Source organism: Strongylocentrotus purpuratus, unplaced genomic scaffold, assembly GCF_000002235.5.
Source record: "Strongylocentrotus purpuratus isolate Spur 01 unplaced genomic scaffold, Spur_5.0 spur5_scaffold_13, whole genome shotgun sequence".
Lineage (NCBI taxonomy): Eukaryota > Metazoa > Echinodermata > Echinoidea > Camarodonta > Strongylocentrotidae > Strongylocentrotus > Strongylocentrotus purpuratus.
In genome coordinates, this window is record NW_022145598.1 from 27,244,567 (window position 1) to 27,532,924 (window position 288,358).

At 38.0% G+C, this 288,358-nt stretch overlaps 7 protein-coding genes, 2 long non-coding RNA genes and 1 other non-coding gene across 20 annotated transcripts; 3 read left to right on the forward strand and 7 right to left on the reverse strand.

Annotated features, from left to right (window-relative positions):
- The first annotated feature begins 51,349 nt into the window (after nt 1-51,349).
- LOC100891087 (hormonally up-regulated neu tumor-associated kinase) lies at nt 51,350-113,648 on the forward strand. 4 transcript variants are annotated; one of them, XM_030983268.1, is made up of 11 exons: nt 51,350-51,524; nt 73,057-73,185; nt 75,351-75,517; nt 100,625-100,683; nt 101,239-101,368; nt 101,980-102,122; nt 103,091-103,245; nt 103,772-104,033; nt 105,713-105,782; nt 106,156-106,252; nt 106,555-106,802. In XM_030983268.1, exons 2-11 carry the CDS (start codon nt 73,135-73,137, stop codon nt 106,684-106,686), a joined length of 1,266 nt encoding a protein of 421 aa, XP_030839128.1. In that variant the 5' UTR covers nt 51,350-51,524; nt 73,057-73,134; the 3' UTR covers nt 106,687-106,802. The 4 variants fall into 4 exon arrangements, 3 of the variants coding, with proteins under 3 accessions (XP_030839128.1, XP_030839127.1, XP_030839126.1); XM_030983267.1 differs by lacking the exon at nt 51,350-51,524 and adding an exon at nt 65,489-65,637; XM_030983266.1 differs by lacking the exons at nt 51,350-51,524; nt 73,057-73,185; nt 75,351-75,517; ... (3 more) ...; nt 103,091-103,245; nt 103,772-104,033 and adding exons at nt 108,946-109,157; nt 109,806-109,936; nt 110,740-110,893; nt 112,271-112,530; nt 112,948-113,648 and having other exon boundaries at nt 105,765-105,782; nt 106,555-107,791.
- A 4,159-nt stretch (nt 113,649-117,807) lies between these two features.
- LOC115923077 lies at nt 117,808-121,849 on the reverse strand. The gene is made up of 2 exons (XR_004063764.1): nt 121,286-121,849; nt 117,808-117,851 (listed from the first exon to the last, which is right to left on the reverse strand). It is a non-coding gene; the product is annotated as an uncharacterized LOC115923077 (long non-coding RNA).
- A 6,995-nt stretch (nt 121,850-128,844) lies between these two features.
- Nucleotides 128,845-134,069, reverse strand: LOC115923078. Of its 2 annotated transcripts, XM_030983271.1 has the most exons (5): nt 133,925-134,068; nt 132,700-132,842; nt 132,369-132,437; nt 131,652-131,747; nt 128,845-130,950 (listed from the first exon to the last, which is right to left on the reverse strand). In XM_030983271.1, exons 3-5 carry the CDS (start codon nt 132,425-132,427, stop codon nt 130,686-130,688), a joined length of 420 nt encoding a protein of 139 aa, XP_030839131.1. In that variant the 5' UTR covers nt 132,428-132,437; nt 132,700-132,842; nt 133,925-134,068; the 3' UTR covers nt 128,845-130,685. The 2 variants fall into 2 exon arrangements, with proteins under 2 accessions (XP_030839131.1, XP_030839132.1); XM_030983272.1 differs by lacking the exon at nt 132,700-132,842 and having other exon boundaries at nt 133,925-134,069.
- Nucleotides 134,070-135,750: 1,681 nt separating this feature from the next.
- LOC580684 (small GTP-binding protein) lies at nt 135,751-150,487 on the reverse strand. 2 transcript variants are annotated; one of them, XM_030983270.1, is made up of 6 exons: nt 150,328-150,487; nt 147,083-147,332; nt 143,517-143,716; nt 142,596-142,688; nt 139,907-140,017; nt 135,751-139,052 (listed from the first exon to the last, which is right to left on the reverse strand). In XM_030983270.1, exons 2-6 carry the CDS (start codon nt 147,231-147,233, stop codon nt 138,954-138,956), a joined length of 654 nt encoding a protein of 217 aa, XP_030839130.1. In that variant the 5' UTR covers nt 147,234-147,332; nt 150,328-150,487; the 3' UTR covers nt 135,751-138,953. The 2 variants fall into 2 exon arrangements, with proteins under 2 accessions (XP_030839130.1, XP_030839129.1); XM_030983269.1 differs by having other exon boundaries at nt 135,751-139,055.
- Nucleotides 150,488-158,972: 8,485 nt separating this feature from the next.
- On the forward strand, nt 158,973-161,739 carry LOC115923079. Of its 2 annotated transcripts, XR_004063766.1 has the most exons (3): nt 158,973-159,338; nt 161,062-161,323; nt 161,650-161,739. It is a non-coding gene; the product is annotated as an uncharacterized LOC115923079 (long non-coding RNA). The 2 variants fall into 2 exon arrangements; XR_004063765.1 differs by lacking the exon at nt 158,973-159,338 and having other exon boundaries at nt 160,868-161,323.
- A 3,308-nt stretch (nt 161,740-165,047) lies between these two features.
- Nucleotides 165,048-182,039, reverse strand: LOC753691 (ras-related protein Rab-8B). 2 transcript variants are annotated; one of them, XM_030983274.1, is made up of 6 exons: nt 181,840-182,039; nt 174,868-176,122; nt 172,568-172,773; nt 168,010-168,099; nt 166,950-167,054; nt 165,048-166,260 (listed from the first exon to the last, which is right to left on the reverse strand). In XM_030983274.1, the coding sequence occupies exons 2-6, from the start codon at nt 174,992-174,994 to the stop codon at nt 166,174-166,176; spliced, it is 615 nt and encodes a 204-aa protein (XP_030839134.1). In that variant the 5' UTR covers nt 174,995-176,122; nt 181,840-182,039; the 3' UTR covers nt 165,048-166,173. The 2 variants fall into 2 exon arrangements, with proteins under 2 accessions (XP_030839134.1, XP_030839135.1); XM_030983275.1 differs by lacking the exon at nt 181,840-182,039 and adding an exon at nt 176,402-176,532.
- TRNAR-UCU lies at nt 170,256-170,329 on the reverse strand. Its single transcript has one exon. It is a non-coding gene; the product is annotated as a tRNA-Arg (tRNA).
- A 5,446-nt stretch (nt 182,040-187,485) lies between the features above and the next one.
- On the reverse strand, nt 187,486-221,170 carry LOC373419 (rab10 GTPase homolog SUrab10). 4 transcript variants are annotated; one of them, XM_783840.5, is made up of 6 exons: nt 211,135-211,337; nt 204,976-205,430; nt 201,502-201,701; nt 199,951-200,040; nt 193,362-193,463; nt 187,486-191,702 (listed from the first exon to the last, which is right to left on the reverse strand). In XM_783840.5, exons 2-6 carry the CDS (start codon nt 205,169-205,171, stop codon nt 191,616-191,618), a joined length of 675 nt encoding a protein of 224 aa, XP_788933.2. In that variant the 5' UTR covers nt 205,172-205,430; nt 211,135-211,337; the 3' UTR covers nt 187,486-191,615. The 4 variants fall into 4 exon arrangements, with proteins under 4 accessions (XP_788933.2, XP_003725089.1, XP_030839136.1 ...); XM_030983276.1 differs by having other exon boundaries at nt 191,507-191,702; nt 204,976-205,631; XM_003725041.3 differs by lacking the exons at nt 204,976-205,430; nt 211,135-211,337 and adding an exon at nt 220,951-221,170 and having other exon boundaries at nt 191,452-191,702.
- A 2,852-nt stretch (nt 221,171-224,022) lies between these two features.
- LOC586898 (N-acetyltransferase ESCO2) lies at nt 224,023-239,480 on the forward strand. Its single transcript, XM_030983278.1, has 11 exons — nt 224,023-224,364; nt 226,117-226,284; nt 226,756-227,569; nt 228,178-228,656; nt 229,853-230,034; nt 230,739-230,929; nt 231,502-231,633; nt 232,791-232,961; nt 234,714-234,779; nt 236,195-236,361; nt 237,121-239,480. Exons 2-11 carry the CDS (start codon nt 226,145-226,147, stop codon nt 237,248-237,250), a joined length of 2,472 nt encoding a protein of 823 aa, XP_030839138.1. The 5' UTR covers nt 224,023-224,364; nt 226,117-226,144; the 3' UTR covers nt 237,251-239,480.
- Nucleotides 239,481-247,838: 8,358 nt separating this feature from the next.
- LOC105439866 (adenosine receptor A2a-like) lies at nt 247,839-248,798 on the reverse strand. The gene has a single exon (XM_011669387.2). It carries the CDS (start codon nt 248,796-248,798, stop codon nt 247,839-247,841), a length of 960 nt encoding a protein of 319 aa, XP_011667689.1.
- Nucleotides 248,799-288,358: the final 39,560 nt, after the last annotated feature.

Here is a 288,358-nt window from a genome sequence, read left to right on the forward strand (position 1 = left end):
TATCGCAGGCGGAAACATTGATTCCTATTTATGAATCGCACACAAACACTCTTCCATTATAACATATCAAAGCCATTTATCATCTTCAATAAGTATTCTCTTTCATGTATAATCCAAAATCCCAAATAATTATAGTGGTCTTTTCGTGTGCTATATCCGTGACGGCTAGATGCTTTGGTCTCACGCGCTTGAATTATTTTTCCATTCCTACTTAAAATTGCTCAAGAAATGTTTACAATTCGGTGTTTTAGAGAAAGAGATTCATCATCATTTGTAAAGTGGACGTCGGAATGGACATTCCTTTCGGAAATGGGACGTCACAATTTTCGCAGCCTCTAAAGAAGAGTTTCTTGTGCTATAGCTGACTCCAAAATTAAACTAAATCGGCTGAAATAGAGCCTAGGAATACTGTGTGTCACGGCCAGCAACCCATAGAACAAATGAACTTTGAGGAAACAACTCATTTTCAAAATGGCCTCTGGGGGTTTGACAAAACTTTTACCAAATGCAAAGTTCGAGGGCTTACGGAGCGGAACCTTTCGTATTGAAGTTATTTTAAGGCTCATTTAAACGCAGGGTCAAAGTTGATTTTTGGATGTAAAGACTCCTTGATCCGCTCTTTAAATGCAGGTGAATTGTAATTGGTCGGAAATTAATGATATAGCTTTTCTGACACATCCGTTTAGGTGATTACAAATACATCAGCTCTCCGGTTAGGGTTACATGAAGTGCATTTCTTTTATTCTCGAGCACAGCTTGGGTCGGGAAGGTTTCGCAATTTCTCGTTCTCGTAAACAGTATTTAAATAGGATTAAATCAGATTGATTATGTTGGAGGTTTAGGCAGTGTGCAATGCCTGGATCGAAATGAAAATATTGTGTATATCAAACATTCACGATTCCATGCTATTCCATGATAATTATTCAAAATTATGTTTTGGAGCCCTCAGAAAATATCAGAATACCGGAACGAGTATGTGTATCATTTAATGCTCTTCCTCTCCTCTCCTCCTCTTTTCCTCCTTCTCATCCATCTCGTCCCGATGTTCGTTTTCCTTCATTTATTATTTCTCTATTCCATGCCTGTTGACTATCATACTACCTGTAGCCATGTCCTCATGTTGTAACCATTATGTTATGAACACGCGATGACGTTATAATATCACCACATTTAATAATTGCTTCCCCCTTCCCCTGTAGTTTTCCAATACATTATCATCATAACAAGTGATATATTATTATGTCTCGTTTACCACATTAATGATAAGCATCTAGTCTTGCATCGCTCTATAATAGTACAAAAAAGAACCCCCCCCCCCCTCCGCCCTCCCATATCGTTTAAAACACAATACAAACCTCTACCCCTGTTAGTAAATCTAAAAGAAAATAATACTAAACTATTTCCACAATTAAGGGTCATAATATACCTTTTCAATTTCCCAGTTCACTGACAGGTGAAAATATCAAACTTTCCAAGGTAAAAATGAAAAACTAGAAGGACAAGAGAGCAATGAAATAATAACCGGTTTTGTGCCTTGATATCCGTTCATCTCATACTGGCGATTATGTGGTTTTTATGAATCATTAAGTAAATCTCGTCTCTCTTTCATCCCGCCTTTTCAATAACTCCACAGAAAAAAAAAAGTATGACAGCATACAAACAAGTCACGTTATTTATAGCTGGTTGAAATATTGCTTCCAGCACCAAAGACCGTTTATAATAGTACACAGAATAATTATTGTCAAACAGCCTTGCAGTTGCACGGTGCGAATTGGTATTATATTCAACTTTTGTATGACGAAAGTGAAAGAAATAAACTTTGTTCATGTTTATTGAGTAATTTTAATTGGGACAGAAGGTTAACGGGACTGAAAATTATCATGAATACCACACTCCATTGAGGAAGAAGATTACAATCTTCTCAATATTTTGAAACATAAATGATATGGAACTTGGTATTGATTTGTAAATCCATCGAAATTCCCTCTCTTTAATCGAATGTCAGAATCTTGAATATGTCAAATTAGAAGTTATGAATTGTACAGACAGGTAGGGGGCTCTTAGAAATAAGACAAAACACATTTAATGTGGTGTTTGCATGGTGATTATGGTGAGGAATAACGCAATCAAAACGCTATTAAGTGAATTAATTGAATTGCAAGCAACTAACTGCTTTCATTATGCTCTCCCATTGAGAGTATGGTGAGAAAGGGCGCAGTTAAATCACTATTTAGTGAATTAAATAAATGGCAAGCAATAAAATGTAGACTTGACATGCACATAATGTGATTCGTAAATTGATCATTCTGAGAGGACGCGTTGACTGTTTTGAGAAAAAAACAATTGGGAAATAAAAAATGAGTTTGATTGTGTATTATGTTGATTGAATAAAAGTAAACAATTTCACACGAAGCCCTGCACTTTTAATAGGATTGATTAAGAATACTTTAGTGAAATCAATAACCGGTAGACACAGCACCCGTTAATTACAAGATTGAACCTCTTACAGGGTTAACCAAAACATTTTGAGGTGCGATGTTACACCCCTTTCGTCCAGCGTGCGTATCACTTTTGAGGTTCAGGGTGATGGCAGGCATATTTTACTATTGTACCAATTTGAGTCTGTTACTTCTTAGTATTTGAGCAATTGTTTTCTTGTACCCTACGAAAGCACGTGCAATATCAACCAAAAAAATAGAAATAAATAAGGTAGGTGACTGTGTGTATACTCGTACCAGTGGCACAACATGAAGAGAGTTTACTGCCTCTCCCCGTATGCTATGCCGCTACTGTGACGTCGTAATTACATCATTATGTTCGCTTATTACCAGAATACAGATATGATTCTGATTAATTAACACATTATTCCTCATTACGCCTATTTTTTTCCTGTGCTTCTAAAACAGCGGACCACCGATAACTAAGCTGGTAACACGTCGTGCACTAGTCATGACATTTATGTCAGTTATTCACAATGTCAGTGACAATATCAAACTGTCTTCACTTTTCTTGCAGAAATTAAGTGACAACTCATACCATGTCTATATAACAACATAATATATAGCACGTATGCAAATTGCACAACACGTGTTTGTACCTGCTCCATTAGATAGTCGATTAACTATTAACCCCGAAAAAGATACAGACTATTGTCTGTGAAACCACTTTGCAGTATCTCCATTCAAAATAATTGGAGTGGAACGTTTTTATAGACTCTTTACGGTTGACTCATAAGCTCAAAATGGTCACACGGATTTGATAACATGGGACTGGGTAAAATAATTTTGTAAGGCAAAGGGGAATGTGTACACAAATGCATTTCACCCTTCTCATATTTACAGACTAAAGGGAAATAGTTTACTTAAAACTGTTAAACATATTTTCTGATGACTAAGATATACGTTTTCATTCAAATTACGTTTCACATACAACTGCGGTTCATCTATTTGTACAGGTTTTTATTGTCAGTTTAGATACACTGTTCATTTGCTCAAAGCTTTGTATACAATTGAATTTACGCACGAAAACTTTTCAAGTCAATAATCTAATTCTTTAGCCATTGAATCGAATAAGTTTCATGTACTTAAAAAGGTAAGATAAATAAGATTCAAAAGAGCAAGTGACTCACTAGTTCAATATAGAAAGACATTGCATTCCGTATACCGAAAGAAATTAAATTCAGAACTAAAACCTGAACCCTTTTCATTGGCACACTCAATTCTTTGACACTTACTAGCCTTGGTCTAAGATTGCATAACTTGGATAATGGGGCGAGTTTATTTCAAAAAATAGATAGTAGTTATTGCTCTCATGAATTACAGATCGGAAGGGGTGTACATGATACCCCCCCCCCCCCTCCTCCCATTGCTGTCCGAATCCCGATTCAAATAGGGTCTCGGTGCACGAGGAGCTTTCACCCCCACCCTACTCCTCTTTTCTATCCGGACACAAACAATTTTAAAATCCTGAAAGGCACCAAGTATTATCTGGGACACCCAAACATCAAATAAACTTCTTAATGAAGTGTGCTCTCCTTCATTTTGCAATCATCTTGTAAGAACTGGAACATTATAGGTATAGGGTATATCAAATTTAGGAAAGTTTAATATTACGTCATATTGTCGTGGATACGAAGGGTAGGTGCCCCTCCCCCTCCCACCACCATCGTCACCACCAAGTGGTGTTTCATACAATCATGCAGTAGTTCAGAACATTAACTGAACATGCATCCCCCATGTCTAGACCTATCATAGTAAACCATGCATGCTGACTAATCATTTTGGAAGGAGCTTGAGCGGATAATTCAAGCAAAAGGTAAGAGGTTGGTGACTGGATGTTTGTTAAAGTAGAATGGAATTACCCTCTTTTACCTATTCTTCTTTTCATAGAGCCGAAGAATAAGCAGTTTTCATGCCACATAACTCCCAATAACTCCCCAATCTGTTCTCTTCCAAATTCCAAAGTCGCTGCCTTTTCTTCCCAAAGCGTACTGACCCCTGCCCGACGTCCTGGGGCCAAAAGGCGTCTCGTTCATCATCTTTATTCTATTCACACAAAATATCGTTAATAATTCGCTCTTTTCATCGGGTAATTAGCGAGTGAGCTCTTTGTAGAATCACACCCATTCAGCGGAGTTAAACGAACCCTTTTGGATTAATTCTAAGGCATTTTCCAAGGGCTTCTTTATGACTATCCCCTCCTAAGTATAACAACCCAAACGATTATTTCCCCAACTTTATTTTTCTTCAACAAAAGTTATAAAGGCAGGTTGATTTGCAGGTCAAATATGACACCAGGTAAATTGTTATTGTACGAAACAAACTTGTATAGAGTTTCTAATGATATTCGAGTTTTGATTGTACTTTTTTTTCTCCGAGAGGCAGGTCTTGTTTGGGTTCGGGGTTGTATAGGGCATTGAGATTGGTCCTTAATTTGGAGCGGATTAAAAGAGGTTTGTCAGTTTGACATTGTGTAACCCCTGCAATTTGTGTCGGGAAATAATTAGGAATGTTTGAAAATTGGTAAAAAAAACTGAAAGAAAGAAAGGGAGAGGGAGAGAGGGAAAGAGAGAGAGAGAGAGAGAGAGAGAGAGAGAGTTCACAGAGAGTTTAGTTTGCGAATCTTTAGATATTTCCATAGTTCTCACAATTTATTATCATTGGAAAGTCTTCTTTAATCAGCTCGTCTGATTTTATCAAAAAGTGTTGAGATCATAATCAAGCTACTGTAATTTTGAAGATAAGAAATATACTTATTTTCTTGAAATTGAAGGTATGGGAAAATTGATTTCTGCTTAAGAGCAACCCTTCCCTCTATTTGAGGGTTTTGTTATCCAATACCTCACAATGCATAATCATTTTTATCAATTGAGTAACCTTTCTCGATTTCTTTTTTATATAACTTTCTTTCGGATTCACTGATAGAAAAGTAGATTTGCAACTCTTTTCATATTTCTTATATTAACTAAATGATAAGTTTTTTTCTCAGGAAATTATTACCAAAAGTGTTAACACTTTTTTTCGTAATAAAATTGCGTGACCAGTGCTCAACTTTGTAACATTCAGGAAATGGTCATTTATCATTTTGGGAGGAATAATTTTACTTCAGTTTATTTTTTCCCTTTTGTAAAAAAGTATTTTTTTGAGGCCTTCATCGAGTTGAACAGGAAGTTATGTGTCCTCTCCCGTTGATCACTTTCCTATGTTTACCTCGGGGTCACGGTAGGGGTCAAATCTTCACCCCTAATCGTGAGCTCCCAAACTTACAAGCTAAGTTCATACGGGATCTTCATGGTTTAAATCTCGCCGTTCTAAACATCCATCCACTAAAATTGATGAGGGTGCACACAGGACCGAGGAAAACCCAGTACGTTTCAAACTACAAGCTGGACAAGCAGTTATTTGAACTACAAGCTTTAAACCTCGAAGTTATGTTTGCGTTCGAGTGAGAACCCTAGCGACTTGTGTAATTATCGCGCTATCCATAACATCGCTCGTGGTTCAAAACTTCGATTAAACTAATAGTTTCATATAAACCAAGAGTGCGTCCACATAATCGATAACTACAAGATAACCTCGAAGTTTAAAACCACGAACCTACATTTTAAGTTTACGGTCTGCCGTGTGAACGCAACCACAGGTAAAGGAATGTCGCCAAATTAGGTCACAAAGCTCGTTTTGAGGGGTAAGAAGGAAAAAATCGACCCGAGCATACAAGCAGAGGGGGCTATTCTACTCCGGGCGCTTGGATAACCCCAGTTTCACCCGGTCGTTGATAATTTAACCACAATTAATTCATAATATTGGCCAATAGAATGAAAACAAAATGATATTTAAGATGTGTTGCGACTTTCTATGGGCCAGGGGTCAGATATATTATTCTAAAAAGGATAAATGTCGTGTTTGCACCAGATAAATCTCCTCTACTTGGGCGCTCCTGAATCGGTATAAACTGATCCGAAATTGCTTTAATTTTAAGTCCCTAAGATAGGACTTACAAAATCTTAGTCCTCAAATAGTGTTTACCTTCTCATTTTTTCTCCAAATTGATCAAACATCGCCAAGACAACCGAACCAAAATTATCAACAAAACTAAGAGTTAATCATGCAAACAGTTTTTTTCTGTGATTTGTGGACGAATTAGCATAATCTGAAGTAGCATAATCTGAAATAGTGTATGATTCTTGTGACGAAACAAACATGGCATATATATCTCACAAAAAGACGAATAAAAAAGACGTTGCGTCATTAAAAACACTCGCAAGGTTTGATTAGCGCAGGTCATAACGCAATTGAAATGACGCATTGTCTGCAACAGGTCTATACAAGGGCGTCGTGTTATTTAATACAGAGGTATGAGTTCTTGTTATCATTATTTTCTCTTAAAACTTGTTCTGTCTCTCAGATTCTTGTTCAATGTAAAACCCAAATTATACAGCTTTTATGAAAAATAACAGCAAATTCTCTCTTGGCAGTTTTAATTTTCAGTATCTTTCATGCCTGTCATGGCAACGTGGATTGACATGCGGTTTTGTTCTTTGACGTCAGAAGTTATTTTTCTCCGATAAAATTAACAAAACAGTGACATAAATCATTGACAAGGGATTTCATTTACAACTCCCATTGTAACAACACCGACCACATAGACGAACGCGAAAAATGCTAATCCCACTTTTTTGGGGGTATTGTACCACACATCGAGTCTCACCGCATTTTTTGTTACCCTTTCCCCAATCCTTACCCACCTCTCAAAACTGTCTGCCTTTCCCATTTCTTGTAATATTTGAAGGGGAAGTCTACCTTGATATTAAAGATGAAATTGAGTTCTGGTCATGCGATTGCATTGTGAAAGAAACGTATTGGAATCGATCAGAAAAGGTTGATCATCTAGCATTTAAGAATTTGTGTGTATTGCAAGGTTCTGGCATCATCAAAATGATAAGAAATTTGCGTGGTTACTGGCATACCAGGTTGTTATCTCATCAAATCAGCTCTTAATTAAAGTAAGAAAAAGGGGACCATAGGGGATCAAGGGGTACCACTTAGGCACTGTTGGCTGTATAGAGGGCGCAAATAGCTACAAGTAGTGCAGTCCCGCTTTAAAGGCGAATAATCACGGTGACATTTTCAGGCGCCCGGCCGTGACTTCTATTTCTCTTTCCTTCTTACATTCAACTTCAAGGAGCAAGGAATAAGACTTTTCCTGGGCTCAGCTCATGGTCTAATCAATTATGATTGATTAGCACCACTGGATGGTATTAAGTCTGGATTTATTTCGAGACACCGGCTCGGTTATCCCTTGACTCCGGGGTTTCCTCTCCTGGTAAAGATGTCTGCTAGATTACGTCATGTTCTTCGGATCGAGTTTTAAATATTTAATCCCCTTTAGATTTGTTAATCCATACTGATTGGTCTCCATAGCGTAGTCTCCGCTGACTTGTCATCGAGGTTTCTTTTGGGGGAAATAGATGCTTCGTTTTTACCGTCATTATCCTCGTCTACATCATTGTCATCATCGTCATCAATTTCATTTTCATCCTCGTCGCCGTCGTCGGCATCGGTGATGTCAGGGCATTGCCTGTAACTTATTATATTTGTATTGATCATGTTGAACATGATCAAACACTTACTCCTTATTATTGTCAAGTATATAGGGTAATGTCTAGGTTTGCGATTGGCATGATTGGTTATTACGCTAGGTTTATGGTTAGGGTTAGCTGGTTAAGATAGTTAGGTATGGTTAGGGTAAGCTTGTTAAAATAGTTAGGTTTACAGTAAGGGTTAGCTGGTTGAGATAGTTAGGTAGGGTTAGCTGGTTAAATAGTTAGGTATTGTGTTGGATTCAGGAGTAGATATAAAGTTACCAGCTAGCGCAGCTAAGAAGATGTTTAATACATGGATAAACTTTTAACTCAATTATTAATTCGCTGTCAATCAGTGGACCATATTTCTTTCCATTGGTTTAAAAACTGCTTAATTTGATCGAACCCTATATAGACCACCTGATATTCTACATAGTGATTTCTGTTTGTTGTTATTCAATTGCTAAACTCCCTTGCCTATAAGACGCTATGGAGCCAAATATATTTAAAAGCAGTAACCTGGAAGCTAAGACTAGGCCTACATCAAGTGTGAATTATGATGGTTGTAATTTCGATATCACACCCGGCACACTCTCGTATACACCTGTTATGAATCTGGGTGGCAATGATTTGAAAATAGGAATGAACCCGCGAACGAGGACAAGATTAGCCCAAGATTCAGACGTTTCGGATTATTTATTTTATCTCCTTTTCTCCTATGAAAATTATACTTTTTGAGTATTTTCAAATTAAGGACTCTACATTTAAAGATAATTAAGCGCAAGTCCTCATTCTCCTAGCTACTTAGGTGGTGAATCATTTGAGCTTCGTTTAGTAATTTGTTACCAAAATTTTCACCCAAATTCAAGCTATGAAATGCAACGTTTCGAAGTTAGAATATTCGGGAGAATTAACTTTTCGCCACCTTGCTACACATTTTAAATCTAAAAACTTGTTACGTTGAGGGTAACAGTAGAATATATAGAAATGCAGTCAAAATATTCAAACTCATAGCGAGAACGTGATAAGATTGGAAAGGTAGATGATATTTCAGAATATATGAATATGAATTAAATATCAATATAGAATTGAAAGACCTTCGTATTTTGGCATTTGGTTTATGTAACATGACTATGCTGTGGTAGTCTAGAAGTCAAGAATATGTGCCTTCATTACCCCCCCCTCCCTTTCTCTAAAAGGATTTTCGCTCCCCCCCCCCCCCCTCTACTTCCATGTTCGTGTTTACAAACTTTGCTGGAATGTTTGCAATATTCAATATTTGTTTATGTCAACAAAAAGGCCCATCAATTACATTCATTATTATGCTACCCCTTCTGGTGTAGAGGAAGTGGATCAGCGTTGCAAATAATGTCATTTGGGGAACACAATAAAATGGATCCGGAAATAGAGAGATAAACAATAATAAAACGTAATATCTTGACATTTCACATATGAATTAAATATCAATATAGAATTTAAAGACCTTCGTATTTGGTCATCTGGTATATGTAACATGACTATTCTGTGGTGGTCAATAATATATGGCTACATTTAACATCCTCCCCCCCCCCCCCTGTTTAGCGTATCCTTTCAAAATAAGAGGAGGAGTATTACATCTTATTATTTAGTTGTGAATAGTTTGTATGCACTTGTTGAGGTTTCTTTAGTTAAAACAAAGAGATGAAGAAAAAGGGGGATGAATGAATGGAATGAGGGATGAGAAAGAAAGAGAGTGAGAGAGAGAGAGAGAGAGAGAGAGAGAGAGAGGGATATGCAAAGAGGGAACAGCGAATGAGTGAGGAGGGTCTAAGATTGATGCTTTCCCCCCTCGCGCCCCCCCCCCCCAACAAAAAAAAGGGGGGGGGGGGAGGTAGAAAGGGTCGTGTTTGAAGAAAGTACATTAACATTTCTTCGACGTTATTTAAGGTGTTTATGGTGTTTATAAATGGAACATAGCAAATAAGAGAACTGCGCGACTCAATATATCACACTATCCTAATTGACTGCGTACGTAATACACATTCATCAGCATACCATCATTCTCCTACATGAAAAAGAATGAAAGGAAGTAAAAGCATTTATTAACAAAAACAAGTTTATTTTTGGAGAGAATGGTATGTGAATTTTAACGGTCTCTTTTAAACACTAAGTAAAGACGTCATTTGAAAAACCTGTTCCCACAGTCGCTAATCCTACGACCATGCTTGTGTTGACACAGTGTCATGACTGTAGTTATAAATCGGAATCATGTCCGTCATGCCCGCTGTACATAATGCGTCAATTTTCCTGACGCAGTACTGCGTTAGTTACTATTTCGGTCTTTGACGCTCCGTGCAGAAGATACATCTGACAAGAATCATTGCAAAATGTACAGTGTAAACAATGCTTTTTGATATTGACGCATGGGCTAATTTCCTCAATAGGCTCGATCAGCGCAGACAATGACGCAATTGAATGAAGCCTCAGGTGCAATGGACAATTCATTATATTACGTAATACAAACTATGTAACCTGATTTAGCGAGAACCTGTATAGAAAGACCACCTCTCTATAAAGAACGCATTTTGTTGTTGTTGAATGTTTCAAATGATTGTTCGTGTTTCCACATTTTAACTTGTATTAAAATGAACCTTAACATAAACACCGCCTGTCTATAAAGACTGATTTTGTTGTCTCCCTTTCAAGAAGCGTTCCATTCATACAGGTTTCAACGTAGTTGTGCCGTTTACACCAATGACCGTGTTCCCAAATAACTTTGAAATAAAGAATCAATGTGAACGGTCTTTTCGAACTCCGATACAGGTGTGTTAAACCGCAGAAGGAATTTCTAATCTGTTTTCATTCAATTTATTTTGTTTTATGCTCTTCACAAATCCTACCTGTGTTTGCTACCTTTTTCAAAATAAACCCATCACCAATGACGTGCGGTCGTGTGTTTTTCTGGTCAAATTAATGATCCACATCGTCAACCAAATGGTAGATATTTTAATGGCGGGCTTTAATTCTTGATTGAGCAGAGTTGTTCATCTTTAAAGGGATCCGGTAACTTTGTCTCAGATTCTGAAACAAAATTCTGGATTTAGCTCATGCTGCAATGATAATTATAAACCTTTGGGTCAGTGAGGAAGCCTATGACTTTTACAAGCCCATTGCCTGTCTGATTATCAAGATATTTATGATTGAAATTACAAATTTTGAAAACATAACACTACAGTCTATTGGGAAAAAAGAGTATGGTAAAACCGGTCACTCACGGATTTTTACTTTTTTGAGGCACTTCTTGTTCATTTTGAAGCGCAATTTTGTTAGGGCTTCAATATTACACCATATCACAGACACTGATAACACGTAGGGCCGTGTATATCAGATTTAACATTGTTAAACGATCCCTTTAAACATCATTTTAACAGCAGTACCTCCATTTCCGAACAAACAGATTAATTGGGCAATGATTAATACCCATGTTACGGGTATCCGTCTTGTTTAATCAATTACTATTTACAATCAGCGGTGATCAGTGTCATATTGTATTTATGCCAGTAATGAAGAGCTAACTTTATAATGGTTAAAGATTGAGCTTAATGATTCCATGCGTATAGAATTAAGAGGAGAAATAAATTACTTACTGAGTAGGTAACCACAAAATAATATTAGTTGGATAGGACAAAAATAACATTTAAACATTGGTGAGCATTCGGTTACAGAAATAGAAGTACATTGTAGATACCAGCATTTTGTAAAGTAATTTCAATCAGACTTGTTTTTGAAGAAAGAAAAAAATGGTGTACAAAGTCGATAAGGTTTGATGATGTTTAAATGAAATCAGTGCTTGTGTATTGTCATATCATCGACATGCGGGTACATTGATTTTCAGTTAGAGAGAGAGTTAGAGAGAGGGAGAGAGTATGTGATAGCAAGAAAGAATGGGAGACAGAGATATTGAGTGAAAGAGAAAGAGAGAAAGAAAGGGACAGAGAGACAGAGAGAGAAAGGAGGAGAGAGAGAAAGAGAAAGAGAAATAAAGAAAGCAAAAGAGAGAGAGAGAGAGAGAGACAGAGACAGAGACAGAGACAGAGGGGAAGAGATGGAAAGACATAGGAGAGAATGAATTGTATACACAGATATACATCATGCATACATTATTAGACAGGCAGACGGACAGACAGACAGCATGGACAGACAGACGCTACAGACGGCCAGACAGTCTACAGGGATGGGTGTAGTATTAATGGTGTTTGTGTATACATGTAGATGGGCACGGATAAAAACTTTTATATTTCTATACAAACTTTTAAACTTTTAAAGCTCTTCAAAAACTTTCATGACCTGATGACTTTATGTGTGCCTTCACTATAAAACAAGCTGGTTAAAATCTATGACATGGTAAATATCACTCAATACTGGGTTAAAGTTGATGTATGTTTATTTGGTAAACTATTTACCCACGTAAGTATAGAGTGTACAGAGTATCACCTGTCTCTAATCTCTCGCTTGACTAACTTCTACACCTTGGAATTAAGTGACATGTCTTGAGGTCGGTGAGTCACGTAACGTTTACTTTACCTACAGCACAGACGGTTATTTAACTGGGATTTTTGACCCCTTTTCGAGTGTTTTCTTTTCAGATGAAATCAAAAGGAGCAGTTTGCGACAATAAATAGAACTAGCAGGACCCGTGGAAAATCCACGGGATTCTAGGGGAGGGGGCCAAATAAATAGATAGATAGAGGCCTATGTGCTATCCAACAAAAAAATTTAGATTATCTTTATATAGAGAATTTTTATAATATATGCTGTTTGACCATGAATGGCGCATCGTAAAACAAACTATGTCAGATAGGATATCGATAATTACTATTTATTTGCATTATTATTGTTGTGATTTCAATGTATTTTCATAAAAAGACTACATATGCAGAGGCTTGTACTATGATTATGTTGGCATTGTTCACAAAATGTGTATAATTATTTTCAAAGTAAAGATTTTACGCGAAAAATTGGACGGTTTGTGCACTAATTGACTCGACTGCGTGTGGGACTGTGAGCGTAGAATCCAGTGAAAGATTTTTTTTCGGGGACTCGATCTATATCAAATTTTGGGAAAATTTTCGGGGGTTACTTTTTTTTATCTTTCGGGGGCTCATTTTTATTGGGCTAATTTTTCATTAATTCATTTAAAGATGCAGTTTGTTTAGTTTAGTAGCGTAGTGTTACGTAAAAAATGCGTACTTTCTGCGTCAAGTTTCTACGCCGAAAGTACGCGAATTTTTTAAACATATTAAATGTGTTTGCGTCCATCTTGCGTACTTTTTTGCGTCCCTCAGGATGTAGTAACGTAGGCCAGCGTACTCTCAGCTCAGCGTAGTTGGTACGCAACTCTACTATGGACCCCACGCCAATTAGTGATCGACCTGCCAGTGTCACAAATAAGGCATTACAAATATGCTCATCTGACCGTAATTAAATGCCTAAAACCCCTGAGCTTTCGGGGGTTCAGCCCTTTGTACCCGTGGACACCACGCCTGCACTCAAATCGCTTTGAGTTACCTGACCCCCCCCCCCCCCCCATATTTTTAAAATTGATTTGATGCAAGAACTGTATCATACTAAAAGTATTATCATGTTTTTAAACGACCATGACGACCGTCTGATTTTCTTGTGAAAACTTTACTTTGAAAAATGATTATCGAAATTCAGTATACAACTATACATGGCTAGAATAATCACAATCCAAGCCCAGGTTTCATACATCTATTCACGAAACTATAATGAAATCGGGGCAATAATAGCAATTTCAATGTGTTGTTTAGACTCTCCTCACACCACGGATAGACCTGGCTACTCCGGTCACCGCTACTCCACGCTCACACACTCAGCTCCGACAGCACCCCGACAGCAGCGCTCAGCTGCCGTGGCAATACACTGTGGACTCAAGGCAGTTTGCAACTGAACTGTCACGTGAAGGCGTATACTATCACAGATCTATTTGCGCTATTCTTGTTGTGATTTCGATGTAGTTTTCATGAAAAGACCAATAAAACAGAAGCTTGGACTATGATTATGTTGGCATAGATCACAGAATTTGTATAATTATTTTCAGAGTAAAGATTTTACGTGAAAATAGGTCCATGGTTTGCGCCAGTTGTCGCAATCGCCTCGACTCGAATCGACTGTGGTGTGTGCATATGTGTGACCTGAGAGCGTGTAATACACGTACACTGTGGGCGCCTGGCCTACAAAGCATATCCTATAAAAAGACGCATAACACGGGTAAGCTCAACCCGTCGAGCGTACATATTGGCTACATCCCATCACCCGGGTGAGTCGTCTGTTGATGTGTATTTCTCTTACATGCTACAAAGCAAATCCTATAGCAAGAGGCCTTACTCGGGATATGCCGCAGCCTTTACAATGAGACTTGCTACACCCGTTGACGCGAGTGGATTCTCGTCCATCGTGTGTCTCTTCGTCTCTCTTTGATAATTAGACAGAGGGCGGGTGCACGCCTTGGCGACTCGCTCTCGCGGGTTCGTCGCCTCCTCGCAATCCGCGACGCCCGCCGTGCTCTCGTCCGCCCGTCCTCCCCGGCCGCCCCGAAACCGCGTTTAACGGCATGGACGTCGATCGCGGGGTCGACGTGGCACGCGGGTTACGGGAGACAGGCCTCGTGGAATTGTGCCACCGTTCCCGCGCCACGGCGGAGGCGAGCGGGGTCGGGGAAAGGCGTTTTTGAGGAACCGTTTTGCCCCGTGTTGGACCCCCCGCGGCGATTTTGCGTATTAATAATATAGACTAGCAGGACCCGTGGAAAATCCACGGGATTCTAGGAGGGGAGGGGGGAGGGGGGGGGGGGGGTAAATAGAAAGAGGCCTATGAGGTTATGTGCAATCAAAAATAATATGTGATTATTTTTATATAGGGTATAGACGATTTTTATAATATACCCTGTTTGACCATGAATGGCGACCGTAATACCCGTTTGAAAGCATTGATTTGATGCAAGAACTGTGTATCACTGAGTAAAGTATTCTATAGTATTCTAGTATTCTAGTATTCAGCTAATGAGCTAGGTTATGTTTTTAAACGACCCGGGACCGTCTGATTTTCTTGTGAAAACTTTACTTTGACAATTGATTATCGACATTCAGCATACAACTATACATGGCCAGAATAATCACAATCTAAGCTCAGGTTTCATACCTCTATAATCACGAAACTATATTGAAATCAGGGCAATAAGAGCAATTTCAAAGTGTTATCGAATGTCGAGTCTACTCTATGTAGCCCAGCTCAGCTCACACACAGTCACAGTTCCGACAGTGCACGGCAGCAGTGCATGTGGCGCAATGCGCTGTCCATGTGTGGACTCGAGCCTCAAGGCAGCCAGCTTGCAACTGAACTGTAAGTTACGATGGATTCCTTGTGAAAACTTTACTTTGAAGAATGATTATCAAAATTCAGTAAACATGGACGGGATAATCACAAAGTTAGCCCTGCTTTCATACCTCTAATTCACGTTAACTATATACAAATCACAAATCACGGCAATCATAGAATGAAAGTCGCAAACCGACTGTGCGTGTGACATGAGCGTAAAATCATCGCATACACGTACAGGCGTAGGCCGTCTGGCGTACAAAGCATACCCTATAGCAAGATCCATAACACGGGTAAGCCCAGCCCGTCAGAGGGTAGATTTACTACATCTCATCAACCGGGTGAGTCATCGGTTAATGTGTATTTCTCTGACACGCTACAAAGCATATCCTATAGTAAGAGGTCTAACTCGGGCTACGCCCCACCGTTTTACGATGAGATTTGCTACACCCGTTGATGCGAGTGGATTCTCGTCTATTATGTGTCTCTTCGTCTCTCTTTGATAATTAGACAAAGGGCGGGAGCACGCCTTGTCAACTCGCTGTCGCGGGTTCGTCACCTCCTTACAATCCACGACGCCCGCCGTGCTTTCGTCCGCCCGTCCTCCCCGAAACCCCGAAACCGCGTTTAACGGCATTGACGTCGATCGCGGGGTCGAGGTGGCACGCGGGTTACGGGAGACAGGCCTCGTGGAATTGTGCCACCGTTCCCGCGCCACGGTGGAGGCGAGCGGGGTCGGGGAAAGACGTTTTTGAGGAACCGTTTTGCCCCGTTTTAGACCCCCCGCGGCGATTTTGCGTATTAATAATATAGATGTAGTGTCGACAGGTAACCGGCTATAGCTAGGTAGGATAATAAACCAGTGAGTCACTAGATAGTCCGAAGGATAGACGGTGGAATTAGAAGTGAATACATTTAAGAGGAGGGGAAAGAGTTTGTGTATGAAAGGATACCCGAGACAGTAAACAGACGGGAATTAACAATGAAACGTCAAGAAATAAGTGTTTTCATTTCAGCCAAAATAAATAGGAATGGTTTCGGACAAATAAATAGAACAAATAATTGACCGGTAACTAGATCTAGTTAGGATAATAAACGGATGAGACATGATATAAGGGTAAATGGAGGTATTAGTGAGATTCGAAGAAATCATTTATGTGTAAGAAGGGTTACCGAAGACAGAAAAAAAATAATAATAATAAAACACCTTTTAGAAAAAGAGCAAATAGGCATTACTTAGGTTTAACCTTTGCCTGTCTGTAAGTCTGCATGTAATTGGGTTTTATAACGTTTATCAGACGTGTATCATTCAAATTTCAGTACTTAGGCCTACGTCTGGGACGGACATTTGACATAATACCATTCGAGATACCTGACTCAGTTTCGAACCGTGATCCTTCAGACTTAGTTTGCAGGCGGAGAGGCAGAGAGGTGACCGTACCGCTAGACCAACTCATCTCCATCCACTTTTTTTTGCAACCCTATCTGTCTGTCTTTCTTGCCTGTTTGTCAATATGTCTTCTTTAGTTTCTTTGTAGGTTTAGGGTTAGGGTAACTATAGAGTTTTAATTTGGGTGAGGGATACGTGTGGTGATTGGTCCAGGGTTAACTTTTGGAATTCAGTTTCTAACAAATTTTCAGCGGAAGAATAATGAGCCATGGAATCTTAGAAAGGCCAAAACCTTTAAACTGAAGGAAAGGTGATAATATATATATATATTTTTTTATCTGATAATAGGTCTAATTAATTGTTTTGCCATCATCATTATTATGTTTGCTCTATTGCATTTAATTATAAGCAATTTTTAAAACAGGAGAATATATGAAGCCTTAAACCTGTCGATGTTGGCAGTATTGCACTTAAAAATACTGCCATAGCAAAATAGACATACCAAAACTTCTCCAATAACGGTTAAAGGATAGAGTCCAATGACCTAGAAAAAACCTCAAAGGAGCTTAATTATTTACTGCCCGGTTATAGCGATGAGTAATACCAAGATTACGCGTCTAATCTCTTCCTCAAAACTTGTAAAGGAAAGAAGAAGAATAAAAATCTCTTAACTCAGGTGCTTTTGAAAGGTTTGAGGTAGTCTTTCTATTTGATGCGAAAACAATCGTGTAAACAAGCATCTAAACATGACATCTATTAAATTCGGTTATATCCTGCTTAACGGGACTTAATCCTAAGCCGGGTTTAATCAGTGGGGTTGGAAGTTTTTGGAGTGTTACGAGATTCCTAATTATTTTCCTCTTCTGTCCATTATTTATCTTTCATTTTTATCTTTCGCCTTTTCGTTTGTTATCCTTTGATTTTTTTTCTTTTTCTTAATTCTAATTTAGTTCCTATCATTGTTCTATTTTTTTCTTCTTCGTCGTCGTCTTTTTTTTCTTTTTCTTTCTTCATCTTCTTCTTCTTCTTCTTCTTCTTCTTCTTCTTCTTTTTCTTCTTCTTCTTCTTCTTCTTCTTCTTCTTCTTCTTCTTCTTCTTCTTCTTCTTCTTCTTCTCTGCTTTTAGCTACTTATTTTTTTGTGGTTTAGTGGATACGTTGTCGGACTGTGGATTAAATGATTTGCAGTTCGAGTCCCATTTGCAAACAAAAATCTAGACAATTTTCTTTAAAAGTGGAACGATTTTTGAATTATTTTTTTCCTTCTCACTTTTTTTTAATTTTTTTTTTAGGTCCAATGATTTTTATTTCTCCTTTTGCAATGTGGGGGTCGGTTTATCAGGGAACGATGTCAAGAGTCAGCACACCTTTTCCCGTCATTCAAACACTCGTTTCGATTTACTCAAGATATCACCGGGTTTTGGAACAAAATAAACCTCTGTTTGTTCTGTTTAGTTTCGTGCTTAAAATTATCAGAGTGAGTTGCGCCACACTGACTCTGTCTGTTTACATGGTTGGTTTACGTATTGTGTGCAGTCTTTGGCCTGACATTTGGCATGCTCCCAGACAGTGGCGTAGCCAGTGATGGGCCATTGAAGGAAGGGGGGGGGGCTTGTGTTATAGGGGCGGCACTGGTGATTGAATTGTGAAGAACTTGGCTGTTGGGAGGGTGAGGGTGTGAAGGGGGTGAAAACATCTTTTTAATTGTGTCTCGCCCCTTCCCCTTCGTTCTATCTTTTTCCATCTTTTTTGCTATCTGATAGGGGCATGTTACCCCCTTACCTACATGTACGCCACTGCTCTGAAACAGAGAGAAAGGTAAAAAAATGAGAGAGAAAGATGGCGAAGGGGAGACGAAGCAGGGGAGAAAGAGAGGGGTGGACATAACAAATAATGGAGATGATAGGAAAATTATGCTAAAGAGGAGAAGAGTGAAAGAAACACAAGGAGAAATGAATGAAGATGGAATGAATGAAGAAAGAGGAAAACGAGATAAAGAATAAGAAAGGAACGAAAGTCTGAAAATAAATTTCTAGGGTGTACATGTATATTGAATCCCAACGCTATGTCCCCACATCGGATTCCAAGTTATTTATGTTGAATGTTATGAAATATTATCACTTATTCATGATTATCACGTCTATACCTATGTTTTCTTTTAAATAGCTGTGCATTCCTTACGAATTGGTAAATTGCACGTGACCCTAAATATTCCGACCATCCCCCTATTTTGACAGCTCTCTACGTGTCAGAGGAGACGTCTGAACCATGTAACATGGGATGGGCCACCATGTGTACGGGTCAAAGGTGAAGCATTAGCCGGAAGGAAGAGACATGATAGTCGACAGATAAAGATGTCGTTTTATTGACTGACAGATAATAGCTAAAGTAAGATTGACAGTTTTTTGTTCATCGAGATTAAGCTAATCTGTTCGAAAAACGTTCAAAAGTTCACAAAAACATTTTGAAGTTACTAAGGTATGCTAATGACCACTGGATGGTTGTAACAAACGTGGACAAGAGTCGTGAACTTTAATTGATTGGCATACAATTTGACCAACCGTAAGTGTTTTGAGCTACCAGGTGAGCGTCGAGTAAAGTACGCTGTTTAACAAACCCAAATTGTCACTCTTGCATTCAAATTCAAATTGTGTGAGGAATTATATTGTTTAAGGGTTTGTTTGTTTGTTTGTTTGTTTTGTTTGTTTTGTTTTGTTTCCAAGAGACTTTGGATGAACCGCGAGATGTTTTTGTTTTTTTAATAGCAGAGATTAATTATAACGGTCTTGACAAAAATCCGAATATACCTCTTGAATGCAAATATATCAGCTGTATAAAGTTTGAATAAAGTTTTGGGTACGTTTGTTAGTTTGTTTGCTTGTTTATTTGTTTTGATGGTTGTTTTCTTATTTTTCTCCTGTTCTGTCATTGTTAATAAGTATTGGTTATACCACCATGAAGCTCTATGGCTGAACATACATGTATGGTTCAATTCTTACTCTACTTTACGATTTCAATGTGTTTCTAAGCTGGTTACTGGTATTTGGTATAAATGACTTGTTTGCCAAATGAAATGCTATTTCCAACTGTCATCCGAAAATTACCGATTACAGACAAATGAACAAAAATATTCAGGAAAGGAGAAAAAAAAATGCAACAGACGATGTAGAATAATCTCTTCAGGCAGCAGTGCGAATCGATTTTTTTTTGGCGGCAAACTAATCTGGATTTGACGGATGCTAGAGGCTTTAGGGTCTGTGTGATATTGTTTGTTGGAATTTAACATGCTAAATACTTGTTTACATCGTCTAGTTATAATGTACTGGTCAAAGCTTGTTGAGCATACGACTATTGTTAATATTTGTAAGGTTTCTACACCTTAAAAGCTTATGATGTTGGATTGTGTGGGGGGCGTTGGGGGCGCAGTTATGGGCTTGTTTACTTTGCGGTTTATTAATTAAACCATATATATATATATATATATATATATTAAAGATTGTTGTTTTTCATGAAATTTGTTGTGGTGTTTAAAGTTTTACTTTATTTTTAGTACGTAATTCGATGGGAGAGAAAATGACAGTCAAACAGAGAGAGAGAGAGAGAGAGAGAGAGAGAGAGGGTGAGAAAGAGAGAGAGAGAGAGAGAGATATATATACAGAAAGACAGACAGGCAGACAGAGTGACATACAAACACATCAAAAAGAGACAAAAATGCATGGGACGAAGAGCATACATCGCAAAAAACTACCTAAAAATGCCTCGAAAAAGCACAATCATATAAAGTTTTGTTTATCTAAACCACTAAGTTCATAAAATGTATGTATTGGTGTTATTGGTCCATACTCATAGGCTCCTTATGGTTATGCTGACAGAAACATATCAAAATATATTCCAAATCATTTTCGATAAATCTAAACCAAATGTAAAGGAATAATTATGTTCACAAAGCAATTAGACCTATAGAACTACTTTGTAGTATGCGGGTACAGTATGTGTGGACCAATGCGGCAATGGTGAGTTCTGTGATTTCGATCTTTTATATGCCAAATTTTATGATGATGTATGAATTGGCCTACCAAACTCTTTGAAGATTTAACAGTGACGCGATAAATTCTAAGCTTGTTAAAAAGCTTGAGCATGTTTGTTTCCCATTGAAAGTCTCATTATAACGGTTGGGGATTATATCGACAGGCGGATTTAGCGGTTTTACTAATCCTAAAACGGATCATCAAATCGATTGATCCAGATTAAAGTAGATAGAGCTTATCCCCTCTTAAATCTTGTTTGTTTGCCAACTTGGGCAACATGTGGGTCTTTCCCAGGTCAAAACTTTCTACCACCGGTACGGCTATTCATATGCCCCCTCCTTCCTATTCACCCCTCCCATTATCCCCAAACTGTATCCATCTGACCCTACACCCCTTCTCTCTACCCCTCCCTCTTTCTCTCTCATTTTTCTCTCTTTCTCTCCCCTCTCTTTCTCTCTTTCTCTCCCCTCTCTTTCTCTCTTTCTCTCCCTCTCTCTTTCTCTCTTTCTCTCTTTAACTCTCTCTGCCTCTCTGCCTCTCGGTCTCTCTTTCTCTTTTTCTCTCTCTCTCTCTCTTTCTCTCTCTGTCTCTCTTTCTCTCACCTCTTCCTCTCTTTCTCCCCCCCCCCCCTCTCTCTCTCTACACTCGTATTCTTCTCCAGTCCATTCTCATTCGATTCGAAAGTTTGATGTCCCGGTTCCACAGCTTTCCAACAACAATGTCAAAAACCCTCCAGGTTTTTGTTTTTATGAGTACATTTGAACTTTACAAGTTTATCAAATCATTCGCATGTGCCTTGTCGATGTAGAACCAATAATATTACCACCACAAAAATGTGCGACCACCCTCTTCGCATATTAAGTTTTATCTTACCAAAACATGCTCCGAATTGTCGAGCAGCCGTAACTTGAAACAAAACAGAATCGGGTGAAAGATTATTTTCCTTTTACGAGGCTTTACGAATAGAGGTCATGTGCGACTGTGAGGTTCATTTTCACCTCTACATCGCACTAGTGTCAGGGAGCAAATTGTTTTCATACTATTTTGCTAAAATCAAATGTTTTCCCCCATTTTTATCTCAGCACACAACTCCTCCAGTGAAAACATTCGAGAGAGAAAAAAAAATAATATTCCAAATAATTAGTTCGATCAGAAAAAAGGATAACAAAAAGAAAAAGAAGAAAAAAACTCAGAGTGATCGGGCCTCTCGTCACCCCCACCCCCCCCCCCCCAGTGCCCCGCTTCACATAGGCCTAGTTAAACGGATTTACAGCTTTTGATATCCAGTTTTAATCTGCATGGTTCGTGTGAAAAATCATTTTGGGGTTTTACCAGAACATTATGAGTACATGATTTCCTTTTTTTTTTTCTTCAAGCTGTTGCAAATAAACATTCGATGGGGATCTCAAATAGTGCTTAACATCCCTGAATCACTTGCGACAAAGCTCTTGTCCTAGATAGGATATCTTGGTCTAGCTTGTTTCTGGAATTGGGCCTTCAATTTTCCGTCCCTTTATAAGAAAATGAAAGAATATTTGTGAAATATTAACGCTCTTTTATGAAAATCTTTAAATCCCCCGTGTCGCGGTTGCGTGCGTTGGAAACATTTTTCAAGGAGCCTAGCCTAGTAACCAGGCAAAGAGAATTTTCAGGAACTCCCTTTCAAAATATATGAAACTGAGTGTGAAATATATATACATACTGTATTTTAACCTATATAGTATGAGCATAGACCATGGTACTGTGAGGGCATACGATCTTCTAGGTTTAGTCCATCTACTCCAGACCTTGCCGAATCTTTTTCATTGAAATGGCTAAATTCATTTTGACTGGAAGCCAGGCTATAATAATTCATCTGGGAACCAAATGTACGACCTTCCAGGTCTCAAATTGCCTGCCAAGAAAGCAAGTGCCCTCAATAAGAGCTCTTCAGGCAAAGCCCGGAAAATATAAATGATTCTTCTTTAACAAATTTATATTTATAACCAGAGGTCTATATGCAGGTATTTCTAACTTTTAGAAACGCTCACTGAAAACAACGATGTCTTTTAGAAAGTGCGTAGATTACTAGCAATGTCTTAAAATGTTGTAATTTTTGTTTAAAACCTCACCATAACGAAATGAACAAAATGATATTTAATATCATAATATATATGAAAACAAAGAGGTTTAAACCAGAAATGGAAACCAGAAAAAAATCCATACATGTACTTAAGTTCTGACTGACATGACGTCATCATCTATAAAATGATCCATTGTCAAACATTTACAGTTTCTCCAAAGCTCAAAGAGAATGAACAAGATGAGATAACCAAGTTGGCCTATACATTTTGCTTTATAGGTTTAAATTGGGGAAATTTGCCTTCATATAATGCAATAAAAAGTAACCATACTTGTTTTATGAAGAATAATCACACGAGCAAAATTCACAATTTTTCTTCCACCAAGAAGCTCTTTAGATCAATTCATTTCAATTTGAAAAGGTCAGTGCGATTGTTTGTTGTGATTTTGACCTATAAATCTGGTATTTATTCCAACAGCATGTTAAGGTCAAGACAGCAATTTGCGATCTTTTTTCCTTCAATTCTTTTTTTTATATATAATTTTGTTTTTACTTGTTTGTCCTTTTTATACATGGTGATATTTGTAGGACTGCAACGCAAGTCAGCAAAACGATAAATACTAGGTGCCTGGATAACGGCGCTAAACTGCGCCACATGATTTGAAATTTTAACAAATTTTCCACAAATTTTCGCTAATAAATGAGACAGCATGTTGGGTCAGAGTGTCAGAAATGTAGACCTTCTGTACTTTTATTTTGAACAAATTACCATTCCTTTCTCTCCGTAGGTAATTTTAAAAGCTATATTCATCCATTAAAACTAATCTGAAGGGATCTCGGAGAGACGCAGCACGTTTTCAAAGTTGGGCAATTTTGCTAATTGTCGGACCAGCATGAGGGGTCAAAGTAGCAAAATTATCATTTTCGAAAAGGTGAAAGAAAACTTGAATTCCCTTTGAAGTTGAAATACTCTAACGAAGGGCACTTGAACATGGGTGTTATTGGTGCAAGGACCTGCTGTAAGGGCCACCAAAGAAACAAGTTGATCCAAATTGGACATATTTTGCTCAATTTTGGACATGCTGCGTTCGTCGAGTGTTTATTTCAAGGAAGATATGGTATTTTGTCGCCCACATAGCACCTTGTTTTGGGTGAAGGTATGTGAACGAGAGTGGTGGAATGTTTATTCCTTGAGAGGGAGAGAGAGGAAGAGAAAGAGAGAGAGAGAGGAGGAGTGAGAGAGAGAGAGACAGAGAGAGAGAGAGGGAGAGAGAGAGAGAGAGAGAGAGAGAGAGAGAGAGATATTCAAGATCTTTTACATTATCGACATTTCTATGAGAGGCACCGAAAAGGGGGAAGAAAGTTCGTATCATTCGCGGATTCAAGGGGCCTACGCTAGAGGGCACGTGCCCCCCCCCCAAACTGGCATAAATTTAATTGGAATATACATCAAACAAAAAGAAAATGTGCCACATATTATTGTGCCGACGGAAGCAAGTTCAGACCCCAAATGCACCTGAAATTTAGTGATAAACTTGTTTGGGGGTCAATATTTACCTGACTTGTATCCCCCCCCCCCCCCCATTGGCCAGAGAATTCTGTATCTACCCTAATATTTTCCAATAGTTACGGATAGACAGCAATATATCTTGAAAGTTGACCATACCTCTGAACACCGTCTGTTTCACTTTAAATGAGAAGTGAGATAATACATTTATTCAAAAATCGTTTTAGAGGGTCAAATTTCGCCACGGCTACTGACTTCTATTGCCCGAACATCAGCTTACTAATTTTTACATTTGCGAGCGGCGAAAACGAGTGGGCAAAATGTTGACACTTTCTATCTGATTCTATATAGCAAAATTGTAATAAAACTACACAAACTGACTTTCACAAACTACAAATGGATCATCTCGCTGCACGACTATTCAGTGGTTGTCCAAAATTATAATTTTCACCGGGGTGGGGGCTGAAGCCTTTGCAGCCCCCACCTTGGCCTCCTACGCCTACGCCTACGCCTGGAAGATGTCACACTTTGGACAATCTGGAGTGAGGTAAAGGAGAAGAACAGAGCATGAAAAAACAATCAAAATAGAACTGAAAGCAAAAGTGATCCATCCAATTCAAGTCACCTCGAAAAAAGAGAAGCTTTTCTGACCATAAATGGTCTCCGTTGAGTGTGGACGATGAAATAGCCTTCAATCTGTAAAGCATGAGTTAAAGGTACTATGTCCCATTTGCAGGCCCAAAAACTGAAAAAGTTAAATTCCAACTGCATTTGAAAGATAATACTAATTTAGAACTTCCCTAAAAAAGGTGGGGCTTGAAAATATCTTCAAGTGGGAAAATAACGACTATTAGTTGTCAAATCGACTTTAGGGCTATAGAGCCCAAAAGTAATAGTCTTGATTTTCAGACCATTGAACCGAATGGTCATACGTTTTATGCTGCGCAAAGATTCAATCAGTTCAAATTTGGCCATCACAAGAAGTAGGTTATTGATGTAGACAAATGCTCATGTACCCTTTATATCTCATTTTATGTATGTTATTACCAAAGAAGAAACAAAAGCCAGTCAGTCACTCATTAGTGTCTGACAGTGAAGTCTAGCAAGTAAATGGGTTTCCTTGCATAATTTGAATATTAGGACACTGCTAACATTTAAATTTCACAGATAGGACATTCATGACATATTCATAATTCCTTCAAAGTTCTACAGAATTTGAGGTTGGCTGCAAAAGGGACATAGTACCTTTAAAGAGGAGACTTGAAGATGAAAGTAAATTTTGTTTGCTCTCTCATTCTACATGATTACATGTACAGTATGCCAGTTTGGAAGAAAGGCATACTAAAAATCTCCACTGAAAAACACTGCTCTTTAAATGCAATTAATTTCAAAATATGAAAAGAAATGACCATATGAATGTGTAGTCCCAAATACCCATTTTAATGTGCAGTGCATATCCCCTTCATCGAGACTGATTCAATTGCTTATGAATTTGATGATTCGGAAACCTCACAGTACATACTTATGCTTATGGATACATAATCAACATAGGCCTATCCCAATTGGCTTCCAGACAGTTTCTCTCTCAATCTTATTCTTAGTGTTTTTTTTACAGGGCAAATTGGTGAGGAGCTCGCACGATACGTCACAGTGTTGCCAATTTGTGTTTCACTGATGACAACTTTAAAAATGTCTAACTTTCTTATTTTCAATCGGTTTTGGCACAAACTTTCACTGATCTGTTACTCCCATTTGTCAGCTTCTATGAAAACCTACTTAATATCAGGGATTTTCCCTTTAACGCATGCACGAAGGGAGAAAATATGGTGGAATACATGCACGCTTGATGTAAGAGTGTCTCGATGGTGTCCTCTTACAGAGTATGACGGTCATGACAGGAGACAAAATTGGAACCAGGCCGTTCAGTTCAACCTTCTTAAATTTTATAATTTCACTTTTGTTTTCCATATTTCTAGAAGTATCTTCATTTTTGTATTATGTCACTTTTTATTCTAGTAGAGATATTAGATAATCTCAATGCATATTTTTTACCATTGTGAGGCTTACATTACTATGTGTATATAAGTGAAAGTGAGATGGGGAATTGACAAATAAAGATATCGAATTAGATTGTCCAAGTCCATGGTGATATACCACATGTCCTCAAAATTAATGAATAAGGTTAGGGTTATGATTATTATAAACCCACTGCCCTTATCTTTAATTTGTTATATAATAACACTGTCGGGAAATAGCCCCCATTTCGACAAGGGGGAAATCGGGGCATGTTAAATATGACAAAATATTGGTATATCGGTTTCACTGATAGCCCCATAAACCCTGTAAGCACTATTCAGCTGTCAGGTAACCGGCCCCCTCACACTGATCAGATAGTGGTAAGGTAATGAGGGCGAGGTCAGGCCAAGTTTGCGGTCAACGGCTGGAACACAACATTAAGATAGTCTTGGTAACCAAACTCCTTGGGGTCGTATACGTTGTGGAATCCCCAATCAGGGACCTGGCGTCGCCGTAATAGTAATAACCCCATCCCCCTTAAAAATATGATGTTTGTAAAAATGTGAATTTTCAAAGCCTTGCCGGCAAATCTGAACATCTGAGGAACATTTTTATCACTATTTTTGACCTGTTGGACAATTTTCGTCTTACTTGTCGACTACCCCCCTTCTTTAATTCGATTGGCGATGCGCCCGGATGGTGCGTGGTGGTGGTAGTTGCTGTGCTGGTAATGGTGTTTTTAATGGTGGTGCCGGTGGTGGTGGTAGTGGTAGTAATGGTGGTATGTGTGGTACGTTGTGATGGTGGTAGTCAGGGTATATAGTGACGGTGCTAGTAATAGTAACACATTGTTGGTGGTTAGTGCTAGTTAGATGCATGAAACTGGTTATCATAGTCGGTGGTAGCGGTGGTGGTGGTGGTAATGTGACAGTGCTTGTTATAGTTGTGGTGCATGTTGATAGGAAAATTGGTGGTGAGATGGCGTTGATGGCGCAAGTGTTCGCCATAGTACTGGTTGCAGAAGCTCTTGTGATGATGTCAGCAATGATAGTGGGTGGGGTATTTGTATATTTGTAGAGGTGATAGTAGTCGTGTTGCTATGACGATGATGGTAGTGATGTTGGTAATCCATTTCCATTCTACGATTCTATTCCTGGCGATGGCTCAGTGGTACAGCAGTGGCATCGTGACCGGAAGGTCCTGGGTTCGAAACCAGGTCGATGAGCTAGTGCCTTTGGAAGGCATGAATCCTCATTACCAAGTCCCTCGGAGAACATTTAAGGCCGTCGGCCCCCTGGTTGCACACTTACAAGCATAAAAATGCTTTCTTCGCTGTCAGGTAAAACAAGAAATAACACAAACAAACTATAGATTGTGGAAGCAAACCACACACAGTCTAATTACTCAGTAGCTCTTCGGTACACCACCGAGAAAACCAGGGTAGCATCAAATTCCCATTAAAAAAGCCCAGATTGTCTAAATATTTCGTTCCCAGGCTAATATACCACCTCTCTTTATCCTAACATTTCGGTAGCAATTCCATCTAATAGGCAAATTATTGGGTCATTTTAGATCATATTCCGAACATCAAGCAAATTTCTTGAAAATCCATAATTTTTACTCTCAGGTAGCGCATTTTTCAAATCTTGAAACACCGATTATTGAATTACACTACCTGACAGTGATAACTCAACACCCTATGGCGAATATTCTGTAGTTGGACTCTCAAATGCATGGTGTGTTGCGTGGTTTAGAAAACAGCCAGAACTAATTCATGTCATTACCGCCCCACAACACACGGTGCCAATGCTTGGTAAATTACAAACAGTATGCTATGGTAATTAATGGGTCAAACCTTCTATTTTCACCCCAGCGGGAGTTACAAAAACATACCGTTTTGAACCATAGTAAGTGAAAACAGAAAAAAAAGTTGAGCAATTCTGTTATCAATTTCCAGGAGCAACCTACGTTGGTATCTCATCAGGTTCTCTGTGAGATCCTAAATGGATAACTTTGCATCATGCTGATCAGTTTTATGTTCTCCTTTAGCATAAGAGTTTATCTAAAAGTTCAGAAATATCTGTTAAAGTTGTATTAGATTTAGAATTTCTAAAGTTAAGATTTTTATTTTACGAATTATGTCAACACTCTTGTCATTGTTTCGTACACTTTCCATATTGTTTCACGCAGAGGTAAAGATTATTTTGCGATAAACATGGTACAAACATGACGGGACCTTCAGTTCGTAGAAATATTAAAAAACGATCGGTTACGAGGTTATCCGAGTAGAGCTATTAGATTACTTGAAATAAGCGTAGAGAGGAAAACTCTGTTGTCTGATAGTGTGATGAAGATGATATGGTGGCCCTGAAGGGACATCGCGAATAGACTAAATCGTGAAAAATATGCGATAAAATTCACGATATCGTCAATTTTATCGCATATTTTTCACGAAGAAATTCACGAAATTGACGATATCGTGAACTTTATCGTGAACTTTTCACGATGAAATTGACGATATCGTGAATTTTATCGTGAAAAGTTCACGATATAAAGTTCACGATATCGTCAATTTTATCGTGTACTCTATCGTGTACTCTATCGTGTACTCTCCTGACGGGCGCTTCGTAAACAAAACCAGCCCTAGCTGGGGGAGACAGAGAGAAGGAAAAAAGGGAAAGGGAAAGAGAAGATAAAAGGAAAGAAAGAATAATAAGAAGAAAAGAGGGAAACGGGGGGGGGGGACGAAGGGCTCTTGCCTCCTCCTCACTCCCCCCCCCCCCACCCGCCAAAAAATAAATAAGGAGAGAGAGAAGGGAAAGGGAAAGGGAAAGAAAATATAAAAGGAAAGAAAGAAGAGGAAGAAGGAAAGAGGGAAACGGGGGAAGGGCGAAAGGCTCTTACCCCCCCCCCCCGCCAAAAAAATAAATAAGAGAGAGAGAGAGAGAGAAGGGAAAGGGAAAGAAAGAAGAGGAATAAGAGGGAAACAGGGGAAGGGCGAAGGGCTCTTGCCTCCTCCCCCCCCCCTACCAAAAATAAATAAGAGAGAGAAGGGAAAGGGAAAGAAAATATAAAAGGAAAGAAAGAAGAGGAATAAGAAGGAAAGAGGGAAACGGGGGAAGGGCGAAGGGCTCTTGCCTCCTCCCTCCCCACCCCCCGCCAAAAAAATAAATAAGAGATAGAGAGAGAAGGGAAAGGGAAAGGGAAAGAGAAGATAAAAGGAAAGAAAGAAGAGGAAGAAGAAGAAGAAAAGAGGGAAACGGGGGCGAAGGGCTCTTGCATCCCCCGCCCCAAAAAATAAATAAGAGAGAGAGAGAGAGAGAGAAGGGAAAGGGAAAGAGAATAAAAAAGGAAAGGAAGAAGAATAAGAAAAAAAGAGGGGCTCTTGCCTCCTCCCCCCCCCCTCCCGCGCCAACAAATAAATAGGAGAGAGAGAGAGAGAGATAGAGAGAAGGGAAAGGGAAAGGGAAAGAAAATATAAAAGGAAAGAAAGAAGAAGAAGACGGAAAGAGGGAAACGGGGGAAGGGCGAAAGGCTCTTACCTCCCCCTCCCCCTCCCGCCATAAAGGGAAAGAGAAGGGAGAGGGAAAGAAAATATAAAAGGAAAGAAAGAAGAGGAAAAAGAATAAGAAAAGAGGGAAACAGGGGCGAAGGGCTCTTGCCTCCTTTCTTTTCTTTCTTTTCCTTTCTTTCCTATTCTCCCTTTTTTTCTTCGTTTTTCTCTTTCTTTCTTCTCTTTCCCTTTCCTTCTCTCTCTCTCTTATTTATTTTTTGGCGAGGGCGGGGGGACGAGGCAAAAGCCCTTTGCCCCCGTTTCCCTCTTTTCTTCTTCTTCCTCTTCTTTCTTTCCTTTTATCTTCTCTTTCCCTTTCCCTTTCCCTTCTCTCTCTCTCTCTGATTTATTTTTTGGCGGGGGGGGGGAGGGGGGGCAAGAGTCCTTCGCCCTTCCCCCGTTTTCCTCTTTTCTTCTTCTTCCTCTTCTTTCTTTCCTTTTATCTTCTCTTTCCCTTTCCCTTTCCCTTCTCTCTCTCTCTCTGATTTATTTTTTGGCGGGGAGGGGGGGGGGGAGTGAGGAGGAGGCAAGAGCCCTTCGCCCCCCCCCCGTTTCCCTCTTTTCTTCTTATTATTCTTTCTTTCCTTTTATCTTCTCTTTCCCTTTCCCTTTTTTCCTTCTTTCTGTCTCCCCCAGCTAGGGCTGGTTTTGTTTACGAAGCGCCCGTCAGGAGAGTACACGATAGAGTACACGATAGAGTACACGATAAAATTGACGATATCGTGAACTTTATATCGTGAACTTTTCACGATAAAATTCACGATATCGTCAATTTCATCGTGAAAAGTTCACGATAAAGTTCACGAAATCGTCAATTTCGTGAATTTCTTCGTGAAAAATATGCGATAAAATTGACGATATCGTGAATTTTATCGCATATTTTTCACGATTTAGTCTATTCGCGATGTCCCTTCAGGGCCACCATAAGATGAAGATAAAGATGATAAAAGTGAAATTGAAACCAGAATTACCAAGGATGACATATGTGAAGATAGTGGTGATGGTGGTGATGGTGACTGGTGATGGCGGTGGTGGTGGTAGCGGTGATGATGGTGGTGGTGGTGATGGTGATCATGATCATGGTAATGATGATGATGATGATGATAATATTGATAATGATGATGATGATAAAGATGATAATAATGAGGATATTGATGATATTCTTGATGATGATGATGATAATGATGATGATGATGATGATGATAATGGTGGTGGTCGTGGTGGTGTTATTGGTGGTGATGGTGGTTATGATGGTAATGGATGTGGTGATAATGATGATAATGAAGATGATATTAAGGTTGTGTGACGACGATACCCCTCTATATTTCTCTCCTTCATCATGGTTATGAGTAATATTGCATTTTGGATTTGTGTATTAAATTATCATGGTTTTAGCCTTATTAACACATACTTTGCAATACATATATCCAACATTTTAGAATTATATTACAACCATTTTAAGAACACACGATTACATGATGCCAAACTCATGACCTTGGTCTAAATATTTTGCAAACAGGATTACTTGATTTCTTTTCCCTTCCAACCTCTGTTTTCAAATGAATCAGTTTCATGTAAACAACATTTGTCGGTGTTTCGTGTAATCATAATCCTGGTATGAAACTTGACTTTGAATATCAACCGTCTCGAATTATCGTCAGCTGACAATGATTTTCACTGTTTGACATAACTAACTTATCAACTTCCAGCATTTCTTCCACAAAATACCGGCATTCCGATACTCTCAATTCAACCTTCCTCCCATAGTTCGGGGGGTAAATCAAATTTGCGATAAGTCGAGACAGGGTTGTATTTTTATAGCCTGTTTGTACTTTTTTCTCTTTTCTTTCATTTTCGAAAAGAGACAAGATCTCCAATTTCGCCATTCCATCTCTTGATGTAATTAGAGCTCTAGTGGTTGGCCCGGGGTGCGCGAAGTCGCGTGCAATGCCCAAATATGGTCGTGAGAGGTACGCGTTTGGCCTCGCGAGCGGAATGGATGGGGGGCGAGATGGGTACGATCGGGAGGAGGTTCATGCCAAATTTGGAGTACCGAAATTCGGGGGTCAGGTGTTGGGGTCAGAGGTCGTAGGGATCAGCCAAGATAATGTACAAATCAGTGGCACCCGAGGCATGTCGAGTGGATTTAAGGAGAAATTTTTAAAGCTGCTTACTGGATCAGGAGCCCGATGTAGTGGTATGTTCGAATTTAAGAGGGGTAGTGGGGGATGAAGATGCTTCAGGAATTTAGGTCAAATCGGTATTGCTTTTCGTGGCATAAGATGGGTATTTATCTCTGCCTGAAACGTTTTATTTTCCTTGAAGAAATATGTTAAAGATATTTGTACAAACAAGAACAACCTTGTCAACGATGATTAATTGAATTGTTTTATGGTGATGAGTGAACGCAATCATAGTTGTGTAAAACGAGCATGCGACTCATATTGCACACATGATGTAATTTCATGTCAGTTTTTTGTGAAGTTCATCAACAGTCCTCGTTAAAAAACACAATGAAAATATCCTCAAAGTTTAATTATTTTCTTCCATATTGCACTTGTTGTGTAACTGAATAATATTTAGGTCTGTCAATTTCTTAGAATGTTTCAGGCTGAGTTTTATTTGCATAAACATGTAATGAATGGAATGAATCGGAGGTTCGTCTACATGTATTAATTTCAGGTTCAATTTAGTCACTTTGTCACTCAGTTAGTAATATGACAGGGATAACCAGTTGAGGAAGGACAAAGATTTGCATAGCATCGGGAAGGACCTAAATCTGTCGGCCGTCTGGTTGCTAATACTTACAGTACAAGCATTTATGCTTTCTTAGTAATCGGTAAAATAACCATTATCACATAGTACTTTCATTAAAAATATCAGGACTAGTTGCATCTTCCAAGGCTCATAAAAATGAAAATTATCTCTACTGTTTTGATTACTTTCTGTGCTGGTATCTCTTTGGTTTGGCTAAAAATGAATAATGACATTTCGATGGGTTCTGGAGATGAACAGCTGATCGTCAAAAGAAAAAGGTTACGAACCACCAAAGCAAGAATGTAGCTTTAAGATGGACCAATTTGATCAGGGCACGCGCCAGGATCGGGATCACACGAACACTACTCCGACCACACCCCTTTCTATAGCTATTCTACCTGATTTAGACCCCTTTCAGCTCCACATGGTGTTTTCGGTGTCTTATAAATGTCTGAATTCACGTAATTAAAAGGAATTTTGTGATTAAGAAGTACCAGGATTTATAAGTTTTGTTGGTAGTGCTCTTTTTTTCTTCTTTCTTCCCCGTTTATCTTTGGAGTATCATGGCAGTTTTTACCCATGCCTTATAAAGCCAATCGAAAGTTTGGATTTTACGTGTCAGTAACGTGAACATTGAGAGTGAACGCTTCGTGCCAGTCATTTTTTATAGTTTTTTTTAGGTATAATGTTATTCCGATTGCGGTTAGTTTCACAAAAACAGAAACGTAAATCATCAGAAAAAACGCATTTGATTTAACTGTTTATCGAATTATATGTTCCCCTGTTTAGTTTTCAGATGAGGTTTATTGTTTATTTTGAAACCTACATCTCATGCTTTTTCAACTGGCAATAGACATGTTTGCTGTTATCACTGCCATCAACTATGTTTATTGAATATATCATCACTACCATCATCATCATCTCCACCACCATCATCATTACAATCATCCTCATCCTCATCACCACCACCACCATGATCATTATTATCATCATCGTCGTTGTTGTTGTTGTCGTCACTTAATACAGGTAGTCATCATCAAATTAGATATAAGTTGCTGAATTTGTTTAACATTATCATCAACTTCTTCTTCATCACCACCAACATCATCTTCAACACCACCACCACCCAAACATCATCACCATGGTCGTTGTCGTCATCAACATCATCATCATCGTCGCCACTACCATGCTCAATGAACTTATTGGATACAAGTTGAAACGCAGGCGTCATCAGAAAAGTAGATCCAGGTAGAACGATCCTGTTGAGCGTCTTATCTCTAACAGAGTCTGCATTTTAGACTAGCGCACACATGTCACTACCGAGAACTGTCCAATAACGATTTACGATCCGAAATTCCGACAAACGAATAAAAGTTTATGTTGTTTATGCTTCTTACTACATTACCCACGTGGTGATAAAGATATACCGCATTTTCTCTCTCGAAAATAACAAAAAGTCGAAAGCTTATCTGGTTTAAAGCCCACATCTTTAATTGCCTGTTTTCGCAGAGCATTCGAAAGTTGAAAGATCGGGGGTAAGAATTTTTAGAGATGAGACGGACTCACTTTCTTCCGGGTTCATTTTATTCGGTCTCTACATTTACATGTATACCCCCACATATATGCTTATCAGTTAAACAATACACAGCAACAATGTCACTCCAAAATTCAGTCTTGCTAGCCAAGAGCTTTCGGTTTTATTTGCATTGCTGATGTTTCAAAATAATTGGCGAGACAATTTGCATAATGATAGTGATTCAATCTCAAATGTAGGCCTGTTGCTCGAAATGAGAACCACAGATTGTGAACATGATGTCATTTTGAGGACACTTCAGAATTATCTTATGCCCTGATCAATCTCAAACCTCTGCATCAGAAATTAAAGTTGCCAGCTTCCTGACATATCCTTGATTGTTACCCTGGCCATAACATGCATCTCAGCGCTCAATGTATCGCAGCCATTTTAATCTGGAGTAGATTAAATTTTCAGCATTAGAAAAACTCGAAATTATATTTCACGTCTGCCCAGACGCAGAAAATAGAATATTTCCTGGTATCACGAATGCTTCGGACCAAATTCATTGCTATGAAAAGGGCTTTTCAAACTTTTGCAGAATAGGGAGCGGGGTGTGGGGATTAATTGGAGAACGTTGATGTAGGATATATTGTTGATCGAGTAATTCAACGGTGACGAATATTTCCTGAACACTAGTGAAAATATGACTGCAGGTAGCGGACATGGCGGGGCGGTGGAGGGCGATTTATCTGGGAGAATGGAACAAGCGAGATAAAGGTTAGGGTGGGGTTTTTTGGTGGTCGAGTGGTGGAACTGTGGTTAGCTCGAATATTTCCTCCTTACATCCGTGAAAAACCTGATTCAAATATTAAACGCTTTAAATTTAAGGGGAGGGGGAGGGGCAGTGAAGAGAATTTTTTCTGGGAGGATGGAACAAGCAGGGAGATGTCAGGAACAAGCAAGATAGAGGTTATGATAAGGTGGGTTGTTTTGGTGGTCGAGTGATGGAACTATGGTCAGCATGAATAATAATAATAATAATAATAATAATAATAATAACGGGTTCTTGTACAGCGCTCATGTCAGTATTTCCTCGTTACATCCGTGCAAACCTGATTCAATGCAAATGAACGCTCCAAAGTTTAAGAGGTGGGGTGGGGGCAGTGGAGAGGAATTTATCTCGGAAATGGAACAAGCGAGATGCAGGTTATGATAAGGTTGGTTGTTTTGGTGGTCGAGTGATGGAACGGAGTCATAAGGAACGAAGATGACATGTGCTCCTGTGTTTGCTTGGATAAGGACAGAGGAATGCATCACAAGTGGGTGATAAGAAATGGATTGAGGAAAGATGTGTCGGGTGAAGGAGGGGCGGGGGTGTTGCCAAGGGAGGTAGTGAAGGAAGGCAGGCATGAAGAATTGTTGGGTATAAATTATGAACCTTATATATTCATGTGTTATTAAATGTGCGCATGAGCAGAAGGAGGAAGCGAAGGGGACAGTGATTTCTTTTTAGACACCACCACCAGAGTCACAGGTATTTTATTATTTGTTTTGTTTACATTTTGTTGCTGCCTTTCGTGTGTTGTGAAGTGCAGGAGGAGGGTTGATTTAGATAATATCTTGTTTGACAGGCAGTTCAATTCTTGTTAGCGCTTCTCATGAATGAAGGGGGGGGGGGTGTCTTGTCATGATTCTTCTTCCGTAATCTGGCTCCCCTTCATCTGCTCATGTCATATCCAGGGTATTTGCCCCTTACGTTACGGCTAACATAAATTATTTTAATTAGAGTATCTAATGTAGACATTAACCAAATGTAACATTATTCTCATGCTGAAATAAAATGTATATTGGTAATATATTATTAAATGAATGAAGGGATGAATGAATATAAAGTTGGTAGCCTTTAAAACCATAGCAGCGATCAGAATAAATCATCAGGAAAATGTCAATGTTCATAAATTATTATGTTCTTAATTCCTTGATATCTGGTAAATCTACCTTGAATTTTGCCCATTCATTTGGTCTGCTTTGAAATTATTATAGGCTCCTGAAAAAATAAAAGAATTGGACTATTGATGTGATTTCCTTTATGCTGCATGATGTCGTTTCTACAAAGCGATTGTTGTGTAAAGTCTGAAAGACAGAAAACAAAGATAATTCTTATTTGCACAACATGTTAACTGCCATTGTATAAACCTCATCAATTCCATCTATTTCCGAGCTCATATTTCACTTTCGATTCTTGGTATCAGTGTCATTTAGATGATGGGATGGTCTAGACATCATGACGCATGCGCAGACGGAGAAATGTGCCGCTCACTTGCCCCATGAAGTGAAACAAGAAGTCCGTCAAACTTTTCAAATGTTTTGCTTTTAAATATTATTTTTGTAATTGCATAATTTGATGATGAATCTTGAATCAAAAAAGGATTTCATAAAAACGATGATCCTGGTTTGAAAGATAAATTTCACCCTACCCCCCCCCCCACCCCTTACGTCTTCGTCAGAAGCATGGGGGGGGGGGTCGTCTTGGACCACGTTGGATCATTAGATTCCCATTATTTCTATCGGTCTTGCTATTTATACATTTAACAATTATATGAATGAGGTTGGAATGGAGGCTAGCTCTCCTGACGCTCAGCACGTGCCACAAGAATGAGCGACATGTCCTTCGATGAGAGTCTCTGGGAGAGAGAGAGGAAATTAAATTAACATAATTGCTGCTCTTCAGAGGAGATAAAAACTCCAAGGAATCTTGTCCGTCTGTCTGTCTGTCTGTCTAGTATAGGGAGGAGTCACGTGATCAAGACGTTTGTTATGATGGGCAGCTGTGTCGAAATGACAGCGAAACCCCGAGCTGCATGTCCCTGATTTAATAGGTCATATTATTTTCTTTCTTAAAGTTAATCACTAGCACTGCGATCATCAGGCAATTTTGTTTGTATTGAATCGTTTTATATTCCATGCTAAAGTACCCTCCTTGATTTGGCATATAATGAGGCTTTTGCTCCATTTTGGGCATCATAAACCAAAATCTCATTAATAGCCCCCTCCTATCCCCCCCCCCCCCGTAATTGCCTCCCTCTCTCTCTCTCTCTCTCTCTGCTTACTTCCCCCTCTCTCTCCCTATCTGCTGATGTCCCCCCTCTCTATATTCACCTCTTTTCTCTTCAACTATTTTGTTCTAAAAAACATCGGACATCTTCCCCCTTTTTCTCTATCCTCCTCCTCCTCCTCCTCCTCCTCCTGCTTCCCTTCCTCCATCTACCTCATCTCCTCTTCCTCACTTTCGATGTCATTCTCTTCCTCTTCGCTCTGTTATCAGGATGAACCCTCTTTCACTTAATACCATTCCAAAGAATTAAAATTCACCCCCCCCCCCCTCCTCCCTGCGATCATGGATGATCCCTACAAATCTGGCATTTCATCATCACTCATAGAACCCATAAGTTTTCCATTACCAGCCGGATATCTTATATCCGACGGGCCCGAATCAATTTCTCAATCAGTCAATCACTGTTAGATCATGTCACAGCGGCGCTGTCAACTTGACATCCCTCCCTGACCCCATCAACCTCGTCTGACCTCTGACCTGGTAAATGCGCGCGCAGGGAGCGAGTCACATGACACGGACGCTGCTACCGCTGGAGTTGAGGTCTCACTTTCGATATCGAAAAAAATGACTAACCAGTTGAAGACAAGAGACCCATTTATGAATAATATTTTGTTGTATGCACATGTAGCTTGTGACGATAAAAATCAGTTTCCTTTTTGCAAAGAAATTTTAATTTGATTTCGGAAGTATTCACGAGCAGGCTCCTATAGTTTGTATTAACCACGATGGACTGTTTATTAACGATACTTGCATCGCACGGAATGTATGTAGTCGTTGAATAAACAAATGGACCGTATTCCTGCCCCTCCCCCCCCCCCCCCGACGATTTTGAAATGACCACAATTCATTTAGGCATCGGACATCTCATATTTGGGTAGTGAGCCATGTGTGTTCATGTATTTTAGATCTGGTCCAAAATGATAACAAAATCAAATTCTCACACTGATATGATGTCAAGATTTTGACTATCTCGCTTCGCTCGCTCGCAATCCCGAATCTGGAATGTTTATATTCGGGCAAACGACAACGCCTTTTCCATTTTCTTCTGATTACGAATGGCATCGGAGTTTAATGCCTTTCCATAGGATGTTAAAAACGTGACTACAACTCGAACAATGGAACATGATTTCAATAACTGGTAATTTATCCACTAGACTACCGCTGTACCTTTCAAGATATTAGTGACAATTTTCCATCATTTTGGCAGGCGAAAGGGACAAATAGGCATTATATAGGGGAATAATCATCTCACATGCCAGTATAAACGATACAAAATCATAGAAGTGATGCTATACTCTAAACTATGCTAGAGACAAGGAGATCCGATTGCGGGGGGGGGGGGGGGGGGGGCAGGGGAAGGTTGCCTCAAATGCCCAAATTAATTTTTGAAATAAGTGTGTCCTATGAAGCGTATTAACCCTTCCCATCCTGAATGACAATGGATCGATGCACTTTCTAAAGATATTCAATTCATTTCGTTCGTTAAATACCTGATGAGCCTACTTACTTTTTTTTTCTTTGCTTCTCAAATAATTTTGGACTGCAATAGATGCAGGATCCGCCAATGCATGGGACCAGTTACTCTATAGTCCTACTGCTATGCATATTGTGGACAACATTACAGTTACAGGAAGAGAGAGAGAGAGAGAGAGAGAGAGAGAGAGAGAGAGAGAGAGAGAATCAAATTTATGTTTAGAAGCCAGACGAGAGAGGTAAATGTTTACCTTTGCATAATGATTGACCTGATAATAAGGTCACATGCAGCTCCCACAACTAGTCTGCATGAACAGACTATAATTTGTCGCTTTAAAAAAAAACCTTGAAGCCTTGCGTCTAGCCTAACTCCATCAGTCTCTGACTGTGTCGGGAGCAGCTATAGTATAAGGCCTATGAGTGTAGTATACCATACACTCTCCATATAGTCTTACTGATCAGACACTATATGACGTACGACTGACAAGGGTTTGTGTCTTCAGACTATCTCCACAGCCATCTCATCGTAGACGGTGTAGTAGGGTAGTCTCGGACTTCATACTAATCTATAACGCCCAATCCTCGCGCATTTTCATACAAAACCAATCTCCCTTATTTTCCTGCCATTGAAATAGATATTTACAACTAGATTAAAGAAATATACTATCCGCGAATACAACAATGCTTTTTATTAAACACATGGAAATGTTGAAAACTCGTTTAGTCTGGTTTTAAGACTTCTATTTAGGCTGCATCCCCGTCAATGGAGCTCTTTATGCGCATGCGTAATACTAATACTACAACTCTGATGATCATTCTCGTATTTGTTATAGGTGATCATGGATTTGTTTTCTTCAAATATACACATACATGTATATGTTCTTTTTGCTTCTTTGTTCCGCTTTTATTTTAGAGGGGGCTAACACAAGACTATAGTAGAAAAGTATGATAATATATTAAACAATGAAAATAAGTATTACACTGAAATAGCTCATGTTGTGAATTATCAACAAGCCTTTAACTGGAAAGCAATAAAATAAAAACATAGATGGAGAAACATGAATACCTCAAATTTGAAAATGAATTACCATTTCATAACGCAGTTCATTATTTTTGTATTAAAATGTTTCATAAATGATGATACCAATATATTCCAAGAAGGAATTCTTTACAGGTACGTTGCTCTTTTTTCACTCATTCATTTTTGGGGTGGAAATCAGTTTTGATTTTGACAAACCGAAATGGAGCTCTAATATTCCATACATTAAACCTCGATGGTTTACAATAAACATACTTAGCACATCTAGATATACTAGTGATATTCGCCCATGTTAAACCTATAGCCTATCTATTTTCATCATGCTAACTAACAATGTTTTTAAATCAATATCGCTATTTTCATATTGGCAGTGAAGTTGTCCTGATTCATTGATATTTTAAATCTGAAAATATACTGTTTTCCGAAACAAGCCAATTTTTTTTCGCATATAATTTTGCATTCATATAAAAAGTACTGTACTTGCATATATGTTCTTATCGTGCTTTTTGTAATTGATTGAAATTCTTATAAATTATTCCTTTTCAGTTAATTCCAAACCTAAATACAAATGAAATATTTCCATATTTCAGTCCCCCTCAATCTTAACGTTACACCGCTATACAAGGAAGCAGTATATTGCTAAGATTCATTTGCATATTGTGCATAATAATTGTCCTCCTAGAACAAAGAGGTCACGTGATTAATATTAATAATAAAAATACAAGCTGGGTGGATGCATGTATAAACCGAATTATGTGCATTTGTGTGTGTATGGAAACCCTTGCCCCTTGCCCAACATGCATGAGAAATACATGTGTATGTCCGCGATGTGAATGCATCGTACGCCGTACACAACTGGGGTATTAGATTTTTACATGCTTTGTTCTCCCCCTTCATATATACGTGCGTTAGTGTATCGGTATGCGGGGACTACCCCGACGCACCTCCTGTAGAAAACGCTAACATACTGCAGAGGAGAACTCTTCTAAATTTGTAAAAACTTGCCAATTTTGGTCTACAAATGGTGGTTTTTATTTGCCAGCTGAAGATTTTATAAAGGTCTTCCTTCGCCTTCTGCTTTCATAAACTTTTAAAGAGCTCAGCTATGGCTAATTTTTACGATTGTTTCTTCGAGGGTCTGCACGCGCCGCGTTACTTGGAACAAAGGATTTTCCCTTCACCCGAGATCGACTTTTCAAAGGCGCAAAATGTCTTCCCTCCCGAAAAATCAAATTTTCTCCCGAAATTCGGCTGAAAATTCAGGATTTCTCAAACAGATGATCTTCAGTGACACCCCAGCTACCTGCTCACCAAAAATGGATTTATATTTGGAATTATTTTTCTCGGAATCAACCGAAGAAGAAGGAGAGGATGGCCTTGCTAAGAACAAAGGAATGGCGATCTTAAGAGAGGTAAGAAACTTGCATTGACATTCCGATACATTATAATGCACTGTATTATTAATGCACGGTAACCACTCCCTATTTTGTGAATCACGAACGTCTTGAAATGCGCTAAAATTATAATTTTTACACAAAATTGAAGTCTTGTAAACGATAACTTCGAGATGCTGCATCATAACTTGATACAATCTAGATGATCTTCAAACGATTGGACAATTAATGCACTCATTTTAAGGAAGGTTAAGGAAAATGCGAAATAAAAAAAATATCTTGTGTATTTTGATATATTTGTATTTGACTAAGAGAAAGGCTGGTTGATACAGATAATTTTGATATCTTGTACCAGCAAAATGAAACAATAAGATTGAATAAAACGTATTAACCATGGATTAGATATCTTGTAATTTTAATGGATTATATTTGGATACAAATTAAGCGCCTTTTCTCCCTCATAATGATGTTTATTTGGGTACTATGGTATTTTACTATTTCTTGTCATTACGTGATGTGAAATTGAGCAATATACCTGGAATTCTTTAAAATAATAATTATCTACTACTAAAAGAAATTCTGTTGAGAGTATTAGGGGATTCTTAATTTTGTTTAGATGTGTATTATATACGGATATAATCTTGGATTTTTTTATGAAACATACCCGCTTGTCATTACAACTTTTTGAAAGAAATAAACATGAATCAGTTAACCTTATTGATATGTGAGATTACTTGTACATGTATGATACTCCTATCGAAATGTATTTAATTAATGATATCTTTTACATATATTTCCATCATCGAGAACAAATAATGCATTTGTAATGTTCACTATTTATGCAATAACCCCCTCGATTGGTATAATTATACACACAAATCGTAGATAGAATCAAAAATAACAGTGGTTAAAGCGATTATGAATATCGTGCATTGTCTAAAAGAATGACATGTAGTTATATTTTTCTCGAGTAAATCTCAAATTATAAACAAATAAGAGTTTATATTTTAAAGATTAACGTGAAAAGGCATCTCAAGAATTGCAGAAATATAAAATCGTGTACTTCAGTTGCGGGGATTAAAAGAAAAATGCGTTTTTAAATTAAAAAAGAATGTAATTTAGTTTTGAAGATGAAGAATTTAATTTCACAAGACATGAAGTCGTTCACAAATTATTTATTATTTTCAAGAAAGAATGAGCCAAAGAACAGGAAAAGAAAAACAGATGTGCATTTATAGTTACATATATTGGTATAATATTTATCAAAGTTTTGGTATCAATCTGATGAATAAACTGCTTTAATGTCTAGCTTCAACGCCTTCCAGTTTGAATAGACAAAACAAACAATGACAGGATCTGTCACCTTTTCACAGTAATTTCTTTTTAAAATTGTTATCTACACTTGTGCCAAGAAATTTCCATTATTGGAAATTTTTCAGTTCGCTCTCCCGTTATACTGTTCAATCACACTTTAATTAGCATGGCAAAGCAAATATGATTTATAATGTTGCTGACGACGATTATTTGATATTAAAATAAACAGCAAGTCTAAGAAAAATACTTGTTAATTCCGATCTTGGTTTTATCAATCACCATTCTATGAGCAGGATGAGGAAAATACGAATATTGCTTTTAAAATTCATACTTCATATTTGATATTTATTTTAAAACATGATTCAACATGATATCTGTATGTACGTGTACCAAACAGATTGAGAATAATAAATATTATCATAATGATGAATTCATTTTATAATCTACATGCTATCCATTCATGGTACTGATCGATGATTATTATGCTCCGGCGTGACCTGATTTCATAATATCGTGAGAATTGTATATTTTGAGCTGTCTAAATCTCAGAATTATGATAAATCGGAAATTACACGGACAATTAACTATTCCTGCACAATATTTACTTTTGTCACGTTAATAAGAAGAAAAGCAATGAAGACTGATTTTCCAATCGAAAGGGACCGTTTGGGAATGATTAGAATAAAGTCGATTTGAGCATTTATATGGCATTAGACCCTGGATATGTTACGTAATAATCGGCTTCTAGTCTTCTCATCTCATGTAATGAATTGAAATTCATGGCTAGTTGTGGTCTCTTCTTTAAATGAAATGTAAAATGCATTTATACAACTCTTTCAAATGCATGTAAACTATTCATGAAAATAACTGTTAAAGGTAGATAATTAACAAATATGTGTCATATTCGACCTGAAAATATACATGTTTACATGTGTCGATAGGTCAGTCCACATAATTCATATTCCTGCCTCATTCCAATTAGAAATCACGAGTGAATTTATACATGATTAATAAATCAGAATGACACATTGGAATAATCAGTTTATTTTTAGAATATAATTAGATTAAAAAGCAATTATTTTTCCTGCATCATAGCGGCAAGTGGTTATCACAAGGATATCATAAAATGAGAATGACAAAGTTTAAAGAAGAAAAAAAGGAATAGCAGAAAGCAATGTAAAGAAAGAAAAAAAGACTGAGCAACATGATAAAAATTACTTTAAAAAAAGAAGAAGCTATCTTGCCATAGTTTTCCGGGAATTAGTATTAGTGCGAATAAGATTGAGCTGCTAGTGTCCTATACATGTACACATTTTCAAGCAAATTTAATGTGTGTATATAGCAAGAAATATGGGTCGACAGTACGACATGGAATTTTTGTTGTTTTTTAACCTACTTGTTTTTTAACCTACTCATATTAAAAATTGTGACATTTTCACAGTTGATTATTCATATAGAAAATGTAAACAGTTTATCTGCAACTCGAAATCAAATTCTCTATCGAAAGCTGGAGTTTGTACTGCAGACATCTGGCGCATAGTTTCGTGTAAATTAGAGTCCATTTCTGACTGGAATCTCATTTAATGACCATTAATGATGGGTGGTGTTAATTTGATGTTTTTAGTGTATGAATTTTTAAAAGTTGTCTTTCGTACCAAAAATCATCAAAATATTGTGAATGGACTTGAGAAAAGTAATTGTTGTATTTCACTCACTCTTAGCATACAGTGGTCTATTAAAGGAAGAATTTATCTTATTCATGATGAATTAATATTGAAGAGATTTGTTTTTGCAAATTATTGGAGAAGAGAGAATTGAATTGAATTGAATTGATATCTTTATTTATACACGGTTTAAAAAGCCCGAACAGTTACAAGACTGATTTCCATTGGGGCCGTGTGAAACAATGGAAATAAATACATCAAATAAACGTAAAAATGACAATGGGACATCAAATGACATATTTAAAACAAACAAGAAATAACAGGATCAAGATAGATATTTTTAAAAATAGAAAGAGAGAATTGAAGAAAGAGCTCGGAGAGAGAGGAGGGATAGACGAGGAGAGCGGAGAGAGGGGAGAGGGTAGGAGAGAGTTGATGGGGAGGGGGTAGATGGAGAGAGGAGGGAGATGGGGAGAGAGAGATATGGAGAGTGGGAAGGGGAGTGTTGTGTAGATAGATAGAGAGAAAGGGAGATAATGTGGAGGAGGGGGGGGGGGGACTGAGCGAGATAAAATGATAGAAGTGAAAGACAGATTTATGACCATCAAGCAATGCAAATGGAATCATGATTGCTGAGGGGGAATAATAATGAGAAATGCACCCATGACGCATCTAGACGGTAATAATTATATAATAAATACAAAACAAAGATAACTAGCTGACCAGACAAGCAAACGTGCAATAATAAATACTCAAGCCCGAAGAGACCACGTGTATCGTCTGTAGCGTCCCAATTTACCATGGCAACAGACAATAACATTGACCTTTAAGATAGTCCATTGACCGCACGGTTTCCATTTATAGCTCCGTGTTTTGATGAGTAGTTGTCATTCAAGGTGTCAGAGGTGTGCAAATTTCTTTCCAACGTTTTGTATGAAAGTACATTAAATCAAACTGTCAAAGTTTTCATGAAGAAGACATCTTTTGGGCTGATGTATTTTTTTTTTAATTAAGTCAAAATTTGGTTATGTTATGTTAAAAAGTGTCATACTTTGATTCGACAATAACTCAAAAAAATTATAACACATGTCAAGTTTGCACGTTGTAAAATCTAGGGATGTCAATCTTATTTGGATAAAGTGTTTTACTACTTCTTCCATATTATTTTTATTGTAATACTCTGAATTTCTAATTAGACTTTCATTTCTCTCTAAAAAAAAAAGGTTGTAAAATCTGTATTTATCAATAATAAATTATTAACGGAATGGAGTGCAAAGTACACACATGATGGTATGCATGGTTGAATCCAAGGACCCAAATAATTAGTATGAAAAGTGCTTTGAACATGCAGCAAATATAATAATTTGCATATTGAGCAAATAATAATTATCATCATTACTGGCTGTTTACCGTTGTTAATTGTTACGTAATAAAGGGTTCAGTTGTTTATAGTAATTGGGGCAATGACGTATGAACCAAGTATGCTATGTACATGTACGTATATTTGGCTTGGTAGTAAATTCTGCAGCGTGTGCATGCAGAGTATAAATGTACTTATCATGTACATTGGTATATATGTAATGATAATTTATTACTTAGCATAATTTAGCTAGGGCTTTGATTTGCTCTGTTTATTCACAAACTACAGGCTTTCAATCCAAATAAGTCATGTCTTTGTATGAAATAGATTCAATGATATTTTAGCTTGTATCTGCACTATTTAGTGTCCAACAGGATTTCCATGATAATTGTCTGAGACATGCATGTTCACCTTATCTATATTTGCATGAGATTTGAATCCTTAAAACGAGTTAAAGATATAAAGAGGCCCACGCGCCGGATAACTTATCTTTCTCTTTCTGTTGATCGTCCTAATGTTATCTCTCTTTTTATGTAAAAGAAGATAGTAGGATTTTGATTTGCCCCGATATTTCTCTTATCAGTTTTGTTTTTCAGTTCCACCATATTTCTGGTTAATATCCCCTGTCTCTGTGTTTGTGTACAGGTATGTCCCATTTCTTGTCCGTTTTTCTGTGTGTCTGCATGTCTGACTGTCTGTCTCTGTTCCTTATCTCTCCCATGTAGACCTTTTTTGCCAGTCTTTTTTTATAATCAGTTATCAGATAATATAGGTATGAAGGCGCAAGATCAAATTTGAGTAAGGGCTTTTTCCTATCAGTAGCCGTTGTTGATATTGACATTAAGTCGGATGTTTATCAGAATGAGTAAACAAGTCAGGCATGAAGGGTGCTTTTAATGAACCCTACCTAATTTAAGTAAATCAATCATTTTGTTCAGTCAGTGCGATTATAAAAATGATTGATTTTTTATTAATTTATCATCTTGATGCAAATCAATTTTCCTATTTGTATGTCACTTTGCCTTCTCCCCACCCCTCATACTATTTTCTCCTTCCTTTAAAAACAATTATCAGTACAACATTTTACAAGTTCTTATATCATCAAATCTTTCTATGGCAATTCCATGCAATGGTAATCATCAAGTACGAATGATATAAATACATTTTTTTTCTTCTCATTTCTCTATGTCATTCATTCTAATTTTATTCCTCTGCGCCTCAGAATAGTTACTACATGGCGCATAACAAATGCTGTATTATTATTATTACATTTAAGTGACCGTGAAATACGGTTTGGGATAAACTGCATTCAACTTAATATTATTAAGTAAATATTAATAAGATTGTTTTTATTATTGTTCACTTGGTTGAAATAGACAATTTATAGGTATACAGGTACCTCTTGGATAATCATGTTTTGTGCATTGTCGTTGTATACAGTGTAATGGAAAAGAAAGTATGTAACACAATTCTAAAGAGAATAATAAGGATACATTTTCAGGCTGCCAAGATGTAAACAACTCTGTCGTATGTAATAGTTGATAACAGCTACGCCTACATACAGCATGCCCATACTGTATGGCCTGTGTTTTCTAATGATGATACTAATTACGGCAGTAATAAAGTAGCTTCTGCCTTATCTGCCTAACTGTTTGACGGGTTTGTCCCCGGTCACAGCGGCCCTAAATATAAGGACAGATCCCTTATCTCCCAGCGTTATTTCGAGAATTTCCAGGTTTAACCAATCCGGCCTTGAAAGTTAAACTGGGAACGAGCAGGATATGATTTACTCGATATCATACAGCTAGACGGAATATTTATATTTTAGTGAGACTGTTGAGAGTGAAACCTTGACAAAGTTCCAATATAGTGAACATGTCGCCACAGCCATGCGCGGACGGAATAATTATAGCCGCGTCATCCAACCCGCAAGTGATGTTTGTAAAGTAGCAGTGTTACGCAATGATCACGGCGTTGCCAACTTCATTGCTAAATTTAGCTTTGGATCACGTCAAAGGCTAAGAGCACTCATTTTGGCTGAAAACATACATACCGCACACACCCCATTGGCGTCATAACGTTTGGAATAGAGATGCTAGACCAAATTTGCCGATAAGCTGCCAAAACATTTTCCAACAAGCGACCAAGAAAGTCTTCAACTTGTCGACAAATTTGCCGACAATTACAACACGTGCTTGTAGGGAAGAAGGAATGTTTAGGTTTGGATTGCGTCCAATGCTAAAAACGCTTATTCTTAAAATAAATCACATATACTGAACATAGTGCATGGCGTCATAACGTCATGCACCAATTTAACACGATCGCAAAGACTTTCGAAAAAAAATCAACCTTAGGTCTTGTCCAACACCAACTTAAATGAGTGAATATTGTCATTACGTATTAACAATCCGAACGTGATATCAGGGGCCCGTTTCACAAAGCCCTTTTTTCAATGACAAATGACAAAAATCAGTCATTTGTCACTGATGCCAAGCTTAGTGAAATGGGGCACTAATCTACATAGGGATAAGCAATAGGGTATGGACATTATCCTTGAGTTGATTTCTGGAAAGCCTTGGCGATCTGGGCATTGCTTAAAACAATCTTAAAACCAATCTTGAGCTCTTGTATGGGCATCGTATGTCGAGAGAACAAGACTATATAATCCATTATGGATAGTTTATCCTGCAGCAGATTGAACCAGTAAAATAAAAATAACCTCCCCAAAACGTGCTGGCAATCATCTTCATTAAACACCACAACTCTCATAAATTATGACCTGTGCTAAGCACATGGTGTCGGGCCTACTTACCTTGATTTCCTTATCTTCCTATGCTCATTACTCAGCCTCTATATATACTTTGTCTACCAAAATCGTTTGGCACACGTCATTTATTTGTAATCTTGAACATTCAGTGTAAGTTTTGTTGGATTCTGCGAGAACTTATTTTCTATCATTATCAGAACTCAAGCTTATCTCTAACATCGAACCAGTATATATAGTCTTCATAATTTCAAATTTACAGACAAATGCATTTGTGGAGAGGAGAAAGCATATCTCTATTTCATAAGGAAGAAAAAACACAGCTTTGTTTCTCCTTCTTAATTTTGAGTGCAACAAAATTCACAAGGATTCCCAAGCAATGTTCTTAAATGTATAACAGCTGGAGATCATGTCATATTTATCACGCTTATAAACTGAACTTGTTGACCTGAATATGCACTTTGCAATTAATCGCCACTCTATTCCTGATATTAATGTGGGCTTGGGGCCAAGTGTATTGCTAGTACAAGGGCGTCAGGCGTACAAGTTCTTTTTTCCTACTTTTCCGTCAATGCCGTTATATTTTCATAATTATTGATACATTAAATTATCATCATTTCTGGCATGTAAATTTCCTATATCCTTTAACATATCAGAAATCCTTTGAAATGCTGGATTGATAACAAAATATTGAGCATGTAGACAAAAAGTAGAGAGGAGAAGTATGGAACAGGAGGAGAAGAAAATGAGATGTCGAGACTAGAAAAAAATGATGAACCAGGAAAAATGTAATTTAAACGAGTCATATACTTGTTATATGAAACGGGGAACTTTTGTTCCGCAAACAACGCTAGACCCAACCTATACCATAAACTATCAACCTAACCTAAAATAAAATCGCAACCACAACTCTAACCATTATCATAATCTTTGACGAAATATAGTTCAGTGCAAATGAAGAATCACCATGTTGAAACGAAAACCCGTTTCCCCCCAAATGCCCCAACAACTTTAGGAAAAAAAAAAAAGGATTTCGGCTTGATCCCTCCCATATTAAACAGTCACCCTATAATGATTGAGCTATATCTCAGAAACTTCCTCTTTTTGAGCTTAGTCAGTGGGTGGGGATAATCTTCGTGGTTTCTCCACATAATTGAGTGATAATCAACGGAAACTATTACCCGCGAACACATCATAATGGGATAGTCAACGAGCTGCCAGTCGATATCAAAGGGCGTGCCTGTGATTGGTCTGTTCTCACGGTCACGTGGTCTCTATGCTTAATCGCGGCGGCGACACTACCTTGGCACAGAATGGGTGAAATGGTCAACGTGGCCACACCCTTTTGAACATAATTGAGTGTGTTTAATGGAAGCACCCGCTAATGAGTGAATATATCGAAATTAACCATTCGGAGGGCCAGAAGGATATTAATTCATAGCATTTTACATTATGTTTTACTTGTTACATGTATTTTACATATATTTAACGCCTTTCTGGCTCGCAGATGAAGATAATTATGCACAACTACTGTACTTCGTAGGTTCACAGGGTTAACAAGTCTATTGTATCGATGGATTGCAATAGATAAACGTTTCGAATGAAAGATAAATCAATCATTGATTGCCAATAAATCATTTCTGCCATTGAAAAGTAATGTGTATAAATCTGCCTAGCCACAGAAACTACATATATTACTGTATGCCACGGGAATGCATTTTAGATAATAAAAAAGAGTGTTAAAAATGTATTTTTATAATTCCTTTAGTGAATATTTATATAATTCAAAGTGTGTTTAAGTCCACCCCACCGTCTCCTTTGCTGAAGTAATTTTATAAAATTCAAAAATGCAGTATTTTCACCAAAAAATCGACTTTCCAAATTTGTTTTATTATGTATTTATGATTTTTGTTCATTTTTGTTTTAATTGATTTTTGTTTGGGTTCTTTTATCGTCATGTTTCTCATATTATCCTGTATAACAGCATAATATTGCTTTTCGAAAACATAACGCAATCCATATTCTACTGGCAGTTTAATCCCTTTACTTTGAATCGCCAAGTTCACAAGATTTGTATGCATGCCTTGTTTTTGGATAGAGTCCAAAACAGAAATAAAACCCTTTCAACGTTCAAGGCTTTATTTTTTATTATGGATTTACACGACTAGTCTTGCTCCTATAGAATATGTATTATGTTAATTATTAATATTACTTGCTAAACGTATCTGTGTCAATGTCATGCATGTTTTACACATGCGCTGCTAAGTTGTTTCGCAGGTAAAAGTGAAATAAAAGATGAAAGATGAAATGAAAATGTCGTACCGTATACATTTACGAATTTGCCCCACTGAATCATATTGACTAACACTGCCATGAATATGAGTGACCCGACCCCATAATCGTCATGGTTATGTGTATTTATGATTGGCGCCTGTGTCGGATGCATGGAGCCATGAAAAAAATGAGGTAACAGATGATAGCGAGAAGATAACAATCAGAGTTATTTAAATTAATTGTTTTGTTTTTCTTTGTTATTTATTGACATGTATTTATGTGCTGTTTTTGTTTGCTATTTTCTTTGTAAATAATCCCTGGACTATTATTTTGAATATGCTAAATCATTCTTGTATGATTCTATCATGCACGGCCAAATATGAAAGAACGGTCCTCGGCTTGAGGAAGTTAATAAATGAATAGATAAATAAATAATATCACAAATAAATATAAACCTAATAATAATACATATGACTTGCAGTGTTTCTTCAGACAGATAAAGTTCCTCACGTACATTACACCCCACCCTCTCCGAGAATTCGAGCCCCCTCTATTTCAATGTCTGGATACGCCCCTTTCACCATACCCCATCTATACTACTCCACACCCCCCCCCCCATCTACCAGACATCATCAAAGTGTCACCCCTCATCTCATTCTTGACTTTTGAATTTGATATTTCAGGTGTTCACCCGTTTCATAACCAATCATCTTGGCTCGTGTCGTCTGCTGCAGAGATTTGGCGGGAGAGCTAGAACAGGGATCATGACAATCAGGCCGGTTCGTGACCAGCTCGACGCGATGTCGTCCGTGAAGAAAGCAGACGACACGTACTATATTGGCGGTAAGAGGAGAATTTCCATAAATTTGTTTTCAAGAATTTTATGAAGAAAAGCCACCCACAAACTATGAGATGTCAAGAACCTTAGTGTTGTAGCCTCTGATTTAGGCGTTATGATGTTATATGAGCGCTCAAGTCGCAAAAGTACCACTACCATTACCCATTGCTTACGATGCGTCATATAGTTTGCGTTATTCCCTACGCTAAGCATGCTAAATTCAAACCTATGAAGTCAGTGGATGCATGGGCCAAATAGTTCAACACAATGTTTTATCTTTTCGCCTCATATCGCCCACTTTTAAAGCTTAGTTTGTTGAGGCCGATTTTTTTTTTGTAGTGCAGTATTCTGAAGCGGAATTTGTTTCAAAACACGGTCATGTTTCATACCTATGGTGGCAATTGAACAACCGTACACCTCGTTACCATGGCGACGATCGTATGTCATCAATAAATGTGCCAACTTCTGAACGTCTGTTTATTGATCAGACATGCTTTCGAGTTCAGGGGCACTTCGTTTTTATATTCTATATCAATAAGTTTTTAGCTCTTTAAATCTGGGATCGAAACGGAGAATTCTTCAAAGTACGTTCGACTGAAAGCGCGTTTCACACGAGGCGTCATCTGCCTGACGTAACACTGCGTCAGCAATTGGCGCAGTCGTTGACGCACCATGTATGTGTAGTATCGTACACAAAGTGAATGCAAACTTACAATCATATTCAAACGATGCGTTGAATAACCGATGCAGTGCCTCATTGCCACTCTGTTTACTGGATTGATTGACGCATGTACTGACGCAATATAAATCATGTGCAACGGACATCAAATGTTGACTATTGACGAGACATTTTTTCAGTTCAGTGACATTCAGCTTTCGATACGCGTATGTATATGACTCACAAGTTACATTTCTGTAAACCTAATTGCAACAAACACTATAACAAGGACACCAATGAATAGAATTATTAAGTTGCAGACGTCTCTTCTATAAATGTAGTAATTGGAAAACGATACAAATTGTCAGTATAATGCAAGGTCCCTGTGATTTGTGTACATGAAAAACGTTGTATATATAAAACCTTGCCTCAGACCATGCTCAGACCATGTTTAGACTGCTGATGAAAAGAAGTAAGTGAGGGGAAATGTCGTATTCAGGTCTGCTAATCATAAAAGGGTCAGATCAGATTTGCCTCAAATTAATCTTTTGATGTGGCTAATAATGTCTAATTCCTTGGGAGACGTCACGGAGTCGAGTGCTATAAAGAGAACATTCACTTTAGACGAGTGCTTGAAATACCCCGCGGTCATCCAGTGGCAAAATCTGTACTCCTGTTAAAGGGAAAGTCGAACCTGCTATTAAGGTGGTGGAATTAATAGAAGCAGAAAAGGAGAGTTTTTAGAAATTTCCGAATAAAAATAAGAGAGTTATGAATTTTTAAACTTGCGATCAATCAAACGCAAGTTGGCAACTCTGCGAAGTATCTTGCCAGGTTCCCTCTCATTTGCTCTGTACTAAAAAAGAAAATCTTGAGGGAAAATTTAAAAACATTCTTATTTGCTTAAACTGTCATTGACCTGTTCCTCTCATTTTTTCTGTTTCAATTAAAACCAACTTAATACCAGGGTGGACTTCAACTTTAAAGTAGGTTGTGTAATTATTTTGCCAACCATGGAAATAGAAAAAAATGATGTGAAATAAATCCTATAAATCCTCATTAGTTTACTGCGTTGTACTGTGTGTAACAGTTTTTTCTCGAGTGGCAATGGCTCCGAAATCTCTGACTTTTTTTAAAGCACTTAAAACCCTGCTCATAATTATTGATGCTATTATTGTTATTATTTTCCTGCATGTATGTAGGCCTACTTATATTGCTTATATTTTGGTAATAAAAGGGAAAAATTGAAGAAGGAAAAAGGGAAACATTTGAGCAGCGAGGTATATTTACAAGTTATTACATTATATTACAAGTTACAAGTTATATTTTTACCCAGGGGTGTATCAAATACGTGGCTTACCCGTTTTGGTCTGGGAAAACATGCCCTCTGTATGCCCACCCCCACCTTCCTCTCAATCTGGCATTGGTAATCAGAAAGTATATCCAATGATAAGGATAATAAATCCTTATTTTAATGAGATATTGTTATTTCAAAAATTCAAATCTGAATGTTATCGTAAGGGTTAAGGGTAGATTTGATCATTTTAAGAACACAAATTGACATTCGCATATCATTTTTGAAATCATTGCTGTTGCCTTTAAATATGAGTGTCAACAATTCACCCATAATTACATTACATTTCTTTGCTATTTATGTTGTGGTATTTGAAGGGTTTATGACTTGACCCGATTCCAGACTGCAAATATATTTGGCACACCTCACATTTGAAAGGCGACAGTATTTGATTTCAAACTTCAGCTGAGATGTTTATCGGGTATTTCGTCAACCCGCACGCCTTTTGACATTTTGAAGTGGATCCGTTTAGAACAAGAATTGTGTCACCTTCTTTCAAGACGTTCCATGAACAATAAAGGAATATCGAGCGCCTTTTCCGAGTTTTATTTGGAAGCGGCCAGAGACGTGTGCAAATCTTTGAACAAATTCCGTGGTAATTATTGCCAGAAAGGGATGGCAACCTTCTAATTATTGTGGTTTTATTCATCAATTGGGGTCAACTATCATCGTCAATTTGGGTGAAATTGTTATGAGCCATTTACAAGGCTACACATCCGAAAAATTCAGGTCAGGTTGTAGGCAAATACACAGAGCCTGACCCCCAGTCCCACATGTATACAAATAGTGTTGGGATTGGCACGACCAGGATTACCCATTGAATGTTTGATTTGGCGCGAAGGCAGATACACAGAAAATGGATTGTTGTCGTCTGCGAGTGTTGACCTGGGTCCCGGATTGAACTCGATAAAAAAAAAATGGCAGTGTAGTTAAATCCAAGTTCGGGGGTTTTATAGGTCATTGAATGCAATTTTACATCGGGGTCATTTCCAGTAAATATATACACTTGGGATTAGAGTATGATGTTGGAAAAATAAGTGACAAAATGTATGACAAGTTATCAGTGCGTTGTTGTTGTAGGGGAAATTGAATGGCGTCGGATTTGTGCCAGACAATACGCCGACAAGTTTTCTTTCGGAAAATGAAAATGTTTGTTATTCTGATAAATAAAGATAATGCTGTTGTTGGTAGTGGTGGTGATGGTAATGGTGGTTGTGGTGTGTATGATATTGGTGACGATGATGATGATGATTGATGAGGAGGAGGAGGAGGAGGAGGAGGAGGAGGAGGAGGAGGAGGAGGAGGAGGAGGAAGAGGAGGAGGAGGAGGAGGAGGAGGAGGAAGAGGAGGAGGAGGGGAGGAGGAGGAGGAGGAGGGGAGGAGGAGGAGGAAGAGGAGGAGGAGGAGGGGGAGGGGGAGGAGGGGAGGAGGAGGAGGAGGAGGAGGAGGAGGAGGAGGAGGAGGAGGAGGAGGAAGAGGAGGAGGATGTTAATAATTATGATGACAATAGTGATGATGACTGTAATGATAATGTTCGAATCCAATCCGGGTACTCTGGGCGCCATTATCTAGTTGCGTAATCACCATGGTTAAGGTGTTCAACAACCGAATTATCATAAACTGAATAATTTACGCATTCATAGCACGTTTCCTGATCGTTACTGAGATGTCTGGAGCAAACTAGCTATGAAGGACATGGCTTAGATCGCCATTTTAAGATGACACCCATAGTGATTGAATATGAGACATGCAACTCTGCTTACCCTTGAAGTAAATAATTGCCATGGATCAACATAATCCGGTCATAACAATAAATGGTCCTTAAACCACAATGCAGTACATATTGAACTCGACCTTCTTCCTGCTGGTTTAGTCCTCCAGTCTTCAACATTGAACTCCGTATACCCTCGGTCCACCCTTGGTCCAACCTTGGTCTAACTGAAATAAATAACTGCCATGATCCAAGACATAATTTGGTCATAAATAATATGCCCTGGCAACAATTGCTCTGCGGTCATGACAGGAGACACGATGGCTCAGTGGTAGGGCAGTGGTCTCGTACCCGGGAGGTCCCAGGTTCGAAAGCAAGTCGATGCGCTCATGCCTTTTGATTTTAAAAGGCATTAATCCTCACTGTCAAGTCCCTTGGAGAGGTTTTAAAGGCCGTCAGTCCCCTAGTTGCTTACTAACAAGCATATTCATGCTATTGTAGCAGTCGGGTAAAGTAATCATCAATAATTAGAGATCTCTTATGGCATGGCTCTGCTTCAACCCTATACCAAATGAACAACCCTGGGGAGAGGTGAAATCTAATTTGTGAGCGTTTTCATTCTTATTATGCAATGTGGAAGAATATCAGAGAATTTGTCAAAATATAATTTTGTTTATTTTAATCAAAGAGGTAAAATTAAAAAGGGCAAATGAAGGTTGGGGAGGGGGGGGGGTCATGAAAGTCAATTAGCTTGTTTGGAATGATTTCCTTTCCTTTAAGTGAACTGGCACTTTGGACAACCTTCTACCCAAAATAACATACCAGTTCGAGTGAAGGAGGATACCGATATGGCGACAGTCGTTGCCAAGTTCAAGCATTCTATTTTAAGCACCCTGATGGCTATCCCTAGAGAGAACCCGGATGGAGCAGAATGACAACAATCCCATCTTCCCCGGCTCAAGGCGCTATAAATCACGTGACCCTGACAATGGCTAATACTCTTGACCATCCATTTGGCATCGGTCACTCAGTGGCCCTGAATATTGCCATGATAACTTGTCCAAGAGATGAAAGATGGGATGGAATCGAGGCGTCAGGCTTCTGCCCTCGACTGGACTTCGTGTAAAAGGGTTTTCATTACAAAAACACAAACAGTCAGTTCAAGTGCAATTTCCTAAGGCAGATTCAACCTGATTTTAAAATCAAACGAGTAAAAACGCACACAATTTATTGATATTTTCACTCTCTGTACAATAATTTTGTTTGAAATCTAAATAAACACTATTAACAAATTGTTAATTGTTGAAACTTTGTTTTTCCGGATGTTTTGTATTTAGTTTGGAATTATAAATACACCTTTATAGTCCTGGTATAGCCCGAAATACAATAGAGGAAAGGAAAGATAGAGAGAGAGAGAGGGGGTGTGGCGAGAGGGGTACAGAAATACGGGACAGGTACGTAGAGGGGAGGGAGAGATTGAGGGAGAAAAGGAGAGAGAGAGAGAGAGAGAGAGAGAGAGAAAGAGAGAGAGAGAGAGGGAGAGAGAGAGAGAGAGAGAGGGGGGGGGGGGGGAGGAGAGAAAAAGAAAGAGATAGATATAAAGGAGGTAGGGTGTGTGGAAGTGAGAAAGAAGAAGAAAAGGAGAGGGAGGGAGAGAGCGGAGAGAGGGGTGAAGAAGAGAGGGGAGATAAAAAGGGACATATTATGGAAGAGAGAGAGAGAGAGAGAGAGAGAGAGAGAGAGAGAGAGAGAGAGAGAGAGAGAGAGAGAGAGAGAGAGAGAGAGAGAGAGAGGGTGGATTTATGTGAGGATAAGGGTGATCTATCTTCTTTCCGTATCAGTGTGTGGTACTGGTAGTATATCATTGAAACTGATCTATACGTAAATAAAGTTTCATCTAGATTATCTTGGAGATTGATGTTATATCTCCTAGCTTTTAGCATGATTAACATCTCCCTAGCTCATCCAGGAGGGGTATGTCTCTCCCCCCCCCCCCCCGGCAAAACCCAATCTGGTTTATGCAGGGACAGTCACAAATGAAAACAATATGAAAACAAAAATGTTTTCATGTTCAAAATACATTTTAGATGTAGAAGCATCTGGGTAGGTGACGAAATAAATTCTGTCCCTTCAAACGAATCTTTTGATTAAATAATGAGAAAAGAAAATGGGATAATGAGAGAGGGAGAGGGCGTATTAGAGGGGGTCGGGGCATACATAGATAAATACGGAGAAAGTTAGATTATTTTAAGATATGTCATTTGAAGGAAGGAAGGAATGAAGGAGGGAAGGAACGAAGGTGAAGATAAGAGCAGACAGACTGAGAAGCAGAGAAAAGAAAGGATGATAGACGAGAAATAGAAAAGGGTAGAAAGGTGGAGAGGGGGTTGGTGAGCGACAGAGAGAGAGAAACAGAGAGAGAGAGAAAGAGAGAGAGAGAGAGAGAGAGAGAGAGAGAGAGAGAAAAGCTGAAAGAGGAATCCTAAGATGGAGGAAGTAGGTTGGATCATTTTTGATGTAGGATTACTGCATCTCCTGATGGACGAGTGTAGGGATGTAAACACTCTCATTCAGATGTCAACAAATGAATGAATAGAAACAGGGTCACGTCATAGTCTACTCGCACAGACCTTATATTATGAGAAAGACGTTTGTACGACACATGTTTCCGCGATTGCTCCGTGCCCTATCCAACAAAACTTTCACTGAATGTTCAAAATTAAAAATAAATGACACGTGCCAAGCAGTATTGGTAGAAAATGTATAGGCTGAGCGAGAGAGCTTCCGATTTCTATTTAACTATTGAACTTGTTCAGCATGTTTTACCATTTACATCACGTAGAGATTACTTTTTAATTTTAGAATAACAAAGATTGCTCTCCTCTGGGACGAGATGATAACTTGAGATGAAGGGGAGGGGGGACTGTGCGAGGATGAGCGAGAGAGGTGACAAGTATGAGCATGCAGGAGCAGCGGTGGTCATAAAGAAAGACTAATTAGGAGGAGGAGGAGGAGGAGGAGGAGAAAAATTAACGGAAGGATGGAGAAGAAAAATGAGGGATGAAAAGGGTTTAAATGGGAAATTATAAAGGTAGAGGAGCTTGATAAGGATTCTAAAAATTGAGAAAATTAGAGTGTAGAAAAGCAGGAGGAGAGATGAGGTATCACCGGGAGATAGCATGCTGAAGACAATTATAGGAGGAGGAAGAGGAATACAATTCTTACACCAACAATAATAGGCCTTTGGGTTAAAATCATAATTATCATCAAAAGACTCCTAATTAAAGACTACACAATATTCAGAGCATATCCAATGACCCCAGGATGACCCTAAACTTGAGGCTAGCGGTCAAGGAGTTGGACGGAATGTGGGTCAAGACGATTAGTTCGCCTAGACAACAGTAGGGGGCGGCATTGCTAATTAGCAGACGACATCGCATAATAACGATCATTTTAGAAATCCTGGATTGAAATTGATTTTAATTGGCTGGTTATTTTGATGAAACAAGGTTGATTTTAATTCATTCCTTTTGCGAATCAAGACTGATATTAATCAAATTATGATGATTAAATATAATGATGTTTTTTTTTTTGTCTTTCTCCTTTCTTTCTCCTTTTAATTTCTTTCTTTGCTTCTTTTCCCACTGCATCGTCAATTCCCTGTATCAATTGCATTAATACGTCACAGTTTTGAAAGTGGCTTACTTGTTGTCCTTGGATAGGAATGTTCTTTGTAAATGCTTTAAATATTGAATAAAGGTACAGTCTGTGATATCATAACGCACCTGCCCTTCTTAAGTCGATGACTTGGATAGGAAAACAAAAAGTATGTACATTTGGAGATTTTCGATAATTTCTGAAGATGTTCTAATAAAATGGTAAAATTAATTCCTATGATTTGTTCTCCCTTTTCAAGAGAAATAACACGACCAAGTATAGATGGAAAGCCCCCCCCCCCCTCTAACACCCTCCCCCCAATTAGTTTTATTCTAGAACTGCTTCTCGACTATATAGGTATAAATCCAGTTGATTGTGAAAAGATATTTACTTACAATCGATGTGCTTTTCATTCATAGTATAAACGCTCCACTTTGCTTTTGAAAAGGACTTATATTGAATACTGCAGGTCACAGCATTGAATACCATATCAAATATTGACACTGTCTCGTTCACCAAAAACTTTATATAAACACTATTCGTAACACACTTCCGTTTTTCATACTCACCGAAGAGCTTTAAAGAGAGATTGAATTCTAGCAAAAATTGGAAAATACCTTGTGAGCTTTCTCATTTCTTATGTAAAAGAAGCAACGTCGCATCAAAAAGGATTGCCCTACATATACCCTTTTATTCCATGAAATATGCTGAAGAGTTTACCAAACTTCATGCAACGTACATGTATGTTATGAGTCCCATTTACACGTACCCATCTTTGCACACGACATTTAGCAATATTTTCTTTTTGTTTATTTCTCACAGTATACCCCCAAACAAGCCTTTCCCAATTTCTTCCAGTAGGTTTCATATTGTAATCGCACTACCGGTAATCACCTTTATCTTTAAGTGACGATCCTTTTAAGGTTTCTTATATTTATACTTACAAAATAGTGTAGACTGACCGACGAGTGACCATTGACCATGGACTAGAGAGGGGTCAGTATGGGTCGGGAAAGTAGGGGTCAAATATGATCAGTCCAGTAGTTATTGACCATGGCTATCCACTCGTTTTTATTATAGGTAAAGAAATTGTGTTCTCATTTCAATTTATTAACATCTTAAAAAGCTAGTAGTTGCGGTTGCTTTTCAAAAAGGTTTGGGAATGTTGCCGGTGTATTACCTTGACCGCGGCATATGGGTCATTATGTTTTATCGGCCAATACTATTAAATTAATTCATATTGTTGTCTTCCCTCTTCTCTCCCTCCCATTCCCGTTTCTATATCTCTTTCTCTCCCTCCCTCTCTATTTCTCCCTTCCCCCCTCTCTCTCTCTCTCTCTCTCTCTCTCTCTCTCTCCCTCTCTCTCCTTCTCCTCTCCTCTTCCTCCTCCTCCTCCTCCTCCTCCTCCTCCTCCCCTATGTACCCGATCTTTCTCGCTCTCTCCTTCTTTCTCTCCTTCCCCCCTCTCTCTTTCTCATTCACCAACTAGACCAGTATATTCATGATCTTATTCAGGCTCATCCACATTTTCTCTAATATATTTCTTCTTTCCTTTTTAAAGTGATATGTATTAATCTTATAGATCCAGACATTTTCTTTCCATTATTCTATTTTCCCTTACATGTACCTATTTCACTTTCCCAACAAAATAATATCGTGATTTTCTTTCCTGTAGTGCATCTAACCAATCTCCTGCATAAACAAAATATCCTATAAAACCAACTTTTATGATGAAGATACCACATAATCATGGAAAAAACAAATCAGAATTAAAATGAATTGTATCTTTCTTCTTACCTCATTTATCGTGATATATTTCGTAATGTGATCAAATAGAACAGTCAACACTAACTCCAACAAATCAACCGTATCATTACTTCCACTTCAAAATTCTTTAGTTCAATCTACGTCATGTTCATCTTAATTTACAATAATTTCTATGATTGTATCAGTTTAATACTATCATTTTGATTATATGGAGCGTTTAATTTGATTTCTATAATTCCAAAACCAACTCAAACTTTATCCCCGGACATCTTGTCAGAGTTATCAGAGCTTGACAAATACGGAACGCAATTTATACCCGTTTAACCAAACAATTACGATTTATTTTTCAAAACTCATTTATATGTTTTCGTCTGTAGAAGGTGTCAACACATTTCACGGGTCGGTTGCATCGTTTACTTCAGCTTTTCGCGACGAAAATAACTTCATTATTAATACTCGATGAATTTATTAACACAGATACCGAACGCTGATTAATTTACAGGCTCGTTTTCTTGCTAATAACGGTACGGTCATCAGCGCTGTGATGAAAAGAAAATAATAGCACCTCACCACATAATTTGGGTGTATTTTTCAAAGATAGCGAACACCTTTCGCGGTGTTTACGCCAAAAGGTTTCGATAACGAGGGGTATTTGATCAGGAGGAGCGGCAGAGGTCGGACAGGGGTAAATAAAGTGGCGGGGGTTGGTTCTTTTCTTTTTATGTGGTTCTCTTCATCTTTTTTTTGATCAGGAATTCTTCTTCTTTTGACAAGATATATTGGTAGAGGGAGAATACCTTGTTTCATCTTTGCTAATCTCCCGTTACATGTATGGTCCTGCGTGATAAACGCTCAAACCGCAGATGTTCCATCGCACACGGCGAAGTAAACAATAATTGAGGGCTTGTGATTGTACATGTATTTCCAAACTGAAATATTGTTCATGAATCAAAGAAATTGTGAACAATTGGAGATGTTTTTCAGAGATAATCAAATTTCATATTCGTGATAGTTGGATAATAACAACACAAGCGTTGAAAAGGACATTCTAAAAGACGGATTATTCAAAGAAAGTAAAACGAACACCTGGTTCAGTTATTTAGCCGTCCCTACATGGGATTCAAAAGAAAATTTAAAGCAAAATTTCATTCTTCGTGATATTATATGCAATACGTTTGCAAGATTTTAGGAGGATGTAAATAACTTTCAACTATAATGAAGAAGTCAAATTTGATTAACCACCCAGATATTTTGATTTTTGTTTTTGCTCATAATTTAGTAACGGTAATATACAGGGTATACGTATCAATTATAGTACAATCTAGATAATCATTATTGTGTTTTTAATACTAGTTGAACATCTACAATTATTCATTTCTCTGCAGATTTGTTTTTTCTTTCATTAACAATTTGCTGTTTCACCCGTTTAAAGCCATTTTGATGAGTAAAATTACAGAATGATTGGGCTATTCTTGTCCGACCCATCATGAAGGGATTAATATTATCATGCCCGCCCTTCTTCTCCGACTTTGTTCATCTAACAATTTGTCACCCCTTCATAAATTATTTTGAAGTGATTTCGGCGTGACATTCGAACATATTGCGGCAAGGCTCTCCTCCGTCTAACATCACAATCTGACAAATAAGGATGTATACGAACAATCGACAAGAAGAAATTGACCGCATATTTTGAATCATGCCATGTGTTGAAATGGGAATTGTACAGGTCAAGGGTCAAGTAGATTTCAATTTGTTTTCAGCCTCTATAAGGTCAAGTTAGAGCCGTGACGTGGGTCCAGTATCCCATTCGGTTGTAGTCTGCTTACAGTCACACACACAATTTAATTTTGGAGGTTAAATATGTCTTGTCGTTTTGATAAATTGATACACATTCACTTCAGTACATGACACACAGACAAATGTATTTGAAGGTTCTAGGACACCTACCCCCTAGGACAACTATAGGGCAACCACCCTCTAGGACGACTACCCCCTAGGACAACTACGTCCGGACAACTACCCCCAGACAACTACCCCCCTCGGACAACTACCCCTATAGGACAACTACTTCCGGACAATTGCCCCCAGACAACTAACCCCCAGACAACTACCCCCTACGACAACCATCTTCTAGGACAACTGCCCCCGGACAACTATCCTATGAGGTAGTTGTCTGGGGGGAGGTATTTGTCCGGGGGGGGGGTAATTGTCCTAGGGGTTAGATGTCCTAGAGGATGGTCATCCTAGGTGTGGTTATATGGGGTGGATGTCCAGGGGTTAGGTGTCCGGATGCGGTATTTGAACCATAAAACAGCGGCTTACAGTACTAAAAGTGACGATTTCGTCGTTTCTAATATTCCAGTCTGTTCCCCAGACTACGACTTCACTGGGGGTAATCTGGAGCCGTCAAAACTCATTCAGAAATGCAGTAATATTACTCTGACAGGAATGTTGGCATAATTGAAACATTTTATTCAATTTTCATCCATGATTTTCCCAGAAGACTGAAAAAAATATGCTCGTAAATGCGACGGGAGAAAAATGATATGATTTCGGTTTCGTAAATTTAAGTGAATTATACCCTGAATATGGCTGCCTTCTAAAATTACAAAGAGACTTGACACCAATAAATAAATGAAATTGAGTCAACCAGTGACGAATTCGACTTGGCAAGGATGTAACTCATGCCTCATATATTATGTCGGTAATCAAATAAACTGATTTTACACATATCATTGTTACAATGATGGGCTGCTTTATAATTATGAGGGAATTGAGTGTATTCAGATGAACGTTTACAATAAATAATAGCGAAAGAGAGGATCTAGGGTTATCCGAACGAGAGGATCGAAATGTTTGAAAATCTTGCAGAAAGAGATATATGTTCTGTTTGGACATTTTAGGTAACATTCTCTATTTCTCACGTTGCATGAATGGATAAATGGTTATGCGTTCGTGCATACAAGAATGCAGAAACATGACACAAAATGCACAAACCCTAATCTTTGAAGCCTCCTCACGTAACTTAATAAGTAACTTACAATCACCTTTCACCCGTACTTATTCAATCAACCAAACCAATTTATTTGCGAATTTGTCGATCACACAAATGTGGTTCATTCACAAGAAAATGTTATCGTTGTTTACCATCGTGATCAAGATAAAAGACACTTTTATGACCGTTGCTTGATGAATGTACGAGCCATTATTCCTCGTTAAAAGCCGAGCATTTAATCTTGGCCCTCTGTTTGCTGTTTTTCTTAAGATAAAAGCCACTTTTAATTACTTTAAACTTCAATTAAGTGAGATTGGCGACAGAAACTGTCTATAACGGCAGCTTGACAGTTTGACGGGTCGAGATAAGATAGAATTGATTCGATTTTGGTAAAGTGGAGACCATTAACTTTCATTCCATCTTGGAATGACAATATGTTTGTAAGCAAAACGTGATTGCATCAACTCTTACAACGTCAAGTATTGATTAGAGTTAACCGTAATAGGTAATCATTAACTGGTCTATTCTTTCTTTGATTGACATGGTATATCGCGAAGATCTTTTGAGATAAGTTGTGGAAAATCTAAAATTGATTTATAAGATCCATGAGATTTCATACATTAGCAACTAAACCTTTTTCTATAATTATTATAATTCGTATTTGGATTCGATTGACTCTTTCTCCTTTCATGGGTTGTCCTCTCGTTTATTCCCTTTCTCATTATATTGGGCAAAGTTTAATGAAATGAAATTATCAAATCGATAAGATGACGTTTCGATGTTCTAAATCGAGGGAAATTAGACATGCGGTAGACTGCCTCTTTACCTCATTCCCTTTTTGTTGTCTAAAAACGAAATAAAGGTAAGACAATTAAATCGGGGGCAGTAATGATGAAATTGCAACATGAAAAAAAGAAGAAAAAGTCGTGAGAGAGAGAGAGGGGGAGAAGAGAGAGAGAGAGAGAGAGAGAGAGAGAGAGAAAGAGAGATGGGGAGAGAGAGAGGGAGAGAGAGAGAAAAAAAATGAAAGTGTGAGAGAGAGAGAGAGAGAGAGAGAGAGAGAGATAGAGAGATAAAAGGGAGGAGATACAGATAAACTAGGAGCTCGAGGATCGGAGATCAAGAGTGGGAGCTGTAGAGGGAGAAGAATCCCCATGGGATTGGGATCGATGGGCTTGGATTATGAATGGGAGGGCTAGCGTAGAGACTGAGGTGCGCACAAAAGGCTACACGCGCTGAGGCTGATTACGTAAGCAATTGCGTTATGGTGCCAAGCGCGTCATAAATACTGCGCGTTGTTAATTACCATACGCGCTCATTTTCAAATGCTTGGTAGGATATGAATGTGTTTTTGACGTAAAAATCTAAAAAGGGGGAAGATCCGAAATACAACTCACTTCCGCATCCTGGCTTGTGCCAGGGGCGTCATTACGGACTGCAATCAACGGATTCATTCGGCGAGGATTTGAATTGCTCCCCCCCCCCCCGTTACCCCTCCTAATCTCCACCCAAAACGGATAGTGCTTTTTAAAGCCCCTGTTTGTCCCAGAAAGCAGTGATTGGGATTACGCGTGACTGACGAAGACGAAGGATTTCATTCTCTTTCTTCCTATTCACATCTGCAAAGTGAGGAATTCTACAAGTGCACGAAGAATATAAAAAGCTTTAACGCAAACAGAAGCGGATGTAAAGAAGCAGAAAAGGACCCACTTAAAACCAACACCCGTCCGTCGTTACATCGCTTGGCTACACGTAACAAAACTGTAACGAACACTGCCCATAGACCTGAAAACAATTTCGTGATGTTTTCGTGATTTTCAACGAGATCGATTTAGGGGACGACCAGGGATTCGAGGAGGTGATCAAAATGTCACGACTACGGAGCGTAGGTCGCTACTCGGTGGAAGACCAAACGATTGGGAAGGGTAACTTCGCCGTGGTCGAGCTAGCAACGCACACAGTCACCAAAACAAAGGTTGGTGGTCAAATCAAAACCTCAAAATGAGTCATTATCGGGCAATTAGCGGCGGGGGAATGCGACTGTTATACCCCTATCTTGTCATTATCGAAAACCAAGAGATTTTATGATGGGGTTTGCAAATATTATTCTATGTATTCTCCATGTCAGCTTTTTTCAAAGCATGCCAAGAAATCCTAGTTGTTATGGTTGTTGGGTGGGTTTGGGGGGGGGGGGGGGGGGGTCAAAAAATAACCCGCCGAGTTTGCCGTTGGGAAAAAATAAACTCTGATATGGAGGGGGGTGTCCAGAAACTTAACCAAAGTAAAGCCGACTATTTTACCTTGGATTTTATGAAAAGTATGCAACAATCAACATTTAAAACCATGAGTTATTTTGTTTATGATATTGTCAACATATCTTCTGAATGACTCTTGGAATAATACTAGATGCAATCTTGTTTAAATTAGTGTGTGAATTAGCTGTCTGGATACACAACCTGTCCGGACAGATACCATAAATATCTGCCATTATTTTGATAATTACTCTGGAAGTTCATAAAATCACGCAGACCTGTTCGAATTAGTGTATAAATTGCCGGTTTCTCGGGCTAATAAACCTGAATTGAATTGATTTGATTTGATTTGAAATCCTTCCCCTCAAACTCGTCCAAAATGTTAAATGGCCCAATTACATTTGAAGTCCATAAAAGTTCTTTTTTGTGTACATTGTGCTATTAACAATAATTAACTTTAATTTAACGGGAGGGATAATCGGAGGAGTTAGAACAATTTTAGGGCAACGAAACAATTAATTTAAGAAATCGGCTAGAGAGAGAATTATCTCCATAAAGTAGTTGCATTTATGATGTGTGTTGAGGGATAATCCCTTCAAATGAGAAAGAATTCTTATGAAAGAGTCTCATTAAAAGAAATATCAACATCTCGCAGAAGATACGCAGGTTAATGACACATCACGGTTTTCTTATTTTTAGATCGACAAGCAAAAGACTCGTCAATTATTAAATTGTCCAGCATAACATTTAACTAGCTATTAACGGACATCACGAAACACGTGTACATACAAGACTTATCTAATCGCGTTTTATTGCCACTTATTTATCTCTTCAATGGTATTTGAGTAGTGATTCATCTTCATGCGCTATAAATGTAGGAGCAAGTCACTCCACGGTCGAAGAGACTCTTGAAGTAGCGAAAGATATATATATTTTTTCTCCAATATTTGGTCATCCAACGATTGCTCCTGCGACATTTTTTTCCGGCTTTGATTCGCCAACGATGATAGTAGATTAGGGATAGGTTTGCGATGAAGCTTAAGATCAGGTTCATGGTTAGGGTTGTGAGAATAGGATTAAGGGTAGAAGTTACAGATTTGATTGGCACTAATTTACTGAAACAAAATTGTTGACAAATTACAATTGTCGTCGGACAGCGTTGGTTCGCACTATTTTGGTCATGTTGTGTAATAATTATGAAATGTACAACAGCGCAAAAGATATCAATGTAGAGAATATTTTTCCCACCATATCCAGCGCTCCAGATGATCTTTAAAATTGATATTAAATGTTGTGCTTTGATCGATTATTTATTTTAACCACTTGCCGTGATACTTGTTTGTTTATTATTATTAATTCTAGCTCGCAGGCTGTAAACATTCATGGTTGAACATTTCGTTTTATGAGTGTTTATTTTACTCCTTGCCGATTGTTCTACAAAAATTATATTGAACTCGTAATTTTGTTTGCTTGAAGACGAAAATATGTTGCTGGTATTAGAGCCACTGTACTATGTAGCGTGTAGGTTTTTTGAAAGTACTATGCGGGTATAATCTGTAACGAGGAAAGCAATCAGGTATTCTCAGGGAGTAATATCACTTTGCAATGAAATTGTGTTGATCAACGTTGAAGCAACAAATTATCAATACACTTGTCCAATACAACAACTGCCACAACCTCCAGCATTGTCACCATCGTCATCACCATTACCACAACCATCACCTCCACCACCACCACCACCAGAAACAACAACAACAACAACAATCATCATTTCCGCCAAAACCATCTTGACCACCATCATCACTGCCATCACCACCACCTACAACATCATCAACATCACCACCATCACTAACAATAACATCAATACTACCACCACCAACATTATTATCACTATCACCAACAACAATAATATCAACATCGACACCAATATTACCCACACCATCATCACCCTCCATCTACATGTACATCATCATCACCATAACTACAACGCCGCCGCCTTTGAATGTATTTAAGAGTTACATGTTGCTAGTTATATAAATGTTGTGAACCATCACCATCATCATCATCAGCAGCAGCATCATCATTATCGTTATCACCATCACCATCACCTCCTCAAACACCACCATCACTATCATGGTACCACCACCCTCACCATCACCATAAAAGCTTCCAAAAAACGATATGCACATGTACATACAGATGTCATTTTATCCTCTATAAAACGTTTAAAATGTGTTTTAGATATAAATGAACAAAAATGAGGTCATTGGAGGAGTTTCTGGATTCCCGATTTGTAAACTTTTATCCATGTTTGGTAAACGTTGAATTCTGTCCTTGCGCTCTTCCTCTTGGAATGTGCACAATTTAATAACCAGTCTGACATAGGGTCAACAAACCGATTTTTTTTTCCAGTCTATTTTCTTTACGTTCACTTTCACTACTCACTCTCTCTCTCTCTCTCTCTCCCTCCAAGATATCTTTTTCTTTTCTTCTCATCTCACTTCATCTGTTCATTTTCCACCGCTCATGTAGACCCTTCTCTCTAACTGTCTTTCTCTCTCGCTCTCTCGCTCTCTCTCTCTCCCTCTTTATCTATCTCCCTCCAGGATATCTTCTTTCTTTCTCCCCTCTCTTTATCTGTTAGCATTTGCCACCCCTCCTCACCTGTACACTCTTCTTTCTTACTCTCTTTCTATTAACCTCCCTTCCTCTCTTCCCCTCTCTCTCTCTCTCTCTCTCTCTCTCTCTCTCTCTCCCTCCCCCTCTCTCTCTCTCTCTCTCTTTCTCTCTCTCTCTCTCTCTCTCTCTCTCTCTCTCTCTCTCTCTCTCTCTCTCTCTCTCTCAGGATTTCTCGAGTTAGTGCAATGAATTGTGGCTTTCACGAACAAAATCCTTGTACGTGTATAATAGGCGCTAGGCCCGATGAACTGAAAACATTATCTCTCACTGTCTCGTATCTGGGCGCTTGATGGGGTACATCTCAAAATAAGTACGGCGATTTAAACATTATTAAATTATATTTGACCCACTTCATAAGGCGTGTACGGAGTAGACATTTGCCTGTAATGTAGTACATTCCTTTTGCCGTAATTCAATTTCTTTATATTTATCAAGGAAAAACAGAACCGAGTTTAACCGTAAATACTATTTATTATCTACTGTACATTGTAGGTCCATTGATTTTTTTTAATTAGTGTATTTAAAATCTTACAACTGATTCTAATTGATAAATGTTAGATTCATTGATGAATATTTTTGTGAATTGTTTGAATGATTAGTAATTATCATTGATGATTGTTTGCTTTGGCTTTGAGTGGTTGATCGAGGGATTGATTGAGTATTTGTATTTGCGTGGTTTCTTACTTTATTTTTTAATAGACTGTTTGATTGATTGATTGATTGATTGATTCTTCATGATAGCGCGCTCTCTTGATTTATGCATTACTGCTGATCAGCTATTAGTATTAAAACTAATGATATTGGACACAGATTACATCGTCTTCAGAATCTCTGTAACAAACACACCTCACGACTTGACTCTATTTTAATGAACCTATTCCGCATATAATGCAAATATCGTGCATTTTTTGAATGGTGAGAAAGTTTCGACCGACAACGAGTGAAAGTGAAATAGTGCTTGAAGGCAGAAGCAGCTCGAGTGGATCATTTCCATCCACCGAATCCTCCCTCCTCAGCTTTCAAATGATAATGTATTATTGTCCCTTTTCCTTCCTCCTAATAATCCTTCCATAGTACATACCAATAATGATGTATGGATATCGGGAATCGAGAGTTGATGGATAAACACCGGTTGGAAGTGTGTAGAGTGTTTGGATAATGAATATTTTTTGTCCTCATTTTCCGGCTTGTAGAATCGATTGGAGTTGTTTGAGGTGATAGTAATAGGTAATGCACAGTATAAGATTTCTTTATCTACACTATCAAGTTTAATTGGTGTAGTTTTCAAAGGACATTATTGTAGTACAATTGAGTGAGTGGTTCATTGTGTCTTTTAGTGTGTTTTTGATGGGGGGGGGGGGGATGACGGCCCTCTCCTTAATAAAGCACTCCAACTTATATTTTTTTCATTGTTATAGCTAACAACATCATTCCCCAAAATACCGTAATCACGATGATTACAGATAATGTTGTTGGAATACTCGGTGATAACATTTTGTTTTGTTGTCATGGTAATGTTTGAAATGTTTTTTTTAATCAATTTGTTAATAATCTGAAGATGTTCTGAAGTGGGATGAAAGAAATTTCGTGGAGTTAAAGCGAGATGGAGAGATAGAGGGGGAAGGGGAGAGACAGACCGACAGAGGGAAAGAGAGAGAGAGAGAGAGAGAGAGAAAGGGAGAGAGAGAGAGAGAGAGAGAGGGAGAGAGAGAGATAGAGAGAGAGAGAAAGGGGTCAGAAGAGGGGGAAGGAAGATAGGGGATGAGAGAAAGAAAGAAATTGGCGATTTTAAAGAGAGAACAAATGATAATAGATGTTCTGAAGTGGGATGAAAGAAATTTCGTGGAGTTAAAGCGAGATGGAGAAAGAGAGAGAGAGAGGGGAAGGGGAGAGACAGACAGACAGAGGGAAAGAGAGAGAGAGAAAGAGAAAGAGAGGGGAGAGACAGAGAGGGAGAGAGTGGGAGAAGAGAGAAATTGACAGAAAGAAGTTTTGAGTGATTGAGCGATTTTCGTGACACAGATTCAGATGGGGGGGGGGGGGGGGGGTCTGGTAGTAAGGTGACCTTGAAAGGGCTAGATGTGTGCCTGTCTCGATTGGTCCATGCCCAAATAAGGGCATGGAGTGTGCCAGTCGGGGGTAGTTCGATGGGTACTATGCGGGCCAACCTTGGGGTGCAGAATCCAGAAGTTCTGGCATAACATCACCCCCTAAATCATAGGCTGAACATTGCATGTACAGGAGAATGTGTGTGTAAACTATCATAACACAGGCTAAACGTTTTGCTCAAAACAAGTTATGTAATATATATTAGACTCATATTTCTATAGCCTGTTCTAATTTCTTTTTAATCTGAAACTATAAAAAATAATCGTATCAACATGGCTTCACCTTCCGTGTAGTATGATGCCATGATGGGACTTTCTCGTTACAATGTAATTAAAATGTTATATGCACAGAGACTAAATTATTGGAAGATACATGTATTTATATCCAGCAATGTTTCATGTACTTTGATGAGTATTTACAAAATATAATTATGACGGCGTCGAAATTCAGTGCGATTATATTCAGTGAACGAAGATAATTTATGAGTATTTTTTTTAATGTGCAAACGGGCTAAATGATGGGCTTAACTGCAAGAACTATTGCTCTGGAATATTGCTTGAAAGGATATCATTCGATAGTTTTGCTTCAAAGTTCAGACATGTGTTTCTATTCATTACCAAGCATCTGAACTTATGATGATAATTGGTCCATCGCAACGTTCGTTACGTGAACGTCAATCATCTCTCTCCAATTTCCACCAGACGAATTTCATCCTGCCTGGCTTGGACCGCTATGCCTACCGAAAGAGGCCAGCAAGAATGTCCACACTCGTAAATTAAATCTAACCGTTTCGGATGTCGGAGGCATTGGTAAAATAAACGATCGGGTTGATGATGTTTCAAAAAGATTTAGCAGCGACACCCAGCTGGTAGAATACCCATAGGGGCGCATATTAAGCACCCCCCCCCCCCCTCCCCTTCACCCGATGCTCCTTCCAAGCAAGACGTGCCCCTCTCATGATAGAATAAGTGCCCCTCCAGAGGTTAAAATTGCCCCCTCATTAACAAAAATATAACAGTGAACCATCAGGTAAGTGTATGGGAATCCGATTGTGACGGTATATATGGTAATATTTACAACCTTGTATCCGAACCCCTCATAATAGATTACTATCCAATGAATGAAATATGGTCTTTGAAATAATAATTAATGAATTGATGATGACCTGAACAAAAATATTTTTTAGTAATTGACTTATTTCGTGATCTCCAGAGCTTCGATATCTATTTGAAGTCAAAGTTAATTTTTTTCAATGTTATGTAATGGTATCAATAATCCCCTTTTTACGCGGATTTCACTGGTAGGGCCAAATGTGTTTATGAACATGAGAGTACTCTTTTCCACTGAGTTGATATTCAAGATGTTATTTAATGCCGTCCCTTTAATGAAAGTTTATTCGAGGGGAACTTGAATTAAAGATGATTTATGGGAAAGCTTCTCAATCCCTCGACACCTTCTTCCGTCTTGGGATGGGCTATAGATGTCCATATCGGAGAGCTAAGCTAAGACATCAAAATTGGTGACATGTCTCTGCAACATACTCCCTAATAAAACACATCCTCGACTGAATGCTCGAGATAATTACATCCCCAACATAGAAAGAGGCGAGGGGGTAGAGGCTGAAGCGGCCCCATCCCCCCCCCCCCCCCTCCCGAGCTGTTTTAAATGTCCAGCCTTGACTCAAAAATGTGTTGGTGTACATGTATTATATAGGACTTTGTTTCAGTAATCGGACATCCATACCGATTGTAATCATGTGATAATTTGTTTTCAAATTTTCATGGAAATATGGCATGAAAATGGTGCTAGAAAAATAGCAAAGCTAGTCAACGCATATTTATTTTCCCGTTATTTCATTGAATTAAAAACTAATACTGGATTCATTCTTTTCATAAAATGGGGACCCTATATATGTAGTTGCTCAATTGACATTTTGATCTGGACTTGATTCCGTCAATAATAATAGGGTTAGGGTTTTAGGGTTGCCATTATTTCTACGGTTATAATACGATTGGGGTTATAGAAGAGTGTAGTCTTGGGTCCAGGGATGAAGTTACATCAGGGAGGTGACACTCCAGGGGCCCGTTTCACAAAGCCTTTTTTCAATGACAAATGACAAAAATCTGTGAAAAATCCGCTGATAATCAATCAAAAGCAAGGATTTCAGTAGCTTATAACAAAAACTGTCAATTTTGAACCCCCCCCCCCCCCCCCCCCCTGGTTCCATGTGCATCCAGATAGTGCAGACAACTGACGGGAGCAGGTGTCGTGGAACATTCTCCTATTTTTATCAATTTCATCTTAATTTGTCTATCATTTTGTCTTAAAATCTGTTCACGCATATTTTGTTTCAGGTTGCTCTGAAGGTGATCGAGAAACGTAAGATCACCAAACCCTACGTGAAGAAAAACCTGACACGAGAGGCGAGAATTATGTCACAGCTCCGACATCCAAACATCGTACGACTTTATGAAACTATCACTGTAAGTATATTAATGTACTAGTAGATTTGCCCATGTCCCTTTTGCTCATGTACTGGAGTTAAGTCCTTTTAGTTTTAGATCATCAAACCTTTAGGTGAAGACGAACTCGACGAGAGAAGGAGGAATCGTGTCACAACTCAGACACCCAAATATCATACGTCTTTATGAAACTATAGCGGTAAATGTTACTAGCAGACCTTCGTGTGACCCCTTTAGTTCGTGCACTGGACTTACGTCCTTTTAGATCAGCAAACCATTCGTAAAGATGAACCTGGCCTGGTCTCTCTCTCTCTCTCTCTCTCTCTCCCTCATTCACCACTCTGTCTCTGTCTGTCTCTGTCTCTCTCTCCTCCATCCCTCTCTATGCTCCCCTCTCTCTCTCTCTCTCTTTCCGTCTCTCCCTCTCCATCCAGGGTAGGTACTGCAACATAATGAACAAATCTGCCCCGCCCACCTTTATCATTAAACCACTTATCTTACCATCCATTCATATCAAAGCAAATATCAAACAATGAAAACAATCAATATCATAAAAACCTCTTCTACAAATTGGTTGAATTATTGTCGTGTCATTGTTTCCAAATAGTTCGAAACACGAAACTAATACCTTACTTTTAATAATTGTTTTGGCAAAATTCCCAAAGTACTCAGAATTTATCATAATCGCGAAAGGGCAAATATAATCAGAATGTTGGATCGTTTTTGTTTCTATTGCTCTTTGGTATTTCCTGGTTCCATTGCTATGATTACGAAAGTATTTAAAGTGAAGATTTGGGTTCTAGTAAAGAAGGCAATTAATTTTGTGAGTTTTCACATTGTATCTATTTCTCTTTGAAAGAATATCAAAGTGCAAAAAGGCAGGGCTAACTCCGCAATTGCAGTGCTAACGGGACTCGTCTTACGAAGAGCTAATATTAATCGCAACTATGTAGGCTACATAAGAGATAAAGGCCTGCAGACTGCGATTGATTGGAAGACTTGCGATTGATCCAAATAAATCGCAACTCTTTAAAAGACGGAGCCCAGATCTCATTTTTATCTTTAAACATGTTTCAAACAACAATATTGAGGAAACGATCCCTTTTATTAGAAAGATGTTGCGATAAGAAAGGCCGAAAGTAATACTTAATCGACAAGATCGAATTTAGTACAAAGCACCAGTGAAAGTAAATATAATTCAGTAAGATTTTTGATTAAAAAAAAAAAAAATTGGTTGACGAGTATTTAATGTCACCGATACCTCCAAACATGAATCAAAATGATTAATTGCAAAGTGAAGCACGGTGCCTTTTTTTACGGAGCGGAAAAAACAAGGGAAGTGCAATTCTCGTAACTATCATTAAACTCAATTGGCCTAACAACTTTCGGTAATGAAAGTCTAGCATTCACCCGTTTTGCCCTATAGATACTAATATTTGAGATACAAAAGATTCCAGAGGGTATACTAGTGTATAATACCTCGTACATGATATCAGTTGTTGTTGGTTTTTCAGGAAGAGGGAAGTTAAACCCCTGGGTATATTCATATTTTTATTGAGATGTTACAATAAATGAACAAAACATATACATTCTTCACACCAAATCCCTTTTGATATGCGATATAATTTATAATACATGCACAACGTGTCTCATTCATCCAATGAGCTTTTTACCGTGAGGAGCGAGGACATGCTAACAACTTTACCAAAGTCATGAAATTTCTATAAAGGGACCTCACTTTTGGACCTGTTTCGAAATCCTGTTTATCCTCCTGAGATACAAAATAATAATGATAATAAACCGGAAATAATGAGAAAATTTAAAATTGTTAAAATGTAGAAATGAGAGTGGCGTCATCAGTGATGCGCTATGGACGAATATTTAGCGAGAAAACAAATTCGTATATAGAGGGCCAATTTTTTGTGGATTCCTGCGAATAGTTTATAGAATAAAATTCAATGGATAGATAAGCTAAAGTACAAAATCTTTCTTGTGTATTGGCCCTTTTCGATTGCGGGGATACACTTGTTTTTCCTCTCCTTTTATTCTATGCTTTTTCTTTCTTGTAGGTATAGCCAAGAAGTCTTGGTATAGTCATTTTTAGAATAAAAACAAATTTCCTAAATCAATTTATTTCATTTAATTTATGTCTATCATATTTTTGCTTTTCTTTTGTTTTAATTTAGTCGCCTCAACTCTACTGCCTCATCATGGAGTACGTACCTGGCCGTGACCTTTTGACTCTTGTGCGGGGTCAGAAGGGAGGTCGATTGAAGGAGGGCGTGGCCAGGAGGTTCGTTCGTCAGCTGGTCTCCGCACTACATCATATGCACGAACACGGGATCGTCCACAGGTGAGAAAGTATGACATTGTGGTCGAGTGGTTTGTGGCTCTTGGTTTAGCATTGTTTGGAGGGATAGAGGTTCAGATGGCATTGGATAGACACATCTTCGCCTCCTAGCGCGTGTGTGTGCATTTGGCTTGTCTGATGTCTGCCTGATGTAGCAGCAACGTGGGTCAAGATATCAGATCACCGAATTTCAAATGGACATGGAGGAGAATACTGACATTTTTACAAAGAAACGTTTGTTTGATAAAAACTTACTGTCAGATTTTCTACTCTACATTTACACAACGTTTTTTTATTTTTACAATGAATTAAACGTACGTAGCGGGTCTACACGCACTTTATTTATATCAACGTTGGGGCTGGAATTCGCCTTGTTTTCTACCTTTTTCTAAAATCTAAAACTGCCTTATAATATAAAATCGAACCATATGCTATGCTCTGAGGCATTGGTCACTTTGTGAACCCAACAAAATTCCCCTTTTATTTCAATCCTATTCGATCAGAAATTTCACCTGAAATAGAAAGATATATCAAAATGAAATCGCCAGAGATACATTTCAAAAGAACAATCCCTCAAAATGACGTAAGCAAGACTCAAAGGAAGATGATCAATTTTCTCGAACTCCAAAGGGCATTTGAAGGACATTGCTCGGGTATTAAACCATCTTCTTCGTTCCCGCCATGAAGGCAAGCATGGTGTCTGAGGTGACCGGTCAGTATGGGATGAATCTCTCTCTCTCTCTCTCTCTCTCTCTCTCTCTCTATCTATCTCTCTCTCTCTCCCTCTCTATCTCTCTCTCTCTCTCCCTCTCTCTTCCTCTCTCTCTCCCTTTCTCTCCCTTTCTCTCTTTCTCTCTCTCTCTCTTATGCACACACACAAACACACACATATATACATACTCCCTCTCTTTCCCTCTCTCTTCCCCTATCCGTATCTTCTCTTCTCTCCCTCAAGCCAAGGTTCCCTCACTCTATATATCTACCCTTCCTCCTCCCTGTCTCTATCTCTCTCTTTCTCTCTCTCTCTCTCTCCCTCTCTTCTTCTTCTTTATCTTTTCTTCTCTCCTCTCCTTCTCCCTTTCTCTTTCCCTCCCGCTAGCTAATCTGGAATACTCTTTTTTCTTTCTGTCCATGTTTTTCTCCGTGACCGTCTCAATTTTTATCTCTTGCTCTCAATTTATTCCTCACCTCCGTTTCAGTTATATTCATCTCAATATCTTATCTTGTGCTTTCCATTTTCTTCCTCCTTCTATATTTCTCTCTTTCAACATCCCCATCTCTCTTGTACTTTCCAGTGGTCACTTTCTCCCGTATAAACCAATATAAATCCAATAGCGGCATCCTACAACGTAATATATTGGCTCAAAGGAAGAGACAGACCGATACATCTTCATAAAGGGGTTATTTTGCTCTTAGAAATCTTCTTCTGCTTGTTCTGCAGGCTTCCGATGGACTCAACACCAAATTGAACAAATTCTCAGATTGTATTGTCGAATCTAAAGGAAATATTGGGTACTTCGCAGAAGTGATACCAAGCAGACATCTTATATTGAAATGGTTATATAGGATGGATGGGATTGAAAACGAAGGCATCGAGCGTGTGTAGGGTGTGAACCGGAATTGAGAAAAAAAAGGAGCTTGAATAAGAGACGAGAAGAAGGAGGGGGTAGACGATTACAGAAACAGGGGGAGTTAGATAGATAGATATATACATTGTATCCCCCCCCCCCTCTCTCTCTCTCTCTCTCTCTCTCTCTCTCTCTATCCCTCACTCTCTCTCTCTCTCTCTCTCTCTCTCTCTCTATCTACCTCTTCTCTCTCTTTTTTTGTTGTTGTTTGTTTGTTTGTTTCTTTTTCTTTCTCTCTCTCTCTCTCTCTCTCTCTCTCTCTCTCTCTCATAACATCCAGCATTTGTAGTAGGCGGGGTCAATGATATATTATAAGGTCGCATTCCGTTCTCGCTGCTGTGAAAACTTTCGGGGAACACGTCGCTTCGATCTTGAGGCGAAATCATTTCTCAGAAAATCATCCTCTGCAAAATAATGATAACCCTGCTTCGGCTGAATCAAAATAGTGCTTATAATAACCAAGGAATATTTTGTCCCTTTTATCTGGAGGCAATGTTTCTGTTGTGTGATAATATCTGCCTCTACCACCCAACGTCTATGTCAGTATTGATCAGCAGTGTGAGGAAAGATTTTTTTTACCAGAAACATAAACTTTCTATACGCTCTTGGAAAATATTATGAAGGCTGAGTCTCCATCGACATCCGATAGTGTGTACTTTGACACAAATCAATTCAATCATATTGGCCTTATTGAGAGCAGTAGGTCCATGTTTGGAGTATGTAAAAGAACATACTAATACAAAATCATAATTCGTTCTTCAAATGTACTGTCATGCTGATCTTACCGTCGTTTGTTTAGTTTCATTACATGTTTAAAAGAGATCAACTCTATTTACTTGAAAGCAGATTGTAGATGCATTACCATTGTTGATTTGTCATCCCCAACACGACCAATATATATTTTGATTTCATCCATTCATTCATATGCCTCTTTCTGTACGATGCACATATAATCAAATCATTGAAATGGAATAGGCCTATGTAGGATATAATACACGCATTGGGCTACGTAGTTGAAGTAAATTTTTACTTGGTTTTACTTCTAGGCTCTAACAAGCTTGAGGGAAGGGGCATGTTATTTCGAAATCAAAGCTCCTCAACAAGGCGCCCTCTATAGGTGCTGTTATACAATAACCCCACCATCATAAACCACAGAAAGTAATTCTGTGGCTACTTACAACTTGCTAGCCCATCGATAAAATGACTAACTACAATGACTAAATAAATCTGTCAGTTACATTTGATTGACACCTGTCAATCACAGTCACCTCTCCCTATGCTGTCGTCACCACCCTTCCCTAAACGGTTGGAAACATCTTATCGCCATGGTAATGGGATGGCGATGATTTTAATACGATCAAGACAGTACAACCACCAAGATGATGACGTCACTAGTTCAATACAATTAGGTTTTTGGATTTATTTTTTGACCTTTATTTGTCATGCAGAGAGCAAAATAAGGGATTAACAAAGTGTAATTCATGTTTCTTATCATATCATGATGATGACACTTTTGAATGCACCTAACCTAGAGGGGGCGTAGTGGCACGGTAGTAGATCAGTTGTTTCGTATCGTTTGTAAGGTAAACATGTGTTTGACCCCGTATTGTACAGATGACATTAAGAGCTAACATGTCTCGTGTCGATATTGATGATTAGTATTGCACTGGATTTGAATCAGGCGATTCGCCATCTTGGTCATGTACAAAAGTTATCAACGAATGAAATTTTGATGATGATGATGATGATGATGATGATGATGATGGTGATGATGATGGTGATGATGATGTTTACCATGATCACATTGCCTGTGTGACAACAGATTCGTCCGGCGTATTTGGTACATTGTCCTGACGAAATTACTGGATCTGCCGTTTACCAATCTTCTTCCTAACCTCATGTACTGCTGCGTTGTATTGTATTATGTTCGCTGAATACCAATTTATGTTTCTTTTGTGTGGGGGAAAGTATGTCTTTTTGCAAGCTCCCTGATTACCTCTTTAAAAATGAAAAGGAAACGTTTTGTTGAATAAGGGTTATCGACATTGATGACGACGATTGCGTATCTACTCCGCCGAGTCATCGACTACCGGTATTTTTTAAGACAACAAGGAAAGTGGGAGCACCGACCGTCGATTTTTCGACATCCACAAAACTCATCGTTGATGGTGTATATTTGATTTCATTTATCACACCTATGCCAGCCAGCCAGCCAATTCTCTTTCGACAACAATGATTGCTTTTCGTCTTGAAAATGTGACCGAATCGAAGAAAGGGGTTGGGTAAATACTAAGGAGGTACTGGCCACATAGCTCTTTGAGAATAATAATTTCAATGCCTTTCAGTAGAAATGACCTACGACGCAACCACGAAGGATACCAATTTAGAATTCCATTCTTGTCTTACGCCTCTCTTTCATCATCATGTCATTTCAGAAGCTTAGTGGTCAGTAACCTTCATTCCAGCGGTGACCAACGCGGACACAAGACCCTTCTATTTCCATCATCAGTTTGGTTGCCATAGAAACGGTCGTCTGCTCCTTAGTTTCGGTTACCCTCGGATTTTGCTCACGTGACCAATACTGCGATGAAAATAATTACATTTTCCGGGTTATGAATAGAAACTCTAGGAAACTGGTTATGTTTTCCAGATAAATATTACATGTTTTGCTAAACCGATCTTGGTAGTTATATAACTTACTTACTTACTTGGAGCTCCCTGTTAATGGCCCGGTCCCACTGGCCGATGGACACAAAACGTATGCATAAAGGACACAGCGGACAAGCAAAATTTCGCGGGTGGCTCCATCCGTTTTCATCCGCTCCAGAAATGGACAAAATTTCCAAAAATTTGCGAAAACAGAACGGAAAATAACGGACGTGGGTAGTATGTAGCGGGGATGTTAAACGGATGTTCATCGGAAGCCTATCGGATGAAAGCGGATGTAAGTGGATGACAGCTTTCAATACTTTACATACGAGATGCATACGCTTACATCCTTTCTATTTCCGTGCTACTAACGATGTATAGACGTTCCATGTACCTTATCTTTCCTCCCTCTTTCCATTTTCAGCTGCAGCGGATGTGAGTTGCGAGGATGCCCAGAGGATGCAGAGAGGATACAGCGGACGTTTAACGGATGATAACGGACATAGAACGTTTGTTGCTCGTATTTGTCGCGGATTTACATCGTACACGGTGGAAGTTCATCCGTTCTAAAAGTTTTGTGCAGCTCAAAACTTTTTGCGCGGATGAAATCACAGTGGACGGATGCTCGATGGATAGAGCGTATGAAACACGTATGCAATGAGTACACAACGGATGCATAGCGTTTTCCACCGGTTTTCCAACGGATGGCAAGATTTTTTTACGTTTTACATCCTCTTTGCATCCGTAAGTGCAGTGGGACCGGGCCTTAATGATCATGCCTCCTTGCTTTTACATGCATCTTGCTATTCATAGGACAAATCAAAGAAACATGACGATGTATGGCTATACAAAAAGAGTAATGATGTATGGCCACACAAGTCATGGTCTCAAAATGTTCACCACATCCACTATTGTCGTTCGATCATTATGTGTGGTCCCCAATCTGAAGAAACGCCACATAAACCACAAGTCACAACTGCACACAAATACAACAGTCAGTCTATCAAGAGACCTATGGTTTTGTTATTTTCTTTTATTCACGTTGGTTTACCATCTATTTCCTTCATCGCTTCATCTTATCACCAAATGACAGATTAGAAAGGTGTTTTGATTTCTCATAAAATGTCATAGCCCATTCGTGTTAAAGGTACTATGTCCCATTTGCAGGCCCCAAAAATGAAAAAGTTAAATTCCAACTGCATTTGAAAGATAATACTAATTTAGAACTTCCCTAAAAAAGGTGGGGCTTGAAAATGTCTTCAAGTGGGAAAATAACGACTATTAGTTGTCAAATCGACTTAAGGGCTATAGAGCCCAAAAGTAATAGTCTTGATTTTCAGACAATTGTACTGAATGTTCATACGTTTTATGCTGCGCAAAGATTCAATCAGTTTAATCTTGGCTATCACAAGAAGTGGGTTATTGATGTAGACAAATGCTCATGTACCCTTTACAACTCTTTTCATGTATGTTATTACCAAAGAAGAAAAAAAGCCAGTCAGTCACTCAATAGTGTCTGACAGTGAAGTCTAGCAAGTAAACAGGTTTCCTTGCATAATTTGAATATGAGAACACTGCTAACGTTTAAATTTCACAGATAGGACATACATGACATATTCATAATTTCTGCAAAATTCTACAGCATTTGAGGTTGGCTGCAAAAGGGACATAGTACCTTTAATGCAACAACAAAAATGCCCATGTTTATTTTCTTACCGAATACAATATGTATTAACACCATTGGACAAGCGTCGTCATTGTACTGCACATGATACCGGTGTTTTACTGAAGCGTGCGTAGAATGCTATATGATTTTATCCGACATAATCCATAGATTGTAAAAAAAAAATAATTTAATTTTAGAGGACGAGGGGATGGTGGAAAATGTTCAGGTTTCGACACCGGCTGCCTAATTTGAGTAGGCCTATTGTGCGAAATTATTTTTCTTCCCCGAAAACCTCCGTCTTCTTCCCTCTGAACCTGTGAGTAATGTCTCTCCGCCCCTTTCCTTCTGCTTTAATTTTGCTCATTTTCACACTTTGATTATAGTGTGCTTGTTTTTTTATCTTTATCTATTGATGACTTGAACGCTTTTTTCATTTTGATAGATTTATCCATGCTCGAGTATCAACTATATTTGCCATTTCTGTCTATTTTCAAACCCATCCACTTCATGTCTCTCTCTCTCTCTCTCTCTCGTTTTTTTTCTCTCTCTCTCTCTCTCTCTCTCTTCTATCTCTCTTCCCACCTCTCACGCCATCACTTCCTCTCTTTGGCATCCATTAATTCCACTGATATTTCTCTGTTATGACGAATGTTCAGACACACGGACGCTGCAATTCTCTATTATAGCCCGAGGAAGACGGGCCATCGCGCGCCAAAGACACCGTAACCAAAAAACTATCCTCGCGGTAAAAATCTCGTCTGCATTTGGTTTTGAATTTCATCCCCCGCATGCTTCATTTACCTTCCAAAAGTAAATTGGTAAAAGAGTCTCAGAGACACAATATCGAGCAAATAAAGACAATCGCTGCATATATTTTCAGTGATAGATGCGAGCCCTTTCCCAGTGTGTCATTATCGCCCGAAATACGAGTCACCGCGGCACTGACATCGGAATGCTTTTTTCAACGCAGCCTCCTGATTTTGCAGTGCCGCAGTTGGGTCGGCAAGTTCAACATCGGCGAACGCGTGAATAGGCGATATAATGGATAATGTGCTACATGATTACCTCCCTCCCTGGGGCACGAACCATGAACTAATCAATAACGCGAGTTTGCTCTGGCGCGAGAAATCACAGCTCCATCGCCGAATACTGAGCGATAACTTCAGTTTAGGTTATACGGGTTAATGAGATGCGAAGGAGTCGTGAAGTTGGACGCCAATTTCGGGTTGTGGCGGCGACGGGATTGAAGACCGATGATACTTGAGGTGATTTTTTCGTTGATGACCAGTTGGATAGCTAGACATCTCGACTTCAACTTACTCGGCCCTTAAAACTTTCTCCCGTCATGGATATACGAGTATTTCATATAGTCATAACTGTTTTCAGGGGGTTGTTGGTTCGTTTTGGAGATTTTTTTAAAAATCCCGTATTTCTTCAGAAATGTTACAACTAGTCCCCTTTTTCAAAAAAGTGAGTTATATTCTGTAAAAATGTGAAAATGTGATTTTGTAATTTAATCTTATTTAAGGAATTACTTTTTTTAAATTTCCATCACGGCCGAATCAATAGGTGGCATGTGCCTCCACCCCCCCCCCCCCCCTCCTGCTTACAGGCGCCCCGAGACAGATTCGGATATAGATGAATAAATGTAGGTGTAGACGAATTTAGGTCTTACAGGTTTTTTTTTATTGTATCTACGATTGGGGGGGCAGATATAGATTCGGTTTTATAGAATGGGAAGATATGACAAGCTGAAGGTAAAAGTAGCAAATTAGAAGAACTTAAAAGGGAGAAAGAGATGACAAACATGAGAAAAAGGTCCTGAAAAACATAGTGAAGACGAGTAACAAATATTTAAATATTTGCCACCTTAAAATTGATTATAGGCAAGTGTTTGATACGACACGCTCTCGCTCAACCGTCTCTGAAATACAAACCACAATTTGCAGAACATCTGAGGAATCAAGCGCTAACTAAAGAATGACATCCCATCAAATGAGATTACCCTGCGACGGACGGACAGACAGACAGACAGACAGACGGTATGTCTGACGACCTAGCGATCCCCGGGTGTCGCTAGCCCGCCTGGCTGACTCGTACGTGGTACTAAATATTAGCAAAACGATTCCTCCAAGTTGTAAAGTGATTCCATTGATAAAAGCAAAGATGAGTCACCCTGTATCGCGCCTGTGACAGATTTTGGCGCGAAAGCGTTGAATACTAATTTCACCGCTACGAGGTGGTGTACGGGCGATGTCGTCTGCTCGGTGCTCGCCGCAACGCAAACTGATACCTTTGCTGTGATTCGAATTATTGATCAATCGCCTGTATGAAGTGCGAAACTTTGAAGAGTATAATATCGAATTTTATCGGCGACGCGAGATCGATTAGGTAGAATTTCGTTGACGGTGAAAGAATAAATGCAAACAAAAAAAGGTTATTAAGATGTAGTATTACGTATTCAGAGCAAGCAAATGCTGTCACTGTCTTGATATTGGAACATTCATCTCAATATCTATAGTGTTTTCATCTGATTTGGAATAAGGTTCGCTTCAAATTGAACGCCGACCAGAGCTCGGGCGCCAAAAAGATTTCGAGAATTAAAAGACTTTCCTTTTATTTCATGCTGCAAAAGACACTCCACATCTATCAATGCAATCCTTGTAATCCCTTCTATACTGTTTGCCTTTTGATCTTTATAAAGGGAGGCGAGAAAAAGATAAAGAAAGAGAGAAAAAAGGGGAAATACATCGTAGCTGGAAGAGTTTTATAACCTTTCATTTTTACAAAAACTCACGGTTCAAAGCACCTTCTCCTGTATCGGAATGTCACGAAAATATCTGAATAAAATAAAGTTTTATGGGTGTCATTACGGAGCGCAAGTGATTGGAAAAACATGTAGCGCGAGAATTCACAACTTAGTCTAGCATTTCAGACAAAAATCCTAAACTTTCCAGACTTGAACGATCATCCCATCGACTTAATTCCCAAATATGATATCTAAAATAAAATATGATTATATCCGGAAGGTACCAAAATAGGTGCATGTGCTTTGACCTTTTTTCATAACTTTTAGGATAGATTTTAGGGGATTAATAGACTTTTGAAATACAGACTGTATTATCATCCCCTGGGATGCGACTCGCGTGGCAGGCTCAGTCGGTGGTATTATGAGGGGGCAACATGGCGATATATACACCTGCTGGTGTTATGTGATATTGCGGTATAGCAGAAAAATGTGTCTCCTATAAATTATTTGACATGAGGAACGAAGAAATCAACAATACAGTCTATATTTTGTTCGACGTTTTGGAAAGCCATGTGCATTCTCATGACTATTTAGTGTCATTTATTTGCAGACACGTGCAAAATGCCAAAATTTTCATAATTTTATTAAAGATTTCTTATGCAAACTTTCCATTAATAACAATGATAATTCGATCTATTTTCAATCTAGAATTCTATGCTAATGTCTTACCCTGTACATAGCTATGAATGTTCCGTGGGAAAAAAAACAAATTAAGACGATTCTTTCCCTGTAAGGCTCGAAGTGCAGTGACGCAGAGCCTAGTCCCAAGTGTTATTTTATTTCAATAGTCAGAACATAGATGCCACACATTAAGTTGCTGCTAGGTCTGACACACCTCAGATTTTTTTTGGAAAGTTGCGAATAGATGCGTTTCCTCGCATGATATGATATATGAATACATCAGGAAATAGAGACTGCAAAGAGATGCTGTTGCCTGAGATGGGACACTTGTTTCCCATAAAGTCCACGATTTCGCTCGACATTCGGCATAACAGTCGCGTGCCGAGGTTAAAGGTCAAATTAGATCTTTTCGTTTTCAAGCCATCCCATTACTTTGCTAGCGTGAGGCAAGATGATTCGTGATTTTTATCTTAAATCATGCAAAATAAGCATTTTGGATAGAAAGTGAAAATACTGGGGAAAATACCGAAATCTAGACAAACTTTTGCATCGTCACAAAAAACTCGAGATTTCGAGTGGTATTTCCTTGTTGTGATTCTGGGAAAGTCGTGACTAGAATTTTTTAATTGATAACCAAAATTTAGGAGGCACACGCGACTGCTTTCAGAGTAGTTTTAGGTGTCAAAACCTTACCTTATCGGTTTTCACTTTCAGTGTAAAAAGTACATTGTGTCACGCTAGATATTTCGAAGGTTTGTACAACCATGGTGGTGAGACAAAACCTTCATACTAAGTTACTTTTATTGTAAAGTTTAAAAGATTTGAATAAAATCAGTGAAAATTTGAACAAAATCGGACAAGGAATAAGAAAGTTAGAGCATTTTGAAATGACTAGTAACTAGAGGGCGGTATTCAATTTGATGACATCATCTGTGAACAACTCTCCATGCCTTTTGTACATAAAATTTCACAATTTTTTTGTTTCCTTCGTATTTATTTGTGTTCTTGATCCGACTTCATAACATGTGAAGTAGAATATCATTTTGCATTCTATATCTTGCTTTCAGGGGAGTACATTATCTCAATCACAAGAAAGAAAGAAAAACATGAAATTTGATGTACAAAAGGCATGGAGAGTTGTCCACAGATGATGTCATCAAATTGAATACCGCCCTCTAGTGACTAGTTATTTCAAAACGCTCTTACTTCCTTATTCCTTGCCCGATTTTGTTCAAATTTTCACTGATATTTTTCAAATATCTTAAACTTTACAATAAAAGTAACTTAGTATGAAGGTTTTGGTTTCCTTTAACAATGTCCCTAGTAAAACCGAACAGAACCATTTCCTATACATCATCACGTTCCTTCATAAGCGAAAGGTTTGCCTATACAACATGTAAAATGCGAAGATGGGTGTGCCTAAAATATAGAGGAGTGGGGGTGGGGGGGGGGGGGGGTACTCTTTTACAGCAGTCACATTAAGAATCACTTCGTTTGGAAGCGAATCCATGTCAGATAATCATGAAATTAATAGGCCATTTTTGTAATGTAACCAAATTGTGCATATGCCTATGTGAAGCACCTGTGTACGAATTATTTCATTCACCTGTTACGAATAAACCTATCTCAATAGTCTGAATTCATATTGCACACATTAGTTGTTGCTAGGTAAGGCAAACATTACGGCTTGTGCTACCTAATAACACGTGGTATATGCAATTCGCATTCTGACTATTAAAATACATGAACAACTATTCATTACAGGTGAATGAAATAATTCGTATCCATGCACTTACATGTGCATGTAATTATATGTTTGGTTTCTACATTACGAAAATGGTCTACTTACCTCCTTCTCTCCCATTATCTAGAACGACCCATCACACCCCTCCCCCACCCCTCTCTCTCTCTCTCTCTCTCTTTCTATCTCTCTTAAGGGATCAATCTTGTGAAGTATGATATTTCCATTATCGAGGTAGCCCACCCCCCCCCCTCATATAACATTATCCATGTTGCACATAGATAAAGAATATACTAATGCCAGGGTTCACGGGTATATCCCTTCCATCAAACCCACTTCCTTGTCAACGACCTCTACAGGTATTGACCTTTAACCCTCAACTAAACTAGCCTCGTTCGCGACCACGAATAATCCCAATTGATGAAAGAGGTAACCGCTGCCATAAATACATGTAATTGTACTTCACTTTTCATCCCAATACAGTTATCATTTTGTATCGGGTGTAATTCAATGATAACACCTGTTTCTATATGACGTTGTTCACGTATGTATTTACAAGACTCTGGTATTAATAGAAATTATCGTGACCTCTAGGGTCAGGTTGAGGTCACGGATGTCGCCGCAGACGATTACCGGTGACACGGAAATGACGTCAATAACGACGTCGTTTCCTGCCCGCACGACTGGGGGACCAAGCTGCGAATGCGAGATAACATCGCTCGTACAACATCCGGGGTACGGGGATCAAGTTTTTACCTTTACAAATTTGGTGAAAGTTGCGGATCTATATTTAGAGTTCCTGTTTGTGATTTGAATCCGGGGTTATTTTTATATTTTGACCACAATAGGAACTTCCTTGCCCGTACACGATCGGAATAAACAAACTTGTTTTTATTGTTGACCACAACCAGTGAAAGGTGCGTGATGATATGAAAGAAATAATATAAACAAGATGTAGGGAGTTTGATATAATTTTGTTACAGCAAGACAATACATCGAATTTTGTTCTTCTGGAAAATAAGAACGAAATGAAGTCTACTTTGTGATTTTGTATTTTATTTCGTACAACCTCATGACACTATTTTCACAATAAAATGTTCAAGCTTGTAGCTCACTCGTATTATTCGCTCACAACATTTAGACATTCGAGCAAGAAACGTCACCCCAACCTTAAGTTATGCCCCCCCCCCCAACTCCTGACATAACATTTACAATTTTATTCGATACAATAGGCCTAATAACAATAATGATTCTTATTGTTATTAAGATACATTCGTAATGTCTATTTGATCTTCATCTGCAAATATGTTTCATTGGAATGTATTAAAATGATCTGCCTAGTACATGTAAGGGAATTAAAGTGTTTTCTACCAAATGTATTTATTCATATTCACAGTTTGACAATAGAAACTTGGATCTCCCCCCCCCCCCCCCCCCCCCCACCCCCGCCAACAAAAAGAACTCAAGCGAAGTTGTTGGTAAATTCTATTATTCCACTTCCTGTCGTTCGTTGAACTTGATTTAACCCCCTTCAAAATCAAACCAAGACCAAATATTCTCGTGATGGACGGTTTTTTAAGAAAAGAAAAGAGAATATTCCCCTAATTTTATGACTCAAAACTTGTCCAACCTTGGAGCTTTACAGAGCTGGGATCACTCCCCTCCGGCTAAGCAATTCACCCCCAAAACGATAGAACGCTATACAAAAATATGATAAAAATATTATTGATTCGGCACGCGCCATTGTTAGATGCACCCAACCTTACATCTTCATATTGTTAATAACTGAGCCTTCTTTCAATTATATTACAAATATGGGGATTTGGCGTGCAAATAAAATGTAATTATTTCCGAAGTATGACAGCGTTGGGACATGATTGATGCTTGGAAATAGACAGCCGTAAATATGCGGTCAGATAAAAGTGCATGCCCCCAAAACTGTAAATGGTATACAAATTTGGTGGAGATTCTATATTCTTCGATCTATGAATGCATAATGATGTACACGTTGCTTCTTTTCGTCTTGGAGGGGAGATTTGCGGTTGTCAAAAATATCAACAACCCCAAAATCTGAGACACCGTTTGAACTGTTTTGTGTTATTAAATGATGAAGACTGATCTGATTAAAGGAGCAGGATTTATGTTTTGCACTTAATTTCATACAAGTCAATCGTGTATTAGTCTCAGATCACATATTAAAGCATTGTAAATAATTGTTATACATGTATTACTTCATTGATTCCTTTTGTAAAATATGTAATGGAACACTCACATAGAATTTCTTGAATGATACAATGGAAATATAATAATAATTTTGTTTATGCAAGGAAGCCTCATCAGCTTCAACACTTTTTTTGCTTAAGCAAGTTAAAAGCCCTGCAATTATTTTTACCCTAGCGATCGCATCCTCATTTACCCCCTTGGTAGAGAGTGGCAAATGCGTCTAATGTCTTGCGTAAGGGCGTTAGTGCCTGACCAAGATTCGATCCCCAACCCTTAGGTTGAGAGTGCATGGACCACTATACCACGACACCTCCAAAATATCTATGCTCTATCAAGTCAACTTCTATTTTTCTCTACTACATGGATAGTCGTGGTTTGATTAGTTAGCTTTAAGTGATTGAACTATTTCATTCCCCAATGACCTTGGTCCCAATAATATATTTTAATGTGTTTCCATATCTGTCGCCCCATAAATAAGCATATTTAGGTCTCTCTTTTAGTACATCTTTTAATCATACCTTCTGCCCCGCAGCCTGTGATGGCATGCATTAATGTTGCGGTCGGTCTTAACACTACATCGTTCTCGCACTATTGTAGTCCAACCTATTTAAGTTGATGAAAGGTGTATTTGTGCCTGGCCCGCTAAGAGGCCTTGAACTTCGCTTGACATTAGTCCAGAGAATGCCCACCTTCCATGCTTGTTATTTGTAGCGTATTTAATTTCTGGATATGGTTTCCTCGAAGAGAGTCAACCCCCAATTTTGGTTGGAGTTGAATGAAAGGATGGGGGCCAACGCGTGCGAAGTTCCACCGCCAGAGGGGCACGCGCTTACCCCTATTGTACCTGTGGTAGACTCCTTAAACTATTTCTGCTTTATTAACTTTAATGTGACTATCCACTTGCAATGTCGTGAAAAGGAGCTTTGTCGTTGAAGGAGGGGTGAGTTGTTGTTGTTGTTTTGTTTTGGAGAGGAGGGGTGAGATGGTTTTGACCTCTGGACCTGATTTGAACCTTTTTGATCGAGTTAGTCGAAAAAGTTTTAATCCTTCTTGCACCTGCCGAAGTCCTTTGCAAAGCTTAGGGTTCGATAACATTAGGGCAGAATCTATGATAGGTCACACCAAGTTCAGATCCAACACCCCTCTCATCTCCTCCCCCTCCCCCCCCCCCCCCCCCTCTCTCTCTCTCTCCAGCAATTCCTTGAATTGGCCAGAAGGAGGAGCAAACAATTTTGAACAAAGCTCAAGAAAAACCATTCACATTATGATGATTGTAAATCATATTCAATGCAAATATTAGGTCAAACTTTGCCTCTTTTTTCCCCTATCATTGCTCTGATCAAGATATTATGCAATGAAATTGTGAAATGTTATATGAAAAGAACCTGATCTCGAATTCCGATGCATGACGGTACGTAAGGAGAAGTATTCATTTCCATCATTATCTACACGATTCAAGTGGTTATACTCCAAATGTTACCCAACAGGACCTCCGTAGGAGGGTGGGCGTGGCATTCCATAAGTGGGCGTGGCACCTCTATAAGTACCTCAGCACGCGCGCTCCATTCTTATGGACTCTCGGTTCGACTCTTTCTTTACATCGTCTCGTACTATTTTTTTTTTTTTTTAAATCTCTGTGAGGGGTAACATACCAATAGACTGACTGGAATGTTTCAAAACTTATTACTGTCGGTGAGCCGGTTATATTGTTTGGGAAAAAATGTGTCATTCGCTCGTCTTTTTAATTTATTTTTTTGTGAGTAACCACATTTTCTTTCAGAGCATAGGACTTGAATGAGGTGGATATAAATTTAACCTTTTCAACTCGCGCCGCTTGTAGAGCATCATGAATATTCATTGGCACACGACCGTGCGCGCGCGAGCCGATTGCAAAATATCTCGTACATTGATCCGTTTTTCCAGAGGGGGTGAGATCGAAACCCATACTCACTCTAGAGTTCAGGTCAGTCTTCTAAGCTCCATGTCCACGGTTGACCCTCAGGTAACCTAAAAAATGGCCCAATTTCACTCGATTGCATTATCCTTTTTGTGGGAGCATAGAAGAAAACTGCCAAGTGCACGTTCGTGATCTCCATGACCAGAATAAATTAACAATTTTATAGGCGTCTGTATTATATTTATTCTTCGCGTAAGTTGAAGTCGTCATTGTATCCTCTATGTGTATTGGACTTGGTTATAAATCAAACTATTTTGTTTCCTGTTGTGAAAAAAAAGAAGTCTTGCACTAAACAATAAATTGGCTCGTTTTGTTTAGCAGCAATTTCAACAAAAAACATCCTAAAATAAATACATAAATAACACTTGCAGATCTAGGCCTCCAATAAAAGAAAATGTTTTTTTCGGGGCATCTGTAGCCAGAAGAGGTTGACAAAATATTCTTTTACTTCGGGGATCCAATTCTGTTTCAAATATTCGAGCACCCGAGAAATGTCCCTGATTCGTAAGTGGATTTCTTCTGCAACAAGTGGAATCGAAGAACACCTCAATGAGTAGTGTTCAAGCAAAGCTAGGCTAGCTAAGTAGTACTCCGCCTGCTCCCAAATTCTAATTCTATTATTTTGTTAAAACATCTTTCCGTTTTGAAGTTCCTTTTTCGGCCACTGGATGTTCATAGGTAGTGCCTTCCAGAGGCGAATCCAGGAAATTGTTGCTGGGGAGGGGGGGGGGGGGGGGGGGGGGGGGGGGGGGGGGGGTCAGACAAATCTCAGACGAGCACAAACACATATCATAATTAAGGGAAAAAAGAAACAACAACTATAGAAAAAAATACAATATTACAATATTGCTGCTGAGGGCACGAATATGGGAAACCCCTCTCTTTCTCCCTCTCTGACCCTCTCTCCCTTTCTCTCTCCACCTTCAATATCCACTGTCTGCACGTTATGTTTTTATCGACAAAAGCTACCCCCCCCCCCTCTCTCTCTCTCTCTCTTTCTGTCTGGCTCTTTCTCTTTCTCTCTCTCTCTCTCTCTCTCTCTCCCTCACCCTCACCCTCTAATATCCTCAACTGTCTGCACATTTTGTCTTTTATCGACAAAAATACGGATATATATATTTTTTTTTTGCTCGCCTGAAGAGCTCCTAAATGGTAACTCCATGGTGCTTGCAACTCTTCTTGCATTTTGGCGCCGAAATCCAAACGCCTGGATGCCGCTTGTTGACCCCGTCTGGAGTGAGAGAGAGGGAATCCATCGCGCTTAGCGAGCTTGGGAGGCTGGGAGGAGACCTGTGGATGATGTGCGCTGATATGATGATGGTTGGCGAGGTTTCGTAAAGCATCTTATCCAAATCATGTCAAGATGATTAGAGATAAGTCTACATTTTGGAAGGATGGCCAGCATAGTTTTTTAAAGGTAATGGAACAAGGGTTTTGTTACACAGCCCCCCCCCCTCTTACCCACCTCGTCCTCCATCTTCTAAAGAAGCGTCTTTCAAGCTCTAGATAATGTGAGCTTGGTGTAATTTCTCTTAACTCTTTCTTGTTTATATATCTCTCTCTCTCTATCTCTATCTCCCTCTCTCTCTCTCTCTCTCTTAGTCTCTTTCTATTTCTCTCTATCTCCAATCCCCTGTCCAAACCTCTCTTTCCACCTCCTTCCCAGGCTCCAGCCCCACTCCTTCCTCCCTCCACACACGTCCACACTTTCCTTTCCCTCCGAGGGAAGGGAAGGTGTGGACGTATGTGGAGGCTTCATCCCTCTTCTCTAATACCTATACACCGGAAATATTATTCAAGTAGATTATTGACATCTATTTAATTTTGTTAAATATCTAATGAATATTTTTTACAATGTTTACCAATTTTAAGAGCTAAAAAACGATGCCCGTTGCCCCCCTCCCCCTCTCAATTTTCCCTTCATATGCATCTCCCCGTTCCTTATGATGTTTAATCTGACCATGGACCTACATTGATTTAATTCAGAAAGAAGAGAAAAAGAGAAAGAAGAAAATAAGCAAGAGAGGGAGAAAAGAAATTTGAAAAGGGGGAGGGCTACGAGTGTAAAATACGACTCCCTTGTAAGGTGTTACCAGGAAGTGTAAAAATGAAAAATTATCGAGTCGTTAAACCCAAAATCCCATACTTTGAGTGTGTCCCATGGTCACTTTCTTGGCCCTAAATCACAGCTGGACTTGGTGACCTCACCGAGGTCAACACATACTCTAAGGTGTCTTCGAAGTGACAAATGTAAGTAGAAACCTTAGGCTGACACCAAACAGTGTCTAAACAAGTGTTTCTCCAATCAAAGACGATATGGTGCAAATCCTTTGATCTTATATCTTTCAATGTCTAATTGCACGCATTTGCTGGACAATGGTCACTTGTGGCTTGTGGCGTTTGGTAAATTCATTGGTCACTTTATTGTGGAGAGACAGAGTATGGTCTGGTGGTCACTGGTCAACAAGGTGGATGGGGTTTTATTTGTCGAGAAGAAATCGACGGGATATAATAGTCCCCATTCCACCTGTTTCTCCAAATATAATGGACCAATTTATAAGAATAACGTCTGGTGCAGTTACGTGAATAAAGGGAGAAATATAGCGATGGAAATAAAGAGAGGAACAATTCCACAAGATACTTTAACAGATACATGTACATATAGCATACGTTGAACTTGTTTCAATGTCATTTTAATATCTTTATACACGTATCTTAGCTGCTTCTGATGATTTGCCGACCGATTTCTTTTTTGTTTCAGATCAGTATGCATCCTTTGGATTTGCTTCTTTTTCTTTTTTTCTTTTTTTACCATTGCGGGTTTTTGATATTCACAATTTAGCACCTAGCTTAACTTTACTGTTATATACATTTTTTTTTAAAGATAACGAAGAGGCTACAGACCAATGCAACGTATGCAATCAACAGATTGCCTTTTTATGCCGCGCACTCTAAAAACGACAGATAGGCGGTAATTATTACTGAACTCAACCTTGAGACAAAATATCAATCTATTAACATCATTATTTTGACACAATAACTGGTAGGTGAAAATTGCATATTTTTGCCTGCATCTGTCTCTGTAAAGACACCTTTAAAGCCCCACTGTCCTACTTGTAGCTACTTGCTCCCTCTATACAGAAAACTTCCCCAATCGGTGCCTGTTGGTCCCCCATGATCCTCTTTTTCTTATGTTAGTTGAGAGCTGAGTTAATGAGATAGCCACCTGTCAGTGACCTCGCTGTGTGGTCTAATCCCTTCTGACTCAGTAGTGTTGACGGTCTTTAATTATGATGTTACAAGTGTAGTGGAGGAGACAGTCGTCTCTTATAATTCATGACAATTTTGTGCGTTTTTACATCTTGCGGACGGCGCCATAGTAAAGCGATGTTCTGAACACGACTCTCTTTTAATTCGCCGATGTAATTACAGTTTAACACTAAAGGTGTGATAGGCGAAAGAAAAAAGAAACAACGCGAAAGAGCCTGACTTCAAATCGACTGCATAATTTATCATTATTCAGACTGGGTGGCTTCAGTGTTATGCATTCATATTTGATAAATAGACTATCCTACTACTTGCTCATTAACGAAGTAGACAAATATATTAGTAATTATTTCAAAAAGTTGAGTATGCCTGCATTATCACCTGAAATGTTATTACGTCAAAGCAGGGAGTTGGGATTGGAACTCCCTGGTGAAAGGGAACATAAGTATAAACAAGGATACCGTAATGTTATCATTAATGTTATAGGTATGTGTGTATATATGGAACTTGTATGGATGTGTGTGAGGGTGCGTGTGTATGTTTTACTCTTCGAATAATGGATTTTAATCTTAAAGTTATCCATTTCAAATGTCATAAATGATTTTACAGGAAATATATGAATATTTTGTGGAAGTGCAAAATAAGAGAGACCTCAGAAAGTTAACCCGAGTTTCTACACCTATCCATCATTATAAAACCTATATTTGAGTGGAAGTATAGAGGTGAATTTTCACCTTGTTGCCATGGTGTTAAGGTCATAGGTTATCTCGATCTCTTTGCTATTCAGGCCTGAGGGCTCTAATGGTTATCCTATAAGGGCATCGTGCTGTGTAACTTACCTCCCCCAAGAGAAATACACAATTTCCATGAAACCAGCCGTGGCAAGGTGAAAGAACTCACCCATATTTTTTGTCCCATTTTTTTTCCTTCCACCTCTTCCTTTTTTCAAAGTATAGGAAGAGGGCGCTGGACTAGTATTTTAAACGGTTTCAGCAAAGTATGATGTTGATGTGTTTTTATTCTGTTGTCATCAACGCGAGTACGCAAATATTATTTGCCTCCAGATAGGAACCAGAGCATTTTAGGTAACATCTGATGGACTTGGAAATTGAGTGTCAATGTGCGACCTATAGGGCATTGGCCCGAACATATACCTAAATAGTTAGTATAATACCATTGCTCTGGGCCTGTTATAGCATAACAATATAACAACAACAAAGTATATTATGGTGCTGGTAGTGGTGATAAAGATGACGAGGAGGAGGCAGAGGAGGAGGGAGTGGTGGATGGGAAGAAGGAGAGAAGAATGGGGAAGAGGAGGAAGAGGAGGAAGGGGACATGAGAGAAGGAGAGGGAAGAGTGATGAATGAGGAAGAGGAAAAGGGGATGAGGAGGAGCAGAAGGATAAGAAGGAGTTGATGAGGAGGGGAGATGAGGAGGGGGATAAGGAGGGGAGCAGGAATCAAACCTCGGTGGAAGAAGACGAGGAGGAGGGGGAGTTGATGAGAAGGGGAAGATGAGGAAGGGAGAAGAAAAGGAAAGTAAAGACTGCGCATATCGAAATGAATATAGTACATGTATGATACTACATGTACATGTATATTAATGATGGTGATGCTATCACCAAACTCCGAGCATTGATTCGTATCTTCATGATCATCCACAACCAATACATGTGATCTTGATCGTGGTGGACAGTTCCACCGATAACGAACTGCAAGTGATTGAGACGAGTACCCAAACCAAATTGGTTTAGATCTTAGCCATGTTAATTGTCTCCAAATGCAACATTTGGTTTTCATTACATGGATACCTGGCATCGTGTGAATCAGTTTAAATTGGATTAATTCTTTTCAATTCTGAGCTCGTGAAGGGCAATGGTCACCTCCAATCGGTCCGTAGAGCCACTGCGTCTTTTATTAGATTAATTAGCGTCTCTTCTTATTAGCTATATGTCCTGACACACATTTGCCTGTCTTAAAATCTGTAGAATACCTTCCGGGGAAATGCACTGTTAATGTATTAATTGGAATGTTGGACTTGCTTCAATTATTTTGATGTTGATCTAGATTAATCAACTGTGAATACACATTTACCAAAATTTCCGGGTCGGAGACACTATTCATGGCCGAAGCATTCGATTCGATTTGAAATGCATGACCTATACTCTTCATTTGAAATCCATAATATTTCATGTACATTAGATGTAGAATCCAACTACGCGTATGGTTATCATCTAAACTACTAGGATTACTTTGTTGATGGGGTTAAGGTGATTTTCTACCCCCGACCGTCTCGGGTCGTGATCGGGGCAGGGGTTGGTAGAGTGCAGAGTGCAGTGACACCATGAACCAGATTTAATCAAGAAAAATATATCGACACCTATCCTGCCTATTTTGCTGCTAATTATATTCAACATATTTAGCTTCGTCTAAAATACGTCACATTGATCCTTGAAATTTGAGTTTCACCAATTTACTGGTACTGAATTTCATTTTAATCTGCCGCAGACATTCTATTATTATTATGATTATTGCAGTTTTATGAGATGATGTTTTTCATTTTTCCTGTCATTTTACTATTTGTCTAGCATTTTGTCGACTTATCACTGATTATATTTTTTCTTAATGATATCCACGTCCCCTTCAATGACCCCTACCCCTCCCCTCCCTCCCACTCAGTCTGTCTGTTTGTCTATCTGTCTGTCTCTCTCTCTCTCTCTCTCTCTGTTACTTGTCTCTTTTATGTATTTGTATACATGTAGGTAAATATATTTGTAGAGATGGAGGAAGATACAATTTTTGTCATAACAAGCAATTAAACAATTATGAGTATTCCAACATATTTCATTCGTTTTCTTGGCTAGTATTCACAATCGATTTCTGAATAAACAGTTTAAATTACTGTCTTTTTAATTCTCTTTATTATGAAGCATGACAACTTTTCTTCTATTCTAAAGAGGGAGACCGCCATCCCCACCCCCATTCTCTATATCTTATGATATTACTGGTTATCTAGTTGTCCCAACATACCAATGTCTGGTTGCGTCTGGTTCGATAATACATGTATAGCGAGAATTGAGGGCAGTCTATTGGACACACACGGGAATACAATCATGTAGGTGTCACCAACATGATCGTAATGTGTTTGACCGAGATGACATCTTGTCAATGTGACTTTGCTTCGTTCAGGACAAGTATGAAAGCTTGAAGCAGGCACAAGCCTTCTTAGAAGCATTAAACTGACTCTGGGGAGGGGGAGGGGGCTCACGACTTGGGCCCCACAAATATGCTAGTACCAGGCTGGGCTTTGAACTTGAAACCCCTGAACCGAGAGTCAACTTAATGAACCATTATACCACGACACCTCCGCTCACTAAATGTCCTTGCATACGTATAGCACATGTGCTCATCAAACTGATAAAACCGTTATTTTTCGTCTGATATCTTTCAGACGAGAATTTTGGTATTTTGCTTGTCGGTTATATTACAAAAAAAAGGTTTAAAAAAAGATTGATGAAGAGTTTTGACAGCGGGTTGATGGAGATGAGGAAAACGTGCCACGTCCTTACATACCTTTAGCGTTACCAGATATCAACTAAAGGTGACGAGAACATTTCAAGTCCTGACCTACAAAATATCGGATCAAACCCGAAACTGAGAGATCGGCATTCCTCCCGAATCTAGTATGGCAGCTCCGAGACCTCCCTGGGAAGGGTTTCCATGGTAACTGGAATAATTCGTGCCTGCGTGCTGCGGCGCCTCGTCATATTTTTGGAAGAGTTGGGTGAAATATTAATATTACCGGGATGAACTATTGACCGATCGTTCGTTCACTTACACATTGATCGCCATGTTCGAGGCTGGCATGTAAGGGAGACATGTTGGGGACTTTCTCCTGTATATTGTCATGTCCGTACCCACGAGGAATGTTGTTTGAGCGGAATTCGGGGGCGTCGACACATCAATAATTGTTGTCGACAAATCCGTAAATTTGAGGACTTGTTTGTCTCAATTATAACCCTTGTCAACATTTAGAATCTGCGGATCGTCCGTTCTATATTGTTTACTTGTATTGTCCTTGTTTGCCCAAAAATATATAATGTCCGTGGGCCATTGGCTGTTCAATGTTTTACACCTTCCCACAAGAGCGTTTGAGTTAGAGCAGGGGTCGAGTGCGATGAAACATTGCCAATCATTAAGCAGATTTATAGCAAAATAGACAAATGAACAAGAAATTTACAAGGGGTATGAATAACTAGTTGTTAATTGTAGATTTAAAGGCCTTCTTGCGGACAGGTAGCTGACAGTATTATCTAAACTTCTACCTTTATTTCGACTTATTTCACCATGTCTTCCACCACCGACCCACACCCACCCACCCACCCATCCATCCCTTTGGGCCTTTATTTATCCCGGGAGACATGGGTATTTTGACAGCTCGGGTTTGTGTCGCTGGGACGTCTCCCCCACTTGAACCCTCTCTGTTCGCGCTTGAACTCTTGACACACGCCCTCTGGGTGCGATGCGGGGGAAGGCATGGTGGTATTTTCTCAGTTTTTGGTGCAGTTGGGACGCTTTGCTGTCTGTTTTTTTTGTTTTTTTTTACCAATCTTCCAAGTTCCCTGTTGCATTATTCGTGGTTTTTTTGTTTACGCGTGATGAAATTCATTTTAAATGAAAGGAAACGAAATACTCATATTCATTTTAACTCATCTATTATTCATTCATTGATCAAGAAATATTTTTTTAGAAAATATACAATCGAAAGACGTTTTGACCTTGATCAACAAGAAATCTTCTCTTCTATTGATAATATAATGCTCAGAATGTCTTTCGATAAGTATCGAAGCTATTCCGTAAAAACCAATCATTAATAAATTACTAAGACTTTGTGCTTTATTTTGCTGCCATTTAACCCGCCCCTTCACCCTCACCCCTCCCCCCTGATCTCCCGCCCTTCCTCATTACCCTATAATAGTACAGCACGTCTCACACTCTCCACTTTATTCTTGATAAACAAGATCTATTTATTTTTAATGTTTCTAAGAGTGATAACGTCAAACACATAGACAAACTCTACAGACAAACAAAACTTTATTGACAGTGTTTGTAGTTGTGAATAATACCTGTGAGTCAGTGTCGAAAAATTCATCAAACTTATTCATCGTTCAACTGCGAGCAAGCTCGAGAATACCTGCCGAAGACGTCATAATTGTCAAACATGTCAATGATGACGCTTCACCACCCCTTAGGCAATCCATGTTACTACATCCACACAACCCCTGATGAGCATAAACAAAATCACAGAACATCAAAACCAAAAGATTATTTCTTTTCTTTCAAAGTTTTCTCACGCTTCTGGGTGGAGTACGCAACTTAAACCAACACGTCTTTTTTTCTTCATCAGATTATTTTTCATGACGACTACCATGACAGAAATAAAATATAGAGTGATAGACCAACTGCAGTAAAGTTGGTCTATCGAGCACTTGGAATGTCGTGAATATACACTGTATATAATGTATTTATTATAATTTTATTTTTTTAATCATTTTTTTTAATTGTCAGCTGGCCAGAGAAATCAGGGTATCTACAAATGGAGGACATTTCTAAAATTGGTAGAGAGAGATAGAAAATAAAGTGAGTAAGACAAAAGAGAAGAATGTGAAAATATGTATTTAAAAAAAAAGGTTATATTACAAGAGAGGAGGTGGAGAAAAGGTACAGACGAGCAGGGAGAGAAAGACAGAGAGAGAGAGAGAGAGAGAGAGAGAGAGATAGACAGAGAGAGGGAAAGAGGGGAGAGAGAGAGAGAGAGCGAGAGAGCAAAGTATACCTTATAACACAAAATGAAGAAGCAATGACATAATGAGATGTCAATTGGCAACCCTATATTAACGATATTTTGTGTGCGACGTGAATTACCTCCACGGTGTACTTCTTATGCAAACGTCTATATTATTTCTCAGGAAAAGAGAGGTGTTATTATAATACTAATTTCTACAAATATGTTATGCCCTGCGATCACAACCAAACTAATATCATAGCCCACGGTCTATCAACAGGCAGGTAGGCGGGTGACTTTGTTGAGCTTACACTTAGAAACAAGATATTCGTGTAAATTATGAACAATAACAATTCTCACAAACTATTCATTCATTTCTCCTCCTTTGGCGTCCGTTCATATATATCTCTCCTAGATTTGTGTATTTTTCCAAATCTCATATTTATTTGAAATTTACAATTCTGGAATTTAAACATATTATAACATTAAGAAAATTATATAATTACCGACACTGATTTATTTCACTTAATTGTATTTTTAAAAGATTGATGTATAGGTATTACCATGATCATGAAGGATACAAATATGTAACACAATATTCAAAACCATGTCGAGCTGTATACTGTACGTATTCTTGTGTTTTTATATTAGGTATATTTTGTGCTGAATAGCTATATTTAAACATTGTCTGTGATGATGACTAATTAGGTGTCTGAATAAAAAATAACAAATATGATCTTTCTTCTTTTTATTTTCCTTCAGAGATCTGAAGATGGAGAACATCATGATGGACAAACAAAGGGAAAATGTGAAAATCATAGGTGAGATTATGATCTACAGTTTGGTTTCCTGAAATCTCATTTCTTTGCAGATTGGCTCATACTTGTGAATACGCAAACTGGGATATCGTAATATTCGAGATTTGTTTTGGAATAAATAATGATCAGTAATGCCGTCTTTCTTTGAATCCAAGACAGCGAGAAGAAGTTTTCTTTAACCCCCCCCCCCCCCTATATGATGAATCTTCCAAAGGAATTCACAAAAAAACATAATTATCATAATAACGTGTTTGTTTGATTTCTTGCATTCGATATTTGATGGTTTAATGGTTTGTTTTACCTGACTGCTGAGAAAGCATGTGTATATTTGTCAGGAGACCGACAGCTGTGAGTCCTCGCTGAGGGACTTGGTAATGACGATTAATGCCTTACCAAAGGGCACTAGCGCATCGACTTGGCTTCGAGACCATTGCTCTACCACTGAGCCATCTCGTGTTAACAGTTTAGCCAATATCTCTCGTTTAGAAACCTATCTCTCTCTCTCTCTCTCCCTCTCTGATGTGCATACTGTCAAAAATTATGTCGCTTTTCGTTTAGATTTTGGTCTGAGTAACCAATGTGGACCTGAAGAGCTCTTCAAGACCCACTGCGGATCGCCCGAGTACGCGGCCCCTGAGCTCTATGTGGCCGGTCGAGATTATGGACCTGAGGTCGATATATGGAGTTTGTAAGTAACTTCTTTTTTTAATGAAGGAATATCGTTGATAACATTCACTCCAAATGTCGTGCACAATTTCGAGGGTTGATGGTTGATTATTTGTTTTACCTGACTGCTAAGAAAGCATGTATGTGCTTGTATTTAAGCAACCAGGAGACCGACGGCTTTCAATCATATCTGAGGGACTTGGTAATAAGGATTAATGCATTACCAAAGAACATGAGCGCATTGATTTGACTTCGAGGCCAGGACCTCGCGGTTACGAGACCACTGCTCTACCACTGAGCCATCGTACATCCTTTACAATAGTAAAATATAAATGGGCGTATAAGGCAAGGGGCTTTGGCTGCAGCCAAATATTTATTACTTCATCATCTTATGAAGATAATCCCCCCAAAATGTAGTGGCGGTTTTTTATGTTCGTTATAGTTGCCCCTCATCAACGGTACCGAAAGAAACCAGACGAATTGAATTTAGGGCTGCATAAATAGATGCTGTAACACGGCGACTAAAATAAAAAATAAAAAAAATCATCACAAACCATCGATATATTCAGAATTCTCCTCATTTGAATGATGATATGTGACATTTTTTGTGTCTCTTGTATCTTTACATTTCAGAGGTGTGATTATGTTTGCCATGGTAACGGGCAAGCTCCCCTTCACCACGCCCCATTCTGAGAACAGACGGCAGCACCTTCTTCTTCAGATCAAGAAAGGGTTGAAAGGAGTCCATGATAAAGAGATGGCCCATCTAACTGATGGTAAGTAAGTCAGAATGAATGAATGAGGGAATGAAGGAAGGAATAACATAATTAATTGATTTATAACCTTTTCTGAAACAACCTATAAAACATAATCACAACAAAAGTACAGGGAAACGGGAGATCATGATATGGCCGAAATGGCTAATTAAAATGTGGTTCCCGAGAGTTAAACTTTTGATTTCAACAACAAAAAAATCTTCAAATTTCCAAATAATTCAGTTCAGTTACAGGCTTCGTTAAAGGTAATACAAAGTTTTGGTAAATTTGAAAATTAGGTGGATAGTGAATATTTACAATTTTGATATATTTGGATGCCCCTGTGGATGTATTATAAGCACTAAAAATATTAGCCCCTAAAACACTTCTGTTTTCGAGAAAAATTGAATATACAAATTTACCGGTGCTCCCGGTAAATTTAGATAAATTTCAAATGACGCCTATATGGCCGTACAATGGTAACTGCGACCATTTTAATCTCAGAATATGTAATTGTGATATATAATTTCCAAACGGGAATAGGTAATAGGTCGATTTTAGTCATTAAACATTGTTTCGTAGCTAAATTAATATCTTGACCTTGAGAGGGAGCTATACGACATAAAGAGTTTATTATTTATAATTTCATAACTTTAGACTCGATTTCAACCGCGACAACGATCAATGAATACTGTAGGAACGCATATGCTTCCAATATGTTAATTTAATCTAAATTCATGACCTCATACCAAAACTTTGTAATACCTTTAACGGTGTGACTCGACTTAACTTTTCTGACGTCATTGTTCATAGACATTCGGAAGGTTGTAGCGCCTTCGTCTTTGTCGAAAGAATATTTGAAGATTAACCCGTAATGCCCTACTCTGTTTTTAGGGCCCCTGTCATGTGGTCATTGTTTGAAAATGTGCTCTTTTTGTTAGACGTATCAAGTTTTCCGTTCTCTTTTTTTTTTACATGTACAACCCCAGACTGCAAAGACATGTTACACGGATGCATCGAACCTACACCTGAGGATAGACTGCCACTATTAGATATCGAGCGTCATGCCTGGATCACGTGTGAGGGCCAGGAACCGTTCTGTCCGTTCCAGACCCCGCCTCAGGACCTGGACCTTAGAGCAGAGGTAGGAACAAAGATGTAACTTCATGCCTTCCCGCGCACGAGCTTGCGGGCCCAGCTTCGTCTGGACGATTGGTGTCTCTAGCTGAAATATGTAGCGAAAACGTTGACACACTAGTGAAGTATTAATTTGTCACTAAGGTATCAACCATATGAATAAACCTCACTGCCAGATTATTAGGTGAACCTGTGGCAGTTAACCAATTTTTCAAAATTATCAGGAGCCGCACCCCTCCCCCTCCCAAACCAAGCCCCCCCCCCCCCCAAACCCGCCCCGAACGCCTGTCTGACTGCAGTTTTTATGAACTATGGGAGACCTGACGTTAGCCCCGGGCCGATTTAGGCAAATTTATGTCAGGGATGGCGTTGTGATTGGGTTTTAATTTAGGTTTCGAGTTATGGTTATGTGTTTTGTCCAGAGGCTAAGTGAGGAGTATATGCAGTGGAACAAAGAACCTAAGTATGACTACGATTTTAGTCTAACCTTTCTACACAAAACTTAAAATTAATATTTTGCTATTCCTGGATAGGTTATAGAGGATATGGCTTTACGCCTCAAGGTCAAACCGGATAAGATCCAGGACGTCGTCCTCGAGAACAAGCTCGACGACGTCAGCGCTATCTTCAACATCCTCATGGAGGAGCGCTTGATCAAGCGAGGCGTGTGGACCGGCGAACACACCAGACCCCCGACACCCCAAACGCCAACGCCGGCGGACAGCGCCCGGTCGAGAACGGGTTCACGAGCGGGAAGTCGATCCTCCAGTGCTAGGCCTGGTAGCGCTTACGCAGGTAATGAGAGATGAATAGTTTCTGAAATGTTTGCTAGTTCAGTCAGTCCGTCATTGTAATCTTTTCATTCTATCTATGTACTACCACCAAATTTGCCACCACCGTCGCTACTATTACCTTCAAAGTCATCTTCGTCACCCCTACTATTACCTCCAAAGTCATCTTCGTCATCCCTACTATCACCTCCAAAGTCATCTTCGTTAACCCTACTATTACCTCCAAAGTCATCTTTGTCACCCCTACTATTACCTCCAAAGTCATCTTCGTCACCCCTACTATCACCTCCAAAGTCATCTTCGTCATCCCTACTATTACCTCCAAAGTCATCTTCGTCACCCCTACTATCACCTCCAAAGTCATCTTCGTCACCCCTACTATTACCTCCAAAGTCATCTTCGTCATCCCTACTATTACCTCCAAAGTCATCTTCGTCACCCCTACTATCACCTCCAAAGTCATCTTCGTCATCCCTACTATTACCTCCAAAGTCATCTTCGTCATCCCTACTATCACCTCCAAAGTCATCTTCGTCATCCCTACTATTACCTCCAAAGTCATCTTCGTCACCCCTACTATTACCTCCAAAGTCATCTTCGTTAACCCTACTATTACCTCCAAAGTCATCTTTGTCACCCCTACTATTACCTCCAAAGTCATCTTCGTCACCCCTACTATCACCTCCAAAGTCATCTTCGTCATCCCTACTATTACCTCCAAAGTCATCTTCGTCATCCCTACTATTACCTCCAAAGTCATCTTTGTCACCCTTACTTTTAACTCCAAAGTCATCTTCGTCACCCCTAGTATCACCTCCAAAGTCATCTTCGTCACCCCTACTATTACCTCCAAAGTCATCTCTGTCACCCCTACTATTACCTCCACAGTCATCTTCGTCACCCCTACTATTACCTCCAAAGTCATCTTCGTCACCCCTACTATATATTACCTCCAAAGTCATCTTCGTCACCCCTACTATTACCTCCAAAGTTATCTTCGTCACCCCTACTATTACCTCCAAAGTCATCTTCGTCACCCCTACTATATATTACCTCCAAAGTCATCTTCGTCACCCCTACTATTACCTCCAAAGTCATTTTCGTCACCCCCACCATCACCTCCAGCGTCTTCTTCGTCACTACCATTGTTACCTCCAGAATCATTTTAGTCACCCAACTAGTACCTCTAAATTGATTTTCGTCACCTCCGTATATTTTTTCGCCCCCACTATTAGCTCTAAAGTCATCTTCGCCGTTTGTCATAGTACCTCCAAAGTCTCCAACGTCACTATCATTATTTCCTCCAAAGTCATTTTCGTCACCCTTATTATTAATCCCAATGTTATTTTCGTCACCCCACTTCTACTTCCAAAGTCATTATGATATCACCCATACATTGTAAGGCAGGTATAATCTCCCAATTAGAGTATCCATATCTATATATCATTTCACAAAAATTGGCATCAGTGACAAATTACAGTTTTTGTCACAAGCTAATTAAATCCTTGCTTCTGATTGGTTATCAGCAGATCTGTCACTGATTTTTGTCATTTTTCATTGAAAAAAAGGCTTTATGAAACGGGTCCCCGAAATACAATTTTGGGGCATAACTTCATCTTCGATTAAAAATGTGTTTTATAATCCTACCTCTTTATGTTCTTCCTGTATTTTCTGTCCATATAGATTCATCGGACGGCGTCCGTACACCCACAGTTGTCACCATGGTGCAACCGAGCATGAAGTCTCCCGATAGGTATGTCCAAAAATATAGTTAATCTAGGAATCAACTGAAATCAACAAAATATCCGATTTGGCCTTTTCTCAACTTTATAAGTAGTTTCGATAAGAAGGAGACACTTCTCAGTGTCTGGTTTTTCCGATCTAATGGTAAAGACCTTCTTGCATGTGGGTTGTATTTGGGTCGTGTAACGTGCGACCGTATCTTACAATTTCAATGAGCGATGCCGGGTTCTTTTCAGACGAATATTGTGCAAAATTATGAAGTTCATACTAGGATTTTTGTTGATGTCAGAAACCCACTTTTATGATTTTCTCATGTATTGCGGATATTGAAGTAAAATTTCCCTTGAAAGTCTTGATCTTATTCTTATTCATTATATCTTTAGGAAAAACAAGAAGATAATCGACTTTGAACTGGACGTTGTCGAAGAGGAGCAGACTTCTTGGGCACAAAGAACTGGCCTACCACCGCCATGTGCAAAGGTAAGGAATCATGTTTTTTGTCGGGGGGGGGGGGGGGGTGGGGTGCTTTCTTTTTTCAGTATATTGTTCCAGGTCGATAAATGAGACAGTTTGTTTTTAATGTTTGTTTCCTTTATCTACTTCAATCTAATTTTTCTTTATTCACCCACAGATTTCAACGTTCTGTTTTCATTATTTTTCTTCGATTTTTCTTTACAGAAGCGCTCTTCAATTTGTAATGTAAAATCGCATACATGGTTACATTACGTGACATTTGTGTAATTGTCTAATCAAATGTGTTTTGTGTCTGTTTATTCAAACAGAAAAGTCGTCCACTGGGGAACGCAACGACGGCAAACCGTGTCAAGGCCCAGACGTCCTACCGTATGAGCACCCCGGGAACAGGCCTGTCGACACCCACCAAGAATACGTTTACGCGCACGCAGACCTTCTAGACGCATCAACCGACCATATCCTTGTACCCGTCCCTTCCTTCGAGAGCCTGCCGACAAGCAATGCGGACTTGGATGACAGCAAGTCACCCAGTGTACCTTGGGCAAATTTACATTCAAAAGGCCGTGTGAGAAGTGGGCCCAAACCACGCGGTGGGTGTATGAAGCAGAAAACGTTTAAACCGATTACCAACGTGCGCGTATCGTTCTGTGGATCGACGCTGGAGAAAAATAACGGCTTGCAGAAAGAGCAAAAACGCGCGCTGAAAGAGAAGCAAATTCCCTGCACAGACGACGGGACTAATGACAGAGCACAGGACGTGAACGTTGGGGACATGTCTAAGAATTTTTCGGGGAAACATCACAATTACCATGGATACCACTTGGTGGGGACACCGATAACTACCGAGGGTGCGGCTTCGAAGACAGTCGATTGCGTGAAAACAGCCGAGTCGGGTAAAGACAAGATGAAGGAGGTTCGACTTTGTGTGGCGCACCGGGAGTTCTTACAAGACGGTCAAAGGTCGTCGGGTGGGCGACCTGCGGCTACGCCGTACAGCACACCGAGAACACGTGACACTGATAACGAACTCGTACTTACCACCAAACTATATCCACCTACCCTGGAGTCCGATGAACACACAACTCAAAGTGATGACGCGTCTACCCCGATGCCATCGAAGGCCATCGCAGGAAGATTTAATTCGACCTCCAAGAAAAAGAAAAAGGAGCCGTGTAGAGTATATTCTGCGAGCACCACTTCATCCATCACCGTCCCTTCTCCACGCTCGCTTCTCCACCCGTCCATCGCATCCATACATTGCAAGAAAGAAAATACCCCCATCGTGAGTAATTTTGCGATCTTGCGATGCTCTGACAACAAAGGGGGTACCTTCGCGAAACTACTAAAGAATGGTGTCCCGGTAAAGAGAAATGGCCAGAATAAAAAGAAAGGAGAAAAGGAAAGGAAAAATGCGGTCTGCAAGTCACCGGAGTCACCGGTTTGTAGAAGGACTACGGTTGAGCTGACCGATCGTGAAGTCAGAGGACAGAAGTTTAAAATGTACGACGAGATGCCGCAGAGGGCGCTCCAAAAACGACCCATCAGGCAAGTTACTAGGAGAGAACAATCTTATAATTACATCAAGATTATATTTATACCGACTCGCGTTTGTCTTTTAGTGAGCAGTCTTTTCTTTCACTCATTTTTATCAGCATATCAGTTTATTTATAGAATGAAAATGACGCGTGCGAATACAATACTAGATTTGGACTTGCCGTTGGAGTGCCGTTGGACACAAGCAGAACCTAAAGGCCCGGTCCCACTGCACTTACGGATGCAAAGAGGATGTAAAACGTAAAAAAAAATCTTGCAGTCCGTTGGAAAACGCTATGCATCCGTTGTGTACTCATTGCACACGTGTTTCATACGCTCTATCCATCGAGCATCCGTCCACTGTGATTTCATCCGCGCAAAAAGTTTTGAACTGCACAAAACTTTTAGAACGGATGAACTTCCGCCGTGTACGATGTAAATCCGCGACAAATACGAGCAACAAACGTTCTATTGTCCGTTATCGTCCATTGAACATCCGCTGTGTCCTCTCTGCATCCTCTGGGCATCCTCGCAACTCACATCCGCTGCAGCTGAAAACGGAAAGAGGGAGGAAAGATAAGGTACATGGAACGTCTATACATCGTTAGTAGCACGGAAATAGAAAGGATGTAAGCGTATGCATCTCGTATATAAAGTATTCAAATCTGTCATCCACTTCCATCCGCTTTCATCCGCTAGGCTTCCGATGAACATCCGTTTAACATCCCCGCTACATACTACCCACGTCCGTTATTTTCCGTTCTGTTTTCGCAAATTTTTGCAAATTTTGTCCATTTCTGGAGCGGATGAAAACGGATGGAGCCACACCCGAAATTTTGCTCGTCCGCTGTGTCCGTTATGCATACGTTTTGTGTCCATCGGCCAGTGGGACCGGGCCATTAAGGGGAATTCCACCCTAATATTCAGTTGGTTTAAATAAAACCAGAAAATGAGGGGTAGAATATTGAAAGTGTGTACAAAAACCGATTCAAAATAGAAGAGTTAAGAAGTTTTCATCAGTAAAACACACTGTGACGTATCATGTCTAATTTTCCTGATTAACCTTAAAGTCTTTGGTACAACTAAACGGTACCTCTAAATACCCCCCCCCCCCCCCATCATGCCCAAATATTTTACCGTTTTTCCATTTCTTTTTGTTCTTGCAGACGATCTCCTGAGCATTCTTCCCGACAAAGTGCCAATATTCAAAACCGAGGTTACCGTTCAGCTCGGGTTAACGCGCCCAACTTCCAAGCAGACGACGCACCGTCGAAATTCATCCAGAAATTTGGCGCCAACCGATTGTCGCAAAACAACAAGGACGGTCATCAGCATTGTCGGATGCCGACCTATGGTTATGCCAAAAACAACTTCTTAGGTAATTATATAATTTAGTTTTTCCTCTCTTTTGTCATGTTTTATATTAGACAAATAATTTCATTAACATGGTCAACTTTTTGTTCTCACTTCATCATCTATTTATGCACGGTGTTCATTGTGATTGACGTTTCATTTTGTCTTGTCTACTTGCCATACATGTACATTCTACTCAACATGTACTCATCTATATCTGTTTAAAAAAAATGTATCTATAGTGACTCCTGGAATTATGCAATTCTGTCTGTTTATCCGTTTTAATGTTTTAAAAGATGGCCCTCTCTCTATTTCACTTTCTAATTTTCATTTCTATTATTTTCACAATATATTTCAGTTTAAAAAAAATAGCTATCTCTCTCTCTTTCACATTCTGATCCTTATAGCTTCTCTCTCTCTATAGTATCTTTCAGTACATACCCTAAAAATCTCATCTCTCCCTTCTATATCCCTCTCTCTCTCCCCTTCCCCCTCTTTCTCTCTCTCTCTCTCTCTCTCTCTCTCATGTACACTCTTTACCATTATTCATGTGTGCACATCTCATCAACCACTTCCCCTTTCCATTTCACTCCTCCTCGCCATCCTCTCTATCACATCCATCCGCATGCCCCCCCCCCCTCTCTCTCTCTCTCTCTCTCTCTATCAATATCAGGCCACCCTCCCAGCCATAGCCGCATCCAATCTGCTGATACCGCCTCAAGAAAAACAAGCCCTCTACGACGGGTCGTTGATATCTCAGAACAGGCCATGAACAGTCTGGTGAATGAAGCCATTCGAGAGAAGGTATTGCAATACTGAAGATTGGAGAGTTTTACAAAACGTTCTTCAGCGAAGATCGCTCTATACGATCATTATCCTACACTAACCCTAACTTCAAGTCTGTACAAAACACTTTATCTAATCTGTAACCTATTCTTCCAGCCTTATACCCCAAATAAGCAAAATAATGTCGGATCACCTTCTGAAGGCCTCGATTTATTTTCTAGACTAAGAGCGTGGAAGGGCAAATGCAAATTGTAATATACATTCTCTGGTCACAGCCGATCCTCAGCTGTCAGTTCCTTATAGAAGGCGAAATTCGAACTTCAAGTTGATGGGGAAAAATCCCAGATCAAATGTCGCTGAAGAAAATGTGGTATTACTCAACTACGAAATACATTACCTCGTGAATATTTGGGCTACGTTTATTAAAAGAACTTGAATTTTCTGTGCTGATAATTAAGCTTTAAACACTTTCTTTTTTCGAGAAATCTAGTCAGGGGCAGTTTCGATACGCTATTGTATGTTCTATAGAAATCATGATAGATAAGCTCGACATGAAGATTCTTATTATTAACCTCACACGTTTTTGTTTTACATCTCCAATATTGTCTCCCCATCTTTCCCTCCGTTTCTCTTTCACATATAATCTATCCAAATATTTATCTCTCCCTCACTTACCCACCCACCCCCTCCCTCTCTCTCTTTCTCTCTTTATATCTCACTGTTTTCTTTCACACTTAATCTTTCAAAATATGTCCATCTTCCTCCCACCCCCCCCCCCCCTCTCTCTCTCTCTCTCTCTCTCACCATCTTCCTTCAAATAGAAGACCAACCAGCACGTTTCCGGTGGGGACATCGTGAAATCTCTTCAGCGTCATTTCAGCGATCTGCGCAAATCACAGAAGCGGTCTCCGGGCTATGAGATGTACACGCGGTTCATCCCTGTCCAAACAAGTGAAAAAACCGGCAATGAAATAGGTAAATTACATCTTTTAATTCACTTTTAAATCCTTTTCAGCTATCCAACTGGTTCTATAAATTCTAAAGATGATGTTGCGTCGGTCCCAAAACAAATTAATCAAATCCGATTGATTTATAGTAAAATAGACAGACAGACAGATTAAGAGATTGGATGACTGATTGATTGGACGAGATTGATTTACAGCTATAAAATCTCAATAACAGACAATACGCACTGCTACTTCTGCTATAGCAAGCTTTAAAGCCTATCTGCACGTGTTTGGCCAGGAGGGATTAGACCTCCCTGCGTGGTCACTGGCAGGTTGTTTTCTCACCAACTCAGCTCTCAATTAACGTAAGCAAAAGGGGACCATGGGGATCAACGGTACCGCTTTGTATTGTTGGCTATATAGAGGGCGCAAGTAGCTACAAGTAGTGCAGTCCTGCTTAAAACTTTGTAATTTACGTCTTAAATCTTGATAGTGTATGGGAAATCTGATGCAGGTCAGGCTGATGACGTGTCGTGGTCTGGTGAATCACTATGGATCACATAGTTCGCGGTTCGAGCCTCGCTGCGGCACTACCGTCCTTTGGCAGATCATTTATCTACATTTGCCACTCTCCAACCTGGGCCCTGTTGCATAAAACTTACCATTGATGGTAACTTTGCCATCAATGGCAACTACCATGGTAACAGGGCTCAACAGCCAATCAAAATCAAGGTTTCCATGGTAGTTACCAATGATGGCAAAGTTACCATCAATGGTAAGTTTTGTGCAACGGGGCCCTGGTGTAATAGTACCTGGGGGTGTTTCATAAAGCTGTTCGTAAAGTTACGCATGACTTTACGAACGACTTGTATATGAAAAGCCGAATGGGATGCTCATTGATTATTGATTATTATTTATTAAGTTGAACTGTGCAGATGTAGATTAACTTTCTTATTATAACAACCATTTCTAATGCAAATAGTATTATTTGACATAATCTAATTGAGGTTATTGGAAATATCAGAAAAAACTTTGGGCATCCTATCTGTCACTTCATATACAATTGGTTCGTAAAGTCATGCTTAACTTTACGAACTCTTTATGAAACACCCCCCCCCCCCCGGTATGATTTATTTTGCCCTTGTATGCTTTTAGCGCCTTAGGGCAGCTGTGCTACAGCCATGATAATAATAGTACTTTGAAGTTGCCTTGAGCATACCGTGGGATGAATATGTGCGCAATATAATTAATGTAGCTATTAATATTGTAAGATCCTTTCATCGACGTCTTTAACTACAAAGTATCACCAGGTATCTCTCTCTCCCTTTCTCTCTCTCTCTCTCTCTCTCTCTCTCCCTCCCTTCCTCTCCTTCTCCTTCTCCCTCTTTCCTCCATCGCTATCCAGGTATGCTCCGACCCAGTAGCAGCCCCGTTCCCCGGCTGAACGTGCCCAAGGAGCCCGTCTTCAACATTAAGGAGACGCTACCAGTACCACCCCATCCATACCTGACCCCTCCTCCACCCTCCTCCGCATCGGCTCCCCCTCCCGTCGACAAGGCAGAGTCTCCTCGAGGAGCTGGAAGGGCGGTCATGGCAACGGGTATCACGAAGCGGAACGCAGTGAGCGCTACGGATGCGAGCGGTGCAACACTTGGACAAGTTGAGGTAGGTTATGCCCTGGACAATATTTGGTGATTCATCCCCTCTAGCCAGCAATATAAAAAATATACAAGAGTCACATCGTGTGCATAGCTGAAATAGTATGGTCATCTATATGTTCCTCGCAAAAGCTATGTCAACCAATATGTTAAAAATTGGCAAAGAATCTTACAGAACCTTCATCTATAGGACGGTGTACTTTACCGTAAGGACCTCACGTTGTAAGACGGTAGAGTATTGTCATTCTGTTGTCGCATTTTGATATTGCAAAGAGCAGACTGTACTTAGATTTGGAGATAGAAGTCTAATCTTTGAAACAGAAATCAGGTTGAAGTCAGATGTAAAACAATGTAATCACCAATGCTCGCATGTAATTGAATGATACTAAACTATATTTCTTCTGTTTCAATTCTTCTTTGACAGGAATGGGACGCCACTTATCGGCTGGAGAGAAAAGTCAGCGCTACTGTGAAGGGAGCCGCCTACGTTCGGAACATGAGAAACGATCAGCGAACGCGAGCATGGGTTGCGGATTTGGCATCCGACTTTGCTCCCAATAATGTCTCAGAACAATGAAAATGATTTAAGCTAACTCTAAAAACGTACGATATATCAGTGGCTTCCTCGAGGCTGGCTGGTAAATGCCATTGTTAACCGTTGCTCTAACCATGGCATAATTATGTGAACGAGCCTTTATTAGAAGTTTGGATGACTGCATGGTCTCTTTTTGTTTTTGCTGAAATACGTACACTGTAGGTGGATCTTGGGGAAGATAACAAATAAAAATGTGACCGAAAACAGTCTTCCTATGGCGAAGGAGATATGGGAAACAAGAGGTATACACGGGCTGGTAGAAATGATGTAAACAAGGTTATTTTGAAGTCCGTTTCAGCCGATTAGGAAATGATTCCATGGTTTCATACTTCTTTACTTTAAAAAACACAGCAGCATGACTGAAAAAACTACTTATTCGTGGTATGATAAGAGGTCATGACGGAAAAACAAGATGTTTTGCATCCTGCTTTGTCTTGTTGCCTCTTCTTGAACATCCTTGGAAATTTTGAAAGAAGAAGAATACAAGCCAAGTGTTTTTAGACCTATTTCTTGCTCAATCAACATGTTTTTATTTTTCCAGTTAGTGGTAGAGGCGACCATTTATGTATGCGTGTACGTGAAAATGTCATGGTCATCGTATTAGCATCTTTCCAATGTTAACTTCGTGCACTCAGTATGTTTCTATTCAGGGAAAGGGCTGACTTATTTATGATCATGCAGAAACAATTCTTGGTATTTTGAAGATTGAATCAAACGAACGACACAAACATAAAAGTCAATTGAAATACAGTAATTGAGAATCAAATATTGATCATGTTTTATATGTCGTAAACAGAACTATATATATTTATATCTATCTAATATCAAATATCACTGAAATACACAATATTTTATTTGTAAGTGTCTTGTTATCGTAAAAGTATGAAACAGAAATGAGAAAATTACAAAAATAAATGTGGATAAAAACAGACAATACACAATTTTGTTGGTGTTTCATTTGTACGACTACTATAGTGAGAGATGCAAAATGTAACGTAAGATATCAACTACAGAAAAGTACAAAAGAAAACCAAATTATAAAAAATAAAAAAAAGTTTCACATAAATCATTATTCAAGACAATGATTTTTTCTAAATCAGGTTTGCTCAAAACTGAACAAAATTGATATATCCTGGATTCCAAAACTTAAAAAAAAAAGTATTTGATTAAATAACAATACCTTCAGGCTTCAAAGGCGAAACCTTATAAAAGCTGACCAAATTACTAAAGCTCGAAGGAAAGAAATCTGCCATTGAAAGTTTAAAAGGACATGTTCAATTTACAATGAGTTAATCACAAAATAAGCAGATTTATAAATCCTGGCTGCGTCGATATGAATAGCTATACATCACTTTTATCCAACTACGGTAAGAAATTCCGTGGTTTAATAGTTTGTTTTTTTAAAAGAAGAAAAAATAACGTGAATTTATTAATATGACCAGAAAGGCCTCCGTTAATGTCAATGATTTTAGCACCAATGTGCTTAATAGTCAAAAAATCATTTTATAGTACAACGATAAAAATACGAGATTTCTATTTGATAAAACTTCGCTAGATTTGTCATAAGTTATAGGCATCATGATAGTTGTGTCTCTGATGACTAATGACATAATGAACATGAATGACAACAAACAATGAATGCCCGATTATGTTAGAAGAATACATTTTTGGAGGAAAGAGATTCTTAAAGCCTATCTGCACTAGTTTAGCCAAGAGGGATTAGACCTCCCTGCGTGGTCCCTGACAGGTGGTTATCTCATCAAATCAGCTCTCAATAAACATAAGAAGAGGGGGTCATGGGGTCCAACAGGTACCGCTTAGGCCTTGTTTGCTATATAGAGGGCGCAAGTAATGCAGTCCCGCTTTATTTTAAAGCAAAGGCAAAGAGACAGGATTTTCTGTTGTATCGGGCAACAACTATTGACAAGTATAAGAACGAGACCTTGAATGATCATCAATATTCAGTTTACGGTTATTTACTTTTGACTATGTCAGAAAGTGATAGTAATACACAACATAATTAAAAAATAGAGCAACACTCCAACATCACGTAGGGACGAAAACGCTAAAAAGAAATTACTTTTAAACGAACCTATCAATATTGTGTTATTTTCTTTCTTATCTCATGCCCGTCAACCAAGTTTCATGTTATCTTCACACTTTTTATTTCATTGTACAAGCATGAAAACGAGAATGAGCAAATTATTAAATATAATCGAGGATAATGATCTAATTCAAATACATTAAAGTCATCAATATACATGATATTATTACAGAAATGGCAAGAATTTTACGACCTTTAAATAGATTGACAAAATAATGATCTTTGCAGTGTCCATAAGTTTCCAGGGCCCCGTCTTACAAAGAGTTATGATTTATCCAAATCAATCGCAAGTCCTCCAATCAATCGCAAGTTTGCAGTCTCCTATCGCTTATGTATATACACTGTTGGTCATAATGGTGGAATAATTATTTTTACCCCAGTTTAGGGAAGGATTTTAAAAAATTATTTATTTCTAATAGATCTAGATAATGGCATACATTATCAGATTTTATTGAATATTAATTTGCGAGTGTTTGTTTTGCGTGACTGCTAAATCATATGTGTGCTACTATGCTAATCAGCTAGGGAACCTACGTCCTTAAATCATAATTGACAGTAATGAGGATTAATGCCTCACAAAAGGGCACTAATATAGCTGATCGACACGATTTTTATCCTGGGGCCCCACAGTAACGAGGCCATTGGTTAGCCCCTGAATCATGACTGTACGCAGTGTTTGCTAGGGTACGCGGCCCCTTCCACAAATCCCCCAAAACGAAGAAAATGCAATAAATTGTCAAAAATTCATTGCATTTCCCCCCGGCCCCCAACAGGAAAAATTCCTTTGTGTGGCCATGCCTTGAACCATAATGCATGGCCCTACAGAGGATTTTTTCCTGTTGGGGGCCGGGGGAAAATGCAATGAATTTTTGACAATTTATTGCATTTTCTTCGTTTTGGGGGATTTGTGGAAGGGGCCGCGTACCCTAGCAAACACTACGTACAGTCATGATTCAGGGGCTAACCAATGGCCTCGTTACTGTGAGGCCCCAGGATAAAAATCGTGTCGATCAGCTATATATTAGTGCCCTTTTGTGAGGCATTAATCCTCATTACTGTCAATTATGACTTAAGGACGTAGGTTCCTTAGCTGATTTGCATAGTAGCACACATATGATTAAGCAGTCACGCAAAACAAACACTTGCAAATTAATTTTCAATAAAATCTGAGAATGTATGCCATTATCTAGATCTATTAGAAATAAATATTTTTTTTAAATCCTTCCCTAAACTGGGGTAAAAATAATTATTCCACCATTATGACCAACAGTGTAGTTGCGATTGATATCAACTCTTTGTAAGACGGGGCCCAGAAGTCGATCAACAGTCGTGGGGATGAAATCCTCCCTATACCATGTTTATAGATGGTCAGAATGAACATGTGTTGCTCCGCGACCAATCCATGGCCCACTACTTTTACTTCACGATGGCTCCATTCCTTGCTTGAACACAGTGGCATAGAAACGTGCACGGGGGCACAGGGGCGCATCCCCAATCGAACAACAGAAAGTGGAGGAAAACGGCAAAGAAAAAACATCACTGACTTGACCAACGCTATGCCAAATAGCTGGAAATGCCACTAATCTATAATAATTTGTTGTACTTTTTCAGACAAATTGTCTACCACGATAATGTTCATGATGTTAGGCTTCACTTTCACCTCTTTTCTTGAACTGTCTCTTTTCTCTTAATCCCCATTTCACATCCATTGTTTTTGTGAAGCTTTGCAGGATTGATTTAAAATGACTTCATTTCGGCTTCCACCAATCCTTCTTGTTCCTCGCCTCGTCGTTCCGAAAATTGTGCGAATAATTGCCGAGAAATTTTCCATTCCTGCCGAGCCGGGTCGTCGGAAGGCCATCAACCTCGCTTAGCTTCACGCTTCCGAACGACTTCGACGATGGATTGGATGACGGAGTCGATGACGACGTCTTTGTCTCGGTTCCGGCGACCGGGAACCTAGGTTTAAACGATGATGTGGATATACCGAGATCGTCATCACTGAGGATTGTGGTCTTTGCTTTCTGCGTCTGGAGTTTGTCGCCGTTTGCCGTAACTTTGGTGTCGCCTGCGTCGTTATTTTTGCCGCCAGTGAATTTGAACCTTCGAGGGGCTTGGTTGGTGGCGCGTCGTTCACCCGTTTCAAGATCGAAAGTCGGGCAAAACCTCTGAGAATCCATGATTGATACGTAAAGAAGTTACAAGGACCCTTTGAGAAAAAGGCACCTACGAAATACCTTGATGATGTTCTCCTGGTCTGCCTTATGGCAACACTTGCATAATAAGCGCATGCGTTCTTCGGAGTTGTAAAACGTCGTCTCGAAACCCACTGGCGCTCTTCCAACAATGTTATCCTTCTGCAAGGCTCATCGATGTGACTGTCCTTTTGATGTCAGCTCGCGATCTACATGTCTGAATCAGTAAAACATCACAGAGATTTATATGTCCTTCTCTGGATCAACGCAACGGTGAAAAGTAATGACAGTCTTTTTCAAAGACGGTTTCTACTGTCAATCATGTACTTGCTTTCATCGCTTTTTAGATCAACTAAAAGTTGTCACAATGGACAAACAACGATTTTTGAAGAAAAAGTATCCCATTGATGAATCGAGACGAGCTCCGAGAAGACCTATAAGAAAGGAGGCAAATAACAAAAAATATAAATGTTTCTATTTTTGAAAATGTTGTTTTGATGACGTATGATATGAAGCCACCATGTGAAGTTCTCAAGAGGCATTTGAATAGGAAAAACAACTCAAATTCGTAAACACATATAGAACTGATATCCCGTCATATCACAGACACATTGTATTGTTTAAATATATATTTTTTGATTATATGTAATTAAAACGTGCCTTTTCAATTCTTATGTGAATAAGAATAGCCGAAAACTTTTCTCAAACATAACTAAACTTGCCGATACGAAGGAACCGCCTTTGAATGTTTGTAAAAGTATGTCCCCATATTGGGGACATTCTTTTACAAACATTTTACAAACATTCAAATCATCATCATCAAGAATCTTAAAATGATTCATTTCGGACAACGACAAAAATCCAAATTCTTTCAATTATACGTTTAGACAGAATTTCCACCCAACGCTATAGAAATCTTCAGGCGGCAGACACTTGACATTAACTTGTCCATGCGGCCATGAAGACTGAAATAGTTACTTGCGAATCAAAAAATGAAGCCACTTTCACGAATACTTAAATGCGGCTTCAAAAACCTAAAAAGTGTGCTCGTGGCAGTAGTTTGTGGTTTCGGCGTCATTTTTTGTGTGGCTAAAAGCTAAAAGCAGAATATTTAATCACTTTAGTTTTGATCACGGTTGTATGCAGTATGAATGAAGCAAATTTGTGTTTACTTCCTCGGCATTATACCTCTTTCACGATTAACATCATTTGTTTAATCAAAAGATCGAATCATCTACATGAATGTGAAGTATTATATCTGATATATATTATGGCCATTTGATGTGATTGTACTAATTTAGATAATCAAAATCCTTGACTTTACTATCTGTATTCCTTTGTTACAATAAATCAATAAATACGTTTCTGTAGTCATGCAAAGCGCAAAAAAGACAAAAAAATATTATGCGTTATAAAAGCGCAGTTTATGATTACAATTTTCATTCGCATTTACTATTATGACGTATGTTGAGTGTCAGGAAGGTGTTAACCCATTCTATAACACAGTCCTTTCTGGTTGCCAATAGACAATAGAGGCGCCGCGGTGGGAGAGCTACATGTACTACGGAGGGGGAGTGGAGGCTTGGGCATTTTGTTTGCCTATATACCCAAACTCCAGCATAGCCGCAGGCTACAGACAACCAACGCTTGCCGAAGGGGGAAAACAGATCTACACAAAAGCTCAAATACCCTCAATCATACACAGCTAACAAGGCAATGCCCACTGCTATCGATCGCTAAACCCTGACGTTCTTTCATCCCATTGTTTTCTATTGTCACGATCAAAATGGTCGATATTTTCAATTTCGATCGCAAGGTTGAAGGGGGCGATAAATCGTTTTCCATTTTAACTAGTTTTTATACTCCCATAGCTGGTAGGCGTAGACGGGGAAAAAAAGTTGCATAAGCTCAGAAAACATGATTATCTGTTTAATTAGATCACTGTTAATAGCTTTGCAAACTATGAAACCCAGGGGCAGATTCAGAATAGTAATTGGGGTGCTATGGGGGGGGGGGGGGGTAGGGTGTATTATGGGCCTTGGATGACTTGCATTCATTTTCAACGTGTGCCTCGAGAAGTTGTTTCTGCGTCTTCTTCTTCTTTCTTTCTTTTATGGGGGATATGGGCAGGCTTGAGCCCCCCTATTATACAACAACTAGAATCGCCACTTGTGCCCAGGCGCGGATCTACGGGGGGGGGGGGGGTTTAGGGGGTTCAAACCCCCCCCCCCCCTTGGGCGGCCCAAAAAAAAAGGAAAAAAAAAGAAAAAAAGAAAGAAAGAAAAAAAAAGAAAGAAAAAAGAACGCACGCTGGAGAGAAACCCTTTCAAGTGCAAATATTGTGAGAAGATATTCAACTCATCTGGTAACTTAACCAAACACATGATAAAAAGGCTGGATATAACTGTGTATTAAGCTGTTACTTGATTTAAAAAGACGTTATCATGCACTGCTTTTTATGGTCTCCATTGTGTTAATAGATGCCAGGAAAACATCACTTACGGGGTTCAAATAAACACCCCCAAAAAAATCGGCTCGCCGCTACGCGGCTCGTGGACGATGCTCTGCATCGTCATTATTTTGGTCAAACCCCCCCTTAGCAAAAAGCTAGATCCGCCCCTGTGTGCCACCTTGTCTAAGCATGCTTATATATATGTTTACACATTTGAACTGATTTGATAATTCAATACCAATATTCATGTCACACACATACCACGCATATTAGGATAATACATAATACATTATAATTGGACATGGACATGGTTCGGTCAAATGAACGCACAATATCATGATGCTAATTGCAGTTGGATTTATCTTTATACGGGTGATGGAAATCATTTACAGGAATGAAGATGGACGATTAGTTCATCCATATGTAATAAACAAACAGGAAATGAAATATTTTAATGAAGACACAGGGCAACTTCGTTTTCTAAATTACAAGCATGGCTTATTTATCTTACTACTATGACTTTGTGGGGTTTCACGCGGAAACGGTTTCTTTTCACGTATCACGAGAAAAGCAGGTGAAAGCATAATAAGAAAATTAATAAAGCTATAGGCTTTACAGGTCAAGTAGAATTGATTCAAATCTCATTCCGCCATTTCAATGTTCAATGTCATTAATTACTTCTATAAATAAAAATGTTAGTGGGTAAATTTCAAAACAAATTCGGCCTTATAGAGGTTTGTAGTCCTATACAGAGGTACAGAATTAGAGAGGGAGATTACTCGAGACATGGTTATTGGCAGGAGCTTCAGAGACTAGAGGGTGAGCAGTGATTATGAACAAGGGAGAAAGAACTATCACAAAGATTATGAAATTAAAAGTAGGAAGAATACATAATGACGACGATAATAACATGAACTATGAAGAGGAGGAGGAGGAGGGGAGGAAAATGGAGATGGTGATGATGAGGAGGAGGAGGAGGAGGAAAGAAGATTGGTGATGATATTTACAGGGGTGATTATGATGAGGAGGATGACAGTGGTGATTTTGATGATGATGATGATGATACTGATGATGTTTGTGATAATAAATGATGTTGGTGATAATGATGATGATCATGATTATCATGATAATGTTGTTGGATAAGATGATGTAAATAGATTTAAAAAAATAGAAATTAGTTAGCCATTGCATAAAGCTCTATCACTATCAAGTATTGATGGAACAGGCACGTGATATACAAGTCATGTTAAATGTGCAGTTACATTATTAAAGGCTAGAACAAAACATAAAAACGACTCTTTATATACTTCTATGATAATTACAATGTAAAACGCTAAGAAATAGTTTAGAGTACTATACAAATGTAATGAAATATAATAGAATCGTCACAAAACAAAAATAAGCACGATTACATACCTTCAGAACGACGTAATCAAAATATTGTCACCCAAAACCTCTCGATATCATCAGCGTTGTATAATCATGTCATGGCAGGGGAAAATAAGCAGACTTCATCCATCGCATTGAAGTGATTCACTAAGCCGTCATGACATGACATGTGAAATTCAGGAATGGTTCATTGACACTTGTCGAATAGTCAATCTTGTGATGTGATCCATGATTAGTTATTCAGTCAAGATATATCTCTGGTAAAAGTATAAAAATGAAGACGAACATGCGCACTTCAATCGCAACTGCGAGTAGCGTTTCTTTCTCTTCAAAGAAAGGGGAAAATACTAGATGTGTTTTCGCCGAGATGAGGAGCCATCCATTTCAAAGCGGGGGTGTATTCCCGTAAATTGAAATGATGGGAAACTATAAATTTGCTTGCCTGAAGATACTGGTTTAGACCACCTCTCTCTAAAAGAAAAAGAAAGAAATTTTCATTTGAAAGAGCGTGCGACAGTTGGAGGACTATAATCATAATGTGCACACAAGTTTAGAAGAAGTGCATCGAATTTTGATTTGATATACGCTCTATTTAATTATTAGTTGCTTATTGAGCATGAAAGATGCTTCTACTCATAGTTTACTGCCAACCACCCCTTTATTTACTGACTTAGGTGCATATAGGACGGGGTGTCCCATTGCTCCCCTACGAGAAATCATGCTCCACCCCACACAAATATATACATTTTACAAGAGAATATGTAAAGTTCAAAAATACTAATAAAATCACCCCCCCCCCCCCCATAAGTAAAATGGACTGATCATTGTTCTCCAACACACGGTGAAGAGAAAAAGGATGTTCGATAATCGATTTTTGTCGCAGAAGGTCTAGTGCTCGCTAAAACATACTTGATATACTTTTCTCATGAACTCGAGTTATTATCAGTTCTTTGCTCTTTGGAATGGATTTCAATAATCCCTAATAAGCTTTCAAGAGCTATAGATAGCTGAAGGGTGGATATATAAGAGTCAATGCGATGTTGATGAGAGTCTAATTAATGAGAGTCTATAAAAAGATTCGCCTATGAAACGTTTTCCGGTGCTCACGTTCTTATTTCATAAAACTTTAGCACGTGAATATTCTCAACACATCTACTTAGCAGACCATATTTTATTTTATTCACATGGCATATGACTATATTGGTTACTGATATTACAATATTATTATAGGTGAACTGTGGTGGAACAGTGAAAGGTCTCGACTCTCGTAGGATTCTAGGTTCGATTCACGCTCGGTGCTATATTTGACGTGGTGTTTGACCTACATTACTCTGTCCCTGTGGGTGTGTCCCTCATCTCTCTCTCTCTCTCTCTCTCTCTCTCTCTCTCCCTCCCTCCCTCTCTCGCTGTCTCTCTATTTCTCTCTCATCCCCTCTCTCTCTTAGAACTGGTTTAAAATCTTGATTTCTAGAATAACTAAATAAATGACAAAAACATGTATGAATGTTGGCATGAAAAATCACGATTATAGGGCCAATAAGGATTTATAGGTACACGCCAATAATAAGTAACACTTTGCTCATTTCAATTCATTTTTAACATGATTTTTATTTGGTAAAAAGCAGAGATATCTACAACCAGCACATTGATAAAATATCAAAGATATAAAAATGAACAAAGTTTTTTAAAAAGATATTTAGAATGAGTAATAATCTTATTATTTAAACCTACATTTGCATCATTGATATTTCGGAAGAAGATTATTGCATGTGTATAAGTAAAGATTCTTGAATTATTAATTACGTTGTTAATTATACCGGTTTTAGAAATATTTCACCTTCTGTAACTATATAAAGAAAACTGCACAATAATGTTTGTGTCATTGCCTACATTCTTAGAGAATTACCAAGTCTGGGTTTCAAACGAAAGTGTTCAATCATTATAGTAGGCTATACAAAGAATGAAGGGTTACATTATTATAACATGGAAGGCAATGCATGGGCTTGCCTCTGTGAACATTTCAGACAAGATGACTCCCTATAAGGCCTATTAAAACAAAGATGTTGTATTGCCCTTTAGGTGCCTAAACATGGGTGGTTCGGTCGGAAATCTTTATAAAAAAAAATTGCCTTCTTTTTTAATCCGTCTTTGGGTTGATTTTCTCAGTTTTGAATATTTTTATATCTAAAAAACGGTAACAAAAAGAAGAAAAAAAGAAGAAAAAACAAATAAAAAAAAACTTTTTTAAAAAGCCGACCGCAGATTTAATTTTTTGGGGGTCGGTCGCAATACAACATCTTTTTTTAATGCCTAATCCTTGAGCAAATGTGTGATCTGCAGCCCTGCAGATCTGTTTGAGAGTCCTCGCCACGTTCTCTGCTTGGCGATACAGGCACGGCGGAGCACCCCAATTTGCATATCATTAGCGGCCCGTTCTATTTGAATAACCAACGGACATCTGCGTGAATCCGAACATGTGTGTGCTAGAATGTCAAATCTTAAAATTCGCGTTGCGCCTTTATTACTGCCAATATCGCTATGAAACTTTCCATACTAACTAAAATTATTATGAATTTGATGTCATTGAAATAAATACGAAATTCCATGGAATAAAACTCGAGATATTAATGTGTTTTGAGCTTCGCCCCTCGAAAAACACGACGTCTACTTTTTAAGTTTGTGACCCTATCAAGCAATGCACGAAGAAGAGACTTGGTATGAATATTCATTAGGGTTGAATCCATACATGGGCGAAATTTTCGCTTCTCCGCTGTATTTTTTTTGGTTATAACGTTCTTTTTCATGGGGCTTCATTTTTAAAAGTTGTAGTCAGCGAACTCATTGAACATGACGTCAGCGATCTCAGCGATGTACTGCGCATGCGTCTTAGGCCCGGTGCAGGCCAGATCGAAACAGCTGAGCCATTAGCGTGCACGTGTGCAGTCGGCTGGCAAGACATGTATAGCCAACGCACACGCGAGGTTCAGACATGACACACATTTGAATGTATGGGACTGGTCAAACAATTTTGCGACAACGAAGGATTATTTTTGTTCGATGAGATTCGGACATTGGGGTATGTTTTTCTCTGTTGCGACCCTATCAAGCAACTATGAAAAGAGATATTTCACAAGGATTGAGATTATTAAATTTTCTTTCTGTTCATACGAGGCAATTCTTTCTCGCTCTAAAAGAAATGGTGAATTTTACGGTGATTTTGTATCTCATTTTTTTCGTTTTTGTTCGTCAAAACTATCCCTTAAATTTCACATTTTCTGTGCATCAATAACTCTTTTTATACACATGAGTGTCTTGCAAATTTATTCAATACTCGATTTTGTAGCTTTGATTGGTGATATTCATCACATTAATGAAGAATTTGTCTTCGAAATTTGTGTACTTTTTTTCGCATCGATCGGTACACAATTGTTGATTTTATGCAAATGATGTTTACTGGACGGGAGTCGATCGCACGGTAATTGGGGTGCTCCACTGTGCCTGGATAGATCATGTACTGCTTATGCACCCAGGTTGTGGAACAGTCTTCCTCAGTACCTTCGCGCTTCTGACCGGCTAAACCCACTTTCAAAACCCAGCTAAAGGTATAACCTATTCCACATTGCATCCACATCCACAAGACATAACCCCAGTCTTTCCCAGATGAATCTTGGACGGCATATTCAGTAGTTTTTCAGTCTCAGCGGCGCTTTCGATTAGGCAACGAGATATCGGAGCTATACAAGTTCCCGGATGAGATTGGGTTAGATAAGGTAGAGAGGTGGGAGTTCTGGTAAAGGATACTGATCTATTAGACGTCAGTGAACGATACACAGTACAGGCTAAATTTTGGACGTGGAACCTCTCTAAAAAGATAAGTATTAGTGAAGTGTTTGTTCATTGTCTTGCAAAGTTCAATTATCTAACTTGGACTTCGAATGGAAGTAGGTCTAACGCGACATCTAAATTGCACGTACAACATAAATCAAAGGCGATCAATGCAAAACTATGATTAAGGTCCTCGAATTTCCCAAGTCCCAGACAAGCTCGATCGAAGCTATCAAATTTCAAATCTGCCGAGACAAACTAAAGAAAAAAACATAGACAAAACAAAACAAGCAAACAAGCAAGCAAACAAATAAAGAGTTGCCAAGGATTCAACTTTTCCTAAAAGTAGTGAGCATTGCTTTTTGTTTTGTATGTCTTTCTGCCTGAATATCAGGAGCTTTAACACACTTTGGTTCTGCTCATTTTTTTCTTTAAAAAAATAAAATGTTTTTCTACTAAAAACTGTCAAGACCTCATTTAGCCAATTTGAAAAGTAGGCCATGGTGTGACGATTTCGTTTGATTAACAGTAGGTTGTATATTACACAGGATATACCGAGTGTGAAATGCACCTAAAAAGGGGGCATGAAATTCCCAACACGTGAGTTACAGGATGAAATCTACAAGAAATCAACGATATAGTTTCCTTTTGGTAAAATATCTCCTCAATAAGCATTATCAATCGAATATCATCGTGATGTCACAATGAAGAAACGCCTTTGCTATTTTTGTTACACTGAACCGAAGAAACGACAGCTCCAAATGTCATCTTATTCATTTTAAACATTTTACTTGATTTTCTAGATGTGAATACATATTAAAGGAATAGTTGAGTGTTGGTCAATACTCACATTAGCGAACGAAACTATGATCTAAACATAAAAAACATACAATAAATGTCTAAGAATGCATCATTGAAGATATAAATCCGAAATATTACATTAGAGTGAATTTATATGCAAAAAACCTGTTCGACTGCAAATGATTTTATTTATCAAAAATTTTACTTTCGAGGCGTGTTCAGTGTAATTGTATGGCGCCACCTCTCGGTCAAGCGGCAGCACACCGTGAATTTTCGCCAAGACGACGATCGGATATGGGCGTGCAAGTAATATCCGAACCATGTCTATAGCGCGCTGACTGATTTATATTGTACACATTATGGTATGCGAGGCCTGCACATAATTGCATGGTCTGTGGTACTGGTAGCGCTATTGTTTTTGAGCGCGATATGCGAATACTGTATGTGTATGTAGTGCGAGTACGCTCGACCTAGTAGTAGTGTATGTGTATGTATTGTACGTCGTATGACCCAGTTGATTACTTCTACAGTGTAAAGAAAGTGGCTTACTCTATCTATCAACCAATATGTGAGACAACGCAAGGGCAATTTTGTATTTCGTTTGTAGGAACAAAGCTGTGGAATGATCTCCCAGATGAAATTAGATTAAAAACATCGAGGTTATCTGTCCACCTACCTTCTATGTAAATGACGTGGGCCTTCGTTTTTCCTTTTATATTACTTGTCTTCCTTTTATAATATGTGAAGAGTTTCATTCCAAAAGGAGCCAAATCCACTTTGGGTACTTCTGAGTAAATTGCCTTTTTTATTTCTCCACTTTCCCTTTAGCCATGTATACCTTCATGTTGTTATATATGTTAAAGGTGTCACCCTGCATGGACCTGATTATCTGCCAATAATGATAAGAAAAAATCTTCCCTTCGGCTTTTCTGATGTTTACTAAATTTTTTTATTTTTTATTTTCGTGGATTTAGCTCCTTTTGGAATGAAACATGTTATTGTACCTAAAAAATAAAAAATAAATCATATTTTCTCAATAAAGTCACTGAAGTTTTATTCAAATTTAGCAGCAAACCTTTCCTTTTAAATAATAATAGTGAAATCACACATAAATATAACCTTTCGAAAAGAAAGTAAACAACATTATTACAGTTTCATTCCAAAAGGAGCTAAATCCATTCAATTCCAAAAGAAGCTAAATCCATGTTTCATTCAAAAAGGAATTACTAAATCCACATTTTTTTTTGGCACATATCGCACGACAACCAAATGCCCTAAGATGTTGATACCCACTTTGATAGAAAAATAAGGTTTTACAAAATGGAAAAATACTAGAAGAGAAAAGGTAAGAAAGAGTAAAGACGGATTGAGGACGGTAAACCCCAAACAAGAGACTCAAAAGATCTACCCCAGAATCCTCTCACCGGCACCAGAGTTGCCTAGGCCAATGATGGCCGAGAAGATTGCGCAATGTACCGCGCCGGTCTGGCAGGAAGGTGCCAATTGCGGTGAGGGGTTTTCATGGACCAGTAGATCTGAGATTATATTATCCAAAAAAAAGAGATGAATATGAATTGACAAATAGTACCAAAAATAGAAGAAAAAAAAGAAATAAAGTGAAAGGCGTAAATATTCTAAAAAAGAATGAAACGCAGATAATACCAAACAACAACAACAACACGAAATCTAAAAATTTGATAGAAATCAGAAATAACTGGTGGATTTTTTGTCTTATCATATGTTATAGGTCCAGAGCGACACCTTTAACATATATAACAACATGAAGGTACATGGCTAAAGGGAAAGTGGAGAAATAAAAAGAAATAAATTAAAAAATATATTAAAAATTGTTGTATCAGTATACTATAATGAATAACAGTAGTGAATTAATTTAACATCTTACTTGATTCATACTTGTCCATAATGCAGTGTTTTTCAGTATTCTTATTTTGGTACTGCATGCAATTGTAAAGTTTAAAAAAAAAAGTGATTGTAACTTCTTGTAAATAAGTTGTGTTCTACAGTGCCTGTGTATTGCATGACCTACGTCAGTACGTGATAACTTGTAAATGTGTAAAGACATAAGATTTTAATATAATTATAGTAATGCTAAAATGAAGATACATAACATATTTTTATGGTGTACATTGAAAGCTTTATTCGGCCATAACTAACAGTTAAATTTACACAACATTATTGAGATGAATACAAATTATAATTGCTGTACTGAAGGCAATATTTAAACGTGATGTTGATTTCAACCATTGCATACAAACAGATCATGTGTATTAAAAAAGGCACATTTTTATTTAGCATCTATCGCTATGACAACTTTAACCGTCGTCATTAAGAAGGAGCAATATACTTTATTTGTATACCACCATGTCTTGTTACTTATTAGTTACTGCTTATTTATATACATCTTATCTTGTGTCTTTCATAAAAACTTGACATACTCTATAGGCAATGTGTAGATAAGTTTTCCAAAGAAAAGTATCTATAACAGTAATGTTTCTACGCGCTTGACAAATATACTATTACCCCGGTCATTTGATTCAGTGCTTGCCCGCACACAATGTTTTGACTAGTACGTGATCATACAAATTTTGCCGAGAAACTGCCTACTAATTGATATATTTGGTAAATTATTATATCTATTTGGACTTGATAGATATAACGCATGTGTCGCGCACTTGTGCGTAGTCCCATATACATCTTTCTGTGTACAGTGCTTGTAACTTGACCAAGACTGGGCCAATTTTTTTATCATTTCGATGATTCTAGAACCTTGCAGTACACACCAAGACTTATATGCTAGATGATCAACCTTTTCTGATCGATTCCACAACAATCCTTTCACAATGCAGTCGCATGACCATAACTGGTTTTATCTTTTAAGTTTCACATCTTACTTTATATATAAATGCTTTAAAAATTGTCTGAGTGATTCTTTTCCTTAATGTGTACGAGTATACATGTATACATACTCCATATCGATCTCAAATCCTGAATCATATCAGTTTCAGCACAAAATTAAGTATAGTTAGGTACATATATGTCTTTCATCTTCCCTAATGCTCGACTATGAATATCACCTCAAGTGATTAACATCCAACATAAGGTTTTTCAAAAAAATAGCACAGACATTTCAAAACTGGTCATGTCCTATACGCACACAAAAGACAATTCTGCGTTGTGTGTACTGAGTTTCATATGAATCGATCAAACTACTTCCAATAGTTTGCTCACATACTTATTTTACACACTGCACATGCATTGAGTTTTATACTGTTATTATAATGCCTCATCAAAGATACCAAAACTATAAAATTGCTAAAACTTGGAAAGAATATGCTCCACAAGATTATTAAAACAAAATTGTATTCTTTGTGCAAAGCTTGGTTACCATGGAGGTACCTTAACAGACAGACACAACAAATGTGTCTTGCACACCCTCGGGTCAATCGGTATACCAAGTTTTATTACAATTTGCAAAAAAATTGGAAAAAATTTGACCCAGTTTTTTACAATAGACCAACAGAAAGACTCGCCTGCCCAACTGTATCCTTATTCCTTTATACACCCTTTCAAACTACAAAGTAGTTACAGGCAGCATATCTCTTGATGGTATAACCTTGAACCGCAATACTTTGGCGTTGAGCTGATTCACGTTCATTGATTCAAATGATGCATGAAACCAACTGTTTTGCTGTCTTGTGATCATTTCTCTTTTTCGCTTGCATTATTTTAGTCACATTGATTGCATTAAACAAAAAATGAAGACTATTTACAATAAGATATTCTACAAATCTTTCTTCTGTCCATGTTGATTTTCAACAGGTTCCGAAGTATAGTCTTTTTCATGATCGACTGTCACCTCAGTTACATGCACAGTCACTAAAACCAAACACATTGTTGACTCATGGTTTGACCTCTTGGCTGTAAATTTTATAATTACTACCGTAACTTCTTCAAGGAATATAGGTTGCCAAATAGATACAAATTGAAATATCCACCATTTCCACATGAGCAAGCACTGATTTTATCACAAATTATGAATTGTATAAATCACATAGAGCTTTTATACACTGATGTCACAATTTGTCTTTTATATTCCTACATTTCTTCCATTTGTAAACTTGCCAACCTCTTATTGTAATACAATATACAAGTGCCAAGCATGGTGGCTAATCTAGCAACAATAACAATTTATTTCTGGTACATGTATATCATGCGTTATGTGATTTTTTTTCTCCAGATAACCACATCCCCATGATCCCCAGGGACACTCTAGTATCAAGTTTGGTGGTATTTTGTCAAAGGGTCTCTGACATATCAAGAATACATGCTCGTAATGCTAAGCCATGCAATCTTTCACCTCCGGACCACAAAATCATTAGCAACCAAATGAGTCCAAAATGTTAAGTTCCAACCAATCCTCAAGATAGCCTAAAAACATGCCACATGGACAAATTAAATCGAGGCGATTAAGAGTCTTGCATGCAATCATGCAACAATGAACCTCATTTGACCTTTGACCTACTTATGTGACCTTCAACTCCAGAATATCATGGAGGCCACTAAAGGGCATCTACCAATCAAGTATGGTTACAAACAGATGCAGGGTTGGAAAGTTAGCAACCCTAATTGATTTTTGCAGGTAAGATTTCACATTAGACTTCATTCAAATTTGTGTACAGTCACGGAGGATGGACGGAAGGACGCCATTTGGATCCCTTAGTCTCTGCTCGAAAAAAAGCAGTTCTCAAGTCAGACAATCCCAAATGTTCACTACAGAGGATTACATGGATTTCTCTAATCGGCCTAGTCTCCTGGCTAGGATCACATCAACTTGTGGTGGAGGAAATGGTGTAAGCCGGGGCCTTGTGTGTCTAGGGTCATCAGGGAGCAGAACAGCCTTCGAGAACAGTGGTCCTTGGTCCTGTTCTCTGCGTTCCAGTATCGCACCGATGAGTCCTTGTACATACATGTAGGGGTAGGTCTTGGGGACCTTCTCCTTCCGGGCCACGTAGTTGTTGGCACGCTTTGACCATACTGCAACATATCTGTATCATAAAATAAAAGAACATGCAAAATGTAACAAGTTGCATTATATGCACACTCATTCTTGTCAATTGGAAATGATTCATATCTCTTAAAGATAAACTTGAGTTCTGGTAAAAAAAGAAAATGAATTCTCACAGAATCTAACGAAACTTACACTGAATGTTCAAGATTACAAATAAATGTCATGTGCCAAACAATTTTGGAAGAAAATGTATACTGGCTGAGTAATGAGCATAGAAAGATAAGGAAATCAGGGTAGTACTAGCCCCGACAGGCCGACACCATGTGTGTTGTCCCATATACATCTTTCTGTGTAAGTGATTGTTACTTTACCAAAACTCTGCCAAATTTATGATGATTTTGATGACTCCAGAACCTTGCATTACACACCAAGTATATTATTACACTGAATCCAAGTCCGCATTTAGGGTCCAAAATCAGCAGCATGATTGACAGACCATCAGCTTACAGTCCGTCATCTACATAATTTAGATGTGCGTCGTGTACAGGGACAACTTCTTTAGATGACGTCATATTTTGGCGATTTAACTACACAGGGAAAACAAAAAATCATGTTTGTTTTTTTTACTCCACCCACTTTGGATTGCCTTGTCCATCTAAAAAAAAATGTACAAATAAAAATAGGAAAAACAAGAAAGAAAAGAAAACCTTTTTTTCTTTCTTTCTAATTTCCACTCACTTTGTATTGCCTTGTTCATCAATCTGGTCGGGCCTGTCCTTGTGTGCCATGTAGTCGATGACCGCAAGCAAATTCCTTGCCCGGTTTGCTGGGTAGCTGGATGGATAAGACAAACAATTGGTATTACCACTACCATGATGAATGAATAGTAAATGCTTTAGACAAATCTCAGACTCATTGGCCCGTAGTCACAAAGGAGGTTTGTAGGAGGTTTGTACAAACCATGGTTTGACGATGGTTTACATCTATGGAATGCTGCTCGCATACCGTAAATTGTAAATTAACATTGTTAACAAGTATGGAGTTTACATTCCTTCTCCATCAGTTTACAAATGGCATTCCATAGATGTAAACCTTGGCCAAACCATGGTTTGTACAAACCTCCTTTGTGAATACGAGCCATTCACTTCAGTTCTGGATTTGTGTTGTAAATTATTGACTCTTAATTAAAGGTAGTTACATTTCCCTGCTACAACCACTCCAACTTGACTTAACATCAGGTACCGACACAAGTACGATACAAAGTCTGCTGTTTCAAGACTCTGCATGCATCCAAAAGTGATTTCAGCATTTATATAGATGTCATTCATAATTTCTCATTAACTTTGCTATTTGCTTCAAAATATGATATTGTAACTGTAACCGTACTGTAATGATATGTTTCAACTTTTCCACAATCTTACTTCAAACATACAAAATGATACTAAAAATACTTACTCAAAGGAATACCGCTTGGAAGCATACATCAGTATATGGTTGTGGAAACACTCGAGCATGCTGGTGTGCCTAAGGAATTATGAAAACAAAATAAAAACTGATATAAATGATAGGGCATTTCATTATTTTCATACCACAAAATCAATATTGAAAATCCCATGTCATACACATGAGCAAATAAGATGCATTATCTTGACCTGCTGATATGTCCCAATTTTATAGGTCATAACCGAAAAAGAGCTCAATCTTGCAAACATGTACGTAATGAACGCATTCTCATTACATTCCTCTCAATTTACAGAGCCTTTCGTACATGTATACAGAATCCTACCTGAAGCGAGCAAATCAGCAGAGTAGGCCAAGTTCTCCATGAATTTGCGGTCAAAGGTGACTTGTACTATTCACCTGCTAATTCCCCTACTGCTGCTTGGAATTTCTTCGCTGGGGATGGATTGTGTTGTCTGTTCTTCATATCTGTAAAAAGTGAAGAAACGAAAGTCATTCACAAAGTAAAAAACATTCAGATTTTAAATCACCAAAAGAAATTATTTTGAAGATGGCATTCTCTAATAATTATCACAGCTAGCCAGATTTAGAATTTGCATGACTAATAACTGATGCATTGGTTCTCTGTCATGTATGTGAAGTTGAGACACTCTTTGGTAGAGATAAATATAGATGAGACAGTCACATCTCAAGCAAGCTATAGTATAACCTTGTCGACTTTTAAAAAGAGCAGGATGTTTACCCGGTTGACTAGCCCTGCACGTCATCATTACAAAGAAAACTGCAGTTGTAACGAGGGACATTAAAGGTAGGGTCTATTACAAAGTTTTGGGAAATTTTGAAAATTGGGTGGATAGTGATTCTTTACAATTTTGATATATTTGGATGCCCCTGTGGAAGTATTATAAGCACTAGAAAATTTAGCTCCTAAAACACTTCTGCTTTCGAAAAAATTGAATATAAAAATTTACCGGTGCTCCCGGTAAATTTTGATAAATTTAAAATAGCGCCTACGGTCGTACAACGGTAGCTGCTACCATAAAAATCCCGGAATATGTAGTTGTGATATATAATTTCAAAAAGGTAATAGCCAATCGGTCAATTGTAGCTTGTTGTATAGCTGAATTAATATATTGACCTTGAGAGAGAGTTATAGTATACCCCATAAAGAGATTATTATTTACAATTTCATCACTTTAGACTCGATTGCAACGCGACAACGTTCACTGAATATGGTAGGATCGCATATGCTTCCAATATTTTCATTTGAACCAAATTCATCCGGAGGTCTAGTGGAGCCAGACGTAGTCTCAGTGGAACAACCGACGATATAGAGACTGAAGCTTTCGGTCTACTGTAGACCTAGGCTAGCTAGACTATCAATATCATATGATTCATGAAATCTGAATTAAAAATCCAAGGCAAGAGATAACAAAACGTAATTTCTTAAATTTGCCGATTCCATGCATCTAGGGTCTAGTCTCTAGACTAGATCAAATTAAAACGGTAGGCCTACCCAATGCAGTGGGGCGTATATCATTTCAACTTACCTCTCAGTGAGCTGGCATGTCTATTGCATCCTCTAGACTCGGCAACGAGAAGGCCGCCTGCAGCTCGCGAAGTTTCTCCGCCGTACCCTGGCCTTGTTCACAGCCACTCCCGCGCCTCCTCTGGGCCGGATGCGAATTTTTTTTCCGTACTCGAGAGAGCAAAAATCCCATGTGCGCATGCGCGTGGACTTATGATTTCTCTGCTACTTCCCATACGAAATGTATGTATTCGCATGTACTGTGCACGATTCGCGTTCTACGAGTAAACGATGGCATAGACTAGTAGTCTTCAAACACAGACTCTGATTTGCCAGTTTGACAAATCAATATGCGTATGTGTCGCGATGTGCTTATTCAAGTCTGTGTAGTTGTATGATTCAGACCCAGTAGTGCATATGGAAATACATTGCAACTTGTATAGAATGGTATAGTAGTCTGCAAGCACAGACGCTAATCTGACAGTTTGACAACATACTAGTAGTGTGCTGAGAAGTACTTTATTCAAGTCGCCAACTTGTATAGAATGGTATAGTAGTCTGCAAGCACAGACGCTAATCTGACAGTTTGACAACATACTAGTAGTGTGCTGAGAAGTACTTTATTCAAGTCTGCGTAGATGTATGATTCAGACCCTACTGGGGCGTGCGTTAGAAATGCATCTCAATGTGTAGAGTGTAGTATAGTAGTCTGCAAGGACATAATAATATATTGTGTATTGATGAGTAGTGATTTTATGCAAGTTTGTGTAGTTTAATGATTCCAGACCCCATGGTAGGCCTATGTATTGTGCCACTGCTCTCTCACACTCTTTCTCTCTCTCTCTCTCTCTCTCTCCATATCTCTCTCTCTTTCTCTCTCTCTCTCTCTCTCTCTAGCCCTCCCTCCAGTATGCTCGCACTCTCTGTATTACTTTTATTTATAATCATGGTCTGCTGAGAGCCAGAAGGATGTTAACTCTTAACACAACGAATGCCCTTCTGGCTCTGAACAAACCCACACACCATGAGGTCATTTATTGGCCTTCTCCGATTAGCGTCTGTGCTTGCAGACTACTATACCATGCTATTCAATTTGGGATGCATTTCTGTAAGCACTAAAATGTCTGAATCATACAACTACTCAGACTTGAATACTAGTACTATTGCTACGCACGATATATGCGTAATTGTTTTGTCAAACTGGCAAATCAGAGTCTGTGTTTGAAGACTACTATGCCATCGTTTACTCGTAGAACGCGAATCGTGCACAGTACATGCGAATACATGTACATTTCGTATGGGAAGTAGCAGAGAAATCACAAGTCCACGCGCATGCGCACATGGGGTATTTGCCCTCTCGAGTACGGAAAAAAAATTCGCGGGCCGGATGGTCGAGCTGCCATTGCTTGTTTCTTTCCTTCCTCTTACCGTCTTACTTAGTCTTATTCCGATTTAGCGTAGCCTTAGCCTTGTCCTTATGCTTAGCACTAGCTGAGTCCGAGCCCGAGTCCGAGTCGGCCATCGTCCGTGACCTCGAGCTCCTTTTCCAATCTCGATCTCGTTATCGTATTTCAATCAAAGCTTGTCTGTAGCTAGCTGTCTAGCGTTCGATCGGCGCCGGTGATAATCTGATATGAGCTGTGTGTGTTACTTTACGTGAAAGCAGCGTATTGGAATTGATCAGCTGTACTGTATTACTAGCGCGCGGTCGGATACCCGCCTGCTAGCTACCTGTAGTACTGTACGTACCAACGAACTCAAACACTCGTTGTAAATACGCTGGTTGTTAAATGACATAGAGGGAGCTAAACACGTAAATTCAAAAAATAAACCGTCGAAAGTCAAAAGTGATGTCCGGACGTCAAACACTTTTATATAATGTTTTGAAAGCAAATTGCACAACAATTAGAGCATTTGATTTGGAATTATTATCATCTCCCATGTTTTTTTCGATGATCTTTCATATGGTACTGAAATAAACCAAATTTGTTTTGGAGGGGCACTTTGGAAATTACCAATACTCAACTATACCTTTAATGAGGTGAGATCTGAAACAAAACAACATAATTTAATTCAAATAGTAGTTTTGCAGCATGAAAATTCCATTGTGGTGCATATAATGCCGATACTATGAAATATAAAAATATCAATATTGCATAAACGTGAAAAAATGAGATCCTTAACCGAATTATCAACACTTACAGAAGTCCATATTTTCGCACAATACATTCGCCTCGTTCTTTAGAATATTTATTAAACGTATAAATTGATATTGACAAATACATTGTATCGTTTTTGTCATTTTTGTCATAAAAAGGTGATTTTTACTTTCAATTTCAAAACTGTATTACAACAACCCAGTCATGAGACATCATTTCATTAAACCGCTTCCATTGGAAACTCATTACATGCCGGCAATTGTCTAAATCAAATTTGTTATATTTTCAAAGAACTCCCACTCAATACGACCCGGTCTTCGCTCAACAATAGACAGCTCTCTTCTTCACACGCCCGGAAGATCCGGACGGGACAACATCCACACTAGACCCATTTAAGAAGCACTTGTAGACGTATAACTATTAGTGAAGTGTTTGTTCATTGTCTTGCAAAGTTGAATTATCCAACCTGGACTTCGAATGGAAGTAGGTTCATAGCGATATCTTAATTACACGTACAACATAAACCAAAGGCGATCAATGCAAAACTATGTAAAGCATTGTGAAACCAATTTTTGCGTGAGAGTAAATTAATTAACAGGAAGTGTTCCAACCACCATTATGTGTATCATATGAAGATTAATATTGTACCGCTTCCATGGGCGGGGATTTTCCCGTTCGTTTCAAATAATTATTAATCACGATACAGAATATTAATTGATAACTGATTGCATGATGGAAAAGGTCTAGAGTTCATCATTGTAAAATTATGAACATAAATTCGTTGTATGTCATATTAAATGACTTATAAAAAGACTTATATATTATACCATGCATAGCAAGCCAAGCAAGTGAGTTAAGATATCTATTAGCGAATGAAGTTCAGTCCCCCCAAAAAATATTAGAGCAGTCAGTCAGAAATATATCATAGTATGTTAACCGTAAATACTGTTTTAAGTCCACCACTAATTACATTTATGAATATAGATTGAACAATCTAACAAGTTTCGAGTTATCCAACTTGCATATACATATATATTTCATTTGGCTTGCATATTCTTTTTTTTAAAATATACAATCCACTTCTTACTATACTAGTACTTCATGACTGAGCCAAGAGGCACAGGGGACATCCCCCTCCTCCGTCCAACCAAAATCCGTGACTATAAGAAATGTTAGTGACCTGCCACCCCCCCCCCCCCCCCCCCCCCCATCCCCCAGCTCAGTCAAATAGTCATGGGGCCGCCACTGATATCGGCTGCAAAGAAAATGCCGTTCACCCCTATTTTAACTCTATTTGTATTTCTTTCTTACAACCAGAATTTGAGGTTGGATTTCAAATACAAATACAAACAGATAGATAACAATCTAGAAATAATGCATACAAAGTGAAAGAAACTGTAGAGTCTGATTCATAAATATATCAATGATTATATTCCACATACTAAGAATCTTGCTATACGATTGGTCAAAAGTAAATCACGTGATGAAAGATAGTTCGCCCATCATTGATGGGAGAAGAAAAGTTTGTTGCACTGTGTAGATAGTAGTACTATCTACACAGTGCAACGCACTTTCACTGAAGATAGAAGTACTATCTACACAGTGCAACACACTTTAATTCTATACTTTGCGTATTGCACATTTATCTAACATCAAAATTAATTAGGATGGGTATGTCTATATTTAATGATAGTGTCATGTTAACGGAAACTTGCATCTAGATGTTTACTTTTAAAGATTATTACTGATTTTTAAGGTGAATACAATCTGCTGTCGTTTCATAAGAATGAGAAAAAACTTTCACAAAGACTTTTAAAAAAATCAGGCAATGGAAAAGACAATTTCAATGGCCTTGTCCATCACCTTGTGGAATGTGTGAACATTACCATAACATTACCATGACATTACCATGACATTACCATGATATTACCATGACATTACCATGACATTACCATGACATTACATAATCCAAGCATTTCACGAGTACAAGCTCGCATGAGTTTATATTTTCGAAAGTCTTAACATTCGTGATGAACTCGGTCTGAATGCACGCATATACATCCCATAAAATATGAGAGACTAAAGATATTGTATATCCATATAATAGTTGATGTTAAAAACAAAACTATTCCTCCGCATTATTGCAACGATGAAACATGAAGAAATGGAAGAAACCAAAAAGAAGAAAGAGCCAGTGAAAAATATGTCACTACATACATGTCTATACTTCATTGAACAATTCGACTCGACTCCCAAAAGAGATGTAGAATTTACTGCAACGTGACTTTTTTATACAAAACTGTAACAACGGGGATACCATTTCGTCTTTAATCAAAGTTGTTTATCTCTTTATTCCAATTGTTTTTATTCTCTAGGCGCTTTCTTCACAGTACATTATTTTGTGTTTTTTGGTTCTCTCTCTTCTCCTCTCTTTCTTCAGTTGTCAAAAATTGACGCATGCGCACCATGATCTCCTGTGACAATAATAATTATCCCACTCGACGATTCATATAGTTTGGAAATAATCGGCGACACTCGGGCAAGCTTCATGATGTTTCGTCCCGATGTCGAAGGTCCAACGTCATGGCATTCTATGCAAGTTCTACTTACTATCTATTCTTTCGAATAAGATAATATTCTGCAGCTTGTCCACTCTCGTACTAAATGTCGAAGTTGAACTTGAATAACTCAATATTCGGTACAAGCCATGCATAATACATGAATAATTTGTCATAATGACAATAATGCTGGCATCGGTAAAGTCAAAGTGTTTCCAGTTTGACGTTTGATCACGTGGCCTATGTACATTCTCATCATGACTGTAATGCAAATGCTGATAATGTTGCATTTAAATAGTTTCCACTGTGACGTTTGATCATGTGGTCTAAGACGTCAGCATGGACAGGAAGATTTCGCTTTTATCTTAGGCGTAAGTCCTTTTGTGAGTGGTGCGTCCGTTGATTTTTGCTCCCCAATGCCATTTGATGTCTGCTGCTGGAGATTTGTAAAAGAATAGGAGGAAAATATTTAAAAGATGGCCATAGCACACGATCTCGACAGCCACCGAGACTGTCAATGTCGGTCTCGCGGAGTTCCGAAAGATTATCTGACAGCTCACGAGACCGACATTGTTGACCTGGTAATTCATATATATAGTTATATAAACACACAAATTGTTAAGTGTTAAAGATAAAGGTGAGTTCTGGTAATGCGATTGCATTGTGAAGGAAAAGGTGTGGAATGGATCAGAAACAGTTGATCATGTACATGTAGCATGTAAGTATTTGTGTGCACTGCAAGGTTCTGGAGTCATCAAAATCATAATAAATTTGACCGAGTCTTGGTAAAGTAACAAACACTGCACACAGAAAGCTATATATGGGACAACACAAATGGTGTCGGGGGCTAGTACTACTTTGATTTCCTTGTCTTTCTATGCTTATTACTCAGCCAGTATACATTTTCTTCCAAAATTGTTTGGCACATGTCATTTATTTGTAATCTTGAACATTCAGTGTAAATTTCGTTTGATTCTGTGAGATCAATTTTCTTTTTTAACCAGAACTGGAGTTTATCTTTAAGATACTGTACCTTAAAGGTATGCCATTTTCTGATCCATATTATTCATTCGAGATATTTGTTAAACATACATTTATTATTGTTATTATTGTTATATTACTGTCTTTGAACGCTTGGATAATAAAACCCCAACCTCAACCTCCGAAAAGTGTTCTCATTATTCTGCTTCTCTGTACTTTTTCATTTTCAGTGTTTAAAAAGATAGCATTTCCTCTCCCCCTGTCAGGCAAAACTTCTGGATCCGCTGATGAGAAAGCAATACTCACTTTATTCTCTTTTTCAAGGAGTAACTTTGCCAAATGTTCGAATGCTTCTGCTACGTTCTGGTTCGTCACGGCACTCGTTTCAAAGTACTTCAATCCATGTTCTTTGGCAAACTGAAGAAGAAAAAACAACGATTTAATAGCTTTTAACTTTTCATTCCACTTTTGAAAAGAGCTATAGAATTTCCTGTTAAAAAAAGATTATTATGAACTAAAGAAAAAACCTTGGCCAGGCAATCTTTTATTCTCTGATGAATCACGCGCATGAAATCTCGCCACATTTTCGTTTTTTTTTTTTTCTTTTAGAGCGAACTTTCTTTTAATAATTCGCTCCACAGAACTCAACAGCGAGGTCAGGTGTAAATACCTCATCATGAACAGATCTTTTGTTCAATGATTTATCTTTTCTCCGCCCTAGTTAGCTCGATCTTTAGGGGTGGAAATGTCATAATAATTTTTCGTGTTCCTTTCTTTTATTCTGTCCTTTAAAAAAATGCCTGTTTCATAATCGCGATATAATTCCTGGTCTCTCTTGTAAAAGCTTATTTTCTTTTCATTGCTTTTTTTATCCTTCTTCTCCCTGTATAGTCAAACCTTCGATATATCCATAAAATCTACTTTACTTTACCGTTCGCTTTTTAAAAGAACGATCATAATTTGCTGTTGAAGATTAAGAATCAAAACATGATTGATATGTTTTTGTATTTCCCATGGTGAGAAAAGGGTTCGTTATTCTGAAAATGGACAAAGGGTTCGTGAAATCTTTAAAAAGTAACGTTTCTTTTCTAATCGCTTTTTCAAAACGGATAACTGTCCCGTTTGTCTTGTACAAAAGTATCACTACTTTCTGTTTTTCTCCCAAGTGCGGGTCCTCTAAACAAAAAACACCGTCCCGACTCCCGAGTCATAAATATTTGAACAAAATAAATTAAAATCATTAGGTGTCTTGAAACAATTGGGAAAGTTGTCCGCCACTACATCACAAAGACATTACAGATAGTGATTGCAACTTTAAAAAAAAAACACTTCTTTAATTCTTGTCCGATTTCTTTCAAACTTTCACCAGAATGCTTCTCTGATTGTCATGCATGCTTTCTTTTAGAGTAGTCTTCTATCAAGATTGGATTTCCCTTTAATATCCTCGACGATTTAATGTCCTACTTAATAACAACATAAACTACACACGATGAACTTTAGTGTATATCTAGGTTATAATTACTGGATTTGGGCAAAGGTACGGCTGCAAAGTGGAAATTGAGTGTCATCAGTCATGATCTTTACCCAAGATCAAGTCATAAATGAATTCAAAAGTTCTTTATCAACACCACATATAGTCGATAATATTGGGAACATTCTCAAACATATCATATAGCGACAAAATGAAGAAAAAAAACACCTCTTACTAACCCGATTGCATGTACATGTAAAGTAACATTTGGCCATAAGGAACTCAAATGTTTTCTTGTTCCATCGTCATGTGCTAATGACGTTTACACACTTTTAGGCCATCCGCTTTTCAAGAATCTGTTATCATTATGATGATTATGAGAGCCTTAAAGCCCTTCTTAAACTAATGTTGGGAGCTCCAATAATAATGTTAAATAAATGTGGACCAAACACATTTGTTTAGTGATGCCATGGTTTGGGAGATAATCATTCATAGTAATTAATTCCTTTGTTTCTCATTCATTTAATCAGAGTAAAAGCGAAAATAGTTATCACGTCTTTTTGATGATTCTGTAACGCGTATGCGTATTGAGGAAGGTTGATACTGAATTACCTGAAGAAACATATCACTCAAAACAAACAAAAAGAACGAGGTCATTGGTTTAAGAAATGATTATGCGATCGCAAGACAACGCCGATTCTAAGAATTTCTTTATCATTTATTTTCATGAAGGTCGAATAAATACTCGATTAATCGAGGACTATCCAATTCAACGGGAAATACTCCGGGACATACTCCACTTAGCATTCCTTCTTTCTGTGATCCAAAGGTCTTTCTAAAATAAATCGGTTTATCAGAATAAAAGGGGAAATAATAGTTACATGTACGTCTTTTGATGATTCTGTACCGCTCATGCGTATTGAGCAACAATCGGTACTGAATTCCCTAAAGTACCAAGCGGTGATGTCACTAATGTTGCACTGGAGAATTTTCTTTGGGTTTTAAAACGGGACAAGATTTGGAACTATGAACGATTCTCATTTCGCAACCCTTTTTTCTAAGAACTGTTATGGTGGTGGTGGTGGTGGTGGTGGTGGTGGTGGTGGTTATTTTACCTGACTGCTAAGAAAGCATAGATGCTTGTAAGTAAGCAACCAGAAGGCCGACGGCTTTAGGTCCTCTCCGAGGGACCTGGTAGTGAGGATTAATGCCTTACCAAAGGTTATTATAGCGCATCGTCTTGGTTTCGAACCCGGGTCACCGGAATACGAGACCACTGCTCTACCGACTAAGCTATCGCGGATGATTTAAAGGGAGCCTTTACTACTTCGGCTAGAAGGGATTAGACCACACATCGAGCCAGCGATGTCACTTTGACAGGTGGCTATGTCATTAACTCAGCTCTCATTTAACATAAGAAAAAGAGGATCATGGGGGACCAACAGGCACCGATTGGGGAAGTTTTCTATATAGAGGGAGCAAGTAGCTACAAGTAGGACAGTGTGCCTTTAAATTCTGACCTACCTCTTCTCCTGCCTGTTGGCTGATGACTCGTTCATCTTCATCAGCATCACTCTTGTTCCCGATCAAAACCATCTTTACACCCTCGGGAGCATACTAGATTATGGCATAAAAAGAAAAGGAAACACATTAATATTTGGAAATTAGTTCTACATTTGGAGCGTTTTAAGAAAGCTTTAAAACTTGCACAACATAAATACAAGAATATGTGAAAATGTCTAAATAAGAAAAATTAAGGCAATGTGTCATCAATATTTGGTTACGTGTTTGCTTAAATATGAAGTTGAGTTCTGGTAATGCGATTGCATTGTGAAAGAAAAGGTGTGGAATGATCAGAAAAAGTTGATCATGTAGCATGTAAGTATTGGTGTGAACTGCAAGGTTTTGGAGTCATCAAAATCATAATAAATTTGGCCTATTCTTGGTAAAGTAACAAGCAATGTCCACAGAAAGATGTATATGGGACTACACTTGGTGTCGGGCCCCGACTTACCTTGATTTCCTTATCTTTTTTTGCTCATTACTCAGCCAGTATACACTTTCTAGCAAAATTGTTTGGCAAATGACATTTATTTGTAATCTTGAACATTCAGTGTAAGTTTCGTTTGATTCTGTGAGAATTCATTTTCTTCATTTTTACCAGAACTCAAGTTTATCTTTAAATAAAATAATGTTTTATTTTCAATTGCAATTTTAGCATTTTCTCAATTTCAATCATTCCGCCAAGAGATTAAACATTCGTGTATGTTCTAAGGAACATTACCAGAAAATTTGTGCACCTTCTATCAAATTCGTTATCAGACGTAGCCTACATCATGCGCATAAAAACATGTGGATCTCTTGGATATCTTTTGAAATCAGTCAAATTCACCAGACCTTTACTACATTATGTAATATCAGAAAAGAAATGGCAATCTATCGTACCATACTGACGTCACCCAGCCAATCAGTGAGCGTCGTGAACGAGTCTTCGGCTGTGACGTCATATACAATCACGATGCCCGCTGCACCGCGGTAGTAGGCTTGCGTCATGGAGCGAAACCTTTCCTGGCCCGATGTGTCCCAGAGTTGGAGCCGAATCTCGTCTGTATCCACGATCAGGGTCCGGATCTTGAAATCGAGGCCTAAACAAAAGAAGAAAAAAAGAAAATAAGATCGCTAAGACATTTTAAAAATCAACTTGAGGAAATCGATCGGTTTACTAACAAATTAAAATTTCATACACACTTCTTTAAGGTTTCCCCGAGACTAACCTGACATAGCAACACGAAATATATGTAGACTGAATTCCGAGTAGTGCAGTTCATTCGTCAATAAAAGGTTGATGAAATAACTCGTCACCAGGCTCCCAGTAAAGAAACATCCATACATTTGAATATGTTAGTATAAACCGGTCTATTTTCCATGAAAAGGTTTAGAGTGTCTGCTAGAGTTTGTTTCCACTCTCTTAAGCGCATTGAAATGTATTATGTAATGGTGTTGTGGCATTAATACTCCACTCAGGTGAGGTAAATCGTACCCGGTAGGAAAAAATTATTTGAATGCTTGAGCACCTTGCCATGGTAGCTCGGCTAAAGCCGGGGTATATATTGCAGGGTCCTCAGGGAGAACAGGATGTATACTGATGAGGCTACCCTGGGTAAACAAGACAATATGACTATTAATGCCCTATAGAAATATAGTTTGTATCTTATTGTTATAACTTACACTAGTTTTCGTAAACCCTTAACAGACCTTCACATTACGTTACACTACATGCGCTTCCTAATATCCCGGCCCCCCCCACTCAGGTTTCAAAATGACCGCATGCGTGTTGCCAAAATGTCCTTTTCGTAACAAAAGAAAAAGGTCGAGCCGTATTGACTTTACACACCGGACTTTTGCTGAAAAGGGGGGGGGGGGGGGGGTGCGGAAAAAGGCTCGTATACAAAAGAAAAAGGTCGAGCCGTATTGACTTTACACACCGGACTTTTGCTGAAAAGGGGGGGGTCGGTTGGAACACGCATATGCGTACCCTAAATAACACTGAGTGGGGGGGGGGGGGGGGGGGCGGGCCTAATATATAGTAAGCACGATCCATTATGACATCACATACAAGCCCTCGATTCGTTATCTCTTTTTTGTTTTATCTCTTAGTTTATGACAACGATGTTGGTGTATGGTGGTCAATTCGTAAACATGAAGGTGTGTGATCTCTCGATCGCATTCTCGTATTTACACGGTCTCTGACGTAACACCATGCGTCATTCATATTGGTGTATCCAGTACAATGTTTGCTTGTTCTCTTTTAACCTTTCATACACCCCGTCTTATAAACAGTTGCGATTAAACACAACCTATTTGCGATTTATATCAATGCTTAAAGGTTGATGATATTAACTTCTTCCAAATTGCCATATTTATGTTCCGTTTTAATATCAAATTATTACCTACATGTACGTCATTATCTTCAATGTTCCAACATTATAACATGTTTCATTCGTATTCAACAAGGCAGTCATTGAATTTACATGTGGTCAATCCTCACACTACATTAGCCCAGAAATCAATCAGACCAAGAAGTTACCAGCAACTCGTCCAGATGTATGGAATTCTTTACCTAATGATATTCGAAATATAAAATCAACAAACTCCTTTAAAAGAGTACTCAAATGTATTATCATTTCACAGATATAAGATATTAATTATATTATAATCCATATATCAGTTCTGATTAAATCTAACACAATTTTGGCTTACTAGGCTTATTTCGTTAAAACGAAATCCTTTTTTTCTTTCTTTTTTTAACCTTGTAAATAGTGTAAATAATTCACTACAAAACTTTAGGAATTTTATTTGTTATATATTATATATTTGAAAGGTGTTGTAACGATTCAAGCTCTATTTGCTTATGTTTCATCACCTTTGTGTGTTCATTTTCAATCTGTATATTAGCTGCAACTTGTCTTTGAAAAAACAATGTTATATTCTTTTTCACGTGAAGTTAATTCAAATGGATTGTAAAATTGAAAATGATTTGTTATATCATATAAAGTTTTCATGTGATGTTAACTTCAGTGAATTGTGAAATTGTGAACATGCATGCATGCATAAATAAATAAATAAATAAACTATGTGCATAGTCATAACAGAAAGAGGACTGCAAACTTGCGATTGGTTAGAGGATTCATATTAATCGCAATTGCAATCGATTCGGATTAATCGCAACTGCCAAATCTGTATAAGACGGCGACCTGAATAGATCCCGGCCTCCCCACTCCGAGAACGGACGGACCCCATGCGTGTTACCAAAATGTCCTTTTCGTAACAAAAGAAAAAGGTCGACCCGTATTGACTTTACACACCGGACTTTTGCTGAAAGGGGGGGGGGGGGGTCGCTTGGAACACGCATATGCGTAGTTGCGTACCCTAAATAACACTGAGAGGGGGGGGGGGCGGGGGGGGGGGGGCGGGGAATAGATACGAGAGGGATGACCATGGTCAACATGGTGAAGAGTTGAAGGTCAATATGTTTCAATCTTGTTAATTGATCAATATTGGTATTGGCACAGGATAGGAACAGCAATCAATTAAAGCTCGTCGACTAACGATAAGTTGTGACAAACTGACCCTTGTGGTGGTCAAAAGTGACCGAGCAAGATTTGAGGGTCGCTTAAAAAGACTTCTTTCCAGCAGAATAAATCTCAGTATATATTTGAATTTCGTAACATGATCGAATAGAGAGAGGAAATATTTATTTTCTATATCCTTATTTTTGACCCGCAAGACTAAATTACATCATTATTCAGCCACCTATATGTACAAGTATCGGACCATATTCACCCGAAAATGTACATGTACTAACCAGCAAGAGAGGGAAAATCTTTCGAAAGATCCTCAGATCTCAACATGATTCCAAATGTATAAATAGTTGCCAGATTTTCGAATTTATATACCGAATGAGATTCCACAAAATGCTCAACAAATAAACAATAAAAGGATAATCTGCTAATTATGTAGTTTGCCGTTAAACCTCCAATACCCCAGGGGCCCAGCCCAACCCACAATCTAGCGATGTGTCTGAACACAGAATATCATTATTGTACCCATCGTTTAAATCTTGCATTTGCGTAGCTCCGAAATGCAAGTGCCCCTCCCCCCCCCCCCACAACGAATGGCAGGGGGGGGGGGCAATACAATGAAGGGGGAGGTGGAAGTAGACAAGAAGTGCAATTGTTAAAATATTACCCCCCCCCCCGCCCCTCGAGATGGATTTGTTAATTTGCATTTCATTTATGGAATAAGATCATCGTCCAACCACCCCCCCCCCCCCCACACCTACCAGGAAACAAGTGGCCCTCAATGACTCGACCAAACACACACCACTGATGGGAGGAATAACAAATACCATATCCGATCACAAACCCCCACCCCCTCCCCCACTCTTAATTTCGACGTCCTCTATCATGGAACATTCCTTATTTTTTACTCACTCAGTGTTGAAATCTTACCTAGGGTAGCTTTGCTGTTCAGGGGGAACTCCCCCTCCACGTATCTCCTCAGCAGACACGTCTTGCCCACCCCACTTCCGCCGATGAGGAGAATCTTGTATGAAGAGCCCGAGATCTCTCTCTCGATGGGCGCCCTTTCACTCGATCCCATGATGCAACGCGGCTTTCAAAATGGCGGCCTGCTCAAAGTTCAGAGAAGAAACATAGGCCTACGATACCGCAAAGTATCCTTGAGTTCAAGTTTCGGTTCCTGTATGCAAGAGAATGAGATCTTATTGATTCAAGTTGCTTCAAATTTCATCAAGAAACTATAGATTATAGTTTCGCACTGTCCGTCCCTGGATCCGCATAATATAACATAAAATGTTAATTATAATAAAGTATTATGATCAACAAATATGCGAGACTCGCATACCGTAAAGAGTACACAACTTTAAACATGAAAAACATGAAAGCTCTTTGCTTCTATATCGCCATCACAAAAGGACGACTTTTGGACTCGTCACTTCCGCTTTCTTTACATGGTCATAGGCAATTAACTTGATAAAGCGCCATACGTACTAGGCTGAAGCAATATTATGCGAAACTAAAATCATAAGTATGTCCAAGAAGCGACATTTTTAAACCTAACCTAGCCAATCCGGCACTGCATATTAATAGTTTGGACTTCCGCTTGAGAACTTTTTACAAGGTTAGAGGCAATTTTCTTGATAAAGTGCCATAAAAACCACGTACTAGGCTGAAGCAATATTAGGCGAAACTAAAATCATAAGTACCTTTGTCCAGGGATCTTCTTCTTCTTCGTTTAGTATTATAATGGCATTAGTCAAATTTGACTATTGTTGCCAATTTCATTACATGTCTTGGTAAAAAAAAAAATTAAAAATCTAATCTCATGTTGTTGTGTTTTGGCTTATTGGCGATTAGTCAGTAATTTGACTATTGTCGCCATGCTGTTCTATATGGTGTCCTTGAAACTTTTTTTTTACTACAGCTAGAGCTTAGGTGGATTTTTATTTAGGAATTAGTCGGGGATGTCCGACTCACTTTATTTTCTATTTGAAGAATTAAGTTCCGTTATAGCACAATCATGCACGTAGTTATTTGCTAATATTATTGATAAGTCATACTATGGGGTCCTTCAAATCTTTGACCAATGCACATGTAATACTGGCTTACTTTCTTATGTTTGTCTCCCGAGACAAATGAACATGAAAGGACGTTTGCTTGGCTGGGACTGCGCCCCTACTCAACCACGCACCCCTTCACCCCTCCCGTTAACAAAAATACAATAATGAAATTGTGACGTCATGGTAGTAAGTCAATATTAGCATATGGATGTTTCTCAAACTGGGGTAGTATTTAACTATCTGCACTTTTCATGACAAATGACAATGACCTCAAATAGCCTACGAATTTTTTTATGACCGTGAATTAGATTTGTAAAGTTGTATGGTTTCCCTTTCTCAAAAACCATTTACCGTACACGTACGATCATGGCCATATGCATTGAAGGCAAGCGAAAATAAAATATGATAGCATGCTGAGTTTGGATGGACGGTAGTAATAAAGTAACCAATGGGTTGCATCGGTGAATTTTCATTAGGGGCCACATGTCTTCTTTTGTAATGATAAAAGGGGGAAGGCAGACATGTAAAAACAATATATTTGCGGAGATACAATGTACATGTATATTTGTGGATATTTCTGATGCTGTGTAGTGAAGATGTGATTTGGTTTGGCCAGGGGTATTTTCTTGATGGGGAGGGGTGCAAATTATACGAGGACAAACGCCTAACCTTTTCCAGTAAAACCGCCATTGGACCAACCCAAAAACATACTTTACACAACACGGGCAACAAACTTTCTATTCGTTGCATAAATAATCACGTGCAAAATAAAGGTCATTTGACATAGATGGCTGTGTCCTTGTTATGACATACACGTTCACAAAGACATAAGTGCGATAAATTGTCAATCCATTATTGCCCATTATATCAATTTTATATCTGTAAGTACATGTACATGTTTATACTTAGTTTTGGATTTAAGGCAAAGAGGTGGAGTTTGGTTCGAGAGAAATGCGAGTTTATCAAGCCGTTCGTAATAATTTAATAAAATAAATGATCATAAAAGAAACACAGGAGCTTTTTGATTGCCCAATCTAGCATAAATATGAATTTCCAAGTTTTCGTAACTTTTATCTTTGAGTTCATCGTAAACTGGTGTGTTAGGTTCATGGTTTTAGTAATGCGTAATATGGCTAAATCGAAACTCACATTAATACAATACTCCATCTATCCTGATATTAATCATAGTTTCATATCGATAACGTGATAAAGAAACATGAACAAAGCTTTTATAACTATCTTCTTCAAATAGAGAGACCTTGTACTAAGGGGTCCCTCCATTCTTACTTGGAATATTTTCCGTGCATTAGGTCCAGGAGCGAATTTGGAGGTAACAGGGGCACTACCCCCCCCCCCCCCCCGAATGGCGAGAAGTGAAAGGAACGTGAAATAAAGATTGCACGACATTCCCCACATCCCATCTCCAACATATCCAATCGTTGACCTTGTCGAGTCGCATTGATCACAACTGACCAAGATCGGTAACGCCCCCCCCCCTCCCTACACCATTGCCAGGACCTGCACTAAATATACTGACTAGGACAAGACAACAACGTCCAGACACGTAATATGGTGGTATCACTGGTATAGTGGGGGTGGTAGTGGTGGTATTGGTGGTGGCGGTGTGGTGGTGGTGATGGTAGTGGCAAAAAGGGGTAGAGGTGTTATGATAGGTGGTGGCAGTACATTTGGTGGGGGTCCATGGGTGTGGTATACTATTGGGATTTATTGGGGGCACTAACAACGTTTTAATAGTGACATAATTGTGGTGGTATGTGTTCATGCTGTTGGTGGGAGTGGTAGAAACAGTGGTGGAATGGCTTGGTTGTTGGTGGTTGGGTTGTATTTCTTTCTGTGGTGATATTAGAGGTGGTGTTGGGCATGGTGGTGGTATATTTGGTGATGTAGGCCAAAGTGGCGGTGGTATATTGTTGGTCAAGCAGTATTATCATGATGTTGATAGTAGTTGGTAACGCCCGCACTGTGTCTGTAGTACTAGTAATATGGATATAAAGCTATAGGCTTATGATATGGAACAAGTGACCATTAACAAAAGAATATTTTTTTAATGTGATAAAAAGGAAGGATTATGTTTATAATAGGAATGATACTCACCGATGGTCTTTGACTCTTTGCGCGATTCAAATATTCCAAGTCACTCTATGGAAGTTTGCTGAGCTGTATGGTAACTAATTTCCCCCAAGTTCAAACGGTCATATTCCAATGATATCCCCTAACGAGAATCAGTTAGGTGCATGGTCCATGGTCGGGTCAACCCAAACGATTTATCACAAACTATTAATAAGGCCGATTCTCTAGTAGCAAAACTACCGTGCTTTCAAACATGCCTGTAATTTGAGTGTAAACCTTCCAATTGGTAACTTCCAATGTAGGTCTAAAGCAGTACATAATCAGATACTGTGAACCGTATATAAAACGATGATGGCAACAAAAACACGAGGAAGTTAGAGCCGATTAACTAATCACTAATTACAACTGTCTGTTAACACGGAGAACGCTCTGCCAATTTCCAACCGAAACTAGGCATGCTATTAAAATGTTACGTACATTATCCAACCGTATACAAAGCAGCGAATTATCAGAGAAGAACGTTCATTGTAGCCCCACAATTGTAGCAAAAAGCTATGTAAAATTCTTTATTGTATGGACGAATGACGTTGCGAAAGAAACGCAATACGATTGTGCGGTCTTGGTTCTTTTATTTAGCTCCGGACTGAAAAGCTTCGCTTCAGTGTTCGAGTCGAGTCACTAGTCATGAATAAATATTCCGAGGTTTTACAAATCGATGATGTCAGAACTGGAAATAAAGCTTCTAACTCGCACCGTCGCACTAGATCAACAAAGATTAGGTAACTTGTGATGGTCTAACAATCTAAACACCACTCTTCTGGACTTGGTCCTGGCCTATGCGTAGAACTATGTACGGTCCAGTTCTGTCATCACGGTACGTCTTGCAGAAGAATCAACTGAGCAAACTCTGAATGCACAATTATATCGAGCGTCTGACATGTAGACCCACTTGTAGTATTATGTGTGGGTCTTGATGTAGTCCTTTCAATTCGTTCTTATTCGAGATTCAATGCTTGTAGTTCATTGTGGAAGAGCTAAGGTCATATTTACACAACGTTCTGATTTGAGTTTTGATGTGTAACTTTACCTAAGGTACGTGTATAGACAATGCACTGATAAGACTCGCTATTATGCTTCGTGGATAACACAGGAAATGTGGCAATGCTTTCGTCAATGTCAAATGCTTTAATATATTGGTGGTGATCTACTAAAAAGATGGAACATGTGCAAATAAAACAATCCGGGCAAATTATGGCACCATGCCAGATAATAAGTCACGATTTATAATAACGTTTGTATTATAATCATGCGTGTGCCATGTGAGTTAACAGGGTTATAAGGTGTTGGTCGTGCTCTATTTACTCCAACCCAAAGAGATGGGGTCGGGGGAGGGCTGATTTAAAAGGTGGTAGACATAATGGCGCTGCGTGGGTGTGATGATTTAATAATAATCCAATAAATTATCGATAATTATAACAATAAACTAATATTAAAAGTTTTAAAACATATGATGTAGGCTATCACAATATCAAAAACCCACAATAAATTATCAATTTATGAATGGCAAAAGTTATATCATGATTAAATGTATGATTAAACCCGGTGGATCGATGGTCTATACCCCCCCCCCCCCCCTCTGTTTCCCGGGCCTTGCGAAGTTCGAACAGGTGATCACTTTGCCAATCGTCCATGCGTACGATGCAATATTGGAAATGTATAATATGACCTAATAAATGAGAAGGCCTTGTTATATTTAGCCTATATTGCAAGGCTCAGGGCCTCGTCTAAAATGAGAGAAAATGACACCGAGTGACGTTTCTTATTTTGTATTCATGACATTGCAACAATGACCGCATTATGTTGATGTATTGTCCATAAAGGTACTGAGAAAGTCTTTCTCCTTGTCTGCATGGAGGACACGCACTTTAAATATCCCAATAGAAAAAGGATAGAATGGGGCTGTAGTCTCATTTAAAAAAAGGAAAGCGATTTCGGGACAGTTCAAAATAATGCTGGGAAATGGAAATTAAAATGATACCGTTTTAAAAACCAGTTAGATATGGTTTAAGGACAAGAAGCATGAGATAATTCATTGCTCGGCAATCTGGACTGTATTTGAAACAGAGCATCCAATATTCCTGATATTTAATAGTATACTGTCAATGAAAAAATATAACTAAAAAAATAATAATAATGGACCTCTTTATTCTAATTTGTACTTCAAGATCCGTGTATAGTTCCTGCCCCCCGACATTGGGAACACCACCGCGGGGGAACCTTGGGTTTACAACAAGACTTATATAACGAAATGGAGCTGTACGAATTTATTCATTTTAAATGCAGAAAAAAAAATGCGGAAGTGATTGAAATAATACTATGCAAATATTTAAAGTGTTCTATCATGATATAAGTTACATTATTATTATTATTATTATTATTATGCAGAATTATATATTGGTGTCATGGAGATGACAAGTTAAATGACCCTTTTCCATCCTTCACCCAATAACCTTGGTCACTCTCATTATTTTCATTATTCTATCGAATCCACTGCCCCCCCCCCCCCCCTCCCCTTCCGCCCTGATAACAATGGCCCCTCAATGACTAGGCCCACGCGACATCACTGCCAAACGTACCAAATTATCATTGGGATCGAGTTGATTTTACATCGGATCCGGTAGGCTAAATACGAAGGAGAGTGGTTTCCCAAATGTCCTAAATTTATAACAATTCAGGATAATTATGCAAAGGGTCGTTTATGAAACACGGTGAAGCAAACTTCTTCGAAACGATAAGCTTTACCGCATTTAAAGACAGATTTAATCATTATGTTATTTTTTTTTATATAGGTTTATATGATTAATTTTTGTTATAATTACCACATATTAACGATTTGTTTTTCCTTCATTTTCTTGCTTGTTAGTCAAAGATTTTGTTGTTCTCTTCCTGTGTGTAGACCTTCATTTTTTGCTTCAATACAGTTTTGAAAAATGTGAATGGACATGCATTCTATTTCTTGTATCAAAATAATTGATATGCAATGTTGAAAAAGGGAAATTCGACTGATTTCATTTTTGTAATGTAGGATTATAATATTAGCTTTACAAAGATTAAATTGCATAATTCATATTCTTGTGTGTTACAAAATTACGAACACGTAATTAGACTTTGAGTCTATTGCATTGATTTATCAAACAATTCTATTTGCATAACTATTTGTGATCAATATTGCATACCTCATCGACTGGCATTAGTTGATAACAAATTATCACTGGTTATATCACTACTTTGCGCATAAGATATTTTAGTTACGAAGTTATAGAAGGGTTTCACAATCAATCTGATTTCATAATTCCGGTTCTTCTGTGAGCAAATCTCAAATCTCACACGTTGTGATTCGTGTACTTAGACTTTGGCCATGTTGATAGCTTAATAGCCCCTTAATAGTAATTAATACAATAATGGTGGTAAGATCTGACAAACACTTCAACGTCGTGAAATAAATCAAAAGACCTTCACCGGTTGGTGTTCTTTGATAACGTGTATGGTTAGACTTTGTGCATTAGATACAAAATAAATATACATTTTCTTAAGATTTCGATGGAGGAACAGCAGTGTGTGCAGCCCCCCCCCCTCCTCCCCACCCTCCCTTAACCCGGCTAGGCTACTTTAACTCTTTAGTTTCTTGAAAAATTTCTTTAAAGTCTTTTTGTTATATTTTCCTCAAGACCGTTTCTTTAACACTATTTCTTATACTATAATGAGTTTTTTAAAGCTTCTACCAACCTTGAATTTGTTGGGCAAGCTTTCGTCCACTCCTGTAGACTCTCTCATATGAGTTAAACGTTTTCTTAGCGCTGACTGGTGTCTTGCGATCACTGGACCAAATATGGATTAAGAGGATTAAGCCTACACTAAACAGTTACTATGGCTACCTATTGTCACATATAATTCTTTGGTCCAGTGATCGCAAGACGCCAGGCAGCGCTGAGAAAACGTTTAATGCCTGGATTACATTTGCCCCGGGCGCCGTACGATAAATTAGTCTACGATTTTTCGTAGACATCGTAGGAGGCTACGGGCTACGATGTTTGTGTTTACATTATCTACGAGCATCGTGCCATTTATTGTATTGGCCCTCGGGGGCAGGCCGGGGCAAATCCGTACAGAGGCTGCTCGGAGATCGTGCAATTTGCATGCAGTAGCCGTGCAGTCTCCGCAGCCTCCGCACGGAAATCATACGGAACCCGTGCAGCTTCCGTGCAAAGGTTGCGCGGAGAAGGCGCGGTGACCGTACAGCAACCTTGCGATAGCTGTGCAATTGCCGTGCGAATGCCCCATGAGTCTACAATCTCCGTACGATTTTCTTTGCCCCCATGTTCACCGAAAATCGTACGTTTGCTGCACAATCAGTGCGAGGCCTCCGGGCGATGCCCGTGCGGGGATTGTGCAATGCCACCTACGACATGTATACGGGCTACGGGCTTACGATTTTTTCAAATTTGTTTAACTTATCGCGAAACAAAATCGTAAAGGCTGCGGAGCCCGTGAATCCGTACGAAAATCTCACGGCCGCCTCCTGCCACCGCACAGAGGCCGCACGGAAAAGGGGATACGAGCAAGATACGGGCTCCGTAGACTAATCGCAGGCCAAATGTAATCCAGGCATTAGCTTGAGAAAGTCAACAGGAGTAGACGAAAGCTTGCCTACAAAATTCAATGTTGGTAGAAGCTTTAAAAACACTACATTATATGATTATCCCCAACCGATGAATTTTGTTTGTATACTTCTTATACTGTTTCTTTAATGCAAATCATAATAACTTTTCCTCATGAAGCATTGTACTGTAATAGTTACAACGTTACCGACCAAAGCGCTCATACAGTATTATGTTTACACCGGTCACTGGGTTCCGTTACGATCTGGGGGGGGGGGGGGGGGGTGGTGGTGGGGGGTTAGTGAGCACATTTTTTTTTTGGGGGGGGGGGTCCTCGGAAATTAAAAAATGTGCAACCCTTCCCCCCCCCCCCCCCCCTTGAGCGCCAGCGGGGGGGGGGGGGCCCAACCCCCCAAAATGGTAAAAATCTCATGTTTTTACATGGTTTTTTTTCTCAAGGGGGGGGGGCGGCCCCCCCCCCCCCTCCTGGATCCGCCACTGCCCCCTCACCCTCTGTATATCTCTCGATCTCTGTCCCATACTTCATTTATATCCCTCCTTCTCCTAATCGTTCATTCTATCCTTTCCTTTCCATTCATCTCTGCACGCTCATCGATAAACAAAAGACACAAGTTTAAAATTACAGTTGATAAACATCTATACGTCAAACCATCAGATTTTTTTCATGAAAATGATGATAATTATTCTCACATAAATCCATGTGAACTCTGTTGCATGCCTCTTGATAAAACAGAGGAAATAGTTCTAAAATACATAAACCATTTCATATACAGCTGATCTATAAAAAGCAATTAAATTTTAGTTCAATTGCACAGCCTAAAAAATATTAAGAAAAATAAAATACTACAAAACAGAATAAGAGTGATGGAAACAAAGGGAAGAAAGGTAACACCCCCACCCACCCTCTCCTTGATAGACCGACATACAAAAGCCTCGCTAAACTGGAAGACCACGAGACCGACATAATAAGGAAATACATAATTATCTGTCGAAAAATCAACTCCGTGGCTAGTCAATACCCTATTGTAATAACTATGTTCAGTAGAAATCATGTTCGGGTTACGTTATAAAGTATGTCATTGCATAAATGTTTTCACATTTCCATAAGTGACGTAATAGACCATTGAAATTACCTTGGGTTGATTTTTCGAAAATAGTTGCGATCGTGATAATACAAAATAAAGAAAAGAATAGGGCATATAAAAGGCCCATGTGACCGACAGGCCAAGAGACTGACAAAATAAAGACCGTCAATGTCGGTCTAATGTGCTGTCGGTCTCGTTGGGTGTTGGTATTTTAACCCCTCAAAAAAGTTTGCACAAGGCCCGGAGGCGAATTTTTTTTTCCCAAACAGGTTTACCTATGAGAGTAAAATTCTGCCTCCTGATTGGTTCAGAGGTATACGCATCATGAATATTCATGACTGAGCTGAAAGATACTAGTCTAGTATTACGCATGCGCGTGACACAAGGCGAAGCTGCTAATGCATGCAGCTCATCGAAATCCAAGTTTGAGTTCGTTAGCTAACTGTGTACACTGCATGCATATCATGGATATGCATGCGCAGTGATTGGCTCTAAGTTGTAACTTTTACATGAGCTATTATGGCGGAGTCTACAAGTACAACTCTCTGCAATTTTGGTCGCTCTAAAGAAGAGAATACCGATTTCTTCTGCAAGAACCATAAAAGCCTTTATGTAAGTACCACAATATTATTGTGAAATTGTAAATCGGCCCATCCCATACTGCCATAGGCGAATTTAGTCTATGAATTTATGATGCAGCAGTTTGGTTAATAATATTTGGTTCATATTTTCTCCATTATCTCTGAAGATGCTGCTTGTCTTTTTGTGAACTCAACATACATGTATGTTGTCAAATACATTTTCCCATGATATATATCTTGAGCTAAGAAGGAGACGAGCTACACCTTCAGAGATAATGGGGAAAATATGAATTTTATGTACAAAACATATGGAGCATTGTACTAATAAACCTGTCACTTTGTAGCAACATTGCCAATTTGAGGATCGCCATAGAAAGTAAATTGAGACTTTTCAAACTTTCATAACTTTCTCATTTTGTAACCAATTTTGATGGAACTTTTAAAAATTGCTTATCTCTATCCTCTCTTTTCATTAAAATGGATTTTCCCCCAGGGTTTCATTCTCCTTTAATATTTCCCAAATTTGATTGTGAGCACACAAATACTTCAATCCTAGGCATATAAACAATTTCTGTCAAGTAAATTGTACCAAGTTAGATTCGAAGTGAGTTAATCAAGTTATAGGCATAATGCTATGAAAATTGTTAAGAACTTATATGAGACACAAAATAGTCTTGTAGGGTAAAATGAAGGCACATTATAACTTTTGAAGGAAATAAATGAAGCCATGAGTGAATTTTCAAGTAAGATATTATCTCACGCATATAGTCATTTTAATGACTGATGATTTAATTGGCTAATTTAGATTTGTAGTTCATTCAAGATAAGTTTTGTTCATTTAAGAAAAATGGTGACATTTTTCATAGATTTCAGTAAGTGTAATACATACTTGTAATTAGAATGTATTGACAAAGAAAGATTATTAATAGAACAAAATCTTGAAAATAATTTAGGTAAAAGTTCTGCTACTTTTTTATGTAAAAGGTCATGCTAAATTCTTGCACATAGAGTGTTCATGTCTAATTTCGAATCTGAGAATAAATAGTGAGAGTTCAGGTTTTAATTAAAATTGGGATTTTTTTTTTTTAATGCTTTGAAATTTTCAGTATATAGTGTCAGTAGGTTATGTTATTATGTATTCTGAATTAGTCTCAAAAGCAGTGACACATGCATGCAATATAATTGGTGACACGACATTTGCTCCTGCGACAATTGCTCCGGGCTTTATTTCGTCTAAGATGTAGGGTTAGGGTTAGGGTTTCAATAGGGTTTTATGTTAGGTTTAGGGTTAGGTTTAGGGTAGGGTATAGTGTTGAATCCAGGGTTGAAGTTAGCCATTCGATTAGTGTATGAAATTTACAGCGGAGCAATTGTCGCCGGAGCAAATGTCATGGAATCATATAATTATATGGAGTCTCAAATTTAGTTGACAGAGGCAGTGACATAAATGTGTGTGGGGATTGTATCTTAATAACAGAAAATGTAAAATCATATCCTGTGCATGTCATATCAAGTTTAAATTCATGAAAGTAGGTCAAAGGTTACGAACCTGCTGTTTGTATTTATTGTTGAAAGCTCAAATTAATGCAATGAAATGGAAGTCCTTTAAATATTGTTTTGATTCTGATTTAAGTTAGATGATCTTGAGAAAAGAAGTTTGAAGATATAAAGATTGAAAAGGACTTTGTCAGATATTCATGTTAAGAGATGAATCAGTGTAATGTGCACTTGGTATGCATATTAATAATAAAAGCTTGTCTTTGACATGTGTATAGAGCCTGTATGTATTACTTTATCTCCTTTGTTTTCTTTGGCCAGGTTCCTCTGTCACAAAGGAACCAGAACCACTGATATGTTAGGATATCATACCCAGAGCAACACAGTGGCTTTGACGACCCACATCCAACCATGTCTTCAAGAACCATCCTGATAAGATAATTCATACCCCTTGTGTGTGTATATTGTGTATTCTTGACAGCTAGTGTGTGCATTTGTTGCTTATGTGTTTGTAAATACATGAGGGTGGATTGGTGTGTGTTTAGAGAGAGAGAGAGAGAGAGAGAGAGAGAGAAAGAAAGAGGGAGAGAGAGAAAGAGATAGAGAGAAAGAAAGTGTTTGTATGTATAGCCTATGTGTGAAATTGGAATATTAGTGTGTGTACTGTAAGTGAACTCTTTGAGAAAAAAAATCCACAGTGTAAAACTATATAAACCAAGCACCAGAATAACCCGATATGTTTACAAACAAACAGACCCCTCCCCCCCCCCCCCCTTCCCCCAAGAAGAATCCCCTCGCACCACAGCTCACATACATTTTGTACACAAAGGCCCGAATTCACAAAGGAGGTTTAGATTTAACCCAGGCTAAATCGCGTCATAATACGTCATAACCCCAAGCTTTAGACCATGGGTCATTATTTTGGTATTCACAAAGGAAGTTTAGATTTAACCCAGGCTAAATCGCGTCATATTACGTCATATTTTTAGCCTGCTCAGAAGGGTGGTTTAAACAGCGGGCTAAATCTAACCCACGGTTTAACCCACGGTTTAACGCGTCATATGACGTCATACCAGCGAGCTTTGGCTTTTTAGCGCAGACGACCGTACAAATTTTGTTGACAAATTTGTGGTGAAACAAAGTGAAGAGACCTTTACAAAGTTGCTGTTTTTTCAACTTTGATAGCCTACATTGTAAGTATTTCTAGTTATTCACAACATATTTGTACCATATTCTCAGTTCTGCTACAATGGAAGCCCAATTGAACATGATTTATATGCGTAAAAAGTGCACGAATAATAATCTTCATCGTAAGTTGCACAGCCTTTGCGAACATTGTCGCAGACCTAACGCAGCTCGGACCCATGCGTGTGTATTTGTGTTGTGTTGTTTATGTAATCCTGCGAGGCAAGGCAATTTCGCAATAACTGCGAATGTGCCAGCTAACAAAACGAAATTAGTTATAACATCACACAATTGTGTGATTCGGGAAGAAAAATATGTTAATCATGACATTTGAGACATTCCTGGCCTCGGGGGGGGGGGGGGGGGGATAGCGACAGTTCCATTTGTATTTTCTGCTCTGCTGATGGTGATGCTGCTTCTCATCTGACTAACGGAGGAGAACGAAAAATGCCGAAATGAAAATGAAAATTCTTCCACGCTGATGGATTTTACTAGTCTATAGTCTAGGCCTACTATATACAGAGGCCTGGTCTAGACCTAGATCTAGACTAGTCTCTAGTACTACTAGGCATACACTGACACTCAGTACTGACTGAATCAGACCTGAGCTTGAGCTCGAAGTCGGTGGCAGTGAGACACGCAAACACGACGTGGGCCTAGGCTAGATGATAGATCTAGAGTCTAGGCCTAGATCTAGATCTAACGTTAGTCCTCAGTCTCAAGAAATTAGTCAAAGCACGCCAAACCATGGCATGAATTTATTAAAAGTATTTTGTAAATTATTGTAAAAGATGCAGATCTAGATCTAGAGGTCTAGAATCTAGACCTAGATGATAGATCTAGACTAGTCTAGTCTATTCTAGACTCTAGATTTAGAAATTGAAATGGAATAAAATATTTTTCAAAATAGACCTAGGGTCTAGACCTAGATCTAGTCTAGGTCTAGTCTAGATCTAGGTCTAGTCTAGTACTCTAGACTTTCTAGATCTAGAACTAGTAGACCTAGTTCATGCCAAGCCCGCGCCGATGGTTTGTTGTGTTGTGTCTTGAGAAGTTGAGTGTTTGTGTGTCTCACCGTCACTGAGTTCGAGCACAAGTCTGAGCTGAATGAGAGGTACTTTGTCTTAGACTTTAGGCCCATCTAGATCTAGATCTAGACTAGACTCTAGTACTGACTGTCGAATGTCTCTAGATCTACACTCAACTCTTACAAATTTATACTAGTCTACATCATGATCATGTCTAGGGCTAGGCTCTACATCAATACATTGTTGTACTTGAATTTTGAAGCAAGTTTAAAATCTGTGCAAGCAAATAGCCAATAATGTGTGTTCTTCCTAATCTACATGTAATCTTAGTCAAATTCAACCTTTCACATGGGACATCTAATGCTAATTTACATGTACATGTATCTAATTTCACATTTTATCAAGCATGAGTAGATTTTTAACAAAACATGACAGGAATTGGCCCCTACGTTCTGGAGGTTCAGTGACATCATCTTTCCTAATTGCCCAATAGTATGGATCAATAGCACTCATTTCTTTAATGTAATCAAAGTATCGTTAATATTTTTTTTAGAGTTTGCAAAAGCTATTCAAAATCAGATTGTCTACAATACAAAGAATGCAAAACATGTAATATCATAGGATTTATTTGATAAACAATGAATGATATTTTTTCATTTCATGTTCTAATTTTAATTCACTTTTTTCTATTTTGTTGTGACAGAGACAGCATGGCTGAATATATTCACCATCTCCGCCAGCTTGATCGGAACAGAGAGTTGATAGGCAGACCTCAGAGAGGCCATCGTGACCCATAAACCCTTTTGAAGTGTATGATGATGAGTCATTTCGGACCAGGTACAGGTTTTCCAAAGAGACAGCGCTCTACCTCATCAACTTGGTGGATGAAGAGCTGAGGAGGACGGCAGACAGAAACGACCCAATACCTATACAGGTAGTGACAGCACTTCGATTCTATGCTGTTGGTGAGTAATTTACCTTATTTAGTATTTAGTAAATTTCTATTTAATCTGGGCTGAGCGAAAAAGTAAAAGGGTAAAATTGCGGTTACCATGTTTTGCGGAAGGTTTTTTCATAAACCGGGAGATTCTACATCAAAGCGGGAGGAAGGGCGTGGTGGCGTGAGACTCCCTCTAAATGCAAGAGGGTTGACAGCCCTGATTTAATAAAAAATCTATTCTACAATTTTAAGGACTTTAAACATTTCTCAGTTTGAGAATTTGATCTGGCCATGTAACTTGTAAGAAATTGTACTAGTTGATATTTCACTAAAAGGATTTTTTTTTTACAGGGTCATTCCAAAAGATGCATGGTGATGAGGCACAACTTTCACAGTCTTCTGTATGCAGAGTCATCAAAGACGTGTCAGAAGCGTTTGCAAGAAGAAGGAAACAATTCATGAAGTTCCCAACATCAAGAGAAGAAGTAGAAGCAACACAGCAGCAGTTCTACCAATACTGCAGGTTGCCAGGTTTTCTAGGTGCAATTGATAGGACTCGTGTCTACATCAGGAGTCCTGGTGGAGATCAAGCCCTGTATTTTATTAATAGGAAGAACAGATACTCTATTAATGAAATGAAAATTTTCCCTTTTTTTGGAGCTGCTCCCCATTTACTTTTAATGCAATTAAATGACCGATATGGAATTGGTTCACCCTTTAGTTTCTCTGAACGAAACGTACACCCATGCAGTACTGTGGTCTGAAACAATTAGACCGTATGATTTGAAATCTAATGGTTGATATAGTTCCTCCCAAAAACATTTTTGCAAAAGGTACCAACCACTTTGAAAGGGAAATCGTCATCATCTTCATCATTATCAACATCGTCACTGAAATCGTTATTTGACTGCTTCATCACCATCGCCACCGACAACATTGCTGTCATCATTATCATCACTGACATCATTATCGACTTCAACATTGTCTTCGTCAATAACCTTGAATACTTGTTTTGATTATCCATATTAAATCGTCAATATTTAAATATAGATTTCTCTTGTTTAATGGTGTGGTTTTTCTCGTGAAATCATTAAGTTAGGAGGTAAACGTTTTACAAGTGAATGACCTACTTTGTTTATCTTGTTTAATTATTAATATACCATTTGCTGTTATCTATTACTTATAATTACCCAGTACACACCATGAATTAAAATGGATTCGGTATGTTTCGCTAAATCCAAACACCCACACAGAGAGAGCAAAAGATAAAGAGAGAGATGAAGAAAGAAGGAGAAAGGGTTTGTGTGAGAGAGAGAGAGGTGGAGAAAAAAGAGAAAGAAAAGGGGTACGAGAGGGATTTAAAAAAATGGAGTTCTAACAAAATAAAAAGATATTTGAGAGAGGTGGGGTGGAGAGCTGGTGAAAAAAGAGAGACAACAAACAAAAACAAGGAAGGTGAAAGAGTGGGAAGTAGAGACGAAATTTACAAAAAAGTTCTTTTCTTTTTGTTTAAATCACTATTCCCTTGAGAAATTCAATAAAGCAGAAAAATTAAGAAAAAAAAATGAACGCCCCCCTAAGAAAAGAATTAATACAGCAAATAAACAAATTCACAAAAAATTAATGCCCCCCCCTAAAAAAACAATGCCCCCTCCCTAAGAAAAATTAAAAACAAAATTACCCCCACCCCCTAAGAAAATAATTAATGCCCCCTCCCCCCTATGAAAAATTAAGAACAAAATTCCCCCCCCCCTCCCCTCCCCCTCAAAAAAAAAAAACCCATCCCCTAAGAAAACAATTAATGTCCCCTCCCCCCCCCCCCCCCGAATTAGGCCTGATAATTCTTTATCACATGTCAAGACTGCCTTGTTTTTGCTGTCCTCCTATTTTATATGACCAGTAAGCCCGGTTTTTTTTCTCAATACATCTATGCATTTTATGCATTAATGCCAGTATTTTCTATCAGATAGTATTTATCGTAACCTTTCAGCCCTTTCTTTCTACATCATCAACACATTATGGACTAAACGTCATCGATCGCTTTCGCTGCCTCTACGGAATCTACGCTATATATAACACGAGTCTATTCGGATTGATTAATTGCTAAACTAAAGTGTGACCTACGCTCTAAAATCATCATAACAATCAACGAAAATGTGATCATATAGCTCTAAAATGAACACTACATCATAGAAAATTTTCACTCTGGTATAAGGGTCGTTTACAGAAGTTTTTTGTGGACTCTTCCACGAAAACTGTCGATGTTTAGTGTGTTGTGATGCCCAGCTGATCATAATTCGTCCTTGTTTTCACGAAGTGACGGTAGTGAATGGAAATCGCATACACTTTGCGTGCAGATTTTCCTCACTACCGTCACTTCGTGAAAACAGGAACGAATTATGTCGGACGATTATAGGCCATAAATTAACAACGATAGTGAAGAATTATTGAGGTAATTTATGCGAAATTCGGTTATATTTTGAGGACATCTGTCAGAGATCTGTTTTAGTATGTGAATAGTGGTTTAAAGTCTTATCTCATCTTAGAATCGGTCGGTTTTCAGTCTCTACTTGTAGGCGAAGAGTAATAGCCCAAATACAACTGAATCTGGACTTAGCAGACGACGGTGAACTAGGTGGAGTAACCAAGTGTACTGAGCGCGCATGCTCAGTTCAATGCTTCAATTCTGCGCATGCTCAGTTTATTTTTTTGCTCTCTTAGGCATGCTTAAACCGTGGGTTAAACCGTGGGTTAGATTTAGACCATGGGTTATTTAACCCACGCTTTGTGAATACCGAGCGAGGTTTAAACCGTGGGTTAGATTTAGCCTGGGCTAAATAACCCAGGGTTAGATTTAGCCTGGGTTAAATCTAAACCTCCTTTGTGAATTCGGGCCAAAATGGCCAGCAAAACTGAAGTCCACGCGCATGCGTAATACATATACTAGGTACTGCAGCTCAGCCACAGGGCTGTGAACTCAGCTCGTGAATATTCATGACGCGTATACCTCTGAACCAATCAGGAGGCAGGATTTTACTCTCATAGGTAAACCTGTTTGGGAAAAAAAAATTCGCGGCCCGGAGACCAACATTGTCCGTTTCTTATGTTGTCGGTCTTTACCTGGAGCTAATATTACTGTTTCACAAGCTTGCCACCGTTGAGAATATTAAATCATAATTTTACTTCTCGGATATTCTCCTGATAATAAATTATAGCCCAGCAAGAAATAATATGCATTCCTTGCATCTTCACGTCGTTTTCACTTTCATGATTTTCTTCACATACGTTTTTATGTTTTACCATTTATTCTTTTACACATATTAATATGATAGGAACTTACAATTTAAATTGCAAAAGGGCTTTTACTAATTATTGACAAAAATATTTTTTGGTAAAAAGACTTCACTTCACTATGTGACGACTTTAAAAAGACACCGTACTACATGTAAAGATAATACTACCTCTGTTAAAACAAAATTTAAAACCCTCTTTTCAGTATATCTTCTTTATCTTAATCGTATATTTTGTTTAAGATGAGTAGTAGCCGCAGTCCATTTCATATAGACCTTGTACATGTATTTAGGTATTGCATCAAATCTCGTGTTCAAAAATTATAATGGCGAGTACATTTCCATCACGTAAAAATCTGATAAATCATTCTTTAACTTTGACGAAGAAAGCATATTTTGGTATTTCAGAGAAAAGGCCATCGAATATAAGTATTGCGTTAACAAATATTTAAATATAGTAAATTCAAAGCGACCAAGAGAAACAATATTTCACAAGAAGAATTAAGTACATACAACTGTTCATTTTAGTCCTCTATTTTCTCACATACACATATTATGCCTACACTAAATGGATGTGTTTGTTTAAGAAATTCACAATTTCAGTGACGAAATGGGTGTTTGAAATAAAGTATAAAAATGCCATCCTCAAATTCAACCTTTGTAGTTTGTTGCGGATCCAAGGATATTTTTGATGGGGATACTCAGTTCTTAAAATTCTGGTGAGCGAAAAAGAGAGAATACGTACACTCATGCCCCTAAGCCCTCTGACAAACAAAACATGGAGGTGTTCAAATTTAGAACACACATCTCGACTCACTCGAGGACACGTTTGTTTCAAAATAATGACACAAGCCACTAATTTTACTATCAACTATTTATACTCAAAAACTGAAATATCAGCTTCCGTTTCCATGTTTGACATAAAACCCAAAACGGTTAAACCCTCTTCGCTTACTCGACGAACACGCCCGCGCGTTCGGAGAGAAAGTTCAAGTAGGAACCCGCCAATGACTTCCTCGTTAATGTCAGTGGAATATTCTACGATACCGACAATGACCACGACGATAACGACGACGAGGAGGATGATAGTGATCGGGTAAGATCGGGAAAGTTCGGGAGGGTCAACAATGACCCCCGACCGCGTGGCGTGATGATTGTTCGAATATAATCTAGTAAGGATTCGTCGATGTCTACAAATAATGTTATTGGTATGTTCTTTAACATCGACAAAAGAAAATCGACCTCGAAGCAAGATGTTATATAAAAAAGGTTTCAAAGGAATCCATCGATGATTTTGTAATGAATCTCAAGTTGGATCTTTCTTTCTTTCCATGCTGACAATGACCTCGACTTCGCGGCATGATCGTCTGAGTGTCACGTGTCACCAAAATCCAGTAGGGTTCTGTCGCCTTCTACGTAACTGATGCGATTTGTATTTTCTTCCACATCGAAAACAAAATCGGCCTCAAGGCAAGATGGTGATCGAAACCATTTCAGTCGGAATCCGACAACGACGTCGATACACCCGGGGTGCGTCATCGTCATCGACCCTGTACGACGTCGGAGCATGATGGCGGTCGTGTTGTCATCTGCAACAGCTTGGCTTGTCATGCTCCTCCTCGAGCTTGATGCTCTTCGCTCTCGGGCTGGCACAGGGGTTAAGCTTAGGATACTGACAAGTAAAAAAAGGAAGAAAGAAGAGAAAATTGTGATGAGACCGAATCCAAGGAATTATCTACTCTCTATACAATCGAGTGATCACTGACGTCACTCCTCTGGAGAGTGAAAATGTGGTGAAAATAGATTGAACATTCACTCTTTTCTTCAAAGAGAGCACTCTAAAATCAATCGATATTCACTCCTAAACAAGTGATCACTGACGTCACTCCCAAGAAAGTGAAAGTACAGTGAAAATTCACTCTTTTTTTTAGAGAGACTTACGCAATAGATATTTGTTTTGTTGGGGATGTGAATACCGTAGTTACATCCCTATGACAGACACACAAACACACGAATCGGCAAACAAATAAACGAAAAAGATACAAGATAAATTGAAATGTTTGTATAAAAAAGAAGACATTTGTCGCCATTGAAGTGTATTCTCTCTTTTGTTCTCAGTTTCCAATGTCGTTGTGACATTGCAAGGCAGAGGTGTAGGACATAAGATATTTTTTTAATTTGTAAAGACAGTGAAAAGAAATTGTGTTTGAAATCTTTAATCTTTTCTCATCAAGCACAATTTTTTCATTTGATTTCGAACATCCAAACCACCATTCACTCATCTATCTGTAGTACTATCATAGCCGTTTTAGTTCTCATTTTTTCATCTTATATAAATTGTGAATAGATATATGTACTTACCGTAAATTTCAGGATTTGATTGGCAAGAATATGAAAGGCATCGAACACAAGGTGATTTTCTCGAGCGCTGACCTCTAAGTAAGGACATCCAAGGCACATTGCAAGCTGGTGAGAAAATTAAGCATTTCGATTATTTTCTTTCATACATTTCAAGAAACCGTCGCATTATAGGTTATCATCAAAAACAAAAGAGCATTATTAGATCATTACGTAGCAGGGCGCAGTGACACAAAGATTGGCAATCAATTACAAATTTGAAATAACGATTCAGATTGGTTAGTGGCCAGCCTTATTAACAGGATGTGCTTGAAACGATGATCTTGATTGGTCATTACCATTTTGCAATTGATTACAGACTTTTGTGTTACGGTGCCCGAATAACTCATTTGTCGTCGAATAGTAAAATCAGAGGAGTAAAGAGTGTACGGTGATTGAGAAGGCATGGATGATAACAAGCAAAGCGACAAAATGAGGCTAGGAGGAACGTGATTATTTTTCTCTCTCGTTCCCAATTCTTCTTCCCCTTCCTATCCATCTCCTTTTTTTTAAAATAAGGATGATTTTTTTTTTATTCGAGAAGATGAAGGAGATGGAAGTAATGGTGATAGACAGAAAGCAGAAAATGAGTGACTGACAGGCGAACCAATAAACATGGAGAGGAGAAGAAGAAAAAGAAGAAAATTAAGAAGAAGTAGAAGAAGAACAAGAATACGAACAAGGAGGAGGAGGAGGCGGAGGAGGAGGAGAAGGACAATAAGGGGGAGGATGGGGAAGAAGAAGAAGAAGAAGAAGAAGAAGAAGAAGAAGAAGAAGAAGAAGAAGAAGAAGATGAAAGAGAAGAAGAGCTTAACACTACACAAGACACAAATGCACTTAAAATCTTTTTGTTTGTTTTACTGTCTAACCATGAGTATTTCGGACGTCAATGTTGTTCTATTCACCATGTCGCTCGATACCCCCTCTACGTTCTACATCTAACAAAACCGACTAGAGAAAAGTCCCCTCAACCATTATAGGCATAGGTGACATGGAGAAGGGGGGGGGGGGGTGGGGTGCTTACCTCGTGACCATTTTCTATGCTGACTTCACGCCAATCAGCAAGGTCCACTTTGTTGCCCAGCACCATCCATACTGCTTCCGGGTCAGCATACTAAAGGAGACAAAAAAGACACAAACAGAGCTCAATAAGAGAGTTCAGTTTACATTACAATGACGTTAAGTTTGTGAAAATAGTGAAATCTATGGCTGACAAAATCACATACAGTGTATTCAAGTGATTTTTAATGGTGACTTTTTGATTTTTATTCCAAAATACAATGTTTTACACCTATTAATGAGATTAAAAAAGAGCATTGCCTTTTTCGAGACAACGTCGAAAATATCTCTACAGATTTTTTTTTTTTTTTTTGATGTTTTGTTTTATTCACTTCGACCAACTTCGTTACTAAAATGTATGCTGTCACAATTCTCTCAGAATCGGTGCTGTCGAGCCCTAGGGGTTCGGCGACAAAGCGTATGGGAGTGTGTTTGAGTTGGGGGGGGGGGGGGGTGGACTGATCATACTCAATTATCATATTCTGCATGGTCTCGGTACACCGAGACCAAGATCGAGTCATTTATATCAATTTCAAATGATACTCTGAAATTATGTTCATGTGTTCCTGCTCTAACCGATATGGAACAGTGTTTATCATATTAGAGTGCAGTTTTTGCATTCCTTGTCATTTTATGATGAGGATTTACAATAAAATACCATGATATAAACTACATAAAGAAATTGGCATGATAATGCACGTTGAGATCACATGACCTTTCTAACGGTTGTGAAAGACATTGCTTCAAACTTCCAGTGCAACGTTCTGTAACCCATGTAAACAATATTATACCTGTATTTGCACGTAACGGGTCATTGTTCAATCGGTATTTATCAGAAGGAATGTAGTTCGCGTGATAATATTCATATTAATATGATTACATATGTACGTGTACGAACAAAGTCCATATAGGGAATCAACTGAAGTATATACATGCACAATTCAAGAGAGAGAGAGGGGGGGGGGGGAGACGTTTCCAGCCCAAATGGCAACTTTTCTGTTTTTCAAATAATGCGAGTAACACACGATGGCGAGCGAGCATTTTGACTGAAACGTTATGATATTGAAATGTGTCTTGTCATCAAAATATACACATTTATGATATAACAATTACCCGGAAGTGAAAAACGTAGTTGCCCGATTATGAGGCGACTTCTTGAACATTGGTATTCAACATTTTCGGGTGGGGGTGGGGGGGGGGGGAGCAGCATCTCCAAGCCATTTCGAATACGAGGGCATTTGCAGAGCCACCCCTTTTCTATGATACTCTTCCACATTAAAATGAAAGAATGGAAAAGCTCACAAATTAGTGTTCACCTCTTCCAAAACTCAACCTTCTTTTTATTTGGATTACCAACTGTTTTTCGGCCATGTCCTGCACATGTCAATATTTTATATTGTTTTGGAAATGAAATTGTTGTTGTTGTTGTTGTTGCTGTTGCTGTTGTTTTTATTTCCGAAATCAGATAAAAATATTATACATAGTAAAATATACAAAGTAAAACATTTATACATGTACATAGACAAAAATCGGTGGATAGCCCAATTCAGCAGTGTTTATAGAACACTACTGTATTTCCCTGGGGTCCTTACACTACAATATTAACATAAAAGCGACATAAAGCAGAATAGAAACAAAACATGAATCATGAATCCGTGATTAATAGAGTGGACGATTGCCTAAATACCACCCCCCCCCAACCCCTTGGATTGACGCCCTCGTCAAATGTTCACAGTATACTGCTGCATATCTTGTTCAAACACAATTACCTAAGGAAGTATGTGATAACATAAACAACTTAGGAAGTCAAATTATCTTAACTCGGTCAACATTTAACAGGACGAATAAATGATTTGGCATACTATGAAATAAAGTTCTACTTTAATAATTAATTCAATTAAAGATTCCAATCTCTATCGGATATTCAAACGAGGAATGGCAGATCTGGTGCTCCAGAAAATGAGTGCAAGAATCAATTCGTAAATAGATGTCTGAGACAACAAAAGCACAGAGAACTCGTCGTGACATCGAAGATCATCACACGTTTAGAATCTTAGCAAACATGTTGAGCGTATGGTTACCATGGTAGCTTGTTCATAACTGCTTCGTCTCCTCCAAAATGGTACTACTTTATGTGTAATAATAATAATAAATAATAAAAACGTTACTTATAAAGCGCTTACCACCGAAGTCTCTAAGCGGTAAAAATTCAATCACTGCCGGGACTCGAACCCGGAACCTTTGAATTAGAAGTCCAATGCGCTAATCCATTGCGCCACAGTGACATCCGTGACAATTGATAAGTGTAATTGTCATTTTCTCAAACCTAAATTAGTTGTCGATCAATTACGATGCCTTACATCAGAGACGGGCACAGGTGTTAGGCCGGGCATACTTTCGCCGGTGGAGAGGTGGGAGGGTAGCTGTCGTCACTTACCCGAATATCAACTTTCCAGTTAAAATGTTAGCACTTTATTTTACGGTGGAATATAATTTGTTATCTAAAAATATATACTATAAAATAATACAGAATATTTCTCGCTGGTAAAAATCAAATAGGAGAAGACAATTTCCCGATTGTCAGATGACGATTGCCTGGATATTAGCGTTTTCAATGTTCGGGGCATCAGCCCCCCTTTCCCCCAACCCCCTCCTCAAACCTCGTTACGCCTTTTAAGACGGACCTCTTACGTCACCTTCCAAAGACCTGTGGGCGTTTCACAAAAACTTGTCATCAGCGACAAATGGAATCCTTGCTTCTGATTGATTATCAACAGATTTGTCACTGATTTTTGTCATATTTTGTCATTGAAAAAAAAGGCTTTGTGAAACGGGTCCCAGAGGCAGGGGCGTAGACAACGGGGGGATGAGGGGGATGCATCCCCCCCCCCAACCTCACAAGGTGGGGGGGGGGGATGGCATGTACAATCATCCCCCAGGTTTTGGGGAATGATATTTGCTTACTTAATAAGTCATAATGATGATAATAATAGTAATAATAATAATGATAACAATTATAATATTAATAATAATAATTATGATGATGATAATAATAATCCTCATCATTATTGTAATTGTGTTTATTGTTAGCCGCATTCACACGGTGAAAGCCAATTCTAAAACAGAATAGAAAATGAATGTGATACAACAGTATACATAATAATTCGTGACAGAGAGTACCATACTACTATCTTTATAACAAGTATTATTCAAACAAACATATATAATTATGTATAATCATGAATTATTCAACTTCATGCTCCCACTATATGACTATTGTTACACTAATACTGATATCAGGACTGACTGGTATACATTAGTTTGTTGTTAAGCTTGCAGCAGCTACATCTTTTCTGCATTGTTAACTATTTATTTATTTTTGTTTTATTTAAGATGCACTTTGTTTTGTATTCATTTAAAGTATGTTGATTGATGCATGAAGACATAAGTTTGTAATGTTTAAAGAAGTTTGTTTCATGTAAAGCGCAGTGCGAATTTACCCTGTCTTGAAATGCGAGATAAAAGGAACCTATTAGTATTAGCATTATTATTTGTATTAGTATTATTTTTTATTTGTATTATTATTATTATCATTATTATTATTATTATTATTATTATTATTATTATTATTATTATTAGTACTATTACTATTATAAGACTGAGATCAAATGGAAGTAAATAATGCCCTAATTTGAAACGATGCAATGCCGTTATGGTTCCGATTTCTTCACAAACTTACAAAGCAGTATTGTTACTCCATAGATCATAGTGATACTGTTTATGTTTTTTGTATCTGTATGTTAATGAGCCGCCAGCCAATATCCATCTATGGATACTATGCCTGTTTCTTTGAGGTAAAAAAAAAGCATAGTATGTACGTATTCATTATGCTTTATAATAAACAGATATATTGTTCAAAGTTTAATCGTTATTTGTTTGTTGTTTATGTGTTCTATTCACAAATGGCCACAGAGGCTGTTTTCATTCATAACCAAATACCCCTATCAAGACAACAAAGACTATACCTGCGTGTACACAGTTGACATTGGTTTTTTTTCTGAAGAGGTGTAACAGCAAAATTCACAGAGATAAATAAATACGTAGTGTGGTTCAATATGCAATACTATGTGTCAGTCCATTCTGTATTCGTATGCCACGGTGTGTAGATCTTGTCCGAGTATGTGTGTGTGTGTGTTATTTTACCTCATTAAGTATGCATCAGATTGCACGATTTCAAGTTCAAAATTGCAAAAGCTCCCTACCGTGGGAGGGGGGGACACCCCCTCCCACACCCTCCCCCCGCTCGGGCACTTCGCGCCCTCACTAGCGTTGGCAGCCCAGTCATCCCCCCCCCCCAGGTGTACGAACCTGTCTACGCCACTGCCCAGAGGGTTGCCATTACAACAAAATCCTCAAGAGCCATTACTTTCCTTCTTTTCCTATTCTTTTCTTTTCTTTTTCTGTTGAGAGGGTGTGTGTGTGTGTGTGTGTGTGGGGGGGGGGGTCAGGGCTTTAAATATTACCTCTATCGCCAAGGGGATCCAGACCTCCTTGAGGTGTTCGAAGGTGTCTTTCCTTGTGACGTCAAAGACCAGGACCACGCCCATGGCCCTGCGGTAGTACTGGGAGGTGATGGCGTGGTACCTCTCTTGGCCCGTCGTGTCCCATAGCTGGAGTCGCACCTTGGTGGCCCCGCGCAACCTCAGCCTGGCTATGCTAAAATCGACACCTTCGAAACAAACGGAGAGATATGAGGTCGTAATGAATGTTACAATAATTATATAATTACGATTATCGGCACATGATGTCTGACAAAGCATAATATAAGGGGGCCAACAGCACACAATAATGACAGTAGGGACTTTTAGATACTGGGTATTTCAGAGTGTAGGGAGGGAAAAGGCTCATGTTCCACGTTCGTAAAGACTTTCGAAATATCAACTCAAGGGCAATTTCGATGCCAGTATTCCCCGATGTCTATACCCCCCCCGGACCTCCTTGTCTAGGGCGAGGCTACGCCATTGATTATCATACAGGCCTACAAAAAATTATATGGATACTAGTACAGCTCAAATATCATCTGCACGTCAAACAATTACCTATTGAATTTCATGCATCTACATGTAGTCCATATGCTTTCATTAGGGGAAAAAACACTAAAAACTATGCGCAAATATTGATTGAAAATTTGAAATTCCATTTTTCAAGAGTAAACAAGAACAAGAATAGTAGGCTCTGTTTGTAGAGAGGTAATCAAACAAACGATTGTTTATTAAAAATTTTCCTGGTCAGATAAGCAAACAAAGAACGACCCCACATTGTGAAATAACAAAAGTTCGATGCAAAGGGAAAGCCAAAGGAATACAGGTCTATTCATATACTATAACTGGTCTATTCAAATAATATTGGGGGCACCATTATGAAATAAGGTTGGTGACGAAAATGGAAAAGAATATACTTGACAATTTCAAAATATTTCAAGTGACTTAAGAAACCAGGATTTTACATCATAATTAAACAAATTTCTGTTAAAGCGTTAAACGAGACACAGCGTATGACACACATGCATCATGCTACGATAAGCATACATGTACATTTAAAGGTAACTCTGTGTGCAAGCAATGCAAATTATGTCGGGGATCATATATTTCACTTTAAAAAAATAAATAAATAAAATAATGATAATAATAAAACGTGACGGTTGCACCTCTTAATGCGTTCTGAAATGTAGTGGCCAATTAATTGATGTAGTGTAGTGTAGTGTACTCAATCCTCTCAGAAAAGCATCACGATTTGTTAACAACATTCTGCAATCTTTTGAGTTGTCATGATGGTGTATGGTCTCTATTCTTGTTATATAATAGGGATGGAATTGGACCGTGAAACCATGTCTTTTCAAATGTGAGGATTATCACGCTTGAAGAGTTTAATCGTGGGAATATGAACCTTTTATTAGCAGTTGCATGCTAACAGGATAATGCCACTGTGAAGAAAACACAAAAAGGGCTAGTTTCAAAGGAGAATTGTATGGTTGATTTGTTACTGGGGGAATTTAGACGATAATTGAATGGATCACGACCGCTATGTAATGTATCGGTGGACCTATGATTCTCTAACAGAAGTCGCTGACAAGGAAGTAAATAAATTGATCGCATATGATTATGAGAGTACATACGTCTCCAAATATCTTTCACAAGAAAATTTGTATAATGGTGAGGGTGGTGGGGGTGATGGCGGGAGGGTGGTGGGGGTGATGGCGGGAGGGTGGTGGGGGTGATGGCGGGAGGGTGGTGGGGTGATGGCGGGGTGGTGGTGGTGGTGGGTGGGGTGATGGCGGGGTGGTGGTGGTGGTGGGGTGATGGTGGGTGATGGTGGGGTTGGGGTGATGGTGTTGGTAATGATGGTGGTGGTGGTGGTGGTGAAGATGATAGTGAAGTTAATGACGGTGGTGGTGGTGGTGATGGTGGTGATGATGGTGGTGGTGGTGGTGGTGGTGGTGGTGGTGTTGATGTTGATGATGGTGGTAGCGGTGTTGGTGGTGATGGTGATATAGTGGGGGTGGTGGTGGTGGTGTTGATGGTGGTGGTGATGATGATGATGATGATGGTGGTGGTATCGGTTGAGATGATGGTGATAGTAGTAGTGGTGGTGGTGGTGGTAGTGGTAGTGGTGGTGGTGGTGGTGTTGGTGGTGGTGGTGGTGGTGGTAGCGGTAGTGGTGGTGGTTGAGGTACTGGTGGTGGTGGTGGTGGTGGTAATAATGACAGTATCTCCGTAGTAAGTTGACAAAAATAACAGTTGTAATAATGAATATTCCCGCTTACCTGTAGTTACAATGGGTGCATCATCAAAGGTCCCTTCTGCACAGCGAGTTACCAGAGAGGACTTTCCCGTCGCGATATCTCCTATCAAAATGGCGGACAGGAGCAAATCATCAAACATAGCAGCCATGTCCCAGCAAGGGAACCGAGAAAACACCAAACTATCAGCGCCTGGTCATAGTCCGATACATCCAAAACGATGTCAGGGTTAACCAACCTTCTATAAAATGATATCCACTCTTTAAAGTTGTATCGGTGATGACACAGTCAAAGCGACTAGAGATTATTCTGCCGAGGGCAAAATAGAGGTGTAAAGAATAAACGAACATTCATGTTATCACGATGACATCGACTCTTCTATTTGATCGCCATGTTCTGTGTTTGTGTGCTATTCTACTCGACTCGATGCAAATTGTATACAAAATGCGGAGGTGCGCTTTAAAGCCGAATGATCAATATTGATATGACAAAACAAAACCTTGATAAAGAATAGATACGAATGGCGTGCCCTGTCGTTCATGTAATCTCCATGCGTAGGTCTGTCTGAAAAAAAAATTGAAACTGCTAGCAGACGACACTACGAAATGCCGCGAAAGGGCGTGACGGTTGCGGCGTCGAAATTTTCCGAACTTATCAAGGTCATTATTCGGTATTGACTATTGTGGCTATTCGGTTAGATGACCCGATCTTTGCCAATACTAGTCGTAATTGGCCTTGAAGTAAATACAAATGAACTTGTTTAAACTTGGATGGTGGCAAAGGTGAGCTTTAAAGGGAAGCAAAATGCAAAAATAATATCAACGTGGTCCGAATAGCCTTGAAGATGCTCACAATTCATAAAAGTTTCTGGAACGGTCTTAATTGTTGCACGTCAAGTGCTTCGTATATGGAGTAGATGACGTGTCTCATGGATGAGATCATTATCACGTTCTTAACACACCTTTATGACGTCAACTCCTGATTTTGTATCCTTCTTTTGAATCGAGATATGAGACTTGGCGATGACTGTCACATGAAAGAAAACACAAGTTTTGTCCTTCGCACGACGTTAACCTGGTTTAAGAGTTCTTTTTGTTTATTCCGAACTCGATATACTTTTCACCATCACGACCATGCAGCTACGCTAAGTTGTTGCCTCCTTCAAGTGTTACGAGCTTATTCACTTGAAGTTTATAAAATCGTTTCATCGAAGAAGTCTACATAGAGTAGATGTTTGCCGCGTATGTGATGATTATTGTGTTTGTACTTCCAAAAGAATCTGCAAAGAGAAGAAAAACAGAAGAAAAAAATGAAGTTACAAGACAGTATGAAACAACAAAAAATCTGACAAAACTACATGTACTAGGCGTGATTTTTCAAGTTTAGAAAGTCCCCGCTGATACCAAATAACTTCCCTAATCAGGACACTCACAAACATATACGTGACATTAATCGTTACGTGATGGTATTAATATTATGCATACACCCGTACTAATATTGAAGAACAACGCGATTAATTGCCTTCTTAAATACATAAAACAATATAATTCAGTCTTACCAGCTGTTTTAATTTTCTGATCATACTTTCTCATCGTTCTAAGAACAGCGAAGAATGTGTAAACACTTTTCAGAGAACATCGGCTGATAGGGAAGGTCCATGTATAGTTTCACAATGCCAGGAGTATTTCATTTTTCCTGCTTATTATAACAAAACCTTTGAATAATGACCATTAAGGTATCGAAAAATGCATCACACTCATTCAGGTAGTAACGTTTCATGAGTGTTCTGCCCTTAACCCTTCGCAACCCGCGTAAGACAGGACTTCCTTCCACCGAGGCGGTGCTAACTGTAATGTTCCTTTCTAATTCGTCTGAATGAATCATCTCTCCTCTTTTCGGAAAGCCCTGTTTAGGAAAACGGATAGACGAAGAATAATTTGAAGAGGGGAATAAGATTAAGTTTATTCCATGAGATGAATAAAAGATCATGATTTTTATATTCAATGGGTCAGGGGCCTTGAAACTGAATGGCAGCGGAAAGTAATTCGTGACGTATTATTAAGCAGTTATAAAAAGGAAATGATTCGGGATCTGCTATTTGCTTACAATGGTTACTTGTCGATTATTTTAATGTAGTTTGTACTGTCATTGTCGATCGTTTCTCTCTCTCTCTCTCTCTTTTTCTCTCCGTCTTTCTGTCCTTCTCTCCGCCCCCCTCTCTCTCTCTCTCTCTCTCTCTCTCTCTATCGTTTGATATAATATGTATATCTATCTACCAAGAAAGATAGAATATGAATTGTATATAATTATGTATAGTATACATACATTCCATACTCACACATATAATCATGCAGTATGTAATCTGTTTTTCCGTTCATTATATTTTTTTTTTACAGTGACCTGTCAAAGATCATTTTTTTGATCGATTTGTTTTCGTCCCACATTGTACTCCGAAAGCCTTCATAATTGATCACGTGGTTTACAGTCACTCATATGCTATTCTTTTATATATTTATTTTTAGCGTATGATCTAGGAATAATAAATTCTGCTGTAAATATGCGGGTAGGCTTTTTAGACAGTGGAAGAAATTGAATTAAGCAAATTAACAGGTCTCCTGAAAACATAACAGAGGAAAGTGGAAAGGGAGAGGGTTCCACACTCAATACAGTTTAAAGTCATCTTCTTTTTTTTCTGTATTTGTTTTCTTTTCCTCTTTTCATTCTCGTCCACTTTATTCTTCTCCTTTGGCAGCTTTTCCTTTACTTTTTTAAAATACTTTTCTTCCCTTTTCCTCCTTTTTTCCTTCTTCTTCTTAGTATTATTATCATTACCATTATCATCATTATCGTCTTCGCCATCGTCATCATTATTATCGTCATTATTATGGTCATTATATATAAAATATAATATCCCTTAAAATGCACTGTGGTGGGGCTAGCAAATAGACGCTATATTTAGATATTTTAAGTACCATGTTAGGTTAAAAGTAATATGCACTTACACATTTGCGCGATCTGAATACCTTGAAAGCCACTATATGATATTGCTGAATAAAGTAAATTAAGACCCTATCATTTAGGTCAAAATTTTTTCGAGACATTTCTGAGATTTGTTATTACCTACCCGTATATATGAGGACGATTCGTGCTCGTTGTGCACAATAATATATAGGACTTCAAATCACCTATTTAGAATCTATTATCAGCAAATATATCCGATATTTCGGGAATTAGGGCTAAATTTTTCACGAAAGTTCATGTAACCCGAGTACGCGAAGACCCAATGGAACGAAGTAAGTCCAATTCTATTATGCTAGACTGAACAGTGGCGTGGCGTAGATCCAACCATTGGAGGGGCACTCGTATTACTTGCTGATTAAAATGCTTGTCTTAAAAATGCAATCGCATGGGGTATGGAGGGGGTGTATTTTCTTCTTTTTAAGTTCATCACCCCCTCCCTATGTTGTGCCGCTTCGATTGGGACACATGCCCCTGCCCCCCCCCCCCCCCCCCCCGGAGCGTACTTCCGCAACTGACCGAAACTTTAGATGAGCTTTAAATTTTTACTAGATTAGTATAACGGATGCACGGACATAGATACCATACCTCTAAATGTTTTCCCATGGTTTTACAACACTATAAAACCCTTTAATCTTTTTGGCTATCAATATACTTAGCTATCTTTATAAGGCTTGCTTTGCTGAACAAAATACATTTGAATGGGACTAACTGAAACAATTAAAAACATTCAAACAACTACTCCGCTACTATACGCTATTTTATGGCTTCCCAGATTATGACAACTATCTTCAAGTCATGTCATAATACGGTTAATAGTGTTTCCCCAAGTCAGCACGAGATAAATTTGTATCGACATATTGTTACAAAAGAAAAGAGGTCCTTGTTTTCTTGTAAGGAACACGTCACTACGTAAATGTATAACTACATTGAATTTTTCATTTTTTTCATTTCGGAAGAGGTTGACTATTCCAGTAGCCCCCAAATTATGCACACCACCTTAGTTTAACGGATTATTTTGTTTGTTTGTTTGTTGTTGTTGTTGTTGTTGTTGTTGTTGTTGTTGTTGTTGTTTTTTTTTTTTTTTGGGGGGGGGGGGGCGTCCGCTATTTTTTTTTCTTGTCCCAATTTCCCATTATTTTCTTCATCTGCTTATAGTAAATCTTATTCCCCAACGCCTCTGCACTTATGTCATGGTTATAACCATGCCATTTTTTGCCTTCAAGCGAATTTTTTTTTTTTTTGCATCAATAATAATTATTATGATAAGTAATAGGCCCTATTTATTTCCTTCTTATTTTGCTCCCACTTGTTCTCTTCCCCTATATGCATGGAATTAAAAACCAACCGAGCATGTTTTATACCATGCTGAAGATGTGAAGAAGATGATAAATCGTTTGTGGCACAGTGAGGGGTATATCAATGGTTTTGTGAACGGGCATCTCCAAAAATGGGATGTCACATTTTAGGTGCTGTTAACGTCTTGAATTTGACAGAGGACACAAGTACACAATTAGGGGACACATATTTTGTCAAACGTTGGTATGCCAGTTATACATTTTTTAAAGATATTGGTTGTGTCGACCCGCCCCCCCCCCCCCCAACTAAGTAAATTCGCCACTGACATAACGGAACACATTTAGTAGACATGGTAGATGGTGGTATATGAATGAACACATCTCTAATTAACACCACTTATCTATAGACCCTTGTTGGTTGCCATAGTAAGGTAGTAACGGACAACATTCCTAGTTGCCAACACCTCTGGATATGGGCGTGGCGAACAAGAGGGTTCAAGACCTTCTTACAAACATCATGTCTACAGTTCACCAATGTTAAACCTATCCCATGGCATCATCTTACATTATGGGATATGGAACAAAATTTTTGTGGAGTTCTGTTGTTATTATGTGTAAAAGAATAACATTTTCGGCGAGGAGTTTACTCGTAATTCCGTCAAAGCTTGTCCATTAACTCCTGCAAAGTGTATTATTTTGTCACGCTTCTTTTACATATTACTTATAATGATATGAAAACGATATACATTTCGTTGTACGAGTATGATGTCTGTATTTATATAGGTCTATATTCTGAATGATTTTGTCATGACTGTTTTATAATTTTATACACTGACACTGTCATAATATATCTATATTAAAGCTAGCAATGCATTAAGCTTTTGTTTAATATATGTACGGCTTTGATTTGGGGCAAGCCTAAGATATACCCCAAACGTTACCAATTATTGTAGGGTATATATTAATTATTATGGAAATGTGAACATAATTGTTTGTCTGATTCAAGCTCTATGGTAGGGGTATTTACGTATGGCACAAAATAGGTTGGACATGCCCTTTTCCCTATAACCTACTCTCTAAAAAAAATCGAGTGATCACGGACGTCACTCCTCTGGAGAGTGAAAATGTAGTGAAAATAGAGTGAACATTCACTCTTTTCTTCTTAGAGAGCACTCTAAAATCAATCGATTTTTCACTCCTAAACAAGTGATCACTCCCAAGAAAGTGAAAATAGAGTGAAAATTCACTCTTTTTTTTAAAGAGAGTATTTCCTGTTGACCTACAGTACTGTATAATGATTTTCATTATTAAACTAGACATCCTCGTGTGATAAGATACTTCTTTGTGAATCATTTGTATTTGTTAATGATCGAATGAATGGAAAGACATACACATTGTCGGCTAGAATGATAAATCCTTATGGAAACATGATCTTGTGTATCATTGCAAGAAATTGATCGCAAAAATACCAGCAAAACAATGAAAGAAATTATAGCTGTAGGTTGCGTGACGTACGACACTGGCCTTATGCATGCATGTGTATTAATACCAGTTGTATTTGACATTTGGTTATGGCTGAACACAGGTTACTAACTCTAATATTGAATAAGGTAAGATATGGATATTAGTATTCATAGAAGTTATGGTACCATGCGGTGTTGTATAAATAGTTATCAAACCACAATATGGGATCGGTAAAATAATGCTGTATAACCATTGGTATTATAAACTCTTTCTATTGGCAAAACTCGAATACGCTCATTGTCAAGTCACAGTTAGGCTTCGGCAGTCACTTGAGGGGGGCACTGAGCATCATTGGGAGGAATGATGTTACTGTTAGGTGGATTATGCAAATAACCAAAGCTATCGAATAGGGGTAGGGTATGGGAAGGGTCATATTGTCTTCTTTTCAGCCCCCTCCCTAATCCATTCATTGCTCTCCTTTTCTCTTTGTGGTTTCTTCTCTCTTTTTGAAAAAAAGAGAGAAGTTCTTTCTTGGAGCCATGGGAAGGGGTGCGTATACCTCTAGCTACACCACTGGTTACTATCCATTATGTTTTCAACTTTTAAAAAGCCCTTACATTACAAGAAATCCCATCTCCATTCTCCATAGCCACAATTATATACTAGATTTCACCATTAACATGATTAAAATCTAGGCAATTTGTACAACATTTTACTATTATTTTTTTCAATGTGCAAACACTACGATTTTTATATTACATAAGCCAAACATGATTTCTATGAAAGTTCATTTCTTGCAAGTCTTTACAATCGTGTCGATAATATCTACTTTAGTGGGAGCAATACATACACTTCACCCTTCTAGCGTCGGTGACACAATTTGTCGAAATATCACATAACTATTTTTAAAGTAATAATATTTCTGATGCTGTATATCAATGTATTTCCGTGTAATTTTACTGTCAGTTGGTCATCATCCTACATAGCCACAAGCAGCCCACAAGCATGAGGCCTTTATTTACTAACTTTTATATAATTTACTAGCACCATTTTTCTTCATCTATAGCCTGTCATTGTTAGTAGGTTTCACACATGGATTTGATGGATATGTACATTTCGCCCAATTCCGTCAGGTGTCCAACAACTCGCGTCCTTGATATAAAACATCGAAATATGACAAAATCCTTTCAAAATTACTAATATGTATTTGACTCACCTCCGTGTATTCCTGTGCAGTCCTCTGCTCTGTTAGTTAGTCCTCGTTACAGCACTATAATTATGATAATAATAGTAATAATATCTACTTCAACGTAGTCTGTTGGTGCACTCCATGTGTGAGAAGTGAAATACTAGATCACACTCAATGGTTTGATTATGACAGGGGATAGGATAATGGCATTTCGTCTGACCTCGGTGCACCGCGTCTAGTTTGCATTTCCAAACCCTACCTTTCAAGTGTCGCAGGGGTTCAAAATACAATTTTCATGCACAGGGGTTTAATTTGGAGAGATGCCCTAGGAGGGCGTGAGCAGAAGTTCATGATTTTACATCTGTGATCCTATGATATTACCTTATTTGGCCCCACCCCACCTCATACACACACACTTTTTAGTAGTTTTTTTCATCATCTTTTTAATCTGTAAATTAGTGTCGATTGATTGTTACTTATTGCAGTTTCATTAATGTTACTTAATTATTATATTTCATTTTCATTTTTCATTATCATGTTATTGTTATTTATTAATAGTTAAGTAATTCGTCCAAATTAAGCGCAATGTTCATTTCACGTTTCTTGTTGATCCTCTTGATATAATTATCCAGTTTAACTGTAATTTTCATTTCATGTGTTTTGTAAAGCGCTAAGAAACTGTATTTATATACCAGCGCTATATAAATCTTAGATATTATTATTATTATTATTTTATTGTTATGTTGGATTTTCTTTGCCTATCTCGTAAAACCTTGTTTTGCTCGTACTTTATTCTGTTTTGCACTGTGTGTTAAACAAAAATTGATGCCTTGTTTCATCTTTCAAAATTACTAATGTCAATTTTTTCACGTGCTTTAATGAGTACAACATTTCTTTTACACATGTTTAGGCATCCTTGACTCTAACTATAAAAGTATTAATGTCTCAGCATTTATGCTCGGTTGCCGTGCTCGCTCGCTTAATAATTATTATGGACCATAAAAATCCACAGAGGCATGCCACGAAGGATTTATTCAAATGTTGATTATTAAGCATCGGGATACAAGGGTTACATTAATAAAGTACTTATATCACTGCAATATTATGGTAGGACATTAATTTTGTGGAAACATACTGAAAATTAGGTTCATAATTATATGCAAATCAAAATTATTTTTATTTTCAATTTGAATTTGTATTTGGCAAGAGACAGCTCCTTCACCGACGACAATGAGAGCTTGCTTTCATTTATTACCTGATTAATGTATTTATTCATTTATTTATTTATTTATTTATTTATTCATAATTTAGTGTTTATTCATTCACTTATTAATTGATTGATTGACTTATCATACAGTGTAGCCATTTCAATATCGGGGATCGATCTTCCAAGGAGCCTTGTCTGTACAATAAAAAATTGTAACAATTACATAGGCACCGGCTCTTACTATTTGGTATTCATGTTCGAAAAATGTCAAAGTATAATTTTACTATCACATGCTTTTATGCAAATTCCATGTTTCAGTGCAATATGTTATGGAATATATCTTTCACATTATGTAGTATACATACACATTATTTTTATTTCAAACAAGTTACCAGGAACTGTTTTGTTTTCCCCTTGATTTCGCAAAATAAAGGTGACATTGGAGGGAAATGTTCCCCGACTTCCAGGAAATTAAAGAAGATTGAAAATTAAACTCGTTAATCTCCTACAATTCATTTTGAGTTTGTTTGTGTAGACTACTGTGTTTAAATCCATGTATCATTGCAAGGAGTGTCCTAATCGGGAGCCACGGGTCAATACGCATCTATTCAAATTCAGATTTGCATAAGAATAAAAACAGACGGCTTTCCTTTCGCTTTGATTGACTTTTGTGTCAACCGTCTGGTTTAAAAAATACATGAATGGCCCAGATTGATGACACAGAAGCTGTCTATTCATCCGTTTCATGTCGGGTACACAACCTTAAAGCTTCTTGTGAGACGGGGTTAAACTTAATTAAAAGAGTGCTTTCGCGGGAAATGGACATACCAGATAATACAAGAACGACTCACTAGCAAAATTAAGGAGAAAATTGAAGGGCAAAGATCAAAAATATATTGTGAGCATTCTCGTTCTTTTTACGTCAGTTTGGAACAACATCTTACTAAAGAGTCCCTTCAAGGATTGTTCTTTTATTGCCCTCATATTATCTCTCTCTCTCTCTCTCTCTCTCTCTCTCTCTCTCCCTCTCTCTCTCTCTCTCTCTCTCTCTCTCTCTCTCTCTCTCTCTCTCCCTTTCCATTTCTCTCGACTTAATTAATTATAAGAAAAAAGAACGATGGTAACCATGTTTTGGGGATCCAAATTACCATCCACCATAGTATCAAACAATGAAATTCGATAAAATTATCATGGTTTTATACCATGGTGGACAAAAAAAATTTGGACAAAAAAAAAACGTGGTTGTAACCATGTTTCTTTTTTTAAAAGGATCTCTCTCTCTCTCTCTCTCTCTCTCCCTCCCTCACACTCTCCGTCCATCTTTTCCTATTTTGTTCATGTTTATCTCTCTCTCTCTGATCTGCAGCTCTCTATGGATATCTCCTCTCTCACTGTCTTTCGTATCTCCCCGTCCTAACCCATCCTTTTCTTCCCATCCCCCTTTTTTGTAATGGCACTATGAAGTACTTTCCTTTACTATTCTAGTTATTACTCTATCTCACATACGAGAGACAATCACAAGATCTTTAAAGCCCCACTGCCCTACTTGTAGCTACTTGCTCCCTCTATATATATAGAAAACTTCTCCAATCGGTGCCTGTTGGTCCCCCATGATCCTCTTTTTCTTATGTTAATTGAGAGCCGAGTTAATGAGATAGCCACCTACCAGTGACCTCGCTGTTTGGTCTAATCCCCTCTGGACCAGTAGTATTGACGGTCTTTAAAGGAATCAACTCTAGGGCAATTTTAATACCCCCCCCCCCTCTATCGCCTGTAGGATCCTGTTCGGATTATAAAAGATGTCACTCGAATATTCATAAATTTAAAGGTACTATGTCCCATTTGCAGGCCAAAAAAATGAAAAGGTTAAATTCCAACTGCATTTGAAAGATAATACTAATTTAGAACTTCCCTAAAAAAGGTGGGTCTTGAAAATGTCTTCAAGTGGGAAAATAACGACTATTAGTTGTCAAATCGACTTTAGAGCTATAGAGCCCAACTCTTTTCATGTATGTTATTACCAAAGAAGAAAAAAAGCCAGTCAGTCACTCAATAGTGTCTGACAGTGAATTCTAGCAAGTAAACGGGTTTCCTTGCATAATTTGAATATGAGGACACTGCTAACGTTTAAATTTCACAGATAGGACATACATGACATATTCATAATTCCTGCAAAGTTCTACAGCATTTGAGGTTGGCTGCAAAAGGGAGATAGTACCTTTAAGTGCCTCATTACAAGTTATAGTGATTCATTCACCTGTTACAAATAATTGTAATTCAGTAGTCAGAATTACAATTGCATTCATTAATTGTTTTTATGTAGGGCAATCAATTCACATTCTGACTATTGAAATACAAATAATCGTAACAGGTGAATGAAATAATTCGTACCGAGGATTTTTGTTTTAAATTTGATTATATTATGATGATGGCTATCCTTCCTGATCCCCTGACAAACAGTACATTACATACACAATTAATACAAAATCACTTAGAACATCACACAGTCCATACAAAATCAGTTTTTTATAATTTCAGCATTATTTTTCTCTTTAATATAACCAATGTACAAGTGTATAATGCTTACAATTTTTTGTGTACCTCAATGAACATAGATTTCCTTTATTCCACAAATAATGGGCACTCCCTCAATTTTTTTTCACCATTTCATTCAATTCTTACGATGCCATCTACATACACCTAGGATCAATTCATAGTGCTTCATGAAATTTATCTCAAAGTTGTTTTGTCCCCCTCTAAAACATGACTACTACATTGTATTTTACTCTACAGATGGTTTACGCTGTGTGGATGCACTGAAGGAAACTTTAAAATAATCATTATATGATGCATGTTTTGAAGATATAAACATATTATTTTGCAAATGAACCATTCCACAGGCTATATTCCTAATGAAATACGATTAACACTTCCGTTTACGGGAAACGACACATTTTTTTAAACACTGCAATCACAGATCTTATGTACTTTAGTTGAGTTTGAGCGGGTGCCTTGAAATTGCATTATGGAAGTGCCTGGCAAAGAAAAAATGAAAGAGAAAAGGTCTCAAATATCTTTAATTCTTGTAACTCAAGGACTATTGTACATTTCACATAATTTATCTATGCTTCTCCAGCGTTAAAACTATCTTTAGAATTAGTGATTTTTCTTTCGATAAAGAATCTTGCAATTCAGACATTTTGTTTCAATCTTGCCCAATTCGGCAATAGTTGTGAATATTATGATTTTCATTATCAATGACTTTTACCAGTGCGAAAATTGCAATCAGTTAGCTGACAATGTTTGATAACGATGATCACGACAGCCTAATTTACAGACTGAAAAAGTTTTTTAAAATTTATTTCCAATTAAAAATGAGTTGAAAGGGTCTGGAGAACACAAACTACACCCTGCTCTACACATGCCCATATGAAGACAGGGAAAGAGAAGGGTTAGTCTAAATATGTATATAGTCCAGACCCAATTAAGCTCATTTTCATTAGATGAAAATACCCGCACATCTCAATCAATTAATAGTATTACGAAGGCGAGTATCCATCACAGAGATTAAGGTTGCTCTTACTGTCAAATAATTAATCAATTAAAAAATACAAAAGTCTCTTTCTCTGGAGGCTGAGCTACGGTTACTACCACTTCAAAAACACAAAAAACAGAATAAATTCGCCCCATCATTTCCTATGCATTTCACTATGGTCCTTAGTATGTACATAAACATACAATTAAAGAAACAAGACATACATATTGGTAATGCAAGTTAATCATTTGGAGCAGAATACACAAAAATTACTACAATTGCTAGCCTGTGGAATGGTCCTTTTCAGCTCTTCATTTTCACAAATTATTTAAAGATATCTACTAATAACATTACATGATATGCATTTATTTTATCCACTCTCCCTCTCTCTCTCTCCATACACATTTTTGTTTACAAGTAGTCAATTTCATATTCTATGCTAAACACCTACAATATCTACTGTATTCATGTGGTATTTTTTGTTAGTTGTTTCTGAAGACACTATTATACGATAACCCCAGCTTTGGGGTTGGTTTATCAGATCGTCCTTGTTTTCACGAAGTGACGGTAGTGAGGAAAATCGTAACGCAAAGTGAATGCAATTTGTTTTCACTACCGTCACTTCGTGAAAACAGCGACGAGATGTGTGGCAAATTGTAGCATTTTTTTCCCTATACAATCTGTACAATAAAATTAAAGTGCACATGTAAGTACATGTAATAGTATGATGACATGGTTATTCAGAAAAACTTATGTGCATTCATAAATGCACATATGACAAGCTACGTTGAATTTCATTGCAATTGAGTCAATTTTACAGGCTCTAGTATTAGTGCTTAGCAAACGTACAAAATGACTACAAATACAGCGATTTTAGGCTTTTACACATTTGTAAAACGGCTTAGAACAATATTAATCGTACCTGATCATCTATGGCTTTGTATGCATTTGTTTTACTTTGGATTTGACAAAGATAGAAGCAGGAAAACATACTGTTAATTGAAACCTATATAGGTACAATGTATATGCAATTGCATGCTACCATATTCCTCTATCGTTTGTAAATTTGCATTTGAGCATGCTACAACACCATAGCTTCATATCTTTTGTTGATTATCCCCATTTGGTCACCTGTATCGATGTTGCCATAACAGATAAACCTCCCGCAACTATCAAGGAACATTGAGCGACATATCTCATAACCATCAGACTTGTGTTTATCAAAGGAAATACTTCATTATAACTTGTCTTTACTAATTCAGTTGTTAAATCTCATTATTGTTATTTTACCATTACCAATCCCATTGCTATGCATAGATATTTGCCCTTTATCCATTTGTTATTTAACCCTACAACCTCGTTCACATTTGATGCAATAAGCCACCTCAAAAAACAGCTGCAACAAATGGCATATTTCTCCATGATTTAAAAAAGCGTTAACTTCCAGACTTGTCCAGATAAGCACAAGTCACTTAGATCTCAGCAAGGCATTTGTTGCGCACAGCTTTTCTACCCTCAATTGCTATTCATTTGCATGTAAAATGATTTATACTTGCCGCAGCAGCGCTTTGACCCAGTCTAACCCATCACGTGTGAACAAGGCCCAAGCCCATTCCAAATACACATCATACAGAAATTAGATTAGTCCCACGTGGGTTCAGAAACTTGGCAAACTGCATTAACTTTTGTTCAAAGTCACTTGTACTGTACACGTATGCACCATTTATATTTTTTGACCCACCACTACTTATACACATACACCGATACACCTACATGCATTCTGTTGAGGAGTGGAATAATAATTGGAAAATAACTCAAGTGTACAATACATACATATATCATAATAATAATTAACTTAATTATAATTGCTTAAAATCATTCCATATATAGGCAAAGAGAAGGTATTTTGTACATAAATTCAGCTCTTTTTGAGGTTTTTCTTTTTTCATTTGTTTTTTGTTTGTTTGAGAACTACCTAACTACCACGTGTCGTGAAGACTGCCTTTCGACTTAGAAAAACAAATTTTCATACAGGTTAGAATTTCTATTTAGAGGGCCAACAAGTCTCTTAATGCACTACAGCTGGAAAACAGTAAATAATGGGCCAAATAAACTGTTATCAAAAAGAAAAATAATGAAGCATACATCGGCAAAGTTGATTATGGCTATTCACAAATTTCCTGTAGTTATGAATTCAATAAGTTGCCCCTGAATCTCAAACTTGAAACCCCTGTCAGTACATGTACTTACAGAAATGATCAACTATTTCAAGTTCCATTGATGATATAATGTCATTATTGCCTGTAATTTCTTTTAATATCTGAAATTCAGTTTAGTAATTAGATATATCGATAGTAAATAATTCTTCGATTTATATTACCAGATTTATGTTGCATGCCTTTGATAAGGGCATCACTGCATAAAAACAGATGTACATGTACTACTGCTAATTGATGTGCTCCCATTATTTGTATCATACACTATCCAATACTTTTACATCCTATTCTAGGGACATTGGTCATGTGAGTGCATTGCAATGGACTTACTTCTGCCACAAGTGGGCGCATTTACATTTGTGTGAATTTGTGAAGCTGAAGTGGGGAAGTTAGCATTTCTGTGTCATCATTGCCGGGGGAAGACTTTACACTACATCTAACATCGTGAGGCTTACATCTACATTGTGCAAAGCTCTGATTTATACGGAGGCTGATCATCGCATTGATTAGAATATTACACCTTGCACAATTCAAATCTTTAGTATTTATCACAACCACTACAGAGAGCCTATGTCTATCCTAGCGCTATTCTTTAGCTCCGTTCACACGTGGCCGAGTAAGCCGCCTCAAAAACGTCACTGCAGCAAAATGAAACGCCATAAGCACTGCATGCTTAACATTCCTGTATCTTAAAGCACATAAGGAAGCATGCACAGGGGCACATAGCTACTGTTTCTACATCCCTCATCGTAAATCATTTACATGTAAAATTCTTGCGCTTTGAAGCATGATTTAGTATTTTTGAGGCGGTTTAGAGCGTCCAGTATGAACGAAGCTTGACATGAAACCACAAGTACACTTTTATCAGCTTTGCCATAATGTTTACACGCTCCATAAGACACACAATGATAGTATTATTATATCATTATATCTTCATTAAATTCTTTGTTTTTTTCATCTATACAAAATCAGCTCATCTGTTCCCTCTCTAAGGTTTAAAAAAAAGAATCATAAGCAGTGTTCTAATTTCGTCAAACCCTACTTTTAAAATGATACAAAGTCAAACTAATGCACAGTAGAAAATCACTCATGCAAATAAAATAAAACAATAAATAACAGAAATTACGGCAAACAACACAAAAGGGAAATGAATTGCCACGGGTTTGTACACGTACCGACATTGCGACCATTGATCTACAATGATTTAAACTCAGAGATTGAGAAAATTTACGATCTTCTCAGACGCTCTGTCAATCGATTTGGTGATCGCATCATAACAGTAATGATAAGTACATTGTATCACTTTCCAATTGGTCCTTTTTTATGCAACTGCTCTTCAATTTCTTTCCTCTCTTCCTTTCTTTCCGACGATCTAGCTTCCAATGCAATGGAGAGAATCTTATGTTCAATACTCTCAAAACGGATTTATATCATTGCTTTAATAATGCACATTCAAAAAGTGTGAATTTGTTATTTTGGACTTTTGAAAGAAAAGCAAGGCAATTTACCTGGAGAGGACAATTTCTGTATCATTTTCCTTTGTATTGCATGATCTGAACAATATATCAATTAAAGAAGAAAATAGCCTGAATAACATTTCTTTTGTAAGTTGTTTGTCAACTCTAAGGACGAACTATTATTATTATTATTATTAATATCTATAGCAATTGAAATTCAGTAGGTACTTTAATAATTTAGCTGCTTGAACACCACATGAGGCAATTGAACTATAAAGAAATATATTGACCAAACATCTTAGACGCAATTTCGTCTTTCACTTGGTTTGCAAGATTCACGGTACATTAATGCAAATATATCAGAAATTGCCATGTACATACTGGTCTTGGTCTATCCAACTATCTTGAACATGTGTTCTTAGAATTACTTGTTGCTAGTTCAGGTAATCCTTTATCAGGGTTCTACAGAGACGTGCTCTAATTAAAATACAAGCGTGATAATCGATTTGACGTTAGAGCCATAAGGCTTTAAATCAGCATTTGCATTTTCAGCTGCTTATCTCAATCACTTTCGTAGGATTCTGTTAATTCGACGAGTCAACAATCTTACTCTACAATGCCTTACAAAATTCCATGAGATTTTCTTTTTAAGGTGAGCCATAAAAACTTGTGCAACTTATTACATGTGTATGGACAACTGTCATAGCTCAAAATTCTATTTGGTAGCATAACATGCCATTTCTGAGTTTGGAATTAAATTTTCATATCCTGAAGGGTTCCTTGCCAAATTAAGTTTGATTAAATAAATGAAAATATATATCCCTTTAATATGAGAGAAATTTCTGAACAGAAATTATTTATCATTAGGTGAAAGTTACTGATGAATATAATCATTAGTGTTATAATACAAATATAATTCAAATAAATTTATCCTTTCTTGCTGTTAAAGTGACACATGTAGATGTGTGTCAAGAGAAAGTGAGTTAAAATTCCATTACAAAGAGCCGGAGTGTTCATTTCATTAGTCGTTAAGACGGATAATCAATTCAAGCCTGCAAAACACAGCTGGCATCAAATTCCCTTTTGATAATTTCTACTAGGGTTCTCTATCTAAAAGCGCTGCTTGGTGCCCCTACGCTGGATCCCAAACAGGCCTTGGATATCATTCAGGTCTTCATCGACGGAAGGAAGAAATAAAAAATGAGATAAACAAGAGAGAATAGGAATATTTGTTATTATATTACAAAGAAAGCATCATCGTTGATTCAATAAAAAGTTCTTTGACGTGTGTCGCTCGGTCTTGTTTTACCACAATGCGAGGACATATTCATTGAAGCTAGATGAACAGGGGGTGAGGGGGGCGTCGAGTCGTCGGCTCCCCCTCGCTCTTAAGGACAACATTTCGATCCAGAACTGCTTCCCTCTTTCATATCGGGTTTGACGACGCCGGGTGAGCCTGTATCCCTCTGAGGGTACTGTAGGACAAAGAAAAGACAAGATAGAGACAGATGAACAAAATGTTAGATTGTTTCATCAAGAACATACAATTTTCTAGTTTTAAAATGATCTACAGACAGTTGCAATTAATACATGACTGTAATTCCTGAACTTCCGCGTTCAACACAATATCCCAAATCACACTTATCTTTTTGAGTGCATATCATATAACACTCATCAGTCATGATTTTTGACACTTTCAACAATAAGAATTGGTAAATATTTACTACATCCAAGGCAAATTTAATTTTATTCAGTAGTAAAAGATTGAGTATGCAACATATTTATCCTAAATGATGAACAGATATCTTTATTTTTAAAGATATCTGCTGCTAATGTAAAGATGGCCTATTCGGTGTCTCCACACCCTAAAGGGCTGAACACACCAGATGTGCTCTATATGGTGCATAGTCTGACTTGACTTTGTTTACCCTTGAGGTTCATGCATGCAAAACCTGTCATAAGAAGACAATACAGAGGTTTCCGCATTCAGTTTATCCAGCCTTTTAAGAGCCAGTTCCACCTTAACAATAACGATAGCAATGAATTGTTCGCTTGCAGTTCATATGAAAAAAGCCACTGGAAATCATTGTTGTGTGTACCACCTCATTGATTCCTGATAATGAGCCCAATAAATAACCCTTTTGGGGAACGCTCTACTGGCCATTTCCTTATGGCAAGTACAAATATCAATATCTGCAAGCCAAACGGATTCACTTTTTTTCTTGCAACAGCCAATTTCAACTATGTTTGATTGACAGAGCCAACAATTATGTAGTTTTCATAATCTTCAAATGGGACCTTTCTTAAAGGTAATACAAAGTTTTGGGAAATTTTGAAAAATGGGTGGAAAGTGATTCTCTCCATTTTGATATATTTGGATGCCCCTGTGGATGTATTAAACGCACTAGAAAATTTAGCCCCTTAAACACTTCTGTTTTCGAGAAAAATTGAATATAAAGATTTACCGGTGCTCCCGGTAAATTTTGATAAATTTCAAATAGCGCTTATGGCCGTACAATGGTAGCGGCGACCATGAAAATCTCAGAATATGTAATATAATTTCTGAACAGAAATAGCTAAACGGTCGATTTCAGTCAATAAACAATATTTGATAGCTTAATTAATATCTTGAACTTGAGAGTGAGCTATACATCATAAAGTCTTTATTATTTACAATTTCATAACTTTAGACTCGATTTCGACCGCGACAACGATCACTGAATATTGTAGGATCGCATAAGTTCATTTGAACCAAATTCATGTCCCCATACCAAAACTTTGTATCACCTTTAAAGATGCAATAGGAGTGGGCTCTCATGAGGAATTTGACACCTTTCTGGTGTTTACCCATATATCACATATCACATAAGGCCTGTCTTCATCTGCTCGAGTATGCCAAATAACCCGCTGTTTCCAGACTCAGGATATTATCCCGAAGCCCGAAATTGCGTCTCCACCACCAGACCGATACGCTCATCACAAACTAGCTCGGACGGTAGCAAATTAGCCCAAATTTCCCGGTTATTGCAACAGAGGGCTGATGAAAATGTAAATTAACTGGCTAATTTGCGATTGGGATAGGCCTTTAGTTCAATGTTGTTATCTTTACATGGAATCAGCCCTTTAGATCTTACCTTCTTTAGGATGTCTGCTGCCAGTGTCATGAAAGCCTGTTCAACGTTGATGTTTGCCTTAGCACTCGTCTCCATGAATTTGATTCCGTTCTCCTTTGCAATCTGGACAACAAAACAAAAACAAAAATTACAATCAAATAAAAGCTTACGTTATCATACTCCAACATGGACTGTTGTCGTGTTGCGCTCGCCCTATCAGCTGAGAAAATACACCCTCAACGCTAGAATAGAGACATTCCTTGCCTTTCATTTGTACCTTTTTTTTATGGGTTTATTTTCAGGGGGCCGAGCGATCTGTATGGGATGTGTGTAAATCTAAAGGGAGGACGTGATGATTGAAAAATAAAAGATATTTAAAAAAACAGACAGAATCTAGACTAACTCATACAATGCCGTACAACTTGAAGGCTGAATTCATGAAGGTGAAATCGACCAAACCCTGCTTTACTTAGTTGTTATGAGAAGTTTCATTCCCTTCTCCTTTGCAATTTGTTTAGTCAATGAGAATGATTTCATGCTATTCAACCAAGATGCAACCTTATTCTTAAAATTCTATTAGCCTAAATTCTTGTCACGGGACTATGAACTTGAAAACTAAGCATGTCTTAACTTGGAACTAGGCTCCAGAAATTGGATCGTGTTCTCTATTGCAATCTGAATAGTCAAAATGAATGCTTCATTAGGCCACTCTACACAACCCGAACAACATTTTGAAAAATGATTGATTTATTTCTACTGCTATTTACACTCCTGGAAAAACCCATTAAAAAACATAAGTATTTGCTCATTACGATTTTTAGGGTGAGTAATGCACAACTTGTGCAACTTTTTGCTGCTCTGCATGTGATCACACGTTAGTGGGGAGAGTCACGTGACCAAAAACCAGAATCATTCACACATGTTTCGAGAGTGGGCATTAACACTACAAAAAATAGGTGAAATTTCTGCCATCACACTCTAGAGGTGGATTTCACAATTTCGTTTTTTTGTCGTGTTTGCGGTAGCTGCCTTGCAACTTCAGACGAAACACTTGAATGTGAGAAAAATTAATGATTTTTTGCTTGCAGTGGAAATGCAGCTATTGTGAAGAGGTAATTTTGAGATAACAAGGATAGAACAAAATCATCTAAAATGCATATCGTCCGTTGTACAGACAAATAATATTTATTTTAGTGAGGGAAGTCATATATCATAAAAATGACATGAAGTTGAACATTCCCTCATACAATGTTTGATAAACATAATCTCCCATTATTCACATAAGAACTGCCCAATTGCATTTAGTACCAGTATGTATTTTGTCTCCTGTTCTTGTTTTCAGCCCTACCTGTAGCTTAAAGATTGCAGTGTATATATTTGCAATGTCACACTCACACCCCACCCATTTACAAAAACACAGAGAAGTGTTTACACTACAATTTATTTCTACATTCGGCCAATCTCAGCCCATCAAATGTAAATAGTGGTCAAGCCCGGTCTGGTCACAGATTAAATGGTCATCTCTTTTCAATATCTTTGGAAGACAATACAATAACAGGCTATCCACAATGGTCTGTTGTATTGGCATACATTTTTTCAAGGTATCATCACTTATTTTTTAGGTTGTGTCCAAGCTAAAATGATATGATAGATAGTGAAAGAATTGTCAGGATTAGTACACATTTTGTACTCCTCTTAGTGACCTTTTAACTAGTCCAGTCACCAGGTTACAGGTGCACACCTATATGCTAATTCAACCATAGTGACAACTGCATTCTACCATGAGATTTATCTCAAATGGTGGCAGTGTCCCCTCTCAAGTTTCTGGTAGTGTCCTCCTTCTTCTCACCCTCTCTTCGCTGATCATTCTCTATCTTCTGCTCCAGGGGGGTGTTGCACAAAGATCCGAAGTTGAACTTATCTCCAAGTTGGACTTAAAAATTATGGAAAGCCGTTAGCAACTTTGAAAATATCTTGTAAAAGTTATTTTAAAAGGCATAAAATGTTAATTCAAATCTTTCATATTTTCTATTATCAAGGAGATTTCATGTTCTTGATGTGGAATTTATGAAAAATCTAAAATACTTAAATTTTTGCTTTTGAAATATTTCATTATGAGGCTACAAATGACTCTCCATAATATTTAAGTCCAACTTAGAGTTAAATTCGACTTAGGATCTTTGTGAAACACCCCCCAGGCCTTGATTATACTCTGAGGTTCTTACATGCAGATGCCCTCTCGTTCAGTTCAGTTCAGTTCAGTTTATTAATATCATCATTTCGCAGCCTGGGCTGAATTGCATGACAATTTACAATTAAAAACATATCATATTTCTTTCACAATTGTTTCAAATATACTACTAGTTAAAATACCATATAATTAACAAAGACAATGAATTGTCATCAATAGTTAGATCACTTTCTAGTGACAATTCACAATATTAGCATTAAGAATAATTCAATGTAAATATATATACAACAACAATATTTGCATTAATAATATTATCTAATTTGGTTTTGCATCATTCAGTAGAGATTGGGTAAATAAGTCATTGATAAGGTATTTGAGTGCTTAATTGAACAAAAAATAACCTTGTTGATACCTGTAATGCTATGCGTAATACCCATGTTCATGCTTCGGTAATCAATTATGCCCCTGGAAATATAATTATATGAGAAATATGTTCTGATTTCAAAATATATATCGATAATAATAATTAAATAAATAGTGACACCGGTTTCGTCAAAAAGAGTTAGGCGTACATTGTTCTCTATTCACCCCTTTTATACAACCTTGGCATTATTCATTTAGGCAAGTTGTCAGAAATGGAATGGAGCTATTCTGATATCTTTTTGTCCTGGCATTGATAGATTTGTACGTTCGGCTGGTCCTGAGCTGCATGGAATGAGTTGTGTCGTTGAGAGGGAACACATTCGAGTATATATGGGAACGTACACATGCTTCGGCAAACTTTGTACATAGGTCATGCCTTCTTTCTTCTAATGTTTCTATTGAAGCTTCTTTGAGAGCAGTTGTGTAAGTGAGTTCAGCTCCAAGTACAATCCTCATCGCCCTCTTTTGGATTTTTTCCAGTGCACTAGTCTGCAGCTTTGTGAGTCCAGGGTGCCACACCGGTGCTGCGTATTCCAGAGCTGGCCGGACGTAGGACTTGTATACGGCAACTAGATCTTCTCGTGGGATTCGAAATCTCTTCAGTCTGCTCAGTATATGTACCCGTTTCTTGCTCTTCGACATCATTTCTTTGACTTGTTTGTCCCATTTTAGGTCACCTTGAACCCAGACACCGAGGATTTTCGTTTCATTGACCACCTCCAAAACATTCGGGTCTAGAGATATGTCTGGGGGTGCTGGTTTGGTTCTCTTGAAGCAAAACTGCAGTTGTTTACATTTAGCTGCATTTAGTTTCAAGTAGTTTTGGTCAGCCCATTGCACCAGGTCGTTGACAGCTTCCTGCAGGTGAGAAGGCTCATTGACGGTCTTGGTCTCGCCGATACTAAGATCGTCTACATACTTCCATGTATGCAACTCTGTCGACTCCAGTGCGTCATTGATGACTGCTAGAAAGGCTAGGGGGCCGATCTTTGTTCCTTGGGGAACGCCACAGGTTAGTTTCTTCCAGGAGGAGATAGCGCTTTGGTATTTTACTCTCTGGTGCCTATTCGTTAAAAAGTCGGCGATCCACGGGATGATTTCCGGACGGACTCCCATATTTAAGAGCTTAGTTACAACCACGGTGTGGTCTACCGTGTCGAACGCCTTCGAGAAATCTGTGACCACAAGATTTCCTACAAAATCCTGTTTGTCTGATTCCTTGTAGAATTGATTCATCATTTCAATCAAACAGTGTGTGGTTGATGAGCCTTTGAGGCTTCCATACTGATGTCGTTCAATATTTGACCCCATGTCATGTTGGATCCATTTAGCCACGAATCCCTCACAAACTTTCGCACATTGGGATGTTAGTGACACAGGCCTGAGTTTTGTGATGACAGGAGGTTTCTCTTTTGGCACGGGAACAACATCTGCGTCTTTCCAGATCTGAGGGACCTTGCCTTCCCTGAGAGAGGAGTTGAAAATGTCTGTCATGGGTATGCTGATCTCGCAAGCAAATTCCTTGAGAACTCTGTTTGGCAAGTCATCAGGGCCGATGGCTTTCTTAATGTTGATCCTGTTCAGCTCCCAATACATCTCCCACACTTTGACCTGTGGAGGCTCTAGAGAAGGAAGATATGTCGGAAGGTCGGAAGTACTTAGAGGCAGTCGACCCTGTGATGTAGATGAAAATTCCTGGTTAATGGCATTAGCTATTTCCTCATCACTGGCTTCAGGGAGCGTTGGCACAGATATAGGAGAGCGTTCTTTGATCTTATTGGCGAGGAGCTGAATGCCACTATGCCACTTCGAGGGGTCTGAAGATCTTAGCCCTGCTAAGGAGTTGTCATAGAAGTTCTCCTGAGCCTGTTTGATTTGGTTGCTGGCCAATTTCTTGTAGCGCTTCCATTCGGTTAAGGAACCTTGGGCAAACGCTTCCTGACGCATCTTGATGGTTTCTTTCACTCGTGCGGTCATCCAAGGCTTGTCAGCACTGTGCAGTTTGACTGATCTACGAGGAAAGTATTTATTTACTGCTCCTTGGATCAATGTATAAAAAGCGTTTGCTTTTGATTCCGTTTCTGGTACGGAAAGGACTTCCTGCCAAGATTGGGATGTAACCCACCTTCCAAACTCGTGGATCCCTTGATATGTCATTGGACGTGATGTTTTCTTGAGTACCTTGTTGGGAGCCTTTGTTCTATTCTTTGCAGTCCATATCACCGTGTTATGGTCACTCATTCCCAGAGGAGACTCAATGGCGGCTGACATGTAGTGTTTTTTCATATTGGTCAATATCAAATCAAGAATCGCCTCACCTCTAGTTGGCTTATCTACCATTTGTTTGAGTCCATGTACTCTCAACAAAGGGTCTACATCTACCCGGTTAAAATCTCCCAAAATAACAAATCCACAGTCTACATACATAGTGCCTAAAACATCAATTGAATTGGTTATGTGATCAATCAGGGCTGTGTGATGAGGGGATCCTGGTGGGATATACACTACACATACAATGATACTTGATATACATCTAGGTAATCTATGCGGTCGTATCCTCAACCAGACACATTCAAATTCATATTCAGAAGGAACATATATCATGGTAAGGGGAAATATCGGTATATCTTTCTGAACATACAATGCTACTCCCCCACCACGCCGTGTATGGCGATAATCCGTGAATGTCAAGTAATTATTTATCGACAACTGTTCATCTGATATATCAGGCGTTTGCCATGTCTCAGTTATAGCTGCTATGTCAATGTGTCTATTGTTCAGTATAACACCAAGTTCATCCGTTTTGTACACAATCGATCTAGCGTTCGTCATGAGAAAACTTGGCAGAGCGTGATGGGCTGCTTTCTTCGCTGGTTCTACATCGATGGAGACCAGTGTCCTCGGCCGACATTCATGCTGCTTGTCATCATTGTCCGTCCGATTCCCAGTCACAATGCTAATACTCCGTCGAAGATTTCGCCCTCCTCGTTTTCCCCGCCTCGTTTTTGTTCGTGCTAATCCAAGCTGTTTGATCAATTGTTGTGTGTCTCGATTGAGAGTAAACGTTCTGTTATTCAAAGCTCGGAGTTGATCTCTAGTATACACCACAGAGCGTGAAAGTGAACACGCCCCTGTGCATTCACGTAGTTTTCCATCCATGTTGGGCACAAATGACAATTCTCCAACACAAATTTTCACCAAACAGTAAGCAATGTAAATTGCCAACAATGTGTTTGCCACTATTGTTACTCTGATGAAGATCATTTTCACGTCCAATATCACACTCCTTGCTTTGAAAAACTATATTCTCAGTTGGTCATTCATTCATATACTCAAACATGAATCTTCAGTTACTATCATCTCAAATGTCCGGATTAGGGTGAGATTATCCACTCAATCCTATAGTCAAATAATCATATATGTCTGAGCTGTATCCATTCACTTCAAAACTCGTTTTTGATCACAGTTTGTTGACATTTACTCACCAAGCAATGTTTGGGGCCACAATAGCTAAACAATTCAAGATCTATCCGTGAGACCATATGTCGTTCACAATCACTCCACTAGCGGGAACTGCTGGCTTGGGTCAGCGGCAAAAGACCGTTCCGAAGAGTAACGCTGGAATTTGTAATCAGAGTGCTCAAAGCCGGGGCTCGAAGTTCAAACAAAATGCAGCATTCAGCAGTCTCCTTTCAAAAACACATCATCTAACCTTAGTTCTCAGGTATGGAATGAAACATAAACAGGTATATATGTTTCCAAAAGTGGAAAGAACTTGCGAAAAACGTGAAAATGTTAGAGAGATTTTGACCCTTGCTGCTGTCATGAAGCGCATCGAATCTCGAGGGTAGGCCGAATGACATGATCCATATTTTGAAGATATAGTGAAGAAAGAAAGCTGCAAGATTTGTCTTGATGGGGAGGATGCTCGCGACAAGATAGCAAACACTGTTTATGATCAGTAGCCCTTACTACAATCTTCCTTCCGGTACTTACCGTCTCTCCCCTGTCCTTGTTGATCATCCTCTTGTCATCCATGTCGCATTTGTTGCCTAGTAACATCTTCTCTACATCTTCATTCGCATGCTGCGGGTGGAAATCAGAAAAGAAAAGAGGCATGTTATTTGTGTTCTGCACATGTCTAGGCTAACTAACAGTTATCCCTACATATAGCTAGAGAGTAGGGCTGCGACGAGTAGTCAAATGCTCGAGTACCCGCTTTTCGGCGATGGACTTGGGATACTGCTCCAGTCAGCAGTGGTATGGTGGGGGCAAAAAAAAAAAATCATAAATAAACAAAATCAAATAAAAAAATTTAAAAAAAAAAAAATTATAAAAAAACATGGCGTCTGAATATTCAAGTATTCACTTGTAAGTAAAGCCTGGGAGTGTACTCGGGTACCTCATTACACTGTTGTGCACAGCCTTACTAGAGAGGTCACCTAACATTTGCTCCGACATAATTTGCGCACCTATTATTTCATAAAAGATAAAGGGGTAAGTTTAAGGTTGCACTTAAGTTTAAGGTGAGTTTTGAGCTTTGGTTTAGGGTTAGGTTTAGGGTTAGGTTTATCATTGGGGTCATAACACCCTACTGGCCAGGCTCCAAGGCTTGAATATGGGCTCTGAGATTCTTAAATGTGCAACCTGATCCTTATTTTGAAGATATGGTGAAGAAAGAAAGCAGTAAGGTTTGTCTAGATGAGGATGCTCCAGACAAAAAGAAAAGGAGGGAGAGAATGTCACCATGGCGCGCCAATGTCAGTCACCCCTCGAAAGTGGAAAAATGCTGACTTTTTATAAATGATGATGATGAAGATGCAAGTGTTTGTCCGGGGTTGAAGCTACAAAATTCATTTAGTTTAGGAAACCGCCCACAGTGCATACGCACGAAAATGCGTTGTAGAACTGCTAGAGAGTATCTGGTCTCGACCCTCCCATGCACTGACTGTAAAACAAGTTACATATATTCCATCGGTTCCTCATTTTAAAAAGTTCTAAACTGGTCCTTTAAACTTTTTAGAGGATGTGGAGTGCGCGACTTCCATGAGAAAATGTTACAAGTATATATTCAGCTTGCAACAGCTCCTACAGTTTTCTCATAAATCATTTGAAACAAAGGTCTTGTTGATAAGAAACACCATTAGTCTCTGTGGGAAATAAGACAGGAAGTATTACTTCAGAAAATATCAATAATCCTATTCTGTTACATAAAGAGTAGATTGATATTTTCTGTTTACAAAAAATAATCTTACATTCATACATGTATGTATAGATGCTAATACCATAAAGGCAATCCATTTTTATAGGTATTCATACTTCTTGGGAACCCAGCAAATACAAGTACATGTATAGTAGTAGTTTGCATGATTAAACTCTCAAACACATGCAGATTTATGCTATTGGATAATTCACTGAAATGTTGTCCCATTTTATACCATCATTTTTAAAAAATTCTAAAAATTCTAAAACTTTCAACCCGACCCTATCCAAAAATAATAGCCCTTCATATATCCTACCCAGGCTGATCCTACCATCTTCACTTACTTCTTGAATGTTCCTTAGCCACTTTGCGATGTTGTCGAAGGTCTTCTCTTGCGTGATGTCGTAGACGAGCATGATGCCCATGGCCCCTCTGTAGTAGGATGTGGTAATCGTGTGAAATCGCTCCTGTCCGGCCGTGTCCCATATTTGTAATTTGATCTTCTTACCATTGAGTTCTACCGTTTTAATCTTGAAATCAATACCTAGAGAAAGAGATAGAATATACAAGAAATGGAATATTGCGTTAGTACATGAACTGTTACTTGTCTCAAAGCAGGACTGCACTACTTGTAGTTACATGTTCACTGTACTTGCGCCCTCTATACAGCCAACAATGCCAAAGCGGTACCCGTTGATACCCCATGGTCCCCTTTTTCTTATGTAAACTGAGAGCTGATTTGATGAGATAACCACCTGCCAGTGACCATGCAGGGAGGTCTAATCCCTCCTGACCAAACTAGTGCAGATAGGCTTTAAGTATTGAATCCCTTGTAAAAGTAAAAACAAGAAAAAAATATACATTTTAGGTTCATATGAAATCCGATAACGTAAAGTTTAGGGTACGGTTTAAAGCTTTGAGTTCATCATGTATTTATGGATCATGCGGACGCACACATGATTATGAATTACTCAGTTATAAACCTTGAGATTTCTTATGGTTATTAATGCCATATATAACCACAAGCCGTGAGAGTTCTCACTTGAAGTTAAGCGATGTGCGGTTTGCAAGTAAAATGATTGCTTGCCCAGCTTGTAGTTTTAACTTTGAATACTTGTTGTTTTGGTCCTGTGTGAACCCTCAGTGGACTTTAAAAGGAGAGGGTAGTCAGGCCATATTTCGCAGACACCAGACTTTTGGTGGAAATACCCGTATCTGGATACCTACCCTCTGGACATCCAGCCCCCCCCCCCCCCAATAACCACCCCCAGTCAACTACACCCGAGGACAAGTACCCCCCAAAGACGACTACCTCCCGGACAACTACCCCCCAGACAACTACTCCCTAGTATAGTTGTCCGGGGGGGGGGGGGGGGGGGTAGTTGTCCTGGAGGATCGTTATCGTAGGGGGTAGTTGACTGGGGGTGGTTATCTGGGGGTGGATGTCCAGGGTGTAGGTGTCCTAGAAACGGAAATTCCATTTACGTGTGTACAGTAGGCGCACACCAAACCCACAGGCCTATCAAGAATTACCCCCTAGTCTCTTGGAGAGTCTTTTGGTGAGGGGAATGCAAGGCATCATGTCAGGCCTTTAGGTCATAAAACTGAAGGCTAATCTTGGTGATTGACAACACCTCTTAATATTGATTAAACACCTGAACGAACAGTGTCATACTCCCCATGAGACCACTTCTGGGTGTCTTTAAAGGTACTATGTCCCATTTGCAGGCCCAAAAAATGAAAAAGTTAAATTCCAACTGCATTTGAAAGATAATACTTATTTAGAACTTCCCTAAAAAAGGTGGGGCTTGAAAATGTCTTCAAGTGGGAAAATAATGACTATTAGTTGTCAAATCGACTTTAGGGCTATAGAGCCCAAAAGTAATAGTCTTGATTTTCAGACAATTGTACCGAATGGTCATACGTTTTATGCTGCGCAAAGATTCAATCACTTTAATCTTGGTCATCACAAGAAGTGGGTTATTGATGTAGACAAATGCTCATGTACCCTTTACAACTCTTTTCATGTATGTTATTACCAAAGAACAAAAAAGCCAGTCAGTCACTCAATAGTGTCTGACAGTGAAGTCTAGCAAGTAAACGGGTTTTCTTGCATAATTTGAATATGAGGACACTGCTAACGTTTAAATTTCATAGATAGGACATACATGACATATTCATAATTCCTGCAAAGTTCTACAGAATTAGAGGTTGGCTGCAAAAGGGACATAGTACCTTTAAAGGATCATCATACATACCTTTACAACCAAATAAAAAAGAAAGTTTTGGAAAATTCCAAGTTTGCACTCTGTATTTATTTATTCCCTGTATTCTTTACACCTGTATCAAGTACATATATGGATAAGGAAAGTCCACAAAAAGGCTTTTGTAACATTGTGAAAAAGTGGACTTAAAATATTTGAACAAGTGTACATGTTTGCACTACTCACAAGACTAGGATTAGGAAATTCCAATAGAAGTAAATGCAAATACGTTCTTTGCCAGAAAATATTATTTTCTCAAAGTTGTACATCTTCAATTATACTATTATAACCTGTACAATGTATGACCCATTTAATCCATATTGATTTCCTTTCTACATGTAATGCACTATCCTTGCATGTGTATGATGACTACAGTACGGTAGTTAATAATAGGAAAGTACATGTATAGATTCAAGCAAGCTCCTTTTGGAGATCTTTCACTCTTTTGAAAAAGCTCAATTTTGCAGAAACAAACCCACAATAGGTGCATTCAAACATAGAGAAAAGGCGAGGTTTGGACCTCGCTTTTGGCGAACCTGTGAATTGGTTTAATCGGATATACCAATTTGAGGGTTGCAAATTCAATGAGGGCAAGGATGGCTTATTTTGAGTGAATTAACCAAAATAACAATGATAAAAAGAGTGCTACTCCGGTGTTAAATAACTATTATATCATACACTGTACATTACATTACATGTATTGGCCTTCCTTGTAGTACATACATGTATAATGTATACATAATGCTACATGTACAGTACATGTATAAGACTTTGAGAACGGTGTATTTTAAAAACTTATACATGTACAGGTACATGTATGGAGTAAGTTACACCTTCACTAGTGAAGGTGTAACTTACTCCAGGGTGGAGAGAGGCAGTTAGAAAAAACATGCTGTATCTTAGGTGGTGACAGCACATCAAAAGGTCCAGATTTTTAAACTAAAAACTTATTTATATTAGGGTTTTCATTAGAGAAAAAGATTTTCTTTTCTGAAGTGATAAACTAGCCTACAGGAATCGTATGACAATGTAACAGCATGAGGTATGAGAAGAACATCAAAATCAGAATTAAAATAAATCAAACAAATACACAAATTTGCATGGAGTTTTCAAGTCCTTAATCTATAAAAGTTACAAAGGGGGGTGTGTGGTCTCTTGAAATGACCAGCAAATACTTTATTCTTTTCTTCAAAAATCCATTATGTAAAAGGGGAAGAAAACTGATTTTTGTAACAATCTTGGTAAAAATTGCTTGTCAGATTTCATTTGAAATAAAATGATGAGGCTGAAAGCAAATAAATATTTGTTTGATTTTCGATAGCACTCACAGCTCTCATACCTGTATTCTTGCACAAATTTACTCACCAATACCTCACTCAATTGTCCTTTTCTTGATGGGCAATTTTCAATAAAAAAAAAAGAGAGAAAAAAAGAAAAAAGAAAAAGAAAATGGACACTCCAGGAACATACATACATGTACAAAGGTTACTTCAATGAATCCTAGGGCAAACTGCCCATTCAATTGCCCCTGCGCCATTTGAGCCTTGCTCTTACCAATAGTGGTTTGATAGTCTCTGTAGGGGGACGCCCTCCCCGTCGAGAAGATGGTGATGAGGGCAGTTTTGCCCACATAGCTGTCACCTATGACCAACACCTTGAAGATGTAGTCGTACACGTCTCCTGACGGCATCCAGGAACGACGCAACGAGCTCTCGATCACAATCTTGTCCAGGTAGTTCCCATTTTCCATTTGGTTTTCTAGAGGTGGCCCACGCCACTGTCATTGTTATACACAGCTTCAACAATCCATCGCACACCTTTTGGGAAGTTTTTAAACGAAAGCACAATAACGGAGGACAGGTAATCCTGGATTAATACTTGAGGTGAATTGTTTTCCTTTGGCGATGGGAATCCTTTTATGTCCAGTTTCAAGTCCAGAAGTACCTCATGCTCAAATCTTTCACAATGAGAGTAAGGTGAATGCCACTTCTGCTACTTCCAGCCTGTATCTAAATGGATAAGTGATATATTACAAACCCATCAAAGCTCAAAAGGTCCAGTTTCAAGTCCAGAAGTCTACATGTACGTCTACGCTAGTACTCGTCAAAAGCCTTTTCAGCAACTTAATGAGCGCCAGTACCTCAAGCTCAAATCTTTCACAATAAAAGTAAGGTGGAAGTCACTTCTGCTACGGTACTTCCAGCCTGTATCTAAATAGATAAGTGATATTTTACAAACCCATCAAAGCACTACCTGCAAAACGATTGTTAAAAGGATCTGCCAAGAAGTTACTCAGAACTCCAAAAGAACAGTGTCAGGCAATGATTTTAAGGACTATCAAATTCAGGGAGATATGAACTTGAAGAACACTTGACCACCAGTACGCTGTAGTTGTAGATTGAAAACCACCCACAAGCATAATTCTGAAGAGTCCCAAAGCTAACACAAAATGAAGTGTATGGTGCTACACAAAATCTACATGTACAGAAAGTCTCTTCTAATTTTGATGCAGTCCTCAGCTCAGCTTAGAAAGTTCCAATGGCTATTAAAGGTAAATGCATCTTTAGAAAATCCACATCAATTAATGTAAAAGTAACTGTCGATCTTGAAGCAATGTAAAAAGTTCAAAAGTTCCATATCCTATCTAGACAGAAGCAAATAAAAGGAGCTTCACACAATCATCGATACATTCCTCTTCAAATCTTGTTGAAAACTTCAGAAGTTCAATTTATCACACACAAAGGCAACTGCATGGGACTACGCAGAAATATTCATGCCATTCTCATCCAAGCTTGTCCCAAAAACGATCATAAGCATTTCCAATCCGATCAAATTAAAAGTGAATTTGTAGACTCACACCAGACAAAGTACTGATCTTGCACATTGGCAGTACCCTCCTGTGCTTCAGAGCTGAGTTCAGTAACAGTGTAAGAACAAAAACTATTGAACCCAACAACACCTCTACCAGTACCTTTCATGTATTACATGTATTCTCCCCTGTACAACAAGAGCCCTTCCTTTCTGTCAGATGCCAAACAGGTAAAGCATGCATCACTGAACATACAGTAAGCCACTGGATATGTAGATCACAACCTTCCCGCTGGAGTTAGAGCAAGAGGTCACGTCATTTAGACCCAAACTTCACAAGTGCATGCCCCAGTAATTTGTTCCCAAATCCAGGGCGGGGCAGTGGTGTCTGAACAACAAATACTGAACGAAATTCTCGATCAGACTCTGTATGGGCATTTAAATGGGGGCAGTTATGGAGGTAAGGAAATGTACACTATATATTTCTTGGTTGGAGGTAACCAGTGCTGTAGGTTCTGGCAAATTATCTGTACCATACAATGGACCAAACACAAAATGGAGGCCTGCACATGACAGTGAAAACAATATACAGCTCCCCTACCCCCCCCCCCCAAAAAAAAAATGCCAATAAGCAATACTCCAGCAGGTGACCTACATGTACTTGTCAATACAGAAATAGGAAACCTTTTAAAAAAGTCAAAGTTGGTGGGAAAAAGGCCTACCGGTAAATCAAATACAATTTCTGCCAAAAGGTTGTAAGGCAGAAAAGTCTTTTTCAAACTGAAAGTACTCCTCAAAAAAAATCATTTGTAAAAATTTACCTTGATCTTCAAGCAAATACATGCCCTTCATTTACATGTCAAATAGAGCCTAGTATAAAGGCTATACATGTAGATCAGAGCAAGAGCAAAAACAAAAAAAAACAAAAAACAAGCGATTCCAATTCCATTTTTCTGCAATGCTTATTGTTTAAACACCTCTATTTGTTTCACTGCTGTAGTGTAGTGACACTGATAAATAGCTTCTCCCTTTACCAGAAGTGTGCATTGTTCCTTTGACCAAATAAAGCAAATGAGAAATTAAGCTCCTTGAATTTGCAAATGATCTCTTCAAAATTAGTTTCATAAAAAAGGAGAATACACAATGTACCTTCATATTTCATAGATGCTATGACCTTTTCACTTGTGTACTCCCCTTTCTGCTTACAATGATTCTTCAACGTTTCTTACAGTATGTCTATACAAGTTTTGATTAATCTTTCTCTGGTCTGAATGGGCTTGTAGCTTCACAACATGATGCTTACATCAAGTTCCCATCACATGCATGACCTTTGACCCTAACCCTTGGAGAACTCAGAGGGAGGGCCCAAGCACATGTAAACATGACAATTTTAAATAATATTCGGGTCAAAAGAAACATCCTGGAAAGTGGAAATCCTTTCAAAATGGCTGCTTCTTTTGCAATTTTAAATATAGGTGTGAATAGTAAATCTGTTGAAACTTGAAACCCAAGTTGCCTACAGAGGAAAACACATACTTGGGTAAATTCATTCTAAATTTATTTTTGTTATAATTTTGAATTAATTTGTTTTTAATTTTGAAATGTAGACTTGAAGCTTTCATTAAAGGTAAAGACCAGTAATGGTCATGCGATTGCATTGTGAAAGAAACGTTGTGGAATCGATCAGAAAAGGTTGATCATTTAGCATACATGTATAAGTATCGGTGTGAACTGCAAGGTTCTGGAATCATCAAAATGATAAGAAATTTGGCCCAGTCTTCGTAAAGTTACAAGCACTGTACACATAAAGATGTATATGGGACTACGCACACGTGCGCGACACGTGCGTTTATCTCTCACAGACCATGTAGCTAAACTAATTTACCAAATATATCAATTAGTAGGCGGTTTCCCGGCAAATTTTTTATCATCATGTACATTTGTATTAGTCAAAACATATTCTTTCACATAATTGGTAATAAGAGCTTCCATTTCATTTCTTGAAATTAGGGCATTTCCAATACTGGTCTTTACCTTTAAACCATAACCCATGTTGCCAACAGCCTCTGTAAGGGCAGTATTATGAACAGGATTTACCATCAGCAGCGTTATCTTTCCATGAAAAACACTTTGGGCCTTGCCTCGATTATGGAAATTTGCATTACCAAAAGTATGCTAAAGGTGCCTTGAATTCATGCTCCATTGTAGGTTCTACTCAAATTGACCTTGTCATGCCTCAGCAGTTTCTCTAAATAATAACTCTGATAGTCCTGTTGTTTTTGGTACAAAAAAAGGGTTATTCATCTAATGCAACAGATATAGTTATGTATGTGGACAATGGAAAAAGTCTGACCAAGTGTACAGTACGTGTCAGAGAAATAAATGGAGTGTTCAATGAAAAAGGCGTACTCAAGTCCAGGAGAGCGTTTCACAAAGACTAAGATCGACTTTAAGCTGGACTTAACTATGGCAGGCCGTTCATGCCACTGTTTGCTCTCACCATTATGATCTTTACATAATGCTTTTCCTTCAATAATGAATCATCAACAAATGTAAATTGTGACCATGATTTGTACGTCCCTTGAGAGACCAATGCCAGTAAAATGGTGAGAGCAAACAGTGGCATGAACGGCCTGCCATAGTTAAGTCCAACTTAAAGTCGATCTCAGTCTTTGTGAAACCCTCTCCTGGTCTAAATGTAAATATGCACAATGACAAGAATGAGATATATGCATTCTTCCTCTGTCCAAATACGAATGGCTGTTCAAATACCTGTCCATGGCATACCCATCAAATCATCAAGAAAATACCTTGGTGATGAGATGATGCTTACTATCAACTTTGCTGGTCAACAATGCAAGCACCAACCCTGCCCATCCCAAACAAACAAGTACATGTTGATAGTATTAAAGTGTACCGGTACCACTCACGTTAAAAAGATAACTTGCATAGATAGCAAGAATTAATAAAATCAATCTAAAACAAAAATTACCTGCAATTTATTGGCTTACTATGGGTTAATCAGATGCATTTTAGTGGGCCTATTCTTGTAATCTGTAAATCAAACTTTAAATGATGGGGAGGGGGGGGGGGGGGATCAGGAATGGTGAAATACCATTGAAGGTAACCAGCCATATACTAATCTAGACTTCCAATAATGGCATGCAGTCAGGATTGAACTTTATTACAATGTAAGCATACCAAGGAGTTACCATCCACACCATTACACAATACTATAATGCAGTATAGGTATACACTGTAGGCACAATGGCCCGAATTCACAAAGGAGGTTTGTCGACAAACCTTGGTTTTCGTACGTCATATGACGCGTTTTATGCGTTTTTTACAAACCTGGTTTGTAAAGAACAAAAGGAGGTTTGGCGAAACAAAAGGAGGTTTGAGCTCAAACCTGGCTTTGTGAATTCGGGCCAAAGACTTCAAGATTTGATGATTAAAGTCTAAAGTGACAAATAAGATTGTAGAATTTCTGTTATTCCACACAGGTCTACACATGCTCTCTGTTACTAATTTATTTCAGTTCATGCATGTTACCTCGAAAACCCTGGTTACCATTTGATTCACATGCAATGCAAAATAGCATTTCCATTGATGGAATCCACTTTGCCTTCATGCATTGTTGCTATGTCTGTCAAGCCTCTGACAAGCTTTTAATTGTCGAGGGAAACCTTTCTGCAAAAAATATCCAGTTTCAACAATACCACTGAAGGATGAATGTATTTCACCACCCCTTCTTCCCTAGTGTCATCAGCCTGTGACATTAACTTCCGGCATCTACTAGACCAGCCCCTCACCCTTACGCAGTTCAAAAGGGGGCTAGAAGAAAACACACTAAAGCCAGTGGGGACAGAACGCAGGGAAACTTTTTACTTGCACCAGTAGGCCTACACTATTTAGTTATTGATTATTATAAGGACAGTTTCGCAACAACACCCTGCATACAGCACAAAAGCACCTCACAAAGAAGGAAACTGCTCTATATAAGAGGCTGGTACTCTACTGAAAGAAGGAAAAGAAGAACTACACCGTATGCATTAAATTAGGAATAGGTCTATAACTTCTGGAGAAAAAAAAAAATCCACGTATGGATTCATCCCATACTACCATACAATGCCATTATTTAAACAAGAGTGCAAGAATTCTTCAGACTTGTTGCTTTCCTCAGTCCTCAGTACAGCAGATGATGTGTACAACTGTACATAGAGTATCTTCTGATCACCATTGCAATAAGAGATTGTCAAACCCGCAATGAACGTGACTACAGAGCTGAGTACAGACAGACAATGCTGCTATCAATACAATGTAGGTCACACTCATGTAATGTACAAACGTACATTTACTTCAAAATATTTAACAATGATGCACACGTACACCTGTAGACGTCAAATCCATGATTAACTTGCAAACAAATGATTTACAACACACAATGCCAACTTCACAAGGAAGTGCAAAATTTCTCTGGTTTTTATCACTCCTCAGAACAACAAACTTACATGTAAATGTACAATGCCAATTCAAAATTCAAATTGCAAGATAAATGTACATGTACTGTATGCAGATGCAAAAACAGGACTATATTAGACTCCACGCCAACTTCATTTCTAAAAACAAAACAATGCCAACTTCTCACCAAAAAACTCAAAATAAAATCCTCTGATTTGTATTACTCCTCAGTAACAAATGATCATCCAACTGAATACCACTTCCAAGTCAAGCTCTCAAATTTGAAGATATAGGTGAGGAAAGAACATGGCTCATCTTTACAGAAATTCAAATGAAACAATGATTATCTCCCATTGATGTACATAATGCCACTCCACAATTCTAAATTTCAAGATTGAGAATTGAGGGGACGCAAAATCATGGCCATTACACAAATTTACAAACAGTCACGTAGTGTAGATGAGCACTGAATCCACTTTATGATACCCTGATTCAAGATGTAGCCGACACAAAATAATGGCTTCAATACTCCAACACACGATCATGTAACAAAGCAGCTTCAAGTCATGTACATACATGTACTGTACATGTAGAAGATGATGGAGGCCTACATGCATGTAAGGTAGATCTCCAATGAATAACCAATGACATCATCAACAAAACGTATTCATATCAGTACTGCACAACGCACGTGAGAAACTACACATGAATACCCAACCTGACACAAAAGCTAGGCTGAAGTCTCTTTCAATAAGGCTTACATAACAACTCGGTGATCACGAACAAAAGATTAGACCAAGAGCTAGGTCTGTATTAGTTCACTGCACAATGAATACATGTACATGTATGTGTTGGATTGATTTTTGGCCCAACTGCTAAGAAGTCTGTTCATGTATGTACATTAGGCCGACATGTAAATTGTATACTTGTGTGTGGAACAACCAGAGGACTTTATGTGCATGTAGATATATTTACTATTTAGTCATATCTGAGGGACTTGGTGATTGAAGATTAATGCCTCACCAAAGGGGTATGACTACAAGCTTATCAACCTAGCTTGGAACCCTGGACCTACTGCTTCTGGTGCAAGTGTTCTTCCCCAGAGCCATCAAGTCTCTACGCATGCAAAACAGATTATGTAATGATATGCATGACCTCTTTTTTTTTTGGGGGGGGGGCAGCTTTTTGAGCTGAAACACAAAAACCTGTTTATTTTTTATTTTTGTTTTAATTAATACATTTTTTTGTAGTTGCATATCAGAGTCTTTGGACTTGTGCCACCCTTAACTCCCAGCAAACCCTGGATCTGCCACTGTAATGAGCTAAAGCATTAAAATGGCAACTTAGGGTAACAAGGGAGAATCCAGTTTTCCATGAAGAAAAAAAATTGTTTCAAATATACACAAAGCTAAAACTTTTGGAAATTCAAAAGAAACTTCTTTATGTATAAAATTGTGTGGATAAAAAAATATTAAGATACAAAGGGTGAAAAAAAAGGGTATAAAAACTTCACAAGCCATTGCTCAATAACATGAATTGGGACTTAAAAAAATTATTATAACACTGAGCATCCACAGTGTACATGTAACTGTATAACCTACATAAGCAAATACAGAGATACACTGTACCACCTCAATTTACCATAGTTAAAGGACAAGTCCACTCGAAAAATAACTCACTTTCAATAAAAGCAGAAAAATCAGACAAACCAATCAAAAAAAGTTTGAGCAAAATCGGACAACTAATAAGAATGTTATGAAGTTTTGAAAAAGTATATAAAACTATGGAACAATGAGAATCACAACACAAATTGCCAAGATGGTTATCAGTTTGTGACGTCATGTCCTCACAACTTATCAATTGCTTTATATAGTTTCATCCCATTAAATTCCCTTTTTATCCCCCAAAACTTGATTTCCCCATGCCTTTGCCCAGGTTATATGATTTGTATCATTGCGTGCATGACATTTCCCAGATTTTTTTATGAATTTTGAAGAATTGATACTATTTTCTGAATATTGTATTTCACAATTATTGATTTTTATATAAATTGTTTATCAAAATTCATTTTTTCATGATTTAACTGGACAAAAATTACTCTTCATTTGTGCATCCACACAAAAACATATTACTAACAATCTAACTTGGATGCTGGTGTGAAGAAATAAAATTCTTAGGGTGAAAATAGAAAATTTATATGATCAATATAAAGAAAATAATTAGTGGATAGTGAGGACCATACGTCACAGACTCATGAGTGAGTTGCCAATTTGTGTAGTGGTTTTCAAAGTTTTTCATGTCATTACAAATTCATAAATTTCTTATTAGTTATCCGATTTTGCTCAAACTTTTTTTGATTGGTTTGTCTGATTTTTCTAGTTCTATTGAAAATAGGTTATTTTTGGAGTGGACTTGGGCTTTAAGTACTAAATATTTGTACTAAATTATCCAGAATGTTCTCTTCACAAGGAGGAGATTAATCATCAAAAGTGAGTTTCATTATTAAATACAAAAGAAAATTGTAAAACAAAACATGGTATCATGTTGTTTAATAACAGGGGTGATAGTGAGCACTAAAAAAAAAATAGGTTTTTTGTTTTCCCCTCAACCACGCCCCACTTGAGTAAAAAAAAAAAAAGACGATTCGCGGGGAAAAAATGGCATCTAACAACATTCCCCCGTTTCGAGTAAGAAAATTGAGACAAACTTGGGAAAATTGGGGGGAAAATTGGGGGAAAAATAGGGAAGAATAGAGATAATAAGAGGGAAATCGGGAAAATCAGGATAAAATAGGGAAGGAAAAAAAAATTGTTAAAAAAAAAAAAAAAAAAAAAAAAAAAAATCGGGAAACCGATTTAAATCGGGTTTTTTTTTTTTTTTTTTTTTTTAAATCGGGAAGAAAAAAAAAATCGGGAAAAAATCGGGAAAAATAAAAAAAAATCGGGAAACCGATTTAAATCGGGTTTTTATCAGGCCTGAATAATCATTATCCTAGGGGTATAACATCCAACTTTTTCATCCCAGTGATTTTCAAAGACATCATGGACAGAATGAAAGAAGCTCAAAACCAAAAGTTGTTTGGCGCCCTCTCTCTCAATATGCAAGATAGTTCCTCTTATAGATCATTTCTCAACAGATCATGATGGGAATACCAGCACGTACTGTACATGTATGTACAAGCAGTGTACATGTACATGACATGTTCATGTTCCAAGAAAACTTGAGTTAGAACTGTTTACTTTCTTCTTAATACCAGGCTTGAGGAACAAACTTAAGTCAAATAAAGCTATAATCTTATTTCAACAACACCACCAAAAAACAAAAACATAATCAGAAGAAAAGGGGAATTAAACCTGCAAGTTTGCCTATCTGGAAGCAGAAAGAATCAGAGGAAAAAAAAGTACATTAACCAAAATTATCAGAAAATTATGATAAAAATCACTGGAATAAAATTAAAATCCTTATACTTTGATCAGACAAAAAAAAAGATATATTCATGCATGAACTTTTGAATTTCGTTTTTTGATTACTGACATGTACAGTATATAAAATTTGCTTTTCCTTATCGAACAGAATCAACAGACTCATTTTCTTGGAAAAACTTGTCAAAATACATTTCTCAATAAAACCAAGTAATTTTTATGTATTGATTTTATTTATCTGTTTATTATATTTGTCTTTGCTGTTCTTCCCTTCACCTTTTTTTCCATATACCGGTACATACATGTACATGTACCGTAAATCTCTGTGTATAAGGCGGACCTGTGTATAAGGCGCACCCCTATTTTGAAGACAAAAAAAAAAAAAAAAAAAATCAGGAAAAAAAATTAATTTGTCAACTTTAGTTTTAAAACCAACATTATTACTAGGTCAAACTTAGTTCCAATCGGCAAGGTTTTGTTGCCACTACGGAGATCTTAAAACAATAATTATCGGCAAGGTTTTGTTGCCCCTACGGAGATACCAATATACAGTGTATATAGATGGCCATTGCCTTGTATTGGATACCGGTAAATGTACTGGATATACTGTATCTGTCAGTAAATTTCCTCATCCCTTCTTTCTTCTTCTGTAATATGTCCTTGTGTGTGCTCCTACATGTACATGTACGTCTTTTAATCATGTTTCCTTAAGTATGAACTGTATGAATTTTCTTTGCATTTTATTTCTCTATTATTTAATGACATTTGCTTGCCATTCTGCCATGTTTAAAGCCCATTAAGTATCAGCGCAGAAGTTGAGTCATCACATAAATACAGTAGACACTGTATGAAAGGAAAATGGGTCACAAGCCCATAATGACCAGGTGTAATGAATTTGTGCATTCACTTCCCGATACTAAACTCTACATTAATCAGCTACAACCTTGACAGTCTTAATGCCTTTGTTTAGTCCAAAGAAAGATTCTGTTTATAGCCCTTGTTCAAATGCAGCTCCTGTCAAAGAAAGGCTGTTAATAACACAGACTTTGTACTTTACACTATCTTTGTTGCACTTTATACTTTGTGACAAAGTGCCAACTTTTGCTGAATTGAAAGAAAAAAGATGACAAATAATTTGAGAATAAGAAAAGTGTGATTCCAGCAGACGCTACAAGTACATGAACATCTGTACAGCAAAGGAAACAATTACACCGACACCTACATGTACAGTGTACTTTTGATATTCAGTTAATGACTGTTCAGTGAATATGGGCTTTGTGAGAAGAGACATACACAATACACATGTACATGTAATCTACATGTATCACCCCAAAAAATAAAACATGTTATTGCTTACTTTATCAACACGGGGGCGGTGGGCGATTCACCCCCGTGAGCTCCATAATCGCCCCCGCCAGGTTGCTCACGGGGGCGATTGCAAAATTAAAAATCGCCCCCGTGGAATTATAAAATAAAGATTATCTTTGCTGATTTAACTTTAACACAATATTGCGTATCAAATTTAAAACCAATGAAATGGAACTTTAATAGATGGCACTTTCCCTCCCATCTCTACCGATACAAACAACGGAAGCTCGCTGTGCAGCTAATGCGGCCGTCAGCAGTGGCTATACTACGCCGGTATCTGCCGGAGCTGGAGACGATCGCGCAAAGACTGAAACATGGAGAAGTTTTTTGTAGTGAAAAGTGTGAATCCTCTGAAATCTGGTTATTCTAAAAGGCCAGCAAATAATGTAACTCGACCAGTAAATCAATATTGAGAAGGAGATCACCAAAGATGTTGCAGGGGCGGATCTACATGTAGTTTAGGGGGTTGCAATGAACCCCTCCCCCTTGGGCTGCCAAGTGAAAATTTAATGTGCATAGAAAAATGCTATCATGTGTCCAGACCTACACAGTATTAGATGTCAGTAGATGCCATGAAAACATCACTAACGCGAAGGTTCAAAATAGCAACAAAAAAATCACCTCGCCGCTTCGTGGCTCGTGGACGATGCTTCGTATGTTATGCCAGTAAAACATCACGTACGAGGGTTCAAAATAGCAACAACAAAAATCGCCCCGCCGCTAAGCAGCTCGTAGATGATGCTCCACATCGTATTTGGGTTACCCCCCCCCCCCCCACCCTTAGCAAAAGCTAGATCCGCCTCTGTGTTTTGGAAGGATATGGTAAAGACTAGAGCAAAGACAGAATGTAAATAAGGTTACTCCAATAATGAGGAGGACATTATGTGCAGAACGGGAAGAAATGGAGAGAATGTCACCACGGGGATACATAACAGCTATGTAACAAGTACATTTCTAAGAGGGAAAATGCTGACTTAAATAAATGATAATGATAAAATACCAAGGAATTTAGGAGTTTCATGGGTACCAATTCAATGGAAATTTGTATTAGAATAATTGTTACAGCTACATGTATGTAACAAGTACATTTCTAAGAGGGAAAATGCTGACTTAAATAAATGATAATGATAAAATACCAAGGAATTTAGGAGTTTCATGGGTACCAATTCAATGGAAATTTGTATTAAAATAAGAGCCCCCGTCCGCATTAAAAGCGCCCCCGTGAGAAGGCTCACGGGGGCTCTTTTTTTTGGAAGAGCCCCCGTGGACAAAAAATTAATTTGAGCCCTGGACACGTACCACTGCAGCATCATTAAATGGCAACTGTGTAGTGTGCAACAAATCAAATCTAATTCAAAGGTCCTATGCGTATTCACTGTGCTCTGTGTTATAATGTAGAGAAATGTCATTCGTATTACACTTTACTTTATCATGAACAAGATCAATGCGACTGCATCTCCTACGTGTATATAAGCCTCTGCCCTAAATTCAGTATAAGAAATGGATGGAATTAATTGTGAAATATCATGATGAAAAAAAAAAAAGCCTTTCTATTGTGGTTCATGAGAAATGGCAGTGCATGTAGTAAGGCTAAAACCTGTACCCCCGGAAATTTCAGAATTTGACCTCTGTGACCTTTGACCTACCGGTAGTTACTCCAAAATCTAATATGGGCCCGTTGCACAAAACTTACCATTGATGGTAACTTTGCCATCAATGGTAACTACCATGGTAACCTTGATTTTGATTGGCTGCTGAGCCCTGTTACCATGGTAGTTGCCATTGATGGCAAAGTTACCATCAATGGTAAGGTTTATGCAATGGGCCCAGATTGTCTTTCAAGGGTGATACAAACTATCATCAAGTTTGAAGTTGTTATCTCAAGTGGTTCTTGAGATAGCACTTTAACGTGAGAGTGGGACGAACGTACAGTGTACATGTACATGTACGGACAACCCAAATAAATAATGCCTCTGGGACACAACCCATCCACAAATATATGTCTTTTACCCTATAGAAGATCAAACACCGGGGGCAGCATCACCAAAAGTTATAGGTGTGTAGATTCTACCAAGATACACCTTCATACAAATTTTGGAAGAAATCTGCAGAGGAATGTGGCAGTTAGAGCGAACACAAGAATATTACGCGGAAGACTAGTGCTTTTGTGCCATCGAACTGATACACCGGGGCAACCTGTCTGACACGGCCGGCTGTAGCAACTACTCCGGAAATCAAGATACATCAATCTTGATCTAAGGAGACACGAACGAACGAGCCGAACCGCCGAACTGAATGGAAGTTCGCCGGACATGGCACTTCCAAACTGAGCCGAACCGAACCAAATGCTTATGCCTGGTTTGGATGTACGGCAGAAAAATGTTAACGTTTTCGCAAGCTAATTAACTTTTCATTTTGTACCTAATTTTCATATCATGATTGCTCATTTTATATTTACTTTTTTCCTATTTTCCTCCTTTGTGATTTATGCCTATACTATTGTGGGCGCAAATTCACTGTTGCCATTTAATCCCAAATCCTGACCTCTGCTACGTGATGAGAATTGGGAATTTTTAGCACGGTATGTTTTTCGAAAATAAGAAACCTGTACCCTTAACAGGCGTTAGCACATGCAGCAGCAGTGTAACTGGCAATATGCGGTAAATCTGTGCAAAAAAGCGAATACAAATTCACTGCTCAATCATGCAGCTCTTCAACGCACGCAATACGGGAACTCTCACATCGCGGCATATGATAAAACAAGCATAATTTGGCTTAAGCAACACACACACCAAAAAAAAAACATGAAATTTTGAAAAAAACAGAATATTCCGGATTTTGGGGTCCTAAAAATCCAGAAAAACAGAATATTCTGGATTATTTGGAAGGGTTGGCAGGTATGCGTCACGATCGCAAGCTATAAACAAGAATACACATGTGTACCTACATGTACATGTAGGTGCTGATCAAGACAAGTTCAGCTCAAATCCCCATCAACCAAATAATTAATATTTTAATTGTAACAATATCGGACAAATTTTACAATCAAAATAATAAAATAAGCGTATAGTATGTTATTTATTTATTCAGGAAAAATCGGGATTTTATTATTCACCCTATTGAAAATAAACACTTTAAAAAAAAAGCAATCGACGAGCCTGAGCAGCTATTCAAGAGAGCAGCTTTCATGACTCGTAACATAAGACAACAACCGTCTTGGCAAATCTTTAAGAATATCATTTATCAACAAATTAAAACATGATTCTTTTAGAATTGCAAATAAAACACAATTCAAATAGTTACGTTTAGAGCAGTTTTTCAATGAGAAATTTGTGCTTGTCGGTTGCAGTGTTTTTCATCAGGAGTGGGCAGAAGTCCTCCATGCTGGTCGGGCCCGGCCGAACGGCTCGCCCAGTGCCTACCACCGTAGCTATAACGCTGCTTGCTATTATATTACCGAAACCCCGAACCGAACCAAATTCGGGTGAAAGACTGCTGAACTCTGCCAAACACGAACATGGCATCTGATGTACAGCACTACGACAGACGCAGCGTAACGCTGCTGAATCCAAAGTACCCCACCGGCATACTGCCGGGGGATACAATAAGAACAATCAAAATCAATCTAAAAAATAAAAATAATTTAAAAACAAATTATAATAAAAAACTTCCAAGGTTTTAGATGTACAATGTGCATATTATGTACAGTACCAGTACTTGAAAAATGGCAAGATACCAGCAATACTGAGCCTGGTAAACTTGTCAAGTTGAATATCAAACAAATGTAAGATTTATAGGAATAATTTATGTTGACATATACATGTAATCCCAGCAGTTCAATTCTAACAGCATCAACATCATCGTGTCTGTCATGTTTGACAGTTCACAGCTAGTATCATCAGTCAGCTGTGTCGGAGTGTGTACTTGCAATTTCTACTAACATGTTAGATTGCTGAATTTGCTGTGCCAAGGGTCGTAGAGTAGTTCCCTGTATATTTATGATCAGGGTTTACTTTCAGATACACATACATGTACCTGTACATTGAACACTGTATATAAAGTTAAAAGAATTAATTATGTTTTATCATACCTTAATTGCAATTATAATTAATAAATGACACATTTTTGAAAAGCTAAGATTCTCCTCTTTCTTTTGATGCAACTCATATTGTGCATATTTCACGCACAGGTGATTAAAATCAATTTGAAGAGAGGAAACCAAAAAGTCATTTGGCGGGCGGTATCTGAATTTGAAAGAGAAAATCACATTTCGAGTTCAATTTCTGCCCTTTCAAATGGCACCTCGATCAGGAATAATGAGCCAGGACTAACAAAGTGCTGTTTGTTTAAAGTAATGCTTGCATTTCCATAATTTGATTGAACAAGTTCATTTTCACTGGCTGCCTGCCGTAGCAACAGAGTTGAGAAAAGATTTACTTCCGTTTTGTTGACGATCAGCCATGCACAAAGAAGACGAAAGACTTGATGCATGACTGATCATCAACGAAACGGAGTTAAGTCTTTTGTCAACTCTGCTTGTTGCTACGGCATAAACGAGGTATCCTTGTAAACGCGGAAAAATCTCGTCCTAAGAAATGAGGATCGTTCGCATTTTTCTTTGGTGCCCTGCGGGTTTCGGGTTCCCGATCTCGGATCAGCGCGCTGGCAATGCCCAAAACGGATCCTGCGTAATAAAATACCCCCAGTTCACCAACCCTTTTCAACATGGGTCGCCCATCTTCCTGAGGATTTATTACTTAGTTATATTCATAACGTGAAAGTCTCTTTACAAAGTCAATGTAAAATGCATCAAGAAAATCATTGCGAAATCCGTTTTCGCATTGCAACGCGCGGATCAGAAATAAGAATTGTCGGCCAAAATGCGGGCAACCCTTATTTTTGCGGAACACGCCTGTCCATGTTTACGAAGACGATCCTCGTTTATCCGGACGATCCTCATTCTCAGACCAGCGCCCCTACTGACCATTGCATTGGGCACGATCTTTATCCATTACGCACCTAACAAGTTATTTATGAAGGAGGCAATGCCAAAGAGATGATAAACTGACAAAGTCATAGTCTAGACCTCACATATATATCTACCATGCATAGATCTAGACCTACAACTTTACTACAACACAGCACAGTCGACTCAACACTGCAGCTGCAGCTGCCTGAATACAAAATTACAGGCACACAAAAAGAGCTCAACTCAGCTCATTTCACAGGTCATCAATTTAATAGTAATTCTTCTTTTGACTTTGCTGCTCATTTAAACATATCGAGTATCATGAAAATACTACCGCACATTAATGTACGACATCATTTATTTCTGGAAATCACGCAAACACAGCTTTGAATCGAATGTCATGCTACGACTCGTGATAATTTCCCCTGGCGCTTCCCCATTGACATTACACACTAAAAAGGGCTGGGCAACAAAAGGGAGTTTGGCCGACTGAATACTTACCTATTGTAGATATAAAAGTTGTACTGAATGTGTCATCTGAAAATCTGAATAAAAGGCATGTCTTTCCCACACCAGAGTCTCCTATTAATAGTAACTTGAAGAGCAAATCATACGTTTTCTTTGCCATTTCTATGTAGAATTAAGCTTACGATTCGTATGGCACATACGTTAGTTGCTATTCTTCCTATCTCTTTCGACATCCACCATAAAACCAATAGCCTCGTTCGCCGGATAAAAAGTCATATATAAAATTTAGGTTGTAATATTTGTCATTGATTTAAAGTTGTGAAACAAAATAATAATTTTACAATGAAACATGATTTCATTTTGTAATACACATGAGTATTTTTGCATTTTAAAAATTTGTTTACAGATTGAATCGGTTAATTTTTTGACAAATTGGCAATCTATCAATTATGAGTCATTCTGACAAAATCGCAGTGACATGACGTTCTATACAGCCGTATTTTTCTCTCAGATCACAAGACTAGCCAAGACTACTTGCGACGACGATAAATGGAATTGCGTAATCATTTGATGATTTGGCGTCGGGAACCGTGGCGACTACTGAAGTTTATCAAATATTTCATAGTTTTTTATTTTTCTGGCATTCATGTCATTCTTTCACAATCATAAAGCCTAACCATCGAGGAGATAAAGACCTCGATCGGCCTGCTGTGCTGATGCAATATGATGCAATGATGATAATGGTGATGCGATCATAATGGAGATAATATTGATGATGACGATGATATATGATATTGATGTTGATGATGATGGTGATAATTATAATGATACTGATGATAATGATGATGATGATAATAGCCAATAATATAGATGATAATGATGAAGTTGACTTATAATGTGCGGGTGTTAATAATAGCACGGTAGTAAAAATATTCATGATAAGTGATAATAATAATAATAATAATAATTTGGTGGCCAAGGAGTTCAATTGCCTCGTCAGCTTCAATGTTGTTCTTCCTGAGGACAAGTGGCGGATCTCGGGGGAGGGGGGGGGGTTAACCCCACCCCCGCCCCCCCCCCCACCTTGGGCGGCCAATTGTGAAAAGAAAAGGGGGGGGGAGGGAAAAAAAGTAAGTAGTAAAACGGCGCGATTTTTGGAAAATCCTGGATCCGCCACTGGGTCAAACCTCTCCCTTGGCAAAAAGCTAGATCCGCCCCTGTGAGGGCCCTGCAATTATTATTACCCCCAGCGAATGCAAGATTTCCATTTACAACTGGGTGATGAGAGGCAAATGTGGATTAATGTCTTGCCAAAGCGGATGTTAATGTTAATGTTAATGGGCACAGTGCCCCCACTTTATCAAGTACCCAAAAAGTGCCCCTTTTTACATAGGTAAAGTGCCCCTTTTTTGCATAGGAAAAGTGCCCCTTTTACTTTGACAAGTGCCCCAATAAATTTTTAAAAGTGCCCCTTTTCCTTATGATAAGTGCCCTCAGTTAAAAAAGAACCCATTTCCCTTCTCATAAATGCCCTTTATCATCTATGAAAATAGTTCCTTTTCATTTTCATCAGTGCCCTTTTTCATCTCTTGTAAATGACCCTATCCAATTCTGAGAGATACTCGTTTTACTTTGACAAGACAGTGTCCCTTTCCCTCTTATAAATCTCTTTTCTTTTGACACGTTCCCCTTTTCCTTGACTTATCTTTTTCCGTCTTAAAAGTGCCCCTCTCCTGATTACCCCCTTTTGATCTTTGATAAGTGCCCCGTTTATTTTAACATGTGTCTCTTTTTCTTTTTAATAAGAGCCACTTCCCCCTTTTCATAAAAGCACCCTTTCAACTCCGATAAATGCCCCTATTAAAATCTGATCGGTGCCCCCTTTTCTTTCAACAAATGCACATTTCCCCTTATCATTAGTGCCCCTTTTTCCTTACTCAAAAGTGCCTCATTTCATGAATGGTAAGTGCCCCTTTTCAGATGCGATAAGTGCCCATGTTCACCCCTGATAAATGATTACCCTTTCAACATTATGTGCCCCTTTTCCTTTATCATAAGGAACATCCCTTTTTCATAAATGCCCCTTTTCACTTCTTATAAATGCCCCTATCAAAATCTGATAGGTGCCTCTTTTCCGTCGACAAATGCATATTTCCCATTCTCATAAAATTCCTTTTGTGCCTCTTTTTTAGGTAAAAGAAGTGCCCCATTTTCACCTCTGATAATTAGCATTTGTACTTTAACACGTGCTCCTTTTCTTTTCTAAGTGTCCCCTTTTCCTCTCATTAATGTGCCCCTAATTTCAAGCGACTCGGAGAGCAATTTCCCCCAAAGGTCGCTCGCTATATGCTCGCTCGTAGTTATAAATGATTTAATTATATAACTTATCAAAGGTCTTTTCAATCTTCCGTTATGAGAATGTGCTTATAAGTTATAACCCCATTAGGATTGGGTTCTTCTTTTATAGGATGTTATTTTTCGTAAAGCGACCTCACAAATCTTAAAAGGCTCGCTTTGCTCACTCGCGAATGAATTTTCGGACCATCACATCAACTGCAAAGTATGATGCTTAAGCAATATTTTATATGGTGTATAAAGAGAAACAAATATTGAAATCATCCCTGATAATGTAATTACAATATAGGGGATATGTATATAATTATGTCTAAAAAATTGTATATTTTCGTTTTGAAATTTCCCTTTGAAGGTGCCCTTTTTTCTTTGTTGGTGCCCCCACCCCCCAACCCCCCCCCCGCCCCACTTTGGAAGTCGCTCCGCCGCCTCTGGTAGTGTTACTGCTGATGGTGATGGTGATCATGATCATGATGATAGTGATGATGCAGGACTGGTGATGATCATGATGATGATATGAGCAGGGCGGGGGGTGAGATTATTAAATGATAAACTCTTTATCTTCGCTGCTGTTTCTCCTACTGGTTCTGGGTTCCGATGGCGAAGCAAGTACGCCCCAAGCCCAAGGGTAGGAAAAAATAAAGTTTTATCAGCAATTCTTGAGAGAGTCGAGTCCTAAATAAGATTACACTCAATGTTGAACGAGCGTTCTAAAAGTGCATTAGCGCCATCTTGTGAACATTACAGGAAATAAACAAAATGGTTAGCCTTGTAGCTACACTAACCCCTCAAATCGCGCGCGCTATTATTGCATAGGCCTACAGTTTATAGTTCGCGCCACGAACTTGTTTTGAAACCGCTGACATATACGGGAACCAACGTTCCCGCTCCCGCAGGCAGCAGCCTAACCCATGGCCCAGCCCCAAGCCACCCGGCGACAGTATATGATCAGCTACCCTAGCCGCTAGCCGCGCCAAGCTTGGCGCTGTCACTTTTGAAGTTGTTTGGAGTGATAGGGCCTAGTTTTGTGATTCATCAATTTTTTGATTGACTGTCTTATTGGAAAGGGGCAGCAGTACCTGTGTAGTGAAGCTGGTGAGAACAAAACCTTATTTAGACCTAGCTAGGTCTAATTGTTAAAATAGGCCCCTATTGCCTGTGAAAGTAGTTTGTACAAAATGTATTTCACGGAAGTTCAGCAGTTCAGCAGTGCAGTGCCGATGAATATTATGAGATGAGTGTGTGAGGTAGGCCTAATGTGAATTGATATTGTAAAGGCGTGTTCACTGATCCACACAACAAAACTCTTATTTTTATTTTAGCTACGAGGAAGCAAGGTTGCACTGACAATAAAATACATTTTCCCTTTTCGTTAATTTATTGATGTTGCAGACCAAACACTTGTGAAGTTTTGTCGTGCAAGCAAATGAATGTCGTGATTCGGAATGATGAGAATCACATGAAAGAGAATATTGCACGGAGTTACATAGAATGGTCATGAATGAGAATGAACATGAATGAACATGAATGAACATGAATAAAAGCTTACGACTGAATAGAAATGACTTCAAAAGTCCAATGAAGATGAAGATATGTGAAGAACTAATGAAGGGGCTTAGCGCCGTGATGGTGCGGAGGCTTGATGGCGGAGATGTAGCTTCGTTGTGGCTGAAGAGCCGTGAAGAAATTTTGATGCTGACGCTCGTGATAAATATGATGAAGAAACTCTAAGGCGAAAAGAGAAGAGATGTGGCGCTTGATGACGAAGCAGTGAATCGCTTGATGTCGGAGGCCAAGAGTAGAAATGTAGACATCAAACTCAAAGCCGGTGGTGAAGATGAGCAGTGAGGTCGCTCGATGAATGAGCCGGACTTTAATGGAGAAAATCATCAGAGTTGCAGTGAGTCGAACTCGGTGATGAAATGATAGATAGAGCTACCGGAACAAAGAAATTGGCAGCTCCTAGCGGAGAATGAGGCGCCATGTCGGGTCCTGATTATAACGTTCCAACTGGGAGACTGCAGCCCGATGAAGACGGCATAGAAAGAGTTAACGTGCCGTAAAACTAGAGACGAAAGGCAGTGGGGGGGGGGGGGGGGGGGGTACTCACATATATTAAGACATACAGGGTATGCCGCTCTAATGGGTAACTTTTTCACAACAAGTCCCTAAACATGGGTCCCATTATTAACAAAAAATACCTCTAGATATGGGTCCACTTTTTCAAAATTTTGAATATTTTTAGGGTTTTAGCCATGCAAACACCCAAAATTTTTGAAAAATGGGCTTTACTTCGAAAAAAATCAGCCAAAATGACCCTTAAAAATGGGTAGGGGTTACGAGGCTTCAGCGGCACACCTCCGTCAAAACCAAATCTGAGTACCATGCAAGCAAAAATAGTTCAGGTTGAGAATCAAGCGCCACTCGATGATATGACCAGAAGTTTTAACAGGATCACCTTTCACTTCCCTACACTGATGCTGATGCTGATATGATTTGGAGTACCGGGTATCTTTCTTTTGTTCTTCGTAGCTGCCGTCTCAAAAATTGGCCACACTTACAGTACATGTAAATGTACAGACGTACATTGCACCAAGAATTTCTAAGATCTTTAACATTTGAGTTCTAGATCTACTCACTTGGTCTTACACTACACTACAGTACATGTAGCATGTTGCAAGATCTCATTAACCTGTTGACCCCTGGTGCATGTCCAGTCCTTTCTTAAAATGTTGAATTGAATCACACTCAATTCAACATGAAATGAAATTGACAGTGTTATTCTCGAGTTTCTACATGAATAATTTTGTATTTTGTGAACATTCTCCATCTTTTGCTTTCTTTCAGGTACCAATCAAAAGTTCTTCAGAAAACAATGATCGGGATGGCCAAGTCGACTCAGAAAAATACTAGAGTCTCTTCGAGCAAAACAAAGGATCTGTCACCCTCCAAAGTGTTGGCCATTGTTGCTAACTGGAATAACACAGAATCGCCTGCAAAATCCCCTGCAAAAGGGTAGGTTGTTTACTATCAAGTTGGTTACAAAATTTGTGAAAGAGGTTGAAACATCCACCAATCCCCAACTTGATAATTTAAACACACTTTCCCTCTGTTTGGGCAAAACTTCCCAACTGAAATTCAATGCTATACATTCTCTTTCAGATATTCAATGATTTACAAACTCAAATGATTTTATGAGGAAGAATAAACATTCTTTTTTTATCATACAGAAGGCTTGCGATTGCATCATGTGAGAGAGGGGGAGGATTGGGGGGAGGGGGGGGGGGGGTCCTGAAAAGGACTCTTTATAATCTTTCTTAGTATCTTTCTTGAGTGTGTGTTCTTTTTTTATTGTACTGAAATTCACTACAGTTATTCAATTTTACAATGTTTTCACTTTAGAGATAGGCAGAATAATCATATCAAGTTTATGACATTTGTGACAAGGTCTGTAATAAAAACAAAATTGCTTGCTACTGTCTTTAGGTCTAGACGGAAGCGCCCGCGGGACGAGCAGCTGTCCGCATCCATTCCTCGCAGCCGGCGGCAACGGAAACATTTCCGGAGAGACTACCTGTCCCAATCTTCCGAGGAGGATGAACTACCGACCTTCAAGGCAAAGTCCTTCTACCACGGCCAGCAGCCCACCAAGTACCTATCGCCTTTTGAACGCAAGGAAGAAAGAGATCGGCTCATCGATGCAGGAGTTGACCCAGCAGTCCTCAACAAGTCCTTCGAGGAGCTGCAGCGAGAGCGCATCGGGAATCCCTCACTTTCTGAGAAAGAGCGACCTGCCGCAAAGAACAGCTCGCTCTTACAGAAAAAAAACATTGTAGCGAATTCCAAAACTATTTCTTCCACATCCAACACACCCTCGACAGCTGAGAAAACACAGGCATTGAAGCCATCGGGACCTAAGAGACAGGACTCAAGTAAGCCAGCAGCTACAGCTGAATCCAAAGTGCAATTATCATCTGGACAAATGTCAGGGGTTAAAGGTGAAATTAAGGTCACGTTGAGCGAAAGGTCACCTGGAGGAAATGTACATGTAGAAGGCAAGAAAATGTTGGCAGCGAATAAAGCTCCCCCAAAAGAGGCACAAGTAGATAGGCGATCTTCGCCAAGGAAATTAGTCCAGGTTCACCCTTCGCCAAAGGTCACTAAGAATTTAGGAGTGACGAGGAGAACATCACCAAGGAAACTGGCTTCCAAAGGCAATGCAGCTAAGGGGATCCAAATGTACATGAGGAATCTAAAACAAGGACAGAAGAAAGGAAAGAAGGCATCGAATGTGAAAAAGGTAAGTGTTTAAAAGAGCAATAGATGATATTTATAACTTGATTTTAATACATTTATTCATTCATTTATCCAACATACATTGAATGTGGAACTACATGTATACAGAGAACAGAAAGTTTGTACACATTGTAATAATAGACCTACATGTACATGTAGATAGTAAAACAGCAATCTAAAGTTGAATAATTCCTCACCCCTTTTAGTCTTTAATACACGATCCATAGTAAAAAGGCAAGGTTTTCTGGGGATTTTTAAACTCATATTAGTCCAAGACTGCAGTTTATACAAATTTATAATGGTTTTGTGGCATTTGTTTCATATTTTTTTCATTAGGTAATTCTATATAAAACAATCTAAAAATTGAAATTTGGTGTACTTTGAAGTTAACACTGCACACTATAATTACTGTATTACATATGAGAACATGTAAGTATGAGTGTTTTCTTTAAAAAAGGCTGTAGCATATTTGTGTCTACAGCATCCTGCATCCTGACATCAGCTTATGCTCTGGACTGCTTTCCATCACTTTGATATTTCCACCGGGTCCTTAGAGCATGATTTTACAAAAGAAATATATTTTCTATATCTTCATTATTCTTATCAACAAAGACTAAGAACCAAACCAAGGTGGCGCCAACTCTAACCAAAGCAGAGATCCCAGCCAAGGCATCAGCTTCAAAATCTCAGCGAAATCAGACCCCCACCACCAACAAGGAAAAGGTTGATTCGTCGGCAAACAACGAGAAGGCTGCCCGCGGGTTGGACTTCGGGAAGGGTATGGTCAACGGGCACGATGTAGCTCCACTGGTCAAGAACCCTGATGGGCGCAACGAGAAGAGCCACACTGAGGATAACCTGATGGACTTCCTGGTCTTCGCGGATGACGATTTTAGAGATGAGAACAGGGACACGGAGGACTTTGTCCAGAATCTGCTCATGGAGATTGATGACGACATGGAAGAAACAGAGAATCTTCTGAAACGATCGCCACGGAAACGCAAGATGAAGACGGACAAGGAGTGTGTGGTTTCGTCACCCTCACCAGGGAAAACTCCAAAGAGACAAACTCCAAATAGACGGAGAATGAGGTAGGCATTAGTCTTCATTGTTTCTTCTTTACTTCCAAATGAATGTTTACATTTTATTGTTTTAAAGTGAGGAGTACCAATTTGTAATGAAATGAAAGCTTGTACTAATGAATAAACCTCAGCTTAGTAAATTTCAGGATGATTGGATAGATTAAAAATCATTTATTGGTTAGGATTATTTGTAATTACAGTCAAGCTTTTACAGTATTCCCATTCTCATTGGTCATGAGGTTGGGTATTTTTATTTTTTAATTTTGTTTGGGGGTAGATGCAAAATTATGCACTTGTCATTTGTAAGACGCACCTCTTGACCCCCGGGAATGGTGCGTCATTGTACCGATGTGAGTCGTACATTTTGATACTATGACGCACCTTCCGTCACAGAAAGTGACACACCATTACATTCCATCGACGCACATTTGAGTCAAACATATGACACACCATTTCATGACTTATTTACCCAATCTCTACTGAATGATGCAAAACCAAATTAGATAATATTATTAATGCAAATATTGTTGTTGTATATATATATATATATATATACATTGAATTATTCTTAATGCTAATATTGTGAATTGTCACTAGAAAGTGATCTAACTATTGATGACAATTCATTGTCTTTGTTAATTAAATGGTATTTTAACTAGTAGTATATTTGAAACAATTGTGAAAGAAATATGATATGTTTTTAATTGTAAATTGTCATGCAATTCAGCCCAGGCTGCAAAATGATGATATTAATAAACTGAACTGAACTGAACTGAACGAAAATGACTAGCCAATGACGCACATTTGAGAAACACTTCTGCTTGGAGAAAGTGACGGTCCCATTGACACACCAAATGACGCAACGTGGTAAAGTGACTTACTATGACGCACATATGGGTCAGTATTGTGACGGACATTTTGCGGCCATGACGGTACTGTGCGTCGCGATTTTGGGGAACATGACGCAACCATGACGCACCATCCCCGGGGGTCAAAAGGTGCGTCTTACAAATGACACCTGCATTAGTAAAAGACGTACATGTATAGGACCTTTTATTCTAATTCAGATGTTGCATTGTATTGTTAGAAAAAGCCTGTCATCCCTCATTGTTCATTCTTGTGGACAACCATTGATTATCCACCTGGTCAGTTGCATCAACTTTGATCAATTATTTAGTTTCATCCTTCTTTTGTTGCTATCGCAGCTCAACACCCATTTCCTCTAAGAAATCCCAGCCTAGGCTCGATGGTTGGTTGAGCAAGATAGATACTCTGCCCACCAGCACTCGAAGCCCAAGGAAGAAGTCCGCTCTTCAGAGGTCAGAGGTGAAAGGTCAGGTTGCTGATACCTTGACCCCTGATTCCACCAATGTGTCGCCTCCAAAAGGTTTGTATCTATACTGCTTTTTGTAAAGTGATACGTCATATCTGAACAGGTCTTTCTTTATTAAGTCTTCACCTGCTTTAATAGACAAATGGAACATACAATGAGTGATTTCAATTTTTTAAGCTACCAGAAGTTGACGATATTCAGAGGTCAAAGCCTTAACACCAGCTGATTTCCATTTCGGTGTTTAGGGCTGGTGTTCGTGTTTATTTAACACTAACACCAGCCCTAAACACCCAACTTGAAATCACTCAATGGAATGCTACAGTCAACTTTTGGCACATGTTCAACATGTACGAACATGACATTCCAAACAATGTGCGAGTCTGAGATTTCAATTCGTAGTGAATAATGAATTAAGGTCTCGGACACCAAAAGCATGCACACCAAAAACTACCCCAAAGCCTTCACCCAAAATGTGGTGGTTAAACATTTTAGAAGTATGAAGAAACCACTAAGGATATTCTAATTGGTTCAAACTTTGTAAAGCCCCATGAAACTGTATAATATTACTAAAGAAGGATATGTGAAATGAAGTTATTGTACATTTGTTTAGCTATTTATTTTATCTGATTATTTATTTATTTATTCATTCATTTTAAAAAAAAATCATCTTATCAATTAAATTTGAAAAAGGTCAATTATTTTTTAATTTTGATATATTTCTTTGTTTCTATCTTACCCACTTTATCCTGAACCTACAGTGTCACCCAACAAGCCTACCAAGCTTTACTCCGTCTTCACCCCGCCAAGAAGCCCCCATCTCAACACCACGCCCAAGTCCAGGAAGAAGCAAAGCAACGCGGGCAAGCTGAAATCACCCAATGTCCAAGAAAGGTCACCGTTGATCAAGTCACTGAAGAGCAAGACGGATAACCTGGAGCAGACTACTCTGGTGAGCCTCCTTGATATTTTCTTTAAAGGGATCGTTTAACAATGTTGTATCTGAGATGCACAAGCCCTACGTGTTATCAGTGTTATATTGAAGCCCTAAAAAAATTGTGGTTCAAAATATCATGAAGTGCCTCAAAAAAGTTGAAATCTTTGATTGACCGGTTTTACCATACTCATTTTCCCCAATAGACTGTAGTGTTATAAAAACCGTTAGGAAAACAAATTTTTAAATTTTGATTTCCAGTCATTAATATCTTGATAATCAGACAGGCGATCGGCTTGTAAAAGTCATGGGGTTCCTGACAGCATGATCTAAATCCAGGATTCTGTTTCAGAATCTGAGACGGTAAATTACGCAACCTGCTGGACCATTTTCACTGCCGCACATCCTGAAAGTAAAACAGATTAGTTCAAAAATAATATTAGTTCAAATAATGCTGACGAATTTTGTCTTCATCTTCAGAATTCTATTTATAAAAAATAGCGATTTGATGAATCATAAAAACCCTGCGCTTTATCATTCCACATCTTGTAAAAACTCAACATTCTCTGTAAATTCATTCCTCTTCTCAGGACCTCGGACAGAAGCGGTACGGTGCGGTGACCTGCGCGACCTGTGGGACTGTTTACACTGCTGCGCACCCAGAGGATGAAACAGATCATGCCAGGTTTCACAAAAAATATCTCAGCAGTATTAAATTCCCTGTAAGTCCTCTTCGTTGCTTTTTACATTTGCATGATTCATGTAATGATAAGTTTAAAGGGAGATCCAACCTTGATAGCAAATTTCTCTAGAAGGAAGCAGAATAAAATCAGAGAAGCATACTGGGGAAAGTTTGAATGAAACCGAACAAAATGTTAGAAAGTTACGAATTTTTGAAAGTTGCAATCACTTTAGGTAAGTCCTCTTATTTTCATAAATTTCACATTCTTAGTTGTTTATGATGGAATAGATTTTCTCAAGGGAAAAAATATAGATTTTTAAAGATTTTTTTAGAAAAGGGCAGTAAATGGTTTTACCATCTACTGTAAGACTAGAAACCTTTGCCAGTCTGGACTCATAGAAAAAATTCGCAAAAGTTTCGTGCACATGAAATTTTTACAATGAGATGTGAGATTCTGTATTTTAATTAAAACAAGCATGGAAAATCATGCTTACAAACATGGAAAGTTTGTATGTTATTGCAGATAAAATGAGATGACTCCAAGTCGCCCAAATTTGTTGAGGATCACAGTGTGTGTTTTTCAATGCCTCAACCAGGGCCCTGCTGCATAAAAAATGATGGTAACTTTGCAATTAATCATGACTTCCTTGGAAACCTTGATTCGATTGGCTGCTGAGTGATGTTGCCATGGTAGTTAATATTGATTGCAAATTTACCATCAGTGGTGAGTTTTATGCTGACTGGGTTTCTATCCTTTCTCAGTTTTTTACATAGCATCAATTGATAATCCTGTGATGGGTTTATCAGAAGTAATATATCATGACTTATGGCACGTCTGATACTATTTTCTAGTCATAATTTTGATCAGAGAGGTAGAGGTGTCGTGGTCGAGTGGATATGTCATTGGATTGTCGAACACAATGTTTGGCAAGATGTTGATCTACATTTGCCACACTCAACGCAGGTAGTGTAAATGTTACCTGGCAGAAATTCATTCCTTGAAATGCTAGAGCGCCGTAATGGCAGCCGCGCTAAAGCCAGGGTAATAATCGGGAGCGCCAGGGGTGTCAAGTCTGACGGACATGAGCGCCATACAAGAACCCACTATTACTAACATTATTAACATTTTTTTATCACTCTCTCCAAAACTTAAATTCTAAAACCGAAAATTCCTTATTTGGTTATTTCTCATCACAGGGTTGGAAGCAAGAGGAAGTTCTTGAATCATTTCACGACGGCAGGATCATCGTTATTACCCACGAAGCACCACACTATGCGGAGAAGAAGGTAGATGAGATCCGAGAGTTGGTGGACAGAGAGTTGGGATTCATGGAAGCCAGCCATACTGTTAGCAAGGATTTGTGCAAGGTACTTTCCTGGGGTGTAGCGTGTTGTCAATTTATAGCATTTACATCATTTTTCTAGCCAAATTCACCTTGTTAATTGAACTTAGAATGAAGGATTTTAAAGATTCCAAAATTAATTTAGTGTAACATAAAAATCAAAAGTTTCTGCAGATACATATGCTTTGATATAGGGAAAGCATTTACCCTATCAAAATCTAACATGAAATGGAAATTGATATTCAGATCTTTCTTAAAGGAAACCTAACCCCAAAGAATAAGTGTGGGTATTCTGAAAAATGAGATGTATTCCTGCCCTTTGATGTACAGTATTCCTTACGAAAATGTACAGGAGATATATAAATGAAGATATTCCTGGCATGATGTCATGCCTTTTAGCATGACATGGGCGCGCCATTTTCTTGAAAATGTGACGTACCAGTTGAAGTTGTACATGTATCATGCACCAAGCTTTAATTGGAAATAATTTTTAAATAAATAACGAAACCTTTACTTTTCAATGAGGACAAATCATAACTGAGAAGATAGAAATTACATTTGGTGAAAAATAAATAACAGGGGAACAAATGTAACCCAATTCATTTATAAATACTACACTATAGTAGTTGACAAATCTATTTCATTTATGAGAAACCTTCAACCCTGAACAGCACCAACTTATTTATGCAATTTGCGTTCCGGCAATTGTAGTACAAAGGAATAAAACAGGTTAATGAAATGCTTCACCATCACACAGGCCTGGGAAGGAAACATCCATAAATTTAAATACATTTACTTGATAAACGACTTCGCATAGTACGTCACGTTATCAAGAAAATGGCGATGCCCATGTCGTGCTGAGAAAACTACATTATTCTTGCTTTATACCTCTCTCATACATTTTGGTGGAGAATCTTGTAGACTAATGGGCAATAATATAATAGATCTCTCAGAATAAGTAAAGTCATTTCGTGGGGTTCAGTTTCCTTTAATATGGTAATAATGATACATACTGTACATGAATATTTAACTTAATACATTTACGATAATATCGTATGACGTCATCAGCCTCTCCCGTCATCATCCCATTTTTTTGTGCTACATGTATGTTATTAAAAAAAACTCTCTAGTAAGCAAAAAGGCAAATAATAAAAAAAAAACATAATACATGTGAACGAGCCTATTGACATACATGCTCCCTTTTGCTACCTTATTTCAGTTTTACTAATTTTTATTTGCCATTTGTGAAAAATTGGGAATTCATTAATTAATTCATTAAAAAAAGTACCCCGAGTATGTTACAATTTATTTCAAAAATATTTGTCCTCTGCTTAGGTCTTGTTAAATGGATTTATTCTTTCTGCCATATGGAGTCTGATTTGTATACCTTGTTCTTACTAATTACTGGACCCCCAAATCTTTTGTGTTGATATTCTACACAATGTACACATTCTCAGGCTAGTTAACCTGAGGGTATTATCTGTATTTAATTCAGCTTGTTTTCAACTTCGAAAGTTGCTGTTTATTTGCACTGTTATTGCACTGGATCAAGATTGAATTAAAAAAAACAGAATACTAAAGCTTTTCCATCTTGCCCTTATCAGAATAAATCGTAAGAATGAACGGAAAGCCAAAATCAGACTTTACAAGCGGAAGCTAAAAGAACAAGCATGCAAAAATTAATTTAGATTAATAAGGCAAAAACTGTTTGCATAGATGGTAAAACTAAACATTCTTAAGAGCATTAATTTGTAATTGTTCTACTTTTATTCTTCAGACCTACCTCTTCATCACGCTGGATAAGAAAGTTGGAGGCTGTCTGATAGCTGAACAGATAACACAGGTAAGTTAAAGCCCCACTGCACTACACGGTACCTGTTGGTCCCCCATGATCCCCTTTTTCTTATGTTAAAGGTATTACAAAGTTTTGGTATGGGGTCATGAATTTGGTTTAAATGAACATATTGGAAGCATATGCGTTCCTACAATATCCATTGATCGTTGTCGCGGTTTAAATCGAGTCTAAAGTTATGAATTTATAGATAATAAACTCTTTATGTTGTATAGCCCCCTCTCAAGGTCAAGATATTAATTTAGCTATGAAACAATGTTTCTTAATTAAAATCGACCTATTAGCTATTCTCGTTTGGAAATTGTATATCACAACTACATATTCTGAGATTTGCATGGTCGCAGCTACCATTGTACGGCCATAGGCGCTATCTGAAATTTATCAAGATTTACCGGGAGCACCAGTAAATATTTATATTCAATTTTTCTCGAAAACAGAAGTGTTTTTGGGGCTATTTTTTTTTAGTGCTTATAATACATCCACAGGGGCATCCAAATATATAAAATTGTAAAGATTCACTTTCCACCCAATTTTCAAAATTTCCCAAAACTTTGTATTACCTTTAATTGAGACCTGATTTGATGAGATAACCACCTGTCAGTGACCACGCAGGGGGGGGGGGGGGGTCTAATTCCTCCTTGCTAAACTAGTGCAGATATGCTTTAAGATGTTGACAACCAATTATCTTGAGAGACAATAGTTTTGCACCTATAAACTCCTTAACGTTAATGGGAAATGATAGTCAGTTTCCATGTGTGGTAGGTTTGGAAAATAAAAAACTGGTCAGATCACACTACGTGACCATGCATCATTCTCTTCTACTACACCTGCGGAGCATAAAAGTTCCCATCAAAATGTGATAACCCACGGATAACAAAGTGATCATGCAAGGCTAGGATGCGCATATACGTAGCTCTGGCACATTCAAAATTATGATGCAATAAAATGTACTAGGTTTAAAATGGCAAGGACATTGATGGGAACAGCGAGACGTGCACTATGCTGTTTGGTTGCGCTTATGCACTGTGATGTCATTCAAAGCAAATGATGACCCCCTTTACTGCGACTTTTGGCATATCAACTTTATATGTATAATATAGACCTGTCTGATAAAAGAAATGATTCATGATTTGAAGCTCCTGCATTAGTGACATGCACATGGTTAAGTCACAGTTAGCTGGATAATGAACTCGACAAGTCATGTTCGTTATCTGATTGTGACTACATGAGTGCAGTGCATATTCACTAATGCCCTCGCAAACATGAATTATTTATTCAGATGATGTTGATGGTGGTGGAGGTGATGATGATGACTATAATCATTTAAAAAGACACAAGTTCTGTCTTCTTCAGCACTTTGGTAAAAAGAAGACATGAATTCATCTCCTTTCTGTTTTTCCTAACAGGGTTACAGAGTAATCGTTGATGAGCAGAAAGCAGAAGGGAATGATTCTCAGAAGGCTTGGTGTTGCGAGACCGAGTCGGAGCCCGCCCTCTGTGGCATAAGCCGTATATGGGTACCCATGGCAACCAGGAGAAAGCAGATTGCTTCCAGGATGGTAGATTGTTTGAGGTAAGAGGAGGCTGTGAGTGATTCTGTGAATTGAAGAGGTGGGGGTGTTCCACAAAGCCTTTTTTCAATGACAAATGAAAAAAATCAGTGAAAAATCTGCTGATAACCAATCAGAAGCAAGGATTTCACTGGCTTATAACAAAAACTGTCATTTGTCACCGATGTTAAGTTTGTGAAACACCCCCAGGGCCAAATTCTTGAAAGGGGTCTATTCTATCACATGTTTTCAACCTCAATAAGCGTTGTATATTTGTGTCTTTGTGTCAATGGACATTTACAGCGGGGGCTTCAAATCACGGTTTAGACTGTCTTTAGATTGAACCTTCTTTGTGACTTTGGGGTCTAGGACTGGTGATCTTGAAAGGGTGCTAATATGATAGATTTTTATCTTGTAACGTCCAGGGGGGTGTTTCACAAAACTTGTGATCAGTGACAAATGAAAGTTTCCTTATAAGCTAATGAAATCCTTGCTTCTAATTGGTTATCAGCAGATTTGTCACTGATATTTGTCATTTGTCATCAAAAAAAGGCTTTGTGAAACAGGTTCCAGGTCCAGGTTTGAAGATGGAATTTCAGTCTGTGCAGGATATTGACATTGTAATAGCAATACTGCCATATTGTACATGTCAAGACATACAAGTTCCTACTATTTTACCAGATAATCTGGTTCCCAAAAGGAATAATAATGTGCCCTTTATACTGACAATTTCTAACACTTTTGAACTGCACCTCACCCAAATTCTTTAATTCTTTGTGCAGGAAAAACTTCATGTTTGGAACAGTGCTGTCTCCTGACGATGTGGCCTTCTCGGATCCGACCCCCGATGGCAAGAGCTTTGCCACCAAGTACACTGGAACACCAAGATTCCTGGTCTATAAGTATCACTGACTCTCAACGTACTGCTGTTCTAACCGGTGTCGAAAGAGACCATTCCGACATCAAGATTTTGTTCGGTTAGGTACAGTGGAACATCACAATTCCTTGTCTACAAGTAACACCTACGTGTCTGCATTAGAGTTCAGAGAATGACCAAATGCTGCAGATAGAAGTGTTTAGAAAACAAAATTTTCTGCGATTGCAAATAGTGGACAAAATTCCTATCGGAACACTTGAAAAGTGTGAAAGTAAATCTTTGTGATACACTGTTGTCGGATACTGTAACAACTTTCACTATTTTACATCAACATTCAAAGCTCCGGCACGAATGAATCCGATGTGTACATGTATGTACGGGTAAAGTTGACTATAAAGTGCTGTAGACATCTGTATTAACCACTTTATGAAAAAATTACTCTGGTACTTCAACAACTTCAAGAACATTTCGTCATCGATATTATGAACCGACGAATCCCTACAGTAATATATATGATGGATTAGTTGGTTCATAATATAGATGACAATTTTATCACAAGTCGGCCTCTGTCAACTAACTCTATTCCTCTGATATCAGTGGATCTTCTCTGTAATGTCAGATTTGTTAATTTGCCATTAGCTTTACCTAATTGCTGAGAAGTATATCCCAAAGTATTAGCCCCTAGGGAACCCTTTCTCAACAATCATTCCACAGTTATCAGTTGAATGCATGGACAATGACCAGAATTGTGTATAATGCATTTCTATCAAACAAGCCAAGTTACCTTCATGTTTTATCTCGATCTTAGCCAATGAGTGTTAGCCATGTCTATACTATGGGGTAGTTTCATGACTCCAAAATATTCTATGCGGTAAATTTAATTTCCACATACAGGAATTGATTGATTTCATCTTACAAAAATGATAGTCACTTTTTTTAGCTTTAGCTTCGATCATTGAGAAAGTCACAGGAAGATAAGGAGAAATTTCTTCAACATTACCTATAAATTTTCATTGAGGAATGGTTGAGCACTTTTCAAGATGTTGCCAGCCAATAGACAAATTTATGTATGTTTCTTTCTTCGGGACCTAGTGATGAGTTATTCTATTGACCTGTTATTAATGAATGAACTGCAATACATGTACTTGGAATCCAGTCTGCATGTGTTGCTATGCTGGATAAGCCTCAGGCAAACTTTCAGATGGTCAAGAGCAACCTTTGTTTAATAAGTATGCAAACAATTTGAATATGTAAGTAAACTGGTATATTCTTGTGCTTTTTGTTGGTAGACACCCTATATTTCATGTTTCAGAGTGTATCTTTATACTCTAAAATACTTTGGCGAGGGACAGAAGAATCCAAATGTCTAGCTGAGATCAAAAGTATTTCATACATGTATTATAATCTGTCTATGAGAGCATAATTGTTGCTACTGTAACCTTTTCTTTAGAAATCAACATGTTACACTCATGTGAACTTTGGCATTAGTAATGCAAGCTTAAATGCGAGCTTCAAATTTGTATATGTAAACATATATATCTTGTGCCTTTTATATGTTACTCTTTTGCTATATCCTGCACCAAATTTTTCATATATTATGTCATTTACAAAGCGTTTTTTAAATGTATTCTACATTCTGCATTATTATTAAGAATAATCAGCTTTAATATACATGTTGTATATATATAGCAATGATCTCTCCCCCTTCCATTGTAATGTTGGATAATGATAATAATATGTCTTGTTTACCCAGGGTAGCCTCATCAGTATTCATACTGTTCTCCCTGAGGGCCCTGCAATCATATTATTACCCCGGTCATCGGATTCAGACGTACCCGCACACAATGTATGCACATTCTCCACTCCCTGGGGAGCATTCCAGCCAGGCGTCATTTTTACAAGCAAGGAGTTCAAACCAAATTCATTGTATTGCTACTATTTATTGTGTATGTAATCGGTCATTACCGACATGTTCTTTAATTCTTTATGTCTAGGGACCTAAATGTTAACATCACCATCCAAAGAAATGACTGTTTGCCAGTTTCGAACTGTTTTGACAGTGACGGTCAGTAGATACAATGAGCCAACTTTACCTCTAGACCAAATTACATCTCCCCCTACCTGTTGTTGTTGTTTTAACTGCTAGTATCATTCAATAGACCATGTTGGTAATGTAATCAAATTGAATGCACTAATCTTTGATAAGTGCCTCGTTACAAATTATTTCATGAGCCTGTTTGGAATAATTGTATTTCAATAGTCAGAATGCGAATTGCGTATATTAATTGTTACTAGGTAGGACAAACATGAAGGCTTGTCCTACCTAATAACATGTAATGTATGCAGTTTGCATACATTACTTCCCCTCCCCCCCCCCCCTTTTCTCACTATTTGATTGCAATGCCACTTGCTTTTTCTTGCTTCCTATTGTCCAATTGCCCGCAAAGAATAAGGCCTGGATTAAAGAAACAATAAACGTGTAGTTCACCAGTATCAGTTCAGCACTGTACAATTCATGTCATGTATTAATGAAAACAATTTTGCAGTTGATTATGATGTCTAAGATTGAAATCTTTATGATTTTGTTTCCATAGAGAGAGAGTTCGTCATGAATTTTTGACGGAATAAAGTTTTTAGATTTGCATCTTTTATTCCATTTGATTTCAAGGACAATGGATTATTTTGTCGTGATTTAAAGTGTACATCTTTTTCTAATTCTACTTGTATCCGGTTTACAGATTTTAAAGTTGAATTTCGTGTGTTGTAAGACTGGGCATGGAATAACAATAATAGTGGGTTCTCGTTTATCAGACTTGTTACTCTGAGCACTCCTCAGTTGTGACCCCGGCTTTAGCATGGCTGCCAATATGACGCTCTAGCATTTCAAGGGATTAATTCCTGCCAGGTACCCATTAACCTCACCTGGGTCGAGAGTGGCGAATGTAGATTAATCTCTTGCTCAAGGGCGATGGCTGGACTCTGACGGTGATTCATGTGATCGACAGTCCGGTGACGTATCCAGGTATAGCCGGCGGCAAATCGGGGGCCAAATCGGGGGCCAAATTCCTGAGAAAATGTTTAGAGGTGAGTCAACCAGCCGGAGAATAAGCAGGGGGGGGGGGGGGGGGGAGCACTATAATATTTTCTTTTTCTTCCCAATTCGTGAGAAAATATTTAGCGCCGCATCAACACCCACTCGCCCACCCCCATCCCCCTTGCGCCAGGAGGAGGGGCCCGTCTTCTTTTTCATTTCAAGTTAAAAAAGGTTAAATTTACATGTTTGGGGCCAGGGGAGGCCCCCCCCCCCTAGATCCGCCACTGAGACCACGACACCTCCAAATGGACCTACATGTGCTAATACAAGTTCATTAAGATCCATGGTAATCTGTATAAAACCAGGTTTAGAGAATCCAGAATTATGCTTGTGGGCGTGAAAGAGGGAAAATAAAGATAAAGTTCGGAGAGAGGGAGAGAGGGAGAGAGAGAGGCATTAAGTCTTAAAACTCCTTGCTCGTGAGGTTGAACCGCGAGGCGCCATCCGGTCATTCACCTGTATATTTCAGGACAGATATTTTAAAAGTCAACGGCAGAAGAAGAAAACAATGTCATAAATGACTGGTGTTACCACTGACGCATTTACATTATGATGCTTTAATCGGCTTTAATGGTTGAGGTAATATACAACGCTTCGAACTGACATCTTAAAGGTAAAGGTAAGGACCGGTAACGGTAAAATTGTGGTTCAAGGGTTTTGGGTGCAAAATATCCATTCAATATTGTTTGAATATTGTCTTCAGAGGTTTAGATGGCAATACTTCAACCTAAATTCGTAAAAAAGCAGAAATTTATGCCCAAATGTTCAATGTCGAGTGTATTCCCGATATATCGAGGCTGGATCGATATGATAATTTACCAAATATATCAATTAGTAGGCGGTTTCCCGGCAAAATTTGTGTTATCACATATTAGCCAAAACATATTCTTTCACATAATTGGTAATAAGAGCTTCCATTTCACTTTTTTAGAGGGGGACGTTTCCAAAACTGGTCTATACCTTTAATTTAAGCAATAACATATTATGATGAAAAATAAGAAATCGGAAGAAAATACAAAGAGGTGCGCTTGTTACACAATGTAATTATAAAAATGCCATTTCCTCTGTTTTTTAACAGGCAATAGAATATATATATATATAGGCCTATACAGTGTGAGTCAAAAAAAAGTTTACACCTAGAAAATTGCTAATTATTTAAAAAATAATCATCGATGAACATTAACTGTTATATGTCTTATGAAAGAGTGTTTTATCCCGAATAATTTGGTACCATTTTTGTGTGGTATGTGTTCACGCTCGGATGAACAGGAGACATTGTTTGCGAGAGTGCAAAAATCGACTTGCGCCAAAGTTGCCTATGTGATGTTTGAATAAAACAATTGGGATTTGGGTATTAATTCGGTCTTTGCAGATCCAAATAACAACCCTAACAAAATTAATCATGCCACACATGACACATAAAATATCAACGAACATTTGTGCGCATGTGTGTGGGTGTGTGACTTTGCCCTTTGCAAAAAAAATATGCAATGCATTTCATTTGATACATTCAATCCATTCTCTCACTCCGCTAATCCCAACATAATACATACTGAAGGCATCACTTTGGCGCAAGTCGATTTTTGCACTCTCACAAACAATGCCACCTGTTCATCCAAGCGTGAACATATACCACACAAAAATGGTACCAAATGATTCGGGATAGAACACTCTTTCATAATATGTATAATAATTTACTGTTCATAGATGATTTTAAAAATAATTAGCAATTTTCTAGGTGTAAACTTTTTTTTGACTAACACGGTATATAATAAATGCAGTCAACAACTAAATTATTTATAGGCCTACTCCGTGTAAACTTGAGCGAGCACTATTTTTTTTTTTTGCTCCCCCCCCCCCCCAAAAAAAAGTGAAAATCGCGCCGGCCGAAAATTCGCTCAGTGGGGGGTGGGGGGGGGGGGGGGGGTAGTGAGCACTATTTTTTTTTTGGCCCTCGAAAATTTGAAAAATTGCATCCCCACCTTGAGCGCCAGAGGGGGGGGGGGGGGGGGCGGGCCCCCTGGGCCTCCTCCCCTGGATCCGCCACTGGGTTCATCGATGCGCAACCCCCGAAAAAAACACGACAAATCGAGGCCACAATGCTTCGCTACGGCGACAGGGCACAACGATCATTATTTTTTTTAAATAATTTTACTACACTGCTTACAAGAGACAAGATATCATTGTTGGGCATTTGGCTCCTGATAAAATGAAAAATCAAGTGATAAATATTGGTATCACACATAATATCACTACCAGGTGAGGAAGAAGAAAGAAAAGGAAAAAATAATCAAAGGAGGAAAAGACAAACAGAAATAACAATTTTTTCTTCAGTATTTGAATACCCAGCACTTAATGTCGAAAAGATGTTAATTTGACAGTTGTTTAAATACTTACATGTTGCGCATGAGTTTAGAATGTCGTCTTACACAAGAGCGAAACATATGCTGCTCAAATGATAAAATGTCCAGTGTACATTCTTTGTTTTGGGTTAACGTGAAATTTTATTGCAAAACTCATAGAAGTCATAGAACTTGAGACATCACTACTATACGTAAACTGTTCGAACTCTTGAATGCGTTTCGTGGGTCAGTTCATGATCATTATTCAGGCTCATGATAGTTCCTTTTATATAGGCTAATAATAAGTCTTTTTACCCAGGGTAGCTTCGTCAGCATTAACACTGTTCTCCCTGAGGGCCGCCGCCATGCAATCATATTATTACCCCGGCTTTAACTTGAGATATCCATGCAATGTGTATTTGTATTAGTCTGCTGCTTTTTTTAAACTACACACGCTGCGGAGCTCACATATGAAAATAATCTTTGTCATTTCATTGTTTAAAACTAATAATAATAATGATAATGATAGTGGGTTCTTGTATAGCGCTCATATCTGTCAAATTTGAAATTCATGGCGCTTGTCTTTTTGTGTGTGTATTTCACAGCATATTAATATATAACGTCCACTATCGTCTTGCTCTACGTTTATGAGTTTGAAATCGAGGGAAGTCTTGATTTAAATAAGTACCCGTCTGCTTTACTGTGATTAAATCCGTTATTTAAACATAAAAAAGGAGCTTTACACCAACCTTTTCAAAGAGATTAGCCATAGACAGGAGAGAGAGAAAATAGAATTTCTTGAAAAACAAGTCGAACATTTAGAACGTCTTATAATGTTATTCAAGGAGAAACGGAAGATGTTAAACATTTGAAAAAGGCAAAACAGAACTCGCAGACAGTTATGAATATGTAGGGATTAAATACGATCCCGAGCGTCGTGGTACGAAAGTGGGGAAAGAGACACAAAATACTTTAGTCAGCTGTTGCATACAAATAAAAATGAAATATTAATAAAAGATTAGTCAATGTGAAGGGACAAATTATTGACAAGGGAAAGGAAATTTTTAACCCCCCAAAAGACACTTTATACCAATCTTGTCTATAGGGAAGATATGAAACAAACAACTGTGTCTGTGAGGGACTTTTTCAAAGATCCAACAGCATTGACAAAGGAAAGTATGAGCAATGGTTAGGGTGAGATATTTGAAGGGGAATTTTTTGCCGATCTGAAAGAAATGAAACAAAATAAATGATGAGCTAACCGGTTAAATTTTACAATACATTTCGGTCAAACATAGAAGATGTACTGATAGAAGACTTCAATGAAGCCAATGTTCCGGGGGAGCTATCGGCATTACAGAAACAGTCTATTATTATCTTAATACATAGCTAAAGAAGGGAAAGATCCAGCTATAAACAAATTGTTTATAAATAATAATGATACAAAATGTACAAAAAAGATTATAGGTCAATATCCTTATTAAATATCGGCTATTAGATTATTCCTAAAGTATAAATAAAGTATGTTCACGTGTCTATCTCATTGGACTTTTGCAGATAACTTTGTCATAATTTGATATCAATTTATTATAAGTTTGGAAGGCTATGAGGGATTTTTAGATGAAATATGAATAATATAAGGAAAATGAAATAATTTTTCATAACAAGTTTCATACGAGTCAAAGCGAAGTGCATATTTTACAAAACCTATTTGATAAATATATATATATATATATATATATATATATATATATATATATATATATACAGATATAAATTAAAACAACAAAAAATGTTAAAAGTGGAAACTTAAGATCTTTTGGGATCGAATGTAGATGACTTTTCGTATTTTTTCATAACAAGTTTCATACGACTAAAAGGGAAGTGCATATTTTACAAAACCTATTTGATAAATAAACATATATATATATATATATAGACATAAATTAAACGATATATAATGATATATAGGTAATGAATGTAGCACCATTTTAGTTTAATTCCAATAAAAGCATATACACATACAAATTATAAAAAAAGCACAGATGCAAATCATCATACGTGGAATCAAGGGTACCTTAAAAGACTAAGGCGGTCTTGTCGAGATGGCCGCCTTCCAAGAAAAAATTATTATCATTTTCTAGCTTGAGCTTGCCTTTCTCTACGGAGCCCGGGAAGGGACATGTGAAAAATATTTTTTATCTCATTAAAACGAGATAATATGTCATTTTAATAAGATAATTTTCTCATTAAAACGACATATTTATCTCATTAAAACGAGATATATCTCATTAAAACGAGATAATTCTGAATTGGCGAATTTGTGCACCATAGGCCTATACCAAGATATATAGCTGATAGCTACGACTTCGATTTTGCAAATCCACAAGGTCATATGGCGCTGACGTATATACGTGGGGAAAGGTAAGTGCCATGTCAGTATGTGATCCTTTTGCTGCCGATTAAAACACTAAGCTTTATCAATAAGACCTTTTTACTGGCTGAATTTGTCTCAATCAAAATTGTACTTGAGTCTTGACAGTTGACATCAGGCGCGTAGCCAGGGAGCGGTCGCCCCCCCCCCCAAACGCCGGCCATAAAAAGAGAGAGAGAAGAGAAAAAAGTAAAAGGAAGTAGGAAGAAAAAGGAGCAGATAAAGAAACATTTTTTAAAATTCAGACATTATTAAGAGTCGAGAACGGTACAACGAATAGTCTTCTTTCTCTAATAATTTAATGAAACGTTAAAGCTCCGCGCTTCTCGCGTGAGGGGGAAACTGAATTAAGACAGGGATTAAGAATAGAGAACGGTACAACGAACTATGTCTTTTTTCTCTAATAATTTAATGAAACGTCGAAGCTTCCGCGGTTCGAGCGGGAGGGGGAACTGAATTCAAACATGGACTAAGAGTGCGCCTTGGATACATACCCTGTCCCCCACTCCGGGGTCGGAGGGACCGCATGCGTGCTCCCAAAATGTCCGGTAAAGGGGTACTTTTCATGCACCAAAGTCCGGCTCGTAATACACAAAAATCCGACCCGTATTGACTTTACACACTGGACTTAGGGGGGTGTTTTCAAAAGGAGGGAACATGCATATAACACTGAGTGGGGGGGGGGGGGGGCGGGGATACATCCAACTAGAGTAGTAACAGACTTTATAACAAGTGTGTCAACCGTCAAGACTCAATTACATTTGATTGAGACAAATTCAGGCAGTGAAAAGGTCTGATTATTATTAATAAAGCTTAATCGGCAGCAAAACGATCACATTGCACTTATCAGCGCCATGACCAAAATAATGTGCAAAGTCGAAGTCGTAGCTAGTTATAGCTGCTTGGTATGATACGCGTACGGTGCACAAATTCGCCAATTCGTTTTAATGAGATAATTATTTCATTATAATGAGATATGTCGTTTTAATGAGATATTTAGCTTATTATAATGAGATATTATCTCGTTTTAATGAGATAAAAAATATTTTTCCCATGTCCCTTCCCGGGCTCCGTATTTCTCTCTAATCGTGGGACACATCAATCTGTTAATTTTATTCACTGTATTTTTACATTCATTTATTTATTTTCATTTTGCCCTTGTGCCCTGTGCTCGTCTTGTCTCTAGTTATACACTTGAAACATCACATTCCTTCATACTCTATTGATGATTATACAGAATTAGTCAACCAACTTATACTAAGACTTAATTCAGTTGTAAGAGAGGCTTACCTTTACAATTCACGCTTTTTAATAAGCTTCTCATTTTCAAATGTCACATAGAAATAGTTTTACCTTCAATAGTGTTCAAACTGTCAATTTTTTTAAAATTGCAACGATTATAATATTGTTTCCAGATGTAATATCCTCCATAATGTTGTATTGTTTATTTTTTTGTATACATTCAAGCATGTGAAATGAATAAAATTCATTTCGAATTCAAATATATGAATTTTCCAAGATAGATTTTCATCAATAGGCTTACCCTCCAAGTTTTGTAAAATTTACAAGTTTTATAATTTTCCCACTGACTTTCAGGATTAAATTATCAATTGGAGTTTTGGATGAGTTTGATGGTTTACTATGAAAAATAAATACACAATTTGACTTCTCGGCATTGAAACACGGTCTATTACTTCTTAACCAGCATGACACCTTTTCCTAACTCATTATTCCTAAGATTCGTTATTCCGAAAATTTTTTATTTTCCGTTCTATAGCATTTTCGGAACTATCAACCTTTGGAATAACGAACTCTTATGTTTGGAAAAATTAACCATACTTCATTTTCAGAATTGAATCATCGTATAAACAAACTTCGGAATTATGCAGCAAATATCCGGGATTTCGAACCATAGCTATTTTATTTTCAGAAATACGAACCGGAGGGGAAACAAACTTTCAGGAAAACGACTAATAGAAGCCAATCTATCCGTCATTAGAACTGATGGGGTATCAAAACACGATTGCAGCAAAGGTTACCGAAAAATCTACTCATTTGTACTCGAGAAATTTCAAAACCATACAAAAAAAATAAAGTAAATAAATCACGATCGTAAAACGTCATCGTAATAGTTGCACAATAAGGCTATTTTGAAACCTCCCTAGGATTATTTTTCGAAAGTCTTAGCTATCGTGCCCAATATGCTTCGAGCATGGTCACATCTATAATATGATGGCGTGGATCCTAATCAAATGATTGGTTGAAAGCGTACACGTGACCAGCCATTTATTTTGCCTAACGCGTAATTTGTAAAGTGACCGGTCATTATCCTATTCTAATGACCGGTCACTAGTAAAATCATGTTATAAAACATCATTTTATAAAACAAATAAAACAAAATCTTATAAACAAATAATACACATCATTTTGTTCGTGCATTGGTAAAATTACCCACACCCGGTACCTTAAAAACAGTTCAAACACCCTTTATTTGTATACTATTCCATAGAACAGACAATTATTTCTGGAATTATTGGATGCACCTCCCCCCCCCCCCCAAAGGCACCCTACCTGTAAAAGGTAAAAGCATTTGTTCGCGAATGATGGAGCTATATAAATATGCAGGTAGCTAAATTGAGTAACTAGATGTAAGGGCACAATGAAAGTCCATGTAAATCATCATCATTAGAACCACAATCCAGACCTAACATATCCCCCCTAAAAATATTCTCATCTGATTTTCTTTGAATTCTTTAATCGTAAGTGGCAAAACGTGCACACAGTCCGTTCCAAATTCTCAAGATAAATTTTGTAATGGCTTCACGGATATCCTTCAGTCTATACATGTAGATGTAAGGGTTCATGGCGGAGCTACTCCAGAGAAAGAGACAGACTGTCCTGTAGATCAGGTAGTGGGGCTCGAAGTCGGCTCGGTAGAGCATTTCGACGATGAGGAGGGGTATGAAGAAGATGATGTAGAAGAGGAAAGTGATAAAGACAGTTTGTACGAGGTTGATTAGATGGCGGTTCCGCGCGTTGATTCGGTTGACCGGCGGGACGGTCTCGTCGTTGGACGCTCCGGCGACTCGCTTGTTAGAGACACGCACTATGTTGACAATCTTGACGTAGCAGATGAGCGATATCAGCCAGGACAGGGCTGTGATTGAGAAGACAGCGACGGCGAATCTGAGCGTCTCGTCACTCCCGTTGACGTAGCAAACACCGAGGCGAGGTTGGAAGGTGAAACCATGGATAAAGAAGAGCGGTATCAACGAAACGGAGATGAAAACCAACCAACCCGTAATGGTCATGGTGACGACGAGAATTTGGTTCCACGTAGCGCTTTCTCTCTTGGACATGATGCCACAGAGACCGTTGACTGAGATGAGGGCACTAAAGAGACACGAAGTCAGTGATGATGCGATGCCGTAGGTCAGCATCCCACGACAGACTGTAAAGCTCGGCCAGGGTATGGTCGTGTAGAAGGTGATGATTGAATAAGGACCGTTAAGGGCACACGTTAAGAAATCTAGAAGGGCAAGACTAAAAAGAAGCGCATTGGCTCGCTTGTGAAGACGCTTCTTTGTTGCAATTGCAACAAGGACCAGTCCATTGGCAACGACACCCAGAAGAGTTAAGACGCCAGTTGTGACGGCGACAAATATATCCACTTCAGGAAATATTGTCTGGTTTGCGCCTATCACTCGCATCATAATGACTTCTTGAAGAGCACGACTTGTTGAATTTCTCGACTTCTTGAATTGAAATCAGATTGTCAGCGGATCGATGCAGTTGCTTGTCTTTTCGAAGTATCGCAGTAGTGATACGGAACCTCTGTATTACAATACTTTCTTCGCGATGGTGTACCTGCACTTTCCTTTTTAGCTAGACGTCGCATGTGAATATATTGATATATGTATACAAAACAGCATTGATGTTCACAGATCACAGCTTTACTTGCTTTTATGTTCCGATTCGCGGTTCAATCGGCGGGGCGTGGGATGACGACGAATAACGAGGCATGATGAAGGATGACGACGAATAACGAGGCATGATGAAGGATGACGATGGGTGACGAAGGGTGAAGACGTTTCGGCCTTTGGAAACCTGAGGTGAAAAAAGGAAGCATATAGTGATATAAATATAGATAGGTTAATGATATATATTTATTTTGAAAACGAGTATTATTTTTTTTAACTTTTCTGTATAAATGTTATAAACGATGTAAATATGTTCATGTTTTTCAGGGCCCCATGGAAGGCCACTAATTATTGGTAAATGGGCTACTCTGTCAAAAGATTAGAAATAAATTAAATATATTTTAAATTTTTTTTAACAAAAAAAATCATCGATTCGGGCAGAAAACATAACAAAGAAAAATAACAGAGACATACAACTGTATTCTTGAACTGTAGGTGACTTCTAAAGTAATGATAATATAACCTTAAGATTAAGAAGATATCATGATCACCTTAAGAAGGAGGCATTTCCAGTAACAGTATGACAGGCCCATGCAAACTTTACCAACAGCTGAAAAATAATAATGCCATTGTCAGGTTATACCAGCAGTCCCTTAGGAGTTAACGATTTTCAATTTTTATATTTACACATTTGTTTCATATTTAGTTTTGATTTTTAATTAAGATATAATATGTTTTCCCTTAAAATACCATGTCGTTGCCGTAGCAACGAAAATGTTTTAGCCTAATATAACGCTCAATAACCAAAAATTGCGATGTCAAACTTTTAACATGAAATGGATAAAGAACATAACAGGAAATGGATAACATTCATATCATGAAATGGATAAAGCTAAGTTCTATATTCTCTCATGTTTTTCATCATTAGAAATGTGTTTTTTTTTCTGAAATTACAGGCGTTACCATGACAACCGCCATATTCGAGCATAACCATGACATGAGAAGACTGAGATTTTTTTTGATAAAATATACTGGGTGGCTGGAAACAATAGCCTTTTACGTTAATATATGTGTTTGTTGTTTGACGATTAAAATATATGTCATATTAAAGAAAAAAAATTACCAGTGCAGCGGCCAAAGACGTCATTGGAAAAATCGCAACAGGTTGATTCGTGTTCAGCACTCCTTGGCTAGGGAAAATAGCACATAAAATCAGATTCTATAGAAAAATGTATGTACTCCTAATTAAATTGTGACGAGGAGCCGTGTACTTATTACTTAAGTAATAAATAATTCAGAATAATTCCCCGCCACTCCACCGTATGTTCTTCACTTGCAGAATTATGGGTTTATTGACAGGATTGAGTTCTGGAAAAGGTGGAAGATGATTTATGAGCTTTTCTCATTTTTATGTCAGGTTTATACTACATCTGTACAGGATTTAAAGATAAAGTTGAGTTCTGGTCATGCGATTGCTTTGTGAAAGAAAAGGTGTGAAATGGATCAGAAAACGTTGATCATGTAGCATGGAAGTATTGATGTGTATACTGCAAGGTTCTGGAGTCATCAAAATCATAATAAATTTGGCCCAGTCTTGGAAAAGTATCAAGCACTGAACACAGAAAGATGTATATGGACTTCACAAATGGTGTCAGGCCAACTGGCCTTGATTTCCTTATCAGTCTTTCTATGCTCATTACTCAGTCAGTCAGTATTTTCTACAAAAATTGTTTCGCAAATGACGTTTATTTGTAATCTTGAACATTCAGTGTAAGTTTCGTTTGATTCTGTGAGAATTCATTTTCTTTTTTTTACCAGAACTCAAGTTTATCTTTAACCCTCAGATATATTCACTTTTATCCGGAACAACGGGTAGAGGTGAAAAGTTTCGACCAAACTGTGACATGTTTGATTCCATTATGTATGCGTGTAGTCCCATCTGCACATTTCAGTGTGCAGTGTATCAAACATCTAACAAAGATATAATCAAATTTTACCAATAAACTGTATATACCAAAAAAAAAATATTATCTACATCTATTCATAGATATATATTTTTAATTGTAATAATTTTTAAGATAAGGTGACTCGTAGTGTTCATTAAAGGGACATTATAGAATGACTATTACTTCTCTACTATTTTGTAATACTACTACTACTACTTCTACCACACAACGGGTGTAGACAAACTCATATGAAGTTCGATCAGTCGAAAGTAGACAAACTTCGTATCCCATTAGGCGAAATTGGATTAGACGAGCGAAATATTAGACTAATTGGCATTGGACCAAATGATAGTAGACCGCAATCGGTCAAGCAATAACGTTTTGTTCTGCCAATCAATAAGTAGGTATATGCCTACACTACAGCCAACCTCTCGAGCAGGGGTTTTCGTTACTATTTCGCCGTACCAATTGTTATTAAAACAATCTGTTATTTTTATTGAAACCTTCCAAATTCATAACTACCTTCATATGCAATAAAGAAATATTCCTAAATTTTGTTAAGCATTTCCAAGGTGTACTGATGCGGATATTAATCATCATAGTTTGATTTTGTTGTTCTTAGAAGTTGTTAGAATGGATAAGCATTGCACATGGTAAATGATATTTCATTATTAGCCCTTCCTATATGAATATCTAACACCATGCACTTGAGTTTGACGTTATTTCATTTGGGAAATTAAAGCGGGGAGAACTAACAAGAATTGAGAGTAAAACGGAGTTGTTTAGGAGTTCATAGTAGAAAATTCTGATCATCCTTTCCCGATGCTGGGTCGTATAAAACGTGATAAAAGAAGTTCTCTAAATTCAATTTTATATCCACATATTCTCTCTATATTCTCTTTATATGTACATCTCTTCTTTCCAAATTCTCTCAATCATTTATTACCACGTATTATTATTTTTAAAATACGTGTCTTTCATTTAAAAATTCTCTCCCTTTATTATCTTCTTACAATTTGTTACTCTTTACTTCTTCCATTCAAATCCATTTACCTTTTTATATCTCTATGTCTTAAAAATCTCTTACTTTATTATCTTCTCACATTCTCTCACTCTTTTGTCTTCCTCTCTTTTAAACAATCTCACTCCCTTACATTTAACAATTCCCTCCCTTTATCACCTTCGATTATTCTTGCAATCTTTATCCGAGTCTTCCTTTCAAATTAAATCACTTTATCATACATCTCTTTCATGACAAATTTCTTTCATTTTAAATCAATATCTTCTCACATTCTCTCACTCTTTATCTCTTCCTTTCGAGTTCTCTCACTAAATTATACATCTCTTTCATTACAACTTCTCTCAATTTCTCTCAAATTTCTCTCAATCTCCACTCTGTCTTACAGTACGTGCTGTGTATCTCTCTTCTTCTTACTCAAACAAAAACAGTTGACAGGATAGCAATTGAAACTAATTATTGCACGTCAAACAAACATTTAATCACTAGTGCTATTATTTCAATCACTTTAGAGAATGAATCATCCTGTAATATGGCAACTCCCATCGTATCAAGTTTGCATATTTACATCGGCTTTACTTACAATAAGTATAATGATTAACTTGTAAAATAATAGTTATATTCACAATAATAGTAATAATAATGATAATGATAATAATAATAATAACAGCAATACTGATACAATAAATATTATTATCAAAATGTTAGGCACCCATCAATTTGATTCTTGTTTTTTAAATATCTTTTAACTTGCTCTTTAAAAAAACTTCAGGCAGTTCTGAAAATGCAAAAGCACTGTTCATTACAATTGCAGACCCATTCACTAACTAAAGTATGCCCTTTTAAGTTTTAACCTTACCATTAACAATATTTCCACGATGCATTATTTTGTGATAAAGATGGTATTAATCTTGCCTTCATTATTAATAAAGCTCTATCATATAATCTTCTCATTCGCTTTTAAAATATGTGTTTCTTCCAGGTCATGATCGGTCATGTTCACGTTTGATACTTTGATACTATAGGTTTTACTCTTTCACACAAATCCGGCAAAAGTGGATGTTAACATGGCATTTCAAAACGATGTTGCTCAGTGAAGCGTGTATAGATTAATGTAATCAATGTATCATTGGAAAGCATATTACTTCTACTCTATGGAAGCAAGGAATCTTATTATACACCTCATAGATATTCACAAGATCTATTTGTTTTCGATTTTCATTTTTTCTGGGACGCAGTGTATAGTTAAAATTTATTTTTGTGTAAGTAAGTATATGTATACAGGTTTGTATATTTGTATTATAGACCCTATAAATACTATAGTACACAAAATGCACTTTATGTTGTAATCAAATATTTTTGACGTTTCATCATTGCATGAAGCACTATATATTATTATACAATGAAGTTTGAACAAAGTTTCTTGGCAATAAAAGTAAGATTCTATAAAACACAAAAAGAACAAACCGCCACTAGCTATTTCTAATCATCAATATAATTATTTCTAAACTTATTGAAGTAAAGGTGTAACGTGCTCCGTCTTTTAAACATTATGAATCAACACCTTTAACAATGGTTTCAGTGCTCTTCGTGTGAAAATTAGTTGATGGAACGGCAAAAACCACAAACTCGAACATTCCTAAAGCTCCGATAGACTTATACAAACAATGACAAAATAACGAAAATCCGATTTGTTTTCTTCTTTCTGGTGGGGGTGTGGGGGGGGGGGGGTATTCCCCTGCCCCCAACCAATCCCCATTTAGGTGTTCAGATGCAATCAGTGGTGCAACCAGGTGGTATGAAAAATTGAAATAAACAAATCCAATTTTTATATCCCCACTTCTTTCTCGCATATGAATCTTAATTGTATGGAGCAATAATGATCATGCCAACCACATTGACCCTGACACTTAATAAGAAAACAGTTTACATTATCATCGAACGATCCACTGTTAAAATTGCTATATGTAAGACTTGATCCGTCTAGCCACCTTGCCTCACTGGGACGTAAGCCGGTCAGCCCGATCCAGTAGAAATTGTACTGACTATGCTCCACGATGAAGTCCTCTTCCTCTTGCGACTCGATGAAGACCAGATGGGATCCGTATTGGGAACAAGCTGAAACCGCGGAAGCATGATTCATCTCGCAAGTGCTGAAATTGTAGGACGACCCGCCGTATTCACATTCCACCGGAGGAGATGAGCATGCTTAAAAGATGAAAAACAATATGTAAATTGCTCAATTTTAAGAAAGTAGACAAAGTGATTATTTGGGTAGAAACTGAAATATTCAAAGAAAAATTATCATTATTATTATTATTATTATTATTATTGTAGATAATGATGATAATGGCGAAAATAATAATAATAATGATAACGAAAATAATGATACTAAAAATGAATGCAAGACAAAATTACAGCTTTAAAGTGACTCAGTAACATTGTTGAAGGTTGATGAAAAAACTGCGTAATTTTTGTATGAAATGTTACTTATTATATTCCTTCTACTGGACTAACCCTCTAACATGCAAAAAAAAATCCTGATTTTTTTAAAACCACAAAGATATTTATGGTTTTCTTTGAAGGCGTCACTGGTCAACATCCTCTAACAGTAAATTCTCCAAACCATTTTTGAATTTTCCCAACCGTTTTTCCATGAAAATAAGACAAAAGACAGGCTTTAAAAAATATTTCGGCACTTAAAAGTCCGGGATGGTATATAGAGCCAATGCATAGTTTTGTGATGATTTACATTCACCTAAAATGTATTATTGTAATAATATACTAATGGGAGAATTAACAACTCGATCAGATCAGTTTTTCCCCAATAGTTATCATTAATAATGGTCTGTTTTCATTCAAATTTTCATATTATCTTTAGTTGTACATGTAGCATTGAAGTCATTACCTTAACACCACTTTCTCTCATCTGAACAATTACCAAGTCCTTTTAATAATCAATACCTACAAAAACTCTCCTCACTATCGCAAATTTTGGCCAATTTATGAATGAAAGAGGGGAGGGAGGAGGGGAGGGAGAGAGAGAGAGAGAGAGAGAGAGAGAGAGAGAGAGAGAGAGAGAGAGGGGCCCGGCTCCTCCACTCAGTGTTATTTAGGGTACGCATATGCATGTTCTCTCCCTTTGAAACACCCCCGAAGTCCGGTGTGTACTACGAGTCGGACTTTGGTGCGTGAAAAGTATCCCTTTACCGGACATTTTGGTAACACGCATGGTATCCCTCTGTTCACGGAGTGGGTGAGGGGGGGGGGGGGGGGTGGGGGGCAAGGAGAGAGGGTGAGAGAAAGAGAGGGGAGGGGTAGTGGCTTGACACCTTATAATAATGATCAAAAGCATGACATCGTTTCATCGTTCTCTTACTTGAGATGGTGGTGTCTTGCGATGTCGTTGTGTCTGACATCGTGGTCGTAGGACTCGTCGTGGGCTTGGTCTTCGAGTCCGTAGTCGATAATTCTGTTAACTCTGAAACGTTTGATAAATTTTATGGTTCAGGGTTTGTAACAAATGAATCCACACGTACAAAGTAATGAGATTAGGAACGACAACCTAAGCTTGATTAGAAGTCCAAAACGCTAAAAATTTAGCTCCAGAAAACATTTAAATTGTATCAGTCAAACTAGTTTATGAAGTATAATTTGTGTCAGCAAATTTGTAGATTTAGTGGTACTTTACCAAGGCCTAAGAGACTTTTTTTTAACCAAATGATTGATCTAAATGTGTTCCTGCATGTGGTGTGCTTATTGTCATTACACTCGTGGGCAAACGAGTGAGGCGGGTACCTCCCCCTTAAAGACCGTCAATACTACTGGGCCAGAAGGGATTAGACCACCCATCCAGGTCACTGACAGGTGGCTATCTCATCAACTGAGCTCTCAACTAACATAAGAAAAAGAGGATCATGGGGGACCAACAGGCACCGATTGGGGAAGTTTTCTATATAGAGGGAGCAAGTAGCTATACAAGTAGGACCGTGGGGCTTTAAAAAAATGTTTTAACTAGGAAAGGACTTTAAAAAAAGAATTAGATGAAGACCTAGAGAGAGAGAGAGAGAGAGAGAGAGGGAGAGAGAAATCAGAGAATAATAAAGAGAGAGAGAGCAAGAGAGAGAATAAGAGAAAGAGAGAGAAAGAGAGAGAGAGAGAGAGAGAGAGAGAGAGAGAGAGGAGAGAGAGAGAGAGAGAGAGAGAGTCGACTGGGGGAGGGCGAGGGGTATTGGCTAGACATATGATATTAATGATCGAATGCATGACAATATTTCATTGTTTCTCTTACTTACTAGAGGCGGTGGTTTCTGGCGATGTCGTTGTGTCTGACACCGTGGTCATAGGCCTCGTAGATGTCTTGGTCGCCACGTCCGTAGTCGATGATTCCACTGACTCTGAATTGTTTATAAAAATGAAGCCACACGTTCAAAGTAATAAGATTAGGAATGAAACCTCAACAGGAATAGAAGGCCAAAACGAAGAACATTTTTTTTAAATAAACTTTAAACGTTTATTTATATTATGAGGTATAGTGTGTGTCAGGACATTTGATTTAGTGGTGCTTTGACAAAGTTGAAGGGTCTTATTTTGCCAAATCATTTATCTAAATATATTGATATGGCGTGTTGACTGTTGTAAACGCATGGACAAAAAAATAGACGGTTATTTCCCCCTTAAAAAAAATGTTTTACCGACGCCCGAGATAGGAAAGGACTCTTAAAAAGTCAGATAAAGACTGAGAGATACAGAGAGAGAGAGAGAGAGAGAGAGAGAGAGAGAGGCTATAGTGGCTAAACTCAGAGGCCCGAATTCACAAAGGAGGTTTGTCGACAAACATCCTATGAATTCGGGCCATAGTGATATTAATCACTTGACGTCATTTCAATGTTTCTCTTACTGGAAGTTGGGGTTTCTTGCGATGTCGTCGCGTTTGATAGTTCCGGTATCGTTGCCGTCGGGCTCGTCGCGGACTTGGTTTTCGCTTCCGTTTGCACCCATTCTGAACGAAATGAACATAAATGTATTAAATTGAGTGGGGAAAAGGGAGCCGGGGTCAGGAAATGATAACAAAAATAGACAAATAGAGACAAAGAATGTGCGAAGAGGGAAGAAGAAGAAGAAGAACAACATAATAATAATAATAATAATACATTTCATTTATTAAGCGCTTAATACAATGTTTCTAAGCGCAAGAAAAAAGGAAAAGGAAGGAAAAGTGAGAAGAACTAAAGAAACATGTTTGAAAATATTGAATAAAAGTAAACGGCAAAGAAGAATATGACATAACAAAAATTAAGGACTACATTAAAATTGATTGAATTATAGATAAACAACATCAAGAACAGTGTCGTTAAACTTATACGAAAAATATTTATTTAAATAATTGACGTGCTCCTAAAGTTTTTTAGCGACGCTCTTGAAAGAAGGACAAATAAAAATAAGACTATAAAAGAAAGAATTAGACGGTCACCCCCCCCCCTCCTTAAAAAAATGTTTTAGCGACGCCCGGAAAGGACCGAAAAAAAGTATAGAGATATCGACTGCTTCGAGAGGCCTGGCTGTTTAATAGGCTCAAGATGTGCAAGCTCCCGAGAGCCTATACATCAGCCAGACCTCGAATATTAAAGCAGTCGATATTTCTTTTATATGCTGAATTGAAACAAAAATCTATCAAGAATTCTTACCTTATCCTTTTATTGAGTATAGATCGGTTAAAACATCACGGAAAATCTGTGAAACTGTCTGTTTATCTTTTTTAGCGGTGTCCGCGCTCACACAAAGGAAATGTTTACGTCTTAAACCAATGGGTATCGCAGCAAAATTGTACTATTTTCATGGTAACCGGACTTTTGAGGGATCTCACTCTTGGACTTTTAACCGGTATTGGCATTTTTCGTTTCTTTACGAGAATGGCTAAAATCACGACTCCAATTTCGACCAATCAGATGGCTGGATTCCATAAGTGAGGTATATCAAATCAGATAAAGACCGAGAGAGAGGGAGAGAGAAAAAAGGTGATATAGTGGCTAGACCCATTATGATAATAATCAAATGCATGACGTCATTTCCATGAAGCTATTGCCTAGACATACCAGAGGTAGTGGTGCTTTGAGAAGTCGTTGTGTCTGAGCGTTCCGTCATCGTAGTCGAAGGGCTCGTCGTAGGCTTGTTCGTCGCTTCCTGCGTTGACTCTGTGAAGAAGAAACAAACATGGGGTAGATGACAAGGCATAATATTTACTCTGAAATTATCTTCACGCCGGCTGTCTCCAGGCGCTCTTGGTCAGGGAGAGGGGATAGGATCAAAGCGGGGGGGGGGGGGGGGGGGGGGTGGGGGAACAAATAGAAATCGGAAAACATTTTTCCTGTGGGAATCCAAATTATATCAACAAATTCCGAAAGAGGACCGCGAGGTATTTTCTTCTTAAACATCATCTTTTACTTCTTCTTCTTCTTCAGTTGCAACTACTGAATTTTCGTTTACCCCTGTAGAAAGTCTCTTCATGCTCTTTGTTCATTAATTAGCCACCCTCCCCCTCCCCCGATACGCCTACGTTAATATTACACCTACGTTCATCGCAGTGTCTCCCTTGAAACCCACTTGAGCAGGTACAGTTGTAGCCTACCATAGTCTCCTCACACCAGCCATTTTTACAGAGGTTTTTGCCACAATCTGCGAAATAAGTAATAAACGGGATAAAACTCAATATTGATTAACAAATTATCATTACATTTTGTTCTGGTTGGTGTGAAAAGATATATTTTCGGGATTTTCACAAATTAACATAAAAAAAGATAAGCAAGACTAATGATAATGCATTTTTACCAGGGCTTAAACATAGCAAACGCCACGGAGACCATACTCCATAGCCATCGGATACCCATTTCATTGTTGTCAGTGCCCATTCTCTAAATACACTGTTTTGCCTGGTGTAATTCACAGCCCTTGCCGACTATTTTTTTTTAATCCCCCGTTAATTGTTCCTGGCTTTATTTTGGCAAAGGTTTATGATTAGGATAAGAGTTGCAATTGGCTTTAAGGTTAGGATTAGAGTTAGGGTCAGGTATAGTGTTTGTAACAGTTACAGACAAAACCCAATCATTAACACAAAAAAACTACTCTAAAAGAAAGCAGAAATATCAGAGAAGCAGACTGATGAAAGTTCGAATGGAATCGGATAAAAAAAAAAAAAATTGTTTCAACACACAAAATGACTAAAATGTCAATTTTTCCAAATGTTTGACTCTGGAAGGCCTTTCCATTTGAGAGAACCGATGATAATATGCTATCCGAAATATATTTTGCCTACTGCCCCAAGGGAGAAGGCACTTAAAAGAAAACAGAAATTAACCATTTTTATCCACGACGAACGGGAAAGTTGTCCATGACTATGTCACAATCAATTGGAGATTGGCATATATTTAGTGATCTCATATTTCAATCATTCATAACTCCCTTGACGTGAATTCGATTTATTTTGCCAATCTTTTTCTCTTACTTTTCTACTTTCATACAAATGAATATTTAACAAGATTTGGATTCCCCTTTAAGAAATTATCGTGGAGCAATTTTCGTCAGAAACAAGTGTCGTACAGCCTTGCCCTTTTTAGATCTTCCTACGTACCTGTACTGTAATAAAAGAAATCGTGATATAGAAAAAGCGGCCTAAAAATAAAGAAATTGTTTGGAACCGAGACCGCGAAGTTTGTCACTGGTTTTTCTAGCACTTAACAATTACTTAAGCCCATCCATTTAGGCCTTAATTCAAGTGAGAAAACAATAATTATTTCACACTGTTTTCAAATTCTGGTACTTGATAGCGAAGGGAAAAACGAGAATATTATTTGGTGAATACGAATTCACAAATATTGTTGCTCGTCTCGCACCAGAATATTGTTTTGCTAGATAATTTGATGTTCCTTTCATTATTTTCGATAGATTTTACTAAACATCTAGAGAGGAATTTCAAATAGTAGTAGTAGTAGAAGTCGTAGAAGTCGAAGGAGTAGTAGTAGTTGTAGTAGTAGTAGTAGTAGTAGTAGTAGTAGTGGTAGTAGTAATTGTAGTGGTAGTAGTAGTAGTAAACAATTAGTAGTAGTAGTAGTAGTCGTAGTAGTTGTATTTGTAGTAGTTGTAGTAGTGGTGGTACACCTCTAGTAGTATTCGTATAGTATTGTTAGTAGTTTTAATGATAGTGGGATCGGATATTTATAATATCAATTAAAAATTAATGATCTGTACTATTATTGATTGATTAGCTTTTTTTAAGGGATTTGATATTTTATAACAAAAATGAAACCAAGGAAGCATGAGATTTACCCGGGATTCTGCATATTATGTGTTGGCCAGGAATTTTTCCAGCGAAGACGGCAGGGGTAGAGAAGAGTTTTGGGACGGTCTGCAACATAGTGCCATCGGGCAGTCGCACCATCTTACAATTAAATAATGTCGGTAAGGTGCTTTGCTTGCTGAACTCGCCTGGACAAGATGTTTTCGTCAGCTTCGACGAATCCGATAAAGCGGGCAAGGCTGTGTGGAATTTAAAAAGAAAAAGAAAGAAAAATCGCTAATGAGCTCTTCCTCCTACTGCTCTCCCTCCTCCTATTTCCCTCCCCAATCCTTCCTCTTCCTCCCTTGCCTCCCCTCCTCCTCCTCTTCCCGCTGTCCCTCCTCTTCTACCTCCCCCTTTCTCAGCCTTCCCTCCTCCTCACCGCCTCCCCTCCTCCTCACCGCCTCCACTCCTCCTCACCGCCTCCCCTCCTCCTCACCGCCTCCACTCCTCCTCACCGCCTTCCCTCCTCCTCACCGCCTCCCCTCCTCCTCACCGCCTCCACTCCTCCTCACCGCCTTCCCTCCTCCTCACCGCCTTCCCTCCTCCTCACCGCCTCCCTCCTCCTCACCGTCTCCCCTCCTCCTCACCGCCTCCCTCCTCCTCACCGCCTTCCCTCCTCCTCACCGCCTTCCCTCCTCCTCACCGCCTCCCCTCCTCCTCACCGCCTCCACTCCTCCTCACCGCCTTCCCTCCTCCTCACCGCCTTCCCTCCTCCTCACCGCCTCCCCTCCCCCTCACCGCCTCCCCTCCTCCTCACCGCCTCCACTCCTCCTCACCGCCTTCCCTCCTCCTCACCGCCTTCCCTCCTCCTCACCGCCTCCCCTCCTCCTCACCGCCTCCCCTCCCCCTCACCGCCTTCCCTCCTCCTCACCGCCTCCCCTCCTCCTCACCGCCTCCCCTCCTCCTCACCGCCTCCCCTCCTCCTCACCGCCTCCCCTCCCCCTCACCGCCTTCCCTCCTCCTCACCGCCTTCCCTCCTCCTCACCGCCTTCCCTCCTCCTCACCGCCTCCCCTCCTCCTCACCGCCTTCCCTCCTCCTCACCGCCTCCCCCCTCCTCCTCACCGCCTCCCCTCCTCCTCACTGCCTCCCCTCCTCCTCACCGCCTCCCCTCCTCCTCACCACCTTCCCTCCTCCTCACCGCCTTCCCTCCTCCTCACCGCCTCCACTCCTCCTCACCGCCTCCCCTCCTCCTCACCGCCTTCCCTCCTCCTCGCCGCTTCCCCTCCTCCTCACCGCCTCCACTCCTCCTCACCGCCTCCCCTCCTCCTCCCCCATCTTCTTCCTCTTCTACCTCCCCCTTTCTCAGCCCTCCCCTCCTCCTCCCCGCCTTCCCTCCTCCTCACCGCCTCCCCTCCTTCTCACCGCCTCCCCTCCTCCTCCCCCATCTTCTTCCTCTTCTACCTCCTCCTCTTCCACCTCTTCCTCTCCCCCTTTAGTATCATTCTCTTTCTCCCATATTCCCCTCATTCTCCTCCTCTTCCTCCTCAACCTCCTTCTCTTCCTCCTCTTCCTCCCCGTCACCTCTCACCATCTCTCCTTCCTTTCCCCCTTTCCCGTCTCCTATTTATTCTTCCCCTCCCCTACCCCTTATGATTGAAATTCCCCTTACAATAGTTTGAAACATTCATTAGGGGGAATTTTCCAAACGTCGAACTATTTATTAGAGATTCCACGTAGATTTTACACCTCGCTACTATTTCGCTTCATAATGGTAATTTTATGAGCCAACTTTTTCAGCAATATTCGTACAATCATGAAAATATGACGTATATAATTATGAAGTCACACTTATTCTTACCTAAGGACAAACAGGTTACAGTGCCAAACAGCAACTTCCACATTACACCGATCTTTTGGTCTTTAGCCTGTGTTTATAAAAATGTTAACATTGCATAAACAAATAGAACAAGAACAGAAAAATGATGATTAAGATAATGGCTAATGATGCTAATGTTATCACCTACCAAAACCAAGAACGATATTTTCCAGCAGGATTTTCACTTTCACTGGCCCAAAATATTGGAATGCCCTTCCCGGCACATTAAAAGAAAAACCCTCTATAAGTGGTTTCAAAAATGCCCTCAAGCACTTTTTGTTGCAAACGAATCAGAATAAGTAGTTCCCCGTTTTTGTTTTTTGGTTCGTTGTTTTTCCCCCCTTTATTGTATTTTGTCTGGCATGGGTCATTCAGTGCTCTGTGGCATTCATGTATTTAGTTAACACTGGTTTCAAGTGGTACCTCGTTCGTTTGAGCAAATGCATTTTGTAGGGGCCCCCTATGGCGGCGTCTGGCGGGCCCTTAGCAGCAGAAATTTTGTCTGGCATGGGCCATTCAGTACTCAGTGGCATTCATACAATTAGTTAACACTGGTTTCAAGTGGTACCTCGTTCGTTTGATCAGATGCATTTTTGGGCCCCCCCCCCTCAACTGGCCCCAGGGGCCACATGCAGCAGAGGGACTCCGGCAGACGTCCACATTTTGATATCCAAGGTTTTTCCCAAATGTTCCAATACTCAGATATTGTTACCTCGTTCGTTTGATAAAAGTGTTCTGGGCTGCCGGACTATAGGCTATGCCCTTACGTACAACTGATATATTTTGGTTCATTCGAAGTTTTAAATTACAAATTATTTTCCAAAACATAATCATGTCCCTGTTATACAAACAAAAAGTGAAACGTTGCATCGAATTTTTCACAAGTGTTGCATAAATTATTATTCACCGTATGTCATTTATATAAATTTCATTTTAGGCAATAATCCTATGAATCATCTTTAAATTTAATTGTTTAACTTTATTATAAGGAATTTGCATTAATTTAAATGAAAATACATCCTTCTAAACAACTTAATTATCTAAATCTAGAAAGGAATCATGTATTTATTAAAACGGATAACAAGTAAAACGGCTATAAAATAAAATGAAGCACATGGTGGCTTTTTCAATATGATTGAAACAAAAACATAAAATACTTAACAGATCAATCTTCAAGGGCTTTAAACAAAAAGATCAAGTAAAAGGAGGCACCTTTTCTTTGTTCAAAAGGGCCCTTTTGGGGTACTTAACAAGGTTGGGGGCACTGTGACCCTTGTCAAAGCCCTCCCTACTTCTCCCAGGACCCCCGCCTCTAAATTAGCTTGTTTGCTTCGTTTTGGTTTGTGATGTTTGTGAAAACGCTTGTTATCTTTAAAAAAAGAAATCATAATTCTAGATCGAAATTATTCAAAAGCTGTGTTAGGTATTAGGGCCAATGTACTTATTTTGAGGAGTGGGGCGTACATTTATTTTATATGTGAAAATACATGTTACGCTAATAACATGCTGAAAGTGGATAAACAATTATGATTCAGCTTCATTAGAATACCTGTCAGCGTCAAATATTTTCAGAGGGGTGGGGTTTGTGAGTGGATCAAAAGGATAGATATTGATAGTATCACCATTATTTTTCGTTGCTATGCACGTTGCGATACAAACAAGCTGGTATTACTGATACGCTGATTAAAAAGAACCAAGACCAATTTGCACTATCAGACAATTAAATATCGACCTTCACCACATTACCTTAATGGAATATTTCCGGCATGGAAAAACTCTGTATTTTTAATGAATAGATGTATAATTGAATTGCAATAAAGCGTCTCACTTGGATGCTCTTGTTTTGGTAGGATAATGATGGGCATCGTTTTCTCCCAAACGTTGGTACTTTCAATGGCTCATACAATAACAAAAATAGAATACCAGTGAGTTCATTAATCTGAAAATGTTATAACGGTTAAATTGTGAACGTTAATTCCCCCCCCCAAACGTTTATATTTTACTTTTGAGTGCATGCATGCACTCAGCCCCAGCATTTGCAATTCCCAACGAATTTATATACCCAGACAAAAAAAAATGGGAAGGGGTGGTCTGTATTGGTAATTAATTCTGTTGTACATATAGCTAGTGTGTAAATAGGCGTGTACGACGTACGGATAGAGAACATTACGTTAGCTAATACCTGCAAGATGAGATTAATATAAAATAAAATAAGCATAGAGTGTGGCATTAAGAAAGAGCAAATTTGTTTTTCACATTGCAAAAGTAATGATAATTTGTATTTTGTATTTTCACCTCCTAAAATAAGTTGTTTTTTAAATTTACCCCGCCTAACTTCGGGGTATAATGAAATACATTGTTTGAACGGAACAGAAACAAAAATACAATTTTCCAATCTCATTGAAATGAAATAAGAAAAAAAGAGAACAAATAAAAATGTCGTAACAGCAACATTGTACATGTATATTGATCTTCTAAAGCATTACCTTTTAACACATGCCATTTAGTAAAGAATTTGCTCGTTGTATTTTTTATTTTTCAAAGCCACTTGCTTTTCTAGAGAAAAATTAAAGTTAATTTAATGTTTGAAACAGCTAAACGATGGTCTATTTGTTTCCTGTATCTGTTATCAAATATCTTTTTTTTTCTCATTAGGATTAAACAAACAAATTCGGGCCATTTCTTTTATATTGAAATGATACAGAGTAAAAATTAAAACTGATATAGGTAGTAGTACTATCTCTATACCAGTCTTGAGACTGACCATATCGGCCTTATATATGAACACTCCCCACAAGTATGCTCCATTGTTTCGGGGAACTTTTCACAACAAAGTACATAGTTCTGAGTCAACCAATTTCATTTTACGTTATCTATAATTAGTTAGAAGACAGTTTGTGTTAATTTTGAACTGGGAATTCTTGTTTTAACTTCAATAGTTGATATAAAAGTTAGGATATATATATATATATATTTATATTTCCAATTACTATCTGTAATATCCATTTTCTCGTAATTTCTTTTTGAGAAGCAGGAGGTATAAAAAAAAATCCTTTTAATTCGAATACGGTAACATTTCTTGGGTGTCATGTTTTCTAGCTGTAACTCTGAATCATTTTTAATAAGTGTAAAAGCCTTGGATACACAATTCTTCCAATCAAAACCTTGTCTAAGTTTCTGTTTATAAGCTACATGTATGGCATGAACAGTGGCGTAGACAGGTTTGTACACCTGGGGGGGATGACTCAGGGGTGGATCTAGCTTTTTGCTAAGGGGGGGTTGACCAATAATGACGATGCGGAGCATCGTCCACGAGCCGCGAAGCGGCGAGCCGATTTTTTTTGGGGGTGTTTATTTGAACCCCGTAAGTGATGTTTTCCTGGCATCTATTAACACAATGGAGACCATAAAAAGCAGTGCATGATAACGTCTTTTTAAATCAAGTAACAGTTAAATACACAGTTATATCCAGAGTTATCATGTGTTTGGTTAAGTTACCAGATGAGTTGAATATCTTCTCACAATATTTGCACTTGAAAGGGTTTCTCTCCAGCGTGCGTTCTTTTTTCTTTCTTTTTTTTTTTTCCTTCTTTTTCCCCCCTTTTTTGTTTGTTTGTTTTTTGGGCCGCCCAAGGGGGGGGGGTTTAAACCCCCTACCCCCCCCCCCCCGTAGATCCGCGCCTGTTTAATCTTGTGGTTATCTTGTGGTTTCCAAACCACAAGATAACCACAAAATACTTGTAAGATTTTCTCTTTTTTTACCGTCTGAATTGGCTTTCACCGTGTGAATGCGGCTAATAACAATAAAAACAATTACAATAATGATGAGGATTATTATTATCATCATCATAATCATTATTATTATTAATATTATAATTGTTATCATTATTATTATTACTATTATTATCATCATTATGACTTATTAAGTAAGCAAATATCATTCCCCAAAACCTGGGGGGGATGATTGTACATGCCATCCCCCCCACCTTGTGAGGTGGGGGGGATGCATCCCCCTCATCCCCCCCGTTGTCTACGCCCCTGGGCATGAACAATACTCCTCCAACGCATTACACAATTTGGGGGAACTCCTATTTCAACTATCAAATGGAATTATTGACCCGTAGTTATTTTATTAAGCACTAACAAAGTTTATACCTTTAACATGCACGCTTTTATCAACACAGGGTTTGGATGCAACAAAAATATTACGATTATTTCAAATTATTTGATCATATGGAAACGTTGTATCATCCGCTCAATCTGACTTGCGTGCATAGAACAAATAAGCATTTTTCCATGAAAAAGTGAAGTTTTCTAAAATGTGCGTTTCTTTCCAGCATTGGGGCGCCCGGAAGTCACTCGGGTAACATTTCATAAAGTATAATATAAAAAGACCATATGCAAATTTTCTGTACTTTTGTCGGAAAAATACATTTATCCAGCACAATGTCGTCTCTTTTTGCGTTGGAGAAGAGCAAATAGGGAGTTTCAATCACACTTTGGCCGCTCTCGCAAGCTCTCACTCGTTTCACTGTGGTCAAGAGACTTTGGGGCAAGCGGTTAATGAAAATAATAATCGTTAGCTTTCTTCTGGTATCAAACTTATTTTGATTGATTGTATAATTTTGTCGGAATAAAGGAAACAAAAATGCTCGACCAACAACTCATCAGCGTCTGAATTGACCTTTTGACCTTGAATTCCCTGATGCAAGCGCATTAATGACGTGATCTTTGCTAAATCGGTGTCTTTTATCGTAAACTGCGACACTTTCACAATGTTTATACATCTTTTTTTAATTATTAGTAAGATATAACATATTTTTTCTGATATCACTGAAGTTTGGGGTTTTATTTAATGAGTAATTTAAAAAAAGAGCCATTTTATTGTTTTAATTTACTGGATCGTACCATTAAAGTTGCAGGGTAGAAAGATGCATTTTCCAACCGCGCCAAATTTAATTTACGTTCCGACATTCTGTTAAATGGGTTCGTGTTGAATCCACTGCTTTCTGCTCCAACAAACGTCCACATGCGGAGTCGTTTATCAACTAAATTATTCAAATTTATGGATGCTTCCTAGCTTCCCAGGTGTTTGTGTTGCTGTTGAAGCATTTCATTCACCTGCTATCATTCTTTGTACTCCAATTGCCAGAACACAAATTTAATTTTGGTTTTATAGTTTCATCAGAGTCGTTTATCATATTATGTATTCAAATTTATGAATGCTTCCTCCCCAGGTGTTTGTGGTGTTTATGCATTTCATTCACCTGTTATTATTCTTTGTAATCCAATTGTTAGAATACAAAATGCATTTTGGTTTTATAGTTTCATGCAATAAGTAAGTCAATAAAAGAGTATGTTCTGCACAATAAAAACAATGTGTGTCCCTAGTGTACAATGTAATGTGTCCCCTCATTTTGTAATAGTTAATTTACCCATTCACATAATGGAACTACCTGCCCGACGAAGCCAGTGGCCTGTGACCCCTGAGCACTCAACACCGTGTGGGAGTCAGTTCGTGCTCAAATTCTTTTATGAGACAAATACAAGCAAACGTTTCCATATGAGTAATTTCTACATCGTCTGGATTAATAAAACTGAAATAAGCTTTCAACATTCCTTTAAAAAACGGCGATATGCTCTTCCACGTGTAAACTTGTTTTGGATGTACATTAAAATAAAAAAACTAGGTAACCGGGTTTATTGAACTTATCAAAGATATTCTTCCACACATTTCTAGTTGTGTTATTAATATCTATTCACTTCAACTTTTGAGGTGCAAAAATTGTTTTAAGGTCGACCATCTTGAAACGCCTTTCTTCTAAATCCACTATGATAGTGTTTGTTTATCATAACTTTACCTCCACTCCATAGAAAGTCGAATATGATCATGCTTTACATTGAATGACATATTCTGAGACATCTAAAGCTGAAGCTAAATATATGAACTTTGCTATTAAAGGCAAAAGTTTTTATCAAAAGTATTTTTAACTGAAAGTGTTAAATTTTTGCATTTCCACATATTCAAAATCGTCTTTTATATTTGTCTGATTCTGTTTTTTAAGTTTAATTTTCAGCTTAATCTTTATTATAAGGAAAACAGTCTAATAATGCATTCACTGCAGGGGCAGCCGAGTGACTACGAAAGTGGGGGGAGGCACCAAGAAAAAAAGGGAACCTACAAAGGGAAATCTCAGAGCGAAAATATACAATTTTTTAGACATTGGTATATACCCCTACACTGTGATTACAATTATCAGGGATGATTTCAATATTTGTTTCACTTTAAACACCATAAAAGATATTGCTTAAGCATCATGCTTTGCAGTTGGGTTTGATTGTCCACAACATTGTTTGCTAGCGAGCGAGGAAATTTTTTTAAAGATGTCTGAGGTCGCAGTACGAAAAATTACATTTATAAAGAGGGAAAAACCCAATCCTAATGGGGTCATGTGCACATTCTCATAACGGAGGACTGAAAAGACCTTTGATAAGTAACATAAGTATATCATCTATAGATGCGTGCGAGCGTAGCGAGCTTCGAGGAAATTTGCTCTTAGTCGCGCTTGAAATTAGCTAGGGCGCGTTTAATGATGAGAGGAAAAGGGGACACTTATCAGGAAAGAAAAGGAGCATGTGCCAAAGTACAAAGAGTAATTATCAGAGGTGAAAAGAGGGCACTTCTTACACCCTCAAAAAGAGGCACTAACCAGGGATGAAAAAAGTCAGTCATGAGAAAAGGAAATGGGCATTTTTCGACGAAAGTGGTGCCCCATCAGATGTTGGTAGGGGCATTTATAAGACATTATAATATATTGTTAAAAGGGAAATTATCAGAGGTGAAAAGATGCACTCATCGCATCTGAAAAGAGGCAATGACGAGATATGAAAAGGGGCACTTATTTTTTCTAACGGCATTTAAACATTCACCAATTGAAAGATTGTTTTTACACTTTACAATAGGGCCTCCACGGAAAACGGTATTTAACCACTGATGGAGCCACCCTACTTAAAAAAAAGACTAATAAATAAAATGAATAAATAAAACAATGTCGCCTTCTTCTAGACAGGGGATAAATGTACTATATAATATACATGTAGAATCATGATGAGTATTCTTATCAATTCTTGACCTGTACACATTTTTATAATATGCAATCTGGGTTAGTTCTGGATTAACAAGCTCAGTGCAATCATCTGTTATCAACTTTTTACACTGCTCCTTCCGCGAGTTTCGCTTTTCAAGGCATGAAGGCAAAAAAATACTTGTACTCTTTTCACCCTTTTCGGCCTATCTAATTCCTGAACGTACAATTATATAAATCCATCTAATATTTTTCCATATTTTTCTTCTAGGGCATTTCTTACAACATGAATCTCATTTAGTGTAGCGTCTGGCGGATCCTAAGCTAGGTTTTTCTTTAATTTATCTAATAAACTAGTTAACTCAGATACTCTATCTCGTCATTGTTAATTTCCTTGCTTGGTACTTTATCCATTCCCATTTAACTTTAAAAAAGTGGATGGAAGTGGGATAGCCCTTATGAAGAACCCTGTGCTAACCCTGCCCACGAGCACCACATGAACATTGCTTCCTACATATTGCCTCTCTGTTTAAGTCATTTATGAAATGTTTAATTTAAGAAAACAAATCTTTTCTTTTTCTGGTCTGTTTTACACATTAATTACCTTTTATTATTTCAAATTGTATCATCTTTTGTTTTTCTCTTTTCCTCAAGCGAGGTTTTCATTTCGTTAATTTCAATACATATTTACATTAATTACTATATAATTGAATTGGAAAAAAACATTGGCTAAAAATTAAAGTATGTTCAACAATTGTTACAGCTTAGTATAATTTTCTTTGCCAACACATTCATAAAAACACAATTTTAGCAACGACTTGAATTAAAATAACATAGTATGCGGGTAAATAACAGAACTATTCACAATCTTTTTATTGTAACATTTATAAATCGCATATTGCGCACAATTTAAAATGATATTCAGGATAGTATATTTCTTGTTTTTATATTTCCTTACCTACAACTAATATCTGTTGGCTGACTTAAAGTTCTACTTTGAATACGTAGAATGTCAAATGATAAGTTATTTCCCGACACATAATCACATCTTTGCAATCCAACAAAAGTTAAACCTTGAATCAACTTTTTCACAAGTGCATAAATTATCATTCACCATTTGCGATTTAAACAATTCTTTTGAGGCAATAATCTTGTGAATCATCTTGAAGTTAAATTGTTTAACTTTATTATTACGAATTTGCTTTCATTTAAATGAAAATGCATCTTTTCAAACGAAGTCATTATTTAAATCCAGAAATGTATCATGTATATGTATATATTGAAACGGGCATGAATTAAAGCGGCAATAAAATCAAATCAGGCTCATGATGGCCATTTCACTATGATTTAAACAGAAACATTAAAATACTTACCATTTTACAAATCAATCTTCAAGGGCCTCCAAAAATGATCAAACAGCACGATGATAACCTGATTTCTTTCTCGGAAAAAAAGGAACCAATTTGGCAACGAAGAAAACAATTGCTTGAATACAGAAAGGCGGGAAATATTAACCGTAAGATTCAAACTGTAGGCTAAAGCTACCGATCAACGGAGATCAATTTAAATCGCAGGAGACAAATGACTTGATACCTTCCGTCGACCAATTGTAAATGGTAAATGATACGTTTGTCCTTCTCTGCAGGCGGTGAGCTGATACGAGAACGGGATTGATATGAACGGATAGATTAAAAAGGAAATACCGTCAATTGGTCGATCAAAATTATGATGATGATTGGTGGATTGATATCAATGGGATAGATGATGAGATACCTCTGCAAGGGATGGAGCTAATGTGATGATTGTTTGGTTTTAGTTTTTGTTTGTAAAGTCACCCATTACTTAAGGAGCTTGTTGTGTTGTGAACAGAATATATGGGATAGCTATTAACGCCGATGATTGTTCTTTATTTTTTTTTTAGCTTTTGCTTTTATTTGAGAAAACGCTAGATATCTCAGAAACATTATACCTTTGGATCGAAGTAGTGGATAGCTCCTTGAGATAGCTTTTAGCCCCGATAATATTTGTTTGTCTATTTGTTTTAGCTTTTGCTTAAGAAAACGCACGTTTTTATCTTAAAAACATGAACATTTTTGGATCGAATTTAGGGGATAGCTCTATTAGATTGGTATTAGTGCCGATAAACTTGTTCTGAGGGTTGGGATGTACATAATTTTGCTGGTTGAAATACATGTTACGCTTATAACTTGCTAAAAGTGAATAGAAAATTATGAGTCAGCGTCATGGAAAACCTTTCAGCGCTGATTTTTAGAGGGGTGGAGTTGTATTTTTTGTTTGGGGGAAAACACATGTTACCTTAGAAACATGTTGAGTGGATCGAAGCTATGGGATAGCATTAAGGGATAGCATCGACCATGTTTGTTGTTGAAGCTACCTTAGAAACAAGCTCGTTAAATTGTAAAAATTAATTGTTGAAATGCATGTTACGATAGAAAGAAGCTAATTAAATTGATAGGTTTGATACAAGAAAAAAAAAACCGATTGTTATGAACAATCAGTCGATTGGATATCGAGCCTCATCATAATCAATAACGCAGCAATGTCACCCTTTAATGCTTTCACCTTGGTAGAATAATGGATGACATCGTCTTTATCCCGAATGTTAGTACTTTCAAAGGATCGTTTATTTTAATTTTTAGAATAAAATAGGGTTCATTACTCTGGACACGGTTTGCAATTGTGAAAAAGAACTCTATTTCATCTCCCGACTTATCATTATAAACCTTTGAAATGACGAGCGTTAGGATAAACAAACATCAGAATTATGAACTGTTGGAATAAAGAATCTTTCTTGTTGATAAACCTTGGGAATCATGAACCTTAGGAATTATGTTCTTCGAGGTAATGAACTTTTGGAATTATAAAACTTCGACAAAAAATAAAAAAAAAATAAACTCGGTGTAGAACATTACTTTGTCCGACAAGGTTACATTCAGCTTAACCAAATTAATGAGTAATTTTAAACATCAAGTTGGTCATCATATTGTCCCGACTAAAACTTTCTTCAAAATAAACAAACAAATAATTATCATGCTTACAAGAAGACTAATGGAAATGAAATGTTCTCATTTTACACCTGAATATTGAATTTTGAGACATTTAGAAATTATGAGATTTGGAATACTTATCGGCCCCAATGGTTTTTGGAGAGGTGGGGTTGTATTTTGTTTGTTTGGGGGAAACACATGTTACCTTAAAGGTAAAGACCAGTATTGGAAACGCCCCAATTTAAAAAAATCAAATGGAAGCTCTTATTACCAATCATGTGAAAGAATATGTTTTGTATAATACATGGTGATAAAAATGTTGACGGGAAACCGCATACTAATTGATATATTTTGTAAATTAGTGTATCTCTCGCCTGTTGAGAGATACAAATGCACGTGTCGCGCACGTGTGTGTAGTCCCATATACATCTTTCTGTGTACATTGATTCTAACTTTATGAAGACTTGGCCAAATTTCTTATCATTTTGATGATTCCAGAACCTTGCAGTACATCTATGCTAGGGCGTGTTTATGCTTAACTTTTTCTGGCCAGAATCAGGCATCTGTTACGCGTTTAGTTTAAAACACGGTTGCGTCCTTTCTCTCTTTTGTAGAATCACCGAAAAACGGCGATCACGATCGCCGATCGTAAACTCACAAAAAGATGCGTTTACAATTTGTAAACGCGTTTAAATGGGGTCAACGCACTGACCTCTAGTGGGTCTACGTAGCATGCACAGTGCAGGTTTGCGAATCCAGCTGCTAGGCCAATTAAGGCCACCCAGGGAGAATTGCCTGGAGGAGCCAGAGAAGTGAGCATAAACAGTACACCGTGGAACTGCGATTACGATGAGCGTTTCATATCGCTCATTCTGCCTTCAAAATGTAAGCACCCGTAGATGATATACCTTTTCTGATCGATTTCATAATGTTTCTTCCATAATGCAATCGCATGACCATAACTGGTCTTTAGCTTTAAAAACATGTTGAGTGAATCTAAATTATGGGATAGCAGTATTGGATAGATACTGATAGCATCGACCATTGTGTTATGTTGTTGAAATGCACGTTGCGATAGAAACGAGCTAGTATTAAGAGGCATGATATATATATATATATATTAAACAGACCGTTATGCATTGTCAGATAATTAATATCAAACTTCATCACATTGGCTTCATGTATATTTCCGGCATGAAAAAGTTTGAATAATGCATGGATACATGTATAATTGAATTGTAATAATGCGTCAAGCTTAGATGCTCTTGCTTTGGTAGGATCATATATGGCATCGTTTCTCTCTCTCTCTCACACACACACACACATACACAAACACGCACACACACACGCACGCACGCACTACACACGCACGCATTAATGTATACACGCCGTGTATACACACACGTAGACATGTCATACGCATGTATACACATTATACAGAGCGCTGGGAACGATTTTTTTTCACCGGGGGTGTTGAGCGTATCAGGAAAATAACCCCCTGGGCAATTACCCTCGGAAAATTACCCCCCGGAAAACTACCCCCAAGGACAATTACCCCCCCCCCGATGATTCGACCCCCGAGGACAATTACCCCCCCCCCCTCCCCCCCTCCCCCCCCCCCAAGTACAATTGGCGCTTATTCAGAAACGTATCCGAAATTTGACCCGTAACTCCGGCGTGGAGATAACCTACTAAAACATAAATATTCATTAAATGTCCAAATAAAGATCATGAGCTAAAAGTAATTTATTACCTGTCTCGTGTCATTTTGGGGTTATTTTTGGAGTATTTTCCGGAAAAACGATGATATTAGTATACACTTTTTCTCCGGATTTCACGACAAACCGCTGTACATTATCTAGCCCCTTCTTTACCTTTATTCCGCCGTTTTTCAACGTTAAAATGTGTATGAATCTAACAAATTATCAATCGCTTCTTTGATGCACAAGTTTTTTTACCAAACGCCTCCCTCCTTATCTTATTCAAATGTTTTGTTTAAACGAAAAGGTCCATGCTTACTCTACTCGACAGTCAGCCAAATTCCATCTCTGGAAAACAGAAACTAATATACTTTCAAAATCAGTTTGTTACCTTGGCCCCATTATCTGGAATGTCTTGCCTTCTGACATTGAACACACACAATTCAATGCACTCTTTTAAATCACGAATGAAAAGATTCCTTCTCTCTAAATGATCAAATTAGATAATGTCAATTTACCTTGCCACTTAGCTTTGTAGAGTGCTGGAGTGTGGCGTCGCAATGGCCACACCCCTCCGGCTGTCGTTAGCATTTGTATTATAATTCTTCCTTACAAGCCCTTGAGGCTTTTTTCGGGACACCCTTTTCTTTCATTTATTTGTATTACTAGCTCTTATGAATGTATTACTCTGTTATCTTGATATAAACATGAAATTATGCATGACATACTGTTAACTTGTTTGTTTTTAAATTGTACATATTGGAAGAAATAAATGAGAGCTATATTATATGCTCTCTCTATCAATCAACAATACAAATGCATATCGATGGTGGGTTGCGGCCGGGCGCGCGCTGTGTGAAGTTATCTACCGTAATGAGGATCTGAGACATTACGGTAGATAACTTCAGTAAGACATCATGGACCAGATGTTTGGAACTCCTTACCAAATTCAATAAGGCATTGTTTATCTCTCTATTCTTTTAAAGCATCTCTCAAAAAACTCTTATATCGAAGTATCTACATAACTCGTCGCTGTTTTCACTAAGTGACGGTAGTGAAAAAAAATTGCATTCACTTTGCGTTACGATTTTCTTCACTACCGTCACTTCGTGAAAACAAGGACGAACTGATTTCAACATGCAGTAGGCAATTGTCAAATTTTGGTCACATTGCAACTCAGTTTTTCAAATTTTGTTTTCTATTTCGTATTCTTAGTTTCCTTTATTGTAAAGGCTATATTTGTTTCCACTCCAATATACCACACATATAAACACATTCAAACAAGCACGCTCGCGTGCACATTTTTTTTTTTTTTTTTAACAATTTTGTTTTATTTCTCCAGATGTGTAACACAAACCATGACATACAATTGAATAAAATAAACGTGTTCAATATTGATGCTTTTACATAAACATAATTAAACACAAACTTATTTGCAGTATAATATAACTTAACAACAAAGTAAACGTATAAGTACCTAAACATAATATGTCAATTGTAAATGTTATTTACTTATATATTACAAAAAAAAACAAATCTGGAGATAATTTTACTGAAACAATCCTGCCCCCTCCCTGCCCCCTACATCACACAGACATACTCACCCTCTATCACACAAACATACTCACCCACTCACACACATACTCACCCACCCACCCACCCACCCCCCCCCCACGCACACACACAGTACTCACTCAGTGGATGTCTGCCAACATTCTCAACTTAAGAAAAATATACTAAATAAGTTATCCAGGCCGCAAAATCGAGTTACGCTTTTAACAAGCTCACGGTGGAGAAGAAAGCAAATCTTAATTAATCTTAAGCTGCTCTCACTTTAAAAAATGTGATCCTAGCTTTCCCATTTTAAATGCTATTTTCTTTTCCTCATCCCTATACTTAAAAATGCTTTTTTTCATCTTTTCTAAAGTTAGTACTCGCCCCCCCGATCTTGACATAAATGTAACATACTTCACCATGAAAATGATAGTATTACACATTTTTATTCTATATGAACTACCTACCAACCCAACAAATATATCTCGCCATTCTAAATCTTTAATTTCATCTAACTCAAAAAGTTGTATTAAAGCCTGCCATAACCTTTGAACGCTCCCACAAGATAAAAATAAATGTTTGTATGTTTCTATTTCCTGCTTACAAAACGAACATAAATTATCACCAACAAAACCAAATCTATGAAGATGCTCATTAGTGTATATGGCTCCATGCAATAATTTAAATTGAAATTCACGTTGTTTTCTAATGAGTATAGTAATTCTTGGTCTCACAAATATTTCTTTTAATTCTTTATCTATAAAATCATAGTCATTTTGCCCATCCCTTACCTGCAAATCATACGTTCGCTGCAGTGCTTTGATGAAATAATCATAGATTGTTCTTGAACCCACATCCACAAACTGTATTTTTTTACTAGAAATATGGAAATAAGTATTAAAGCTTATCAAATCAACCTCGAGGAATTCTATTAACCCTGAATCATCCTTCCATAACCTGGGTATCGCATCATAAATATCAATAATCATAAGCAAATTATTACCTTTCATACCGAGGTTCATAAAATATTTAACAGGCTTAACATGACCTTTCTCAACCAAATGATTCAGTTGAACAATCCCTCTTTCAAACAAGTATCTATCAAATATACTTTTTCCATTTATACATATATTCTGATTATTAAAAATAATTGGATTAATATAACCCTCCAAATATCTTAAATTACTTGTCTCTTGCCATGCTTGCAACATTTCCATATAGTATGGTGGAATATCTAAAACGAGTTTAATCTTGTTTAAATCATAATCACATAAAAAAATAAATCTACCACCCACAAACTGTAAGCAATGATCAAAAAACAATTTCCATCCCAAACTTTTCTCTCCATATAAAAGACGTTTTATCCACATTATGCGCTGTATTTTAACGGACATTTCAAAATTAATCATTCTTAATCCTCCAAAGTCATAATCCTGATACATTATTGCCCGTTTAATTCTATCTTTCCCCCTCCATATGAATTCAAATGAAATTTTTGCAACTTCTTTATATACCCAATGAGGGACAATAACGAGAGATGAAATATAATTTAATTTTGAAAGCGCATAAGTTTTTAGCAAATGTATTTTACCCATAATAGTTAAATCTCTTTGTTTCCACCATACAAGCAATTTTTTTATTTTACTTAGAATTTCTTTATAATTCAAATCATCTTTTAAACTTCGATCTAATGAATAACTAACCCCTAAAATATGTATTTCCTTAACCAAATTTCCAAATAAAGGCCCATCAGGTTTGTTCTCATCCTCACCCATCCACATAAAATGTGTCTTTGTTTTATTCACTTTAAGACCACTAATTTTTTCAAATGATTCAAAAATATATTGCAACCTTCTAACCGAATCAATATCCTTCAAAAATATTGTCATATCATCTGCATATAACACTTGCCTAATTTCAGATTTTCCAAATGTAATCCCTTTAATACCGTTGTCCCTCCTTACTGCATGCGCCAAAATTTCGATGGCAACCAAAAACAAATATGGCGATAATGGATCCCCTTGCCTTACTCCCCTTTCTATTTCAAAATACCCCGTGGAGTGACCACCGTTCATAACACAACTACTTATCCCTTTATACAATAATTTTACCCAAGAGCAAAATGAATCTCCAAAACCGAACAATTTCAATATTTGAAATAAATATCTATGAGATACAGAGTCGAAAGCTTTCTCAAAATCCACTGCACACAAAAACCCTTTCCCTTGTTCCCCATAATGCATAGAATAAAATAACATGTCATCTATCAATCGTACAGCTTCCCCAATATTTCTATCTTTTATATATCCAACTTGATCATGATGAATTATTTCATTTAAAACCTCTTTCATTCTTTTTGCTAGAACTTTAGATACAATTTTATAATCTACATTCAAAAGCGTGATGGGTCGATAATTTTTTATATGGAGAGTATCTTTCGCTTCCTTCTCAATTAAGGTAATTTACCCCTTGTTTTTGAGATGCCGTTAATTCCCCCCTTTCGTATGTTTCATTCAATACTTCTACTAACAAATCACCCAAAGCTGGCCAAAAAGTATAATAAAATTCAACTGTTAACCCATCATTTCCCGGGGTTTTATTCAATTTCATTTCTTTTAAAACTTTCAAGCATTCATCTTTAGTTAATTTACCTTCACAGATTTCCTTATTGTCTTCATTTAACTTTGAAATATCATTGAAAAAGAAAGGGTCGTTTTGATTTATATCAGCCCTTAAAGAATATAAATCTTTATAAAATAGTTTAATTTCCTTTAAAATTTCCTCCTTATCTCTAGTAGTTTCCCCATTTTCTTTGTACACCTCCCTAATTACACTTTTCCTTTTATTCGATTTTAACAACTGTTCAAAATATTGCGTATTGTTTTCTCCATCTTCAAACCAAGGTGCTCTTGATCTTATTTTAATGCCCTGTCGAGAAAAATCATACAATTTATTTAGTTTATCCCTTTTCTCCTCAATACAATCAACAATATATTTAGTGGGTCCCACTACCAGTTCGCCTTCTAAATCCTTGATTTGTTTCTCTAACAGTTCTATTTCAACCCTCCTTGCTTTTGCCTTTTTCCGCGAGTATGTTATAATAAATTCTCTCATTTTCATCTTTAAAAAATCCCAAAATACTAATTTATTCAAAATCTGTAATGACCATTCAGCTTTTAATTCCTGTATTTCCTTATTCATCTCTTCAACAAAATCTTTATCCATACATAAACTACTGTTAAATTTCCAATATGATTTCCCAAAAACAAACTTATCAACAAGATCATTAAATTCTAGCCTAACGCCAGAATGATCTGGCGTAATAGATGTCAAAATCTCACACGTACCCACCAATTTTTCAACACTACAAGGTATAAACCAATAATCTAAACGGCTTTGCACCACCGGCCAATTTTGTCGAAAAGTAAATTGCTTTACATTCGGATTTTTTTTCCTCCATATATCTTCTAAATCGTATTTATTTAAAAATTCCTTAATCAAATCAATAACCCGAGATTTCACCGGTGTTTTTGACCCCACATAATCTAATTTTCCATCCAATATACTATTGAAATCACCTCCTAATAAAACTAAATAGTCCCGATCACACTGATCAAAAATACTTTCATCTAACTTCTTCAAAAATTCAATTTGTAAAGTTTCTTTATCTCTCGTTGGAAAATAAACATTAACCAATAGCATTTTAACCCTTTGTATTTCACCTTTAAAAATAATGTATCTCCCCTCTTCATCTACTTTAATTTTTTTTTCTTCAAAATCTAAATGATTAGAAAATAAAATAAGAACCCCTCTACTATGGTTTGACCCATGACTAAAAAACATTGGCCCTCCCCAATCTTGTTTCCACCGCTCTTCTATCTCTACTGTACTATATGTTTCTTGTAAGAAAATTATACTATTCTTTTTAGTTTTGCACCATTCAAAAATATTCACTCTTTTTAACCTATCTCTTATTCCTCTAACATTTAATGTCATGAAAGATAATTTCACTGCCATGTTATTTTATGTGTAATTGTATCCAAAACCTTACATCGATAAACTCCAAAGAAACTTCCACACAATCTATTTCCACCGTGAGCAAATGTATAGAAAAAACTATCTGCAGCCAAACATATATGCATACTTATCGTCGAATAATATAAAAAATGCAAGCAGAATCCACCCCGTACCACACAACCCAACGCATTCATACACACAAGCATATTCACTACACACACAACACCCCCACACAAAACAACCAAAATCTGCTCTTCGGTGTACGTAAACATCCGAGAGCAAGAGCCTCCCCCTTTCCCTGTCAATTTAACTAGACCAATGACAGAATAAACCAATGAACATTTCTTCTTGCACAAGTCGATGAGAAATACGTTGTATTGTTATATAACCGTAATCTAATTAAACAAAACAAAAAAAAAATTACAAAGAGCTTTTAGCCCTTAACAAATGCCTTGAATTGTATTACGGAACCCGCTCGTCATAACTAAGTTAAATGATTTTCCTAAAATGCATTACAGTGAATTGACCGGCCCGCATACCTAATTACAATACGCACCTTCTAATTAAAAATAAAAACACGATCCCAATAAACCAAATTCCCCCAAACGACACCAGTTCGGCAACCTAATAAACTGTTCGTGCAAACCGAACCCATCATGCTATCATTTACCAAGTTCTATAATTTGCATAATAAGCCTCACCCATGAATGAATAGGCTCACACACCTGATCGTTTTGTATGCACTCCGTAAAAAAAACTCCTAAAGGGCGTTCCCGACAACTCGAAAGAACACCAAACGTCAGCCCGACATAATGATAGGCAAGCATGCATACCGGATCCCAACACGTTCCTCCCTCTCAAAACATCACACCACCACCTGGCTTTAAAACAAAATAGTTTTGGCTGGGTGAACAGATCGGACCATTATCCAGATACTCGAATTGTTTTCACTTTACAGAAAAAGTTTTAAATATGTATCAGTCATTTACTAAGATATGTGAATTTACATAGAATGCGTTATCGAAATAAAGCTCATTGTAATATTTAAAAAAAGCCGTCGTTACCCAGATACTATGGCATTGTATAAAGGCGTTGCAATATACATCGTGAAAGAAAGCGGACGTTCAAAAGAGTTTATGGAAAGTACCTTGCAATAAAGCTCATTGTAATACCAAGAGCCGTGTTACCCAGATATTATGTTTTGCATAAATAGGCGTTACCACAAAGTACTTGAATATCGTGAAAGAGAACAAATCCCCAACAGACCAGCAAGGTTTATGGAAAGTACCTTGCAATAAAGCTCATTATAATACCAAGAGCCGTGTTACCCAAATATTACGTTTTGCATATATAGGCGTTACAACAAAGTACTTAAATATTGTGAAAGAGAACAGATCCCCAACAGACCAGCAAGGTTTATGGAAAGTACCTTGCAATAAAGCTCATTGTAATACCAAGAGCCGTACAGATATTATGTTTTGCATAAATAGGCGTAACAACAAAGTACTTAAAAATCGTGAAAGAGAACAGATCCCCAACAGACCATCAATACATTTACCCCTCTATCTGAATTTACATAGATTTGCGTTATAAAATAATGAAATAGTCAATATACTGTTTAAGCATGTTTTGAGGGAAATGTTTCTTCTCACTTCACGCATGCATGCTTAGGGTTGTAATACAAATCCTGCTACAATTCTTTTTGTTTTCTTTTTTTTAAATACCAAGTTATATAATTTGCATATCATGCGTCACAAAATGATAAACAAATGATGAAACACTACTGCCAATTCGAAATAGCACCAGGGAATGTATCCGGACCGGTCCCCAAGCATTTTAGCCCCCTTAATAAACAACACCACCTGGCACATGCACACACACACACACACACACACACACACACACACGCACACACTCACAATACACTTGCACAACACACTGACCAACTCATACACAAAGATCGTTTAAACACTTTTTCATTTTAAGGTTTACCATGTTTTGCTTGTTTTGACAAGAAGAAAATATTGTTTGTTTATGTTGTATTATACCTGACATCTATATGTTCTTTGTTATTCAGTTATATTTTATATGGAAAAAATGCAGAAATAAAATCAAATAAAATCAAATAACTTCACACAGGCCCCCCCCCCCCCCCCCCGAGAACGGTGGTCCGGTACTTTACCAGTAGTACTTGCAAACATATCTCGAGTGTAAAACTGTGTTGTTATCAGTGGCGTCGATCGCTCGACGTTTCAATAACTTATAAGAGAAAGAAGACGAATCGTTGGCGTTTCATTTGATTATTACTCTTAATCCTTGTTTGAATTCAGAAGCCTCGCTGTTTCATTAAATTAATACTCTTAACCCTTGTCTGAGTTCATTTTTCGCCGATCCCGTGCAAAGCGCGGAAGCTGCCACGTTTCATTAAATTATTAGAGAAAGAAGACGATTTGTTGTATCGTGTCCTTGTCTGAATTCAGTTTCCAGCAATCTGGTTTCCATTGTCAACACAAAAACCTTACAATCATCACTGTACACATAGATTGGCATATTGCAAGCTTTGCATGGCACGCACACACATGAGCTGACTAGCCATCCGGGTAAGTTCAAAGTTCGACCAGACCCATGTACTATCAGCTGGTTACCACGCACCGCGCCGGTATCGAGTGTCGCGAGTATTATTGGGTCGCGTGCCAGCTAGTAATACATGGATTTTGTGAAAGAAAGTTTAAAAATAACACTAACAAGCGTCATTTCTGGCTGTCGGCTGTGTAACAATTTCGTAAAAGAAGCATAATGATATACATCAAATATATCATACAAAAAAAATGCAGTGGTTGCACCCCCTCGTCCCAGGGCCCAGCACATACATATATAAACATACATATTAATGTCCTGATATCTCCTCGGAGATCGAGGAAAATACACAAGAATATAAGAAATAATAATGTTCCGTACACGCAGAAATTGTTTTAAAAATGTTCGCTCTTAGGGCTATATGTCAAGTAATGGTTTTATTCAACTTTCACAAATATTATCGTTATGCATCAAAATATGCGCATCCTATCCCCATAAATGCGCCAAGGTGCAAGGAGAGGGGACACGAATAATTACGTCACAAAGAAATATGAAGGAGTTTTCAAATGAAAAGTTGATGTGATTTTCGTTTAAAAAAATATAAAAATGAAATTAATGATTGTTTGTGTACAAGTCAATATGCTAACACATTATGTTGCGGGACTTCGCCACTAGGAGGCGCTGTTCAGTGAGTCTAATCGTAGGTATAAGCTTGTTTCCTCTGTTTTTCCTTTCATAGTAGAAAATACTAATCACCCTTTCCCGATGCTGGGTTGTCTAAAACGTGATACAAAAAGTTCTTTAATTTCAATTCTATATCCGCACATTCTCTTAGTCTATATGTACATCACGTCTATTCGAATTCTCTCATTCATTTATACCGCTTATTATCATTTTAAAATAAATTATTTAAAATGTCTCTCCCTTTATCATCTTCTCACAATATGTTACTCTTTACTTCTTCCATTCAAATCCATTTACCTTTTCATATCTCTATGTCTTAAAAAATCTCTTATTATCTTCTCACATTCTCTCACTATGTTGTCTTCCTCTCTTTTAAATGATCGAACTCCCTTTCATTCACAAATTCTCTCTCTTCATCACCTTCTCATATTCTTGCAATCTGTATCCGAGTCTTCCTTTCAAATTATATCACTCTATCATACATCTCTTTCACGACAAATTTTTCTCACTTTAAATCAATATCTTCTCACATTCTCTCACTCGTTATCTCTTCCTTTTGAGTTCTTTCACTGAATTATACATCTCTTTCATTACAACTTCTCTCTATATCTCCTCTCCACACGTTCTTATGTGCCGTGTATTTTTCCTCTTTTTACTCAAACAAACACAATTGACAGGATAGTAATTGAAACTAATTATTGCACGTCAAACAAGCATTTAATCACTAATGCTACTATTTCAATTACTTTAGAAAATGAATCATCCTGTAACATGGCAACTCCTATCGTATCAAGTTTGAATATTTACATCGGCTTTACTTACAATAAGTATAATGATTAACTTGTAAAATAATAGTTATATTCACAGCAAAAGTAATAATAATGTTAATGATAATAATAATAATAATAATAACAGCAATACTGATACAATAAATATTATTTTCAAAATGTAAGGAGCCCATCAATTTGATTCTTGTTTTTTAAATATCTTTTAACTTGCTCTTTTTGAAAACTTCAGGCAGTTCTGAAAATGCAAAAGCACTATTCATTACAATTGCAGACCCATTCACTAACTAAAGTATGCCCTTTTACCCTCACAATCGACAATATTTCCACAATGCATTATTTCATGATAAAGATGGTATATATTAATCTTGCCTTCATTATTAATAAAGCTCTATAAAATAATCTTCTCATTCGCTTTTAAAATTTGTGTTTCTTTCAGGTCATGATCGGTCATGTTCACGTTTGATATTTGATACTAAAGGTTTTACTCTTTCACACAAATCCGGCACAAGTAGATGTTGACATGGCATTTCAAAAACAATGTTGCTCAGTGAAGCGTGTATAAATTAATGTAATCAATGATTTATACACACAATGATATATGATATAAGGATATATGTCAGCATTTTGCCAAACATGAGATAGATGGTAGCAATATTGAATCGTCTGGATATGACCCAGATCAACGACCTACGCTTAATGGGTCTCCTCCAGATAAAGTATGTCATTGTTCCGGACTAACTACAAAGTTGAAAGAACTACAAAGTCAAGCTAAAGCTTTATCTTCATGTATTGACTCATTGTTATCTTCTCAACCATCTCCTGACAATGATCCTACTAACGACATTGATGAAAACAATCACGATCCAAATCCGATCAATTCTCCTACTTATGTACCTAATGTGGAAGTAAGCAATTACTCCTTCCATTCCCTCTCAGCAGACTTTGCAGACCGTCCTTCGGATACGAATGACAAGTCTCAATTGGATCAACTATCTGACTATCGAAAACAACATCAAAAGGAATGTCTACGACTTAAACACATCGAAGAAAATGAGAAAAAAATGAAAGCCGACACATTGGTTATTGGTGATTCTATGCTGAAACCAATTAGACCGGCTACCATATCTAAGTCTAAAAAGGTCATCTGTAAAACCATTGGTGGAGCTAAGATCGATGACCTTTTTGAACCAACACAATCTCTTGCTCGCAAACACAATGTTAACGAGGTCATCTTTCATGTTGGTGGTAATAACATTCCTATCAATGATGCTATGTGCATCTCAACAAAGGTTGAATCACTGGGTCTACAAATACTCTCGGATTGCCCAACAGTATACCATGATTACCATCAGCTCAATCATGAAAAGAAGGGTCTATCAACGTGAAGCTATTGATAAAGTAAACCAAACAAATAGTCTTCTACATAAGGTAGCCAAAGATAATGAATGGAACTTCATCAACAATGCAAACATTGATCCATCAAAACATCTTAATGTCGACGGAGTGCATCTAAATGCAGGAGGAGCTTCAGTATTTGCCCTAAATCTTACTCAACACATAAATGGGATTACGACTACTGAGATTGCTGAACCACTGAAAAGTGATACTCCTCGAGTTTCTACTCTCCATCCCACTAGCTCCAACACTACCACTATCCCTCAACATTACTATGCAGATGTTGCCGAGGTTCGGAGTACCCTGCCTAGTAACGAGCGGATGCGTCCCTGGATACCACCGATGCCCAACATACCTCGCCCACTTGATCGTGACATTCGCTCCACTGAACCATGGCAACAATACCATGAATACATAGGATGCTATTTCTGCGGAGAACGAAATCATAAGAAACAAAGCTGTCGCTACGGCCAAGAAATCGAATGCTATAACTGTCATAATCTTGGACATAAAGCCAAATTCTGTACATGGATCAATAACAATTAGAATACCTTCAAAGAAGACATTGCCGATCAAAGCACAGACTCCTACCTGACTACTGATTCGTATATACATGAATATGATCGTTGTGCCATTATACTAAACCAAAATAAAGGCCTAAGAATCGCCCACCTCAACATTTGTAGTTTATTTGATAAAATGGACGAAGTGAAATTTCTGACAAATAAACTAAAACTCGATGTATTATGCTTAACAGAAACTTGGTTAACCCCATTTATCGCAGATAGTTCAATAAGTATTGATGGGTACTCTATTTTCCGCCGTGACCGCGCTGACGGTCGCCGTGGAGGGGGTGTTTGCATTTTTACTAAAAACTCATTGTCGGTTAATGAACGGACAGACTTTAATGATGATGATAATACTGTCGAAAATGTATGGTTAGACTTAAAAGCACCATCTTCTAAAAACGTGCTTATATGTTGTTTATACAGACATCCAGATGCAACCAATGACTATTTTGAAGGAATGATTGATATTTTGGAAAAGGCTTCATCTGAATCGAAAGAAATGTTAATTCTTGGAGATCTTAATATTGATTATATTAAAGATAAGAATAACCCTGTAAATCTCATTGAAGACCTCTTTGCCTTGAACCAAATGATAGACAAACCGACACGGGTGACACCCTCTTCCTCCAAATGTATTGATCATATATTAACCTCAATGCCTGAAAAACATATGATTAGTGACGTTGCTAAAATAAGTATTAGTGATCATTACCTAATATTTACTTGTGTATGCTTTCAAGGCACCACTAATGAGCATAAAATCAAACGGTCTCGCAATTTCAAATCCTTTGATGAAAATAAATTTCTTGAATCCATCAAGAATTCAGATGCTCTCAGTAAAATTGACTGCCAGCATCGATCAGTAATTGATGCTTGGAATGAATGGAAAGATGCCTTTATTAATTTTAGTAATAAATGTGCTCCAGTGAAATCGACCCGAGTAAAAAATAAAACATGTCCCTGGATTACACCTGATATTGTCAAGATGATTTATAAAAGAGATTATTTAAAAGCTAAATCTGATTCCTTGCAATCAAATGAAATTCTTAAAGAATATCGCAAATTAAGAAATCGTATTACTGGTCTTATAAATAAAAATAAACATAACCATTTTAATGATATCACAAATAAGTACAAAGCAGACTCGAAAAAACTTTGGAAAAAATTACAAAAGGTAACAAACCAGAATAATCAAACAGAAAGCTGCAACCTTGACTGCAATGATACCAATGATTATTTCATTAATATTGGCAAAGAAATTTCGAAAAGTTTTGTTCACAAAAATAATATAGATTGGAAACACCCTAAATGTATTCATACTTTTGAAATTCAAGAAATTCAAGCCTCTAAAATTTTGAACTATCTAAATTGTCTTGATAAGATTAGTCATCTTGATATATTAGATTTCGATACCAAGTTACTCAGGCTGGCAGCTCCCCTCATATCCGAATCTTTATGTTCGATTTTTAATGCTAGCCTCAAGTCAGGTGTTATACCTAGTGACTGGAAGATCGCCCGCACTACCCCTGTATATAAAGGAAAAGGTAATAAAGATGACATCACTAATTATCGCCCGATTTCCGTAGTTTGCCACGTATCTAAAATGATAGAGAAGGAAGTTCAGTTACAATTACTTAACTACCTAAAAGAACACGATATGATTAATGTAGACCAGTATGCATTTCTCCCTCATCATTCTACAATTACCTGCCTACACCGTGTAATTGACGTTTTTCATGAATCCCTTAATAATAAGGAATTCGTTGGGTCATGCTTTCTTGACATATCCAAATGCTTTGACTGCATTGATCATGATTTACTCTTATTCAAACTAGAGAAATATGGCATATATGATAAAGAGATAAAATGGTTTTCAAATTATATTACTGGAAGAAAACAACTAGTTTGTTCCAAGGGTAAGAACTCAGCTATAAAGGAATTATTAGTTGGGGTTCCACAGGGTAGTGTACTTGCCCCTGTCATCTTCTTATTATTTATCAATGATATATCTGAAGGTCTTAATAATGCAGTATGCTCTATCTATGCTGACGATGTAGTTATTTATGTTACTGGTGATAATATTCATGATGTTACTCTTAATTTACAAAATACAGTGAATGTTTTAAATAGTTGGTATAAAAGGAACCGTCTTAAGATAAATATAAGTAAAACCAAAACAATGTTAATTACGACTAAGTCATCAGAATGTCTAAATATTTACATTGACCAGGGATATGTGAGTTTAATATCCCTGCATTGACCATGAACTCATTGAACAAGTCCATTCTATTAGGTAAATTAGGTATTATTATTCATGAAAACCTGAAATGGAATGATTATTTAAGACAGTTATGTAAGTCAGTTGCATACAAGATTTATTGCCTTGGAAAATTAGGAAAATTCTTAAGCATGACACTTTTGAATACGATATATAAATCTACTATTCAACCTTGTCTTGATTACGGTGTCTCAGTTTGGGGTAACTGTCCTAATAAATTAAAATTACCCCTATTGAGACTCCAAAAAAGGGCAGCTCGTCATGTAACAAATAATCATGATTATACTAATATTTCTGGTCTTGATCTGATGAAAAATCTGTCTTGGCAAACAATAGAGGATCGACGTGATTATTTTCTATCTACACTAATGTACCAATGTGTCCACGGTCTTGCACCATCCCGTTTATGCAATGAGATTGAAATGTATTTCGACAGACATGGATTGAATACACGTAATGCCAATTCCCTTAATGTTGTGCCGCCTAAACCAAACATTCAACTCTACTGTCAGTCTTTAAAATATTCCGGTGCTAAAGTATGGAATCTATTACCAAATAACTTTCAAAATGCTCAGTCTCTGG

Excerpts from the sequence above, each read along its gene's own strand:
- LOC586898 (XM_030983278.1), top strand. The coding sequence starts at position 226,145 with ATGATCGGGATGGCCAAGTCGACTCAGAAAAATACTAGAGTCTCTTCG. Across the intron at positions 230,930-231,501 it reads ACCTGGAGCAGACTACTCTG|GACCTCGGACAGAAGCGGTA; the intron begins GTGAGCCTCCTT and ends TCCTCTTCTCAG. Across the intron at positions 232,962-234,713 it reads TTAGCAAGGATTTGTGCAAG|ACCTACCTCTTCATCACGCT; the intron begins GTACTTTCCTGG and ends TTTATTCTTCAG.
- LOC115923078 (XM_030983272.1), bottom strand. The coding sequence starts at position 132,427 with ATGCTCGAGTGTTTCCACAACCATATACTGATGTATGCTTCCAAGCGG. Across the intron at positions 131,748-132,368 it reads TCCAAGCGGTATTCCTTTGA|CTACCCAGCAAACCGGGCAA; the intron begins GTAAGTATTTTT and ends TTATCCATCCAG. Across the intron at positions 130,951-131,651 it reads GATGAACAAGGCAATACAAA|ATATGTTGCAGTATGGTCAA; the intron begins GTGAGTGGAAAT and ends TTTATGATACAG.
- LOC753691 (XM_030983274.1), bottom strand. The coding sequence starts at position 174,994 with ATGGCTGCTATGTTTGATGATTTGCTCCTGTCCGCCATTTTGATAGGA. Across the intron at positions 168,100-172,567 it reads GGATCCCCTTGGCGATAGAG|TATGCTGACCCGGAAGCAGT; the intron begins GTAATATTTAAA and ends TGTCTCCTTTAG. Across the intron at positions 167,055-168,009 it reads GCATAGAAAATGGTCACGAG|CTTGCAATGTGCCTTGGATG; the intron begins GTAAGCACCCCA and ends TTTTCTCACCAG.
- LOC373419 (XM_783840.5), bottom strand. The coding sequence starts at position 205,171 with ATGGAAAATGGGAACTACCTGGACAAGATTGTGATCGAGAGCTCGTTG. Across the intron at positions 201,702-204,975 it reads AGACTATCAAACCACTATTG|GTATTGATTTCAAGATTAAA; the intron begins GTAAGAGCAAGG and ends CTCTTTCTCTAG. Across the intron at positions 193,464-199,950 it reads ACAAGGACAGGGGAGAGACG|ATTGCAAAGGAGAACGGAAT; the intron begins GTAAGTACCGGA and ends TTTGTTGTCCAG.
- LOC105439866 (XM_011669387.2), bottom strand. The coding sequence starts at position 248,798 with ATGATGCGAGTGATAGGCGCAAACCAGACAATATTTCCTGAAGTGGAT.
- LOC580684 (XM_030983269.1), bottom strand. The coding sequence starts at position 147,233 with ATGGGATCGAGTGAAAGGGCGCCCATCGAGAGAGAGATCTCGGGCTCT. Across the intron at positions 142,689-143,516 it reads GGCTGGGTGACGTCAGTATG|TATGCTCCCGAGGGTGTAAA; the intron begins GTACGATAGATT and ends GCCATAATCTAG. Across the intron at positions 139,056-139,906 it reads TCCTTGAAAAAGAGAATAAA|CAGCAGACATCAAATGGCAT; the intron begins GTGAGTATTGCT and ends ACAAATCTCCAG.
- LOC100891087 (XM_030983266.1), top strand. Across the intron at positions 107,792-108,945 it reads CTCCAAAAACGACCCATCAG|ACGATCTCCTGAGCATTCTT; the intron begins GCAAGTTACTAG and ends TTGTTCTTGCAG. Across the intron at positions 110,894-112,270 it reads AAAAACCGGCAATGAAATAG|GTATGCTCCGACCCAGTAGC; the intron begins GTAAATTACATC and ends ATCGCTATCCAG.